This window comes from Cavia porcellus, unplaced genomic scaffold (genome assembly GCF_034190915.1).
Source record: "Cavia porcellus strain 051 isolate PalLab524CR breed Dunkin Hartley unplaced genomic scaffold, mCavPor4.1 scaffold_11, whole genome shotgun sequence".
Taxonomy (NCBI): Eukaryota; Metazoa; Chordata; class Mammalia; order Rodentia; family Caviidae; genus Cavia; species Cavia porcellus.
The window spans coordinates 20,434,708-20,723,065 of record NW_026947494.1 but is presented as its reverse complement, the minus strand read 5'-3'; the positions used below and the strand labels follow the sequence as shown (position 1 = coordinate 20,723,065).

General features: G+C 34.2%; 1 protein-coding gene and 1 non-coding gene across 2 annotated transcripts; both read left to right on the top strand.

The window, feature by feature from the left end:
* Positions 1-79,974: 79,974 nt before the first annotated feature.
* Positions 79,975-241,197, top strand: Cdh10 (cadherin 10). Its single transcript, XM_063258018.1, has 12 exons — positions 79,975-80,374; positions 138,792-139,147; positions 193,648-193,942; positions 195,794-195,913; positions 196,283-196,450; positions 215,242-215,429; positions 216,983-217,236; positions 222,430-222,566; positions 228,216-228,337; positions 233,044-233,152; positions 236,083-236,334; positions 240,135-241,197. The coding sequence occupies exons 2-12, from the start codon at positions 138,917-138,919 to the stop codon at positions 240,623-240,625; spliced, it is 2,367 nt and encodes a 788-aa protein (XP_063114088.1). The 5' UTR covers positions 79,975-80,374; positions 138,792-138,916; the 3' UTR covers positions 240,626-241,197.
* LOC111755166 (small nucleolar RNA SNORA2/SNORA34 family) lies at positions 92,545-92,680 on the top strand. Its single transcript, XR_002789746.1, has one exon. It is a non-coding gene; the product is annotated as a small nucleolar RNA SNORA2/SNORA34 family (small nucleolar RNA).
* Positions 241,198-288,358: the final 47,161 nt, after the last annotated feature.

Genomic DNA, 288,358 nt, shown 5'->3' with positions numbered 1-288,358 from the left:
TAAAACACACATTACAAAACTCATTTTAGAATTACACCAACCTTGACCTCAACTTCTTCCATTAGCCTTAGCCAAGCTCAGAGCTCTCCCTCAGGTTCCTACCATTCTAATTCCTCTTGAACTCTTGACAAATCTACTTTATTTCAAATCTTCTAAGTCCACCTGTCTACAACTGAATGGCCCGGTCCCCACCTTACTGTCCTCACAGTTCCTACTGCAGTCAAGCTCGCTGGGCTGCCATTCTGGTTCCATGTCACTCAAGCTAAGTGATGCCTTCCTAACTCTAATTCATTTGACTCGAAACATCTCAAGTGCTTATCACATCTCTTATCTCCCACCTGCCTCCACCTCATCAGAGGCACAGCCACAACCTTCAGGCTAACTCACATTTTATTAGTCTTCCTGGTTCCTGATCCCTTATATACTATCAGTTATTCTTTTCACTGTAGGATTATGGACAGTCTTTCCAGAGGACTTGCACACTATACGTAAAATAGTCTTCATACTCTTCTACATAACAACTATCTTAGCTCTCTCCACTCCCAACTGTCTAGTTAAACACAAGATTTCTCTGGATCTGGGCTGTCATCTCACTTACACTGACACAGTCACAGCATTTTCCATGCCCAGTCTATAATTTCCCAAACATGATTCAACAGTCAGGCCTTCCATTCCTCATGCCTCCCACTCCTTCCAACCCAACTCTGGGATAGAAGACAAGGCTTACCGATACTCCTACTTTTACCCTTCCCAACAGGGGAATAATTACCTCCCATAATTTCACCCCCTCCCAATTCTACGCTCAATTTTCAGATTCCTTATTGTCATTTTAGACCTTATGCCCAAACTTGGGATATAGGAAAACAAAACAGAGTAATTTGCCAATCTGCCAACATCTTCTATCACGAACAGGTTCTAGTTACCTGGAGGCCCCCACAATAAAACAATGACAGTGTGTTAATCCCTATTGGCCAATAGTGATTGATTGATTGCATCAACTTGAGACATTTAGAAGCTTAACTACATAGGTTTAGCAACTCTACTCCTTAGAGTGTAGAAGACCCACTCTAAGGTGGCTCATCACTTGGAGGTACAAAAGGGAAGGAGGAAGGATGAATGCATTCCATTCTTTGGAGAAGCCAGTCTTCCCCTTTGGTTTGGACTTCATCTCCTGGCTTCCAGTGTAGACTCTTCAGCTTTATGGCATAGAATCTTCAGCCTTCTGTCACAGACACATGAGCCTGCTGGTGTGGATTTACATGAGACACTAGAGTGAACTCCAGACCTTAGATTGAATCCTTTGGCCTCCAATGTGCAGACACCCTCTGATCACTTCCTCATCTGACTGGCTGTCCACCATAAGCCAATCTTGTCACTTTTTTATACATTGGTATATTTCGTGTTGTTTCTGTTTCTCTAGTAAAACCTGGACTAATACATGGCTTTAACAGTGAACTCTCTGGAAACTATGAGGACTTCTTTCCTGTCCCAATTCCATGATACACACTTCCCCCATAAAACAAGGGCCATTCACATTCCAGTTCTTGCTGGTACAGGTATTCTCTTTGTACTCAGAGCTGGCCTCAGGGTGTGGGGAATAGGCATGGCAGTCCATCATTATCATCCACTCTCCATAGGGCTTCACCAAGAGGTACAACACAACCATCTCCATCCACTAATGCCAAAACCAAATAGCCTTGTAAAGGTCACTCTCCAGAACCAATGAGCTCTAGACATACTTACAGCCAAAGAGGGAGTTACCTGTGCTACACTGGGAGAAGAATGTTGTTTTTTTTAATAAATGAGTCAAGAATCATCATGGGCAAGGCAAAAAGGCTCTGCAACTACTTAGACAAGAAGCACTGACAGCTAGGTTATGGATATTCTTCTTCCTCACCATGGTCCTGGTGGAATGACATATTCAGCTCATGGGCACCCTTCCTTCTATCTTCTATCTCTTCTTGGTCCTTTAGTTGTGATAATGGACTTTCTCCTCATACCATCTTGTCTATTTATTTATTTATTCATTTATTTTGAGATTTCTGCAATTTGGATGTGAGCATTCACCAATGATGAATTCTTTGTCCTGGCTGAAACACCTGATACCAGCTTCTAAATGGGTGTTAGCTTTTTTCCTGTCAACCCTTCCACCCTCCAACATGATGACCCATTTAGCAGAAAGCAGAGTTGTCACCCTTTCTTAACAACAAAAAGACAGGAATGAAAACTTTATGCCCTAATGTAAGTTACTAAATATTATGGTGGTGGCCTAACATCACAGAAGGAAATAAACAATAACAGCAACTTATTTCCCCAATGGCCACTTCCTCCTCCTTCTCCACTCAGCCCTGAATGCAACTTTCTCTTTCCTTTCCCACGAGCATGAAGAAAACTCCAAACAGTATCTCATGCATCATCAACACCCACCCCCAAACTCCTCTGGCCGGAGTTCAAATAACCTTCAAATCCCTTTGTCTCTGGCCAGAGGAGGCCAGTCTTATAAGTTGTGTACTCCCCTCTACATCCACAATAAAGGCCTCATTTTCTTTTCTTGAATCTCTATTGTACAGGAAAACCTAACATCTACTTAAATACACAAATATGCATGCATATGCTCCTATACATATGAGGAAGACTGATCTTAGGTGTATGCACTTATAGATTTTCTAATTAAATGGTTAACATTTTTGTGCATGAAGTATGGTGAATATTAATGCATTCTATTGTAAGCAAATGATGAACTTTAGTAAAAAATATCCCCTCCAAAATTTTTCAAAATATCTTTCTTGTGTCACCATTATAATGTGAATATTTTTCTTCCCAAGTTCTGAATTCTCTATTTGTTCCTAGGCCAAAATATTTTACCCGTGTGAATATTAATTTCATAATTAAAAAGAAGAATATCCCCTTGGGTTCTGGTGTGAGAATTAAATGCTATTGTACATTAGTGGTCATTTGTATTTGTCCCACTGGAATTATTTGAGAAATATTAATATCTGATTTATTTTTATTTTACTCCTTTGCTTTTAAATAATCAATTATTTCAAATAGTCCATCTGTTATTATTAATTTAATGCATCAGTAATTTACATACTACATCCAGAGAATCCATGAATATTAAAAAAAATGTGGTGTGTATGAGAATTAGTTGAATTTTTCATTTTAAAGATGTCTGCATGACATTGAAATAACAAGAACTTCACTTAAGAACTAAAAAGTCATTTTCATTATACCCACAGGCTCAGAGCTGTGAGGCAAATACTGGTTTTGCTCATGCTAAGCTGTTTGCCTTCAAACTACCAAATCATTTATTTCTGCCCTTTTAATTTTCCCAAGGATAAGAATCAATTTAAGCTCTATCACTATATCCATTGGAATAGATGTGTACCACTTCCCTCCTTTAGAGACATATTTTGTTATAAACAATAGAGATGAGCAATAAATTCTGTAGGCTGAAAAGCTTATTTAATTTAATAAAAGTTACATTGAGCAACTAATTGAAATCTCTGATTATATTAAAAACATAAAACATGATTATTATTAAGAAATTCACAAATTATATTAAAAGGGAAAATTTGCACGGCAGTATATTTGTGATTGAGAAAATAATGCTGAAAATACTGACCTAATAATGTAAAGACATTTTAAAACACTACTCAAATAGGAAAACCAATCATAAAATTTTAAGTTTTTAGAATGCATGCCTGCCTGTTAAATACAAGAAATGTTTTGTGTGATCTTTTCTATAAAATTTTTTAAAATGCTATTGCTAGGAAAATTCTTATTGCTTCAGTCAGACTGAAGTAGAAGGACTTACAAAATGAAACAGGAACAAAGACGATTTTACCAGAATATTGAGCTTTCCTTGTTATTCACAGAAATCAACACAAAGTCTATTTGTGCTGAATAAAATAAATAAAGCCATTCAGTGTAAAAAGAAAAAAAAAGTACCCTGCATTAATAGAGCATTAAAGCTATAATTCAAAACCACAAAAGTCAGGAAACTCAGAATTAGAACTCCCAAGGTAACCTTAACTGTGACCTCTTGTACATGAGTACTGTTTACTAAATTGAGGCTTTTGCCTTTCTGTTTACATATAATGATAAAGAACAGTTTTGAAGCAAAAGGGTAGTACATTTTTTTAGAATCAGTGCATAAGTTTAAAAGTTTGTATCTACCTAGAAAATCAAACCATTAATCTCATAGTTCCATATGAGCTAATTATGGGAAAAGAGTTTTCATAATACACTACAGAAAATGATAGAATGTACAACATTTTATATATATATACATATATATATATATATATATGTACATATATAATGCATTTAGACTTTTAAAAATCTGGACATGGATGCCTGCCATATTAAAAAATAATAATACAAATGACAATGGGGAATATCATTAAAATTGAATACCATGGAAGGAAAAAGGGTCATGGAAATAATTGGACCGAGTGTAAAATATCATTGTTCAAATTGTGAATCTATAGCTTCCTAGAGAAGATATTTTACTTCCATATGATTGTTTCTTCATTTGCAAAAATAAGGAATTGGAGTCAATGACATCTTAGAAGATCTTACTTTTAAAATAGCATAATTATTTGATTTTATATAAATTAATATTCTAGAAGAGAATCGTACAACTTATTTCATGTAATTATTAGAGAAATCTAGTGAGATACTACATGACAAATTTAAAGAAATATTGGATGCCAAGAAAATAAGTGATGTGATAAACCACTAGTTTTCTCGTATCTATGAATACCTGACTACTGTTATTGGCCTTTATTTGGGATATTTTTTGATCAGTCAAATAATCTCAATTTCTTTATGCAAATGTTGGCCCAGTGACTGTGACTTGGATTGGGGAAGGATTCTTTTAATATACTGAAAGATGTTCATTATTGCTCCAATGTGTTTCTCAATAGTAAGGCTATGTGAATTAGAAAGACTCTGAAAAAGAGAACTTATGTGAGAAGTTGTTATCTGTATCATTGTGGTATAAAATACCACTTTCATCCTCGGTCATCCCAACTAGTTTCCAAAGTTCCTCAAATTAATTCTACTATGGGAAATATATACTAAGGATTAACTCAGGGACCAAAGGTCCATTGACTAAACAATCAGTTTTTGTATATGCAAACAATAGCAAAAAATATCCTTGACTTTCAGATCCATTTAGATCAAAGGAACAAATGTGCTTTGTTCCTAATTGCAAGTGTTTGAACCTTTTGTTTGGGTGAAAATACAATTAGTTTCAAATAATACAGAATTACACAGAGCAACACACCAATCTTGTCTCAGGGCAATGCAAGCGTAATAACCATTTGTAGATTTGGAACTTCATGCTTAAGAACTGTTATTAATCAATGGTATAATGTGCTTTTCTGGAGTACTAGAATGTGTCTGGATTTTCAGTGGTAGATACAGAATCATAGAGGTCAATTGTGGTCTTAGAGAAAGAGGATAATATGGCCCATTGAGATAAACAGATGGACTGCATTGCCTAATTGGTGAATATACTGCATTGCAAATAACCTTACAGTCTTAATGTCACTTAAAAAAAATTCAAGAAATGTTTTTACTAGAGCTGTCAAAAGTGAAAATTCTGAATAGCAACCATGTGTAGGACATAGCATCTTCTTACTGACAGTTAATTTTCAAGAAAATAAAATATTCTATTAACCAAAAAAACCTTCATCTTAAGTATTTCAAACACAAAACGTTAATTTCATGTTTGTGTATTATCTTGCAAATATTATCAATAAGGATGTACATTTTAATTTTATAAAGTATAAAGATCAAATTATTCTGCAGTCCACTTTCAAAAGAAACTTCTGAACATTATGCTTGTATATCATAAATTTTTGGTCATTATTTTAAAAGCAGTGTAATATGCTACCCAGTTAATGTACTATAATTTACTTAATTTCCTTATTGTAAGACACTTTAGCTATTAGAGAATACACCTTAGGGAATAATCATGTGCATATTGCCTTTTTTCTTCTCTTGACAAATTTCCAACATGAAATATTTATGACTTAATACATAAAATGACATTGTAACTAGTTGAAGGTGAGGAAAGAGTGTCTAAAAATTAGACTGCAGTCTTAACGAAAGTGACTGTCAATGATTAATTGTCTACTGCAGAAGGAAGATAAAAATTCTGTCTCTTGATGGTATATAGTGTCTTAAAAGCAGTCTTTCATACACGTTTATCACTCTGCTCAGCTTCTATAACTAGTTGTTGCTGAAAGAGTAATAGATATCATTTAGATTTAAGCATCCATTCAGAGTCACAAAATACATTTAAGTGCTTATTAAAGCATTTTTATCACCTTAACGTTTGGTTTAAAACATTATGGTGCAAACTCTGGTGCACTCACACAGAAAAAAAAAAAAAAAAGAATGCTACAAATTTGGCAGTATAAGCATGGGTATTTTTAGAGTGAGCACTTTGCATTGTGTAGGGAATTGAATTATTTAAGAGTCATTGTTTCCTCATGCAAAACAAGTAGGTATGCTTACTCTGAAGTATCACAGCATTTATGTCTAATTCCACTTTAACAAATACCTTTCACTTGCTTGGATACTTGAATACTTGTTCTTTCCTTGTTTTTCTCAACACAGCTGCATTTATCTGTGGAAGAATGTGGACCTTTAGCGTTTTACCACCCAATAACTCAGTCCTTATTTTGACTTGCTGATTCTGCCGCTTGGATGCAACCAATACCTCTATAAGCAATAGACAACTATAAAATACGTGTGTGTGTGTGTGTGTGTGTGTGTGTGTGTGTGTGTGTGTGTGTTAGATGAAATCTGAACACCTTTCAGTTTCTATGTTACCTGAACTCACTGCTACATTTGATATTTTTGATCACTTGCTTTAGAAAATTGCATTTTGCCTGACTACAATATAAAAATCCCTTCTCATTGTCCTATAACTGTACTGTGACACATAGGTATAGATACATAAATATGTTGAGAGATAAAAAGATATGGATAAAGATTTACATACAACTTTTGCCATCCTGTTAGATTGAGGCTCCCTAAAGTAATGTTCTTAGTTAGTCTCTTTTCACTGTACATTTTTTCCAGGCAAATGTTAATTCATTTTCATTACTTAAAAATTATCACATGTATGCTGATTCCATAATTTAGATGTTATGTCTAACTTTATGTAGAAAGTAACAGATAAATCAAGAAAGCAAATTTTCTCTCTACATGAATAGTATAACTTTACTGAAAATTGGGCTGATTACCTTAGCCCAACACCTACCGTCTTAATTTTAATACTTGTTCTAATGAAGGACATTATGTTCTACCTAATCAGCCAGAATAGTATTATCTTCCCCACGGCCAACATCATCAGCACTCCTTTCTCTCACCTTAATCATCCAAGTAGTCCTATGTGCCATCTAACTACCTCTGTAAATGCCTTTCTTTGTATAATCTCTGATATTCCTCCAGATTGTGAGCTTTCCTAAACCTTTAACATAATCTTCCAAATTCATAACTTGATGGTTGTTTTTTAATCTTATCCTTTTATTTCTTCCTTCAATCTTCAAGAGTCTCTGAGGCACCGCTTGGGTTGAGTCACTTCCATGCTTGATCCACTCAACCTCAACCACTTCCAGAAAAAAGCATATGGGCCGTGACATTTGCCATATTTCATGAAACCATTCATCGTCTCAGATACCCATTCCTTCAGTGAGTCTTAGCAGGGAGGAGGATACGGAGCTCTTGAAATCATGAAATTTATAACCAAAGATGGAAGATTAAAGGGTACTAATCAATGATGCATGGGTGAGACAATTGTCCCAGAAAGAAAAAATGGTTGTAACATGACTCTCAGGCCAAAGAAAGCAAAGAACTTTGAAAAATCTGATAGGATTTTACTAAAATGGAGGAGGAAGATTAGGTACAGATGCAGTTTAAGAGGAATACTGGGATGCTAGCTTTCTTGATCCATTGCAAAACTGAAGAAATGCCTTGCCCACATTTGTATTTTAAGAAAAATCTGAAACAACCCAAGAAACAAACAAAGCATATACTCTTTATCTTCAGGACACACTGTGTATGAAAGAATCATCCTGAGCCTATTGTTTTAGTCCCTACCTCATTCCCTTCCTCTCACGCACCTACTTCTCCTGCTCCAACAGGAACAACTTCCACCAAAGTCAATAGGACATTTTCCTAGAGTATGGTTTCTGTGCCTCACATCTATGCAAATGCTCTTCCTACTTCCAAAATCTGTTTCCTCCTTTTTCAAACCATCAAAATTCCCATTTTAATTAACACAGTCAGTCCTAGCATTTTCTCTCCTGTGAAGCTGTCATCATGCCCTCATACATACTACAACCATATTTAAAGACTGCATATCCGGTTTTTGAGTTCCTGTCTCTGTACTTGAAATATAGTCCCTCAAATCACAGAATTTATTTATAATTCTTTCTTCACTGCCACTAGCACACTGCAAAGAAACTGATGAAAGAATACAATGGGGGGAGGGGATGAAGGGAGAGGAGGGCAGCATGGAAAAAAGTAAACAATAAAAGAGAGAAAGAGAAGGGAAAGCCTTTCTTTGATAATATGTTATTTCTCTAGTATTTCCATTTCAAAGGTAGAACGCTGGAGAGAAGGGTGCTTCCTGTGGAATAAGTAAGCTTCTTACAGAATCCTTGGCAGATGGTTATGCAGACTTTGCTTGAACATTCAGTTACTTGTAGCTCATTTTTTTCTAAACTAAGCCAGTGTTTAAAATGTTGAATATGCAGAGCTGCTATTTGCCTTCTAACTTTGATCCGTTGCACCTAGTTGTTCTCCCTCAGGCTATGTGAAATTAAGGAAAGAAAGCATCTCTGCATGCATTATGTTATTTGCTGCATTTTTCTGGATAGTTCCTATATGATAATGCTTGGCACAAAATATGATGTTGATTATAATATTGAAACTTAAAGTGGAAGACACACTTTAAATTAGTATTATCAACTTATTTTATTCCTGATATGATCTTACACACATTGTTTGTATTTTTCCATTTCTTGAATAATTTGTCTGTCCCTAAGTTTGGCTACAATTTTTCCAATATTAACCATATTCTAAATGATTAATTTAATATCTTTATAATTTAATCTTTCTAATACACAGAACCTAATATTCTCTAATCCATTGGCTTCTTAACCACATTTCTCTGCCAGGCATACATGATTGCATGTGACATTCACAATCTTGAACTCAAAATTTTCATTTTCACAGTGGTCATCCCTTTCAAATTCACCAAGATATTTACTTTAGAATGTATTTTCTCCAAAGCAATGAAAAATCTATTGATCATACCATTGATTTTTATCACTCATCCTCAAAATGTCCTCAATTCAATACTGACCAAACTGGTTTCTTTAGCTTATCATTAGTATCACATCCTAAAGTATCTAAAAATTTACTTCCTGTCTTCACAGAAAGGAAAACCTCCAAATATGGGGAAACGCATTTGCTCTTCACACCTCTGCCTATCGGCTGAATATGCAGATCTATGACCACTGAAGTATTGTGAGTTTTATCACATTTCCATTCCCCGTTCTTTTGAAAATTCTACATTTTCTTCAAATCCCACAAACTTTGATAGCCCTATTTTCCCCTTGATCCTTTGGTTCCAGTTTCACAGAGAATAAAGGGAAAAAATTTGAACAGAATTTCCAAGTTTTTCAAGAATGATAGGCCTTTTGCCATCTTTTTCTATATCAACAATGTCAAATTTAAATGCATTCTACTAGAAGACCAAGCCAAAACTCTTGGGGTCACCATGAATCTCTCTTGGTTTTACACTGAAATTCCATCTTAACTGACAGAGACTGAATGTCAGTATTCAAATGAACTTAAAATAGATCAAGAATCTGAAAATTTCCTTCCATTTCCACAGCAACATATTGTGCACCAAAATTTTACAAAACACATTTAAGTAAACTGTCAAAAAAATTAAAATGTATAATTTCTAGCCAATTAAAGGGAAGTAAAAGACATACAATTATTTTGCTAAATTCTGTAATAAATCTAAATGTTTACTCTTGATGCCTATGTTCACCTACACAAACAATGGGGAGCTGACTGATTTTCTAACTGATAAGATTCTGTACCTATCTTGGGTGACCCTGTCACTAAAGGGTTTATGACCAAATTATCTTGCTCATCTAATGTCTTATCAATTCCCTTTAACTTTTTGTCACCAGCTATGTAGTCTTGTCAATTTACCTCAAATGAAGTACACATATTTCTCCTTTGATCTTTTTAGACAATTGTTTTTTGGCTAAGCTAATTTTTCTAGATTGCCACACTCAACATTTTATAAATACAGAATCAAATACAGAAATATTTATTGTTGTACCACCTCCCCCAAACTTTATTTTTATTACCGCATTTCTTACACTTAGATTCAAGTTTTTTAAAGGTTCACCCTTAACCTTATTTTTTTAGAGAGTATAAAGGAGGCAATCTAATATGCTTGTGTACCTTGGCAAAAACAGAAGAATTTTAAAGGCTTAATTGTACATTTTGGTCAATTGCAATGGTTTTTGAAAAATTTCTTCAAAGAATCCAGTAAGCAAACTAAAACAATTTGATAATTCAGACTTCCATGACCTAAAAAGATTAAATTCATGTATATTATCTATAAATTTTAGCTTTTTCTGAGGATCTGTAATTAGGAAAAGAAAAATCTCCCCTGTTGTGGATGAAAAAGGAATTCTTCCCCACTGTTGATGAGAGTATCAACTGGTACAACCACTATAGAAATTAGTATAAATTTCTCAAAAAACTAAAACTAGAAGTTCCATTTGACCCAGATATTCCTTTCTTGAGATCTTCTTGAAAGCATTAAATGCATCATACCACAGTGATACACACACACTCATGTTTATAGAGGCACATTTTATGATAGCTAGATATTGGAAACAGCTCCAATGCTTATAAACTCATGAGTGGTTAAAAAATGCATGTTTTTATTATATAATAGAATACTACTCTGCCATAAAGAAGAATAGACTTGAGACATTTCTAGCTAAATGGATGGTTCACATGGAGACCATACTCTTAAGTAAAATAAATGGGCCCAGCATGCATGATAAATGTCACATTGTTTTTCTGGTGTGAGAAACAGAAGTGTAAGTCAGGATCAAAATGTATAATAGATATTGGAAAATGGAAATAAAACTTTCAAATGAGAAGGGAATAAGGGAGGGGAAAAGGGGAAGGAAAGCAGTGAGGATATAAAAGAATAAAAAAACAATGATTTTATAACATTTGTATGAGTAAGAAAATGGAAGTTATATAATCATTCATCAATTAACACAAGGTTAATCCAAAAAATATTATGAATTTCCCCAAGAATTATTAAGTATTTTCAAAATATAAGCAGTTTACCAGACTCTCCACTAGTCTAATACAGTTTACTCAAAGCGTGGTGATATAAAAATGCATTAAAAATTCAGGAGGTTTTTTGAAGGCTTATTTAAAATGATAGCTGATAAAAACATAGAAAGACACATAAATAGATTTTAGTTGATCATTTCATAGGAATCATTACAAGCAGAATTAGCCAATGTCTCTACAATGAAGCATAAGACAGAACACTCTTCTGCACTGTGTGAAGAAAAGTTGAAAAAACTTATGGCATTGTATCATAATACAATGTGCTTGTTTTTCTCTTGTTCTCATGCTACTTAAAGCCTTGCTTTAAACCTTGCTTACTTAAAACGTTTATCTTTTCGCTTTTGCTTCTTTCTTTCTTCCTGAGCAGGCAGACTTCCTCAAACATTTTCTCCATTTTATCTGAAAAGTCAACTTCCTTTTTCAAAAACTAGAACATATGGTTATTTATTTTAAGAACTTACTATTTCTTATCTATCAGTGTGATCATTCTGCCTTTATTGCTCACAACAGCTTTGACAATATCAGTCAGGGAAACAAAGATAGTGTTGACTGAAGGTCATTTTATTGGTTCCATCAAAAATTATATTTCCTGGAACTCAAATTGAACAATATATTTTCTGAGTCCCTCCTGAAAACGGTACTTGTAAATTCCCCTTCAAAATTATCTGTATTTCAGATGTAGGTCAAAGGATACAATATAGCAGTTTTGTAGGATAAATAAGTTTAGAGATCTATGTACAACAAGAGGAATTACACTAATAATATTGCATTGTAAGGTGATTTTTTTGCTAGGTAAGTTGATTTTAGCTGGACTTGTCCCTAAAAAGCTATAATTGTAAGGTGATAGATGAGTTAATCTGTTTCACTATAATAACTTTATCATTGACATGTGTCTCAGAATATTGTTATAACTTCAAATATGCACAGTAAAATTTACTTTAAATAGTATCCATGCTTTATGTATATGTGTTAAGAAGTTAATATCAGAGGAAAATTACTGAAAATGTATTTATCTATTGGCATATGTTGATTTATTCAATAAAATACCAACATATAATAATTATAACCAGCTAACTGAAATTTTAATGTTCTTATTTTCTCTTATAAAAATGTGTGTGCAACTGTAAGCAAATATGAATAATTCACTAATTTTCATCTTAGTTCTGTGTAATTAAACAGCAAAGCTCATGATTCATGTTTTCCATAGCTAAAAAATAAGATGTACTGTGCTGAGAAATATATGTTATTGTGGAAGCAGATATTCTTTTTCTTTGAATGTAATTCATCAAAGTGTCATTCTGTTTCTAATAATTTTATTAAGCACTGAAATTCATTACCTAAAGTTGAATGGCTATCTTCTTTCATTTATACCTTAACAATGTTCATATAGTGTTAAATGTCTAAAAATGGAAATCCTTCAGAATATTCATCTTTAAACTCAATTTTTCTTCTGAATGCATGCAACTTGCCTAAAATAATATTTTTGCTGATTCAATAGATTTTGCTCAATGATCAAAATTTATTGATTGTATAACTATGCCAATATTGTGCTATTCATGCCCTAAATAATTCATTGAGTGAAGAAATGGTATTAAAAAAGCATTTGAGACAGGGAAACAATACTTAGACTAGGTGATGCAGGACAAGTTATACTTTAATGCTAGGATAAAACAAAGTTTGGAGTAGCACTTTTAGTGCTTAAGTATATCTATTACATTAGGTATCAGACAGGCAATAGAGAGGTAATGAAACATGAAGTTGAAGAAACAGACATTTTTCCTAAATTCTAGTGCTATACCAGCCCCTTGAATGTCATCTTATGTTAGGTAATTATGCAAGATTTAGCTTTTTTGTTTTTGAGACAATACTTCATTATGTAGTTCAGGCTGGTCTTGAACTCACTTCATAGGCCAGGCTGGCCTTGATCTCTCACTGATCCTCCGGCCTCAGCTTCTCAAATCCTGAGATTACAGATGTGTGCCACCGCGCCTGGCTATTGAAGGTTTTTAAATGGGAGCACTGCAATAATACACACATTTAAACAGTAACTAAAAGTATAATATGACAAACCATCTTGGGTAAAAAGCAGCTTCAGAAATAAAGAAAATGCAATCAAGAAGCAGTTGTCTTTAAGGATAGCATAAAGAACAGTGGCAGTACTTTAGAGAAAAAGCAGCAGCCCAATATAAGGAATATTAAAGTAAAAGACATGATCTAATGATGTGCTTGTTTAATTTAGACTCGAGGCATCCCACAAAAGTCTTAAATGTTTATTGGTGGGACGGGTCAAGGCAACTACATCATAGGGCACCATATTCATAAGTGGATCAATCAGTGGTGAAGTCGTAGTTGAACTGCTATTCATAGTTGGCGCCATATTAATGGTAAGTTCCAGAGCGAATGATCTGAAAGGTTGTATTCTTGTGGCCATCTCTTCCTTTCCTCCTTGTTCTCTTGCTTCCTGGCTACAATGAGTTGAGCAGCTATTTTTCATCGTGGACTTCGCCATGTTGTTTCTGTTTTAGAGCCAACCATGGACTGAACCCTGCAAAACCATCAAGGAAAATAAAACTTTACTCTTTCAAATTGTGGACTTTGGGAATTTGGCCTAATGAAGGGGAACCGATTAATATAATCTTTAATTAGCCTCTATAGTTTTTAAAACATAGTAAGCTTATTTTATTTTATCTTTTAAAGTAGGAAACCTGTAACATTAAAACAAAAGGCCAGGGAATACTTTGACTATTTTACAGCATTAGCAGATTTTAAAGCCAAAATTAAAACACACAAAAAAGAAATTGATTTATAGTGAAGAATCAGCTAAGATATCTATATTGCTTTCATTTAGATGACATCCAACCCTCAAATGCTATTAATCAAATATCTCATACTAGCTTAAAGTCTATTTCCAGCTGTGATAGAATAAGTAGTATCCGTCTTCTTCAAAATAAGCAATAAAAATATTTCTGACAGTGGACAAGAAGCATATGATTCTCTACCCAAGAGAAATATTTAGGTTTCTATCCATGTGTCCCTGTTTCTGCTTAAGAAGCACATCTTGCAGAGGTACAAGGATCACAGAGAGAGTGCAGAACACAGAGTACAGAAGTAAAGGAAATCTTAAAGGTGTAACTGGAGAAAAAACACAAATGAAATATACAGATGTGCAAATCAGAAGTCCTCGTGAAGGTTATTATGAATTTCTGTGTAAGACTCATCTATGGATTTATGGGGTTAAATCGCATGAGGTTAATAGAGAAGGACCTTTGATAGTACTGCCAACTGAATAGACATAGCAATGGTCACACAGGGAAACTGGAATCCTGGCCAAGTAGCCATTAAGTTGTCCCACAATAAAGACATGTCTTAGAAATAAAATCTATACTCCAAAGGAGAAAGTCTCCAGAATAAAGAACAATAGGACATGAAAAATAGGCTAGCATGACAGAAAATTAGAGATTACACAAAGATAATTAAAACTGAAGACAAGTCAAAAGAAATTATTAAATCTGAAAAATAAAATATGTATAAATAGTGGGCAATGTCTAATTTGTCAATTAATTTCAAATAAATTATGCAGAAAATATTTGAAAAACAGCTAAAATTTCACAAATTTTGGAAAACAAACATATTAAATGTTTGGTCGAAGACACAGATGACAATTTTAAAATGATACTTCAATGTACCACATTTAATATATTAGAAATCAAAAACATGAAGCTACAAAATCTTGATGCCAATAAATTTGACCAAAAGAATTATGAAAATAGATATATTCTTTGACCACATAGATTATCAAAATCAATTCAATGAGCCAATCAGATTATCCCTGTATTAGAGCACATCAGAGTATTGATGACAAACACGTTTTCTTACAAAGGAAACATTTGTAAATTTTATAAATGTTTCACTGATATTTTCTTTCTCTTTTCAGAGAAAAGAAATACAAGCAAACGTTTTCATAAAATGAGGGAGGAAAAATTATTTGTAAAATAATCCTAGGAGTTAGAAGCATATTGTTACTCTGATATCAAGTAAAAAAAAAAAAACACTAAGACTATTTAAAATAATTAATCAGCTCCCCACAATGAGTATTATTTACTGAATATGTGTACAATTGTTTTAAAAGTAAATTTAGGAAGAAAATAAATGAAAGAGGCAATGAAATCAGATTTGATTATGTAATCAAGTATGGCTAGATTGAGAGAAAAATGTTGGGATCAAGAGGATGGAATAATGTAAATAGCACAACCAGAGACGAGCATGCCAGTCTACACCTATAGTCTCAGCAATCTGCGAGAGTATGGCAGAAGGATCACAAGTTGGAGATCTAATGGGGCCATTTACTTACTTAGTGAGATGCTACCTAAAATTAGAACTTTAAGCAACAGGCTGTGATGTACCTCAGTATGAAGGTCTGAGTTCAGTTTCCACTTCCAACAATGAAAAGAAATCTGCAAAAGTGAAGTGAGACTCTGTACAGATTTTGGTCCTAGATCTCAAAGCAATGCCCTGCATGAGTTCAGCTGAAGACCTAGAGCCCATGACAGTAATGTCCATGAATCCTACGGGAGACCTAGAGCTCAGGACAGTGACTCATGGATCTGCTTTGGGAAGGCCCAAAGATCATCAGTGGAAGAAGCTAGAAAGCCTGCACCAGCTGGTTGAAGGATCTGTGCCACTAGGTTGAGGGTTCTGCACTAGATCCAAGTAGCAATGTTCAAAATAAAAACCAGGGCTCCTCTGAAAAGAACTACAACCATCTTTAGAGTCAGTGAGGTCCTAAGTTCCTCCGATAATGAGAATAACTGAGTTCATATCAGGGTGCCAGCATGACGAGCTCCTCCAGGAGAACCAACAGCTGCAATCAACAGCACTGCTATAGAGAACCAAGAGCATTCACTTCTTCGCCAGTTTGCCTTTTATGTTGGTAACCATCCTCAGGTGGGCACCTAAATCAGAACCATGCCTGTTCAGGTCAGCTGATGTTAAACTGACCAGCAGTTTTCAATCCACCACCTGGATTATAATATATAGTGACTGTGATGCCAACATAAAGAAAAGAACCATAAAGCTTTCTGTTGGATGACTGTACATGTTTAAATGTTTAAATCATACATCTTAATATTAATTCAGATTGACATTTCAATGCAAACTTTTAAACTGTACTTTAAATGATAATTTCTTGATAACCTGAAAATGTAGGTTTGCAAATTTTTACAAATCCTCAAAATAGAATGTGTTTAGATTATGTTCCTTTTCCTAGATGATTTTACTGAAGCATAATAATAAACAGAGCTCCAATATGACAGGGGTTTGCTCCATTCTAATGAGGCCAGTATTCTTGCGGTCTATTTTCTTTTTTAAGACAGTCTTCTCAGTTATGACTTCAGCAGATGCCCTGCAATTCTCAGAGAACCACCCACACTCAATGAGCGCTTTTATAAAAGAAAAATCTTACAAAACGAAAAAGCAACCAAAACTTTACAAAAGGCTAATATGTTTTATGGTGATCAAGACACAAATAAAATACAAAAATAGGAGATAGATTTTCTCTTTATGTCAGAAAATTCAGTGGCTCTATTATATCTGCCAGATTGTTTTAGAATTTTCCTTGTTAACATTGTTAGTTTAAATGAAAGGTGTTTAGAGACTACAACATTTGTATATTCTGTGCCTGACTGCTCTCGGATGGGTCCAACACCACTATGTGTCTGGAGTGGTGCAGAATGATTCTTCATGTCACTTGGCATCAGGAATCTGTGTCACTCTGAATAACCCTACTATATATTGTTTGCTGTATTAATATTGCTTTAAGCATTTCATGATATATTACCTGTTTTTCATGCTGTTTTGTCCTTCTAGCTTTTTATACATTGTCTTTGTTCTGTCTAGAAGAATACCTGATTCTTCCTCACACTTACGAGCAGTCTGACTTCTCACCTAAACTTCCCTCACGTGAAATCTGGACTGGATAGGAGATTGGTATGACTGTTGGCTCGTCTTTACACCAGAACTCCTATCTGTGTACTTTATCAGTATTATCCAACATAATGCTCAGGGTATATAGAAAACAATGATACAGAAAGAAAATATAAACAAAAAGAAAACAGTACCACCCTGGGCTTTTAGCTTCCTAAGAAAGAACTTCAGACATTTGGTGGTAAAAGACATTCAAGAAAAGAGAGTAAATTTCCGACTTTTGTTAGAAAGCTGGCCCACTAAATTAGTAATTCATTTACTGTTACAGAAAAAGCTTAATTGAATCTCTAAACAGCTCAAAACCTACTATCCTGGTTGTAATTATTCAGATATACTTAATTCCTCACTTTTTTATATTCCTAACTTAATAAGAAGGACATAGATGCATCTATTATGTCTCCTTAGTATTAACAAGAACTCAACAAATATTTGATCATATGTCAAAATTTTGTCTCTATGGTCTATCAAGTTGTCACAGGAAAGTAAATAGAAAATAAGAAGGACATTGTCTTCTTAAAAGCATTCTTTCCATGATTATAAAAATTGAAAGTCTTCCACACAGTAGCAACTGATTATACATGAGCATTTAAAAAAAAAAAAAATCTGTTGGATCTTTTCATCTGCAGTACTAGAAAATGGGAGAATATATATAGAACACTGTTGAGAATTTAAACTGTAATCCAAATTTCCACCTTCAAGCAAACTATCAAATCTTTGCCAGGAAATAGAAAGACATTTTTAACAAGTACAGCTAAAGGTAAAAGAATCCTCTTCTTCATACTTATCCAAAGAATATTTCTATTAAAAATCTTAAGGAAAGTCTATTTGAAAAAGGAACATTGATTTTGAAAGGAAGAGTGGTGATCCATGAGGCTTGAAATCCATCTGGTTAAATATAAGTGGAGGAATATGAGGTGTAAGTGGAAGATAAAATACTTACAATAGAACAAACATAAAAAATAATAATCAGTGATATCCTGATTTTTTTTTATAAAAGGATGATCTTGGCACCAAATACAGTGTGTATTCTAGAGAGTGTTTAAAGACATATAGGTGTGTTCTTTTATTTAGTATCATTGCTCACAGTTATTTTTGTTCCGATTAAATGCATATTCTTCATTACCATGTGAGAATAATATTTGCAGTAGAAAAATATGGCATCTACCCCTGAACACATTTTACACCATTTTGGTTTTGTCTTTCAGTGGCTAACCACACTCTGAAACCTCAAACAGACTCGTGGTGGCAAACCTATGCCCCACATGCTGCCGCCCTATGTTATCATTGAAAGCTCTAAGAGATTTGTCATCCGTGAAATGACCAATTGAAATGAACAATTCCTAAATATGATAATCAGTGAAAAACCTTAATTCATAATTATTATAATTATTATATATTTATTACATGCTTGTTAGATACTTGAAATCATAAGTATTATAACAAGTGGAATGAACAATTCCTAAGTGTTCAGTTTCATTCTGTTCTGAGTACTGTGATGAAATCTATGTCATTCCACACTGTATCCCTAGAACATTAGTCATTTGCCTCTCTGATGTGTCTAGTGCAGTTATTCCATATGAGCTACCTGCCATTCCTGCTTGGTGGCCACCAGGGCAGCAGGATCGCCTATCACCATATCACAGTGCTTGTGTTCAATTAAACTTTAATGACATAGCCTAACACTACATCACAATGTCTATATCATTCACTTTTATTTAATTGTATCACATGTATCATCTCACACCATTAAAAGAAGAGTGAAAACAATAAAATAGTTTAAGAAAGATAGAGGCCAGGTTCACATGATTTTTATTCCAACACATTGTTATAATTGTTTTATTTCCTTATTAAACTTGTTAACCTCTTACTGTGACTAATGTGTGAATGAAAATTTATTATCTGTATTCGGGCACAGGAAACACAATATCTCTCAATGTGTCTCTATCCATCTGCCTACCTATCTATCTATTTATCTATCTATTTTTCAATGCCTTGTGGCTTTCCATATATCCATTAAGGATCTTGGACTGTATCCCCTGTGAATAAAGGACTACAAAACTGAATGTGAGCACAACCTCTGCTTTCTGAGTGGTTGTCAGATGGGTGTGTGAAAAACACATTTTTAAATAGAGAATAGAGAAATACTCAGGAAGCTGTGAACTTTAGAAGTGACTGTGCATGCAAAATGAAGAACAGAAAGACAGATGTTTTTTGGAAAGGCATCAGAATAAGGGAGGGAGGGGCAGTAATGTGTTAATAGGATTGACTTTATTGTTTTAGGTTAAGTCTTAGCTCTGCCGTTTCCTGGAAGCATGACCATCAGAGAAGCACTACCAGCTGCCACCACAGACTCCTGAAGCAACTGCAGAATAGCAAGTAGCTAGACAGTCCCTGAAAAAGCACCAGTTTGTTTCTCTCTCCCAACCTTCCTTACACACACACACACACACACACACACACACACACACACACACCCAGAGCAGACATAATATATGTATTTCAGTTTGGTGATTTAACATTTGCTTTTCCTTACTATATGAAGTATGTGCATAAGAAAGAATAACCCTCTTTAGACACATAAACTGAATTCATTTCTGTATCTGAAAAAGAATTTAGATCTCAAATCCCTCCTATAAACACAGCTATCAGAATACAAGGATAATTAAGCAGTTTTCAGATCCAATGGAAAAGAGTGGAAGCAAATGTACCCCCAGCTGGCAAGACCAACTGGGAACTGGCATCTGTGGGTTATAATTCCAATTTTACAGCATAAAGGAAAATGGACATCCTCTATTAGGGTCTATTTTCAATTGATCATTGTCTCTTTTCAGTTGTTTCATTTAGAAGCCTTGTGATTAACCTTCACCCAGAGGTTTCATTTGGGCATATTTTTGGCTTTGTTGTTTGAAGAGCAGAATGAGATCAATATAGTTAATAAGATTGAAATAGAATGTATTCAAACTGTTCAATGCAATAGGACACATTTGACACATCTCAGCATATTAAAGATGAGATGAGGAAATAAGTTAATTTCAATTTATAATAATAATGAAAGAGCAAAGTAGCTGAAAAACCAAGCTCCCCAAGGGGAAAAATCCTGTGGAGCTTTCTTTTTTCTCACTAAGTTGAGGTGACAACTTGGCTGAGATTTCTAGTTTACTTGTTATCACTCTCATCACTATCACTGGGTCACCTTGTCATACATCACATTAGTTACACACATTTCTGTAGAAACTGCAATAATCAGTACACATCCAGACAGGTTTCAATGTCATTTTGCCAACATGTCTATAGATACAATGCAAGTGACTCACTCAATGGATAAACCAACATTTCCATCTGCAAGCTTCTACCAGCAACGAAAACTAAATAAATAACAATAATAATACTTGAGGCTTTTAAACATAAAATTTTTCTATTGTTCAAGGTTGTTCAGACACAATGCTGAGAAGCTGCAATAAAAATCACTAACAACTAACTCAATAAGGTAGCAAACATTGAGCACAAGTTCTGTACGACATTCCACAGCAGGAAAAGTGTTGACATTGGAAGAGAATGCTTAATGACTCCACCTTTTAAGGAAAACATGGTTTAAAATTTGTAACATTGGTGGACATTTTTTCACAGGGACCACATTTTGGTAAGATCAGATGGAGTTATCTCCTGTTCCTTTTTCTTTATCACTTTGGAAAAGAAGGAGTCAGAAACAGTGATTGAGGGAATTTCTTGAGTTTGTCTTGATGAATCTGCAAGGTATTCTTTTCTTGTTTGCCATTTGAACAACAGCATCAAGAATGATTATGTGGTGGACAGACAAAAAGATAGCATAAATAGAAAGAATGCAATATATGTATATATATATATATATATATATATATATATATATATTAAATAATTCTGCAAATCATTTGTAAATAGCCACATTCATATGAAGGAGAAATTTCCACGTAAAACCTTATACATTTTTAAGTATTTCTGCCATTATTATTACAAACTTTAAAATAACTCTACTAAAGAAAAAAAGCAGAAAGGAAGAAGGGAATGAAAGAAGGCAGAAAAGGAAGGGAGAAAGGAAGGCAGACAGATGGAAAGGAAGAAAAGAAATGGAAGGAAAAAAGGGAGAGAAAGGAGTAAATTTTCCCTGGAATTTAGTCCTCTTTTTCCTGTTACTAGAATGAACTGGTTTTGCTTTATTAATAGACACACATGGCTTTTTCTAGTATCACTCCCATGTCACAATGTGTTGACACATGATGTATTTTCTAACACATTTGGAATGTGAGGCTTCCCTAGTGAATCTTAGTATCACAGAGGATGAAAACAAAATCTGAACACTGTCAGAAGCATCCAAATGTGTGCTAATTTGGAGACTCAAAAGACTACCCAATTGCCTTGAGATGTCCGCTGTATGACAAGAAATAAGCTGGTTCATTTTTTGTTTTGTTTTGTATTTTTATACTATCCACCTTTCCTTTTTGGCAAATTGCTATGATATTTGTAATGCCTTTGGTTTTATGGGTCACATAATCAAAATAACAGTAAAAAGAAACTTTAAAAGACACAGAAACAAAAAAGAAAAAATACATTTTATTATAAAATTATGGTGTATTAACATATCATTAGTGTTTTCTAAAATTATGAATTTCTAATCATTATCTTCATACATATGTATATATAGAAATTTTTAAAAATTCAAATATCATTAAATATTACTTGAATCTCTAAGGTTCAATAGGTAAATTATACGGAGTATTTGGATTTGCTATTACAGTATTTGGTTGGATGTTTGAATTGTCTCATTTTTTCATCACACTTCCCAAATAAATTCATAAACAAAAAATTCTCTATTTCTTATTATTTACACACTGGAGTTCCCTACAAATGAAACAGTGTAATCTCACATGCTGATTTTTTAAACACTTGTACATTGTAATTTCATTTTATTCACAGGAGATGCATTGCAAGATTCCCAGTGTATGCCTGAAGCCTGAAATAGTACCAAACTCTGTATCTACGAAGTATTTCCCTATACTTATGCATCTATGATCAGTTTCAATTCATACATTAGACACATTAGAGATTATGAAATTTAATTAATAATAAATAAAACAAATTACAACTGAATGAAGCTACACCCTAATTTTAGCCTTCCACCCACCAGAACTGTGGGAAATAAAGGTTGCTTACAACAATCCAGTCTATGGTGTATGTTATTGCAGTCTAAATTACCTAACACAGAGCGAAGATTTAATATTAAATTTGAGCTACAGGGAATCAATTTTCAAGTATTACTCTCAGCTTTTTTTCTCTCATTTATCTATGATGAATTCTAAATTGTATTAGCCTGTTTCATTGCTTTGATTTATATTGGTGTATTTTATGTTGCTTTAACAAAATCCAATAGATTATATAGTTAATAAAGAAAAAAAATTTATTTACTCACACTTTCGAAGCTAAAAAGCCTAAGAACAAAATGCCAGTAGGTTTAGTGATGGTTAAGGGTTCAATACTGGCTTTCCTCATAGTGCTTTGAAGACAGTTCATCCTATGTCAAAAGAGAAGAAGAGAAAGAAATACGTTTCACAGTTCTTGTCATAGCAAAATTAATGCATTCATCAAGATAGAGACTTCATAACAAAAATATACCCCAAGGCTTCAGATTTTAACACTTTTGGAAAGTAAAATTTCAATGCATTAACTTGAAAGAATACATACAAACAATGGCAACTATCAACATAAACACAGCATGTGATTGACAAATACTGAGAATAATTTTTTAAAACAATTATTTGAGCAGAATACACATTGCCATTAATTCCCCTCAAAACACTTCTACTTGCTCGGAAAACAACTATCCCATAATTCTTGAGACTTTCCTGAAGCAGTTCTAGAAGTCCTCTTTTGCCAGGGTCTTTAGTTTTGTTGTCATGGTTACATCAATGCCTTAACTGAACCTGAAATGTTGATCTTACAAGGTGTTTTAGACTTTGGGAAAGAGTTAAAAACTGCACAGGGCCAGAGCCAGTGAAAAAAATGCATGAAAAACACTGTGATATTTTTTGCAAGCATGCCTTTCCACTGGACAGCACTAGACAGCAATGTTCACTGAGACTCAAAAAGAATTTCAGAATTGCTTCAACAACAATGATTGAATAAGTCATGTTTGTTTCACGTGAGAGTGACTATCCCAAGAAGGATTAGTGACAATGTGTTATTTATTGTAATTTATATATATATATATATATATATATATATATATATATATTAACTTAAATGCTATATATATTCCAAAATGCAATTACAGTAAATCTTAAATAAAAGCAGTGGCCATTTTACTGTCTATAAATGAGGTTGCTTAAACTAGAGATGAGCTAAGATTTCTTCCAGCAATAAAACACATGTATTCGTCTACTTCTGAAATGAAATTTTCAATTCCATCTCTTTATTGCTTAATAAAAATGGAAGCTTGTTTGAACCTATATATAAAATTTCATTCCAACAAATCAGTGACAAGGCACGTGGAAAATATCAAAAGCGAAAAATAATGTGTTAAATGAACTGAATTGAACATACAGCAAAGCTTTCTTTTTATTTTAATATTTTTATTTGAATTATGAATCTGATTTTTAGATATAATTATTGTAATTCCCAATAGAGAATTATCATTCTCTATGTGTCTTAATATCAAGGAATTTTTAATAATAAACAAAAGTAGAGCTCACTGAATTTCCAAGTTTAAAAAAAAATCTGAGTGAAGTTATTAGGTAAAAAACCACATAATAAAATAGTTTATACAAGATGCAACTCATTGATTTCAATTGTAACTTTATTCATTTTTCTAATAGAGTTTATGTTGTGCAATAAATATCATTATGACTCATTCAAGGTGATAACTCTAAGGCCATAAAAATTGCTAAGTATACACATGTTATATTAATTTCAATAAATAACCAGAAAATTAAAAGAGAACTTGCAGGCTTCAAATATAAGGTAGCAATTTCCATAATCCATAATCAGAATGTAAACATAAACCAGAATATGGGGAAAAAGTTTCAAGCTTCCTTATCCCACACTAGTGTATAAAGTAGAATTCATGGAATCAAGGTTCCATTTGTTAAAAAAATAACTAATTCCCTTCACAGCACAGAAGCAAAACAAGACTCCATATTCTAAAAAAGCATCATGAGTGAAAACGATTTGCTGAGAACAGAAAGGAAACAGCTGCTGCCAATTTATCACTCTCTCAGACTATGGACATTTGGGGATTTGGGGGAGGTGGAGTCTGAAGCAAACCACCATAAGATTTGGTGCCCAAATCTGCAGATACCCACACTTGCCAAGTGGCGAGGTTTCCAGGCTGGTTAAGGAGAGGTAGAAACTGGTGCTGGCTGGAGTCACTGCTAAAACTCCTAGACATGGATAATAAAACACAAAGAATTACAGATGAGAATTGGGGAATTAACTTGTAGTTACAAGAAACACGATCATGCTGACAGGAATGAGTAAGCAGCATAGAGCAGCAGATGCAGTTTATGTCCATCTAAATTAAGCATAAAAATATATAATTTTAATCTATAAAAATAAATGGATGGATAATGTAAAGGTAGGACTAATAAAATAATATGAAGAATGAAGCCCGAGTGCTTCCTGGAGAGGCGCTGATGGGATTCAGGGTTGAAAAGCAAAAGAAACTGGACTCTGTGGTCTGTAGGCAATGAACACGCATCCACTCCGGGAGAAGCACTGACATGCAGCGCCACCCTCCTCCCTTACTTCTTTCTCTCCTTCCTTCTTACATTGCTTTCCTGCTCTTTCCTTCTTTCTTTCTTCTTTCTTTCTCTTTCTTTCTTTCTTTCTTTCTTTCTTTCTTTCTTTCTTTCTTTCTGTCTGTCTTTCTTTCTTTCTTTCTTTCTTTCTTTCTTTCTTTCTTTCTTTCTTTCTCTCTCTTTGTTCTTTCCTTGTCTTGCTGTCTTTCTGTTTCCTTCTTTTCTTTTTCCATCAGGCACCAAGTCTATTGGATGGAGCCACTCACGACCGTGGTATGTTTTATTCCTTTAGCTCCCTGGCCTACACGCCAACCATCTTTATAAATACCCCAAAGATATTCTCAGGGTGTGCTTTATTAATTGCCAGAAATTTATTAATTTAGCCAAGAAGACATATAATAATTAACAATCACAATGTGTTTGTGTGTTGAAAGATCTAAAATAAATATAATAAAAATTTAGAAGATCAAACAGTGAGAGTGGAAATATATTATCAGGGATGAATGTTAATGTTTATAATTTGGAGGCTTTGATCTCTCAAATTGAAGAAACACTCATGTTAATTCATTCGTATTCTCTGAGATTTCAATCAGGGCAATTGGGAGGTCATTATAGAATTGTCAAAATATTTAATGCATTTGGAACACATCACATAGGACACAGAATACAGAGCACTGAACCCTTTTCTTCAGTATAGAAGGAGTTTATGTATCATATATGGTAAAATATTCCAGTGTCCACTATCTGTAGTCTACTATTCTGCTGTTTGCTTCAAGCAGAGTATTCCATCTTCCCACATTCATGAAAAAGAAGTTTGAGTACACGAACCATTAGAAATCAATTTGTCAATGATCACTGCATCTAAATACAGCTATCATTAGACAGTGAAACTGATGCTGTTAGTGGCCTCGCCAGTTGAAATTTATCCTGTTCAAGGAAGAAGAAAATGCAGTTAGGAGAAAAAAAAAATCAAAGTTCAGAAACAAGATTAAAGGTTCAAAAACTTAAAATTAAACATGAAAAACAAGATATCCTTAAGTACCTTGTTGATCCACAAACTCCCTATGTCTAAATTCCACTTTTTTATATTTAAAAATTGAGAAATATTTGAAAGCTTCAATCATTATTTATGAGGATAGCAGTAGCAAATTAAGGGAAAATAATACTCACATTTCTTACAAAAGGGTAATATGGTTTCCAAAGGCAGTAGCTTTCAGAAGATAGTACTAAAGGCTGTAAGAATTTCTAGCTTTCCTTCCTGTCCTAGTAAGGGCCCAAAAATCCCGGCCATTGTTGTATTACTCATATCAAAATCATTCCAGATTATGCTATATTAACTAAAATAAAGAGAGGTAGAAAAAAAATTATGCAGAAAATATCTTAAAGCATTTTGTTTCAAGTGCTTGTATGTTCCATCTCTCCTATGGCCTTCTTTGCTTAGATAAATCCCCTTGGAAAACACATGCTTTGGAGGCTTATATCAAATAGGAAAAATGTTAACCTACGAATAAATGTATAGTAGATTTTGAATCAATTAAGTGAGAGTACTCAACAGGAAAAAATAGGAAAAAAAATTAGAAACCCACAGGTATGTTTTTTCTGGTACTTCAATTGCTGACAGGACCAAAGCTATGCCTGGGAACGACACTTAACACATCTGACAAAAGGCATGGGAACAGTTAGTTAAGTGACAAGCATAGAAGGTCATACACTTGTAATTACACATACATATGCTGGAAATCTCCAGGCTTCAAGGGGAAACATAAAGTTAAGCCAAGCTAACAGAAGAAAGAACATACACACAGATAAATTTTTAAGCTCATATTATGGAGATAGTATTTACTATCTCTTGTTTTCAATTATGCTGTCCTCACTAGCAGTGAAGTAGAACGCAAAAACTCATATTTTTCATAATGTGATATTATTTGGAATGTTCCAAGGTCACATTGCAATTGAACTGTATGTTGTTACATTAATCAGTGAGAGATATTTCCAGACATTTAATTGCTTTATGTACCAATTGTCCTGTGAAAATCCAGAGGGTGTCAGCCCTTTTGGATGAACTGTGGAAGGCACTGCCTCTCATCCCTGCAAACTGATCTGATTCACAGGTGAAAAGACAGTCCAAAAGGAGCAGACAGAGGCAGAGCTAAGAAAACAGAGTGAAAGGGTTACTGTGATTATTCTCAGTGTATGGACAGAGTACAAAATCTTTAAGAATATGCAAAAGAAGTCAACAGTTCATGCTGTGTTAGCAAGTAGCATTTTAATAAATATGTCAATCTGCGTGGTTAGTAGCACTGTTTTGCGCAGCCATACAACACAAAGGAAATATTTTAAATTGACGGGCGTATGTGTTTTAGATTACTCTGAAGTAGGAGGGTTATACACTCCTGGGATCTACACTACATTCAAAATTGCACTGCTCACGTGAAGAAAATGGAAAGGTCAGCCAGTCACTGGCCGTTCCTGATGCCCTGGCAGCCTCCTCTGAGCATGACACACAGGCTTCTTATAGAACAGGCTCTCAGGGACAGCTGCTTCCGGTGTGGGCGTTCATCAATGCTGTAGACCGTGTCCTGAGTCCACAGAGGAAGATCTGGGACAACACTGTGCATACCTTTGCTATTGTTAAGGCTGTACTTAGAAACACACGCTTCATTGACAGTGTGGGGATATCCCAACCGATAGCCTCGGAGTTTATTTTTGGGATAAATATTCCCAACCAGTAGCCTCAAAGTATATTTACATCTAGAATAAATGCATTATTAACTGCAATACTTTTGAGAAACGGACACAATGTAGTTAACAAATCTAAATTCTTTTCCTCCTAGAATTTATAATCTGTTAGAATTTGGAATAATGGGTAGTGAGTAAAAGTAAGATCAAACAAAAAAAAAGATAAATTCAATATAGTGTCACAATTCTAGTGTTGGAAGTCAAATTCACTTCTTAATATGAATATGAATATGGACAACTCAAATATCAATTCATGTCCCACCATGAACAGACACAGAAATTTTATTTGGGAGACTACACTATGAAATGGATTGAAAAGCATGCAATCCCCTTTTCTGCCATGCTTGCCACATATGATCCACTGCAACCTTTAGAAAACTCAAAGTATAAGCTCCGTCTTTAATCTGGATTTCTGTTGCTGTATCGCTTTCACATATGTTCAGGTGGCCTGTACCGGACAACTTGCTAGCAGGGCCTGTGGCTCCACACTGACCACTGATTGTCCACTGTGCAAAATCTTACAACTTAAAAAAAAAAAGTGCCACATCAAGACACTTCTGGGAAGCCAGTTTCTGGAGTACTGGCACCTCTGAACCAATGAGTTAACTGGACCAGCGTTTACTTATTTGTGTTTTTATATAAAGAGAATTAGAGCAACACATTTAAGACTTGGAATATTTTAAAACTTTTATGAGCTCAGGTTTCTGAAAGCAGAACAACCATCTCAGTACTTCTGTCTAAAAAGGTAAATCTACCAGATCCAGGGGAGCATTTCTATTGGCTTATTTCTTTCTAAGACCTAATGATGATATCAGGCTTGAATTAGGTAGGTGAAGTTGACAAATCATGTTTTTATCCAATTCATAAAGAACAATACTATGTTATCTGTTTCTATTTTACATTGAGATGTTTTCAATAATTAAATTGAATTTCACACAATAGAAGTTCTATGATGTCTGCAGCTTTTGTTTGTTCTATTGATCTGTACTTCCTTAACAACTAGAAAATATCAGGCAGGCACATAATAGGTGAATCATAAACATACATTGAGTGAACAAATATACTTAATAGTTTTCCTTGTTATTCTTCTATGGAAAATAAACCACACCATTCTGAAGAAATTTTTCTCCCTACGTTTCCACTCACTTTCATTTCTCCTCTTTGACCACAAAAGCTGATTAGGAAGAACGCTTGAGAAAACACAAAGCAAAATTATCAAATTTTTGAGCTTATAAAATCCAGGTAACTTAGTATTTCTTTTTAGTTGACTAACAAAAACTGCAAGATTTTTTTCAAAGAACAAAATTATTGTTTCATAAAGATGACAAAAACTCAATGATGCATTCTACAGTCATGGCTGAGTAGGGCCTCTGCGTTTATCCTCAGGGCTTGGACTAATTTCTCTGTCTCTGTTTCTGTCTCTGTCTCTGTCTCTCTGTCTCTGTCCCTGTCTCTGTCTCTCTGTCTGTCTCTCTGTGTCTGTCTGTCTCTCTGTCTGTCTGTCTCTTTCTCTCTCTCTCTCTCTCTCTCTCTCTCTCTCTCTCTCTCTCTCTCTCCCTCTCCTGCTTTTCTGTTTACTGACATTATTCTCAGGCAAACATCTGCATATGGATTTAGATGCCCAGTGGCATCTCCAGACTAATATACCATTATAGCTTGAGTTCCAGTGGAAGAGAAAATGTGTTTTCTGATATATCACCGTAGTAAATATCCCAAGGATATATAAGATGCTCTCAATAGTGTAAGTGTATATCCTAGTATAAATCATAGCACTGCAAAGCCTGAATCTAATCATCTTTGGACTAAAGGCCAAATTTGAGGTAAATTTAGCTCCACCCACATGCTGTGTAGATTTAAAAACAAAACAAAACAAAACAAAACAAAACAAACAAACAAACAAAAAAAACCCTTTAACCACTCTCAGGCTGCAAAACCCTGCAAAGTATCATCCAATTTCTTCCCAGTCACACAGCATACCTTTCTCTCCCTGGATCCTTATTGTCTGTGCTCTGAGTAAGTTTATATTGTGCTTTTACTCCAATAGTATCAGAACTCTTTCACTGCTGAAAACTGTGACAGACTCTCCCTCTCTCTCTCTCTAGGTTAATCTGTGACAGACTCTCCTCTCTCTCTAGGTTATTCTTACTTGTTTTCTTTTTATCTTAGTTTGTGTTAATCCAGCAGCTCTTAGATTAGCAATCACTTCCTATTTAGAGAAAACCCACTGCACATTGCTCCCTTTAAAAAGGTCTATGCTCCTTTTCAAACTTGTCTTTATTATAATTACTCTTTCTAAATGTTTGCTAACTTTGAATGCCTTCACCTGTAGGAGGGCAGCGTTCTAGAATGTCATCTTCCTTAATGTGGCTGTAGGATGTATACGCCATCTGTCTGAAACAAGATAGGCACCAAAACATATTCATTGAAGAGTCAAAGGACATATGAGAAATATACAAATAGGTTAACTAAGTATCTAATAACTAAAGAATCTAGAGAGAAAAAAATTACCCAGTAAAGGATCAGACAGTAAATATCCTGGAATTTATAATCACTTACAGTTTTGGTGACATATTCCTTGGATTTTCTTTCCTTGTCTACCTGACTGTTTGTCTACCTGTCTGTATTTTTGTAGCCACTTAAGCCATTGACTGGGATTGTCCTGTGGGTCGCGGTTTGCTCATCTCTGAATGGTATGATAACTTACATGATTTCTGACTTTACAACATAAAGAAACTCTACTTAAAATCTTTTAATCTTTGCTTTGCCTTTGTATCTCTGCTCCATACTTTGTACTCTATATACACTGTTTTCAAAACTGAGATCAGAATCATATCGTTGTTTTCCCTTCTCAAACTTGTTTGCTACCAACTTGTCCTCTCTCTAAAAAGCCTGTGCATTTCTTCAGCTCCTGCTGTCTGTGCCACACTGTGCCTTTCTCCTTCTTCAGCCAAGTGCACCTGCTGCCCTGGCTTCTTATTTCTGCCTCACATTTTTATGCTGAATCATCATCCCTTCTGCTTTCCGCTGCGTGTGGTGTGATATTTCAATACAAGGAGAAATTTTATTTAAAACAAACGCACTAAAGCAGACATTCCTAGTCTCTGGCAGCAGGGAAATAGTGTGCCATCTGCCCTCCACAAGAAGCTCTTTGCCCGAGGGGCATAACCATCTCATCCAGGTAGGCTTTTATGAATGTGGAAATTGCACTGCAATCTACAAATTTTGGTTGTCATTTTAGATGCTCTGTCCTTTTGCTGCCCTCAGTTGTATAGTTCGTGCTAAATCTTTCCTTTCTTCACTGTATATAGTTTGTCATCGTCTCCCCTGGAACACAGCTGCTCCTCTTCTGAATGGGAATTAGAATAGTGTATGCATTATTTCGTTGTGTAGTTTCTCCATGTAAATCACAGGAGCTTTTATCTTTAAAGAAAAACAAAAAAAGAAAAGAAAACCCTACGCATTACATATGTTCCTTATATAATGTCAGTAATAAAGCAAAACCTACAATATATAGTCATATCAATATTTTACATGTTGTATTTCTGAATATTAATTTGTGAAAATAAGTGACAATGCCACATTTTAATAAGTGAGGGTGTGACATCTTCAAAACCTAAAAGTATGTGTGTGCATATCTGTCACCTTGTAACTCAAAAATCTAACAAACTACGGGAAAATAAAGCTTTCTAATACTGACACAGGCATTTATAAACATTACAGAGTTAAATGGCCTTTTATCAAACATGAGAAATGCTATATAAAGATGAACATTACATCCAATAAAATGCAGAGGCCTAAATTTGATGGCCATCTATACATTCAGACACTTTTGTAAGAACCAACATAAAACATGTATCTGTTCCCCCAGAAAATTCCTTAGTACCCACATCTAATTAGCCTCAGGTGAACCCTGGCCCTACGCTTGCCAAGCAGGTGCTGCATCGCTGAGTTACACCCTTGCCCCCGCCGCCCCGGCCATTCTCTTTTAAGTCAAAATTTTTCTTAAATATTCCCCATAGATTACTTTTGTTTTCTCTTGAATTTCATATGAAGGGAAACAAAGATTTTATACTCTTTGACACTGCTTTGGTTCTCATGTTTTCATGTATGTTTTGTATTTTTTCAGTGATCTATCCCATTTCACAGCAAATAATGATTAATGAATAGACCCATTAATTAATATTTCAGTTGTTAATTTTTGTCTGCCATGTATAAAACTATTATGAACAGTCATATACAACTCTGTTTGGTAGGAATCTGTAATTCCTCTCCTACACTCCTAGACACGCATGTGTTGCATCATAGAGAAGGCTGTATTTGACTATGTAACATCCTGCACCACTTGTTTAAAGGTGTTGCTGGATTTTACATTTCCTCCAGCAAATCTGTGAAGTTCTGTTGTTTCAGTCCTCTTAAAAATGTTGTGCATTTATCTAATGTCTAAATGTTTTGAGTGCTTATTCAGTTGTTTATTGGTCTTTGGAGAAGTGTTTCTTTACTGCTGTTGAAGAATTTTATTGTTTGTTATTATTCTGTTGAAGAAAATCTTTATACAAACTTAGTATAAATATATGATATATATAATCTTGGTGTTTCACATTCATTAACTTAACAGAATCACGAATAGCACTACATATTAAAATAAATTTTTATTTTAAAAATTGGATAATCATAAAAGTTGAAAATTAGTGTTAGGGTCACACCAATGTTACTTTATATTTTTATTTGTTCTTGGGATTGAACTCACAACCACCTGCTTGCAAGGCAGTTGCTTACACTGCTGAGCTAAATCCCCAGCCCCAATGTTTCTTATTGTTAACATATTACATAACCATCATTTATGTGTCATACTTAATGAAACAACATCAATATATTATTATTAGTAGTAGTAGTAGTAGTAGTACGGTACTGGGAATGAAATTCACAACCTCATTCGTGCCAGGCAGGTACTATGCTGCTGAGCTACATTCCCACCCCCATACATAATTATTAAAGATCTTTTTTTCCAAGTTTTTCCTAGTCCTCACCTATCATCTTTTCTCTCTACTACTATTCTATCAGCAAGATCATATTTTCTTAGTAGCTCAATCTCCTTAGCCATCTCTTGGTTGTGACAAAGTTTTAGGTATTTTTGAGCACTGTAATTGTTTTTTCAAAAGTAGTATGCAGGGCTTTTGTGGAATGTATCCTATATGGATATAGTTAATATTTTGGGGTTTAGACTAATGTATTTTTGAAAAAAACAACTATTAATGTGCAATTTTCATCTCATTATATAATACGTATTATTGACACAACCTAGCACTGGTGAGATGGTCTTTGAAGGTCTGGATGTTTTCCTAGTACTGCAGTTTCTCTGCTCTCTGACTTACTCAGCCCATTCTTATTTTTTGGAAGACATTCACTATGCACATTCCAAATTTAAGAAATGAGAACTTCCATGCCACCAACTAGAGGAAAAATATCTACGCAAATTATTTAGAAAAATCTGGCAATGAAGATTTATTCTTTCTTTTTCCTTTCTTATACACACATAGTTTTACCATGTTAGACTCATCAACACATATTTTGTACTCTGGGTAATAATGCAATAATGTTTTGCACACAAAAACATTCAAACTGTTCTAACTCTGGCCTTTGCAGATGGCTGCTGTCTTTTTCTATTTATTTGGGCGATTGATTGATGAATTTATTTCTTTTGAATAGGCTTTATATTTTGTAGTAATTTTAGGTTATTCAAAAATTAAAGCAGAAAGTGCAGACTTCCTGTATTTCTTATTTTCCTCTGTTGTCTTCCCTTCTATTAACATTTTGCTTTAGTGTGTATATTTGCTTTGATAAGGAACTATTGATGCATTATTATTAAGCCCATATTTTATATTAGAATTCACTCACTATATTGTAATTTTTATGCATTTGGATAAATTTAGTGAATGCATGTTTGTACAATTACAGTATCAAACAGAATAGTTCATAGCCTCTCCCTGAATTTCTCTTTCTATGTACACTGAGTTCTTGTGAGCCACTGATTTTTTACTGCCTGTGTAATTTTGTCTTTTCCAGGATGTCACATGTTGGGGATAATATGGTACTTTGCTTTTTCAGGATGTTTTTCACTTAACAATATATTTACATTCTTTAAGTGTGTCTTTTCATAACATGATGCATCATCAGATATCATTCAAATCTGTGGTACGTTAAACTAGTTTATTTATATGCCTTTTAGAACACATGTCACGCCTCAAATTTTTAACAGATATGATCGCCACATAAGTTTTTCTGTACACATTTACATAGAATAGCTTTTAAATAATTTGGAAAAATACCTAGAAGACTCATGTATTAAGCCTGTGTTTAGCTCAACAAGAAACTGTAAACCCTTTTGAATTGGTGATAACACTTTGAATTTCACTAAGCAATGAGTGAAAATTTATTTTTTGAATACTTTATTCACATTTTATTTTGCTTGGGTTTTAACCATCTTAATAAATGTGTAGTCATATTCTCACTGTTGCTTTAATTTTAATTTCCTAAAAACACATGATTACATATATATATATATATGTATATGTATATGTACATAAATATATATATATATATATGTATTTGTATATGTACATATATATGTATGTGTGTGTGCCCGTATGTAATATGTTCTTACCTACCCATTCATCTATCAATACACCTTCATTTTCAGGGATTACAGGATGTTTCAGTGTTACCTTATGCATTTCATGTCCCAGTTCTTGAATTATCCATTCTCCAATGATCTTTGGTTCCTTTGATTGGAGATTGGTATTAGAAACCAATATCGTAGTGTCAGGTTAGCTTGTTACCGTGGGAGTGTCATTGTTTCTAACCATCTTACCTGACAGAGCAAAGAAATTTAGGAATATATGCTAACTGGTTATAGTCATGCCTTTGTCCATCTTTCTACTTCTAGAACAGAATAACATACATTGGGTAACTTATATGCAATAAACGTTTATCAGATTCACAGGTCTGGGAGCCAGAAAAATCAAGACCCTGAGAGGATGTTAGTAAGGGCCTTCATGCTTCATTGTAACATGGTGAAAGGACAAGACAGGGATGTAAAATACCTAAAAAAAAAAAGTGAACATGCTCATTTTTTTATTAAGAGTGTACTCTGTGACAATTAAGTCATCTCCACAATAACAGCATTTATCAATTCATGACCCATCCCAGCCACCTCTCACAAATTCCACCTCTTAACATTGTTTCGATGCCAGTATAATTTTCAGCTTAAATGTTGGAGGAGATATTCTAACTCTAGTACCATCCATCTCTCCTAATACCTCCTTATGCTACAGAACCTTGGAGACCCATACTGACCAAAACATAATGAGTATTGCTCTTTTCAACTTAGTCCATTATTGTGTGTGCCACTCGGACGCCGTTCTCCTCCCCAATTCCTACTTCCCACTTCTTCAGAGAGAAACAGAGATGCCACAGGCATCAATGATATCACATCGTTTCTCTGGGATGAGAAATTAAATGTGTAAGAGCCAAAATGTTTAATAGGTACTGTGACACAGGACGAAATTGTTCAAAAGTAAAGGGAAACTAGGGAGGGATGAGGGGGAAAGGAAGAAAGGAGAAAAAGAGAGATGAGAAGGGGATAAAATGAAAACAAAGCCTTTTAAATAAGGAAGGAAGGAGAAAGAAAAATAAAAAGAAGAATCAAGGTAAGTCTTCTACAAGTTCAAATTTCCTATGATGATTATGCTCACTATGTATATCTAAATTGTACCAATAAACTTAGTAAATATATTCATGGTTTCAATTGTTATATATATATATATATATATATATATATATATATATATATATGAATATCAATTTATTTACTCATAGAAAAAAATTTTAGCACCTGGAATACTATAAGTATATATAACTCGTTGTGCTATTTAACGTACAGACTCCACGTAATTTTAAACTAACTTAGATCAGTACTTTTCAATCTATTGCCAACAACGGAATTATTTGGTCATATTGTAGCTTCAATATGTGGTATGTTAAACCATCTCTAGAAGGTCTATGTCCCCGTTTCTTATAATGAATTTTCCATTTTTCTTCTTGACTTACTTATACTTTGGTTTGTTCCTGTAAGAAAACTCATGTACTATTTCACCTTCTATGTCTCATTTTTTTTTTTAATTTAGCATTATGGTCTCAAAGTACATGTGTTTTCCTAAGAATGGCTCAGTTTTTCTTCTCTGTGTGTGAGTTGCACTTCACTGTTTTAACATGTACAATTTCTCTAACCATTCATGTGTTCAGGGGAAAAGAAGTCATTTTCAAGATTTAGCTGGAATAAGTTGTGCTGCTATGAACACAGATAGTATCCATGATGTTTTTAACCCTTTCTAGGAAGACACACAGAAGAGAAATAGCTGCGGATAGAGAAACTTCTACTTTGAGGGTTCTGAGGGTCTCCATACCGATTCTCATAGTGGTTGGGCTAGTTAACTTCCCCACAAACGATACAGAAGGCTGCTCTTTCTCACATCTTTGCCAGCATTTATTGTTATTTAATCAGTGCGTTTGGTTTTTGTTCCTTAATGATGGACATGCTTTTTCTGATAAGATGGAATCCCAGTTTTCTTTTCATTTGAATCGATCTAATGGCCAAAGATGCTGAATATTTTTATGTACTTACTGGCCAATTGTACTTTTTTTAAAAGACACATATTTTGTTTGGAGGAGTAAATTTGGGAGTTCTATACACATTCTAGATATCGGTCCTCATTTAAAAGAGTAAGTGGGAGTTTTTTCCCTGTTCTATAGGTTTTCTCTTCACTGTTTCTTTTGCTGTGCTCTGCTGATATGTTTTAATGTGGCATACTTTTGAATATCATATTAAATTTTTTCAATTTAATATTTTTAAAAATTATTTTTTCTTCATATACTTTTTCTTTTAAGGCCTAAATCAGTGCATTCAATTCTCGTTCCTTGTTCCACGTTAAGTACAATTTCGCTGTCCTCAGCTTCCCAGATTTTCACTTTGCCACTGATTTCCTGCATAATACACACAGATGTATATACTTTCAAATGCTATTTATTTTGTTTGATGTTTTGTAGCCTTCCAAACTCTGTATTTTCATGTCTTAATTGTGGAAAGTTCTTGGTCATTATTACTTCAAATATTTCTTTGTAGTATTTCAAATTTACACGTTGAGACATCATTTGAAATGGTCCTATTTTTATTGAACACTCTATTTTGTTTTCCCTTTTATTTTTCTCATTTTAATTTGAAAAGTTTCTATTAACCTATGCAAGTTCATTGAATCCACCTTTGGCCATATCTGTTGTGCTGGTGAATTCAATAAAAAATTTCCTCTGTGTTTATTAAAATGTCTGTAATGTGTATAATTTCCTTTGAATTATATTGCTTTATATTATTTTCCTTCTGACTTTAGACATCCAGCGCATATTTCACATTATGTCCATTTCAGCCCTTAGCATACTAATTACAGTTTTAAGTTTCCTAACTTGTAACAGCAATACACGCCTTCTTTCTGGGTTTCAAACCCTGTAGTCACTCACTAGGAGTTTCTGTTGGAAAGCAGAAAACTAATACTGGTTTTCAAACTCTCGTGCAAACACCAAAAGAAAACCTTGTGTTTCCAAATGTGCTGATTTCTTTGATCAGCTTCTGAGGGCTTCCTCATGATTAACTCAAAATAAGATATTCATTACACTAACATTATCAAGGAATATAAGGATTAATTCACAATTGTGGAGACAAGCAATCCAGACCTTCACGAAGTACCCATAGTTCAAGGGTCCATTTCCGGAGGTACTATGCTTTATTTAGTATTTTTTTATTTTATTTATTTATTTATTTATTTATTTATTTATTTTTTGTCTTTTTCCTTTTTATGGGTACCGGTACCGGGGATCGAACTCATGACTGCCTGCTTGCAAGGCAGGCACTTATGCTGCTGAGCTAACTCTCCAGCCCCTTTATTTGCTCTTTTGTTTGTTCTACTCAGGTTTTTTGGTTGTTTTGTTTTGTTTTGATGCCAGGGATTGAACTCATGACCTTGCGCTTACCAGGCAAAGGCTTGAGCCTCTGAGCTAAATCTTTGGACCCTTTATTCAGGTTTTTACTTGATTAACGAACCTCATATTTAATGAAGGGTAATTTTGTTTATTCAACATTTATAAATGTTAATTGTAGCCTTATCCACAAATCTCCTCCAACATGAAACGTAAAATAAACCATAAGTATGGAATTTAGTTATATTTTCCAAATATCTGACAACATTGCACATCAGTGTAACTCTTCTTTAAATTATATCAAACTTGGGAGTTAGTCTAGAATATCTTAGTGAGCCATTTAGAGTTCCGCCTACCACTTATTTTGACGTTCTTTTCTGTTAAGTCTAACACATTTTTTATTTTTCATTTATATTATATGCTTTGCTCTTTATTTTTATATTTCTTAATTTAGACTGATCATTTTTTACTATGAATTGTATTGTGTTAAATGGTACATTGTAGAGCTTTTGAATTCAGTTTTCTTCATCACAAATATATGTGTTTTTCTACCATAAAGTTGAATTTCTGGACATCTTGTAGTGCCATTTTCCCCCCTTTTTGGATAATTTCATTAATCCATCAGTGTAGTCCTAATCTCTGGTGTGACTATTGTAGGTCTTAAGTGATATTTGTGGAGTGAAGCTCTGTATTATATTTTTCTTCTAACTCAGCTCTTTTTTAGTCTAGCAAATGCTTGCTTTCTGACGCAACCCTTAAGTCTACTTTTCACGTGTAAAATCCAGAGTTCATTCAATCAATTTAAAGAATGTTGCGTACAAACTTTAGAAGTCCCCTGCCTGCCATGGGTTGCATCTTTCTTCACAGGCGTCCTTGTTTAACTTTCAGGACCTCTGGTAACCCACAATTTAAAATTCATAAAGCCTAATTACATAGTGTCTTTCTACATGAATTTTGTGCACTCTATGACATCGATAGGAGATTTTAGTTGCATTAAACATTATGAGAATGAATGTCAATTACCGGCATGTTCTTTTGTTTTCCAAGCGTAGCATTCACTCAGACCTTTATATGATCTCTTTCTTTCAAGTGTTTTCTTTCCAGGAACTTTCTGTGTCTTCCTTCTAATATTTAAATATAATTCAATTTTATTTTCTGGACTTTACATTTTGTCCAGAGGTTAAGATTTCTCTTTAAAAAGAATTTTTGATAAGTAGTAACAATAATTTAGATTGGAATAATCAAACTAGAACTTCTATTGAAAATTATAATATTTAAATTTACAATAATAATTTTATCATAATTTTCCTCAAATTTAGTATGTGAATTATATGCACAGTTTCCACATGTGTGTATGTGCATATATATATATATATATATATATATATATATATACATATATACATGCATATGTACAAATAATCACAAGCAATTGTACTCACATATTTTTAGGAGAAATTAAATTTTGTGCAACTGCACGTGAAGAATGCATCATATACTCTTTAAATTCCATTATTCAAAATATGTAAGTACAACTAGTCATTGCTCAACAAGGCATGTTAACCTATTCAAATTATTTTCTTGCTTTGTGACTTAATGAAATTTCTCTTTTCCAAATAAAGAATCCTTCAGTGACTATTAACACTCACTGATATTTAAAATATATTTAGCACTTTATTTCATGTTGCCTTTGTTTTCGCACTTCTTGAGTCATATGCATTACTCATGCCACTTCAACATTTTAAGAATAAAATTATCAAAGACAAAACCTTATTATAGAGCTTTCTTTTAAATAATTCCTTATGGAATTGAAAATGCTTTAAATTTATACTCAAATAAATATATTACAATCCTGTCTCTTTTTGTTGTTTGGTTTGTTTGTTTGTTTGTTTTTACTCAACACCAATATGTCATTTTATTATTTGGATTATTTTCCATTTGTCACAAACTTGTCAATTTTTCCACAAAGAGTAAAATCCACCAGAGTTGGAATCAGCTAAGAACCAAGTACCCTGGAATCATGCTCAGTACTCTAGAAACATGTTTAACTCAGTCCAGTCCCACAGTGTCAACATTGTCACATATTTAAATGCATACACAATTGTCAGAAGTACATAATTACATATAAATATGTATACATACTGAAAAATATAAGACTGTTTTGCACAATGTTTAATCTATGCACTACTGTAACTCTGTGAAACTTCTGAAGACAGAGGTTAGTGTACAAACAACCCTAGAGCAATGTAATGGAGTTCCACTCTCTCCCTCAGGAGGACACAGAGTGATACAGGACACATGCACAGTCATGCACAGATGGACAGCTGAGATACCACTCAGACAGACATATGGACATGGGGACCAACCAAGAACAGTCTTAATGAGCTAAGAGTTTAAGGTTGGAGCAAGCCAAATAATTAACTGGAAGAATGTATCAAAGGTCATAAATGGCCTTGGCTAAGCTAGATGCCTGACGTAGATGTTTTCCTAAAGCAGAGAGCACACGCTCAACACAGGACAAAACTGATGTCAAGCTTAAAATAGTACTGCATACCAATCAGAAAAGTGCCATCTCAATCCTTCATTTAAGTCTGGCCCTGTTTGCAGGACCAGTCAGAAAATACTCTTTTCAATTCTCTTTATATTTAGCAGGAAGCCAAGCCAGACTTCTCACAAGACAGTTTAAGTCTAGCATGACACAAAGTGAGTTTTTGATAGGATAAATGTCCCACTACTTTCTTGAATGAGGGAGAAGCCAATCAAAGAATTTGGGGTATGAAAGATCACTTTCCCTGTTATCCTGAGGCTGCTGTTGATCTTTTCCCCAGCCAGCTGTCATTGCTTAGATCTTATCTCTTTTCTGTTTTCAATAACTGTAAACTTTCACAACATTTCATTATGTCTTGCTCAATTCTTTGTTCTGAACACCACAAGTTTGTGAAGAATGCGTATAGGACCCTCCATGTCCATGTACATTAAAGTCTGTCTGTGTGACTTGGACACCTGAGAGATGTTATGCTCTCATGCTGGCCATTGAAAAAGTACTTCGGTTTACTTGTGTTACCTTCTTCACAAGCATATCTTAAGGTCTTGATTTGAATATGAAAATTATTTTGAATATGTTCCAGCATGTGCAAGATATCAGATTGTATTCAACCTTGTGGCTGAAAAATAACAATGCAAAATGTATAGACCAGTAAGAAAAAATTTTCTAAGACTTCTAAATTTCTAAAGAAATACTGGGTTTTGCACGTTTTGTAGTATGTTTAAATTAGAAATGCTTGTATTTTAATCAAGAAAAAGCTAGCTGTGAAATTCAGACATTTTTTCCTATGGGAATAAAGAAAGACTTTTCCCTAAAACAAGTATTATATAAATAATTTCAAAATTTGAATTGTTACAATACAGCAATTATACTCTAATTGGAAAATTTAGGAGAGTGCTTTCATCTTTTTTACTCAATAAGGTTATATATGATAAATTTTATCTCTGGACACTAACTTTCTCAGCACACATGTGAAATAATTCGTATAAATGGCATATTAAATTCAGCCTAAAATGCAACATTGAAAATACTCACTTGATTAGATTAATCTGTCATTATATCCTCCTATGGTTTACCATACCTCTCAGTTCACTGTAGATACTTTCTAAGCTTACTCGAATGCAAGTCTGAAAAAAAAAAATGTAGGCTTTACTTTGATAACTTCAGAAATAAAAAAAAAAAATGAAGACATGCTTGTGCTTTTTATAATGGAAAAATTACATTCCAGTGTTCAGATTAGGGAATATTTAATTCTATGGAATTTTACAGATTTGCAAGGATTCATTATATAACAAAATAAAAAAACCCAGGGAGGTGTATTTGGTTTTAGTCAAAACTTGTTTCTTCTTCAGTGTTTAGGACTGAATCCAGAAAATTAAGAATGGTAGGCAAACTCTTTACCACTAGTCACATCCACAACTCACTTTGTAAAGTTTGATATAAGACAGAGTTTCAATGCACTTCTCAAATTGACCCCCAAATTGTGATCCTCCTCTCTCACCCCTCCTAGTAAATATTAACAGGCATACCCCACCCCACCTGACTCCAGAAGTCTTTTTTTTTTTAATTTGATTTAAAGGAGAAAAAAAAAAACAGTATAAGGGTACAGGTAATACAGAATTTCATTAAAAAAGCAGTAATAAATCACTAGTACTAGATTATATATTGTCATCTTAGAAATAGTTGTTCAAGTTAGAGGATTAAAGCATACAAAGTGGACATTCAAACAATGAGACTGCAAACAGTTGTGTTCAATGATCCAACAAAAACTTAGTAATACGGTCATCTATCTTATATACCTAAACACATTGGCAGTTGTATACTTGAGCACTTTTTCTTTCCTCTCTTTTTTTTTTTTTTACAATATTTACACCTTTTGGGTTTTATTACTCCTGTAGTTCTTATTACTTTTTTTTTGAAGAGAATAAAACCAAATATGACAAAACAAAGCAGTCAGTCAAAACAAAGGATGGACATAGTACATGATGTAAAAACAGAATACTAGGAGACAACAATGATTACCATAATGCCTCTTGCTATCTTAAAAAAAATTGCCTATATCATTAGGTATAATAAAATTGAACAAAACAGTAGAGAACAAGACCAATAAAACCTAAGCATGGGAGACATTACAGGGCTTCAAAAGAAGATAATAGTCAAACCAGAATGGGTGCCATAGTGAATCTTACTGCCTTCAAAGCAGTTGCCTATACCCTCAAACTTGATACTATCAAACAGAACAGAACAGAGTAAAATCAGTCAAAACAAGATGGGGGGAACAATACAGGGCTTCAAATCAAGTTAATAGGAAATCAAAAAAGTTACTATAACATATCCTGCTATTTTTTTAATTTTTCCCTTAATTAAAAAGTAATAATAATAAAATAAATATTTTTTTAAAACGGAGGAGATTGAGATAAAAGAGGACAAAACAGCAAAACAATATGATCAAAGCATAACAATTATAGCAACCTAGTGCTTCACCATAGGATAACCTGACTTAATAGTAGCTACCATAATGTCTCTTTCCTTGAAATATTTGACTATACTCAAATACGTATACTATGGCATCAAACATATCAAGGCAGTGTGAAACCATTCAAGAATACGAAAGTATTACGGGGTATTTAGAACCAACTAACAGAAAACGAACAATGGTTTCTATATTATCTCTTTGCCTATAAAAATTTTTGTTTATACTATCACATATAATAAAATCCAGTAAGATGCAACATGATAAAAACAATGGAGAAAAAAGAACAACAGTTTGGTAGGACTTCAAAATAAGATGATATTAAATCAGTACTAGCTATTATGATGTCTTGTTTTCTTCAGAATAGCTGTTCATATCATCACAGACAGCAATGTGAAACAGCCCAGAATAAAACCTTTCCAATTAATGAGTGAAAACTTCATAAGGCTTCAAAACCACATAATGGAGAATCATGATTACCACATAATTTTATATATTTGAATCATTTCTTATACTAGGGAAACTATTTGGTATTCATACATGTGAGTTTGATTTATTTCACTTATGAGTATGGTCTCAAGCTGCGTCCATTTATTTATAAATATCCCTATATGATCCTTCTTTATAGCTGAGTAGTACTCCATTGTATAAAAATACCACAACTTTTTTTATCCATTCCTTGGTTGATGGACACTTAGGTTGTTTCTAAGATCTGGAAATTATAAATTGTGCTGCTATAAACATTGGTGCACATCTATCACTGTGGTAGGTTGTTTTCAGTTCTTCTGGGAATATGCCTAGAATTGGGATAGCTAGAATAAAAGGGACTTCCAATCCCAGCTTTCTGAGAAATCTCCAGACTGACCTCCACAATGGTTGCACCAGTCTATACTCCCACCAACAGTGCAGGAGAGTTCCTCTTTCTCCACAGCATCTCCAGCGTTTGTTGTTGATGGTTTTCTTGATCCTGGCCATTCTTTCAGGAGTGAGATGGAATCTCAGTATGGTTTTAATTCACATTTCTCTAATGACTAATGATGATGAACATTTTTTCATGTATTTATTTGCCATTTGCATTTCTTCATCTGAGAAGTGTGTATTCATCTCAGATATTCATTTTTGGGTTGGATCTTTGAATTTTGGGGGGCTAATTTTTTAATATGTTTTAGACAGAAATCCTTTGTCTGAGGGAGAGTTCACTAAGATTTTTTCCCAGTTTGTAGGTTTTCTTTTCACTATGCTGGAGATTTCGTTTGACATGCAGAAACTTTTTAATAAGAGATGATCCCAGTAATTGATTCTGGGAAGTATTTCCCATGCGGTTTGAATGTTCTGTTCTGTTCATGAATTCTCTACCTACCACTATGTCTTCAAGGTTTCTACCCAATTGGTCTTCAAATAGATTTAGTGTTTCTGTTTTAATATTCAGATCTTTGCTCCATTTAGATTTTGATTTAGTACATGGTGATAGGCATGGGTCTAGTTTTAGTTTTCGGCATATGGAGAGCCAGTTTTTCCAACACCATTTATTAAAGAGGTTGTCGTTCTTCTAGTGAATCTGTTTGATTCCTTTATCAAAGATAAGGTGGTTGAGTGTGTTTGTAGTTGTGGTTGTATCTTCTAATCTATTCCATTGATCTTTGGCTCTGTTTTGATTCAAGTACCATGTTGATTTTACTACTGTTGCCTTGTAGTATAACTTCAAGTCAGGGAATGTGATGCCTCCTGCCTTGCCTTTGCTGTCTTGAACTGTCTTTGCTATTCCAGGTCTCTTCTTACTCTCGATGAATTTTAGGAGTGACTTCTCTAGATCTATGAGGTATGTTGATGGTATTTTTATTATGATTGCATTGAATCTGTATAAGAGTTTTGGGAGAATGGCCATTTTCACAATATTTATTCTTCCTATCCATGAGCAAGGGATATTTTTCCATTTTCTGAGATCATCTTCAATTTCTTTTTTCAGTGTATTATAATTTTCCCTATATAGGTCTTTCACTTCTTTCGTAAAAGTAATTCCTAAATATTTCATTGTTTTGGTTGCTAGTGTGAAGGGTGAGACGTCTCTTATTTCTCTCGCTGTGATTTTGTTGTTAGTGTGTAGGTGTGCTATTGATTTTTGAGTGTTGATTTTGTATTCAGCTACATTACTGAATTTATTTATTATATCTAAGAGTCTTTCAATGGAGTTTAGTGGGTCTTCTATGTAGAGTATCATGTCAACTGCAAACAATGATAATTTCACTTGTTCTTTTCCTATCTTTACCCCGTTTATTTCTCTTTCTTGTCTAATTGCTCTGGCTAGTACTTCCAGTACTATATTAAATAGGAGCAGTGATAAGGGATATCCTTGTCTTGTGCCTCATTTTAAAGTAGAGGCTTTCAATTTTTGGTCATTTAGTATGATACTGGCTGTTGATTTGTCATAGATGGCCTTCATTATATTGAGGTAAAAATCATCTATTCCAATTTCTGTAAAGTTCTTATGAATGAATGTTGGACCTTATCAAAAAATTTTTTCTACATCTATAGAAATGATCATGTGATTCTTATTTTTGGCTTTATTCATATGGTGGATTACATTTATTGATTTACATATGTTGAACCATCCCTGCATGCCTGGGATGAATCCCACTTGGTCATGCTGTATAATCTTGTTGATGATTTGCTGCATTATTTGCCAATATTTTATTGAGGTTTTTTGCATCTGTGTTCATTAGGGAGATTGGTGTATAGTTCTCTTTTTAGTTGGGTCTTTCTCAGGTTTTGTTATTAGAGTAATATTTGCTTCCAGGAATGACTTAGGAAGGATTGCTTCCCTTTCAATTTCACTGAAGAGTTTGAGGAGTGTCATTATTAGGTCTTCTTTGTATTTCTTATAGAATTCTGCAGTGAATCCATTTGGGCCTACGCTCTTCTTTGTAGGTAAGGACCTAATTACATTTTTAATTTCATTAAGAGAAATTGGGTTATTCAGCAGTTTTATATCCTCTTGACCTAGCTTTGATACTTCATATGTTTCTAGGAATCTGTCTATGTCTTCTGTGTTATCAAACCTTTGAGAGTAGAGGTTTTTGAAACAGGTGTTGACAATCTTCAGTATTTCTACAGAGTCTGCAGTGATTTCACCTTTTTCACTTCTTATTGCATGAATTTGAGCTTTTTCTTCCCTTTTTAAAATAAGGTTGGCTAGGGGTTTATCAAATATATTATTTCAAAGAACCAACTCTTTGTTTCATTAATTCTTTGGATTGTTTTCTTAGTCTCTATTGCATTGATTTCTGCTCTGATTTTTATAATTTCCTCTCTTCTTTTGGCTTTGGGCTTGACTTGCTCTTCTTGTTCTAGATGTTTGAGGTGTAGCATCAGGTTATTTATTTGCATTCATTCTGTTTTTCTGATGTGGGAAGTCAGTGCAATAAATTTTCCTTTGAGGATGGCTTTCACTGCATCCAACAGATTCTGGTAAGTTGTATGTGTATTTTCATTTTCTTGTAGGTATTGTTTAATTTCTTCTTTAATTCCCCCTTTAATTTCTTCTTTAATTTCTCAAGAGTGTGTTATCAAGTTTCCATGTACTTGTGAGATTTTTGAAATATCTTTTATCATTAATTTCTAATTTCAAAGCGCTGTGATCCAATAACATGTAAGGGATAATTTCATTTCAACTCTTTTGCATTTATTTAAATATGTTCTGTGAGCTGATTTATGGTCTATTTTAGAGAATGACCCATGCACTGCTGAGAAAAATGTGTATTCTGATGTTGTTGGATGGAACACTCTGTATATGTCTATCAAGTCCATTTGTTCACATGTGTGATTCAGTTCTGTTATTTCTTTGCTGATATTCTGTCTGGTTGATCTGTACCTTGGTGTCAATGGTTTGTTAAGGTCTTGTCTTACAACTGTGTTACTGATAATTAGATTTTACATTTCTGTTAATACTTGTTTTATGTAACTGGATGCTCTGGAATTTGGTGCATATATATTTAAGATAGTTATATCTTCCTCTTGAAGTTTTCCCCTTATGAGTATGTAGTGACCTTCTTTGTCTCTTCTGGTCATTATTGGTTTAAAGTTCACATTGTCTGCAAATGGAATGGCTAGTCCTGCTTTTTTTTTTGGGGGGGGGGGGTCCTGTTGCGTGAAGTATTACAGCATATGGTTGGATTTTGTTTCTTGATCCATTCTGCCAGTCTGTTTCTTTTAATTGATGCATTGAGACCATTTATATTAATGGTTATAACTGTTATATGTTGGTTTATTAGTGATATGTTATCTTTCTGCTGTTGCATCTTTATCTTTCTGTTCTGTTTAATTGTCTGCTTTGCTTAGTCATTTTTTTCCTTTGTTTATCTAAACTGTCTTTCAATACCTTTTGCACCTTTGGCTTGGTGATCATGAAGTTCTTCAGCTGTTCTTTATCATGGAAGTGTCTTATTTCACTATGGATTTTGAAGAATCATTTTGCAGGGTACATCAGTCTAGATTGGAAATCATTTTCCTTTAGGACCTGGAATACTTCACTCCATGCTCTTCTTGACTTTATTGTTTGTGGTGAGAAGTCTGTTGTGATTTTGATAGGTTTTCCTTTATAAGCGATCTGTCTTTTCTCTCTGACAGCTTTTAATAATCTATTCTTGTATTGGATTTTTGGGATGTGATTATTATATGTCTGGGTGTAGATTTATTTTGGTTATGACTATTTGCAGTTCTATATGCTTCACCGATCCTACTGGCGGCTTCCAATCTCATGTTTGGGAAATTTTCAGCTATTACTTCTCTACATATCCTCTTGACATCCTTTATGTTGCCCCTTCTTTTTCATTAATCCCTATCAATGTTATGTTTGGGTTTTTTGCATTGTTTTGTAGTTGTTGAATTGTTATTTTCTGATTCCTTGTTATTTTTAAAAGATCTTTCCTTTCCTGTTCACTAGCTGCAATCTTGTCTTCAAGATCTGAAATTCTATCTTCACTTTCATTGGAGCAGTTTTCACAGCTGTCAGTGGAATTTTTGATTTCCTGTATATATCCGTGCATCTGCTTTATGTATTCTGGTTTTTGCTTATATTGCTCATTTGGGATTCTGTCTTTTTGTTTAGTTCCTCCCATTTTTTAACTGTGTCTTCGTTAGATATGTTCAGTATCTCTTTCATTTCTTTTATCATTTTTTCTTTTACCTGGGAGATTATTTCTAGTTTTAATTCCTTTAAAGCTTCCCAGAGTTTCTTGTTTATTTCAGTTGCTATTATGTCTGATATTTGAGGTGTATGGCATATATTTTCTTCTACATACATTGCTCCTAAGGCTTCTTTGGATGGGCTGGAGGTTTGAGATTGTAATTTGGTCTTTCGTTTTGTCATTTTCCTATATTTCTGTGTTTCAAGTGTTTCGAGTGTTATTCTAAGGCTTGTTCAGGGTCTATTGGAAATCCTCTTATGTGCCTCTTCAGCCCCTGGGACTCTGGCACCCAGTTCCCTGGATTGATAGAGGGGCACTGGGGTTGGAGCAGGCTGGCTGAAGCCCAGCCTCTGGAACTGATGGTGCCCACCTACTTGCTTAGCACTCCACAGTCCGCCAAGCACAGCTAGGAGAGGAGAGGCTGATGCCTGCTCCCTGGACCCGCCTAGCTGCTCCAGTGCACCTGGAAACAGTGAGGTTCCCTGGCTGGGCTGAGCGAGGATCCCAAATAAGATGGACTCAGGGGAAAGTTCCTGGGGCACTTCCACCATGCCACTGGGCCTGTGGAACTGGTGGTGCTCACCTCCTTGCTTAGAGCTCCACCATCCACCAAGCACAGCAGGGAGAGGGGAGGCTGATGCCTGCTCCCCCGACCCACCGAGCTGTTCCAGTGTACTCAGAAGCTGGGAGGTTCCCTAGCTGGGCCAAGAGAGGTTCCCAAACAAGTCGGAATTAGGGGAAAGTGCCCAGGCCACTTATGCCAGGCCACTGGCCCTCTGGAACCAGTGGCACACTCCTGCTTGCTTAGAACTCCACCATCCCCCAAGCAGAGCCCGGAATGAGGAGGTGGATGTCAGTGCCCCAAACCGCCAAGCTGCTCCAGTGCACCCAGAAGCTGAGAGGGTCCCTGGCTGGGCCAAGCAAGGGTGCCAAACAAGCTGGACTCCGAGAAAGTTCCTGAGGCACTTATGCCAGGCCAGTGGGACTCTAGAACTGGTGGCGTCCATCTGTTTGCTTAGAACTCCACTGTCCATCAAGCCACAACTGGGAACAGGGAGGTGGATGCCAGCGCCCCGGATCCACCGAGCTGCTCCTGTGCACCCAGTAGCTGCGAGGGTCCCAAACAAACTGGACTGGGGGAAAGTGCACAGGGCATTTACGCTAGGCCACCGGGCCTCTATACCAGGTGGTGCCTGTGTGCTTGCTTAGAACTCCACAGTTCTCCAAGCACAGCCGGGAGCAGGGAGGCAGATGCCAGCACCTTGGACCCATAGAAGTCATTTTTATTGACAAAAATATGTTGCTTGAAGTTGTGAAATATAGAAATATTTTCATTTTTAATTCCGTGAAGAAAAAGTGTATTTTGTATTTGATTATAAAATGCTAGTTGGATTTCTCTCTCTCTCTCTCTCTCTCTCTCTCTCTCTCTCTCTCTATCTCTCTCTGTCTCTCTCTCTCTCTCTCTCTCTCTCTCTCTCTCTCTTTTGTTTTAGTGTCATCTTTATGTTCTGTACATTCATCTTTATAGGAAAGATGATAATGATAAACACTTTTCTATCAGTTAAATTATGAACTGTACTCCATGGTCTGATGGTACACACAGGTAACTCTAAGCAAGGTTCATTTCTGATTTTCCACGTAGTATTTGTTGTATGATAAATCTCGTGTTGGGAATCTGGGATTTTGGCTGCAATATTGATGATTTTATCTAGTCTATACACTTCCTAACAGTTAATGGACCATTCATGGAAAGGGAACTCCAAAAATGTACAAGTGGTTAAGCCTGAACAGTCAAGAAGCTTAAGAGTGAAATGGTCACCATGTGGGTGTTGAAGAATATCCCATTTCCTTGCTTCATTAGCCTCCAAGGGACTTTTTAGAAGCTGAAGTGATCAAAGGAAAATAAAGACTATTATCTGATGCTCTCTCAGGATATATTTAGCCCCAAATCGCTAGCCATTTGTATAAAGAGATATATCACCAATTTTTAAACACTGGGTTCACCCACATTAAAAGGAAAAGACACAGTTTACATGGTGAAGAAAGAAAATCAAAAAGAGGATATATCATTCTTACTCTGCTGAAGGATTCAGAAGATAATTTCGGGTGGAAGTGTGCTGGAGGGTAATGATGATACATCAGGATAGCTACAAAGCAGTTCATGGAAAGGAGAAAAATAAATTCTTATCAAAATCCAATTACCTATCCATTTCTTTCCAGCTTAGAAGAGGAAGCCTACCTCAGAGTGGTTTAAATTCTCCTACTTTCTCCATCTTTTTTTTTTTTAAGTAGAACAATTTATTTCATGCTAAATTTACTTAGTCTCAGGCACCAGTTGTCACTAGATTGGAAGTTGCTTTCAGTTCATTTATAATAATAATCATGCAATGAAATCAGCTCCTTCTCCCTCAGAAAGTGCAATATAAACATTTTAATGCATAATTTATCTTCAAGAACATATACATGCACGGTTAATTAAAATAAACATTTCATTATGGATACTTAAGGTCATTGACTCTGAAAATTCTCAAAACTTATATTTATATATATCTGGCTTTCATCTTGGATTTCCTGGAATGAAATACTTAACATCTTATATAGGTCAACCTATCTTTATAAAATGAAATAAACCTGAAATGTTTCTTAAATGGTAAAGATAAAATATTTTCAACATAGCAAAGCAGTTTGTTTTACTGAAAGGTAATATTCATAAATCAATTTTAAAAATGAGCAGTGAAAGAGTATGTGAGTATATGTTTCCAAAGATGATTATATAATAAAGCTATTTTCAAGGCTTTTTGAAAGCAAAAGCATAACACAATGTAAGCCAAAATAATAGAGACCAGCTGACTCTCAGGATGACTGTCAGATTACCAAGTATATATAATGAAAGCAACATTGATTTGCATTTTTATGGTCAACACAATCATTCTTATACTACCAGAAAAAATTTAAAATATGCTTTCAGAAAGTATTTATAGTACTACTGAAAGTAATATGGAAAGAGATAGTGTGTATCTCCATTTCATAGATCAGAAAACAAAGAAAAAGTGAGTTTAAATCACTTACACCAAGACAGCCATGGAGTGGCAGCAATTATGATAAAACATTAAATGGCACTCATGTCTCTTAGTCAAAATGTGATAACACACAAAGGGAATGAAAGAATATTTAGATTTTTAAAAATTATTGCAGTAAAAGACACATTCTCATTAATTTGCCTCAAAACACTACCTCTTAATTCCAATAGAATTCTTATATAATTTTTGACAGTTTGTAAAGTAGCTCTGATTGTCATCTTTCATAATTGTAATTTGGGGGAGTGATAAAAATTATGGTGAATGGTGCTGTCGCATGCCATGGAGGGATGGGCAGGATCGCAAACCCATTACGATGTGCCCTGATGTACTATGTCCACCAAATCTGCAACCAAAGAACTGTGGATCTTCCCCCAAATCAAACTGACCACAAAAGGTGAATGTTCTGTGTCAGTTCTGGGATTGCGGCAGACAGAATGGCAAAACTAAAGACCCTCTTGAAAAAGAACTCCCAGGACTGCTTTAAAAACTAGCCAGAACGATGGAAGAAGTGTTTTAGAAGCAGGAGTGTTTGGGGAGGGAATAATGCCAATTTGTTCCTTTACTGTAATGCATTTTTCAATTTAAACACATATTATGCTTTTTGTCACACTTCGTATTTCACTTGTTTTCTCGTCAATGAAATAAATTCTTACCACTATTATTATATCTCTGTTTTGACTTCAAGTTGTAGGAGGCAAAGGAGACATTAAGCAACAATTTCAACAACAACAACAAAAATGCAGGGTTTCACTACTGATTGAACTCCTCAACTATAAGACTAATAGATTAAAGAAATATTGTAAACAAATATATCTCAGTTATTCAGTAACAACTAAGCACCAAAACTACAAAAAAAAATTTCAATTTGAATATAGCTTTTAAATACACCCATGCCTATTTCTCTAGATAGCCACAATCAGTGCCTCTATGAAGTTAAATTTTGCTTAAATCAAGTCTAATCTTGGTGGAACTTGTCCAAATGCTGTGAGAAATATTACTAAGAATTTTGAAAACTAGTCAACCATTTATCTTAAATCCACATAGCTGTTTTATTGATAGAACTCTAAATGGCCAAGGTTGAATATTTTACAGCACTAAAACATCTTCATGTTTGCTAACACCTTCCATAGATTATGTTTTGTGTATTCTTCTTTACTTCCTCAAAAATGTCATTGATTGAATGGCTGGCAGTGTTATATTTATGCAATACCAGTAATGACTCTATAAATGAAAGGGAAGCAAAAAGGATTGTCAGATGGTGATCAATTTATAGAACCTTTGACATTCAGTTTTCTATATTTGAAGCAATATTTAGAAAATAGGAGAAATTTTTTCTGAAGGCATTCCCATAGACATTCATCCAAATTAACTCTTAGAATTTTATTGAAAACAATCTATTAAGTCTGTTAATAGTAACTCTTCAGAACAATAAAGATTACTTGTATTATGATAATAACATTAAGTAGAGAAAGTACCTGGTAATAACTTTGCATAAATATATTCTGCCGAAGGAGTATACTATTGAATAAAGTTTCCCAAAAGTTGCTTTAATTCTCAACATTCTGTAGATTTTAAAATTTACCCATAGATTAAACAAATGTTTAAAAGGAAATTCCCGGCCCTTCGTGGCTTGAAGTAATATCCTCCCCTAGACTTCATTAAAACTCCATATTTAATTCGCTATATTACATCAGAAACTTTCAGAACTAAGATTTGAAGGGCCAAGAACGAGGCTTTGGGGCAGCCATAGAAGTACAAGAACCTGAATAGAAAATCTCTCCATTTGTAAATTCAAAACTTCATTATGGTTCACAAATAAAAATAAAAGCCCACTGCCCCTTTAAATTTTTTATTCGCTTTTGTCATTTATATGTGTGTGTGTGTGTACATATATATAACCTTAAATTCTGCATTATCATTGCTTTTTATGAACCTATTACTCTATTCTCTGCTGTACCTTTTGCAGATAAGGAGGTAAAAATTTCTTTGGGGAATTGAAACATATACTGAACCAAAAATAATAATATTTCAGAACTCTATTTCAGGGAAAATTATCATGATAAAAGCTTCTGTCTACTGCGAATTGACCCATGTGCCTTAACCTTTCTGAAATAAGTAATAATCTACAATGCCTGGATAATTCTCCATTGTACACAAGTAGTTTCTCAATCAGCGAGGTCACAGCAAATCAAAACAAAATGACTGGGGTCATTGTTTTGTTTTCTGTGGAGCCTTTAAAATCATTCATCAACCATACTGATACCCTAACCTTAGGAAATGATCATGAAAATGTAAATATTTGTTTTCTTAAATGTGAAGAGGGGAGTGAGAGTAAGTAGAAATGTGGATATAGATCACCAGCCTTTCATTAAAAAGAAAACTAAAAAAAAAAAAAAAAAAAAAAAAAGTAACAAACTGACTTACACTAGATTGCATTGATTAGTAAGAATGCCCAAAGGATTCTACACCAATGTGCATTATTTAAACACCAAAAAGTTCTTGAAAATTTAATATTTTCCTTCAACATACTATTCTGCTTAAGGAGTGCCTTAGAGCCCCCAAAATCATAAGATTCAGTGTATTTCTAGTGCTGTGGCAGTATGCACAAGAACAAAAAATGCTACATCTAGTTTTTGCTGCTTCCGAATTCTGCTGAAAATCTGCCAGTTTAGGGTTAAGGACTAATATTTTACTGAATTAGTTTACTCAGTTCTGAAACAATGATTTCCCAGCCACTTATTCCCAAGATTCAAACCAGATGTAAGAGATTCTGACTTAATGAGTTAGTTAGCAATCAATATATACAAAGGTCACATTGTGTAGTCACAGACTAAAAGTTAGAGGAAAAGGTAATCAAGCGGTAATGAAAGAACTCTGTTGAATTCTTCAATTGGCCCTCCCAAAATGCTTGCTATGTAATGTCAGAAAATGTTACGGAATTAAGGTATCACATAAATAGTCCAATACAAAAATCTGGTGGTGTAACCCATGACTGAAGTGCCCTGCAGCAAATCAGAGGGATGAAGCAAAATTAATAATATACTGACTTAACTTGGTGAAAGAAATTATTTAATTCAGAAACTACTTCTGAACTAAATTATTCTAGTGACTATTCTAGTGACTAAATTATTCTAGTGACTAAAATTGAGCATTATGTACCAGGGAAAAAGTCTTGAGTAATAATGATCTTAACATGACAATAGCATGTTCTTCCTGGTATTGTACACTGACACAGAAAAATGAGATAAAAGCTGCTAAGCATCAGAAATTTTTTGATTATTTTCATAAATTAACAGAATAGTACTTTAGATTATCAAAGTTTGAAACTTTACAGAATATTGTTTTTATTATAAAGAACAACTAGGTTTTTTTGTTATAACTGGGACTGTCATACTAGGATAATGAATATATTTGGATATTCTATTGTTAATTCAGTGATTCAGTTATGGCTAACCTGGAACAAACATTTATTTCCTAATTACTAAGTAATAAAACTTTATTTCCAACTATGTAGTTATCTTTACTCTTGAGAGAGATGGAAAGAGAGAGAAGATTGTTTGGAATTGGACTTTGATCTTTTGATATTTAGATTCAAGATTGATTATTTTCCAGCTAGGTTCTTATTTTCAGAGAAACGCACTATCCATATGTGTATCTGTATGTCTACGTCTATATCTGACTATCTCTATATCTTTGTATCTATGTATTAGTGAAAAAAGTTAGTAGTAGTACAATGATCTGTACGAATAATAATTAGCTTCCAAGGATCTCATATGCTCACTTATGAAACAATACTGTTTTTCTTAAGGATTTGTAGACTCTTGGTAATGTTTCATATATTAGGTAGCAATCCACAGAAAGTACAATCAAAATCATTTTATTACTTGTCATTAAAATTATTTTCTCTGATGGCAATTTATGAGAATTAACATACATGTCTAATGATATTATGTCAGCATAATAAAATGAGATGTAAATTTAAAGTGCATTAAACTAATCACTTTATCTACAATTTTAAACCTTATATATATTGTTAGTTCACATGGGTTTAATGATATTTTATTGCTTAAAGCATAGTCCTTCAAATCAATCACAATCCTTCAAATATTTTAAAGTTATGTAATTACCGTTATTTTTATTCTAATTAATTTATTATTTGGTTTAATATCAATCCTGCAAATGTAGGCCTTGTTAATTCTTTTAGAATGTTTTTGTAACATGTACTATTGATACTTTTATTGAAATACAGTATAAGTAGTTAATTTTTAATCTTTCAAACATATCATCTAGGATTTTAGTTACTTTTTCATTGCTGAGACAAAAATACCTGCCCCCCAAATGTAAAGAAGAAAATGTTTATTTAGCTGATAGTTTGTAGAGATTTCAATCCATAATCTTCTGGTTCCAAGGCAGGGTGGCACATGGCAAAGAGGCAATCATTCATGGCAGTAGAGACAGCACAGGCAAAAAAGAAAGGTGAATTAATAAGCCTTTTCTGTACCTTGTGTTGTACACAGCCTACACACCCTAGTGTAGGTATAGCACTCACACCCTTAATCCCAGCACTGGATCATGAATCAATCACAAAATCTAGATTTGACCACCTCTGAAAACTCCACACCCCATGAATACATGAGGCTTTGGAGGGGGGTGTTGTGGATTAAATACTGGTGGTCAACTTAATGCCAGTGGAATTGAATCACCATGCTGCTGAGCATAGATGTTTCACTAGAGTAGGGTTTCCAGCATCAATGGAGATGTGGAGAAGGAGATGCATTGAGGAATTTATACATTGAGGTGTGTTGAGGTGTTGAGGCATTGTGAGTTTTCCTGCGAGTTATTGTTTAAGCTGTTGGTTCTCCTGGACAAGCTGTGGTCCTCACATCAAGGATTACTTCCTGGCTCCAGAGAGGAAGACATGTGCCACTTGGTCTCAAGGATGAACTTATCACCCTGGCTTCCTAGCATGTACTCAGCCATACTTGTTGTTGGATGAGCCCAGGGCTTCCGTGTCGCTGAGGATGGCTGTGATGCCTTTCAGGACAGCCTTGGTCTTTTGTTATAAGTGTGACTTCTTGGCTCCAGCATAGGACCTCAACCTACCAGCACAGCTCCTTCACTCCGCTGGCATGGACTTCTTGGCTTCCACCATTGACCTTTGGGCCTTCCCAACACAAATCTGTAACAGACACTGGTGTGAGTCCTTTTTGCAAGCTCTAGACCTCCAGTTGGACTCATGGGAGGCATGGTCATAAGCTCTTGGTCTTCATTTGGACCCATGTGGGACGTTGCTGTGGGATTCAAGCCCTTAGCCAAATATTTTATGTCTTTAGTGTTGTGGATAGATTTCCTGCATTTCTTGTGGTAACTAGGTGATCATCATAAAACAATATTATAAACTCCATCTCCTGATTCTAATTGTTCTCCTCACAACCCCTGAGTACAACAGGGGCATCTAGACACAAACCATAACATAGTAGACCAAAATTTCTTATTTCTATATAATACTTCCTAAGAACAACTCCTTTTCATAAGAAAACCAAAGAGCATTTTTTCAGTGAATTTAAATACTGCTCCAATTTTTTATTTAGATTTTCAAATTAAACTTCAAGAAAATAGTACTGATCACAGACTACCCAAGAGAAAAATGTGTACCTTTGAAAATGATTATGAAGACAGTAGAAAGCATTAAAAATATGATCTTCTGAGTGAGCAGCATAGCAGTGATAGTTCAAGCATGAAAATTTTGATGACCTCTGCTAAAGTATTGTTCTGAAAGTTTGAATTAACCCAAACAATGACAGTAATTTTAAAATGAAGGTAAAAATCAGATAAATTCAACATGTATAAGGTGTGCAAAAGTTAGAAATGTTAAATGTCAAGATAAATATTCACCAATATTTTAGTAATCCCAAACCTATTCCTTCATATTTCTGATCTCACTAAGACAACTCCATTTTGTAGTTGTCTTTCACATCCTACATTTTTTCCCTAACACAAATGCCTAAGCCATTATCAAATACAGTCATTAATCTGGCTTTAAAATTCATCCAAAATCTAAGTACTTCTTCTTTACTTCTTGAAGATGCCATTGTATTCTATTTAGGCAAAACTCTTGGTTGTTCTCCTAGACAGATCCCTCCTAATGTTGCTTGTCTTCCCTGGGTATCCAAAAGGATCCATTTCAAATATAAATAAGAGGATGTGTTTCCTCTCCCACAAATCTCCAATGGCCCGTTTTTTTAATCCAAATAAAATATATCATATGAGGTTCCAGCATGTCTAGATTCTTGATAGTAATGCTAACCTCATTTGCTTCTACTCTGTTCTGGACTTATTAATCTTTTCATCTATTATGGATTCTTTGATATCCTTCACACAACTGAGCACGCATATTCTGAAAACTTTTGTGCTTACTCTTCTCTTCTGTTCAAAAAGTACTTCATGCATTTTATGCAGATGCCTAGCCTTGTCAGATGGTATTCCCTTTTCAAATATCATTATTAAGGGCTCTTTTCCATTGCCATGTTTATAAGAAGAAAAAAGTACATGGAGAAGGAAAGTGAAAAAGGAAGAGGTGGAGGAGGAGGAAGAGAAGAAAGAGGAAGAGACACAGGAGGAACAGAAGGAGGAGGAGGTGGAGGAGGGACACTTACACTAACGTCTCACTTGTTCTCCTACATTAGTTATTAGTTTCCTCTTGTTGTTTTAATGCCTCAAATTTGGTAGCTTAGGTAACACAATTTTATCAACAGTTTAGTAGGATAAAAGTTTTACAGAGGCCTGAGAGGAAAAAAAAAAAAATTGTCCAAAAACTGCTTTGTTGGTGGAAGCTCTAAGAAGAATCTGATCCATTCAGCTTTTCTACCTACAGAGACTGACCATGTCCCTTGGACCATGCCCCCTCTGTCCTCAAAAATCATCACATTGAGCTGAGTACTCTTCATGCCACCATTTCGCTGATTCTCTTCTTTTGTCTTTATTTTTTCTTTGCTAAGACAGACTGTCTGCCTTTCAAAATTTTAGTGATGGTGTAGAGCCTAACATGATGAACGAATGCTGTTTCACAAGTTTTAACTTCATCATATCAATAAAATTACTAATGCTTTGTAAATTAAAATATTCATGTGTTTCAAGAACGAAGGGGTGGACCTTTTTGTGAACAATCACCCTGCTTACTTTTTCCTGCATCTTTTTTTTTTTTTTTTTTTGGTCTTTTTCATTTTTATCGGTACCGGGGATCGAACTCACGACCGCCTGCTTGCAAGGCAGGTGCTTATGCCACTGAGCTAAACCTCCAGCCCCCCTGCTTTATTTTTATATAACGCACTTATTATCTTCTATTGTATGGTGTGGCAGTTTATTTGCTTGTCTGTCTTTCTTTAACTGAAGGTTAATTTCTTATTTATACAGTCAATATATGTCTTGGTTACTACTATGTCTGTAAGGCTATAAATGGTACCAAGATAAAAGAAAGCACAGAAGAAGAGTTTGTTCAGTGGCCTAAGAATGCCCGGGGGGCCTGGACCATGATGAACAAGATGGAGATAGAGCTAGATGGCAGCCAAGTAAGAGTTTACAGTAATCACCTTTCACAGACATCTTTTTAACAGCAATTCACAAGGGCTAAGGATGCCAAGTACATGTCTGCAGTGCTGAGCTTTAGTATAAAGGCAAAAGAAGGAATATCAGATGTACTCCCACAGTCTTTCACCACTCCAAACAATATGGAGAGAACTGCCTCCAAGCAATATGGAAAGAGAAGTTACTAAGCTCAGGCTGTAAAGCTGAATCCACTACAAGGTTGGCACGGGAGAAGCACAGGGCTGGAAAAGAGTCTATGATTCCTTCCCTAGCCTTGCCAGGAGCCCAGGGCTCCTGGAACTGCCTCGGCCAGAGGAAACTCAGTCAGTGGAACCTTGTTACCACCTCTTTTGCAACCTCACACAGACTGAGGAGGACAATGACAGCTAGGAAAGTGCTTTGTCTTACAGACCAATGCTGAGCCTGGGTTAAGACCCATCACCAGACAGAAGTCAGCAGACCTTAATAGACAGACCAGAGCTTATAGATTCAGGCTCACAATGTGAACCAGCAACTGGTGAAGACTTTGTGGAGCAAAATACCATTTCAGCCTGTATAACTCATGGCCTTGGAATGGTTACACAGGTCCTGAGGACATTGAGACTCAAGAACAAAAATCTTTAACGTTAGCCCTGGCAGCCAATAGACTATCTAAGTTGTTCCCAAATCTCAGCCAACACACATATTACCAGGCTAGAGGTTGGACTCTAAATCTGGATGGCTTCAGTCAGATCACTCATCTCAGTGATATGGATTTGTTTTTTATCCCCACTAGATGCAAAATGACCCTGAATGTGAAGTTTTGTGGCTCCTTCTGTAAAACTCTTAGAACTCTTGCATGACTAGGTTTAACATCAGTCTTAGTAACCAAGGGACTGTTTTCACCAAAGCCACCTTCTCCTCACTTATTGTAGTATAGAAATTATCATTCACTGGGTGTTGGACATGGTAGTTAGCACAAGACATTGCCTTGAAACTCAGTACTGGACTTGTCAAACCTAACACTGGGTAAATTTTATTCTATTAGCAGCTCACAATCCCTACCGATATCTATGAATGGAGTCCCTGAACCAGCCCCAATATCAGGTACAGACAAACAAACCAGTCTGTGACTTCTGTTCAAACTATCATGACATGTGGCTGTTTGCAGCACCCTTGTGCTGCCAGTCTGCTGCAGCAATAGGCATCCCAGAGGAGTGTGGTGCTTGCTTTTACCCATTTTGCACTGATCTCAGTGGGCTGTGGGCTGAATTATGGTGCAATATAGTATGGTCTTCATGGTTGCGGTTTAATTAGAAGACTGGGGCTTTCTACTGCTCTCTGCAGAGCTGGATAAGATCCCACAGCATCTGATCACAGGACTGTGACTACAGATGAAGTACTGAAAGACCGACATGAACGCAGAATCTGTCTTATGGACAGAGATTCTCTTCCAATGCTCTCCAAATTTGTGCTGAAGAAAATAACAACTTCAGATTTGGGACAAAGGTAATCATAAATCACTCTCCATTGCTGAAATCATGACCACATGCTAGGAGTATACTCTAAAAAAAAAAAAAAAAAAAACTGAGGTTTAAGACACTATTTAAACCTAATATATAGCAGAAATAATAATAGGATCTTTATATTTGTACCTGGTTGTCCCACTGTGCCTCATGTGCTCATAGGTGAGGCTTTTTGGAGCTGGCTGGATCTAGAGTGTGTGAATATGGATTAGGGTATGTGATAACTCAATCACCCACTTATTGATTTAGCATAGTCCTGGGTGTGATTGATGGGAAGGCCTATACTGGGTGAGGGTGGAACATCAATCGCTTGTAGTGTGAATGAAATAAAAGGGAAAGAGAGGCTCTTTGCTTCCTGCATCCTAACTTCCCTGACATAAACTCTTTCTCCAATGTCATCTCCTCCAACATGCCACTCTGCTTTGCGGTTTGCGGCTATGGAAATCTCTATAACCTGTGAGATAAAATAAATGTTTCTTCCTTTTTTGGTATTTATTTATTTAACTTTTATTGATACCAGGGATCAAACTCACGACCTCATGTGTGCCAGGCAGGCACTTTTGCTACTGAGCTAAATACTTGGGCCACATTTCCTTCTTTAACTTATATTTGTTTGGTACTTTGTTCCAGTAACAAGAAAGTAACTAAGATAGATTCATAGAAAACACGCAACATGGTTGAATTTCTGGAAAGACACACACACACACACAAAGACATATTAAAGACATATTATAAAGATTGGAATAGATTTTTACCATCCAATGCTCAGCAGACTCACCCAGTAGCAATTATCAAGAATCTTCAGGAAACTATTTCCTCACCTGTCAAAACAGGGTGCTAAAAATTGACAAGACAGTAACCAATATGGGTGAATTCTCAGATGCATGATAAAGAACAGCTGTTTTAAAGAAGAAAGAAAAAAAGTCATGTCCTTCAGGAGTACACAGACAACAATTCAATACTCTAATGAAGGAACTTAAAAGAGAGATGGAAGCAATTAAAGATTGAAATAGAAGTCTAAGCTAAGAAATATACTAACTGAAAGTAAAAACAATACAAGCAATCAATAACAGAATAGACCAAAGTGAAGAGACTTAGTGGACTCAGAAATGCACTATTTGACAATACAGATAATTGGAGGGAAAACAAGAGTGGACAAGGATAAAGTTTATGAAAATTGGGGGTAGTATTAAAGAGCAAATATTCAAGTTACTGGAGGTTAAGAGAATGAAGGCTAAGCCTGATTGTGCTAATTTCATTGCTGTGGACACTGTTAAGTGGACCAGAGGGCATACTCTATTTGCACCTAGGTAGCTCCTAACGATATTGTCTTGGATACTATATATGCCTCTTTTCCCATTTCACTCTGTTACTATTCCTACTCTGCTTCCCCAGCATCATGCACTAAACATCTTTGCCCTACCATACCTATCTCTCATATTTCAGCCCTAAAGCCAGCTGACCATCCACTGAGTTCCCTGAAAGCATTTGCCAAATTGAAACTTCTCCTTTAAGAGCAGATGTCAGGCAGGCACTGTGTGTCAGCCATGGGTAAACTGACTAATACAAAAAATTCAAGAGAAATGGGGCTGTTGCTTAACTATACACAATCATGTGGATTACAAGTCTTTGAAACCAGTTTGTGGGAAGAGTTCAGAAAAATTTGAGATGCTGGGTAAACAAGACTTACACTGCTGTAAAAAGAACCTGATGGGTTCTGTAAATCAGAATTCAGATTAGAAGCTTAGTGCAATGTTCACAGTAAAGGCCAGGCTCAGCTGGGAATAAATAATAGTTTGGTGATTGGACCAGAGTGCATCATATCTAAAAAGATCTGCAATTTTCCAATGTCCTGGGTCACTATCGAAGAGTAGGGTTAAATTTGGTAAATTACTTGATTTGGTAGAAGAAATTTTATTGAAGCAAAAGTTCCAGACTTTGTCTTGGGTACTCATGCCTTCTTTTGGCCAGACTTATACTGATACTTGGAAGCAAAAGGCAGAGCAGAAAAGTTTGGAAAACTTACATTTTGGCAGGGAGTGAGCCATAGATAAATTTGGGAACAAAGGAGGCATTCCCATATGCTTAAAGAAAGAAAAATTTTTTATAATGATAAGAAGAAAATGCCTTGAGGGGATGTCAGAAATCAGCAGACTAAATCCAGCAGAGACTCACTGATACAAATGTGTCAAAATTTCATTTTTGAAAAGATGCCCTGAGACTCCTTCTCAGGAAGAAATGGGTGTCCCAGGACTCATTTCCCTCTGCCAAGTTACCTAGCCATCAGAGGTTGCTGCAACCATGGTCCAAGCAGACCTGGATACTGCTACTATTGAGAGCATGCCTTAGTCATCCAAATGATACCGGTTTTATCTGTACAAAAATACAAGAGCTGTGGAGTCAGGGATTCTTCCACCCAAATTTCAAGGGAAGGGATAGGCAAGGGAGGTCAGGCAAGGATCCAATGTATGAAGCTGTGGGAAAGAAGCCCACAGTGAAGTGGAAACACCGAAGTATGAGAGGGCAGGGAAGCCCGGTGCCTGATAAGGGAAGCTACAGGCTGTGAAGAGAGGAAGCCAAAAGAAAAGACCAGGTGGATTGAAACTGGGAAGGTCATAAAGAGAGAGCTCCTCAAGCCCTCTGAAACTCAAATTTCACTATGTATTTCACATGCCGTATGTAGGGTTTAATGTTTGTCCTAATGAGTTTCAGTATTGCTTTATTTTTTTTCTGTACCCCATTCCTGTCTTTTGAGATGAAAACGTTTACCCCGTGCTATTGTACTTTGGAAATTTCTTTCTTTGTTTAGATTTTTATAGTGACTCACAGCTCAGAGTTTCCTTGAATCTCTGAAGAAATTTAGACTTGAACTTTGCAAAAATTGCAGAATTGCTGAAACATTTGGAAGAGACTATTGCATTTTCAGTTGTATACAAAAGAGTTTTATCATGTTAGACAGAATCATGGCTTTGTGTTCACTTGGAGTTTAAGTGTTTTTTACCCAAAAAAAAGTTTGTTTCAAGTGGACAAAAGTTGAGATGTGATACATAAACTTGTGTATGGCGTGAGAGTCACACACACTGGTGAAATACACTTCTGGATGTGTTTGGGTAGGTCACAAAGAACGGCCTTGCTTACAACAGATGATTCCTACCCTTTTGTCTCCAGTGCTATTCTGGGCACAGTTTAGGCCACCAGGAGTGAAGCATTTTTTCCACTATTATGTTCTTCTCCTACTAATTTTTTGCCTTGGACTCAGCTGAGCATGAGTTCAATTCCCTGAAACTATGAATCAAATTAATCCTCTCTTTCTTTAAATTATGGGTTTCAAATATTGTGTCCCAGTGATAAGAAAGCACACTTACAATAAAAAGAGAGTCTAGAGAATGCCAAGGTGGTAGAAAGCATATTCAATGGAAACATTACAGATGTTTTCCCCAACATAGAGAATGACACATGTGAACTGGAAGAACAAATGTAACCAATCTCATTTAAATGAAGTAAGTTATGCCACAATACCTTATAATCGAACTCTCATTGGGGAAAGTTAAAGGGAAGATTCTTAGGAGAGAAGGAAAAAGTAAATAACACACAAAGATTATTCTAATGTGAGTGAGAGGAATTCTTCCAACAGAAAACTAAATTCATAACAGAATGATATGAGATTTCCACATTACTAAAAGGAGGAAAAAACATGCCAACTAAGTGTACTACTGCTAGCAATGCAGCACTTTAGAAATGAAGGGCAGATAAAGATTTTTGCAAGCTAATAAAATCTAAGGGATTATAAATTTCTTGACCTGTCCTAAAACAAATGTTGTAAAGAGTTATTCCAGTTGAAATAAAAAGGTGTTAATGAGTAAGAAGAAAATACGGGAAAATATAAAATTCAGTGGTAAGCATAATTATGCAGACAAATTCAGAATGCTACAATATTGCAAATATGGTGTGAAAACTAGTTCACATATTTCATATAAAGACTAAAAGAACCAAAGAATAAAAGTCTGAATATAAAAATACCTGCATTGCTAAATCGAGAGATGGGCAGTATAAAACAGAAAATGGTACTTCATAAAAAAATCAAAATGTGGAAAAAGAATGGAATTCCAGTGTGGAAACTTCATTAATATGTTTTATTTCCTTTGTTTATTTTTATGATCATTTTATGTTTCTATCAATTAAAACAGATTATTATAATGAAATCGATTTTTCAAGTTCTATGGGAAGCAAAAGGAAAAATCTATAACAGACAAATGAAGAAAATAATGCAGAAAGAATCAAGACATAGTCCAAGAGTTAATCAATGAATCACACATGAGGAAGGTAGGACTGAAAGAAAAGAACTGCAAGAAAGAAAATTACAAACTGGTTATGGTATATCAATATATTTACACTTGAAGTAAATTGAAAATTCCTCCATTAAAAAGGTAAAAAATATAAGCAACCTACTTTCCTACCTCAAAGAATATCAGAACAAGAATATTTATATATGAAAGAGACCAAAAAATGCTTAAGATTTACAAAATGATGTGCTGGTTCTTGGAAAAGATAAGCAAAATTAAACTTTTAGATAAGATTAGTAAAGAGAAAGAGATGAGTTAAAAGCAGTGATGAAAAGAACCAGTTTATGAAAAAAAAAAAAAAAAAAAACCTGAGAAATAGGAGGTATCTGTTATGGTTGATACACCGTGTCAACTTGAGAAGTTCAGAAGTTTAACTAAGAGACTCAGTGGCAAGCCAGCAGCCAGCAGCCAGCAGCAAGGATGTTGTAAACATCTTCATCCTGCACAAAGGAGGGCGAGGAGATTTTGTGAGTGCTACATCTGCCCTGGAGGGTGGAGGGGTGGCCTGCACACACTATAAGGGAGGAGAAAAGGCTTGTTTTCATCCTTTTTTCTCCCTCCCTGCTCTGGCTGCCCCTTTTGCTCTGGCTGCTCTCTTGAAGTGCTCCGCAATGCCACACCACCCTGCCTTGGAGTCAGCTGATCATGGATTGAGGCCTCCACAAACACTGAGCTAAATAAACCTTTCCTTCCTTCATTTTGAATGTTGGGTGTTTTTTTTTTTTTTTTTTTTTTTTTTTTTTTTTTTTTTTTTTTCCAGCAATGAAACAAAGTAACCAAGACAGCATCTCTTGAAATAATTGGGAAATCCTATCTGTAAACAATTTGATAACTTTACAGTGATGGCAAAACTTAAGAGTGTCCAAACTGCAACCCCAAGCCCACATATTTATTGCAGTACTGCATTTTAACCTGAATACTGAGGCTTTATTTTAGAGGAAACAGCTCACAGATTAACAGCTTTGCCTTAAAAGGAAAACAAATAATATGTGTGACATAGGTGTGTCACCACTAAACCGGACAGTGTCTTGCACATGCACATTTTGCCAAGCTTAATCACAAATTGAAGAAACAATAATTAGTATCAAACAACATCGAATTTATAACAAAACCTTTTCCATAGAGTTCAGAGCCAAATAACATCACTTCCAAATTCTACCACACACTTGAAAAATAACTGGTGACTGTAAATTTTTGTAGAAAACTTAAGCCAGGAGAACTCCAAACTCATTTCATAAGAGCAGAATTACCCTGATGCCTAATCAGTAAAAGAAACAATAAAAAGAGAACTATAGAGTAGCATCCTTAATGATCAGAGGTGCAAATATCTTCAGCAAAAATGCTAGTAAATTGAATCTAAAATTAGTTTTAAAAGATTATTCATCACTATCAAGTGCAATTTGACTAAGTCATACAAGAATCCTCCAATCTGTGCAAATTAAGAAATGTGATACACCGATTCAACAAAATGAATAAACAAATAATTAAAGCAATCACATGTTCATCTTAATTGGTAGAGAAAAAGCGTTGGATAAAATTCAATATCCATCATGATAAAAAGCTGAACAGATTAAGTATAGAGGAACCATACATCAAAATGATACAACATATATACAATCAGGCAAGTAACAATATCAAATAAAGAAAAGGTGAAATATTTACTGTGTAGACAAAAATACCCCTGTTATTCACTTTTATTCAGCAGAGTAGTGAATTTCCCATCAAGAACAGTTAGGCCCAAGAAAGAAATAAAAAGTTATCCAAATTTGAAAAGAAGTAAAACTGTCAGAAATGATATCATCTCACCCATATTAAGTCCCAAATTTCCCTCCACAAATATTAGAACTAATACATTAAGCAAAGTTGCAGGATATAAAATTATTACATAATATTTAAGAGATTTTAATAGATTAGTGAACTATCTAGTCTAGAAATTAAGAAAGAAACCCCATAAATGATACAAATAAAACATAGTAAGTAAAATAGCTAAGAATAATTTTAACCAAAAATGTTAAATTATTTGCATAAAGAAAACTGAAGTTGGAGAACTCCAAGCTCATTTGATAAGCACAGAATTATCTTGGTGCCACAACTGTAAAAGAAATAACAAAAAAAAGAAAACTACATAACTTGTATACAATACAGATGAAAGAAACTGAAGAAGATACACAAACACATACAAAATTGAAGCACATGTCAAAGTCATGGGTTGTAAGTATTTATTTTAGTAAAATATTCATACATTCTAAAGTTATCTAGATATTCCATACAATTTATATCTTTAAAAAGCTTGTATTCTTCATAGGACAGGAATGAAGCAATTCTAAAATTCTATGTAGCCACAAAAAATCCTTACTAGTCAAGACTAACAGTGAAAATGATAAAAACAAGCAAAGCAGAAGACATTACACTAACTAATTTCAAAATACAACAAAAGCCTTTGTTATTGAAACAGTGCAGCACTGTATGCAACAAATAGTCCTACAGGAACAGAATACAAAACCTTGAAATAAACCCACATATTCACAGCCAACTGCTCTGTGACAAAGAGGCTAAGAACATGCATTAGATAAAAGTGACCCTTTCAAAAACAAGTGCTAGAAAATTTGATATCCACATATAAAGAATGGAAGTAGAATAAACCTACAAGCAGCTACAAAAATGGACTCAAAATGGATAATAAGATTAAATCCCAAATGTGAAATTATGAAACAACTGAAAAGAAACAGGAGAAATGCTTCTGGACACGAAAATGGGCAGGGGCTCTTTTTGTAAGCCCTAATAGCACAAGAAACAAAAGCTCAAAATAGACAAATGAAACTGCAGTACACTAAAAAAATGTTCTGCACAGCAAAGAAAACAATCAAGAGTGAGCAGTCAACCTATAAAATGGTAGAAAGAATTTGCAAACTATACTTCTGAAAATAAGATATTATCTAGAGTATTAAAAATAATCAAAACACTCAAGAATATGCAGACCCACATACCACACAAAATACAGATTAAAAATGGGCAATCCAGCTGAACTGATATTTTTCAAAAGAAGATATGCAAATTTCCAAAAGATATACTGAAAATTGTTCAACATTACTAATCATTAGGGGAATGCAAATTGAAGCTTTTATGGGGAGTCACCTCATACCTGTTAGTACAGGTATTCAGAAACATGAAGCATACCAAATACCACTGAATATATGGAAACAAAGAAATACTTGTTCACTTTTGGTGGGAATATAAATTAGCAGACCCATTTGTCTTGGTTAATTTTCTTTCCTTGTTGGGACAAAACATGCAACACTCAAAACGAAGGGGAAAAAAAGGTTTATTTAGCTTACAGTTTGTGGATGTTTCAGTCCATAATCACCTAGCTCCAAGGCAGGATTGCATGGCCCTGGGACAGCACTTCAAGGCAGCTGCCAACAAAAGCAGCCAGAGCAAAAGAAGGGCAGGGGAGAGCAAGCCTCTTTTCCTCCTTTATATTGTACATAGCCTCCCCCCTACCCCATCCAGGGCAAGAGTAGCATTCATAAAATCTCCTTGTCTTCCTCTTACAACGGAAAAAAAAAATATCTACAAAGTAAGAACCCTAGTTTCCTGAAGAGTCTCTTAAACTTCTAAACTTCTCAAACTGACACAGTGTTATCAACTACAGTACCATTATAGCAACAAAATGTAACTCATTTTAAAACTTAAAAATAGAGCCACAACATGACACAGCAATTCTATTCCTGTGTATACATCAAATAAACATGAAAAACAAATGCATATGGACACTCTTGTTTATTATAGCACTGTTCAAAAAAGCTAAGATTCAACCTAAGTCTCCATCATCTGATGAATCAATAGAAATATATGGTGTATGTATGACACAATATACTACTCAGCCATTAAAAACTATGAATGCTTTTATTTGTGGAAACATATATAGTCCTAGAGATCAATAAGTGAAGGAACCCAGGTAAAGAGATAGATACAAGTACTATATGATGTCACCTATTTGTTTAAACTAAAAAAGTTGATCTTATTTTGAAAACAGTCTTGGTTGTTAGAGGCTGAGAGAGTATGAGGGAGGGAGTAATGGAGAGAAGTTGAAAAATCGGTACTCAGTTATAGTTCCACAGTGTGAGAACTTGCGTTCCTGTAGTGCTGACTACAGACAATAGGAAAGCCTTGTGGTGGATTGAAAACTGGTGGTCACCTCGTAACACCCACCTGAACTCAATCAGCATGGTGCTGGGTGTGGATGGCCCACCTGAGGATTGTTGTCAACACCATTAAAAAGAGCTGGAGAGGAGAGGAAGAAGGGTATGTTGCTGGATCTCAGGTTGCCATGGGTTCTCCTGGAGGGGCTTGTCAAGCTTCTTTCTTGATATGAACTTGGTTATTCTCATCGTTACAAGGGCTTGGGACCTGGTTGTCTCTGAGAATGGCTGTGGTTCACTGTGGGGGAGCTCTAGTCCTTGCTTTGAGCATCACTTCTGGGCTCAAGTGAATATCTCTCAGCCAATTGGCAGAGATTCTTCATCGCACTGGCACAGACTTGTTAGCTTGCACCGGTCACCTTTGGGACTTCCCAGCACAGATCTGTGAAACAGACTTGCATGGGCTCTAGGTCTTCAGTTGGACTCATGCAGGACAGTGCAATGGGATCCAGGCTCTCAGCTGCAGGTCTTTAGAGTGTGGACAGATTTCCTGTATTTCTTTTTGTTTGACTCTTTGAATGCTATTATAAAATAATGCTATGAATTATGTGTTCTGTATTAAATTGTTTTCTTTGCAAATCCTGACTACAACATGGCTATTTCAGAAAGTGCAAAAGTGATAGATAATCATGCTTTGGTAATTACAAAACTTCAACTACCAGGTCTATGCAAGCACATTGAAAAAATTACAATTATTGTACTTCAGATGAGATGATTTATAAAGATTTCAAATCATTTGAACTTTTTGGAATTTTGTTTATCACTATTCCTTTCATGAAATGAGATTTTACTCTTGTTTTTCTCTAAATCTGCCATTTTCTTTGCAATTCAGAGGAGAATTTTGCAATACTAGAATGATGAAAAATCCTAAAAGTAATTTTGTTAACTAGACTTATTCAAAAAATTCCATCCCTGGAGGAGTATTTATAGAACCTGACTAAGGACTTTTACAAATGATCATTCCTTATGCTTCCTTTCATTTGTACATTTTTGTTTGAGACAGCATGTTGACACATGGATTGTACTGACCTTGTACTATGGAGTCCAGACTGGCCTTGAACTGGTAGTAATTTTCCTGCCTCAGCTTCCTAAGTACTGAGATTACAGGACATGGCCACCAGGCCCCGTTAACTTTTTAACTTGTTATTTTAAAGTGAGAAAATAAATTTTTGATAATTACAATGGCTAAATTTTGCTTTGATGATGTATGTTTTTTCAGAAGTCTAGTGCACCTACTTTGAATAAAAATAAGAAATAAAAGATATTGAGTACCACACATAGCCTGAGATCATACATGTAGTGCAATTATTATTGCATTCCTTAAGTGATGAAACACATAAAATAAAAATCTTTACCCTAAAATAAGACTTCTACATTAAAGAGCAATTAATTTGGTTTTTCAATAAATTGTGAACAAGATTATGTTTAAAAATAATTTAAATAATTGTTAAATCTTAGTGCTTTCTCAGCCAACATCTATTTTGGTGCAGGAAACAGTATTAAGAAAATAATAGATTTCCATATAAAACTTATGGAAACATGGGCAAAGTTCACCATATAAATGAATTGTTCCACATAGACATTTTTTCTATGAGCTTCTTAAAATATGATCTTATAGCACAGAATTAAATGGTTTAATAGCTCATTCTGTTTTTATTTCATTTAAAGTGCTTAAAATGACTGAAAAGCTTCCATAAATTAAGTACAAAGGCTATAAGATACACTACTTGATATACTGTAATAATTGAAGTCTGCTTCACTTTACACCAAAGACATAGAGCATACATTAGAAGTTTTTAGGGCAAGCAAAGAGTGTAGACATCCATAATATATCTGATCAATTGCTTATCTACCACAACAAGAGTTCAAGGCAGTTGCTGGACTGGGTTTTATTGGTGATAAACTGAATTTACTAGCCAAAGCTTAAACATATTTCATCTGTACATCACTATAAGAAAAGGCATTCAACCTTGCTTTCTTCCCATGTGCGTGCGTGCGTGCGTGTGTGTGTGTGTGTGTGTGTGTGTTTGAGACAGGGTTTCACTATGTATACAGTTCAGGCTGGACTTGAACTCACTGTGCAGCACAGGCTGGCCTCAAACTAGCAGCAATCCTTCTGCCTCAGCCTCCCAAGCGCTGGGATCACCGCCGTGCACCACTATACCTGGCTTCATGGGTCTTCTTTCACTCAGTTATAACTTTGTCACTAACTCCTACCTAAGCCTTTGCCCCCTAACTTCCCTGTAGTTAGATCAAAATCTTTATAAACTCAAGAGAGAAAAATGCTTCCCTTAAGAGCACTTATCACCATGTATAATAGTTTAACCGTTTATGTAATTAAACAAACTATTTTCCCTGCTAGAGCATGAGTTTCATGCAGTTGAAAATTGAGTGAGTCATTGATTATCATTATTCCCAGTGATAAATAAAATGCTTGGCACATTATAGCTGCTCCATATATAGCTGGAGAATGAATAATTTGAGTACACGGTATGAAACTTTACATGATTTCACGAAACCTTATGCCAGTAGCTTTATACCAGAAATCAAATATTACAGACAGCTAGGCCCCATTTAATAGGAGTCAAGTACACTTTATTGTCCTTCTTTACTAACGATTAACAGATTCTTCCATGTGTTTGTCCATTAAATGTCAACATTGATTACTGTTCAAACATTCACCTGTGATGAGAACCTTTAAGTCCATGGGTGCCTCAAACTACAACAGCTTTATCAACAAGTCAATAAGCAGACTGGCCACAGAATTCTGCTCTAATACAAATTGATAATGTGAAACCATTTGTTCAAAACATAATCAAAAAATTCAAGAATGTGACAGCAACATATTAAACTACAAGGCAGCCCTGTGTGTTTGCATGCTTGCGAAGCAAATCCTATCAATGAGATGTACAATTTCTTTGGTTTCTTTTAGAGTCTGATCTTACAAAATTTCCATGTTTCTTCTCATCGTCTCATTTCCTCTTCTGTTTTCTCTTCCACAACATTACAAGCTAAAGACTGCACAGGGAAAGTATGATCACAAGAGGAACTGGGGGCAGACAGACATTTGTATGCAGAGCAAGCTACCACTATCAATGGAAATTATACAAGGAGTTAAGAGCCCCTCCTTTTCCTCTGTTCTCTTGGCAACTCTAGGAGGACTTCGTACCAGAAACATGCCGTTTGCTTGGAGTATCGTGTCTCTGGCATTTTAACTGCCATTCTTTCCTAGCACACTGACTGCTGAAACTCAAAGCAAAGCTGATATCCATCAGAGCTGTAATACTCGATTCTGAAAACTTGAGAGTAACTATTTCTACATCCATCATACACTTGGCAGAATTCCTCCCTTTCTACCCCTTCATTTGTTTTTGTGTATAATTTGTCTTAATTTCTGCCTATTTCGTTAGACTGTTAAATCCTTATTTAGCCAGAATTATGATTGCAGCTCTCCCCCTCGATCTCATAAATAGAATCATGTTTTTAAATTATTCTGTATATGATGTAGAGGTGTGAAAAAAATAATAAGTGATGCATAAACAGATTTTTCATTTAAACCATCAGTTTTAATTCAGAGTTGCTGGGTTTTTTTCCTTCTCATTTATCTTATAGCCATCGTTGTATAAAACGTGGCTCTCGAAGATTAGCTTTCTGATCCAACTTGACACTTTAGAATACACAGAACGACCAGTCTTGTACTTTCGGGTTCAACAGGTTTGAGAAGAGACCTCATAATTTTCCTTTAGAAGTTTCAGGGTGTTGCCAACGTTTTGGCTCCTGGAATACAGATCTGGAACAATCCTTCCAAGCCATAACCCAGAATCTACAGAGTTTCCAGTCATCATTTGGTTTATGTGAATTTCCCAATGGATACATTGAAAACTTTGTCAAATTTCCATCTAGGGCTGGAAAACTGGGGTGGCATCCCCCCAGCTTGCAGGTAGTTGGTGGTGTATTTCTTCCTGTACTCTGGAGAAGTGTGAAAGGGCTGCTACAGACATTTTATTTTTTAGAAGGGGATCCTCCCAAGAAACATCAAAAAAAGATTAGACAATAGACCAGTGATAAACGAAATTCTGCTCCACCTCTTTTCCTCACCATTTGAATCACAAGGGAAGAACAAAGAATGTGTTACCTGTGTAGGGTAAAAATACCTTACTGAATTACTGTCTAGGGAACAACACTTTAATTGTTTAATTATCTTTGTGCTGACATAAAATTATGAAAAGAGAGGAACCTAAGAGGTATCCCTTCTGCCAGTCAAAGCCATTTGAGAAAATAGAACCTAAGAATGCTTCTCTGACATTATATATCTTAGTCTATTATGATAACTGAACTGATGGATATTTTGGAAACCAACCATCCGAGGTGCTCACCTTTGGCCTCCACTGCCTTAAGAAATGTGTGCCTTCATTTCTGTGTCACTGTGGTGATGGGTATTGTAGTTCTTGGGGAAAGTGGCTTTGGTATATAGTTGACAAACAATGGTTTGATACATTTACAGAGTGTAGCATGGTATTTTGACTCTCATATGTATGGCCTACAGTGTAGTCAAACTATTTATTTACCACTGTATAAATTTATCATTTATTTTTTGGTGGTGAGAATATTAAAGAAATAAATTCTTTTTATAAATTTTGAAACACAAAATATCTTGCCATGTACCATGGTCCATATGCAATACAAGAATTCACTAAGACACATTCCTCTTGTCTCACTGAATTTTTGCACCCTTTTATTTGTCATCTTCCTTTGTCCTATTCCTTGCCTGACTTCCCCACAAAACCAGCATCTGAAAACCATCTTTATGCTCTCCATCTCTCTGAAAATGAATGAAAGTAAAAAGCATTATAAATATAACCAGTATGGGGATTCCTCTAAAAACTAAAAATAGAATGATTATAGTATCCATCCATCCCACTTTTGGGTATACAGTATATGCAAATTTGAAATCAAATCAAGTTGGAAAGGTATCTGTATTCTCATATTTGTTTGCAACAATTAAGTATTAAAAACGTGTGTCTAAAATCAGATTTATGGATTAAAAAAGGCCATGGGATAGTCAAGGGAATATTACATAGGGTTTAAAAAGAAAGAAATTGGGTCATTTGCCAACTACAAGACTGGAGGTCAATGCAATGCTCAGTGATGTAGGCCAGGTACAAGACTGATCTTTGTTGTGTTTAGCCCACGGCAGGGTCAATTTCTTGCTGGAGAAAACATGAAATATAACACCTTTTGATCTGAATGTCAGAGAAAAGGAGACACACATGCCAGTTAGGCAGCTGGAATCTGCAAGGCCTAAGATGAAGTGAAACCGTTGGGAACTATTTCCACTGGGTAACAAAGATTGATGAGCAGTTGCATTATGGAAATTAATAGCTGTGATAACATTTCTTTAACAAACAAGGAGATAAACAACCTATCATTTGACCTTATGCAGCGGTGTGGTGATTGTATAAATTGTCACTGCATTAGGAACTCCCTCACATGTCACGGAGGTAATAACACCAATTGTTGAAGGTATAAATGATAAACGGGTGGCAATTTTCCATTTTTCTCCATGTTTCTATGCTAGATTTCATTTTTTCTGATCTACATTTATTAAGTACATTTGCAAAGGCTGAGATAGTGTGTCCACCAAAGGAAAGGTAAATTCTACATATCATATGATAAAATAAGAAAATACTTTTATTTGAAAAATATTCAGGAAGATATTCCTCACAACCCATGAAAACATTTTTAATAAAAAGATCTGATTTTCCTAAACATGGGTTTCTCAGCTATGAAGATAATCCTCTGTACAGCACAGAAGTCACATTGCCCTCTGGAATGTGGAAAATCACAGAAAAGTGACACACATACGATGCTCATGCTGCTTCCTGTCACCTTTGTCTCTGAGTCAGAAGTCTTTTGTTTTCTTCCAGCACCTGTAAAGCCAACAAACCTAACTTGCTGGCTTATAGGTAGAATACAGTCGTTAATGTTTCTCAATAAATAAGAAGGAGGAAGAAGGGAATGATATTTAAGGAGAAAACAAATAAAAAGGACTGCTGTGATTTGTCTGTTTTTGTAGTAAGTAATTTGTTTACAAATATTACCTTTTCTTGAAAAGTTTCTAAGAATACTTAGACAGGCTTTTCTAAATGATGATATTGATTAAAATACTGCTTTTATCACTAAGACATTGTATTAAATATAAAACATAAAATACAAAATAAACAAATTTATATTTATTCAATGCAATTCTAACTACTTTGCACTTAGATTTTGTTATTTTCCACTATTTTTTACTTCAAAGAATTTGTTTTGTTCCCTTCCTCAGGCATAAATTTAAATCAAAGCCTGAAATTTAAAATTCTTTTTTGGCTAGTTTTTTTTTTTTTTTACCTTGCCAGTGTTTCAAAGGTTAAAATAATTCAGGTATGGATGGAAATCGGCAGTTTGAGTGAAAATTTAGTTTTCATCAACATGAGAATTATTCAGTCTATTTTTTTTTTTTTTTTTGTTTTGCTATGGAAGCTAAATTTAATTTATTTATAAATCTTTTCATATGTAAGCAGAATTTTCTCCATTGAAAAGCTGGGTGTAGTGGCACACACCTGTAATCCCATGTCAGAGCAGTCTGGGAGTCTGAGGCAAGAAGAGCATTGTAAATTCCAGACCAGATCGGCCTGGGCTATGAACTTAGCTCAAGGCCAGACTGAACTGCGTAGCAAGACCCTGTTTCAAAATCACAAAAAAATAAAAAGAAAAAAAGATCAAACAGTGTAATTCAGGTTGACTCTAAGAAAGATAAAAAATCCATCATTGTCCTTTAGACCTAAAGTATACCTAGCATAGTATCTTGCTATTGGACAGGAACATGACGAAAAAAATAAAGACCAAATGATCTTTGAGTAACTCTACATTGTTTTAAAAAATAATTACATTTTTAGATACATCACTGACTATTTGACATTTCATTTTTCACCTGGCTTCTTAGTCTCTCTTCCTGCTCCATATTTCCTGTTCTTAAGAAATGTTAGGTAAATAGTAGAGGTATCAGTAGCAGTTCAGCTGTACATAACAGAAACCACTCTAGCTTGCTTAAACAAATAATAGTAATTTAATTTTGAATGGTAGGGGTTTACAACATGTATAGAAAGTGAAGAGCTAGGCAAATATCAAGAGCCCTTCCAGCCTTCCGGAGTCAAACACGTCCTGTTATCATCCAAAATCTTACACTGCTGTCTCAAGTACTGTAGCCTGCAAAACTATGCTCCCTTGGCTACCATCTATGGAGAAAACAATGTCTCATATCTTCCCTTTCTCCTTACCTAACTCAGTCCCTAATTAAGGAAGATTAAGGCATTTTGAAAATGTGACTACACACACACATACTCCCTGAACACTAACCTACAGTGGAAATGTAATTAATTTTCCCAAACTACAAACCAGCAAGGAGAGTATGTGGAGATTAAGGAAAAAAACTATTACATAAAAAAGCTATGCCAATTTATGTTTTATGTCATCATATTTACAGAAAGTGGAGCATTCTCAGAATTCTCTACTTTTGTCTCATAGCCATAACAGAGAACTGGGTTTGATTAATTTGCTAATAGAAAGTAAAATTGATATTATGTTTCATAGCATTCAAAGAGAACAGGAAAGTCCTGCTGACAAGCTATTTTCTAAAAAAATAAGTGGTACTTAATAAATAGTTATTATCATTGTTTAGCAATATCCTGACACTTTTAAGCATAATTATTCCATAAGGAATGGAAGATTGCTTTATTTGATTGATTTTAATCAAAGTGTGTCTTTTATATTTGCAACAGAGGTCAGCCTTCATTGGGTACTCTTATAACAGTGATAGAATATCCATCAGTTTCCTTGGTGCTTTATGAGTACAGTATGCCATTTAATTTACACATATTTACATATACATATACAGATATAAATATGCATATTAAATATATATATATGCAAGTCATATGGAGTTCATCAAAAATGTACTTATACTTCAACACTTTACCATCCTCATCAATATTTAGAAGTTAATGGCCACTACTTTGAGCATCTCTTGTAATTGTAAAGACCAATTACCTTGTGTTAATCTCATGAAGCCTCCATAAATTTGCTATTAAAATATGTATAAGTTTTTCTTTTCCTGGCATATACATTTTTTGGCAGATTCTATATTGAACTTCTTATCAGCTTTTACATACTCTTAATGGGTATGTAGCTTCTCCTCACAATAAAAAATATTTTGTAAAGTACGAACAAATTCATCCCATTCCCAGAGAAGTCATTGTACTTTTCCCTTTTCATTCATCCATTTCAATTTTCACGCACTACATTTTCCTAATATTAGTGACTAAAGTATGCTTTATTAGATTCTCAGGATGAATTTACATAACATTTGCAAACACAAGTGAAAAGAAACAGAAAAACTTCAGAATTATAAATCAACTCATTTCTACAGTAAAATAAAGGAATTGAAGCAATGATAGTTCAATAACACTTTCACAGAGATTATAATTTCCAGCCAATGTTCTTTTTGCTCTTTAATTTTGATTACAAAGCAATACACTCAGGATGAAAGTATATGATCTTAGTTATAGTCTGAAACACTTTTATAAGGATGCCATAGAGGTACTTGTGGTGAATTTCAATGTGTTCATTGTTCAACTGCTCTCTCTCTCTCTCTCTCTCTCTCTCTCTCTCTCTCTCTCTCTCTCTTTCTCTCTCTCTCTCTGTCTTTTTCTCGTGTTTGACTCTGTGTCCCTCTCTACTTGTATGTGATGCATCATTTGGATTATAAGGATGTTTTCTTTGTTATTTATTAAATGTATTACTTCACTTTAAAACAAAAAATACAATAACTGACATGATTATTTCTTACATAAAAGTCTTAAAATATTGTATTTTTCATGTATATCTTTCACTAGCATGATAAAATTTTGAACATGAACAATTTTTTGATTTTCTCTATAAAATATATTATATAAAACACTACTACACGATGCACAGATACAACATGAAGTGCTATTTGCATCCAATTCTGTTTGCCTTCTCTAATAACACCAATTATTTTAGCTGGGGAAATATTTATCTAGACTACGTCTTGAAACTTCTCTAGCAACAATTTGTGAATAAATACTTTATTTCATTTTCAGCCAATGAGATCACAGAGGAAAATACCCGAATCCTGTCTCTTGTCTTGCAGTGTGAGGAAGCATTCTTCCTTTAGCCATTTTATACTGCTTTCAAGAAGACAGATGTAGGGGAATATTCTTCTATCATATAAATGAGTTCAACTCCTTAGAAATGTTGAGCCTGCAGACATAAAGATCTTGAGTTTTTGATGACTTCAGGAGGCAATCATACCAACTTATAAATTTATATGAGAATTCACTCTTTTTATTAAGAAATTTATTATGACATACATAATGGTACAATGTATATTAATTTTTAAAGAAGAATTTAACTTTAGATCTCAGTCTTTGGATAATTTTCGTAAATAGACCTATAATATGTATTACTAAATTTTTCATATAATGGAACTTTTTTATTTTTGATATTAGTAACAGACAGACACGAACCTGTATTTGGGTGTATCTCTTCTTTCCCATGTAATTACTTTGTAATTTACCTATAGAGTATGTTATTTTGAAATTTAGTTCAGCAGTGAACTTTAAACTGTCAATAACAGTATCATATATGATACATAAATACACATGTATTAAAGCACACATCTCAGGAAAAAATATTTGCATAAGCATAAACAAATTATAGGCAAATGAACCACAGGTAACATTCAAAACTGTAGCTCCAGCAAAGTAATTACAGTTTTCTGGATCTTAATGCACTCATTCCTAAAATTAAGAGAAAAAATAGTAAAAATAGTCCCTGTCTGCTCTCCACCATTTTGCTGAGTAAAGAATTTTGGTATTTTCAAATATCTAATGAGACAGTCATATTGGTAAATAACATTGTGGTACAGTGAAAGTTTTTGAAACCTCATTTGGAATCCTTTTCCTTCTTCTCCCACCTCCGGACTGAGTGTCCTTTGGATTTCATTATGCTGATTATATCTTAATGACCTAATGATGGCAAGAGTGATCACGTGAGTACAGAATAGGTAATATGGGATCCCAGAGAAGGTGTTAGACTTGGAAGACTGTAATGCTTTTAACCCCAGCGCAAGTTAGCTCAGTGACTGTGAGCAAACGTGTAACATTTGGAGCATTGTTACCTGCTAAAAATACATCATAGGTGGGCTGGATGCTATTCGTAATTCTCCCTGCACCTGAACATTATTTTTATAATTTATATATACAGATGTAATTTATTTATGGTTAACATTTTCAATAGGAATCTACATGTGGCCAGAAAAATGTACAGGCATTAATTATTTTGTGGAGCTATACTGACATCATTTGGTGGCAAGGTTTTGGTTCATTATAACTGGTTTGGGCTTTTGTAATTTAATGGAGATATACAAATAGGGAGATAATCAGATGGTTATAAGTAGATCCATTCATATAGATTTACACTCTGTCCAACGCTAATTTGAGTATGAAATGAATATTCATGAGAAAAGTTTAAAAAGACTGCACCGAATCAAAAATCTAAATAATTTAATAACACTAATTATGTATTTAAATTATTCATAAAATAGTTCGCCTTTAACTCGTTGCAGTGCGAAACTGGTAGGGTTAGGCAGACAGAACTGCGCACGGACCTTCCAGGGTGATGAGCTGGCTCCGGTCTCCTTCTGACAATAAACCTAATAAGGTATGGGGAGAATCCAGAAGAGAAAGTTCGCCAAAGACACAAAAACAAACATTTAAAACCTGAAGCAAAACCTCTCTGGGAACACATCGGATCCGGTCGTCATTAAACTTGCCGCTCCGCGAACACTCGTGCGTGGTCATCTGCTGGAGGACACGGGAGGGGATGTCCGAGCCAGAGGTCTCTATTTAGAAAATTGCAAGGAGCGTTTGCAGCTCTCGGTTGCTGGGCTGCATTTCGGACACAGGCGGATTAGATCGCCGATTACCTTGCCTGCAAACAGAGAGCCTTTCTGCCTGCGGGGGAGGGGACGCCTAGCTGCCAAGCCCTGCTCGGATGCGCCCTCCCCTCGCATTCACTTGCAAATCGCTCCTCGCAGCGGAGCCAGCGCTTCCCAGTCGCTAACCTTCCCAGGGCCAGTGCAGCAGCTCCATCAGCAGAACCTTTCTCTCCCAGTGAGGAAGGCTGTTCTCCCTTTTCCCTTTTTTGTGTTTTTTTCCCCCTTAATCAGAAGCACTGAATGAAAGCCAATCAGAGAGAGCGAGCTCGCCCCCGTTTTCTTCGGCTCCCTGCCGTCCAGAGTTAAAAGTGATGCTGAGGGAAAGCTTGAGTTAGATCGAAGTAGCATCAGTGATAGCATGTAAGAGCAGAAAACAAACAAAAAGGGGACCCAGTGACAATTTCTCCAGGGTTATTTTGGCCGGAATCAACTTCCGCTATCCAGAAGCTGATAAAAAAAGGTAGGAGGACTTCACCTCTTTTCTTGTAACTCCCTTAAGGTCTTTTAATTTTCTTCCCTTGGGGGGAGATATATTTGTTTATTTTTTAAGTTGTATTTATCAATTATTTCAAAATAGTTATGTTTAATAAGTGGTTACATATACAACTCTATGAATAAATGCCAGGAGCAACTGCGTTGAATACCTATAAAGGTAATGCAAACCTGGATAAATTATATATTATGCTCAACAGTGGGTCATGGTATTGGAGTTTGCAAATTCATCGCTCTGAGCAAATACTGAAAATATTATGGAGTGTAATTTGTCCTGTTCATACTTGTTTACCTTTATTTTTAAAAAATCGGTTGAAGAGAAAACATCCTCGCTGTGAACTCTAACACTGCCTAAGATTACTTTGCATTCCAAATGAATGGATACACTCTGCACTTATTCATAGTCATAGTTCATTGTACGCTCAGTATAAAGAGAAATGACAGGCAGAAGACAGATTCCTTGAAGCTGTCGATGGTCACTAAGCATCTACATAAATACAGTGAATTGACATTCATCAGAAACAAAATAGGCATAATTCCTATATCCACATTTTCTATCTGAGTCAGAAGTACAGGGGGGCACTGATAGAGAGGGGGACATTAAATGTATGTAGTCAGCAGTTGCAGCATTTATTGTCTGTGCTGCAATAAAATCCATATTTTATGTGGTGTTAAATTAATGCAGCATATTGAAAGTCTAAATGCATGCTCCCCCAACAAGTAACTATTGATAGCACTGTAAGAAAGGGCAAAACCTGTAGTCTGCAAGTGTTTTTATGGCACCACAATAAAGCCTATTGCCTCTTTGTCATTAGAAGAGGTAGTCTACAAGTATAATCAAAGACAAGCATCCTTTTAAAAATGACCTTGCATCTTAGGCTTTGAGGAAGGTGAGGGGAATAAAAACCCAGATCTGTTTCCTATAACTGTGGTCCTCCATTCCAGTAAAAGCTTTTTATTATCCAGAACTATACATCCTTTACTTCTCAGCTTTCTGGAAATGCATTATTATTTTTTCTTTCACATTTGTTGCCTCTTGCAAGATTTATATTAAAAATAATCTGTCCCTCTGATGCTGACAACTGTTATACTTCACTGCATATGTTAGTAGACTTTCTCCTTTCACACCATCCCCCTCTCTATCTTTCTTTAAAACATAGCTACAAGAGCTTCTCTGTGGTGAATAACACTTGGCAAGAGTGTGCTCATTTTTTAGGTCTGGTATGGTGAGGATTTTTAATTAGTAGAACTTTCGTGAAAACATTATGTCATTGAGGGGACTGCATGTTCATTTCTGGTTAAAGTGAGGAAGAAAAAATGAAGAGGTTGTGTCCCAGGAAAATAGGTAAATGATAAGTTGCATAGCTAAACTGGTCCCGTCACCCCAGTGGAATAATGTGGCACATCCGTATTCAATGTGCAATGCATAAGGAAATAGTCTTTATTTGGCGAGAGAAGAATGAAGGATTGGGAAGTGAACAAATAAAACAACCTGGATGTGTGGCTGGGGAACACAGCAAATGCAGAGCCTTTCTGATGATAAAAATACAAAGCCTTCCTGTTTTCACTTCCTTCCACTTTCTTTCTTTTTTTCTCTTCTGTTTGTAAAGTATGAATCAATGTCTGCTTTCATTAAATCAGATACTTCTTTGGTTTCAAACACTTGCTGCTAACAAATTGACTTCCCTGGTGAATGTGTATACCTTTACTGACTCCAACCAAAGAATAAAATTGCCTACACTTAAATGTTGGGAGAAAAACAGGGAAATGGATGGGAAATAAGAATGTGGACTGGATGAGAACTCATGTGCATACACACAGGTATGAGATTAGTGGGTACCTGGTACCTGATTAATGGCCCAGGTGATGTTCTTAGATATATATGAAAATGAGCTGTTTATTAAATTGCATAGTACTATACAGGTATGCAAAGCAATATTTCATTTTTAGGTTTTTCCCAACATTGGAGTTTTCTTTAAAAAAGAAAACCAGATAAATAAATTATTTATGTCTACAAGGATCCACCATTCGGGCAGGTTTTTAAGAAAGTTTTTGTAATCTGAAAGATGTATGAGTTCTTTTTTGTGGAGGATTTGCAACTGAAAAGATTAAATGAAAAATCTGTCAAATCTCTGAAATCTGATCCAATCCAAGCACAAGGTGAAATTCATAGACCTTCATTGACTGCCCTCCACAAGTGACTGAAGAAAAGTCTGTATTAGCAGGGGTTTCTTGACATATGACTTATTTCCTATGTTTCTTAACCTACTTTGCAGCAAGTGATAGCATCGTGTCCTCCTAGAATATGTCATTTTTATACCGAGGCATTCCACTAGGCTGCAGCACAGCAATAGCATTGGCGCCAGTGATGCTGATTCAGCAGCAAAGTGAACCGTGTTTCTAAGTATGATTATCACTGATAATGTTGCACAGTAGGTAATTAATGCAAATCAGGGACATAAACTCAACTCCCTCTAAACTTTGGGTGTTGAAAGCCTGAAGTACGACACATTTGCATTTCCACTGCATTTTAATGCTATTGCTACATTAAATATGCTTATAAAATAATGAAATAAGGTATGCATACATATGAAAGTTATTTATGCACTCATAAGTAATTTTATACCTATATTTAATCTCTGAATTTCAGGCCTATGTTTTGAAACCTTCCTCTTTATTTTAAATCCAAAATCTTATCTGTAATAGGACTTCAGAAGGGTTAACTTATCAACTAAATTATACTTAAGAGCCATGTCTGAAATAAACAAGTTAAAAACCAAGTAGCAAAAAAGAACAATGTATCTTTTAGATATGTACTGAATAGTGGCCAAATGGATTAAGCATTGCTGTAATTTTAATATATAGTGCCTATGATGAATATTTTTGGGGAAAAGCAGAGTCTAAGGAATAACATGAATACATAGTTAAAAATGAACTTTAATATACAAAAATATCTTTTCATAATATTTGTGCACAAAATGAGCTCATCTAATAAATTTTGTTTTATGGTCATCAAAATAATCTGAAATATACAGATAGGCAAAAAAATACTTCTAAATGTACATTTGAAATTCTGTCTTCTTTTTTCTATTTAATGCACTTACTTGGTTCATGATCACATTTATGAGTATGAGATTTTTTCTTTTTATTTCAATAAGTTTAAGAGTTCAAATTACACGTTACAAGAAAACTTTCAATTAAAAAGCAGTGTCTGTTTTCTAAGGTAAAAATATCAACTCAGCATTACCTCTGACTTCACAATAGCCTCACTTGACTTGATATTTTGTAGGAGCCCAGGTGCCCTTTACAATCCAGGTGTGTTGTTTCTCTTACCTGGAAGGTGCCGAAAGCATATAAGGTGATTTGCTTTTGCATACCTTGATTTTCCTCACTTAATCCAGCTAAATGTAACAGACATGCACTGAAAGAAAATCAAGTTTATCGACATTAAAATTGTAGATTTCTGGGATATAGGATCCTTAATGAAATAGTAATACTGATCAGTTGAAACAATCTACAGTTTTTAAAACAATTTTCCAGAACAACTTGTGATTAACATTTTGTTATCAATTCAACTTCCCACAAAATGTAACTCTTTGACTTTTTCAGAACAAAAATGCTTTCTTTTTATCTATTTCTTTCTATGTTTTTATTTCTTTGTTGCAGTGTATGTGATGTCCTATGCTCTCCATGAGTAAGAAAGACTCAATAAACATTATGCATATTGGAGGTAGAATTATAATAAAGGAAAACTGCAGGTTGAGTAAGAATGGCTAAAATAAAGCCACATTTTATGTTATTTTTATGATGTAGCAATTCCCTTGAAAATAATGCTAGCTTTACAGTGGGTGAAATGCCTTCATGTAGCAATCCCTTGCAGCAAGGAGATTTATATCTTTTAAGAGTTTATCAGTAGTATTATTAACACATTACCAAGTTATATGATTCCAATTTTCTTTTTTTTTTTTCCCTTCAGAAAGCACTCTTGAATCTATATAATCTATGTGCTGCGGTTATATAAATTAAAATTAATGCAATTAAATGACATTTAAGCTTCAGGACAAGATTATCCAGTAGGCCATATGATAGAATATAACATTGTCTTAAAACAGGAAATTTCATATTTGATGACTTGTCTAAACATGCCAGCGCCCTTCTGAGCCTCATTATTTAGAATATTGTTTCTCACTTTTCTTCCCTCTCTTTCTCCCTCTCTCTTCCATTCAATCTTTATTTATGACAGTTACCAAAGTTGTTGAATAAATATTCTATGTACTTTTTAAGATTATCCTATATCAAATGACTTTTTTGCAGATCTTGTGATATTTGTGGCGAGTATTCTAACATCAGCAACATCACACCATGGATTTATTGAATTATCCCTTGAATCATAGCATAAAGTATCTGACAGTTCAGTTGGTTACAATGTGTGTCCTTTACAATGAAAGCGATTCTTATTCCATTGAGGCTTCTAAGGAGTTGAAATTGGTACCAACATAGTTTTCTCCACACCAAGCAAAGTATGGGAATCCAGCATTTATTAATGAAATGACGTCTGCACATTATCTGAATATAGACTGCATAGACATGGGTTATACTCAGTGTGTCAGGTCAGTTATTGATTGAGAATCTGTGCTGATTTACTGTGAAAAAGAACATTGAAATATTGTGAGAGAGCCTTGATTTTAAATATAAATTAAACATAAATTGCTTGTTTCTAGAAAGCAATGTTAGACATGCTATTGCTTCTCTGTTATAGGAAACACATATTCAAATTTGTAATCTGAGAAAAAACTAACATGTAGTGAGGAATGTCTATTCTCAACATTGTGAAGTAAAAAACTATCATTAAGTCTCTGTTTTCTAACTGAAAATTTGGAAAAAGTTAAAGTAATAAGTAAAGCTAAACCTAATGTGGGGCAAATTAAAATAATTAACAAAGTGAATAAAATTTAGTATAATTATTTACTTTCTATAGTGTTAATGTTATATATATGCAAACTTAATATGCATATCTGAACAAATAAAAAGCAACCAACATACTTATCCAAGTAGTTGCAAAATTCTTATTTTGTTGTTGTTATTGGAAAATTCTGAGTAAATTTTTGTGCATACTACTAGCATCAATTTTAAAAATCTAATGGACTCTCCTTTATGCAAGGTTCATTTAGTTCCACTAAAATCAAGGAACACAAATTTTTTAAACCACTGTAAATTCTGGGATTCAAAATTAATAAATTAATTAATTGATATTTCTAGAACTCCAGAATTACACTTTAAATTTAAATGAGGCACCTTAATAGCTCCAGGAAATTTGTCATCTAAAGATAAATTATAATCTAGTAGCCTCAATTTTAGGTAGATTTATACTACTCAAGAAATTTTAAGAATGAAATGTGTACCATGTAAATCTTTAGCCTATATAAACTTTCATCAATTATTTTATTTAAAATATGTCCTTTAAATGGATGAAAACTTCAGAAGGTTTCTGTCTCTAATGCAAGTGGATTTAATAACGAGTAGTTAATAAAAGTAAAGATATAAATTGTACATTTAAAAAACCAACAATGTGGTATTTGCCTTAGGGATGATAAAAAAAAAAAAACTGTGGAGTAAAATTAAGTGTGTATCATCTTAATTCATCTCACAAGACACTGAAGGGCTTTTGTGGCTTAGTGGTAAAGTAGTTGCCTAGCATGGCCAAGGCCCTAGATTAAATTCCTAACACCATCACCACCACCACACATAGAAATTATTAAATAAATACAATAGAATGCACAAGGATGCACAGTGATTAACCTTTAGCTTTGGCTAGAACAAAGGTTATGTTTCTTTCAAATAAAAGACCTAATATCTAATTTAAGAGAGATACCTTCTTTGGCATTCTTTTTTTTTTTTTTTTTTTTTTTTTCTGGAAGTTGTGTCATTCACTATTATAGAGTTGAAATCTGGTGTCTAGCCCATTGGAGATGAAGTTAGGGAAGGGCAACCATAATTTTGACTTGAAATCAGATATATCAATTCACTTCATCTTATAAATCAAAGCTAGAAAGAAATTTGAGCAGATATATAAATATACAAATACAAACATAAAGACCAATAGACAAGAAAAGTTTTCTTCTTCATTAAAGTTAATTAGTTAAGATTTTATACTTTGTAAACTATAATGCCTTTACAAAAGTTTTCTACTTTTAAAGTTACTAAGAGGATCAGTACTACGATAAGACAAAATCCACAATTATTAATTTTCACCATCTTGTGACTTTAGGCTACCATATTTTAGCATTTATTCTTTTATATAGAATTTCACTTTTGCATTTTTATTATAAATTAAATTTTTCCTGTCATTTATATAATAACTTGATTGTCATTCTTCTGTTTGCAATTCATTGTGTTAATTTTGGAAACAATGACTATGAAGCATTCCCTTCCCCATCCAGAGACATAAGGGTGTATTTAATATAGATTTCGTACAGAAGCAGATTCAAACATGAAATACTGATAAATAAATAAGTTATGATTTATAGTAGAAATAACAGTAGTTACGTTCTAAATATTTCAATTATGAGCTGGTTGTAAACTTAGTGACCTTCATTGAGAAATCACTCCTCCATCAACACAGTTTCCATCGTTTATTATACACAATGTCGAATTAACCCTTACTTTACTGCTTCCTTCTTCCCTTCCCCCCATTCTCCCTCCCCCGTGTTCTTTCCTCCTTGTCTCTTTCTGTCCTTTACCAAGTACCCCTTAGGGTTTAACTGCCTACCATAAGCCAAGCCCTGTTCAAATAACCAGACATACAAAGATGGCAGATAAAACATGAACAAATAAACTGAAACCTATGCCACAGTGAAGCACTGAGTGCATAATCACGATTTATTATCAAATTCCAGTTTTGATAAATGTAAAACAAATACGTGCAATTTGGTTTTAAAAACCGTAATATGGAGCTCTTACTTCACCAGCATTGTTACAGCTGCACTATTTTACTCCGAGGCCCACTACATCTTTCAAGAAAATATCAGAATGAGGCACCTGTTTGGTTCAATGCATACTTCTGTATAGCCTGAGCCTCATTCAGGGGAGCCCTAAGAGTGGAGGGTGAATTGGTGCTTCAGGAGGAGCAGCTCTTGGTTGTTGATCCATGCTCCACTTGCAATGGCTAGTTTTCATCTTGTAGATATAGGAGTCTGTTGAAATAAAACACAGTCCCATAGCTGAAACCGATATATCCACCCCAAATGAGAAGTGCACTGAATAATAGGTATTTGAAAGCCAAGTATACTCCAAAGTTTTATTACGAAAAATGATTATAGATGGGAGCTGCCATACTTCCAACTACTGAAGACCTGCACTCCATAAAAACCCTTGAGTTTCAAACTTAGCTACTGTGTGAAAATGACAACTCTCCTATGTATTACTGTAGAAGGTCATTTTAAATAACTATAGGGCACAGTGATCAGGCTGCAAGCCAGAAATGCAAGATTTGCTTTGTTAGAAAATGTAATGACCTTATTCTAAGTTCTTTCATAAGGACCTTTAATGGATAAAAGCATGGATCATGGCACCAGTCTGTCTGGGTCAAAATCCTAGCTGTGCTACTCATAGTATTTTTAATATTTAATATTGCTTATTTTTTTTCATTTGTTGAATGTTTCTAATAGTTGCACTTATGCAACAGGGCTTGTCATGATTAAAAGGAACAATTGTTCCCGATACCCAAAGTTCTAGTGCTGTCTAGAAGAGTTTCTATTTTTGAAGTTATTTTATGTAAATTCATGTGACTACATATCTTTCACTAATAGTGAGTGTGTTATAAGTATAGCATAGCCGATAACTTGGCTTAAAACTTTAAAATTTTTGAATATTTTAAGTGGCATCATGTAATAATAATTCTATACTTGAACTGAGAAATCCTTACTATTTAAAGTCTCATTTCTCACTAGTTCTATTGACAGTATCAATTTCTTCATTCTGATATTTTTTGAGAAATCAAGTTTGAACCACAAAATTTCCCAAGTCTTAGTCCACTTGCTAATCTGTTATTATAATTGGTAGTGTCTTACACAATCTGTTATTGTAACTGAACAAGGCCCCCCAAATAAGTCATGAATACATAAATTCCATAATGATTGTGAAATATCATTTGCATAAAGAATTCAGTGTAACTTGAAAACTTGAATTGCATTCTTAGATGGCCTTTGAATGAACTAGGCTATTAATAGGTAGGAATTTTGCAAATGGTATGAACAACCTGAAATAGACACAAAGGCGGGAAAACATTAGAAAGATAGAGACGGGCTGTTTCGAGTTTCATAAGCCACATAAACTCACTCAGGTGAAACCTGAGCTATTTCTGAATATACCTCAATAATGATTCCTTTCGCAGATTCTCCTTCTTGAGGTCAGAGTAATGAGATTTAGAGAAAGAATGATGAGCAGAGGCGTTACAGAAATAATCCCGTTAAAGTTTTGGTACCTATAAATCTGAAGAATAATTCCGCAGTCTCTATTACAAGCTAAAAGGTCAGTGGGCTACTGGTTTCCCAGACTTGGTCCCTGAAACTGTCTGATGAAGATGGAGAACCTGTGGCACAATGTGAAAACTGAACAGTTTTATTCAGATAGTTAATTCATTTCACTCTTCACATTCAAGGTTATGAAGACCATTTTAAATTTGCTGTTTCTGTTTTATTTTTTTTCTTTATGTGAATCTAGATGGTAATTTAAGGGCATCTGTAGTGATTTCTGTGGGTTGCCTAAGCAGACTGAGGTATAGCAGTCCCTAATATATGCATTTATAGGGACACACAAGTCATATTACTTTGCAACTTCATTTACAAATTCATAATTCTATCAAAAGTTTTATCTTTTAGGTTTATTTATGGGTCAAAACTAATATATCTGTTTTATAAATTTACCTGTTTAAAGGTGCTTTATCTTAACTACTAACTTGTGAAGAAGAGGTCTCCATAAGAGAGATTAATCAACCTTACCAACAGACCAAATTTAGTGAAAATATATTTGTCTCATAATTAGGCCTTCCAAAGCCTAAAACTTAGAGATTCTTTCTCTGTAGTGTTAAATTCTTTAATCATGTGTGAGACAAAATTCATTAACTTGCACATAATTTTCTTTCATTTGATTAGAAGAAAAGGGAGAATAGCATAGTATAATATTAGTGGTGGAATTAATTTTAAAACTCTCAGAAAATAAGTGTTATTGAATTTTTAATTATGCCAACCACCGAAAGAATAGTTTCTTTTCAAAAATACTTCAAATACAGTAGTTTAAAGGTTTTCAACAGTTTGATATGTTGCTTCAAATGTCTGCCATTTAAAATAACAAATTAGATTTCAAAACTTGATGAGAAAATTGGTTTTGAAGTATCGAACCCATTACTAATCTGGCAAAATTCTTTTCCCTTAACCAAGGGAAAATAACATATTTTGGTATTTGGAGCCACCTTGTGGCCTGATCATCAAATTTAGAAACTATTTTCTGGTTTATGATTCTTTTCCAAGTGAATATTGTTCTTGAGAGCATTGAAACAGATGTGTGTATATATTAAGGACTATAATATGACATTAAAGTAGACCACAGATAAATGTTACTGAATTTTTGCATTTGTGAATTATAATAGATATTGTGCTACAAAAATTTAAAACATTTGTAACAACCTTATGAGCCCAGATTCAATTTTTAAAGAAAATAATTTTTTGTTATGTAGCTGGATGCAAACTCCAGTGACTCTTCAAATGTTTAACTTCCTCAAGATCCTCTAGCATCTTCTCATGTCCTACACAAAGAAACCAATTTCTGTGCTATGTTTATTTTTTTCATTCTATAAGATTGAAATGAAAAGCAAAGAACTGATGCTGTTGAATCCTCGCAATGGAATATGTCTGCAGTGAGTTTATTGGCTGTTCCAAGAGATGAACTGTTTTAAATAAATACTAGAGTAATGTATATTTATGTAGTTTATTACATGTATCCAATGTCAAGCATTTTTACCATATATATTTATCATATATATATTTTAGCATATATATGGTAAAAAGATATATATATATATATATATATATATATATCTTATTATAGACATAAGAATGGGACTCATATTAAGATTTGTCTTGTAATTTAACATGAGAATGCTATGCTTAAAATAAATACAGCTGCTTTCCAGAAGCTGGCAGTGAGTACTGTCTTAGGTATTTGTCTAGTGTACCCATTGTTGACTTACACAGTATAGTCTTAGTCTTCGTTATTTATTATCTGAATGTGGAAATAAAGATAGATGATCAAAATGCATTTTCTTTGTACATATGCTATTGCAAAAATTTCCCTATTTTTGTACATTTATCTACATCTATAGCTATATCTATAGCTGTCTATCTAGATGTATTTATGTTATACTCTGAAGCATTACCGTTATCATCATCATCATCAAAACCTGATAATATTTCAGTCCCAAGATTATGTTGGAACAGCTTTCTCACACTTATTGGTTACAAGAAAACAGCTCCTATATTGCTTTTTATGGGGGGCACAGATTTGGTGTTTTTAAGAGAGTAGGGATCAAAGCAAATGGAAGACAATTTTATAAAATTATAAATCTGTCTTCTGAAGATTATTTCCTTGTTACATGTTTTCAGTGCTCTAAAAAGTTTGCTTACTACTTTGAGTGTGTCAGACTGCCTGTTACTATAAAACGAGTGGTTTGCACATGCCATTTCTCAAGCCTAACTGAAATTACAGATTGCTTTGCTGCCCATTAAGCCATGTTTTTTTGTCACCAAAAGTGCTTTTACTCTTAAACACATTGCTATTGATTGACTTTTATTCTCAAAAGACTGCTTTTTTTCCTATGCAGTGATGCACAACAAGTTTTATTTCAAGTGAACGTACAAAGTTTTTAGTTCAATGCTAAATTCAAGATAGAAACAGAAATTATGTATTTAAGAGTTTAGAAATGCCAACAGGGGCAACATTTTGATCATAGATATATGTATTTAGTGCTCTTGTTTAATGGTTAGATTTGTTTTTATAGAATTACTAGTAAGTGAATAATAATAAATACAGAAACAAATGAATAAAAACAACTTTCAAAATAGCAATAACCAAAAAACAACTCAAAATACTTCTAATTACAATTTTCTGTGTCTCAATTATTGTCTAAAATACAGCATACCTATTGCACAGTAATTGTCCTCAAATGATGACAGATTTTGCTGGCGATTCATCTTCTCTCTGAAACCCTTGTGTAACTAATGACCATTTTTCAATGGCTTTCAGCTAAAAATCCATTGATTATACTTCTTAACTCTTGTCCTCCTCAAGTAGAATTGACTAATTTTTTCCCTATATTTAGTAAGAATAAAGGACTTGGTGTTGGGGTTGTAGCTCAGTGGCACAGAGCCTGCCTACCAAGTGCCAGGTTCTGGGTTCTATTCCCAGTACAATAATAATAATAAATAATGGACTTTACTTTTGATTCCAACTTCATACTACAGAAGATTGTATTTGTTCTTTAAAATCTAATCAAAAAATGTTTTGTGTGTACTCACTTTTTTTGCTTGCAATATATAGTAATTGCATTCATTTTGTGGAATTGGTATGTATAGTATAATTGTATAATTGTATGTAATTATATAGTGTAGTTATATATAACTTTGATCCTTTTGATCCTCTTTACCCTTTCTACTTACACCTTTCTGTCATCCACAGAATCTATTTCCCATCTCCAAAATATCTGTCTTCCTGTTTCTTAAATGTTTGGTTTTTTTTTTTAAATTTTATTCCCTTATATTTTAAGTTTTTCATATAAAAGGAGCCATACAATATTAAACTTTCTTTGTGTGATTTATTTCACTTAACATCATGGCCTCATGTTCCATTCATTTTCCTAGAATGATTCAAATTCCTCCTCTCTAAGCTGAGAGATGCTCATGGCACATTTGCAGCACATTCACTTTATTCATTCCTCTGTTAATGGACGTCTAGGCTGTTTCTATGACTTAGCTACTGTTCATTGGGCTGCTGTAAACATGGGCATGCGTTAATCAGTGCACTATGATGACCAACTCTTTTAGGAACATACATAGGAGAGTTTTCGATAGTTAAAATGGAATTACTCTGTCCCTTAACCAGGGCAGCAGTTTCCTGACACTGTTAGTTTCAAGCAGGAGCCTAAAGAGATGTCTTTCTATGGTCTGTTGGCCGTTTCACAACTTGGGCAGTGACATGGTCAATTCATTAGAAGGAAACAGCTTGAAGCAACACCCCCCTCCCCATGAGCGGCTGTGACTGTGGCAGGCTCCAGTGGCCAAGGATGGGAGCCTCTGGCACTTACTAGGATCAGTGCCATGTTTGGACCTGGAGTCCCAGGAAACCAAGTAACCCCTTCCCCTCTGGTGAGCAGCTGTGACCATGGCAGGTTGTGGTGGCCCAGGACAGGAGCCACCGGCATTTGCTGGGACCAGTGCCATGCTGGGACCTGGAGTGCTGGGAAACCAAGCGACCCCTCCCTCTCTGCCTGTTTTATTTTGTTGAACTTCAATATACATGAAAGTATGAACAGCTGTTTTGAAGAGAACGAGACACTATAAGACAGCCATTTGCAACTTCCCTATTATCTAGTTCTGAAGACCTAAAGCACCTTCCTCATTCTGTTCAGGTCAGTTTTATACTATGTTGTTTTGTATGAATTCTCTGTATGTGAAGACATGAACAACTATTTGGAAGAAAACAAGAGATAATATGATAGACAGTGAAGATCTCAGGTCATCTACTTTTGACATTTGTATCTCTTAAATTGCTTTCTTATGCCCCCCTTTAAAATAAAAATTAAAAAATAATAAAATGGAATTGCTGTTTTCAGGGTTTTGGGTTTTGGTTTTTTTTTTTTTTTTTTTTGAGAAATAACCATACTAATTTCCATAGTGGCCATTCTAGTTTACATTCCCACCAACAATGTAAAGGGTTCTTTTTTTTCTCACATCTTTGTTACTGAGTCTTGGTGACCAGCATTTTTACTGGAGAAAACTGAATTTCAGTGTTGTTTTGATTTACATTACTTTAAAGACCAAAGATGCTGAATGTAGTTTCATACACTGATTGGTTATTTATACTTTTCTTTTGGAAAATGTCCATTTACTTTGGTTGCCTTTAAAAAAAAATTGGATCAGATCTTTTAATTGGGAAATAATTAATTGTTTTGTACTTCTTTGTGTATTCTACATATTGGCACTCTTATCAGAGAGGTAGTTGTCACAATTTTGCCTGCAATCTGTAGATTGTCTCTAATTCTATTGATTGTTTCCTTTGCTATACAGGAAGCTTTTTAATTTGGTTTAATCTTGTTTGTTGATCTTTGGTACCACTTCCTGTGCCTTTGGGTTTCTGTTCAAAAAGTTCCTGCCTATATCTATGCCTTCAACATTTTTACCTATTTGATCTTCCAGCTGAATCAGTATTTCTGCTTTTTGGGGAGGATCCAGATATCTGATTTGATTTTAGGACACATTGATTTTATTTTGGAGCAGGGTGGACGAGATCTACATCATTCTGTGTGTAAATAGCAAATTTTTCCAGCATGATTTGTTAAGAGGCTATCTGTTCTGCAGTGTTTGTTTTTAGCTCCTTTGTCGAAGTTCAGATGGCTAAAGGTGTACCTGGCTGTTTCTGGTCTTCTATTTTATCCTGTTGGTCTGTATGTCTATTTTTGTGCCAGAACAAGGGGTGTGGGGAGGGTTGTTACCATAGACATATAGTATAATTTTATATCTAGGGTTGTGATGCCTCCTCTTTTGCTCTTTTTACTCCAAATTTCTTTGGCTACCCTGGGTCTCTTTTGATTTCACATAAATTTAAGAATTTTTAATAGCTCTCTTAAGACCATTGACATTTTAATTGGAGTTGCATTACATATATAGATCATTTTTGATAATATGGCAACTTGACATTGTTGATTTTCTCTATGTAGGAACAAAGAGTGCTTTCAATTTTCTTATGGCTTCCTCAATCTCTTTTTTCACTGTCTTATCGTTTTTGATATAGAGGTCTTTTATCTCCTTGTTTAGATTGAATCCTAGATATTGAATTGTTTTTGATGCTGCCACAAATGGGATTATTTTCTTGATTTCTTTTTGGTAGGCTCTTATTGATGTATAGGAGCACTATTGATTTTTGAGTGTTGTTTTTGTGTCTTGCCACTTTTAGTTTTTATCTTCTCTAATGGCTGTATTTCACGTTGAGCAGGAGTGGTTAGAGTGGACACCCTTGTCTTATTCTTAACATTAGAGAGTTTGCTTTCTCTTTTTCACCATTTAGCTTCAGCTGAGGGTTTTTCATAAATTGCTTTTGTCAGTTTGGTGTAAGGTCCTTCTGCACGTATATTCATCAGTTGGATGTTGTGTTTTGTTAAGCTTTTTATGTGTCTATTGAGATGATGGTGTGATTTTTATACTTCTATTTATAATATATATTACATTTATTCTCATATAAATTCAATCAAAATTTGAACTTTGCAGTGTATACTGTAGAAGGTGCTAGAAACTTTACAAACCAAGTAACACATTATACTTTCCTCAGTGAGATGAGGATACAGAAGGGGGAGGGCCATTTCCAGTTGAAACTAGCATAGCGAATTTAGAGAATTAGCAAGACCGTGTCTCTTAATAAAATAAAGTAAAATAAAATAAATAGCAGGCTGGTGATGCAACTCAGTGTGAAGGCCTTGATTTCAATCCCCAACACCTAACTAAATAATTATCTTAGTTAAGGTGAAATCACTCTCAGTCATTGACTCTTTTGATATGAAAGTAGCTTTTGGAGAATGCATAAAGTAGAATATGCCCATTTAAATAGAATAGTGGAAGAGAGACTTGAATGATGAATATTCCTTAATTGGAATATTAAATGTGAAATAATCAAATAAAAGGCACAGATCAGCGCAAATCCAAACATCTGACTGACATTTCTGATTGCATTTTTTCCACCTGGTAAGGCACTTTAAGATATGTTTTTCTTAATTTAGGTCTTCCTACAATCTTTCATTTAATATAGTTTATTAATTTTTCCACTATGGAGAAAGGGCAGTATCAGGCAATATGGTGTAGTGAAAATAAGCCATATTTGAACTTCCTGATCTCAAATGACTCCTGATATTTACTCAAGAGCAATTAAATAGAAATTAGTTTAGAATCTGATGAACAGTATGACCACACAGTATCAGGAGAGTTACAGATAAGCGCATATACCAGTATTAGGATATAAGAAAGTCTTCCTTGCTGGATAGGATTAAACTAAATGCTTAAGGGTGTCATACCCTTGTCACTCACTAGTTCAGTGTTTTTCATGTGCTGCCCTATTTAGAGAATCACTCCAATACATAGAGCAGTGAAATGTCCACTGCAGAGGTGGACCGATCTATATAGTTTTACCTCTACCATCACGAGCACACTTGGAAATCTTGAAAGTGGTGTTTAACTTAGCTAAGCCTCTGTATCTTTGTTTAGAATAAATGAGATAAAAATATGGCTGGTTTCTAAGCTCAGTAAAAGGAATAAATGAAGGAACACAATATATTTGTCAGTTTTCTTGGTGCTGAACAAAGTACCTGGTAGCTACAGTTTAAAGGATCAGGGGCTTATTTGGCTCATGGTTTAAGTGGATTCAGTCTATAATTGACTGCCTTGAAAGCAGAAGCATCATGGGAAGAGGGTATGCTGGATGAAAGGTGCTTAGTTCTTGGCCACAAAGAATCAGAGCAAGTAAACATGATGTCAGGATTCATATGTGGTACTCAAAGTTACGCCTCTTAGACCAACTCAGACACACCCATGAGTGTGTTTTACTAATCCCTAGACTGTCCTCAGCACAATCAACTTGGAAATCTAGGTTGACTGTGAAGCATACTTGTGAAGCGCTTAGCAGGGTTGTTTTATTTGTTTGTTTTTATATTTTGCAACTATAAATGCCTACTACGTATTATCAGCCTTTTTATATTTTATAGGTGGGTAAAAGTGAAATTTCATCTACTCCAATTTCATTCTTATTTCTTTTAGATCACTATAGCTCGTCTAGCCCTTCTTTATTTGATATACGAAAGGGAGATGAGTTTTCTATTCTAGAAAAGTTCTCCTTGCTTTGTATATCATCCCATTATTGTGTTAACCACACTAACTTAATTTTCTTCACTTTGTCCCCAGGAACTAGCTGCTAAAATTCATACCTACTTCAAGTAGGTCACAAATGGCATTTTTTTCCTTTAGATGTTCTTTGACTTTTCCAAATAAAACAACTTTCTAGCCCTGAAAAACATTTACTTTTACCTCTCTCTTTTACGATGTGTTGGCCTTCAGTTACTTTTTTTTTTTTTTTTTTTGTCTTTTTCATTTTTATCGGACCGGGGATTGAACTCATGACCGCCTGCTTGCAAGGCAGGTGCTTATGCCGCAGAGCTAAATCCCCAGCCCCTTGTAACTAATCTCTTAAACTAAAATTATTTCTTTCTATTACAATTCTAACCTGTGATAAGCTTTCTTAAAATGTGATGAGGAAATGCCGTTGGTTCTCCTGGAGAAGCTCCGATCCTCACATGGAGCATTGCTTCTTGGCTCCCAAGAGGAAGAAGTGTGCGGCTTGGTCTCCACGATGAACTCATGTTGGCTTCCTGGCATGTACCCAACTGTGCTTATCGTTGGAGAAGCTTGAGGGGCTCCGTGTTGCTGAGAATGGCTGTGGTGCTTTTCAGGACAACCTTGATCTTCGTTTTGAGTTGACTTCTCGGCTCCAGCGTAGAACCCTCAACCTATCAGCACAGCCCGTTCACCCTGCTGGCATAGACTTTTTAGCTTCCACAACTGACCTTTGGGCCTAAGATCCCAGCATGGATCCATAAAAGGGACTGGCATGAGTCCTTCTTGTGGTCTCTAGACCTCCATTTGGACTTGTGGCAGCCATTGTCACAAGCTCTGGGTCTTCATCTGGACTTATATGGGACATTGCTGTAGGATTCAGGCCCCTGGCTAAAATATTATATTATGTCTTTGGTGTGCACAGATTTGCTGTAGTTTCTCGTGTTAATTCTGGGTGATCATCATAAAATAACGTTATAAATTCCATGTCCTGATTTTAATTGTTCTCACATCCCCTGACTACAACATAGACTCAAATGTTTCACTAGCCAACCAGGAGATGTTAATATTTCTCCAGAATACCACCCTGTGTAAACAATGGAATTGTAGTAAGTCACATGTCAATTTCTCTGCCTCTCTGGGATCCTTAGCAATTTGCTCATGTGTGCTCTCAAATACACAGAAACTCTGAGTGGTCATTTGTTGTTTGCAGTTTTCCTCTCTCTGTATTCAGATATTTGTGGTTTCATTAATGCCTCCCACCTTCTGTCTCTAGTGGACTCTTAATTTTCTCTGGTTAGTGTTTACTAGTGGTTGGTTTGCATCCTGAGCCCTTTAAAGTCACTGATGACCTCACTGATATGACAGTATCTTTGATGTGTCTGAATACGATAACTTTTGTGATCAACGCAGGAGTTAAATATTTCAAACTCTTTCTTAATGCATAATATTTATTTGTCTGTGTACCTGGAATCCAACTCAGGTCTTTGTACTTGCCAGGCAGGTGCTGTGCCACTGAACTATATCCTTGGTTGTCTTCTTTTTAAATTACCTCTTAAAATTTTGGCTAATCTTTGGCAAAATATTAAGTAGAACTTTGCATAAAACTCCTAATGTGATGTTAGCACCATCATGTTGTAAGAATAGCCAGTGCTTTCTTCACCAAACTCTAAAAACTTTGACAATTTAACTTCATGACTTTTGTGATATAATTAACTGAGATAATATATACAAATACTACTTTGCACTGTGCAATCTGTGCTCCCTATAACCAAAGCTACCATTATGCTTTTAACACTATTGATTATATGTAAGAGATGTTCATTGTATTATCCAAAGTTTTATACTGATGAAATAGTAATAGTTATCAGTTATTGAGCACTCTCTATCTCTGCCTGATACTGTTTGTAGCAATTTGCGTTTTTATTATTACGTTAAAGAAGACATATTATCTCTATTTCATAAACGAGGGAATTGAGTAATACAAAGTTTATTTAACTTTTCAAATCATAAAGCCAGAAAACCAAAAAAACTTTAAAAAAAGCTATTACTATATGAGACAGCCAGAATGAAACTTTACTCCTCTAGTCTTAATTAATTTCTACCATGCACCTAAATATTCCTATTTGAGTTCCTGAGAGAAAAATTTGCGGTTGATTTTTCAATTTTTTAAAAAATAAAATGAAATGCAAATTTTAAATAATTTATTTATTTTTATTAAGTGCCTAACCTTTTTATTATTTCCTTTTTTATGAGTGTTTACCCTAAGTGTAAGCGTATTCTAAGCATTTAAAAATAGAGAGTAAACCGTACTTTAAACCCCATTTTATCAATGTGTAAAATTGAGTTATCAAAATTCATGAACACTGAAGAATGAGAGATAAACATTAACAGTAGGGAGAGTTTCACTGAAACAACTACCTGAAAAAGTAATCATAAATTTCTTTATAAATTCCATGTCCGCTTAGTATTATACGGTGACTTATTTTCCAAAAATGCTCTCATTTATGCAAATGTGTGCTGATATTTTTAATTAGCATAGAATTTTCTGAAGTATACACAGGAGAATAGTTATAGTTTTGGTGCAATAAGAGGTTCTCATGTTTGTAGAGAATGATATTTATTTTGTGTATGTCTTAATTTTTAGAAATTGTTATGATCATGGATTAATTTTTAAAGAAAATTTAATGAGGTTGTCAAACATTGTAAAGCCTGCTGTACATGAAAAAGTCAATCGTTTCTACATAAAACTGTGTACCTATGTACATATACACCCAAATGTACCTCACTGACTTTTAGCAAACAGAGTAGTTATTCCCAGAACAAAACCATCTTATCCTTGTATAGATTCAACCATAGACAGGATTTAATATTTTTATAAAAATTCACTTTTAGGAAGCCACACTGAATTTGTGATATAAGCTAGTGGTTTTCAAACTTAATTCAAGTTATATGAATTTTGAAAACACCAGGCTTTCTTGTAGTAATCATATCACATATGTGACACAACACACATAAATTTAATGATTATCTTATGATAAATTACTCTTATGTTATTTTAAGACCACTTTTCTACTGGAATTACTGTCTTTTCATGCCTCATACAGGGCTTCTGTGAAAGGAAAAAAAGTAGATATTCTATCTGTATATTTTATCCTCTTTTTTTTGCTGTGTAAGTTTCAAGTGGTGGTGTAGTGAAATGTGTTGAACATTTTTTTCGGATAGGAACAAGTGGATCAAATATTTACTTTTTTTCTACTTCACAATTTCTAAAGAATCGTGTTAGTTCTCAGAGCTAGATTTGTAGACTTAAATCATTTTGTTTTTGTGAAGCAAATAATCTGTCTCATAAAATTTATTTTCATTTGAATGGTCGTGGTTTAGCATTTGTGCCTAATCTACACGCGTTCCATTAAGTAACCTCATTTTAGGTATAGTTCACAATAATGTAACTGCCTAAGATAACAGTGTCTCAACATAGAAGCCAAACTTAAGTCCTTTCTCAATGTTTGATAAATATATGGCAAAGCAGAATTTCTATGAAACAATAATATAAGTTCTAGGTTCCTTTTTCATTGTTGGGATAAAATACCAAACACCCATAGATTAAAACAGGAAAAGTTTACTTTAGTTCACATTGGTAGAAGTTTCGGTCCATAGCTGTCTGTTTCCAAGGCAGGGCAGCATGGCAGGATAATGCCAGTGGAGAAACTCTTTATGGCATAGTAGGCAGGTGGTGAGATTTCCTTCTTCATTCCTTTTTATTAGATCCAGGTTATATGTCTATTGTTTGGTGCCATCACACATGGAGTGGGTTTCCTCTTCAGTAAGCCCATCACAGATATACAGAACTATGCTAAATCAATCAGTGAACTCATTCAGTATCACAGGCATTTGATGCAGTGTCACAAACCCAAGAGTCATTCTCCAAAGCTTCACCTATGAGTGCATGAGGGCTTGGAGGTATATCTACATATAAACCATTGCATGTTGAAGTAAACCGTATTATTCTGAAGTAAATATTAACCTTTTGAAATGTGATAATCCTCGTGTGATAAGTGATCATCATAAGGCCTTAACACCAGGACCCCAAGATGCTTCAAAAAATAATGCAAACAAAGTTTAATGTGTATCCTATATTGAGGAATAGCTTTGGGTTCATTTTAATACTGATGAATTTATGTGCCTTTATGGATATACCCTAATCAGGTAGCTTTTATCACAGATATTTAATTGAAGTACGTGAAGCGCATGTACCCTCAGACAAAGTCAATATAGCTAGTAATATATTAATAATGATAATTTGGAAACATTATCTTTGCTGTGAAATACTAACTCATTCAGTGGATAATTATTAAATTCTTTCTCACTGTTTTTTGCTGTTTAGCCCGTATATTTAAGACATCTGTTTCTTAATATCAGTGTAAAAATATTCAAGCTTAGTCTCTGCTAAAGAATAGAAAGCTAAAGAATTGAAAGAGGTCTATTCTTTGACAAAGATAAAAAGCAGTATTAATGTATATTAGACCAATTCCGTTAAATAGCCTGGAATTGATTTACTGTATGTTTTTTATCAACCTTTTATGAACCTATTATATTTGCAGTATGTGTTACCCTCATGAGCACTCTACCTAATAAATAAAATAGTATGGCACTTCACATTATTTGTCCTAAATTTATCTCTTTTCAACTTCAAAGAGTGCCCTTAGACCTCGTATAATTGAAGTTTGTGGAGAGCGTGGTTTTCACACTATCCACCGTCTACTTTATTTAATAGATGTCAGAGCTTCTAGATTGAAGATTCTAATCTTAAGAGTCTTTCTATACAAAGCTGTTCCACTTCTTTAATGATAGTTTAGTTGTCTTTCTGTGAGCATTTCCAGCTGTGTTTTTTGAAGTAGGGCTTTTATCAGACTAGTGAGGAATATAGTTTGTAGAAGTTAATAGTAATTTAGAAGTTGAGCATTTTAGAATATGTATTCTGATCCTTTTACATTAAACTTTGGATTTTAATATATGCTTTAACATTTTGATTTTTGGTGATTTCATCTAAAATTAGTACTCTGAAAGACTTGATTTCTACATTCCATTCTCAATGTAAAATTTGAGCAAAAAAGACAAAGTGAAATGACATAGGCTTCAGATGTGTGCTAACTTACATGAAAATAGATATGGCATTCTTTAGGCAAACAGAAACTTCAGGTACCTTGTTGATCACTGTATTTAGTATGAGTTGCTTCAAAATAACTTTCTTATCTGTTTCAGAGAAAATTATAACTCAGGTTATGTGGTTTGCCCATAATTTGATTGTAGAATATCTTAACAGTATTTGGTAATTTATTTTATGCATTTTTGATGCTGATTGATTAATGAGGAAAAAATTCCATGTGTAGCATAGACTAAAATCTATGACACTGTAGTGTTTAGATTCTAAGACTGAGTCAGAATATGAAAAATTATACACCAATGATATTTATTAAAAACAGCTATAATAAGTGTTACAGAGGAAATGTTGTAGGGAATCTGGCTGTTACTACAGTCCAGAATGTTCCCTCCTCTCAACAAGACAGACAAGATACCACCTCTTGAAAGGAGTCTTTTCCCCAGTAAGCCTCAAAGCATCTAGCAAAGCTTCAGAATGAGACAGATATTGTGTGAGTATTTGCCTACACCTTGGTGCTTTGACAGTTTAGAAATTTTACAGAAATGTATTTCTTAGGTGGAAAAAGAATTTTCTTTTTCACTAGATAAGGGATAGTTCAGAAAATGTAAAAATAGTTTTGTGTGATATATTTTTCATTTTCATAACTGATATAGCTGACAGTTATATGAAGAAAAAATAAAAGGCGTGTACTGTTATACAAATTTCTCAAAACATATATGTGGTTATTTAAAAGCACATTTCACCCTGCAGTAGCATTTGGAATTAAGTATTGCTTCCTACTTGCTTTGATTCTGATACCTTTCCCTTTGAGCAAACCAGTAAATATTGTGACCACAGGGTGATTTCAATTCATAAATATTTTATTTGATGCTTAAATACTATTGAGAAACACCTGCCAAACCTATCTCTCTGTTTAAAGTTTTTATAATTTTTTCTATTGCAAGCTTTGTGTCATTTCCATTCTCATAGGCAGAGGTGACAGAAAAATAGAGAATTTCTCTGATTATTTAAATGGTTTCTGCTTGGACAGAAATACTCCATTCTAAGAATGCATGTTACTATGGCAGTTCTCTTTTGAAATCTGTTGCACAATTTACACTTTTTGGCCTGTTACTGCACATTTGTTCTGTTGTATATTGCTGCTACCTTCTTTTCCTCATGCCATCATATTTCATTTACAACAATCAGAATTTTAATGCTCAAGTGGTCATTAACTGTGCACATTCCAGCTGTTCAAGACTTAAATTAAACTAGTACCCCTCCTAGCCGTGGGCCTGACTTGCGTTCCTGCATCTGCAGGGCCACTGGCTCGAAACAGGCTACAGAATGAACAATGTGAGGATGTGCAGAGCCAGTAGCTATCTTTTTCAATCCTTTACCTTCTTCTTAAAGGGAGAAAACAAGGTAAAACTGTATAATTTTTGGCAGAGGTATAAAATTTTTTCTCCATACATTTGCCATTAAAATCACAGCTCTCTTTGAAGCAACCTCATATTTTATACATTCTTCAGTGTGTCAGAATTAAGTATGCAAGTCACATAAAATCTTGGTCTCAGAATCACCTTTTTTGAAATTAAAGGATGTAACTGGTTGAGTTATACCATTCTTTTTTTTTTTTCTCTGAGTTTTACATGATAGAATGATTTAACTAAAGATTTTCATTGAAACTTTCTTGGGTAAAATATATACCTGGCATTAGAGGTTTACTTTTCCCCAATTAACTATGTTTTTCATTTCTTTGAAATTAAAACTACTGAAGGAAAGCTTGGTGCTCATGAATATTGAGAACCATCTCACTACCACCACCAATGATTACCTCCTCTGCCCTTGAATTTTATTAATTTCTTTCTACCTGACGAAGAGTTAGACACACTCTGCATTCAGAACTTTGCATTAACATTTTAAAGTGTAGCATGATTGTCACTGTCAAAGTCAACAAGGTTTGAGAACAGTGATCTGTTCTCTAATAAAAAGGTGGAGTGATCTGGCTAAAGCACAGCCCTAGTTCTGAAAATTTTCACACAATCTAATGTATCCATACTCAGTAGTCTGTGAAACAGGTTCTTCAATATGAAAAGAGTTAATGACATAATATGATAAGCTAGGAGAAGTCCAGTTTTGACAAGACTTCTTTCTCTCCTTAGAAATTCTCACAGTCAACACTTGATTATATATTTGCTTTTACTTTTGAGTCTTTTGACTCTGCATGTCCTCTCTAGTGTCAGTTCCTCCCTTCAGACAAGACAAAGACCAATTCAGCCATTCTACATTTATCTGATCATATTACATACTACCATGCCTATGCATGAGGCTTTTGTATTTTGCATTTTTCTACCTCTTATGTGTTGAAGCATATATATATGCAAATAACTGTAGATACACAAATATGTGTACTATATATCCTCACACATACAGGAACATATACTGTCTGAGTTACTTTTCTCATTGTTGTGACAAAATACCCAAACACTCAAGGACAAGCAAGCAAAGCAAAGCATACAAGGGAGAAAAGAAGCCTGTGTTCCTACCCATGTTGTATCCAGGCTACCAGGCTAGGGTGGTGTCCAAACAATCAGTGTACTGATTTATTAATCACACACCCTTGATCCCAGCATCGTGTATTCTCGATTCAGCCACTGAAAAATCACCTATGACCATGTGAGGCTTTGGGGGAATATCTAGACCAGACTGGAACTTCCCACCACTGACCCACCCAAAGTTCGCTTTCATTGCCAAAGTCATAACAGCTCAACATGCTGAAAAGCACAAGTTTCAACTCTCCTCTGAGACTTAAAACAAACTCTTAGCTGTGAGCTTCCATATGAATGAAAAGAAACTTAAACACTCCCAACATACAATGGTGCAAGATAACTGCAAGATAATTTGTACCTTTCCAAAAGGTACAAATAGGGGAGGGATAAAAATTGATGGGACCAAAGCAAGTCCAAAATCCAGCAGGGAAAACCTTAAGTCCTGTGATTTCAAGTGCAACATCTGAGGTAACTTGTGACAAGATGTGAACTCCAAAGGACTTGCATGGCCCCACCCCTATGGTACTATGGGTCGTAGTAGCTTCCATATCTTTTCTCTTGGGCCACTTTGCTTATTCCTTGCAATTTTCCTTAGATGATCCATGTTCTTGGCATCTCCAAAATTCTGGAGTGTCCAGTGCACCTTTGACTTCACAGTCACGGCCTGACCCACTGCCCTCTCAGGCACACACTACCTAGCCTCCCAGCCCTTCTTCTGAAATCTGGGGAAAGGCTTTCTAAATCCACAACTCTTGCATTCTCCCAGCTAAAACCAGCTCCACATAGATGATGCCAAGGTCTTCCACCAGTTAATGCAGTGGTCGGGCTTCCTTCTCCCTTGATTGTTAGTTTAAGGGCCTATGCACCAATTTTAGACAAACAGTTTCATTAGGCTACCACCATTCTGGAACATGGTGTTCTGTAGGTCTCTCTGCAAACCAAAGTCTTTCACTTTTTCAAATCTGATCTTGCAAAAGGTGGGTGTCTGCTGGTTCTTGTGTTGTCCTCAGGCCATCTTCTGGGTTGTATTCTTCTGAAAACTTGACTTTTACGGTTAGTCTTTTCAGTGATCAATTTCTCCTCTGTTCCATCTTTGTGAGTGGGAAATTTATTGGAGATTCGTTTCTAGCCAAAGTCATAACATTCAGAATCATTCTGCTGGGACTTTTGCTTTTGATTATCAACAGAAGCCTGGCTAAAAGCCCTCAGCAATAACTCTGTTGCTGCCTTAACATCTGACTGCCTTAAATATTAATTAGATTGTCACTCTTAATCTTATTCTCAGGCAAAGACTCTGAACAGAGCAAAATGCAGTCAAACTTTCTGTTAGATATTACACATGCCACATGGAATCCAATAGCCAATGCAGTCCTTCTTTCCAACAGAAACCTCCTAAGGCTGGTCTCTATTGGCAGGATTCTGGTCCTCTGTACTGGGACCAGAATCTCCCTCAAGTGTAGCTATACTTTTCCAGCTGCAATCTTTGAACCTTTCAAACTATTACCATGAGTCATTCTCAAAGGCTGTTGAACTACATGTTCAAGGATAATTGCACCAATGATGCTACTCTGGATGCCAAATTCTGTCTTAGTTACTTTTTGCATTGCTGCGACAAAATACCCAATGCCCAAAGATAAGAAAGGAAAGGTTATTTGGGTCATAATTTGTAGAGATTTCAGGCCATAGTTGGCTGGCTCCAAGACAGGGAGGCATGGCAGACAAATTTCACAGAACAAAACTGTTCATGGCCAGCAGAAGATAGCAAAGCAATCAAGGAAGCAAACAAGCTTCCTTCTGTCCCTTGAGTTGTATCCAGGTTGCTGTGATTAGGATGGGGGCAAATCAGTCCTTGTACTATTTAGTACACCACATGCGTTTAATCCCAGCATCATACATTCTAGATTCAGCTACCTCTGAAAAAGCCTTACCTATGACTTCATGGGACTTGGGTTACCATATGTGTTCAAACTTAACACATACCAAGCTTATAGCCTATTTTTTAAGTCTTTAATAAGAATGACCCATTCAAGAAAGTTTACACTGAGTTTATGACTTAAAATTTAAATCTGCCAGCAGTGGTATTTTACTGCTTTGTTGTTTTCCAAACATTTATCACATGCAATATCCTGAACATGTTACTTATTCCATTTGCTTATTTTTGATGTTTTCAAAAATTAAATCACTTTTCTTGATGACAATTGTTTTACTTTGTTTTAGTGATATTACTGATTTCCTGTATTTTCTCTCTGAATCTTTCAACTAAAACCAAAGCTTAGTGCTCCCTGAAATTAAAAAGAAAACTACTTTGACTTGTTTAGCTCCATGTTCTCTAGATAATAATGGGTTGATTGAATGCATGAATAAACGAATAGATACCGGAATAGCGCCAGGTGTCACCATGGTAGTTATCAACCTCAGCAATTTCATGGAGACTAGATTTCTTCTTTGAATCATCTTTTCTCCACTGTTGCAATGCACCTAATCAGTATTACGGGTGAAGGGCAAGGGCGTGTGTAGATACTGCGCTTTCATAACCTGGCATATCTGATCGTCCTTGGGGTGACAAGTGATGGCGTCTCCCTCCTGAATTACACCACATCAGCTTACTGAAATTTGCAGTGTGCTGGCAGACTCATCCGGATTTCAGTCTCAGAATATTAAGTCAAATCCTGACACAGCCAAGTGTCTTCTAAATTATGCTGGCAGTTAGACCTTGATGGTAAGATGAAACTAAAAAGAGTTTTCCATAAACCTTCAAAAGTTGAAACAAACTGCCTACTTAGGCATCTAAATTGATTGCTTCTTTATGGGATTTGTATATTTTGTTTGTATGTCTTCTGTCAAATTTTTTTATGTCTAATATGAATGACGACTAGTACAAGCATCACTTCCAAAACTGTGGCAAAGAGAAGAAAACAAAGCAAAACCAAAAACCCCTACTGTTCCACACTGGTAAAATGTAACTGACATATTCAGAATTGACTGCCAAGCACGATTCTAAACAATATGTAAAGGTCATAAAAGTACATCTTTAGGAGTATATCAGGAAAAATAGTTGGACTTGTATGATTTTGGAATCAAATGCAATGTCAATATGTGTCTTCAGATTTATAGATCATTCTTTATTGAATGGCCAGGTTTTGAGAAGGAAAACGAACATTGCATTTATTTGTAAAACTTTAATTTTATTGGTGCATTCTTAGATATACATAATGATAACATTCATCATAGAAAGTTTGTACCTGGTATATATATATATATATATATATATATATATATATATATTACTTCCTCTTTCTTTTCCCATTCCCATATATGTATCTGAACTTATAGTAATTAAGGCTGGCTACTTTTATTAAAAAATGCCAAATTTTGTTTTTTAATAGCATGTTTGTATAGAGACTTGGTTATTGAAGATTTTGTACATCTTTAAAAGAGAGGAACCCTTCCTTTAATATATACGATTCTGTCAAATATAATAAATGAAAATAATTAACTTTTACTTTTTCTTCATGTCACAAGAGGGTAGCAGGGAATAATTTAAATTCAGTTATAGTAAACAAAATTGATTTTGTCTACTATGATGAAAAATTAAACATATTTATCTCTGTGGGAATATAGAGATCTGTAATGTGAGGTTACTAAATAATATCAAAAAGGATAGAATTTATGGTAGAGTTTCTCAGGAGGATCTGCGCTGATACATGTAAGTTTATATCACATATTTTACTGTTCAGAATATTCTCATTTATGAACAGACCTAGGTGGTGACTTAGTTTTTTCTGACTGCTATGACAAAGTACTCTAAATTGAATAATAGAAACACATCTGACATTTTTTTTCACAGTGTGGGAAGGTGGGGAACCACAATCAATGGGGTCAGAAGATTCAGTGTCTGATGAGGATCCACTTTCCTGTTCATTCCAGACATCTTCTTGCCGTGTCCTTACGTCATAGCCATTGTAGTAGGGATTTGCAGGGAAAACAGTCACACACAGGACACATAATTTATAGCATTATTTATAATGGTCACTTAAGTAGTCAAATGAAAAGCAAGTGTATAACTTTCAGGCACACGAAAAAATAGCCTTTTGTGGCTCCATCATCTGCACTCCCAGCCTACTAGGATGGGCTCTTCAACCTCCCAGGGCACTGGCTGGTAATCCAATCCCATGGCTCTTGGCTGCTCCGTTGCTGGTACTTCCTGGCAGTAGCTTCACCTTTGGGGTGACTCTTTATCTTTTCTCCTTCAGGCTGCATTGGAGATCTCGAGGCTCTGCTTGTCTGGAGCTATAGTCAGCCCCAGTGTAACAACACAATTGGACCTAATTGCTCATTGTCTGAGTACCAAAACATCATGAGCACCAAATGAACTGTTTTGGCTTGGAAAGGTAGTGAATCACAAGACAATCAGCACTGCCAGTTCTGTCTTGAGTGCCAGGTACCAGCACATCAAAGTGGTAGGACAAATGTTTCCTCTCCAAGTATGTCAACCGAATTAAACAGATTTCAAAGTAGTTGAATACTAAGGTATGACTTTAGTTGAGGGTTAGAAATTTGCCTCATTTTTTAATGTGATTGAACTGACCGTATCACAAATAAGCTTTTTTTTTTTTTTTTTTTTTTAGTTACTATCCATTTGACTGCTTCAGTTTATTACTCAATGGGCCCGTAGAGAACACTAAAAAAATTAAAAACGACTCATGAGTAAAAGTCAAACATATGACAGAGGTGTTTGAATTTTGTTAACAATTCAAAAGTAAGCAGTTAAGCAGAAATTTAATCTAGTATATATTTACAGTGATGAACAAAATGTGACACTGCATGGTGTTTCTCAAGGATTCCTAATATGTTCTTTAATTGCAGTATAAAATAAGCTGCACAAGAGAACAAGAAGTAAATTTAAAGAAAAAAAAGTTCTTGTAGTTATTGAATTTTATGGCTATTAAAAAGCATTTGATTAGAGTGTTCAAGCATTATTTAGATGATGATACAATAAAATACTTTCTTCTCCATGAATCTCTAGTGATTAGCACTACTTAGTGAACCTCATATTCAATCAGTTATGTAATTCTTAATTAAACAGAAACAGTAGTTGTATGAAACCCTATACCATATAAAACTAAAGAGCTAGAGTTAATATAAATTTAGAACTGTAATAAAAATAAAAATATAGTAGATAATTTTTTCATGTAAGTCCATGCAATGTTAATGAAGAAATCCTTTTCTAATTATATTAGAGCTATATCAAAATTGTTGAAATAAATAGCCTGTTAATGGAAAGTATTAAAAAGACAAATATAATGAAACACTTAACCATAACCTTTACACAGTTTGTTGTTAAGATTAGTTGTCTGTTAAGCATCTGTCAGATTTCCCGTTATAACTATCAGCCTTCACCTCTCACATGAGAACAAGTTTCCAGAGACTTGGAATTTACTGCTGCCTTATGTATGCTAAATAAATTTTACCCAGTTTTATCTATCATTACGCTTACAATGATACATTTCTTCAAGGTGTTTATTTGAGTAAGTCCACGGTGAACAGCTGATGTTTTATTTATAATGAAGGAGAAAGCCCAGGAAAACTTGAAGCAAGCAAACATTGAAACTAGGCCTCAGTGAATCAGGGGGTAGAATTTATCCTTTTACAAACTGCATGTAAGGGATACAATCGCAATAATTTAAAGTGGGAAGTCAATTTTTTAAGATCTCTTGAAATTCAAAACTACATAGTATTATAACCAACAACCACTTTATCCAGTATCTAACTGTGTTTACAGGCTCTTTGACGATGATGAAATAGAACAGTGCCCTACTGAGCCTGTTCAAGAAGTCCCAGTCACTGCCGTGCACTTGATACTGAACTGTACACACGCTTTATATTGAACTGTGTATGCATATTGACTTCTCAGTCTATCCGGTGCTGTTGTTCAAATCCAGAGCATCGCACAAACCATTAAATCGTGCTATACCACTGAGCTACACATGTAGGCCTTGTACTTACTTATTAAACTGCTACTTAGACTACAAACTCATTTGCAATTCCTCATTTATCTTTTTATGACTTCTACACCCACTACTCATGAGTGGTAAGCTCAATAAATTCTAACATTTGAAGCATGAAGTCTCATGCTCAACTCACAGAACATTAAGATCTAACTCTTAAAAGGAAAACAAAAGAATGCAGCTTACAGCAGCTCATGGCAGTCATCCTGCGTTCCCCCAGCAATGCTGATCTTTTTACTTCCACATCTAAAGGGAGTAAGAATGACCTTATTAAACTGAAAATACACTTCACCAACTAGAAAGACAACATTGTTTTTATTCTTAATTATATGTATGTCACTCAATTTTTTCTGGTATGATGAAACACCTGAGAATTACAGCTTAAAGGATGAAAAGTTCATTTAGATTTGTGGTTCCAAAAGTTCCAGCTGCCTGCATTGCTTCTAAACCTGTGATGAGGCAAAGGGAATAGCAGCGAAAAACCGCTTGCCTCATAACACCCAGGAAACAGAAAGAAAGAGAATGAACTCTCATAGTACCATCACTTCCTAAGAGGCTATTGGCTTGGCACTAAGCCTTCAACAAAATGAGCCTTTTGGGAGACATGCTCAATCCCAATCAAAACATTTGACCCCTAACTCAAAAAAGCTCATACCCATCTAACAGTACAAATACATTCAGTCCAGTAACATGAATCTCCAATGTTCAGAAGTCCAAGTCCAATATTTTACTTGATAATCAAGGCAAACTCTTAACCATCAAAGTTTGTAAAATGAAAAAGCAGCTTACATACTTCCATGGTAAAATGGCACAGTAAGTACCCACATTCAAAAAGGAAGGAAAGTGGACATAAGAAAGAGGGATGGGACCAAAGCAGGACTAAAGCCTCACGGGGCAAACATTAAAGTCTGTATTTCCGAGATTGCATCTGGAGTCCAAGACTGCACTGGAGTTCCAGTGGCATCTCCGAGTTCCACTGGAGTTCCAGTGGCATCTGGAGTCCATCTAGGTATGAGGTGAGCTCCACAAGACTCGGGCAACTGAACTCTCTGCTCTTGCTCTCCCGTGACCTTTTATTGTGTGGCTGTTTCTGCTTCATACTGTTTTGTTTTGCTGGTGTTTCCAAATTCTTATACTCTCCATTGTAGTTTTTGTTTCACTGTCTAAACTCCATTCAGTGCATTCTTAGGAGATGTCCACAGATATTCTGACACTCCATACACATTTCTTGGTCTCACAGGCTTTTGAAATCTAAATGAAAGCCTCTGTGAACCTTCCTGCATTTTGCCTGTCTACAAAATGAGCATCTCATGTGTGACATCAGTATCGGTGAGCTCAAGCAGTAGTTTTTCCAGTTTTTACCATGGCTGCAGTGGTGTCTTGTTGCCTGGATGGCTGAGTCTGATCTGGGTAGTCAGTATCCTGGGTGACTCTGGGAAGCATGGAACCTGGGGTTCTCTTCTCAAATGAAAAGTCTACACTTTTATGTCACTGAGCCAGGAAAAGAGAGGGTCTGTACAGTTCCTGAGATATCATCAAGGTACCTTTCCTACATTACTGGTAGAAAGTGTTTTTTTTTTTTTTTTTTTTTTTTTTTTTTTTTTTTTTTTGTTTGTTTTGTTTTGTTTTTGTTTTTTTTTTTGTTTTTTTTTCCTTATATCATTTAAGCAACCATGAAATCTTTGGCCACAGCTTGAAACATACTCCCTTCCTCGGCAAACTGCAAGTTTTTCAAATTTTTCCACTGTGCATCTTGTTTCAAATTCTCACTGTAAATCCCAGTAAAAGCATCCAACAGTACCCATGCCACTGCCTGAATGCCATGCTGCCTTGAAATTTTGGCTGCCAGATGAATCAGCCCATCACCTATGAATTCTATCTCCCACAAAGTCTTAGTGCATAAACAAGATTTGGACAAGTTGTTTGCCAGAACGGAGCACAGAGGGCATGGAGTCCACTTCCTGAAAGAATCTCTGTTCTCATGTAATACCTCTTGAGCATAGCCTTTTAAAAATTAAGTTATGGACAGAATTTACATACACATAATGATCACAATCATCGTGAATAATTTGTACCTGCGATATATCTTAGGTCCTCTTTTACCTCACTGCCCCCCCTTCAACCTCTCTTCACCTCCTTATTTACAATTTACTTCAATCTTATCCTTCTTTTCTCATTTTTTCTTTTCCCTTTGTACCACCCCTGGTTTCTCTTTCCTTTTGAACATTCTTTCTATTTCACAATATCTATTAACTTTGAGTTTCTCATACCAGAGAGACAATGTGATATTTATGCACATGTCTTATTTATTTCACTTAAATGTATGGTCTCAAGGTCCATCCATTGAGCTATATGTATATGTATATCCATATACCTGCATCTTTTTTATCCATTCTTCAATTGACGGGCATTTGGGTTGTTCCAGATTTAACTATCACAAGCTGTGCACTATAAACATATGTGTGCATATATCTATGAGGTATAATGCTTTTAGAAAGATACCAAGAAGGAGAGTAGCTGAGTGAAATAAGCATAGCCTGAATGTCCACATTGCTATAAGCATTGTGCTCTGACATCCTACCAGAATTATCCATTATGCTCCATTGAGCACATTCTAGGCTTTCTGTAGCCTTCTTCAAACCCTTCCAAATTCTTCCTGAACAACCATCTTGAAAACATCTGGAAGACATGGTCAATCAACCATAGCCACAGCAACAGCTCACCTTCTTGGCACTAATGTTCAGTTAGTCTGCTTTTCATCACGGTGGAAAATATGACAATATCCACTAAAAAAAAGAAACATTTAGTTTGTCTCATGGTTTAGAACTTTCAGTCCTTGGTCCCAGCCGGCTCTATTGGTTTTAGATCTGTGCCAAGGCAAAAATATGATGATGATGTAGTGTGCTGGAAAAACACTGCTTACCTTGTGGCAGGCAGGATGGAGAAAGAGCATTTTCATGACCCTGTTGCTTCTCCCTTGGCAGCTAAGCCTTCAGCACAATAAGCATTCTGGAGTATATTCTAGGTTTTACCCATAAGATACCTCGACCACCTGAAGAAAATCACTCATTACAATGCTTTTAAACATCCAGAGTTTGCATAAAGAAAAGTATCACACCCATTTGAAAATTATGACTCCGTGCATGTGTTTAAAAAGAAAACTGTATTGGTGTTACAGTGTGCATCACAATGGATAAATACATCTTTGGAAAAAGAAGCTCTTTTTAACTCCTGTCAGCATTATGCATGACAAAAAAGTTAAATTTCATAATATTATTTTAAAAATTCATTGATCAATTGAAATTCGCTTACAAAAATCCTTCACTGGCATTCATCATTCTAGGGAACAGGATAGCATGTATGTCAAACCAAGCTGATAGATTTCAAATGACAAGTTCTTACTGAGACAAAATGCAATGAAAGGTACATTAAAAATCTTCATTGCTAAAATTTTATCTTAAAGATTTCAAATGTATCATGTTAAAAATGGTACAAGGTGTATTTCATAATCAGTATATTGTACTAAGATGGCTAATACATTCTATTGTTTAAGGAAATTGTAGGTTCTTAACAAATACATTAAGCTACTGTATTGGAAAAAAATATAACCAAAGTAATACATTTTTCTACATACTTCTGGTTACAGATTTACAGCTGACCTAGGGAATTAAGATGATGGAAAATTTTTATAATGTTTTACTCATTGAAGTTAAAGGCAGATGGTTAAGAAAAGTCCACTGTCTTTGGTAACTAGAAGGCCAGAGATGGATCATACCTGTAGTTGCCTGACATACAGTCAGTGTTCCCAAAACTCAGATTATTTCTGGCTTTGTTCTCTAATCTCCAGTTCCATCTTCTCCAATAATATAATTCATAATGGTTGGAGAGAGAGAGAGAGAGACAGAGAAAGACAGAGACAGAGAGAGACAGAGACAGAGAGAGAGAGACAGAGAGAGAGAGAGAGAGAGAGAGGAGAACTAAGGTTAAGTCCCATTTTGAATGGGTCAAGTGGGTTAGAATAACTGCATTTTGCAAAACTACGTATAATTAAGTCTTCCTTTGTGGCATATACATTGGGAAGATGATAATGATGTGTAAGTCTGAATATCAAGATTATTTAAGAAAGAAAAAAGATATGAATGGTAAATAGTTAGTTAGGCTAGAATTATGGTTTCTGAGTCTATTTATTCCACTAATATATTAGAATCTATAAATTAGTCTCGTTCCAGTTTTGGCATCAGGGACTTGATCATGATATGAAATTAGGTCAAAAATGATTTTAATATACATTGTATCACATTCCAGAGAATATAACATAAAAAAATGTCAATCCCTAAATATTTTCATTAGTCGGAGTCTTTTCAATAGTTTTCAAGATTCCTGAATATCTCATCTCTACAGTTTACTTACCTAAGAAAATATCCAATATTTCTTTGGGAAAATATGTTTGTGCTCTTAATACATTTATGTCTCAAGTGTACCCAAATACTTTTTTTCTTCAGTGGGCCTTAAATCCTTAGTGTGACTCAGTTCTGGAATTTTGTTGTGAAGAGCCAAACATCTCTGCTTTACAAACAGACAAAAGTTTACCCATATAAAATTCATAGATGCCATAAAATGCTGAACATGTATTTCAGTCCCCAAGTTACATGATCAATTAGCCACTCAAAAATACTTCCTTGCAGCAGCACTATTAGGTATGGAAATTACACCTCACATCTTATGACTCAGTGGTATTATTTGGTCTCAAAAACTAGGCATGCCATTATCCCCAGGGATGTAAGAGAATCTATTTCTGCTGTAAATCTCCTGCTAGCACTGGTGGCTAGAGGAGAACAAATTGCATGGTACTGCTAAAAGATGCTGATGTTCCACTCTGCATGTATATCTCAAAGGAGAAAAACAGCCTTTGTCCTGTCTTCAGAGGTGTAGAGATTACAGATGATAAAAGCATTGCACATTTTCTCATTTCTTTGAGAAATTTTATGGAGAATGTAGCAAAAGAATCTCAGACATCTCACAGGCTTCAGTAATTCCATATATCAGTTTGTTAACCAAAGACTAGGCAAATCACACTCATGTGCTCAGACTAGAGCAATGTTTTTGAACAATTGAAAGGATAATTGTAAGTGGTCAATTAAAAGGTTTTCTACAGTATTTGGTTTAGAATTTATCCTCTTACTATGTTTTCTCTGTTTCTTTACTGATACAAATGTGACAGTTTTAGGAATATTTGCATGCTTAATCTCTTTTTAGAGTTTGAATTTTTAAACTGTATCTCAAGTGTATTTTTAATTCTTTTTCCCCTTTAGATCTTGAGATAATTAGAAAAGGTGGGGGATGGCTTTACCTTGTAAGGTGAATTTTTCAGATGAGATTATTGGATTTGAAGCAAAAACAAACCAACAAAGTAAGTAAGTAAGTAAGTAAGTCTTCACAGACTATGAGAGGAAGGGCTGCTTCCATCTGCTCCTGCGCAGACTCAGTGACATGGAACCGTTAGGGTGAATTGAGCCCTATGGATCTAGCCTGTTTTCCTAGGCCAGTTTTCATTCATTTTTTTTCCAGACAACTCACTGCTTTTCATACAGGGTTGTGAAAACGCCGTGTTTAGAAACAACTTTTTTGATGCCAGGAGCAAACTTTGAGTACAGTGTTCTCCCTTGCAAGTCCACAGTTTCAAATCCCACAGCATTATTTCACAAGACGCTGGAATCTTCCTTGTGTCTCTCTGTAAATTGAGGCAAGAATTTAGGCATTTGTGTTCATTCTTGACCTTTAACACATTTGTTCAGTTTGAAACCACTGCCTCACCCTCAAGCTTTTTAATGCTCTTTATTTTCCGTTTTTTGCAACAGCCATTCTATTCTCCCAAATACTGCTCTCTAGAATACGTAGCTCTTAATTTCATTGGTTATTTTGTTATTCCAAACCAAGGAATGCTCACTCATTTCTAAATATCAGTTAGATTTTTTTTTTTTTTTTTTGAGGCATAGAACTACCAGGACTAATAATAAGCCAACATGTCTTCTGCTGCTGAGATTCTTTTGACCATGATTTCTTCTTCTCAATTTTTGTATATTAGACATTTTCTTGCATGAAATGCATTTTAACTAATTCACACATGGATTTCCTAGTAGAAAAAGGTTAAGAGTTATTCTTTGGGTTCTTTATCTGACGTTGTAAACTATAAAGGAGAGCATTTGCTGATCATTGGAAGGTTTTTGAAACAGACTTGACAGAAAAATAATTGTACATTTATAATTTGGCTTTTTTTTTTTAATTCTGTTTGCTTTCCCTTTTCCTTCTCCACTTTTCACTTCCTCTCCCCTCCCTCAATCACTTGGTCCCTTTTCTGTTTGCAAAAGATCTATTTTCCTGTTTCCTGTTACATGTCTTTTATTTTTATTTTTAAATTTTATATACCTTAGGATTTTATAATATCCAGAATTAGACGTATGGCAATTATAAAAGATTTCTATAAATTAATATTGCTGAAATTACTAAGTTTAAATTACTAAGATGATGATAGGTCTAAAAGATGTAATAATAGGAAATTATAACACTTTAGCTTTCATACATATTAGGAAAATATTTGAGAAATATTTGTTAACATATTTATTAGCTTAAAGGGATAAGGAGCTTTAGCTATTTAAAAGTTAAAAACTGAGAACAAAAATAAAATGAGAAATAAATACTAAATACCCAAAAGGAAATTGTTAAACCTTAAAAAGAGACTATTTACAGCCACAGATAAACGGATAAAAAAGTACTATTGATGTACGATAGAGTGCTACTCCTCCATAAAGAAGAGTAAATTGCATTGTTTATAGGACTGAAAATGGATACAATTCAATGCAATAATATTAAGTGAAATAAATAGAGACAAAAGCTTAAATATCTCACAGAATCTTTTTTATGAGAAGCCCAATGTATAAGTAATTTAAAAAGCAAAATTTACGGTGTAGAATAGGAAACAAGGAAATAGATATTTTGCAAATGGAAAGGAGGACAAAAGATGGAGGGAGGAAAAAAGGAGGTGAAGGACATGGGAACTAAGAGTCTTAAGATGTGTGTTACGTCCATGTGCCAGTTCTCCATGATGGATGTTATCAGTGTGTGCTGCAAACAGGTATAAATAAAAGATTTTTTAAAGTATAAAATTATAATTCTATAAAATCTTTCAATATTTTATTGAGATTTTCTAGGTCATTAAGTATTTTTTTTTTTTTTGCTTTTCTTCAATGTCTTTCCAAAATCACTGAAACTATGTTATTTTTCACCATTGTGAAATTAACATGCGTTTGGAAATATAACCATCAAAGGTTATATTTATCAGGTATTCCTTGATGCTGTGATGCAATCAAAACAAAAAGCCATAGAACAAAATTTCAGGCCTCTCCTTGGTCCTAAGTGCTAATCAGTTAACATAAATGAGCTATAAGGTCAAGAGGCAAATGCTTCAGGTTGAAGTGATACACTGTTCATTTTGTAAGGATGCTTGGGTGACACATAACAAAGAAGATAGACATACAATTCTAACTAAAGGAACAAGTGAAGAATTGTTATATCTGTCACTGAGGTGTTATTCTACCAACTTTCTATTATTTTGAGACAGAGTCTCATTAATTGCCCAAGTGAGATTTGAACTTATCATCCTTAGCCTGGCAGTATTCCCATCGTGTTTTACCACATCTCGCTCATCAGTCAGTTTCATAGGAAATGTAAAGCAGGAGAAACTACATAAAAACGTCTTCTTTTTGTATTTTCACAGAACAATTAGGTAGCAAACTGAATAATGAATCTCGATTAACAAGGGTCTTCTTGTTCAGATACCCACAATTCATCTCCAAATACCAAAATATAATATGATGAGCACAGAGGATGAGTGAAGGCGCCAGTAGCCAATCCCTGTCCCTATCTGAATTCTGGTATAGAAACCTGACTAAATCAAGCATCATCAGATAGTGGCTGTAACAATAAGAGGTCTGAGAAAGTTGTTAGTACCAGAAACCAGATTGTAAGATTGATCCCTGATCAATCTCACTGGTTTCTGCAAAGTCATGCTGATCACTTTGCTGAATACTTAATTTACCAGTCTGCTATTATTTATAAAGTAAACTTTTACATGCACATCTGCAAATGGAGTGATATCCACAATTACAGCTTTATTTTTCTTTTTTTATATCGAATTACTGTTGTGTAAATTCCATATATGAGATAAGGGGGGAAATCCATCTAATGCTGAAGGAGGGTGAACATCAGAATTATTTTCATGAAAACTGGATTATTTTTCAAACTCAGGACCTTGAAATTGCCAGGCAGGTTCTGTGCCACTGAGCTATATCTCTGGACCTAATCATTATTTAATTATCTTCTTTTAGAAGTAATAAGAGGACTATGTTACATGCCATTTTGACATATCACATTTCAAGTATTTGTTCCTACTTTTTTGCACATCTTTACTACATAAGACTCATTGCACAACAATAAATACAGCATTTCCGTAGGGCTCAGAGTGTCTTAACAAGCAGGGACTACTTGTTTTGAATCCACTATGTTTGTGTTGCAGATATACAGCACACTGCCTGTACAGAAGAACCAAAATACACCTTTAACAAATTAGGCAATGAAGTGTCCTTTAGCTTTCTGCTTTGACTTTAGTCACATTGTTCAGAGATGGACACAAACACACACATACACACAATTAGTTTCAGTGTTATCTCTCTAAATAGAGAATTCTTACTCAAAGCAAGATTTGTCATTTTTCTGATCTTAAGTATGTGCTTTATTCAATACCAATAGCAACAGTTATAATGCCAATAGCATTAACTCGCTGAATACTTTATTTAAGGTGTTTTCAAGTGTGTTAAGATGGTTAACGCAGACGTACAATTCCAATAGGTCATTTTGCTGAAAGTCTTTTCATTTGAAACTTACTGAATCATGTCTGTGATGTGATGTGTCTTTTTTAGAAAATAATTCTTTGATGACCAAATTACATTCCCGCAATTGTGTGTGTGTATGTGTGTGTGTGTGTGTGAGAGAGAGAGAGAGAGAGAGAGAGAGAGAGAGAGAGAGAGAGAGACAGAGAGACAGAGAGACAGAGAGAGAGAGAGAGACAGAGAGAGAGAGAGACAGAGAGAGAGAGAGAGAGAGAGAGAGAGAGGGAGAGGGAGAGGGAGAGGGAGAGGGAGAGAGTATGTCTCATGCTAGGATTTGAAAGCAAGATTCTCACTTGCTTGGCAAGCAATCCCCCACTGAGCTATATCTCCAACCCCCAAGACATGTTTATTTAGCTTTTATAGCTTAAAACAATTCACACAATGTCTTAGGTAGCAATGTTGGTTCTATTTATATTTACTAAGATTGTCCCCAGCAGCTGCCCCATATATTTCTAAGGACATTCTTTCACATTTATGTTAAGTAAAAGCTGTAATTTTCTTTTCTTAGTGAAGAAAAATCTGTAAGCCAAACAACAGAATGAATAACACAATGTACAAAATTTTGAAAATTGCTGTACTGGAAAATAGAAAACACATTGAAAATATGATTTAATCTTCTTTAGGTAGGGATGTTATAAAAGCAAATCATACTGTAGTGGCAATGAGTCTTAACAATGAACACATTATCTATACTTACTTATTTGTATATTAACACCAAAGAACATAAAGCCATTGTTTTTCCTGAGTTTTAAGGGTCCTCTTTACTCACTGTGACTGTAGCCAAACAAATGAAATGCAGCAGAGCAGTGATGATACCTAACTCACTCTCCACACAACCATTACTGCTGCTTTGGGCATCTGTTATCTGTTTTCAGTTGTAAGGAACATGTAACTACAGGGAGTAGAGGTGAATGAACCGCATGTGTTCTTTAGCTGTTTTTTCTATATAGAAGTGCTTTCGATTTTCCTAGATAATGGCCATGATACCATAAATCCATTAGAGATGGTTTATCTCATAAGCGGTATACATGGCTTCCTTCTTTCCAATGGCTATTTCTTTATGTTTTAAAGATAAGATATTGCAAAATCTTGACAAAGAAGTCCAAACATCTTTAAGAAAAGATTCAGAAATATAACGGTGGTATTACATCAGGGACTGTGATATTTCCACATGCACTTTATAGTGAATTAAAACATCATATTACATTCCCAAAGTTCCATTCCCATCGTATCAGTTTGACTATATTGATTAATAGAAGTACAGTAGTAATTTTTATCAAATAAAAATACCTTTAAAAACTACTTTAAGACACATGTGTATAAAACTGCAGGCTATGTGTGTTCCAAATTGACTTCTAGCTAAGTGCCAGTGGGATCACACAGCCCTTTTTTGTGTCCTTCAATAATAAATGCAAAAGGAAAACATTAAATAATTTTCTCATTAAAACACTTACTAATGATTACTATAATTCATTGATTGTATAAGCACATAATATTTTGTGACAGTAAGAGAAAAAAATGTCCAACTGTCATCTATTGACAGATGTTTTCTGTAATCATGGATATTAAAATGCATGCTTAAAAAGTGTATCCAGGAGATGTTGAGATAAGGTCATAAGCAATTGAGTTTTCATCCAGAAAACAAACATTAAAGCTTTTAACATTTCCTTTTTAGCATATGTTATTGCAACTGGAATCACATTCATTACAAACTTGGTGGTAGTTTAAGAAACTATTCATATTTCCAGTCAGTCCCTAGAACAGTTTTTTTATCTTTTGTGAATATCTTTATATGATATAAAAAGCTGATATTTTAAAATATATATCTATAATTCTTATGGAACAGATTATTTTATTAGGCATGAACTAACATGTAACATATTACCAAAAATGAAGCTGCTTAAATCCACAATTTTATCACATTTCTCTGGAGCAGGAATCCCGACAAGGCTTGCCTGGATCCACTGTGCCAGGGTCACACTCAGGTCACAAACAAGGTGTCATCTTAAGGGCACCGAACAGATGGTTGTCGGAAGAATTCAGTTCCTTCCGGGCTATTGAGCCGATATCTACAGCTCCCTGCAGGTTCTTGGTCTTTGGCCACAGTCAGTTCTTTGCACAATCTTCCGTAATGTGACAGCTTTTTGATCCAATCTTGCCAGCCAACAAGGCAGCAGAAGGAAAGATGTAAGTTGCCAGGTCTTGTAAAATTGATCATGTGATAAATTTTATAAATATATATGATCATATGAAATATATGTATATAGTATCACTTCACTTTTGCTGCATTCTGTTAGAACTAATTCACTAGACAAGCCCATTTTAAAAAGAACTTTATGACCTATTTATATTAGGAAGAAGGGCTCGTTTGAGATCCTTTAAAAAGTCAATTATTAATAGAAATCAACTATATAAAGCAGAAGATAGGAATTCCTTACACCTGCTTAGTGATACTGTCTGTCTCACTCTCTTATAAATATGTTTCTTGGTGTTTTGAAGTTATGAATTTCCTATTGTTTGAAGACAATATAACTAACATAATAAAGAAGAAAGAGAAAATCTTAAGTGCCAGGTTAGCCACTTACAGATGTAGCAATTAACCCTGTTACAGGATCCCTCGGCCTTGTTTGGCTTACGAAGCAAAGGAAGGTCTTAAATGACTATCTTGTCTCTGGGACATAATTCCCAGTTCCCACAACGTAAAGGAGGAAAGGATTATTTTGGCGCACAGTTTGCATAGCTGGCCTTCTCTGAAGCAGGAAGGTTTGGTTGAAAGATCTGCTCACATCCTGGAGGTCAGGAAACAGGGGAAAAGAGGAGCCAGCGAAATGTACATGCTTCCGGGTCACATGTCCAATGACCTGGGTCTACTGACCAGGATCCACTTCTTAATAGCACACTTGGCTACTGTGCACTTGTGGTCCAGTCCTCTTCCCAAAGCTCTGCCTGTAGGTGTATGGGACTGTGAGGGACATCAAAATATGAGCCATAACAGGAGTAAAGACTTCCTATGGCCAGGTCATTGACATCTATTGAGAGGAAAATAGCAAGACACACTGATTTCCAAGAACACCATTCTATCCATTCATGGATCCACATTATATGATAGAGATTAAGAGCTAAATAATAAACAGTCCTTGCAGAGCAGCAAGTGGTCTAAGATGAAATGGGGTGGCCTGTAATAATAACCTGGCATGTGGTGGCCTCAATAAGGTCTCTGCTTTTTTAAATTGCTTTTTTCTGAATACTGATTGCTAATTCTCATAGTGAAACCATAAGTTACTACAAAGGAATCAGTACTATACTTTTAAAAGAAGAACAATTAAAGGTGTAGATCTGTTTGTTTTTCCAGAATTGTAACTTGTTAGCTTAAGTTTCTCCACTTGTTGTAGATTTTCAAATATTTTATCCTGTCCTATAAATGCACCTAAGTACAGACACTTAAAAACTTCTTAAGGTTTTGAACTGAATGAAATAAAACTAAGCATAAGAATATTGCCAGGAAACATTTATTAATATTATTAAGAAGATTTCACTGAAAATAAATTAAATCAATATATAATCTCTATGTTCAGGGATCATAATTCCATTTGGTAGAGCTGTTTAACATTGCCATTCAGAAGAAAGCTAATGTTTTATTCATGTGTTTTTTGAAATAGAGTCCAAACATTCATATTTATAATGTGAAAAATCTCACATTAATATTTAAATATCTATCTCTAAATTTAATCAAATACAATTAGCATAATGCAAGTAAAAATATGTATTATACTAGTCAGTACAATTTTTAAATGGACTCTAAAACCACTGTTTATTGGAGTTAAGATTTAGAAATTCAATTTATATTTAAGAAGCTATTTAACATGATGTTCTTTCCTGCAGTTGAACATATATATTTTAGGATGCTTTTCCTTACTTTTTCCATTTACATAATCATGAATCTACTTCTCAATATTTTAAGAGTTTATTTACCATTTTGGAAATATCTTGGTGAATAATTGCCATGTAATATTTTCTCTTATATGAAGGTTCATTTTTCAGTACTGTCTTAAGATATGATTAAACCTTCTAAATAAGAATCAGCTCGCTAAAAACCTCTACTATTAGTATGATGCTATGCATATATTTCTGGGTCTATGTTGATAAATGACTATTTTTTTTGGATCCTCCCACCCCAGCTTTTCTGCTTTGTACCCTGCCTTCCATTATAGAAGATACCAGTTGTTAAATCCTGAATGCCCAGGATGTTAAGGAAAGCATTTTGTGGTTGTCTAAAAGACCAAAGTGAGCATTATCAAAATTTCTGATGGGCTCCTGACCATTCAGGCAAAGCTGCTGACAGGAGCATTAGGAGACCATCAACCCAAACAGGAATCCGAATACTGCGGTGAAAATCACACAGATCCAGTAGCTACACATGATCTTGAATTGCTCTTGGCCTCTGCTGCCCATTTGCGGGTGTGTTTTAACACCTATACTATCATTATTTGTTTCATTATTTTGGCATTACTCCCAAGGTTGTGTTTGTCTGTGATGTAGTGTGGATATTTTGCATTTCTAGAAATGTCCTATCATAATCTGCTGCTGATACCTGTATTCTCAACTGCCTCATCCATTCTTATTTTTCTTCCGGCTTATGAGTTGTTTCTTTAGCACACACTGGATTCTGTGGACCTCTTTAAGCTGTCTTCCAACTCATCCAGGTAGACACATTCAGCACCTTTACTAGCTAGCAGCCAGTTGGACCTTCAAATTTTTTGTCCCCACCTCTCAACCAACCCACAGGGATGCTGACTGGAGGCTTAAAGAAGAATAAGCAGCCAAAACCTGAGCATCTTGGTCATCTACATACTCTCTCTGTTCCCAAGAGATGTTCTTGAGTTTCTATACTGCTTGCCTTTGTTGAACAGAAAGGATAATTCCCTGTGGTTAAGCCTCCATCCTCTCCATGCTGAAGAGTTCAGGGAAGTTTTACCCATTAACAGGTGTTGACCTATAAGGTATTTTATAAATACACTCAAAACACAGTTTGGAACTCTGAACTATGTTGTCATGCTTTCATTATATTTGAACACTTGGGGCCTCATACCTAAGGACTCCACTTCAGAGAACAATATTAGGTAGTGTGTATTCATGCATGACATGTACTATGCAGACTTAAAAATACACACATTTTGAAAACTCTTAAATGCTGAATGTAAAATAGATCATGTACTAAAATCAGCTTGCTTTTATTCCAGGCATGCAAGAATGGTTGAACATCTGCAAATCAATAAATGTAATAAAACACATGAGTAGAATGAAGAATAAATTCTTTCAATTATCCCAACAGACACAGAAAAAGTATCTGATAAAATTCAACATTCATTCATGATAACAGCCTTGAACAAATTAGATGCAAAATATTATAACTCAAGCTAATAAAAGATTTATATGAACAACCCATAGCCAATATCATATTGAATGGATTAAAACAGCATTTTTTATATGCTTACAATTCTTATTTGGTAGAATACTAGGAATTTCATCCAGGATGAATAATCATGAGAAAGAAACAGAAGTTACACAAATAGGAAAGGAAGAATTCAAATGATCTCATTTTGCAAATGATGACTCCATATATAGAAAAAGCTAATGACTTTACCAAAGGGTTCCTAGAATCAATAAACTTAGTAAAGCAGCAAAATATAAAATCAACATAAATACTCAGTATAGGACTGAGCATGGTGATGCATGTCTGTAATCCCAGCACACTGGAGCCTGAGGCAAAAAGATAGGTGAGTGTTTGAGCCTGGCCTGAGCCCATAGTGAGATGAACTGTTTAACAAGCCCTTGTTTCAATAAACAAACAAACAAAAAAGTCAGTATAGGATTAAGTGCCAAAAATAATTTATTAAGAATCCTTGAAGACAATGGAATCTTCTTAGCCCCTCCATATAAAATATGTAGAATAAATTTAAGTAAAAGATTTCTACAATCAAAATTACATAACGGTGAGGAAATTTTGAAGACCTCACATAATCATGAATTAGAAGAATTAGTAGACTGAAAATATTATTTTTGCGCCAAACAATTTAAAACCTTAACTTAATCCCCATCAAATTAATAATGACATTCTTTCCAGACCATAAGAAAACAGCCCCCAGGTAGACAAAACAGTCTTGCATAAAAAGCTCATAGCTGGAGGCACATCACAATGCCTAATTGCAAACCCTACTATTGAGCCATTGTAACGAAATCAGGATGATACTAGCATAGAAAAATATGTGGTGAAATGGAACAGAATGGGAAACTCAGGAATGGCAAAGGAAGCAATCAGTGGAGTAGGGACAAGAGAAGGGAAACTAATATTTGCCAGCTCTTCATCTAATATAGGGTTAATAACCAGAATATAAAAATAACTCAAGGTCTGAAACATAACAAAAAGTAAAAAAATGGTCACCTAATATCTAAAGAGAGGCTTCGCAAGAGCACATGGTGTATATACACAATGGAGAGTTATTCAAATAAAAAGAGAATGAAATCCTATCATTTGCAGCAAAATGGATGGAACTGGAGTAGTTTTTGCTCAGTGAAATCAGCCAGAAACGGAATAATAGCATTATATATTCTGTGCCACTAAAAATAAGTCACCCTGAAAGTAGAAGAGATTGTGAGGGAGAAACTGAGAAAAGTAGAACACAAGAGCATGCTTGAGCCGTGAATGATACACATTCATGTTTGGAAAAAGGCCACGGAGACTCCCATGGATGTGTACAGTCCGTGTGGGCTGATAATAATAAAAGATAAAATGCTGCCTGTTCAGTTTCTTGGCTAATGTGTCTGTTTTTTCCTGTTGAATTTCCAGCTTATTTAAAATAGTGCTTTGAACTATTGAATTGCCATTGTATATCTTGTAACGGGCTCCTGTGAAACACTTCGGTGCTTACTGGATAAATGAAGGGATGCTATGATGAAAACTCTTAAAGCTGTCTACTCAATTAATTGTACAGTGAAATTTTTAGTAGTGGTTTAAATTTAGAATTGTATTTATTATTATTGTTATTGTTATTAGTAGTAGAACCTTTGATGATAAAACTGAAGTCCTTCTGCATGTTAAGTAAATTATCTTCTACTGAACAACACTTCCAGCCCTATTTTGAAATATTTCGCTAAAAAATTCAGAACATAATGAACTCCAGCCACTTCAAAGGCAATATATATTATAGTGACAGAGTAAGATAATTCAAAGACAATATTCAGCCTGCTAATAAAATCCACATTGGCATCATATTCTTCATATTAACACTGGCTTAAAGTGATAAAATTCTGTTAGTAACACATTGTGTTTTATTAATTTAACTGAACTCTACCAAAATAGAAAATATTATCTCAGATACTCCTTATTTCCTTCCCCCTAATGTCAACATTTCTTGACAAATTATGTCAGCTCCAAAGAGAAGATTCAAATGTTGTCAGTTCAGACTATGCAGGTAGATGTGCTCAAGTAAAAGAGGGCCTGCTTTAAAATACAATACCTTTGTAAGTCTACTGAGTTAATAGCTTTTATTTTTACATAATCTTTGATATTTAGGTCAAACTAGGAGATAATTATTTAAAGTATTAATGAAACACTTTTATGAGAAGCAGAACATACGCTTTTTCTTCAACATGAACAAAACTTTCATTTGTATGATCTCAGATGAAAAGTACCTCCTAGACGTATGAGCATCACACAATTCAACATCCTTTGAGAAATCATTAATTTGACCTTTTCAGACATCATTTTGAAAAGCACAATTGATGGACACCACCAGATGGAAAAGTGTGAAGCCTGCTGTATGGGATTCTAACAAATATCCTTTAAACTCCTTTCCCATTGGCAAAGAACCTGTGACAGACAAGTCGTAAAAATATTATTCCTTATTTATAATTCATTCTAGAAACATATGTGAATAAAGTGGGAACAACAATGATCTGGCGGTATCTTTAGCAACATTACTTATAAATAATGCACCTCTGTCAAGTTCATTTTCCTGACTGGCTTTCCCTAGAGTTTGCCTACTTCTATTTTTGTTCTGTTCTATCAGATACTTGTAAATCTAAATCCCTTTGAGGATAACTCTCCTACCGTGTGTCTGTCTCCACGGGAAAAGGTAATCTTACTTCCGTCATCTAATTAGGAGTAGAAGTCTCTGTGCTGCAGGCTCGACATCAACAGAACTCTGATGAGCCAGTGTGCTGACATCAATGAACACTTTATTAAATTACACACTCCCCTAAGCAGGCACGGGCTTTCAGAGCCCTAATATTTTATGCACTATTGCATGCCTCCCAATTTGTTGAAGCTGAGGGTGTCCAGGCCAAACTGAGAATATAAAGTTCTGAGGAGGATATGGAGTATTGTTTTTTTTTTTTTATTACACATGGTGTTTGGCTGGCAGTTAGATGTAAAGTTTAGTTTGTTGTTTTGACAACTGATAACTAGCCAGAAACAAAGAATACTAAGAAACAAGTCAGCCAGTACAATTTAAGGGATTTTTAACACCGGTGTCTCAAGGTAGAATAAAGGTAGCATTGCTTGCAACTCAATTTTTAAATGATGATTCATTCCTGGATGCTGCATAGTTAGATGCATAATTCAAAGGTAATAGGTTTTTGTCTCCCATATAATTACATAATCGTAAAAATTTTTAATTATTAAATATTTAATATTTGATAAAGGAAAATGCAGTGAAGGTAAATATCTTTTTTTAAAAAATTGCATTTGCCATTTTATATAACAGCCATTCTATCACTTGGGAGAAGATATATCATTGTGGCTCAGATTTCTTTTTCATAATAATTAATATTGAGTATAATTTCATATACTTCTCAACCAGGGAGATTTATATACCTTAAAACTTATCATTTATCGGAGTTTTTGCAAATGACTTCAATGATATAACTAATACTATAGTCAAGATAGAAAATATTTAATTCCCTTGTTTTATTTTGGAGTTCCTAGATTTTGACAAGTGTTGACCAGTCTTGGAGTTTATATTTTTGTTTTTTTTCAAAAATGTTATATAAATGGAGTCAATACCGTACAATTCTGAGCCTGGTTCCTTCATTTTAGCATTATGTATTGAGCCTCATTCATGTTATTGCTTGCATCTGTAGTTCTTCATTTATTGTGAGGATACATTATTATTGTCTAGTTTAAACATTTTGATTGTTCCTAGTTTTTGATTATTATAACAGTAATCTATGATTATATTTCATTTGCATAACGTTTAATGTGAATAATTTTTTGTCTAAAGAAATCCCTAGGATGAGAATGTTGTGTCATGTGATTAGTGCATATATAACTTTTTACAATACACAAAATTTGTTTACTAAATTGAGATAATATTTTTAATTCTCAACAAGACAGAGTAATTTCAGTTGTTCTGGATTCTCCCAGACACCACATGGCTTTTTACCAAATTTAATTTAATATAGTTAGATCCAATGAGATTTTAATTTTCAAATTCTTATGCATAATGATGGATTGTTGCAAAGTTTCCATGTTTTTATCTGAAATTTTTTTCAAATGCTTATTTGAGTTTTTCCACATTTTAATTACACCTTTTAATACTTGAGATTTAAATTTTTCTTATGTAGATGGAAAGTATTTTATTAGATTTCTATTTTACTCCAACTTAGTGTTTTCTTTTTATTTTGTACATGTCTGCTGAAGTTATTATTCTTTTTAGTTTTATAAAAAATTGTCAGTTTTTTTTCCTTTCATAGTTCATGACAATTTATACATGATGATTTATAAAACTTTCTTTCTCAGAAACTTCCAATTAAAAAACACAAATATACCTCTGATATTTTCTAGAAGTTTAATTTTTTTCATTAGATGTGTAATGTACTTCAAGTATTTTTCTTATTAAATTTTAGAAATTGTAAATAAAATATCACTTCATTTATTTTTATTTTTTTAATTTTCTTTTGTCAGACTTTGTGAATTTCAGCATAAAGACCAATCATACAGTTTATTTTATTCCTATCTAAAGAGTTCATTTTCTAAAGTTTTTAAATTACATAGTTTTTATTTTTAATTTATATTTTTTCATTGTTATCTTGTAAAAATGCTACTTATTTTTCAGTTGACCTTCAATTCCTATTGACTTGCTAAATTCACTGGTTAAATCTGGTAAGCTTGTTAATTAAATTCTCTAGGATTTCTAGTATTTAGGATCATGGCGTTTGCCATTAGTGGTAGCTTTATTTCCTTCTTTTTAATATGGTGGTTTTAATAAATTTTGTCCTTTCTTATTATTGTGCCTACAAGTACAGTCATACATTGCTGTGTCTAGAAGTACAATCATGCATTTGTGAGAAATGTTTATTATACTTTGTTCTTCACCATATAAAGAAAAAGATGCAACTTCTCACAGTTAAGTAGGCTCACTGTTGGAGTTTTTAAGTGTTCTGTATAACACAGAAAGATTCATGTTATGGGTTGAATTTTATCAAATCTTTATTTTTTTCTACAAAAGTGATCATATCTTTGAAAAAATCAGTTGATAGCATGACTACAATGACTGGTTTTAATTATTGAACCAAATGTAGACTAAGAAAAATTCATGATAGATTGTATGTTTTAGGTATAAAGCCAATATTTTGGTGAGGATTTGTATATCTATTTTTGTACATTTCTTGCTCATCAATTTCATTGTTCTTATAATCTTTTATAAGAACGTTTATGCTCTCAAGGTCAGAATAATGAGGTCTTCATGAAATGTGCTGTGAGGTGATTCTGTCTGAATTTTGTACATACAAACATGCATATAGAAAGGTGTGGGAAATATGTGCTTGATTTGTATTAGAATGCAAATACAAAATTTGCAAGTTAAATTGAATAGGCACAGCTAAAGAAAGGCAGAAACTGACATATTTTGTTATGAAAAGCTTTGTATATCCCTATCACACTATGTTTTTTCTGTTCTGCATGTTATAATAGATTGTTTTATTTCTTCTGATAGTTTTTCCACCCATCTTTTATTTAAAAATTGAAACCTTCTCCTATATTTTAGTGTCCTTGTCAGATAAAGCTTCTATTTGCAGTCTTAAGTAAATTCTGACAATGAATAACAATATTCTTAAAGAGTGAATATACTCTATATGTTTATAAAAGATCACATAAATGAATGCAGTGAGACTCCATTCTACTATACATTTGAGATACATTCGTTTCTTCTGGTTCTTTTGCCTATTCATTCTCCTTTCATGCTAATATAAGGTATAAATAAGTTGAAAAAAATCAGTATCATAAACACTGAGTTATTTTTTCTTCCATGCCTTTAATTTGATATATCTTTTACAGCTTCTTCTTAGGCTTTAGCCTAAGATTGTCCAAGGCAGGAAAATAAAAATGACCTCAAAAGCAAATATTTTCTTAAATCAACGTAGTCTCTTAAAAATCACTAACATGGTGTATGTGTGTGTATGTTTTCATGTGCACATGCATGTGTGAACACACACACACACACACACACACACACACACACGGAGTTTCCCCCAAGTTGCAGAAAATGTCTGTTTTGGAGAATGGATAAAAATAAGGGTATAATAGCATGAAATAAGTATCAGTATACAGAAATTCAGAGGATAACATTTAAACACAGTGATGAGTGTGCACAATAGGTATACTAGGTTATCCAAGAGAGACAGAGAGATAGATTGACAGTTTTGAGCATCATTCTGCTTGAAATAGCAATTTATAATTATGGGAATTCATGGTACTTTATACATTGCAGCTTACTGATCCAGAATTCAGATGTAATGTTTTGCTTCTGGCACTAGTCTTAGCCCACTCAATTCCTACTGAAGTGATGAGTCTCTCTGACTCCTACAGTAAATGCAACTGAATATGGGTCAAGTGTATAATTGCCTTACAGGCCAATGCATAATTTCTTTTAGCGTCTGAAAGCTTACAGATATCAGTAACTTTGATACGTGTAGATTTTCATTGTAATGATTAGTTTAGAATTACACTCATATAGGCACCAAATGATTCCTTAAATGAATCTGAATTTTGTAACTCTAGTACTTTCTGATATTTAAAAATATTTAATGGTTTCCCAACTGTCATTTGTGTTACATAAAAAGAAAGAAAACTAGACATGTGTGTTTCATAACTAAATATTTTAAAGTGGGTTGTCAGAAATAACTCATCACATGAGTGTCTGCAATCTGTATTGTAGCTGAAATGTCCAGTGTCTAAGAACCAGGATTCAAATTTACATTTAAGTGTATTCGTCTTAGAAAAATGAAATTATTGCATTTTTAATACATATATTGCTTGTCGCCCTCTGAATTTTGCACACTTTCTGCCATTCTTTACTCTTTACATACTCATGACCTGTTTTCTCATTCATGAAACATAAGCCCATTCCACTGTAGGTTCAACTCTCGCACTTCCTTGCAAACATGTACATATGTACACAAAACAGCACACACTGGGACACTCTCCTCTTTCCTTGCTATCATCTGGGCCATGATTTCTGCCAGTGACATTCCCTAGGCTTTCCACACTTGCAATCGGTGATCTTATTTCATATTCCCATCGCTAGGTGGTGTGAAACGTTCTAGTTCAGTTTTGTTTGTTGACATTTGAGAGGCTCCATGTAGCCAGTCTGTGTAGAGTCCAATGCCATTGTCTTAAAGCGGAAATTCTAAACACCTCTGAACATTGTGCAGGTGAATAAAAATAAGAATTATTTTCCTGTAACTGACAAAAAGCACCATAGTCTAGCTTATATTTGAAGTGTTTATATAACTAACAGCATGTTTCAGAATCTAGTGTCTATACATAAGCACGAGTATTTTAAAAACAAAAATAAACCTTTATTGTTGTCCTTCAGTTAAAAATAACTTGGATGAGTCAAGTCAGTATATAAATATAAAACACCTTACATAAGTTACATGTTACATCTGTTGCCTGTCTGTCCACAATAAAGTAAAATTAAATTAATATAATGTTCTTCCGAATTGGTATTTCAGTATATCCAAAGATACATAATTTGGGAGACAATTCTTTTTTTATGGCAGGGGCCTCCATTCAGGGATAAGATAGGCTCTGTATAAATGGATGTTTTAGTATTTTGCAAATGCTAAAATATTCGAGTTAAAAATTTGTGTCGGTATGTTTTTCTCCTTCTTCTGCTTCAGTCTGAAATAACAAATCTCTGCCAAAATGATCATTCTGCAGTTACTTTTATAGTTTAGATGCAAAATACCTTTTCAGATTCTTTGGGGAGTGCAAGGTGCTTGGATCATGACTGTGCTACCTTCCTACGTGGATTCATCCATTGATGAGTTCAGTACCTGCATGTGCTGTAGGAGGCAGGGCCTGGTTGGGTGCTCATTAAGGGCATCGTCTGGAACATATGTCTCCCCAGCTCCACTCTCCATGGCCTGCCTCCAATCTCCGTGAGCTGAATAGCTTTCTTATAACACGTGTTTCCACCATGCCCTTTCAGTGCTGCAGCCAGCCAGGCCTGGATTGAAACCGTGAGCCAAAATAAACTACTCCATTCCAGTTGTGGGTGGTAGGTATTCTGTTCCAGTGTAGAGAAAATGACCAAGACAATATGCTTATCTTCATGTAGACGATTATACATTATTTTACAACCTGAGTTTTAATGGAAAATTGTATATTTCTGTTTGTTTGACTCTTTGATTGAGTTTCATAAATTACTGTCAAATGATTTTGACCTTTCAGGGCAACAAAAAAAGCTGCATTATATGTGGTTAATCTCAGCTTAGTTCACATTCTACATATTCACATAGTACAATGTGTAAGAATTAGTATGTGCTCACTTCATAGCTAAAATGTGGAGGAATTAGTACGGCTTACTATGTAGAAGTGACTTAAAAGAGAAATTTTCTTTAATGGCTTCTTTCTTCCCACTTTGGTTATCTCTTTCTTATCTAGTAGTAATGTATTAAATGACAAAAAAAAAAAAAAAAGAAAAGAAAAAGAAAAAAAACCTTGGGTGAGTATTTCAAATAAAGGTCTGAAATTTTTTCTTCATTTCTTATTGTTTTACAAAATCAGTTCAAGTCCTGATTCAAGAAAGTTGGGATACCAGATGGCTTTAATCCAAACATCTTCAAGTTACCTTAGAGCATTCTTGCTACCAATTTCCACATAATGAAATAAATTCTAGCTACAGTAAAATGAGAGTTTCAGGAAGCAGCAGGTGCAATGCCACAGCTGTACTGGCACTGTTAACTTGGTCGTGGATCAAGTTACATCTGGGACTGTCACGTTTGCTGCTGAGTTAAAAAGGTTGTTGAGAGTGTTAGGAGAACTTTTGGATGCTTTTCTTCAACCGATTAGCATGTGTCTTGGAAAAACAGCTACACCAAATTATAAAGCTTTGTGCTTCTCTTTACCCTTGCAACATACCCTATCTACCTACTGCTCCAAAATTGTTTCAGTTACATGCAGCTTTGCAAGTAAAATATGAGAATATTACAGCATAACATAGCTGGAAAAATGTGTAATGTGCAGGTCACATTCCTGGTGAATAAAAATAATTTTATACAGCTTTGCTTGAAGAGAAATTTTAATCCAAGAAGAATAGCAAGGTCCAGAGCTTCTTAGAATTCTTTCTGCATTGACAACAGTTGCAGTGATGTTTGAAAACTTATCTGAGACTAGTAAACCTTTTGCTGCATATTTCACTCAACAAAGATATGCTGATTGCCTGTTGGAATAGCAGCTTATGCAAGTCCTGTTACGTGAAATGCAAGTGCAATTAGACATAAAATGGTATAAATCGACCTTGATATATTTTTTGCTTTTGTTTCATTTCTGGGAAAGGGAAATACATTTCCTCCTTATTTCAACATTGTATATAAAGAATGATATTCAGTACTAGTCAAGAAATATTTATTGAAAATTTTACATGAAACTTTATATTAGTAACTTTGCATGCAAGATATAGGACACTGATTTGAATTTAGTCTAAATAAAATTACATGCACAGAATACTTAAAATAGAGTAATAAATATTCAACATAGAGTTATATATTTTCCAAGACATTAGAGCACAGTAGGTAATGTATAATGAACTCTTGGAAAATATGATCAAGCATATGGAGTCATTTTATTTGAGTCCTTAGTGTAATGTTTGATTCAATTATCTCACATACTGTAAAATGCTAGGTGCATAAAATGGCATCAGCTGAATAAAAAGGAAGTATTTAGTATGCACTGACACATTTTAATTGTATAAACATCCCATAAATATGTTCCTTTATTTCTCAGTGCTAAAATTTCATTAGAATATGTTTGTTGTATGAAATTTAAAAGGATTAAATTATTCCCTCATGTAGATTTGGGTTTGGTTTCAATAATCTTTAGCATTTTCTATTACAGTTATACATGGTGAATTTAAAATAAATCTCATACATTAAGATCCTAATTAACATAATGAATTGACTGATGAATGACTAATTATTTTTATTAGCCAAGGATGGATTGTAGCTGAAGTGATCAGCTGTGATGTGTGAAGACTTAATTAGTAAATCAGATTTGCCAAAATGCCTATTATATTGTATTCTGTGATCTGCTTTTCTTGGCCTCTCATGTAATAAATTTCACAGGTTTTAGAGGAAGCAGTGCTTGTGATAAGTATTTCAAAGGAATAATGAAAACCTTGTGATTCTAATGAAATCAAGTCTGTAAGACAAATGCTTTAAAGTGTACTGATAAAGGAAAACATAGTTTATAGTGTGATCAAGAGATATATTGCTATAAGGAGTGCTGACTTAATCACAGTTTTCTGGTTTAAAAAATGAGAAAATATTAAGATTATTTAGAAATAATCTTACTGACTGCAGTCACCATGTATTTTATTTCCCATTGCTGTAGTAGATTATTTATTTAGGTTCTGAAATACTAAGTGTGAATTGTTATAGACATATTTTGAGTATGATTTATTGCTTAATTGAAGCCCACAGTTTTACTGTTAAAATCACGTGGTCCCACTGAGTTGGCATTCACTCGGGGGAGTGTTGGGAACACAGTCATGCACCTTCCCTGAGACCAGCTAAATGAGAACATTAGCAGCTAAGAATTATCCCAGGAATTCTGAATTTACATTGAAGTTTGAGGAGCACTTATTACAAGGAAATATGGGAATATGGAACGCTAACGGGTGGTTTATTTATTCTTAACTTTTGTGTGATTTTATGTTAAATTACATTTGAGATTAAAATGAGGAACTAGATTTTGGAATGCATTTCTTAAAAATTTTATTAACTAAGAAATACACTACAAACTTTCATTACTTTCATTAACATACACTAATTTCATTAGTATTTTATATTGTTGTCACATATTTGAATTCTTCCAATATATAATTTCAAAAAATGCCATGAATACTACCTAAAATATTTTCACATCATTAAACTTAAGCTTTTAATTTTAATTAAATAGTTTAATCAATTCAGAAAAGCTATTTAGAAATATCAGTTAATTCAAAGATTACTTACTGATATACATGTATGTATACCTCTCAGCCTGTATTTGCTACTGAGGAAAATTCAATAAGGATAATTAACTGAACAATACTGAAACTTGTACATTAGTGGGAAAGTAGTTTATAAACATAAAAAATAGTTTACTAGGTTTTCAGCTTAAGAATAGAAATATGGTAACATATAATAAAATTTTTAAAAATTACTACAGTTATTATAATGAAATAGAAAATTCAGATGTTATCTTCACAGTAATAGGCATGCTCAAAAATTTTAATTGGTTTGAGTCATGGTGAAATGGATTTTGGAAAATTAATTAGCTAGCACCCTGTAGGATATAATTTAAATAAGAAAGATTGAGCGTAAGAAATCCTGTCAGTAAATGTTGCAAATTCTTTTTCATGAAGTACTGATCATTTAAAGTGGGGCTGCAGCACATTGAAGGGGAAAGAAGACTGCGATCCATGAAGAAAAAGCAAACAAATGACAAAATGTATTGAGTGACCACTCATGAGTCTACTTAGTTACGTACAAATGTCTAAGGAGCTCTATAACTCAGGCAGAGTGCTTGTTGGTATCACTGATAATAAATGAGCAAAGTTTTTAAATGTCTATATTTAGACTCCTGGCCACATAGAACATATCCAAGGAAAATTATTTTGGGCAGACTAAATGGTGGTTTAATGCGGCTTTCTATTTTTATGCAGTCTTCTTTTTGTTTGAAATGCTTTTGTGGAATAGTCTTCATGAAAAACACATTTTAAATATATTTTCATTGTTTTAAATTATCCTTTGTGTTAAAATTATTTAGTAATTTTACTATTGAATAATTGAAAATAGAATAGTGAAAAAATGTCCTTGTTCATAATACAGAGCTCCAATTATTTATTGACAAGTTTTTCAGATATAGGTCCCCCTTATTCTTTCCCATATTACTGGTGTTTTGTCTTTTAAATTGCTAGAAACTTTGAACTTATTTTAGAAGTGATCACTGATATAGAATGTAGTTACTCATGATTCAAGAAATAGAGCAGAAAAATATGAAATGAGAGGCTTATTTCACTAAACGTTAACACTTTTTTTTAGAAGAGAGCAAAAACTTTTAATTAGATCCTCTCTTCTTTTAGAAATAGTGTATGCTTCTAGAAAATACCAAGTAACATATTCTAAAGAATGAAGCACAAAAAATATGTTTGATAAATGTTTATATTTGTTAAGATCTAATCACGTCAGTGCTTTGGAATTTGAATCTGTTTTGCACTTCAGATAATTTCTAAACTTCCAGCAGAACATTACATGATATATTTTAATAGAGTTTTCATCTATCAAGTTGTATGACTTCACTTGCTATTCAGAGCTCCACTGTCACTTAATGCACCCAAGGGAAATTATGTTCCACTATTAATCATATCTCTAAAGCCCATTTACATTAACCTCTCAAATTTTTAATAATAAAAGAAAAAAGCAAACAGATTGCTAACAAATAATTGTGGATGAAAGCATAAATATAATTGCCAGGACACTTGAGATAGGTTACGTTACAAGACAAATGTGATTCAGTCTTCTTGGTTTCCAAACCTCGTTTTATGGCAAATGTGAAATAAAAGCTGTTCGTTTCAGAAAAACTTAAAAACCCACACAGAATTTTAAAATCAAAAATAATCCAACAAAAAGTTAAATTGAGAATAACATAGTTATAATTTAAAAATCATACTTTTCTATATGTAAATGATTGAGTACCTAGACATAGAATAGGTAATGATAGTTTTTTTATATTAACTGGACACTTCATACAATTCATTCTTTTAAACAAGTTAAGGAAAATATTACATATACAAAATTCTGTTCTAGGTTAATTGAATGGAACAATAGTAAAAAGCCTAAAATTATCTTCCTCCGAAAGATTGTAGTAGAGTGACACAGTATACAAATGATAACTGAATAAAATGCGTGCAGAACGAACTTCTGCAAGACCTGAAGGATGTAGGCGATGTAAGTGGCTATCAGTAAGAAAAGCATTTCAGGTGCAGGAAACATGTAGAAAGGTCCTACTTCAAGAGGAAGCACATAAATTGTGTGGCAAGGTGAAGCAAGGACCTTATGGGTGGAGAAAAATTGACTGAAAATGAAGTGGAACCCTTCAGAGAGGCAAAGGTAGTTTTATATGCAGTGTGGTATTTTGGGGTTTTACACTCGGAAATCTGAAGCCATAGTAGTGTTCTGTGCAGTGAAGGGACTCAATTCAATTTACATTTGAATGGAATTATGCTGGAAAATCCGTTGAGAAAATACTGCAGGAAGAGGGGTAGAGGAGGTTGAGTAAGTTATTGCTACTGTGACACTGGGGTTTCATGGATTTCTCCACCAGGGTGGTAGCAGTGAAGTGTACAAGTATGGCTGCTAACACAACTCCATCTTCCTGCCCACTGGGCTCTGCTGTGTTATGAACTGATTACTGGGACGGTGGACTGCTTCATTTAAAGGGAATAAGCTCATTTATTAAATTAATTCTGCAGGTATTTTGCAAGCTACCTGAAAAAGATAGGGAGACTTGGTCGTCAACTGAGGCATTCCTTGTTTATATGAATTTTGTTCCATTTCTGATTTGACTTTGTCCTATGGACAAGATTAAATTTGAAGAAACTGTGTTACTATGAAAAGAAAAATTTCCTCAATATCATTACATTACAAGTAGTGGATGGTTCCTGTTCTTTATTTGAATCAGCATTTTGGTGTTAAAATTCTAATTTATGCTAAATTGCACTGGAAATTACATGCAAAATAAAATTCATCTCTGTACTAAGAATTATAATTATTGGAAACTGTTGATTTACCAGAAGAAAAAAGGAAAATGTAATCATGTTCCTTCTTCATAATTTGTTTGTAATTATTCACAATTATATTGTATAAATTGTAGACGTTTTATGAAATAAGAAATGTTTCCCCAAACCAATCATTTGAAAACAGAAAGACTTTGGTTGCTATTATTAATAAATCATTGACATGTTAATTTGAAATTGACAGGTAAGAATCGTAATATTGTCAACTGACGGTTGTTCTTGTTTGTTTGCTTGTTTGTTGTTCACTTGAAGCTTTTGGAAAGATGAACAAGGCACTGATGAAATGTTGGAAGCCAGCTGAAACGCAATAAGAGCCAATCTGGTGAACTAGGACTGCTTTCTCTTCATCCACGTTGAGATTTTCAACGAAGTAAATTATGACAATATATCAATTTTTGAGACTATTTCTACTCTGGGTGTGGCTGCCACATTTATGTTCTCCGGAGATAATGTTCAGAAGGACTCCTGAGCCTCAGCGGAGGATTTTAGACGCACGTGGACCAAGAAATGAAGGCAAAATTCTGCATCGTCAAAAACGTGGCTGGATGTGGAATCAGTTCTTCTTACTGGAGGAGTACACCGGATCTGATTATCAGTATGTGGGCAAGGTAAGCCTGCAGTGAAATGTCAAATATTTGCATTGCTACTTTATGTGTTTACTAAGAAAAGTTGAAGGTCATTAGGATCACCATTCTTCTAAGTTGATTATCCAAAAAGCCCTAAGGAATTTTTGTTTCTGTAATATAATTTTAATTAGAAAAAACTATGGCATGAATACAAAATATTAAATGAATGAGCTCGTTTATTAAATTAATTCTGCACAATAATTCATGTCAATGAGGTATTAAAATTGGAAGTTTTTGAGTTTACACTTAGATAATGAAAACTATACCTTGCCACATCTTATAAATGGCTATGTACATGTTCAACATTCTTTTTCAGTTCAGTAAGGAAGAAAAGAGCACATAAAATGTTTTAAATCTTTTACAATATGAGAAAACAAATGATATAAAACATGACCATGAGAAAAAGTATTACATACTCATCATAAAACATTTTCCAGATATTTCAGGTCTTTATTTTTTGTAAGTCACAACACAGGCACCTTTATATAAAGTAAAACTAGACAGCAAGAATAAATTACTTATTGCAATATGGGATAGAAAGGGAGAAGTGACATTTATTAAAATTATGCTCAGCTTTTGTCTCCTAAGAAAAAGTATTTTCCAAAAAATATATTTATATTGATTATATTTGTTTGTTTGTTTTTTGAGATAAGATCTCTCTACATAGTTTAGGCTGACAATGTCTCTCTATATACTTTATATTAAGTAGCCTAAGCTGGCCTTGAACTCACTGGTAATCCTTCTGTCTCAGCCTCCAAGCTCTGGGATTGATGGTCTGCACCACCACGCACAGCTACTTTCACTGTTTTTAAGACTTGTTATGGTTTATCATTTCCCAATTATCACTGTCTTTTTAAAATATCTGATATTATGGAAATGATGACATTAGAGATGAAATACATTGACTAAAAGATCAAGGTAAAGATAAAACAACCTACACAATCTTAGCATGAAGTAGGAAGTAACAAATCGCATTGGTTAAATGATAATGCATACCGAGAATACAGAATAAATGTTAATTTTATGGATTTTACAGTATGAAACATTTTGGTTATGATAATAACTATATAGAATGTATAGGCGAAATCCTAACCATAGAAACTGTAAATAATTTTATTGGGTTCTTCCTGAACATTTGACTTATTTTCATCTGTTGCCCTTCACCTAGTCCTAAATGAGAGTTTGATAAACTTTGATAAACTGAGTTATCGCTACACCACACGATGGCTTACCTACTACTTTACTCTTTTTTCTGTCAAGCAGAATATCAGCACTGTAAAACAAGAAGTGGATTTCATATTTCTGTCTCCATGTCTTAGAGTAAAACTTAAAAAAACTCTTACTGGGTTGAATTAACTATAGTTGTATTGAATTGAATTATCTCAGCCACCTGGTGCCACTTGACTCTTTGACAGAGAAAACTAGTGTAGAATTTTGAATCACTATGAACAATTAAATCGGTAAATACTTAGTTTGTATATACATCTTGATGTATATAAACTAAGTAAATTTCATTCTTCTACTCTCCTTTATAAAAGTAAACCATAAAACTCTTTAATGAGAACAGACACAGGGAGCTTATGAAACACTTCACTAAATCCTTTCTATACAGCACATGCTGAGCTACTACACAGCAGTTCTCACACACAGTTTCCAGAATCTGCTTAAAATAGCAACAATATCTAACTTTTAGCATTTTTTTTTCATTTCATTATATAGCTTCTGTGGTTTATTCAAGCAATAGACTAGGAAATGGATATTTTAAGATTTTTGCTTAAAATACTATGCTTAATACGTATTTTTTATTCACTAATTATACAATTTAACTTCTTATTTTAATATAGAAACATAAAAATTTAAAAACATTCATTATAATAAGTATAAGTTGAAACTATGTTTCAGTCGTGAAGCATAAAAGAAACCTAGAATCTCTTATGTATATACTCTGAAATACCATTTTAACAAATTTACCATAGAGTTTTGTTTTTCTTTCAGAAATTTCTCTTTCAGCTTCTGATTCCTGTAAGACATGCATTGAAACTTAGTATTTCAGTCTCTGGGTTGGTTTCAATGGTTGCACAAAATGTGTTGTAATTACTAGACATATGGCGAGTGAGTGACAGGCATCCAGTTGTAGTGGAGAATGTTTCAGGAGCTCAGAATAGGCAAAGGGGGAGTGAAGGACACCAGTAAAGAGAGGAAAACTTTATACAGAGCCAGAGAAAAACACCCAATTAGCATCTAAGTCCTAGAAGGGATGGATATGTGTAATTTCTTGGGTTTAATCTATTGTCTATGAAGATAAAATTGAGGGTCAGTTGGAGAAGTATATAGCTGACAACAGAAGACATATGATGAAGCTTTTTATTTGCACTACTTCCCTTTCAAAGGTTAACTGCTTTTTCTTGACCTTCTTCTGATCAAAGAAATAAAAATATGACTATCTCAGCAAATGTGCATGCATTTACTTTTTAACATACTGTTACATTTGAATGTAAAGTGTATTTTCAAACTTATTTAGTAAAGAAAATAAAGAATAAAAAGGAAGGAGAAAAAGAGTGACAAAGATCAGTAGCTAGATTTTTATTGCCCTAACTATTAAGCAATTGTCAGTCAACAAAAGTACAGAACATTTCTTTGCTCAGCTTTCAAGGGTCAAGAAGAAATTTCCTCGAAATCAGTCAACAAAACTCATTCTAAGCAAAAATAAATCCAGCATAAATTCTGTTTTTCCATGAGTCAATCATAATATCTTGTATAGAGGAATATACAGCAATACATTGAGATTTACCATATACATCTTAACCTTCTAAAGCAGAGGTTTCAGAGACTAAGCTTCAGAGAATCTACTTTGAACTGTACTGCCTTCACATACAGCATTTCTATAAATACTTTTTTAAAAAAATGACCAGTATAAGATTTGAAAAGCACTGTGATTATAAACTTATTTTATTACCTCACTGCCTTTTTAATGTAGTTTCTAATCAGACTATCCTATTGCTTGAATTAACTGTCTTGAAGAAATAATTTCAAATTTCTCAGTTTGTGTATCTGTAAATATAAAGTGAATAATATAAAACGCTATATGCCTTAGTTTACTTTGAGCTGTAATAAATGCATAGCCCTAAGAAATTAAAATTCTATTTACTGCAAAAATTTTACATTTTTATATAATAATCAGTTTCAAGCTGTGAAAACACGTTAAAATATATTTTAATCAAAGTCAGATACTGAGAAAAAAACCTAAAACACCCAACAGTAATATAAAAGGGGAAAAATATAACTGATTCCGAGTTACCATTGTAAGACAATTATTTTATATAAAAATAATTGTATAAAAATATCTTCCTGACATAATGACAGTGTATGCATTCCAGAGACATAAAAGATTCTGAGAGTTTTTTGTTTAATATGAACAGAATTTGTATATTTCTGTAAACACGAAATACATGTGTCAAATAAGCTCTCCAATTTTTGACAGAGTCTCAGTTGCCTAGTATTTTTGAAAGAATGGATATCACTTTCAACTCATTCTTCAGTTTGTGTCCTTAAATTCTATTTCTCCTAGAAAATAGCTTTAAAGTCTTCGTGAATAGGTTATAGTTTTCCATGTTAGTAAATTAAGAACACAGTTGTAGTTATAAATGTGTTCTGACCATTACCCCAGATCCCAGTTTATCGTTAGGGAATTTCATCCTGCATATCCAATCAGTGATTTTTCTTTGTATAATATATAATCCAAGATGAGCACTCATCTTGCATCTTGAACAGCAGACGGAAACACTGCTTTTTGTGATTTCTCATTTTGGGAATGTCTGCTCCTGTTTGTGCATAGGTCTTGCTAATAATTTGATTTTTAAATATTTCACTTTACAATTTCTTACTTTACACCTCCCGCCCATGACTGCAGAGGACAGAATGTGTTACGTATTCTGCCGGTCTCTCACCTCTATATTTTTAGTACTTTCTTATTTGCCTCCACTAGAGAATAGGCGTGATGAACTCAGTATCTGCCGTATTAGTGTTCTAACCGTGGGTGATTTTGTCATGCACGGAACATTTACTTCATAGGTAATTTGATTTTTGCATTTTGGTGTGTATATGTGTGTGTGGTGATAGGAAGGGGGGGCTGGGGCACAGAGGGAGGGCGGGAGAGAAAGAGAGAAAAAGATATCAGGGAAAGAATGTCTTCCTATGTCTCGGGGGTATTGGCCAGGCCTGCTGGTAAGCGATCTACAATGTGCAGGACTGACCTTCATAGAACATTGCTGTTGTTGATGTCAATAGTATTAAGACTGAGAAGCCATTTCCTGTAGTTTGCCAGACTGTTCCCCTTTATCTCAGAAATTCAATCTTAATTTTCCTTCTTTATGAATTCTAGCTTCTCAGTCTATTGTCAACTGCAATCACATTTCTTTCCTTCAGAGTCCTCATTAGTATTTGCTCTATCCAGTGTGGATTCTATCAAGACCTTACTTCTATTTTAATGCACAAAGCTGCCTCTGTCCTCCCCGTCACCCTTTCCTGTATACTGTGGGCTCCGAGTACCCCTGCAAATGAAGTAATTATTGTTTCAGTGCATTTTTAGAGGACAGTTTAGGAATCACTTTTGTATCAAGCACACAGTGAAGGATATATAATTCCTCTGTGCACAAACTGTCTGCTTTAGCAGAGGAAACTAAAAATAAGGTGACAGGGAATTATGAAACTTATTTTTTTCTGAGAGACAGAAAAAAAAAATCAAAAAAATCAGGAACAGAAAAATTTGGGTGAAATGGTTCCATGATCCATTCTTCAGTACTTGAAAAAATGTAAAAAAAAAAAAAACAATTTTGGAATTTGTGTTATATGAATTGGTGTTTTCAATGTTAAGATTGAACAGGCAAAGAAGCTACTTTTAACTTTTGTTAATCTATTTATTTTGGAAAGGTTTTTGAGTGATTAAGCCTCAGGAAGAATTGATTACCTAGAATATCTAAAGGAAAGATGTCACAGAATCTTTTCAGAGTGAACTCTTGAAAGTAACTCAAACTACAACATTCATAAAAGCCTAGAAATACTAACTGCCCAATACAATGGACTGTACACTTTCACTATCAAATGTTTAAGCACAAAAATGTTAACTGACCAGAGGTTTGAAAGGAGTGGCTGAATCTACAATAGAATTGTACTGTTGCATTCTTTCCAGAGGGAAACAGACCTGAAATAAGTCAATTGAAAAAAAAAAAAAAAAAAAAAAAAAAAAAAAAAAAAAAAAGAAGCTATCTATATTTTAGGTGAATTCAGAATCTAAAATATTTTCTAAAACATTGTAACTAGTGAAATTAAATTTTGAGTCTAAATTTTCCATTTTTAAATCCTTATGCCAGTATAACATAAAGGTTTACATTCAAAATATTAGGGTATTCATTAAATATAGAATGTAATGGGGCTTTTGGGGTCATTTCTTATTTGAATCCTGTCAATTGCAGCCACAAAACATATGCAGCATAAATGTAGCGGTTAATTTACTGGAAGGAAGAAAATAAGCATTGTGTGGTAGATCTTGGCAGACTTCACTAAATTGATATAAATATTAAGTGCTTAAATATGTCTTCCTAATAAATGAAAATTTGAAATTTGGATTAAGAAAAACTTATTTACCTGAAATAAAAAGTTTGCACAAAGAGAACCTGAATTAGAGTCTTTAATGTCTTTTTCATATTAAAATGAAGTAAATAGTAATAAAAGCATTTTAAAAGAGAGGCATATCCTGAAAAACCCTGGTAAATTTTCTCAGACAAAGTGCGTATTTATTTTTAAATTTATAAGTGTATTCAATGTATGTAACTCTCAATGCAATGGAATTTTAGCCAGTACTTATATAGGGAAACTACACCTACATTCTCAAATCTTACTATATCGTCTTTATGAAGTAGTATTCAGGAGAAAACTTGAATTATATTTCAGATATACATAACAGAATATAACAGTCCCCGTAATGTGATTGAAGATTATAGAGTCCACGAGAAAAGAAAGTTATCTAAGTTCTGTAATTATTTAGAGAAGCCATGCTGGTTCATGTTTGCATTTAAGTAATCAGGTAACACTAGTTTAACCATTTTACATGCTAACATTATAGTATGCTCTTCCTATACAGAAGTTTTACCATGTTTCAGTGATGATTTAGGCTTTGAATATAATTTTATGTACAATTTTATTGTACATTTTCACATGTAAAATGTCGTGGTAGATAGATTTCCTGTTAGCACTTTTAAGCAAGTATCAGATCTCAAAGGTTGACTGTAACAAAGCAAAGTCCTCTGACATAAAGTTTGGGAAGTGATGAGTATAACAATATTTTAAATCAATTGGACCTAGTATATATGCATAGATAGTTCTATCCAGCATCAACAGATTATGCATTTTTTTTAAGCGCACCTAGACCATTCTCCAAGATAGATCATAAGATATTCTAGAATTAAAGTCTTAACAAATTCACTGGAGTTGTGATTATATGCATCACCTTTGATGAATATAATGGAGTAAAACTAAAAATCAATAATGATAGGGGGCTGGGGGTTTAGCTCAGTGGCATAAGCGCCTGCCTTGCAAGCAGGCAGTCCTGAGTTCGATCCCCGGTACCGATAGAAAGGAAAAAGACCAATAATAATAATAATAATGTTAGGTATTATGAAACTCATAAATATTTAGTAACTAATCAGTATGTTACTGAACATATGGTACAATAATAAATTGGGGAAAATTTTAAAAATCTATGTATAAGTGAAAATAGAAACAATATATTAAAACATAGGATCAGCAAAGAAAACTCAAGAAAGTTTATAGCAATTAATGTCTACATCATAAAAGAAGAGAGTCCTAATAAAGATTTTGAAATTAAATCTCAATCAATAGGAAATCTAAACCATGCCCAGAATCCATAGAAATAAGAAAATTGTAAAGTCAGGTCAGAAATTTAAAGAGGGAAGAATAGAACACAGTAAAAATATCAATGGAACTAAGAATGACTTTTTACAAAGATAAACCAAACAGACAATTCTTTAGCCTAAGAAAAAAAATAAAGACTCAAATAAGTAAAAGTAGAAACAAAATACAAGACAAACATAATACAAGTGTTATCCAAAAATTCTGAGGGTCAAAATGAATTGCTATGAAAAGATGTACAAAACAAACTGGATAATTTAGAAGAAATGGACAAATTCCTAAAATTGTACAACTTGATTGAATTTAAAAGAAATAAAATACCTAACCAAAGTAAAGTCAGTATAGGACCTAAATCTGTAAGACTCCTAGAAGAAAATTTAGAGAAAAATTTCTACAAAATATGCCTGGGTAAACACCTCTTGAATATGACCCCAAATGCAAATGTAATTAAATCCAGAATTTTTAACCAGTGAGATTGCAACACACTAAAATATTTATGTAAAGCAAAGGAAATAGAGTAAGCCAATATATAGGGATAAATGTTAAAAAAATACATCTGATAAGGATTTAATATCTAACTTATGTGCAGAACTCAGTTCAGTAGTAACAGGAAAAAAATAAAGACCAAATTAGAAAGTGGGCAGAGAACATCAGTAGAGACCAAACTTCTTTCTCAAAAGAAGATGTATAAATGGTCTACTGATAAATAAAAACTTACTAATACACTTTATGAAAGAAATACAAATGTAAAACTCAGTGAGACTTTTTTATTCCCAGCTGTGTGATTGACGGTTATTAACAAGACAAAAGATAACAAGATGTGGAGAAAAAGGAAATCTTGTGGGACATTCATGAGACTTAGGTTGATACAGCTATTATGGAAAACACCATGGCTCTTCCTCAGAACACTGAAAATATAATTCCTTGTGATCCAGCAACCCTGCTGATGGGGATAAAAGAACTGAAATATGCATGCAGAGGAGACAGGGTCACCCAAGCTCACTGCAGCAGTGCTAATGACGGTAAGATAAGGAAGTAACCTAACTGTCATAGGAATGGAGCAAGATTTGACTTAAAAAACAGTCAAATGCTGTCATTTTTATTTACATGGGCAAACATGGAGAAGATGATGGTAAAATAAAATATGCTAGGCACAGAAGGACTATGTGACCTCACTTACAGGTGACATTTAAAATAGTTGAATTCAAAGTATAAATAGAAGGCTATTTACTAGAAGATAAAGGAAGGGGACGGATAAGGAAAGCAAAGATTTTTATTAGTGGCTACACATTTTCAGTTGAGTGAGAGAAATAAACTTCCCTCATGTACTATAGAGAACTTTTAATATAATGTGATATAGTATTTCAAGATGGCTAACTGTGGCTTTTGGTCATCATATGGTGACTTAAGAAACACCTAGGAGATTATTAATGTGTAGTTTTGCTTGTGTATGTGGAGTCTTTCCAGAGATGACTGGCATAGTGGCAGCAAACCAAGGCAGGACAAACTCCTGTGCTGCCAGGATGAAATGAAATAGGAAGAAAAAGAACAGGGCTAGTGTTTTTTGGAAGCTCCATTCTGCCCTAGCAGGGGTATCTTTGGAGGACATGATCCGCTGTGACTCTCAGACTCCACTTCCTTCAGCCTTTAGTGCAGGCGCAGATCAGTGACTCTTAGGAAGCTGCCAGGACTTCTTTGTCAGACTGAGACTGAAATCTTCATCTTTCTTATTCTGTGGCTTGCAGCTTCTTGGGCTGAGTAGCTACTGGATTCTCTGGCTCTCCTGCACACAAGATCACATGGACTTTCCTGCCTCAAACCTATAAACTTATTAAATCTTGCATGATGATATACATATATTTTTTTCCTGTTGACTTTTTCTAGAGAATACTAATCAGTACATTAAAAGAATGTATTTTGAAAAGTTTACCCCTCTAAAAAATGTGTCAATATTTTTGTTAATTAGCCTGGTTTAATAATCCCACATTATAAAATGTACAAGGCAATAAATACCATGTACCTTATAATATGCAAAAGTACCTTGGGCAAGTAAAATATATTTTATAATGATACATGTCATTAAGTATGGGATGCTGATTTATAAACAGTAACCACAAGCATCTTGTTCTGACATCTTGCTGAAAAAGTGATTATGTAATGGAAAACATCTCCCCAGTAGGTATACTTCAGTTTGTTAGTGGCCCAGGTCATAATTCCTGTGACAGTTCCTGCGACTTCTGTCTTTTAGAAAAGACTGGGCAGTGTGATGCATACAGGCCAGTACTCTGCCTCTGTACTTCTGCTTTCAACTCCATAGAAATCTCCCTCTGTGGCCTTCAGGGCCTGATATTTTGAGAATGATTCCTATATGTGCCGATCTACATAAAGTAAATCTGCCTCCCAAACCTTCATGTTATTTCCGTGTTTCTGCTTGCTATTAGAATTATGCTACATTCTTCTAAAAAGTTTAAACTAAAAATTCTTATGCACATGCATTATAAATTTACTTTGCAACTTTCTCAAAACAGTAACATGTACTTCCTAAAAAAAGATTATACTGCACTTTGTTATCTATATGATAGCTTTTAGAAACCCCTCTCTCTCCCAGTTTTGATTTCTCCCCTTGATTTACTAACCAAGATGTCCTGAGTTAAGCCAGGTATTAATTTTCTTTAAAAATGCTGCCACAATGTTTTTTGGACAATTATTTCACTAGTCTTATTCACAGTCAGAAACAAATAGAAAGGGAAAGTTTGGCAACAAATTATGATGAACTTTCTCTATATCAATTTAAGTGCAAAAAAAGTATTATTTGAAAATCTAATTTCAGAAAAAAAAAGTAAATCTTCAAGAAATCACTTTTCATTTGTCATTCCTTATAAAACTGTAGTGATTAAGACTGAATCTTTTGCAAAAATTAAGTCCATGACATTTTACAGAAACTTGACAAAGGTTTTTGTTAATGAATAATGTATTAAATCTCACGAAATTTTGCTCCTGTGAATATATGCAATATAACATCCATACCAGGTGTATGTATAATGATCATGACACGTGGGAAACTATTATGATATTATGAATATATAATAAATCCCTCTCTTTTTCCTTCTGAAAATAATATATAGTTATATGCTCAGTAAAATTTTGTCCCCGTTGTACTGAAGAATCATATTTTTTCAGTACAGGAAATATAAAAAGAAATGTATATTGTTGCATTTCCCCATTAGGACTCTATACTTGGTTATATTCAATATTCAAATTCTCATTTGCCTCATATAGAAACATTCATAGAAGGAAACATAGTAACAGTTTTGCTAAAGCTAATTCATAAATATTCACTCAATATAGTTAAACTTCTACATCTATTTTTTAAACAGAAATTCTAACTTATTTTGTTTTAGAATTTATTATTATTACACCTATTATTGCATTAACATTGTAATTAAGTACCTGGCTCCTGGTAATTTCAGTTAAAAATTAAAATAATTAAAATAATGTAACTTTCATGTACAGGGACTAAAATTGATAGGGAAAAGCATTGTAAGAGTGAATAATCTTTGAGTCTCTTGTTAGAATTCTAATCCATAATAAGAAAAGGATATTTTATAAAAATTTTGATTCTCTTTTAGCAAAATTATTTAACCAATTTCATATATAAAACTGTAGTTTACAGGGCTAATGATGCACCTAGTGATAGAACCATATTCATCACATGTGCAGCCCTAATTTAAATACTCATAAAAAGTAATATATAGTATGCATATTTATAGGTTATGTAAAACTGTTCAATTCAGAACTTTAAATCCGAATGTGAAATTATAGTTCAATGTTAGAATAATATTATTAAATAGAAAATCAAGATATAATACTGTGGTATTTTTATCAATATTTCTAAAGGAAAATTTATATTTTGATTGATGGTTACCTTAAAACTACATCATTGAATTTTCCAGACATCAATGGTGTCTCTTATAAATAACAGATAAAATCCCAGTGATCTCTCCTGCTCCCTTTTTCCCCCTGGTACCTGTGACTGTTTACAAAAGAGCATCATAGACTTGGTGCCACATTTGGCTTGTATGTGTGTGATTTTGAATAGGACAGCAGAGTGGAGGGACAAGTTGTGACCATGAATGGACTCAGAATCTCCTCCTGAGAGACACAGTTAAAATCAAAGGCAAAAGTCAAGGACATGACTTTGATTATATTTTAATACTGGAAGCAGAGAACATCTAAGAGAGAATGTGTGAGAGAGATGTGGGCAAAGATCAGGTTTCTGCTAGAAGACAGAGAAAAGCTCCAAAGCATTGGTGACTGCTGTATCTTACTTAAAAGTTGCAAGGGTAGTGTGGAGTTTTCTTAACACCACGCCCATTTTACCAATTAATATTTTCCTACAGAACTGCATTTGTCAGAAGTGATGAACCAGTATTTATACATTAATAATAAATGCTGTGTGCTGTTCAGATTCCATTATATTTTTCCTTAAGCTTTTTCTCTTTTTATTTTTTTTTTAAATTTTATTTTAAAGAACGTAAGACAAAAGGGGACAGAACAAAACAGATCAGAATAGAACAATGTAAGCAACACAGCACATCACCTCAAGAGAACCGGATATTAACAGTAGCTACCATAATATCTCTTTCTTCGAAATAGTTGAGCAAACCTTCACATACAATAGTATCAAAGATAACAAAATAGTATAAAACCATCCAAAAGAATGAAAGTATTACAGGGTATTCAGAACCAATTAATAGAAAATGAACAATGGCTACTATATTATCTTATTTTCCTTAAAAAAATTGTTTATACTATCACACATATTAAAAACCAGTAAGACACAACATGATGGAACCGATGGAAACAGAAGACCAAAAGCATGGTAGGACTTCAAATCAAGATGATATTAAATCAGCACTGGCTGTCATAACGTCTTATTTTCTTCAAAATAGCTGTTCGTCCCATCACAAATAATAAAAGCTTTCGCTCTTACCAATCCTAGAAGGAGCCCTCAGTGTACTTAACCCTCGTGTATCATTGTGCTTTGTTAGGCTGAAGAAGTATCACAAACATCTTTTGTTTGCTTGGCATTGTTGAGGTAGACACATGAAATCTTCTGTCGAGTATCTCTTCATGTTGGGTTTTCCTAAACTTCTCTTAGTTAGACTGTTTCTGCGCCTTGGGAGAGAGTGTATTGAGACAATAGAGGTGAGTTTACATCCTCAATGTATAGGATCATAGCAAGGGCTCATGTCAGACTACTTGCTAGTTGACTGTGTGAAAATCTAGTAAAATAAATTCTAAAATGTTATGAACATTGATATGAAACTTCAATGTGATGCATATTAAGATTGATTAAAAGAGATTTTTGTGATCATTACTGCCTATATTCTCAAAGAATGTAATGAGGTATTTGAACTGTTTACACATATCATCTTGTTCTTTTTTCTGTACTCATACTATCTAGGTTTTTTTTTTTATGCTTTTCCCCCCGTTTCTACTGTCTTTTGAGTCTGCCATTTCTACTGTTATTTGTTGCCTAGTATTTTCCTTTGATTGTTGAATTTTCCATGAATTTTCATGTAAGTTGTCACTGAATCTAAGAAGAGAAAATGAGTGTATAGTTTGCTATCCGCACATGAACTAAATACTGTAAGAGACACACAATAAACAATTATGAAGAGATTTGAGAAAAAAGTCACACTTGGTCACTGACCATAATCATTATCCGTTTTATTCATGTAAGGGTTTGTGGACTCTAGAGATAACAACAAAATATATATTTTATGAAGTTGCTTAGAATAATAAACTGTGATAATCCAAAATTGAAATCTATTGTTAGAGGGCTTCTTAAACTGTGATAACTAAAACCTCTCCACAAAATATTTAATAACTACAGATTAAATGTTCATTTATCTTAGGAAAGTTTTTGCTATTTTGAGCTTTTGCTGCATCATACATCAAGTAAAATTCTACAAGTTTTGCATTTCTCTCCTTTCCGCAGTACAAGTAGTGTTTCCTAAGCGACAGGAAACAAATGAGATTAAAAAGTGTTTTCACAGCTGACTGCCTTGAAACACAAGTGAATGGAAGAATCAGTCTGAACATGATGCTAATAACAAAAATCAGACTCTGGGAAACTTGAAGTGGCTCGTGTTCACATCTGTGACTAACACATAACGAGGAACCAGAAATGAGAAAGTTCTGCACAGAGAGAAATACATGCATTTTCATGATCTTCCCCTTAGTCCTCCATCATGTGTGGAAGCCGTCTGAGACTGGGGAAGGGCCCTCCTCAGAGCTTCACAAGGGAGGTGCCGTGGTGCACTCTGTAAGAACAGTTCTAGCTGTTTCATTAACCAGACAGAAAAAAACTGAGAGCTAAGTAAGGTTTACAGGTTATTGCTTTCACACGAATGCCATGACTCTGGGAGAAGAAAAATTAGCTCAAGATCCCCTGTTCTAATTCTATGTTCAAAAAAAAAAAAAAAAAAAAAAAAAAAGAATAGTAATCGCAAAATAATGCTCAAAGCACACACATTCTCACAGTAAACTTTATGGTTTTGAAGTTCTTAAAGCTACCAAAATTCCATTATAAACTTTTAATATATATCCAATAAAAAATACGGGCCTTGCAAAGAGGAAAATGATCTCAATCACGTGAAATCCACAGTGAAATTAAAAATGTTATAAGTATCAGACAAGGATATGAGAGTAGTTATAATAATTGTATTTCACTTGATAAAAAATGTTAAGTAGGATCCTTACATATATGAAAGAGACATAAATCAAAATTCTTGAGTTTAAAATGTGTGTAATGAAATTATGAGAGATATAAAATCTATAGGCTCCATATTGCAGATAAAAAGAAAAAGAAACTGGAAAAAAAAAAACAGAAATCATCCAACATCAAACTCAATATTACAAATTGAAAGCTTTTATCATTTATTTCAATTACAAATTTATTTTAAATATTACAAGTTTTTTTTCTTGTTTAGTATTTATAATTTGTCTTTCAAGCTATATTATGCCATATTAGTTTACCAAGATCAAATTTTATAATGTTTTTAGGACCCTGGACATAAATGACAGAAATCATTAGTTATCTTCCACCTGAACTACACTGTTATTGTCTTGTGTCTTACCTGCTTGTTTAAACTTGGCCATTTCCATGTTCTCTGAACATTTATTTCTTATGTTTCATGTTTATTTGGGAATCATTTACCTTTACTATGAAATATTTGGTTGATGCAAGTTTAAAAGTTTATTTAATTATTATGCATTTGGTGTACGTAATGAATATATTCCCTGTGAGTAGCTCATACATGTCCTGGAAATATCTTAATTCTTTTACTCTGCCTTCTCCTCCTCTTCCCTTTCATCTCAGCCCCCCTACCTTTTCCAAAGATCTCACTTTCTAGTTCATACCACCTCTTTTATTTTACCCTTCGATTTGTTTATATTTTGGGTTCTTCTTATGAGAGAAACCATATGGTTTTTAAGCTTCTGTGTGTGAGTGTGAGTGTGTGATTTATTTCATATACATTTGTGGGTTCACATTTTCCTCCAAATGATAATTTTATCCTACTTTATAGCAAAGTAATACTCCATTGTGTATAAATACATTTTCTTTATCATGTAACATTTTGTCTCCTATCTTATTAGTGAATCATTGCATTGAGAAATTAGATGATTTGCCTCTCTGAGATAATTTACCTCTTTTTTGTTTGAAAAATTTCTTTTTATCTTGATGTCCTTTGACTGACTTACACATTTTCTGTCAGCCACAGAATATTTGTGAGGGCTGACATAGTGTCATATTTTCTCTGGATCAGAATTTCTCTCTGTTAGTACTTGTTTATATATTTTTCTTTGCATTCTTTTAGCTTCATGTATATGGCAATTTTCTCTCTCATTAAAGATGATAAGTAGCTACTTTTAACTATTTAGCACTTTGGTTTTGAGAATTGTGTACCTCTTAGCTCAAGGTCATAAAATTGGAAATCATGTTTTCTAATGTGAGCATAACTCACAGAAACAACAGCAACAAAACAGAATTGTGACTTGTACTAATGCAGATTTTTTATTTGACCTTAAATTTTTAAGTGCATTATTCTTCATTCTTTTATGGAAATACTGTTTTATATCCTTTCCAAAGTTTTAAATTGTTTTTAATATATTTTTTCTACAAAACTTCTGGGCCATGACAGAATATGATAGTTTCCTAGTTTGTGTGATTCATAACATATTTCCATTCTACATTACATTCTAATTATCATATATATATATATATATATATATATATATATATATATATACATTCCTAAACCTACCATCTGATTATTTTTATGAAGTAAATTATTTATGTTTTTATCTCCTAAGTTTCCCCCTATTATTTTGATTTTTTTCTTAGGAACAGCCACCTCCATTCTTTTCATCTCTAAATCTTTGTTACTTTGTCTTTATAATTTTTTTGTTGTTTGCATTCATTGGTCTTTCATGTTCTTTAATTTACTATAATTACAACAAGTTCTACTGGCTTTTTTGCTGTTTCCAACGTTGTTTCAATTTTTGTCAGTATTTCATTTGACATTTCACGATTTTGCTGACCTCTGCCTGTTTATTTATTTATTTTTTATTTTATTAGAATGAATTCTGTCAACTCTTGTGTCAATGTTTTGAATCTTGTCGCCTAACTGTAAACTTTTCATAATTTTCCTGTGACGTTTAAAATATTTACTTATTTGTATATATCTTCAAGGCTATTATTCTTTTTCTAGTTAGTTTCACATGTTATATAATCCTTTTTTCTCATCACTGAAAAAAATAAGTTTGTAGAGATTACATTATTTTCAGGTACATAATGGGAAATGGAAACAGGAGCACGGGAATTCATCTTTTATGTGTTGGAATTCCATGAGCAAGAGGTTAGATTTATTTAGGTGGCTTTTATTTCTAATGAAGCTACCTGATGTTGATACCACTAGAATTGCTCAAAATATAGAATTTTTCTCTTTTAAGATTCATCCATGAATATCTTCCTACAAAGAAATTCTTCCCTTCGATTCATTTTACCCTGCTCTGTTTATAGACAGTCTAAACTTAGCCTGAGCCCATATAACCAACCATTCTCTTTTTTCTATATAATATTTTCCAAAATGTTGCTCTGTTAATCCATTAGAGTTGATCCTTGGCAATATGCAGGCTGAGGATGACAACATATGCATCACAGTTAATGTGCACCTTTCGACTGACCAGCTACTGAACTGCTCCCTAGAACCTGCTGCTGAGGGAAACCAGCACAACGCTGGCTAGCACATGCTTTCTGTGTAATGTGGCACATGCTAGGGAAAATGTGTGAGAAACACAAGAGATCACTTTTACTGTGGGATCCAGCTTACTGGCGAGACAGCTGAACAGCTCACCTAGATGGGATTCTTGGCACAAGGCCTTTTAAGCAGATGCTTTTAACATGCGCCAACCTCAGTGGCACTGCAGGAACTGCGTTCTTACACAGTAGTGCAGAATGCACTATGGCTATTTTTGTGCAACTGTGACTTATGCTTGCATCTTTACATCTGTCTATGTTCTTTCAACAACGTATGGTCAATGCTTTAGTGTGGAAATTTTGATAAATTTTCATTCTCAGTAATAGAATTGTATGTATTGTATGTGTTAGAAAATGATAAAATAGACTGGTATCTAAATACATTTTGTGTGACTGTGAATACTTTATTTTTTCTATGATATTTCAGTTACAGGCTTTCTTGTATTTTTTTTTCAAACTCTTGCAACTCTCCAGAATAAAATCCATATTAAAATGGACATGCTAGTGAAGTGTCAGATATTTTTCTCAAATTGAAGTCTGTCAACTTTTTCTAAGATCCTCAGCTCCATGTATATTAAAGTCCCGTCCTTTCTCCCCAAGAGTTCAACACTTACAGTAGGTGCATGGTCATAGATTGTCTCTGGTTTCTTCAGTGATCAGAATCATATTTCTTCTTACTAATCTCCTAGTTTCCTTTTAGTAATTTTGGGGAAGGTAAATTTGGAAACTTATGGTTTATAAACTTTAAAATTTTATACTTTTTATTTAATTTTTATTTATGTGCATTAAGTTTGCACATTACTTTGAGTTTATGTGATATGTTAATACTAGCCTAATTTTATTCCAAGCTTCTAATAATCCTATTCCACATGCAGGTCAGCATTTTTACCTTTTCACACATGAAGGAGATCAAGTGATAGCTGTCTTATTGTGAGTAGGTTATTTCCATCCATTTGGTACTCTTCACTCTGTTTATTTCATTGCAAATGATGGGATTTTCTTCTCTGTCCATGACTAATATTCCTTTTGGTATATACAACTTTTTCTTTACCCATTCATCTGCTGATATGCGCCTAGGTTGATTTCATATCTTAGCTATGGTGACAATACTTCAGTAAGGACATGCAGGGATCAATTAGGTACACTAATTTTATTTCTTTTGGATTTCTACGCAGAACTGGGACTGCTGGATCACATGATATTTTTATTTTTACTTTTCAGAGCAAGCTTTATACTATTTCTCTTATAGTGCTGAAATTTAAAAGGCAGTACTGGAACTTAAAATATCCTGTCTGGATGCTCAGAGATTAGTTCACCTCATTTTTTTTTTTTCTGCCTCTTGAAATGCATGTGTCCTTTCAAGTTCCAAATTAAGTTTAGTTTCTTGTCCAGCAACAACAGCTCCAGTATACTATTAAATTTATTCCAGCCATTCAGACAAGTTTTAATGTCTATTTGTTTCATTTACCAAAGATGGATTTTTGAACCAGAAATTTTTACAGAAATTTGATTGCAAAAAAAAAAAAAGAAATTTGATTGCACCTTTTATGAGTGTATGAATTATAATTGTTTGTTTTTAAAGCATGAAAGCCAGGGATGGGCTGGAGCCAGCTCATGCCAGCTTATAAGAGGCCATTATTAATTTTCCACAGTTATTTCCATTGCAGCTGATGCAGGGGTAGTTTGACAATTAAGAATGGTGTGCCGCTTTTACCGCAGAAGTTGAGGGGCACGAAGAATTCAGTCTCTGGCCTCTAAAGATTTATTTGTCAAAGATTTTCCAGCTCAGCATTGAATAACACCATTTCCCCCCAGGGAAGTAGTGCTATAATTGAACACAATAAATTTTGAGATTTACATTAAGTATGTTTTCTGGCACGATGTTTATGCTCAGTAAATCTACAATCTTGTCTTGCTGTTCCTCTTTCCCAAACGAGTCTAACCTTGACTGCCATCACTGGGGCCAAATTGGAATTTTCTCCAAACTCTTTCATTGTTTTTACACTGACCTTGACTCAAAACAAGACAATAATGTTTTCCTGGCTTCGGATTTAAATTAATTTATTTTCCTGTTATATAACTCTTCAGTTACTGCTTCAGATAATGCATTTTCTTGCTGCTAACTCCTGTGGCACTTAACATTAATCAATTTCTTAGGGAAATTGAAGCAGTTCCTGATATTTCTTACATCCTGTCTTTTTTCACTGCTGAAAAAGCAGTCTTTTCATCACTGCAATCTTCAAGATTCATCGTGAAACTATTAAGATAGCTTGAAGCACATCAATGTTAATGTGTTTGTTTTATCTACAGACTTCACAACTGACTACTTGGATGATGATTATGATCGATTGCATAGTACTGTGAGCATATTTTTCTCCTAGAGCTTTTCAGTGGGATTTCTACTGATTGAACTAGTCAGATTTTCAACACAGTGATGTAACACCTAAGGAAAACAAGTTACTATAGAAAAGTTTACAATGGCTCAAGATTTGAGGGTTCAGTCTATGGTTGTGTGTTTGTATTTTCTGTGTCTAGTATGAGGTGCAGCATCCTTGTAGAGCAGGAGCCATAGAGCAGATGCTTACCTCACAGAGGAAGGATCCCTTTGGGTGGCAGAGAAAGGGAGGAAGGAAGGGAGAGAGAAAGTGAGTGAGATGAAAGAGTCCAGGAACAAAAATATAACCTTCAAAGACTGCCTTCAACACTTCCTGGCTCTACAAATTTTCATTTGATCCTATTGCACCACCATCTGGCTCAAGCTTTTTGCAAAATTAGATTTTGAATAATATATAACCTCTAAATGGAGGAATACATTAATGGGCACAGTTCTTAGTCTGCATGCAGATTAAATTTTAAAATGGGCCATAAGAAATAAGTTTTATAAAGTAAATTATAAGTCAATTACATTTCAAATCCATAACTATCAGTCTAGTCAGCTCTTAAGTTCCTTGGGAAAAGCAGCAAAAATTTCAGAACACTCACAAAAAGAGTTAAATTCAATGTGCTAAAATTTAAGCCATATCAAAGCAAGTTAGATTAAAACTGCAAGCCACAAAACTACCATACACATATTCTGTATATTACTAATAGCTTTTATATCTTAAAATCAGATTAGGTAGAAATTTAATGAATGCTTTACTAATGTAAGTTTTGCAATAGTCAAATAACAAATAAATGCCATTTATTTCGTGTCAGACAATGTTGACCTGAAAATAAAAGAAACTTGTAGGATGTCTATTAGGTAGTGCTGTCTGCATAAGAACTCCTTAAAGGAAGGAACTTATAAATGACAGATTTCGATAAAGAGAATCGGAAAGTAACACAGTCACAAACTTGTTGCGCCTCTGTGGTCCCTGAAGCTAACAAGTCCTACTGGAATTGCCCTTTATGCCACAGAAATGAGTAAGTTCTTGCACTTCCCCTCACCTCAGACCCTACCGGGGAGCCCTCTGAAATCACAACCTGAGACTCAGCTGCTTGCAGAAGCTGAGGTAGTTTTTGATATGGATTTTGCTACAGGTGGATATTTTAGTCTTCTTAATTCATTAAAAAGACAAATGACTAGAAAGAGTCTGGCAATGTTACATCTTAAGTAAAAGTTTCTACAAATTATTATCGTTAAGAGACTGAGATTCCCAATGTGACAGAAAATTGGAACAATTTCAGATAAAAGTAAATATCGTGGAAATGCACTCTTGCTCATATAAATTTGCAGCATGATGACAATTAATCTCCCAAATAAATAATAAGCATTTGGTTTTGATACAGGATGTCCTACGTAGTTCAGGTTGGTTTTGAACTTTTTACATATTGCGGGCTGGTTTAGAAGAGTGGAAATTTTCCTGTCTCAACCTCCTAAATCCAGCAATTATAGACATGGACTACCATGCCCTGTTAAAAATATTCTTTTAAAGTAAGCTTCCTAAATTTAATAAAGCATGAACAATCAGGGTTCTTTAAATGAATTAGTATAAAGCAATTTTAAACAACAAATTATTTTTTAAATTGCATTAATAATTCTTTCAAATCTATTTTTTGACAAAAAGTACTTTCAAAACATCCCAATAAGGAATGAATAAACAATGTTTCTTATATAACTTGTATGGAACCCACTATCTTTGAGTTTACTAAATTAGTGATATGATAGAATTCCTAAAATTATTTCTTACATCTTTATATTCAAACATACATAATATCATTTTAAACATTTTTAAGTGTATAATTCAGTGACATAAAAATTTCACAGGATGCCTTGTTTCAGGATCTATCTCTAGATAATTTCCTCACCCTTAATAGAAACTGTTGCCATTAAAAAATAATCACCTTTGTTCCTTCACATATTCTAGAGATCAATATTCTGCTTTTCATCTATATGAATATGTGGAGTTCATCTATATGAATTTGCAGATTTACATCATATTTGTCCTTTTGTTCCCAATTTATTTTGCTTAGCATAAACTTTCATGATTTATTCAACTTGTAGCATGTCTCAGACTGCCATTCACATACAAAGGTGAATGATATTCCATCTACACACTACATGTTATTTATCCGTCTCTTTGCAGATAAATATTTTTTGGCCCTTTTACTTACTATGAACAATACTGTAATGAAATTTGATATTCAAGTATTTATTTAAGTCCTTACTTTTCCTATGTGTATATATATATATAGATATAGATATAGATATAGATATAGATATAGATATAGATATAGATTCCTACATATATAGATATATATATTCCCATATATATTGATTCCCATATATATATATATATATATATATATGTATATATATACATATGTTGAATTGCTGAGATATAGTGGAATTCCAATACTTAGTGTTTTACACAACTCTCCTACTGTCCATTCTTGTGCTCACACCATTCTATACCTTCATTAGCACTAGACAGGGACAGTTTTACCACATCCCACTAACACTTGTTGTTTTTGTAACCATTCTTTTGAGTATGAAGAAAGGGTTCTTTGTAGATTGATTTCTTTTTTTAATGACTAGTAATACTTTGCTGTGACTTCTTAGGTATTTTGCACACTGTTATCTTCAAAGTAGTTGCTCATACTACAAAATATACACGTGCATAATTGATCAAACACTATAAGCACAGATCACGCTCTTCAAAGAGATAGCTAAGATAATTATACTACTACTTAATTCACTGAAGAGAGTGATCTGTGTTCTAGTGTTTGATCAACTATGCAGGTGTATATTTTGTAATACGAGCAACTACTTTGAAGATAACGATATGGAATATAATATCCTTGTCAATTTCACCTATCCCAGGTATGTTTTACTTTTGGACTGGTTAATCTCATTGAGAAAGAAATGAGGGAAACCACACCTTGCATAATAGCATCCAAAAAAAAAAAAAAAAAAAAAAAAAAAAACCTCAAATACTTAGGAATCAATCTACCAAAGGAGGTAAAGGACAAAGATGAAATCTCAGTTCTATTTTAACGCATTTGCATTTCTATTTTGCATGTCTTTAATGGTCAGTGATGTTGAACAGTTGTTCATGTTAGTTGCACCCACTTTTAACTCTTTCTCTGAGAAGTCTTTGTTCAATTGACCTGACCATTTTTTATTGAGTATTTTATTCAGGACAGTTAAAATTTTGGACTCATTATGTATTTTACATATTAATCCTTTTTCTCAGGAAGAGCTGAAATTGTTTCTTCACATACTACAGGTTATGTGTTCACTTTGTTAATTGTTTCCCTTACTGTGGAAATCCTTTTTATTTCAATATACTCCATCTGTCGATTCTCAGTGCTATTTCCTGTGCAACTGATTTTCTTTTCTTACCTAGATTTTGACTGCAAGATTTTATCCATGCAATATTCCAGAAAATTAAATATTTGTATTTTAAAATGTATTAAATATGCACTTTGATTTAGCTTAATACATTGTGAGAGATATGGGTCTAGGTTCCATCTTCTGCATTTGGATAACTGGGTTTCCCAGCATCATTTATTTGAACGTGCTTATGCGTGTTTATGCATCCTCTATTTTGTTCCATTTGTTCTCTTTTTTCATTCTATCTGTCTGTTTCTCTTCCTCTCTCTCTCTCTCTCTCTCTCTCTCTCTCTCTCTCTCTCTCTCTCTCTGTCTCTCACTCTCACTCTCTCTTTTCTCTTTTTTCTTTCTCATTTCTTCTTTTCCATTTTGGCCAGAGCCATTTTGTTTTAATCACTATAGCTTTGTAATATGACTTCAATTCAGGAATCATGCCGCCTCCTGGTTTGCTCAGGATTCCTTTTACTATTCTTCGTCCTTTCTGGATGCTGTATGAGTTTACAGATTTTTTCTCCATCTGTGTGAGGAATTCCTTTGCTGTTTTGATTGAAACTGAGTTAAATCTGTGTATCAATTTTTAAAGTATAGCCATTTTGATGATACTGATTTTTCTTATTCAGTAGCAAGAAGTTTCTTTACCTTTTATGATGTCCTCTTCAATTTTCCTTTTTAGAATATTATAATATTCATTATAGAATTCTTTTACTTCATAGGGTTATTTCTAAGTATTAGATTACTCTTGATGGTATTGAGACTTATATATTGTCCTTAATGTCTTTCTCGGTAGGTTCATTATTTGTATACAGGATACTGTTGATATTTGTCTATTGATTTTGCCTCCTGCTACATTAAGAGTCTACTGCTGGATTTCGGGGGTGGGTCATCTCTGTAGAGGATCATGTCATCTGCAATTAATGACAACTAGACTGCTTCTATTCTTATACATATCCTTTTTTGTTTCTCTTTCTTGCCTTGTTGTAGTTGCTAATAGTTTTAGCACTATGTTGAACAGGTCTAGTAATAGTAGGTATCATTGTCTTGTTCCTGATTTTAGAGGAAAAGCTTTCAGTTTTTCTCCATTTCACATAATGTTGGCAGTAGGGCTGTTATAAATGACTTACCTGATTAAGATAAAATCCTTGTATAACTATTTTCTTTAGGGTTTTCTCATGAAATAATGTTGATTTTTGTCAAGGGACTTTTCTGCTTCAGTTGAGATTATCATGCATTTTTGTACTTCGTTCTATTAATGCAATGCATTATATGTATTAATTTACATATGTTGAATTATTTTTGCTCTCAGATGAAGCCTACTTGGCCATGATATATGATCTTCCATTGTTCATTGCATTCTGTTTGCCAATATCTTGTTTAGGAAATTAATATTTATGTTCAATAAAGAGATTGATGTATAGTTTACTTCTTTGGTTTGGATCTTTGTCTGATATTGTATTTACAGTAATGTTTGCTTCTAGCAATGACTTCTCCTTCCAATTTAATTAAAGAACTTCCAAAATGTATAATAGGTATTGTAATGATGAAAGGGAAAAAATTGCTCAAAAGGAAGAACTCAACTTGTAGATATACACATATAATTAATTGTATGTATGTTTAAGTATGCAAGATATATAAACATACTACTAAGTTTTTGTTCATCAAACAGAAGTTTTGCTGTCATTGTTCGAGTTTCCATGTTTTATGCTTTGATTTTGGAACTTGAACAACTACTTCTAAGATAACAATATGTAATATCAACTAGTGATGATTTCTTAATGTTATTTTTTTTAAAATTCTGTATCATTTCTACATTTTTTCTGTTTTTTTTAAATCAAAAAAAATTGAGTTGCATTAGTGTTGTCTCAATTTCTTTAATTTCTGATCGGTTCTTTATTTTCTTTCCTTTTAGTAGCTTTGAGTATGGATTATTTTTATTTTTCTAGGAGTTTAAGTGGAATCATTAAGGTGTTTATTTGGGCTCACATTTTTATTCTGCTGTGGGCATTCACAGCTAATAAATTATCTCTCTCTCTCAAACTATTTTCCTTGTGTCCCATTTTTTTTTAAGGTGGTACTGGTATTATTGTTTGATTCTAGGAATCAATTTCCTCAATTTCTTCTAAAACCTATTAATTATTCAAGATTGTAGTTTTAAATTTCAATGTGTTTTAAAAATATGTGTGTGAGTTCTTTTGTCATTGGTTTCTAGTTTCATTGCCCAGTGAAATCATAGTATGTCTGGGATAATTTCGATTGTTTTGTATTTTGCATGTTCTAAAGCATGCTTTATAAAGTAGTAGGTGATCTATTTTGGACAAAGTTCTATGTGTTGCTGAGGAAAGTGTATTCTATTGTTATTGAGAAGCCCAGAGTGTAGATAGCTATTGTCCATCTGTACAAAGGTTTGCCAGAAGTGTGATATTTCTTTATTGATTTTTTTTATCTAGATCATCTATTTGTGATAGAGAGATATTGAGGTACTCCACTGTAATTGTGTTCATGTTTATCTGATCTTTTACATTCAAGACCTTGTTTTATGAATCATATGCACCAATATTTTGGGGCGTATGTATTTATAATTGTTATCCTGTTAAATTGTTTCTTGACCAATATATAATCACTTGTTCCTCTGATGATACATCTCACTTGAACTCCATTTTGTGTGAAAATGTTACAGCTACTCCCACACATTCTTTGATTCTTAGTCTCTGAGTATTTTTTTATTAAACCTGTATTTTATAGAATGTATCCTTGAGTTTTGTTTTCTGATACAATGTGTTGATCCATGTCTTTTGATGAGACCTTTCACATTGTGATTTCTATGAAAGATATGACTTATTCTTTTCATTGCATTATTTTCCTGCTGCTGATTCCTTTTTAAAATCCGCATTCTATATAATTACTCAACTTGTGTGGTTTATTTATTCCATTAAATATTAGCCATGATTGTCTTCATTTCTCTATCAAGAATAATTATTTGGTGTTTATGAATTTTATAAGACCCTTTTTGCTATCATAATATCTTTCTTCACTATCAATTTTGGAAGATAGTTTTGCAGGATATATGAGTTTGGGCTGAAAGATGTTTTCTTTTAGGGCTTGAAAGCCTTTAAGCTGTCCTGGTCTTTAAGATTTGTGTAGAGAAGTCAGCTGTACTTCTAATTGTTTTGCCTTAATTAGTAATTTGTTGCTTTTCTCTGACAGCTTTTAAGATCCTGCCCTTGTATTGGAATTCTGGGATTTGGACTGCTGTGTCCTGTGGAAAAGTCCTTTTCTAATCATGGCTATCGTAGGTTCTACATGACCTTATTTGTCTTGTGTGAACTCCTTTTCCATATTTGGAAAGCTTTGTGCTATTATTTTCGTAAAATGGTTTTTTCTTCTGCATGTCTGTCCTCTGATTTTTCACTAGTACTAACTAATTTTACTAGTAGAATAGACTTCTTTGTAAAATCTGGCAGCTGTTGGATTCATGTTTCATATTCTCTGCTTGTTTTGAACATGTCTCTGGGTATGTGGTCCCCTGGGTCAGTCCTGTCTCTTGGTTCTGACACTCTATCCTCATACTACTTATTTGGGCTACATAGACTTTTAATAGAAAAGTTGTTGCTTTCCATGCATTTTATTTCCAGGTCCAGACAGGCTATATCTTGCTACTGATCCGCACTCCTGGTTGAATTTTGGTGAATTCTATTTCATCATTTTTTTCCATTGATGGTTTATGCTTACTTTTGAAGGACTAAAATTATGTAACAGATCTTAAATAAATATTGAAATTATTATCCTAAATTAACTTCAAACAAATTTGTATTTCTGAATTTCTTAGATTTTAAATATATTCTTGCGTATACTGTTTCAATTTTTCTTTATGTTTACCTTTATTTACATTTTTAATTTTTAAATTTTTATTATTTCTTAGTATATGTTTTTCATATACATTGGTCACATTCATCACAAGAAATTTGTACCTGTATACAATATATCTTAATTCTTTTTATTTTTTTTTTCTTCGTTTCCCATTCCACTGTTCATATAGTTCTAAACCTTGTGGAAAAATTTCCCTGTTCTCATTGAACTGCTGTGTGACTTCAAACACAATACAGAAACTAAATACAGTAGGGAATAATAATGAATGATTTACCATGTTCCATTGATTTACTTATATATTGTTATTCCAATAGCATATTATCTTGAGAACTCTAACTTTGAAGTAAATTTTGGCATCAAAGTGTATGCCTGAAGTAGGGTTTTGCATCCAAGTCTTTTTCTTTCTTTTAGTAATTCTATATCTTGTTTTACCACAAGAAATAAAAAAAAATTAGGCTTTTGCTTAGATTTTGTTAAATTTATAGATCAAATCAGAACAGATTAACTGACGTTAATCTGCTCAGACTGCTAAACCATAATGCCATAGATTTAGTTGTTTAAGCAATCAATAATTATTTTTTCCTTCTTCTGGAGTCTAGAAATCACTGATTGAGCTGCATCAAATTGATTTTAGGTGAGAGGTCTCTTCCTGACTTACAGAGTACCATGTTTCATCTATACCCTCATATGGGATTTTCTTTTGTGTGTATGAATGCTGAAAAGGGAAATAGAGAACACTTTAACATTTCTTCTTATGTTGGCAGTAATCCTATAGGACTAAGTACCCAATGATCTGCCTTAGTTTGGCCTTTGTTACATAGACCATCCTTTTCTTTATACAGTCTTTCTCTGCGTTAGAGCTTCACTATATATAATTATGACATGGACTCACACATCAAGTGTATAACACATCATCAAGTGTACATTTTGAATCCATAAACGTGCTATATCCCTCCATTTGTGTAGGACTTCTGTCTATAATTATATAGAGATTATATAGTTTTCTCATGTGGTTTATGCTCTTACTGCTATTGTAAATATTTTATATTTTAAAAGTGTCTAATGCTAGTGTGTAAAAATGTAAACTATTTTATATTTTGATTCTGTGCTCTGTGGAATGGGTTAATTTATCCAGAAATTCTACAAGTTTTATATAAGTACATTATATTTCCAGTGAGTGTTATATATAATTTTATTGTATATATTTGTATATTTTTCTTCATTTAGAGTTTTCTACATATTTAAGTTGTTCAAACACTTCCTTTTTGCTTGCTCAGTTTTCTTTTCTCTCCTTTCCTATGAAATTCAGTGTTAAACCAGCACAGATTCAATTACCATCCATTTTCCTGGTTGAAACAAACTTCATGCATTTAATAATGTTTCAGGACCAAATCAAGGTAATTAGACATCAGTGGAGGTGGCAACCACGTGTGGAGTTACAGAGATGGCATGAGGAAGTGATGGTTCAGAGATCAGAAATGGAGTAGATGGGCTGGCACCCCTTGGAGCAGCCCAGGGGGAATCTAAGTATAAGACTAGTTAAGAGAGAAACCATGCAGAAGAAAAATATGCATTTGTCCCCATCACCCTTCTCTAGACGTCTTCTTTCTTCACTCCATTAAACTTTTCAGGAAAAAAAAAAAACACTGAACCATTTTAATAAGATGAAGAGAGAAATTGAAACTAGTGCTGGTTGACAGGTTTGAAAAATAATATAGCACCATATCTGTGGTAGTCCTAACAAATCAGGTGCCCCAAATTGATAGAACAGAACACATCAGACCTGACCTCAGGAGGTTACTGAAATACATTGCAACTATAATTATTACAATTATGTGAATCTTCAAATGAAGAACTGACAATTGTGTTATCCCTAACTTGCTAAAAATGGATCTCAACTAACTGCAGTAAGTGAATTGAGGTGGATTTTTTAAACTAAAACTGTTGGTATTGGAAATAATATAAGACATTAAAATCAAATATGGGAATAATGGTATACCAACAGAGCAGTAATATATTCAGGATTTTGATAGAGGGGTTGAATTTGTGTAAGAGGATCTATTTGTTTACACAAATATCAGCTAAAGATTCATGAATAAGAATGACTCAGTGTCACTCGTTGCTAACAAATGGTTAAGAGCAAATGTCCTTTATAATTTATTCATGTTTTTGTAAGTTTGTGTTTCAGAATTTTTTGATTCCTCAATTTTTGTATTGTTTATTTGTAGAACACAATGAAAAATCATCACGGAAAGCTGTTATATGCACATGGACACTTCTTAATTCTTTTTTTGAAACCGCCATTCCTCCCCTCCCTCCTTCTCTTGGTCACTTTCCTTTTTGCAAAGGTTCTATCTCCCTGTTTACTATCATTTATTTTTATTTTCTCTTTATTTATACTTTAGGTCTCCCTCACATAAGAGAAGCCATGTAATATTTATATTTCTGTATGTGTGATTTATATCAATGTGCATCCATTTTCTTACAAATGGCTCAGATGTATCCTTGTTTGTGATTGGGTGGTACTCTATTGTATATGAACACCATATTTTCTTATCCATTCATTTGTTGTTAGACTAAGAAATCATTTCTAAGATTTAGTCAATTTCAGTTGTAATGTTACAAACACAGCGTGGGTTGTATGAGTATACAATATATTTAACACATTCAGGAGATATTTAGAGGGGCATAACTAAGCTTAATGAAATTTCTATTTGTGTTTTTTGAGGGCTCTCCATACTCATCTTCATAGTGATTGTAATAGTTTACATTCCACCAGCAATGTAGAGGGCTCCTTTTCCCTCTGCCTCAGCAACATTTGCTAATATGTGACACCTTTATGAGGCCCATTTTTTGTGAAGATAGAATCTCAGTTTTGTCTTAATTTGTATTTCTCTAATAGTTCATGATGGTGAATATCTTTTATATATTTATTGATCATTTGTAGTTCTCCTATGTGGTATATATTCATTTCAATTGCCCAGTTTTTGATTGCCTCTTTGAGATCTAGTTGATGAATTTTTTTCTCATTCCAAAGGTTGTCACTTTACTCTGTTCGTTGCTTCTTTTGAAGTACAGCATCTTCTTAATTTGATATAATTTCACTTGTTAATTCTTGATGTTATTTCTTTGTAGAACTGAGGTTCTGTTTAGAAAGTTCTTCCATACATGGATGTCTTCAAGAGATATAAGCTACAATTTTTACATACCAGCATAATGTTGCTGTTTTAATATTTAGATCTTTGATGCATGTTTATTTTAGTGTCATACAAGATGAGCCACATAGGTCTAGATTTAACTTTCTCCCAGTATCTCCATTCCCATATGTGAAAGAGACTGCCTTCCCTTAAAAATATATTTTTGCCCCCTTTGTAAAGTATCAGCTGGCTGCACATGTATGGAAAATTTTCCCACCTAATCTACTGTGTTCTTGGTATCCTCATGTCTGTTTTTGTGCAAGAATTGTCTACTTTCATCACTGTAGATTTGTAATGTATCTCAAAACACAGGATTCTGATTCCTCCAATTTTGCTTTCCTTGCTCAGAATTGTTAATGCTATGTTAGGTCTCTTATGTTTCTAGTTAACTTTTAGCATTATTTTTTCTAGTTCTATGGCAGATGCTATTGGTATTTTGCTTGGAATTGAATTAAATATTTAGGAGGGTGGTCATTTTGACAACACCGGTTCTGCCTATGCAGAAAGAGGGCATAGCTTTCCATTTTCTAAAATTTCTTCCATCTTCTTTATCAGATCAGTGTAGTGTTCACTGTAGAGGTCTATCACTTCCTTGTTTCGGGTAATTCCGAAGTATTTGATTTTTCTGTTCACTATTGAAAAAGCTACTTGATAAGTTTATTTTTGGTACAAAAGATTGCAATTGGTTTTCATGTGTTGATATTGCACCCTGCTACACTGCTCAGTTTGCTTGTTAATTCTAGGAGTCTTGCTGTACTTTTTGTGTCTTCTACATAAAGAGTCATGGCATCTGAAAGCAATCACAGTTTGAATTGTTCCTTCCCGTATGTGTCCCTTTTGTTTCTTTATCTTGCTTGACTGCTCTGGCTAATGATTTGAAAGTTCACTTTACCGGAATAGTGACGGTGGATATTCTTGTCTTGTTCCTTGTATTAGAGAAAAAGGTTTTAGCTTTTCCTCGTTTACTACGATTTGAGCAGTGTATTTGTCAGAAATGTCTTTTTCAAGTTCAAATAAGATCCTTTTATACGTATTTTCTTCAGAATTTTTCTCATGAATGGACATCGGATCCATTCAAAGGCCTTTTCTGCATCTATTGAGATAATAATACTGTTTTTGTGTTTGTCTCTTTTATGTGGTGCATCACTTTTATTGATTCAGGCAGGTTAGCATTTTTAAAGCAGTATTTTCCCCCCTTAAACAGATAGTACAGCCATTACTGTAGATGTATGTACTGATTGCTGTGACTTGATCTTTGATATTATGTTAAATAAGGATGCTGAGAATGAGCAACTCTGGTCCTTTTGAAATCAGAGAGAAGTTATTTCCTCCTTTTTTATCATATATAATGTTATCTGTAAGAGTTTTTAGTGAATAGAATATCAAATTTTTGAAGTTGCTTATAATATAAAATAAAGTAAAATAAAAAGTATACATTTGAGAATTTTTCTCTAAGGCATAACACTTTCTGAACATTATGTGCTGCCAGTGGTTATCAGCATGATTATGGGAGTGTAATCTAATTCCTTCAATTTATGATTTTATCATGACTAAAATTAGAGCAATTCAGCAGTTCGCCATTACCTTCTTCAATTTTATATGAACATCACTGATAAAAAAAGGAAGAAATGAAATACTAACTATAAGGGATATAATACGTCTGTATTCATGTCTTAAAAAGAAGTGTTCCTGAAAATATTATTATAATTTGATCAAATGAAAATGTAAATACAGATTTTACTTCTTTTAGCTTTTCTATTTTTTCCTCATTTTTGTATTAAGAATGAAAAGATTTAATCCAATTATAATGTCATAAACTGTACAAATTGTTGTACTTAGGTACTGCACATTTTGTACTATGTAATCTGCGTCTACCAATGAAAAACAAAGACAACAAACCAACCATTCACTGGTATTACCTAAAATGATTCTGTTTATTATGTAGTAGAATCAGGGTTGGATAGTTTGTTTTGCTTTTTGATTCCCATGAATGATCCAAACTGTAAATAGAAACATGAGCTTGACCTCCCCTAATTCTATGAATCCATCTCTCTAATTAATTACCTTGGTTATGGCTTCATGGCTTCTTTTTAAAATTCTGACTTCTGGTACAAAGCTTTATCTATTCCAGAATTTTGTATAGATGATGTGAACTTAGTGAATATTGTTTTTTTTTTATTTCTGCTTTACTTTATTATCACAAATAATCTGAATTTAATCTCAAAATATGGGAGCCGTTCAAAGTGCTTAGGGTTTTTACTACAGGGAATTTGTTCTAGTTTACTATAGGGAATTGATTCTTTAAAAAATAAGTAGAATCTTTATTTTCATCCAATTGGAGAAAAGAAGAACTATTATGAGTTAGGATAAGAATTGTAGAATTATTGAAAGGAAGCAGAGAACAGATGATTGCAAAGGTTCACAAATGATGGCTCATTTTGGGATAATTATGAGGCAAATTCTCTAAATTAAACAGAGTAAGTTAACTGTTAACACTTGGAGATGTGTATGGTCATGTCTTTTGCCTCTTCTCACTGAAGTTTTTCTTCACAATTTCCTTGTACAAATATTTTCAAAATTCTGTATGCTTTAATAATTTAAGTTCTTTAGCAAACATGTATTTCTGAAGGAGCTAATATGCAATTTATGTTAATCTCCCAGACAGTCCTGCTTTGAAACATGATGCATACTATTTTTTCATTCATATTTTTATTGTGCATGCTATGAGGCCATATTAGCATTACATTATAAGATTTAAAAAGTTACACTTTACAATATAAGATACATAATATAATACTAGTTATTATGTACTGAGGACATAGTCTGTCATTTGCTGCTGGGTATTTTAGATGATGTGTTTCAATGGACTCAATGCTGTTGCAAGACAAGGATTATCATCCCTTCACCAAGACAGAATTGTGGATTAGGAAAGTTAGCTGTTATACCTAGCTAATTAGCTAATGAAGTACAGATGGAATCCAAATCTAGAATAATATGACAGTGAAATTGCATTTATTTTCTTGTAGCTTATCCACATATTAGTGTATATGCAGTCAGCACTACAGAATAACAGCAAGTTATTTGTTTTCTTTCTCTTCTGAGCTCTGATTGAATACATAAATCTTTCATGATGTTTTCAGCCTGAGTTCCTTTAACCTTAAAAAACATACAGACAACCACTTGTAGAAACTAACCCTGGCATTTTAACTCCTGCTTGACGTAAGAGGGAAGGTGCCTTGAAAATATAGCCTAACTTCCTAGACTTTCAATGTTCATATTTTTAAATAAAATGATAGCATGTATTTCATCATTTTAAAAATCAAAATTAGATGACAAGTGTGCAAACACATGAGCCCTATATATAGGGCCAGCATTATTAAAACTTAGGGAGCATGTCAATAAAAAACACTGTATCTTTTATCAAATATTTAATGCAATGCAGTTTTAATCGTATAAATGACAAGTGGAATCTGAAGAAAATAATCAGAAATGAAAGTATCAGCATGAAGAATATTTACCTGCTGGCTAGAACTCGTGTTGATGTGTTAGTGGTTGCATTTCTTCCGCAGCATGTTAAGTATGCTAGGAGAACAGAAACCTAAAAAATTGTGTGGCACATTGAGAAACAAACACACACATACCCCCAAGGTGCTGGAAATGTTCAGAGTAGGGCTGTAGCTCAGCAGCACAGTCCCCTGCCTGACAAAGGCAAAGCCCTGAGGTCGATTCCTGGTTTAAAAAAAAAAAAAAAAAAAAGGAATTGGAGATGTAATTTTCAAAGAAAATATGATTAACTTACTTTAATTTAATCTACAGGCAGTTGTTAAAATCTTGTTTTTGGCTGAGAAACTGAGAGCATGGATTACTAAAGAAAATCACCTCAAATGTTAAGTTAAAGGCAAGGCACCAATACTGAGATGTTTACAGATTTGATTATAAAAGAGTGAAAACCAGCAAACTATTCGAAAGCACTGATATAAAAATAGGAAATATTGAAAAGTTTAAAACAGAGAAAGTATGACCATGTAACTATTAGACAGAAACAACTTATAGTAACTATTATCTTGTCTATTAAATACTTCTTTTTCATTTTTAATTCAACAGTACCAAGTAAAAATGTTCATTTCTCAAACATATTGAGCAAGAAAGTTGAACAACCTTGTAACATTGCTGAATTATGAAATTTGAACTTTTCTTTCAAACTACCAATTTGTGCAGGTAGTCACTTTTCTCTAATACCTGTCAATTACTGTTATCACTTGTTTTATTGTCATGCAAAAATACACCTATTTTTGGTAATATTTTAATCATAACTTCACTGTATCAGAAGAGATTGCAATTTTCTTTGCTGTCCACAATATGTTTTCAGTTTACTGAAAACCTCTCTTTCAAAAAGCAAATTTCTAAACAAAAAGATATTACAGTGTGAATCAAGTTCAGTGGTAAAATGTCTATTACAGCTCCAAAATTAACTTTTGCATATTTGTATCTATATATTTAGTCGATATAAAAACAAACATAATTTGTGCCATTAAGTAAAAGTGTACTTACAAGTGCTCATATACACATTATTCAAACAGATTTAAACCCAGAACCAAGTATTACGATTCAACAGATGTAATTCTTTGCTAAAATTGGCTACAAGGCATGTATATTGACTAAGAAAATGTTTGTAGGATGATTTGTTCCAAGATTAAAATGGTGACTACTTAGTTTTTTCTACTATTTATTTCCACAAAATAAAATAAAACTACATAGTTCCTCTGAGATGTGCTTCCTAACAACATAATCCATTTGGGTGCAACAATAAAGCAAATTATGAGATGGGGTACAGTACACATGCTGTATGAGGAGAATTGCCCTAGTAAAGAGACACATTAAAATAAATTCAAATTAGACTAATGCCCAACCACTATCACGGAAGCCTGAACAAAAATATTTGCTTTTAAGGGATAAGATTTTTAAAATTATTAAAAATAAACAAATGTAAAAGAATACTAAATGAGATTGAAGTAGCCTCATGAGAAAATAAGGTGGATTCTGAAATGCATTAAAATTTTGATTAATTAGGCCAAGGATTTAACTCAGTGGGATAAGCAACTGCCTGGCAAGTATGAGGTATTGAGTTTCAGTCCTGGTGCAAAAAAAAAAAAAAGATTATTTATATATATTAAAAACCATCTGTCAGTTACAACAATAAAAACTGAGACTTTATGGCACTAATATCTTATTTGTAGCATAGCATAATCCTTGCTAGCTATAGTCCAAACATACTTAAATTATAATAATCAAATTAGATTATTTAGATTATTAGATTATTTAGATTATTAGATATAATAATCAAATTAGATTATTACATAGTCAAATTTCTAACATTAATTTTATTAATGTATATTAATTATGTATACCAATAGGTTTCATTTTGACCTTTTTGTATAACCATGTAGCACCGATCATTTCCTCCTTCCCTCCAGCCCTCTCTTCTTCCCTCTCATTCCTTTCATCTTCTGTTGTCTCTCTTGTCATCATTTTATTCCTTAGATTTCACTTGTGAGAGAAAGCGTGAAATCTTTGGCACTTCACAGGAGGCCTATTTTGTTTAAGGTGATGCTATCCACTTCCAAGTATTTTCCTCCAAATGTCATGATTTGAATTTTTTTATGACTGACATCTCTCCATTCATTACTGAGTACACACTTAGGGTCTCCTCATAGCTTTTGGACTTTTTTCTGTTTCTTTTTCTCTTTGATTTTTATGCTGAAATTTCTATTCTGTGACTCTTTTTGCTTTCTCCATTTTATTTCCTTTGAGAGGAATCATAAAGTTTATTATTTTTTCAACTACAGTCTATATTCATGCATCCTTTGGTAACTGAACATTCTATATAAAAATATAGTTATTGAAACGCAATCATTTTATCTAAAATAATATCTGTAAAGTTATGATTCTTATTTTGTATCCACATATATGACACTATTAAGTTTTTGTAATTTTTGCCACCGTATTATTTCTTTTTAAACCCCCCAAAATAGACTGAAGTCTTCAAGTTATGAGTAACCTGAAAAGTTGAGAATCTGCACCACAGCCTATAATAAAGGACTTCAAACAAAAGGCAGTTTCCTTACATACAAGTGTTCTGAAACTATAAATACACCAAATGTTGCAACGACCCCCTCACTTGCTGAAAGTTTGCCCAGGCCTATAAGTAATTTGCTCATTTTCTTTTTGCTTCTTTAATTTTGCCTTACTAGAGACCAAACCCAGGATCTACAATCTTGAGATATATCCCCAGCCATTTTTCATTGAAATGCAAAGTCAATAAATTGCCCAGAGTAGGCTTAAACTTTGATCTCTCTGCCTCAGCTTTGCGGAAAAGACCACCATGCCTAGTCCCAGCTTGGCAATACTTACATGATCTTTGGTGCACAGAATACTTACTTTTGCACTCTCTGTTCAAAACATATAATTTGTTTATTTTGCTTTTCTCTGCAATGAATTTTCTCTGCAATACATGAACATTGTAACAGGCACCAAAAACCACTTTATTTTTATTCTCAAAAATATTGAATTTTAGTAATGCTTTAAAGTTTTAAGCAAAGTGTAAAATTGCTGTAATAATTTCTCTTAGGAATAAAAATAATTAGCTTTAGTTACTCCTGGAGAGAACTGATATGCACCATTGCCTGCATCTGTAGTCCATTATATTCATCTTATTTTGTTTAGTGACTGTACCAATATTTAAGTAATTGTTATATTCAACAGGGAAGATTTTATCCGAGCATAATCATTACTGAAGCAGTTATTTTTCTCCTGTTAGACAGAATTACTCATTGATATACTCAGGACCTTTTGTCTTTTTTAAAAATGATATTAAGTAAGAACTGAATTTATTTCATTTTCTTTTTACTTGACTAATGACTAAAGTATACCAGCAAACAATTTAGCTGAAAAATAAAATTCACTGTAATTTTAATGGTGTGTTGTCTTTATTTCATGTGAAAGGGGCTGGGGAATCACAAACGGATTTAAGCATGAAATAATATAGAAATATGGTGAATCCCTTCTTGTACTTTTAGTTAGCAATTGGTTTTGTTTTACTTAAATAAGTGAATATAAATGGACACTTACGTAGTGGGAAAGAAGTGAGATTATGAATTAAGGTAAACAAAAGAGAATTGACAAAAATTACAACTTTCTTCATTGGCAATAAATAAAAATATCACACCATTCCTAGTTGACAATAAAAGCAACCTAGAAGTAATGCCCAAAACAGGCAAAAATTTAAATTTAAAAATTGTCAAAAAAAATCTTCTGGTTCATAAAAAGATCTAAACTGAAAAATGAGAAACAGATCCAAAATAAAAAACTAAATTAGATTCTGTTTTTATTTTTGCTCCAGGTAGTAGAATATAGCAGTAACAAAAGTCACTCCATTGCTACCAACCCACATTAACATTATCATACTCCCCAATGATTTTCATAGAATTTTGACAGAAAAGTAAAAAATAGAAACTCAAGAGGTTGCTTAGGCAAACTTGGCAAAAAAGGTGCTGTCAAATATATCTTCTTGTAATGATTTTTATGATTTTATTTTTGTACTGGGGATCGAACTCATGACCTAGCCCTCTGTAATGAATTTATAAAGAAAAATATGAAGCAAATACTCAGGTTAAATGTATGCATAATTTAACCATTTGCATTAATTAACCATTACCATTTGCATTAACTGGGAGTATATACAAAAATATTTTGGTGAACAATTCCAAAAACATATGAAAAATAAATTCTGCTTTGTTACTTCTTCTAAGGAATGGTAGGCATAAGAAATGAATGGGCTAGTTTTTAATATTTATCTTAAATATTTTATTAATATGTCTGTTACTTACAATGTTTTAGCCATTATGTTCTGTAAAACTTCCAAGAAATTACTCTCCAATGATTACTTCAGTCATGAAATTTGTTTAGTCATTAATGTTAAAAGGACATTTATGGGGGCTGAGAATTTAGCTCAGTGGCCGAAGTGCCTGCCTGGCAAGTGCAAGGTTGTGAGTTCAATCCTCGATACCAAAAAACAAACAAACAAAAAAAAGCACATTTATGACATTTTTAAGTAAAGATAAAGTTTTTAACATCATATGGATTTTGATTAAATCTTACAGAGGGCGTTTGTTGGTTTATTGAACTATCATGCAACTGCGTCGTATTTTATAGAATTTAAATAGCCTTGAAACTTGGATTTTGTACAACAACCCTCATGTTTATATTTTAGTTATTAAGATGTGTAAGGCCACAATTATCTTTTAAGCAGAGACTACAGCTTAATTTGAATCAGTAGAATTGCATAATTTTTCTTTCAAAGGTTGTTTCCTTCAATATGGTATTCTAATTACTGTTATTTCCAATCCTGCTTAAAGAACAAACAAGGAATATAAGTATGGATTAGAAATATAAGGAACAAACAAATGATACAAGAGATGAAAAACAATATGACAACTTTAGATAGAATCATCATGGCAGCTAAACCAAGCAACAGAGCACAGAGTGAGAAAGCTGCAAGTGGAAATGGTTGTTGTTGCAATTTTGATTAGTTTCATTTTTATTTAGATTACTTTCTCTAAAATAATCAGTTGACTTGATTGGCTTCCTATTCCTATCTGACCAAATCCCAATTCTACTAAAAACTGAAATAAAATAGCCAATAATATATCTTCCTAGAAGTGATTTGATTACATGGCTTCCAATTTATAATGTGAAACTTAAACATACATAACTTAGATATCTTATATATGTAACACTGAGTCTCATACTTGGGCAAGGAAGCAGGTATTAGACTTCTTGATTTCATTTTTTTAATTTAAAACATTTTTATTTTTCATTAGTAAATGTTTATGATGCATAATAAAATCATTAATTATGGACAATTGCTACATGTATGTATTGCATCTTACTTCTTTTTAATTTTCTATTTTCTTTCCCACTTTAAGTATCTGTCCATTTTTCTATTACTTTTCCATCTATTTCTTATCATACTTCTTATCTGCACAGTTCATACTGAAGGGTTGCTGTCTCCAGTAGACATAATGTTGCTAGAAGGCACTGTTCGAGTAAATGGTTCACATTTCTTCACATCTAAATATTAACAGTCAACTCACTTAGATTAAGCTGTATTCCAGAGTTTTACTTAGTTACTCTTTAATGACATGTGAGAAGATAGAAGTTTTTTTCTCCCCTTTGCAGTAAGGATCTGCTTATATCTAAGGGAAAGGTAGATAAACCCAGAATTTCTCTAGGTTTCTTGGGCTCAGTGGCTCATCTGTGATACAAGGTCACTTTGTAGTCAGTGGATACTATGCCATTGTTTTTGGAACTGGGGAATAAGGAACAAATGCAAACATGAGGCTTATGCAGCTTATGTAGTGGACAAAATAATGAAATACTTAAATATATTGGCGTTCTTTACGCTTTGGTGACCAAGGCTATAAACATGTGACAAACCACAGTAATAGCTGCTATCACACCACTCTTTGAGAATTGTTTGACTACTATAAAAAATAGAAAAAAAAATGAGACAATTAGAGACCACACAGAAAAAATAATACAAGTTTCACAGATCAGCAGGGTATGCAAGATTAGCTAGTGTACACTAATGTTCATAAATTAATAAATCATTCTGGTTAGCCATTGCTGTTTAATAAAACAATCTGATAATTTTTGCACAACAATTTAAGTGCCTACTTTGACTCTTATGATGCATGACACTGTGAAAGACTTGCAAGATAATTTTAGCTAAGAATTCCTCATGGAATTTCAATCAAATATTAGGTGAGAAACTGACATACCAAAAGGACTCCCAGAACAATCTGTCTTTTCTACCCAATTCCCACACCTATCTGGCCCTATCTGTTCCCTTGCTCATGCTCTAAGGTATCCTTGTGCGGTCTCTATTTTCATGCAGTCTGCTACACCCGGGTGGTCAGATCAATTCAGCTGCTTACATGTTAACCCATGCAGTAGTGCAAGAACTCCAGCTCTCAAGGCAGACGTTTCCTCAGCTCATTCTGTGCATTTCAAGGGATTCAATGGGCGCAGAACTGGGCTTTACCACTTGCCGTGGATTTAACAGAAATAGTATTAGATTGTTCCTCTTGGTGAGGGAATGGTAAATTTCTGAAAGAGGGTATAAAGTGAAGATACTATTGAGCTCACGTACGGAAATTATTATAGCAATTTTAAAAAATAATAGATCATTTTCAAAGGGGAAAGGGAACGAGAAATAGAGAAAAGACAGAGGGAAGAAAGGAAAATGAACAAAAAATAAAACTGAAAACAAAAGGAAAGAGCTTTTGCAATTGGGAATAGGAGCTGGAGGTAACAAAGGAAGGAGAAAGGGAAGAAAAAAGAGTTAAGTCGTGCTATATACCAACTTCCCAAAGCAAATGTTAAGCATTATGTACTCCAAACTTTTAGTAATTAAAAAAATGTGCAAAATGGAAAAATTGTCTTTGGAACTTAAGAATTTAATTCAAAAAAAGGTATGGAACTGTTTAAAGAATAATGTTAGGAAACAAATGAAATAAAACAAGACAAAGGCATAGAAAAATCTATCTTTGTTAGTGGAAAAAATCCAATGAGATTAATGAGAACACACTTGAGTATTGATATCTGTATAAACAGGAGTTCCAAAAAGAATGAATATGAAAATGGAGGAGATGATGTCTCAATGAAATTTTTATTAGAATTTTCAGAATGGGATAATATAAGACTGCAGACTCGAACAACTTGGTAAGAATTTCACTATTTTGAAAAAAAATATGCACACACTGCAGAATACATTTTTAGAAATCTGGATGAATGAATATTCTAAGGGTTCCTAAAACAAACAGATTTGTGAGTCTTACACAATTATTAAATATCAGAATGGCTAGAGATTTCATATATATATATTGGTACCAGGGATTGAATTTATGACCTTGTTCTTGCCAGGCAGTGTTTATTCTGCTTAGCTAAATCCCTAACCCTTTTTTAAAATTTTATACAAAAAATAAAATTCCATAACAGAATAATAGGAAAATAATAATACATTACATATTGTTATCTTCAAGGTGATTACTCAGAATACAAGATATAGGCATAAAATATTCTTCAAATGATATTAGTACAAACCCATGTTTTCAATGAATTAAACGAAACAAGGAGTATAATTATGGTGTATTTTGTCTTTTCTCTTTCTTCCTTTCCATTTTCCCCACACTAGTTCATCTTTTCTTTTGAACAGTTTCTTCCTATTTCACAATATCTATTGCATATTTTCACCCTTTTGTATTATCTCAGTTTCTCACACCATGGAGACAATATGTTGTTTACACATGTAAATCTGATTTATTTCACTTACGAATATGGTCTCTAGTTGCATCCATTTTCATATAAATGCCTCAGGTTTATCCTTCCCTGTGGCTGAGTGTTACTGCATTGTGTAAAAACACCTCATCTTTTTATCTACTCTTCCGTTGATGGGCATTTGGATTGTTTCCAAGATTTTATCTATTACAATTCGAGCTGCTGTACACATTAGTTCACATCTATCACTGTGGTATGATTTTCAAATTCTTCCAGGTAAACACCCAAAGGGGATCAATTGGGTCAACCTGGACCTCTCACCCTAATTTTCTGAGGAATCATCAGGCTGATAGCCACAGTGATGGCACCAGTCTACAGTCCCATAAACATTAGAGAAAAGTCCCTTTCTCTCCCCATCCCCTCCAGCATTTGTTACTGGTTGATTTCTTGATGAAAACCATTCTTTCAGGAGTAAGATGAAATCTCAGTATTATTTTAATTTGCATCTTTCAGATTGTCAGTGACATTATCTATTTTTCATACATTTATTTGCCATTGTGTTTATTCATCTCAGATGCCCGTATTTCGCTTGGATCTTTAAACTTGGGTCTGATGGTTTTTAATTCTTTATATGTTCTAGATGTAAGTCTTTGTCTGAAGGACAACTAGCTAAAATTTTTCCCCATTCTGTGGGTTGTCTTTTTTTTTCCTTTGTTTTTTATTTTTTTTTTATACTGAAGATCAAACTCAGCACCTTGTGCTGCTGAGCTAAATCTCCAAACCTTGTGTGAGTTTCTTTTTAAAAAGAGTAACATGAAGATGAAGAAAATAATAATGTAGTTTTTTATTCTCAAAAAAATACCATTCAGCCTTGACTGCTTTACCCAACTATAGTGATAAGTGTGCCTATGTTCAATTTTAGGTATCACATCAATATCAAAGCGTAAACACATAGATGGCAACAGCAATAACAAAGATTAAAATTTACTGAACATTGGAGTGGTGGGAAGTGTTGGTGAAAAATATCAGGAGATGCCATCTACAAGCAGGTTAAATTACAAAGAGTCCCTTATAAACATATTAAGAGGCCCAGGGAGATCTGTTTTGAGAAGGACAAATGAAGTGAGATGGGGGTCCAGAAGAGGAAGAGGAAGTAGAAATGACTAAGAGATGACCTGTATATGTCTCAATTTCCAAAGATGAGGATTAGTATCATGTAGCACAAGCACATAACGGTATTCCTCTCTCAATGACCTACCTGTCAAATGACTGTTCGAACTTATGGTCAAGGTGTGCTGTTTGCACTTACAACTTGAATTTGGGCTTACAATGGAGGAACCTGAGCAGCAGTGTGGCCTAAAGGTGGCTTCTTCTCCAGTGCACGCCTGTAATTTCTCTGATTGTACTGTAGCACACTCTACTGCTGGATTATAATCTTTATGCATTACAGTACTGTATGTAACAGTAAAGCAAATAAAAGCAAAGTCATTAACTTGGAGTTTTCTTTGACCCAGTTCTTTGTTCCTAATTTTGTAATGTACGTTCTATATGCAGTTCCCAATCAGTTTATTTAATGACCTAGTCGCAGGAACTGAGCTTGGTGATTAAATGAATAATGCCTGTACTGATGTTTTTTGTTTGTTTTGTTTCTTTAAGAAACTAATAAAGATGTAGGGATGGAGCTGGAGCTCAGCAGCACAAATGCCTGCTTAGCAAGCACAAGGTCCTGAGTTTGATTCCTGGTACCAAATAAATAAAATAAAAGGAAGATGTAACATGTCTTTCCTCACAGCTTGAGAAAGCATGCACTTTGGAAGGCTGCTCTGGGAGCTTTTTTGGTTAGACTAAAATAAAAAAGTATTTTTATTTAATATTAAATGTTAGGGTGACATCATCTCAGTTAAAATGGCTTAAAATGTATATTGTGAATCCTGATTAGAAAACAGTTGATTTATGTTATATGTAACAATGCACATGGATGCACATATACATGCGAATATTGAAAAGTGAATTAATATCAAAAAAGTGTTTTTAAATTATTAAAAAGGAGGCAACTAGTGGTGGAGGTTTTGCTAAGTAGTACAAGCACCTGCCTTAAAAGCATGAGGTCATGATTTTGATTCTCAGCACCAAAAACTGACTAACTAAATAATAAAAAGAGGCAATTATATAGTAGTGTACGTATACAACAATACTCAATGAGTTGCAAATAATATGAAATTAGTAATTGATAGTTTTGTCTATATTAAAATTATTTTTCCAAGCAAAAAGATATGTTAAAAGAACCCCAAATTTGAAGAAGTTATTCATAATGATACACCTATAAACTGTTAAGTTGGAGTGAAGAATCTCTTAGAAATTTGGAATAGGACAAACATCAAGAGGAACAGAAGAAACGAGGTCAAAGAGTGAGTGTCCTGATCGTAATCACTTGTGAATGCTCAGTAAACTAAAAGGTCATTATAATTTTAGCTATTTAAAGGAAGAATGGCATCACGAGAAGTCAAAGTGACAGGTAGAAGTTACATCATTTTTGGTGCTAAAAACTGGGCTGGGAGGTTTAGATGGTGTTCTACGTACAATGCGAAGCCACTGGCGGGTCTTGACCAGAGTACTAGCACACACTTTTTGCCTTTAAAAATGATCTGTCTTTCTGGTGGATACAGTGTGACCCTACAAGGACAAGCAAAACCAGAGCAATTTGCTGAAAAAAAAAAAAAAAATTAGGTGAAGATTTGTGATTTCTGCTGGGATGGGAGGACTCTGAGATGCATTTATAGATGCATGCAAATTAAAAAATGATTTGCTTTTAGAATAAATGGGCAGACTGAAGGAAGAAAGGACATGAGGTACCATTACTCCTAACTTTTTAGTTTGCACAGCCAGCTTCAGAATCATATGGCTTGGGCAAGCGAGACTGGATGTGTATGAAAGAAATGAACTCAGTTTAACAATAGTGCTATTACTGAAAAGTTTTCTTTTACTTATTATACTATTTGTGTAGCAGCTGTGATTATTAATTTTATGTGAAAACTTGGTCATATATGGTGTCTGGCTAGTCAAACATTAGTGATGGTATTGCTATAAAGACATTTTAGATGGGATTAACATTTGCAATAAGGTAATACGATAAAGACTAACCACCAAAAATGTAGACAGATTTGGTCCAATCAGTCCTGCCTGAATTTTCTAGCTGTTGTCCTAACCTGTGGATGTCTGAGTCAGGATTGCAATGGGGCTTCTTTCTAAAATTTTAAGATTACCGTCTTTCCCTATGAATCTCAGACTTGCTGGCCCCACTGCCCTGTGAGAAGATTTCTTGCAGGCCCTCCCTCATTTCCTCGTTTCCCTCTTTCCTCTCTCCTTTTCCATTCCCTCTTCACATCTGTCATTCTCTCTGTGCTGCTTCAAGAGTTGATAAAGTCTCCAGGAGGAGATAGGATGCGTTTTCCCACTTCAGCTGTGCATGAAGAGTAATTCTTTCCCTGCTCTTTTACCTTACCAGGACTGAACATCTGTTAAAGTATAAAAGTCTATATTTTAGACTCAAGAAGCACAGAGAATTGTCGAAGGCCTTGAGGTGAAAAGGTGAAAAAGACTTATAAATCTTCGGGTTCAATTTGACAGTCCTTGGAGGGCTTTCAATTTTCTCCTATTCACTTCTTGTTCGGTTGTTTTGTTCTGTTTTCAGCCTAAGGACTCTATGTGTCTTACCATGCGGACAATTATGTTTTGGTCTGAAAAGCATTCAGTCTGGTCCTTTAGCCTTCCTGCAGCCTCATAACTCAGCGTATGTCTCCTGTCTTTTGAAGAGGACTGACAATGTGTGCGAGGTCCTTCAGTTCACAAGCATTTTACTCTGATGCATGAACTATGGCTTCTATTTCTCCCAGAAGTATCCTGCTTTTCAGTCCACAGATCCCCACCTTTAAACATGTGCCAAGCATTAGCCAAAGTCTCCTGGAAAAGAGGACCCTCCAGTCCTCTGGGACTCCACTTACCTCTGCACAAGTCTCTTAGGTTTCAATTCTTGTTTTTTAGGCGTAGGTTTGACTATGAAAATACAAATTTTTGGTAACCTATCTATTCTGCATGCTGTCTTTGGGAAATTTGGTGAATTTTAATGACCTAACTAATAATGCTACTCCTAAGAAAAATTACAGATGTTTACAATTACTACGTGCCATACAAATTCAGATAAAAATTTGGATTTTTTATTTTTATTTCATTTATGTATATTTCTACTAATTCCAATTTGTAGTTAACCAGATATTCTAAATGATTCACCATTTCAATATTTTTCATATGAAGATTTTCATATTGTATGCATAAAATTTTAATGTGGGACAGTAGCCCAGAGGAATGGATAAGGGCCCAGATTTAGTAGCCCAGGTTATGCTTCTGAGACCACCCAGACATACCCAGAAATGTGCTTCAATCATCCTTTCAGCACTTCCCATTTTATTGGTGACTGAGATGTGACCAGAAGTCACTTTTACACTCATAGAAGAGAACTTGCTTTGCTAAGTTTTTCTAGCCACTTCATTTTCATTCTGTAATTTTAACAAACTTTCACTTCCTTAAAAATATTTTGACTTTTGTAGAGTTTGATCCTGATATTCTTTTCCTCATAATACAAATAATAATTAATATGTACTGTGAATATGACAAGTTCAAAAGAACTGAAAGCTTGGTGGTTATCCGCAAAAACAATCTGTTGTCCCAGAAGCACAGAAACAACAGTCCAAAGCTGCTATATATGTTATAAAATTTGTATGTGGATTATCTGTCTGATATATATTTGTGTGTGTGTGTGTGTGTGTGTGTGTCTGTGTTTGATACACATATTGGCAAAGAAAGGAAACATCAATTAAATCTTAAAATGGAATTTCAATAATTGCTAATTGTCTGTGATGTATAGCTATGATTATCTTTTCACTCCCTAATAATTTATGTAATGCTATTTTTGTTTTTCACACGTATATAAATGTAGATATGTAATTTTTCTATTAATTTATAGCCTCTTTCTGAGGTTTTCATTTCAGCTAGTGCCCTAAAATCTACGAATGAAAATATTCAAACTACCAGTTTTATTTTACCATGCTTTGCTCCATCCCTGGAAAGAGCCCGCAACTGCTGGTTCTTCTAAGTCTCCTTGATCATTCTTTTCTTGAAAGATAAAAGTGTCTCTGTAGACCTTAGGAACCTAAGAGACTCAAATACACCCAAGTAAAAAAATCTCCAGGAAGTCTAAAGTCCTAAAACACCACACACAGTGGCACATATGGTGGTTGGTATGTGAGCTCCGGAGGGCTTGGGTGGTCCCGTGAGCTGGCTCTGCTTACTGCCTGCAGCTTCCCTCAGCAAGCATTGCAAGTTTCAGTATCTCTGACTTTCTGGAGTCTGCACATTTGGCTTCATTCCTACAGCTTCACACTCTGCCTTCTCAGAGTCCCCCTGCTAGGAACCCACATATTCTTTTGAATCTGCTGTAAGGGTCCCTGAGCACACAGCACTCTTTGTAATCATCACGTCCATAAAACTGGCATCATATGGATACCAACCTGTCTGTGAGCAGAAACCCCTCAGCCCTTGTTTGCAGAGAAGCAGCAAAGAGGAACAGTGCCAGCGAGGAACGGATATGGGCTTAGATCAAGAATCCCGGGTTCTGCTTCTGTGGCACACCCAGACGTACCCGGAAATACTCATCCTTTCAGCAGCAACTAGTGACTGAGATGCACCGGAAGTGATTTTACACTCACTGAAGGGAACTCCCTTTACTAAATTTTTTGTAATCTCTTTTCACCTTACAGATCAGAAGTGAATCTCTTGATTTTAAAATAATTGACACTTAAAACACAAAATTTTTGGAAGCTATTTATATATTCTTATATTGTAAAGCCAAAATGCCTAAGAAGTTCTCCAAGCTCTGGGAATATAAGGTCTTTAAATGCTCAATGTTATTTTCAGGCCAAAAGAGAATACTTTGCAACATTTAGTAAACTATAAGGAGGAATATACCAACTTGGAAACTAACAACTTTCTCTGAATATTTACCCAATAACTCTTTCCAATGCATAATCTATTAGAAATAATATTTCTACTGCATAGTTTACATACTACTTACAGTCTTTTGAATATCCTCAAAAACACATTTAAAACATGGGCTTCTGAGCAGAAAATTCCTGTAAAAGTATGTCTATGGAAAATTTCTGTCAGTGTCTTTGATGTAATCTCAGTATTGCTGACTACAGAAGTTTCACAATTTAACGAATTCTATTCCAGGAGAGTTTTCATAAATCTGATTTGTTTGTAAGTTTGACAAAGTGAGTCTCATACACCTTTGACACAAATATACAGTATGAGACATAAGCCAAACTCTAGGTCCACTGATGTGAAAGTGTGAAACTCCAGTATGCATAAATTGGGGATTTACTGTATACTCTCAAAGAACCACTTCAAGATATGGTTAGCAAAAATAGCAGGAGATGCTTTCTAAAATTTAATAGCACTTCTGCTAGTGATGCCATTGAACTATTTTTAATAGCTACAAAAGCCCTTCAGAGCTCCAAGAACATCCCAGATTCAACTTACTCAGTGTTGGGACCATAAATACAAGGCCATATTTCACTACCTTTACTCTTAGAAGACCAAATAAAAAAAGTCTTTAGTCACATAAAGTAGACTTCAATAAAGTTTTTCCTTGTGAAAGAGATCTCTGGAGAATTCTTTTACTTGTGAAAAATAAATCACTGGTTTTTATTTTCATGTGGCTAGGTTCACATCTACGCGGACATCAGTGCCCATCTGTCATTTAAATCCCTCATACTTCCCTCTCAGCCCCAAAAGGAATTGTTCAGAAAAGTTTTTATGTATCTAAATTATATATATGGTTTATTTTAAAATTATCTTGATTGGTTTTGCAATAGATTTCACTGATAAATTTTATTTCTTAAGCCCCATTTCTTTTTTTGAAGGATGAATTGTATCATTGAGATTCATAAAATTAGCCCATATTTTAAAGTAATCTCTCTGAAGGAAACAACGACACACTTTTTTTCTTACTCTGTAAAGCTCACTTATTACAACTCAAAGTTTGCTACCCTTCTCCTTTTTATAATTTATCAGACCCAACAATCAGGAGGGAGAAGAGAGAAAAAAAGAAGGGGAAAGAAAAAGATGAGGAAAGGAGGATTAAACGAAAACAGCTTTGTGAACAGGAAGTGGGAGGGGTTTGAAAGGAGAGGACAAGATGGGTAAAGAGAGGAATGAAGATGTATCATGTACAGGTGTGAATTCCCTATAATGAACGCAATCATTGTGTATACCTAAATTGTACCAATAAACTTAATGAGACTTAAAAAAAAGATCATCATTGTAAAAAGAAAAAAAGAATAACTACACAGTTATGTCTGACCAGATTGTGTTTTCTAGCTTTCATATACTTTCAGCTGTGCTCAGATGCTAGGCCATCTTCATCAGTATTTTATTGAAAGTAAATTTGGTTATTTGACTCAATGTTTTTTCATTTGATGCAATAAATACTTGAGTAATTACACCAGTATGTTAATTTTAACACCACCAAAATAAAATAGTATGATTGCCACATTGATTTTTTAAACAATTATAAAAATTCTTACCTGCTTGAAAAAAAATGAAACATAAAATTATCAGCATATTTTGAAATTTCTTTTAAATAATTTGGAGCATTTTTAGATTAATGAACATGCAAAAATAAATACAACTTAAGCTCAGATCATGTAATAATTTTCTTGATTTAGTCATCAGAAATCAACTTTCAGAAAACTAGTCCAATATAATTCAGGTTTCTTCCACCATATTTTCTCAGTTTGTGAAATGGAACCAAATAACTTCAATATTCTGAATAATAAAGAATTTTGCAGCATAAGAAATATATTCATTAGAGCTAATAATCTGACTTTTACTGAGGGTATCAATGAATTTTTCACTTTTTAAATTTTTTATTTAAAAAAGAAAAGCAAAAAACTAGAAGCATACAAACCACAGCTACAGAACAATAAAAATCACAAAATAATATATGCTTTCAAAACAGGAAGAAAGGAATTTGCAATATTGCATAGTAATCTTTAAGAATTACTTAGGTTGAATTTTGCACTTTTTAAAACTGTTTTTCTTTTTTTCTAGCCAAATGTGAAGATACAAGGTAAAACCCTTTATTAATTTTCCATATGGTAACAAATTACTTAAACTCCATGTACACTGTAGATATTTATTTTATGTAACATTTTCTTATTTAATGGGTCAATAGAAAATAGAAATAAACTGATGTGAAGACAGAAAAATTTGCCATGTTCTAAAAATTTGTTCCCTCCCAAAGTTCATGTTTTTTATTCCTATCTTCCAAGGTGACAGTGTCAGGAGATTGAGCCTTTGATAGGTAATAAGCTCACCTATGTGAAGGGTCCATTGTAATTAAAATCAGCACAAGCATGAAACAAGTTCAAGTGAGACTGTTGTCCCTTCTAGCATATGGGACACATGCATTGGGTCCCATCTGTGCCCCCGAAAACTGACCCTGACTGATATTTCATTTGCTGGGATGTAATTTAACTTCTCTGTGATGGATAATTGATGGTCCACTGATTACTACTATTAAAATATATGCATATGTATTCCTAAGTTAGATAACCACAATATCCCTTTGAGCTTATAAACTTTATGCCATATTTTAAGATGCGTTTCTTAGAAAGGTTATAAAATTATTAAAAATATGGGGCAGGAATATAGCTCAGTGGAATATAGCGCAGCACAGTAAGTGCAAGGTCCCGAGTTCAAGTCCCAGTACCAAATAAAATAAAATAATCAAAAATATGCCACATTTCAAATTACAAGCTTTAACTAAATAATTTGTAAATTTTTCTTTTTTTAGTTTTAAAGAGAAAAAATAAAATGATATCAAAACAGGTTAGCAGAAAAGTTACAATAATCGATACAGAGTGTGCTATTGTCTTCAAAGTAGTTATTCAGAGTTCAAGTTATAGGCATGATATTTTGTCCAAAGAATATTAGCACAGAACGGAAGAAAGGGAAAAAAAAAATATATGTATACACAAGATGGGTAAGATAGTTATGCAGTTAGTTTCTCTTAATTTATTGAAAAGTTTGTGCTAAATCACTTTTAATGTTGATTGTTTAGTTTTAAAAACTAAAACTACTCACTATTAGCAAATTTAACCAGGAGGTTTATTAAATTTATCTGGACCTTAAAAAAGTTAAGCAAGAGGAAAGTGACTTTTAAGAGTGCAGTGCAGTACCCGTTGTTCTTGCCTCATTAGTTGTCACGTATCTTGCAGTGTCCTTTATCCGCTGTGCATTTACAAGGAACACAGCAGGTTGTGAATTTTTAATAGGCTTTCCACATGGAAAGAAAAGGTCAGTATTAACATAAAATTCTTCTTAAAGATTTGTGACACAGATGTTTCACACCAGAAGGCAGGTGTTGCTAAAGAACTAAAGCCACAATAATCTAATATTTTTCTATGTTTAAAGAAAACTTAATGTTTCATGTAATACAATAGCACAAGACAAATCTATATTCACCTTACTTTCTGTAGTAAAAGCTATAAGGTTTTTAATATACCATCCATTGATCCTATTTCTCTACACCATCAATGTGACGTTATTCAATTAAATGTTTAGATAATTCAAATGTTGAGATCTAATATCTAAATAAAATGAGAGTAATAAAGCTGCATTCATGAGTACTGTTTTGTGATTTTCATAAATAGAGTGACAAATCATTGTATCACATGTACAAGAAACGAGGGCGGCACAGAATATAGGAGCAGACGTGCACTGAAAGAGGAAATTTGAAATTGTACGGAAAAGCTGAAAAAGAGTAGTTCATAATTAAAGAACTTCACCTTGTCACTGGACTTGGTTTGAGAGCATCCCAAAGCTGAAATGACGAGCTTAACACCCTCCCCCACTTTATTTTTAAAAAGTAAGATTTTCAGTGTTGCTGATTTCCATAGCAACAAAAGAATTTTTATGGCATATTATTAAGAGGCACAGGAAGGGCTTCTTAAGCTATTTCAGGGCACACTTAGAGAAATGAGATGAATTAAGTCCTAGAATGGTGAACACTTATGCTTTGTCTTAAAGGGGTAAAATCCCTAAGCAAATTTGGCCCGCCCCGAAGTGTACTTACTAACCCATTCTACAGATACGGGCAGGTTTCGGTTGCTTTCTCTATGTTAGTTGAAGTATACTTTGGATTCACCCTACCTATTCCTTCGTCTTAGGATCAGGCTTCTTCTCTTTACTTTCTCAATTATGCCAACATGTGGATATTCAGTATTCCTGAAGAATTTTGGAAATGATGAGTGTGGACGGAAATGAATGTAAATTTAACAAACGGATGATGTATGTGCATTGCCCTGAGTAGCTTCGCCTGTGGCGGAGAATTTGCAGCTTTCTGAAAAGTACAATTTTTACTTTTGATTACCTGATGTCGTTTCCACTTATCTTTTATTTATTCTATCTCAGTATTTGGTCTGTTCTGTAATTGCTAGGAAAGCATTAATGTTGTACCTGTTAGGACTGAGCTTCTAAAACAGATCAGCTTTGTCTTTGAGAGGAAGCATCTCCCCAAGTCTGAGAGGCCACACAACGTCATCTCTCTCCCTCACAGTCAATGTCTACAGCAACTGTCCGTTGCAGTTACTTACTTTTCTGCTTCTCAAATACATTTTAAATAATCTTTCATTCAACATAAGCTACCACTAAGACCCAAATATGACCATTCCATCATTCATTATAGTATTACTATTCACTTCTGTCTCTAAAACAAGAAAAAACTTTTTTAAAGTGCACATTATTAATACAAGATCTAATGAGTCAAGCAAGATTTATTATGTGTCTGGCTTTGAAACAGAAAAACTTATAAATTTATAAGTTCCATTGGCTTCTCTTAATTATATCCCTGTCGAAGAATGTAGACATAGTTTCATTTTCTGGTGCTTAAAACCACAGTCTTGCAACCTTCATCCTTTTGATTTTCTGCTACCATGTTTAGTTTTCTAATTCACCAGAAACTCCCACCGTATGTGATCCAATTACTGCATTTAATTTTCACTCTCTGTGGTATACGTGAAGGTAAAAGTCCTGCTGTGATTCATATTCTGAAACTCAGCTATATAAAAATTCAAAATCTTACCATAAGAAGAGCCCTTTTTGCATCTTTTTTTGATCAGACTAGCTGAATTAGATTTTTTTTTTTTTTTTTTTTTTTTTTTTTTTTTTTTAGGCTAGTCAAGTGAAGCAGTGGGAGTGGAGAAGGAACAAAGAAATCTGTAACTGGTTGTGATCAATTAGTTGTAAACACCACTGCACTCGGACCAGCCGCTGAACTAGATTTAATATTCTCCATATTGCTTTCGTTCCCTCTCGTCTCCAAATTTATGCTCCATATGTATGCAGCATTCTGAGATGTAATATTTATGAAATGAAAAATATTAGCCTGTTCAAACATCTTTTGTTTTTCCTTTTTTATTTTTATTTTTTGGTTGGATAGCTTCAATATTACGTGCTTAAGAAATCTTTCATCATTCCTGTGGCCTAGGTCATGAATTTCTTTATACATTTGGTTTGAACCTTCCATAGAAATAGAATGGAATTGTTGATTTGCTTTTAGTTATAACTGACTTATGAGAATACACAAATATTTCTAGATTGAATCTACTTAATGGAAAATAAATGTCAGAGTTGTTATTAAAGGCATAGTATCTGATCACATAATTGATGATACCAACCATGTTTTCTAAAATTTGATTTGCAGACAGAACAAGAAATACACAATGTGGAGAAGTGTGATTTGGAAAATTACTGCTGTGTTATACAAGCTTATAATTAGACAGTTTCTCAGCAACTCGGTGCATTTTCAGTTAGAAAAAGAAATCCGTCTTGTATGCAACTTTTTGAGTGTGGTTCCCTGGACAACACAGGCTTGAGTTATTTTGGGGAAGCTTTTTAGTTAAAGATATTTACCGAGTTTCCTACCTTTACTTTATATGAATAGCTAAAATCATAGTAAAAAGCTGTTCTTTGATTTCTTTATTTTTTATACAAATTCCTATGGATACTGAGGGTTTTATTTATCCATTATACCTGAAATGAGTTGTTTTATCGTAAAATCAGAAAAATGGAATTTTATCCAGAGTTAACAGCTGGTAATTACTTCAAAGCAATCAAACTCAATTGCTTTTGTATATCTATCAATGATAGTAATTGAGAAATTTAAAGAAATCTATTTTCAACATATTTCTAAGACTCATGATAAAATTCATGATAAAGTTAAGTGTAATATATTATTATGAAGAACAAAACTCTGGCCCTAACATTAAATGTTTATTAGATGAGTGGAATAACTTAAGAACAATTTATAATCCCTGTGTTTTTCAAGGCTGAAATTTGTTCTTTCTGTGTACACACTCCTCACTTCAGAATAAAAGTCCCCTGGAAGGCTGGGATACAACTTTCCACATCCAGAATATCCACAAGGCGCTTGTGACACCTTCCTCAAGCCTCATTGCTCTTGCTTCTCGAGTCTAGAGGGGTTTCTTAGCCAAATGAGTTTCCACTGACTCACTGGCCCAGGCACCCATGAGCCTGAAGACTGGGCTTATGAAGGAATATTAATATATATATATATATATGACATGTGGCTCCTAGATTACTTTTGCACAGCAGGGGCATGTGCATTGAACTGAGATGCCCGTGTGAATGCACACAGAGCTCTGATGAATTAATTCTGAAAGGCTAAGTGTGAACGTGTTATAGGCACAGGCAAGGGAACAAGAAACAGACTTGCCCTGAATTGCATTGTTCCTGAATCGCCTTGTTCTTTCAGGATTTTACCAAGTTAGATTTGACAAGGTAGGAGACTATGCTATGCTTCATATAGTTCATTATTTTTTGCCTGTGTTGGTCAAACACTTCATTAATCAAGTTTATAATTTATATATATATGTATATACATATATATATATATATTATATGTTGACTCTATCTATAGTCTTGCTCTGAAATTCACAAATATTTGCGAGATTGTCTTTTGTATTGTTTTCCTAAAGTAGGAGCTATGCTTCATACAACTTTTCCTAACGTACAGATCCTGAGATATCAGTAATTTCACAACAAAAACATAGTAATAAATAACAAAGTTTTATGTAGAAAATTTCCTGAACAATGTGAGAGTAAAATTGTTCTATTCACAGATGTTTAGATAATGATCTTTACATCAACCTATTAAAACTGGGAGGTTGTCTTTATTAAATTTATTTGCCATAAAATTTTTTTTCACTAAGTGCATTCATCGTGTTCACATCTCTGAAAAAAAAAATCTGATATCAACAATTTAAGGAGGATAAGCGTATTTGGACTCATGGTTTCAAAAAGACCAGTTTTCCAGGATTGGCTGGAAAAGGCAGGAATGGAATAAGGGAAGAGCAAGGAAGAGTAAAGAAGCTCACGGTCAGAGTGGCCAAGCAACAGAATGAGAAATGAAGAGCCAGGGACAAGAATAGACTTTCTGTGCCAGCACCCAAGACCCTCTCTAGGGAAGCACTGTGTTCTAACCGCACATTCACCCGTAAATCCATCATGGAACATTTCACCATGAGTACAGCACTCTCATGACCCAGTTACCTGCCAGAAACCTCACCTTTAACTGCATTAGAATTTTGAGTTACATTTCAGATCCACAAAATACCAAATAAATCAAACAAGGAAGTTTCATTTATTAATATTGTTCATTCCTATTTAGAATTAAAATGACAGGGATACATGCAGTGCTATTCCTAGGGCTTAAAATGTGTATGGGGTGTTCAAACTTATGCAACATTTTCATTTCGTGAAAGTGGAATACTGACCCCATTATTCAGTGATGGGTTTGGAAGGACCTTCTTTGAATTCTTTCAGCATTATATAACCATATGCATTGTCACAAATATTCTCATTTTATTTCCCCTAGCTTCATTCAGACCAAGATAAGGGAGATGGATCACTCAAATATATTTTATCTGGAGATGGAGCTGGCACTCTATTTATTATTGATGAAAAAACAGGTGATATTCATGCCACGAGAAGAATTGATAGAGAGGAAAAAGCCTTTTATACGCTACGTGCACAAGCTATTAACAGAAGAACTCTGAGGCCAGTAGAACCAGAGTCTGAATTTGTGATCAAAATCCACGATATCAATGACAATGAGCCAACATTTCCAGAAGAAATTTACACGGCTAGCGTTCCTGAAATGTCCGTTGTAGGTAAGCACGTTTATATGACGAAAGCATTCACAAAGCATAAAAATAATTTTAAGAAATTCTTATAACAGGATGAATTAATGATAGTAACTGTTTGATTCCCTAAAAGCAGCACATGTTTAATATTTTTATTCATTTTGCATCACTGTGGATTTTTAAATCTTTACATTGCATATAGGTGGTATTCAATATCAAGAAAATACTATTGGCCATCAGTAGCAAAACATTAACATATAAATTTTATCATACAACTTCAGATAATTAACAGTTCCATGAAATTCTAAACACAATTATTTTATAAATATACTTGCTACATGCTTTTGAAAATACTTCTAGGAACTTCCAAGGAAATACAAATCCTTGGGTGCTCAATTTCCTAATTAAAATAGGAAAATATTTATTTGTATGTAACATAAGTGCATCAGGCTGTATATTTTAAGTCATCTCTAGAATACTTGTAGTACCTAATACAACAAAATGTAAATATTTGTTATTGTTCAGAGAAAACAACAAGCAACGTATTTTTTACACGTTCACTAGAGACGAATTTTTATAAATGTTCTTTCTACCAGGACAGTTGAATATCCAAATGTAGAAATCACAGATATGAAGGGCTGATGAAACATTAAAAATGCCATTAATTCAGTAGAGTTTCATTCATGTACTTAGTCTAAATTCACCAGAAGAATTTGTCTAGATGATCTACATATTTCATATTTAGATTATTGAACAATTTTTCTATGTATTAGAAGATATCTTTCTTTATAATAATTATATATAAAACTTTGCTGCATAAATCTCATAGTCACATAAACCAGTTTGAATTCACAGCAAATGACATACTAACAAAGACCTATAAAGTTAAAATATGGAACTTATATGAAAGAAAGAATAAAAAATAGAACATTTTATTTAAAAAACCTCAAAAATTTAAAAATATTTATAATGTAAATAAATGTTACATTGGTGGGAAAAAACAATAAAGCTTTTAATTTTTATTAAAAGAACATGACAAATTCAAAATTATGAGGAAATGCTCATAACTCTTAGGGAGATACATACTTGTGCAAAATATACACTTCCTATGTAATTATAAATTTGTTCAAACTGATGAAATAATATGGAGCTGTTTTGTTTACTTGTAACAATCTTAATGAATTTTTATAATCTATTTTTCTCAAAAGATTTATTGTGAGATTGTTATTTACTACTTACTTTGCTGAATCCCAAGGACTTTTGGTAATCATCTTACTATAAAGTGCTTATAAATATCATGAACCTTATTAAATATACTTTAGTCGTTCACTTTACTTTGGGTTATCTTGGAATGTTTCTAAATTTAAAATTCAACTTATGTTCTAAACTTATGTTCTAGAGCAGGTGTTAATTATTTTTAGAGTCAATTAATGTGACTTGGGAAAGCTGAGCTTTGTTACTCCTTTGAGGTTAGATATGCCCTTTACATGAAAGGAAGTTATCATGTAAAATGGATTTAAATATCAAATGAGCATTTGTAAAATTACCATGTGTATTACACTGTAGCATTATCTGATCCTTGCATAAAAACATTCATGACAACTGAATATTTATCTTGTAATGACACACTTTATCTGTAGTAGCTCTCTCTCTCTCTCTCTCTCTATATATATATATATATATATATATAGATAGATAGATAGATAGATGTACCTATATTAATACAGACACATACATGATTTTCATCCCAATTAAATATAAAGCTGTCTTTAAGTGGTCATATTACAGCCAAAGATCGCTCAAGTCTTCAATGAAAACCAGTGCTTTTGCTCCTCCTTCTGGTACTGTGCAGAACTAAGCTGAGTTTGGATACTTCAGGTACTTCTGTGGTGCAAGTCACAGCTACAGATGCCGATGACCCTTCCTATGGGAACAGCGCCAGAGTCATTTACAGCATTCTTCAAGGGCAGCCCTACTTCTCTGTGGAGCCAGAAACAGGTCAGGCATCATGAATTAGCGTTTACTAATGTAATTATCGCTATGGTTTTTACAAATGAAAAAGAAGATAGGGAAACGAGCAAAATCCTACATTAACACTCAGTGAAGATGCCACATGCAAATCTTTAAAAATTCCAAGTTCAATAACTGAGTGAATTAATGAGAATATGTTTTGCTGTATTTAAAGAATGTTTGTATCATTCTGTAGAAAAACAACACAATAATAAAAATATATGAAATCTCTTTTATAAATTTTATACAAAAGTTAACAGCAAAATTATCTTAAGTATTTACAGTACTCCTGGGTGATAAATCTCATTATAAATGACAATGCAGTAAAGTTAATGAAAGTATTCATGTTTTTTTAAGGTATCATCAGGACTGCATTACCAAACATGAACAGAGAAAATCGGGAACAGTACCAGGTTGTCATCCAAGCCAAAGACATGGGCGGCCAAATGGGGGGCTTATCGGGGACAACCACAGTGAACATCACACTGACTGATGTTAATGATAATCCACCTCGCTTCCCCCAGAGTAAGTACCCTTTAATGCTTTACTCTACAGAGCAAAACGTTGAGAGTGTTAAAAAAAAGAAAGAAAAAAAAGAAAAAAAGAAAAAATGTAAATGGTGATATGTTTATTGTTACTAAATAACAAAGTGAAATACTTCCTGTACAGACAGGAGCTCTTGTCCCCTTCATAAGTACACTTTGAATCTAAATTACATAAGAGTTAAATCTTTAGTTAGCAAAAGAAAATCATGTTTGTATGGAATTTACAGTAAATGTGTTAATCTGTCTTTGCTATGTAATAAAGCTCAATAATGTAAGGGTAAAAGTTTTCAATAAAAAAATCTAATTCCTCAAATATTGGGCAGAAAGGGCTAGTATAAGAAAATCTGACAAACTCATAAGACGGTTTCTGCTTGTTGCATGTGGACTCCATAATAAAAGCATTTCATTTTTGAACTCTGTATATCTGTTTGAATTAACATTTCAAATTCTTGTAATTAAGAATATATTAACAGCATTAGCTTTTTACCATAAAATGTTTTTTTTTATTGCATAAAAATTGGATAGGCTAAATATACACTTGTATAGTAAAGTGGTATTCAGTCTCAGCAATCACTTCCAACACTAAACCAACTGCTTTTTATTCTTTAAGATTCTATACTTCAATGACAAAATGTAGAGCTTTTAAGAATGAGACATAAAAACTGTTTGTATATCTGTGTCTTAAATTTTCCTCATTTACTGAACTCTAAGTGGCTCCTCAATCTTAGTTAGATTTTACTTGGGCTAAATATTTTTATGATAAAATGTTAAAACATAAAAGGCAGTAGTTTGCTTTCTGGTATTTATATCTTTATACTAAACACTATTACTCAGAATGAGCTATATTCTAAGAATTTAGTTTGTTCCTTTGAATTTTTAAAAACAGTTTAGGCTTTCAGTGCAATTATACCTGAATTTAATTATTAGTAGTCATGACTTGAATTAAATTGCTTAAAGTTATGTATGTAGTTGTGAGATTCATGTATGTATGTATGTATGTATAATATTTTAATAGTATTTTATTGAACATATGAATCATTCCCGTGTGTCTGTGATAGATGTTTTATAAGTATGCATTGTATAGCCCAAGCCGCCTACTTGTGTGAAGGTGGGCTCCACAATATGTAGGAAAAGATTCCCACTTAAACTCATTAAAAATAATCAAGTATTTCCTGTCATTTTTTAAAACTGGAAACCTGTGGTAGGCACCTGCTAGGCACATCAGACAAGCTCTGATATAATAACAGTTGCAGTAAAAATAATGATTATACTGATTTAAAAAAAAAAAGGAAGAAAGCAGTTTGGTTTTGATTGTCTCATGGCATTTTTACTGCATGCTGGAACAGATGATCTATTGACTATCATTTGTAATCATAACAACTCATTAAGATCAGTATGATAATCTCCATTCTACAAATGAGAAGACAAAGGTTACAAAAATCAAAATTGTTAATAATGGAAGAGATGTGCTGACATCAATATATAACTCCAGATGCACAGCACAGTATATTTAGAAGAACTTTAGTGCAACCAGTATAATTCTCAATAATGTTAAATTATAAATAGAGGCATAATTTATGAAATTTTCTTTCCTAAATTATTCTACATATTTGACTCTTGGGAAGAGTCAGTCTTGGTGATTAGAATGTCCCTTCATAGTTTAAGTCATCTAACATTCAGGAACTTGTTTTTAATTTTTAATTTTAATAATATTTTTTCAGGATCTAAGACTTAAAAAGTGTTCTACTGTTTTTTGAAGACTGTGATATGTAGGATATTATTGAAATCTCACAACTAACTTGGATGTCACCATTATTATTATTAACATCACATCTAATATACAAAACAAGATAAGAAACTTCAGCATGGATATAAGAAAGCAAATCAGTGATGTCTAATAGAAATATAATGAAAGCCAAAAATGTGTTTCACATGTGTAATTTTATTTTTAATTGCCATATTAAAAAATTAAGAGGTGGCATTTTAATTATATAGCATTCTAAAATTCTATATTATTGATATAAAACTTACATATTTTATACCACTTTTCCATCTAGGGTCCTCTGCTTTTGCCAAGTGTTTTCCACTTACATCAGATCTCTATTCTGATGAACCTGAATCTCTATTCTGATTTCCACCCTGTGGCTCAATGGGAGCTGTTGGTGTGTCTAGCCACTAACATACTGGGTAGCTCAGGCACAGATCATGTAGGCAACTATGAAGACTCTTCGTGTTTCCATTTTGCTCAGTTAAACAGATCCATCTTGTCTTCAGTGCCATCAGTAACAGTGGGTGGCTGTATATGCTTTGTTGCATGATGTCAGACTAATTTATGACCTATGAATCAGTGACTCAGTAGCTAGCACTTAGGATACTTTTATATTCAGTAATGTTGATTTCTACAAGTCCTGTTCTTTGATTATCATTTTCTCCAAATAATGTAAAAGTAGGATCAGATCTTAAATTTTATTGACATTTACTTATCCAAAATATTCCAATATGCTCATTTGGAGAGCACAAGAACCACTGTGAATTCAACTGTACACATTTGTAATGAGATTACTGAGACTTGGCAGTTTCTCAGCCGTGGATAGTTTGCCTACCAGATGTCGCTGGGGAGTGTTTTGTATTTTCACTTTTGTTGACTGGTGGCTGGATACTACTGACATCTAGTGGATGGAATCTGGAAAGACTAGGAAGCATCTTTGTTATTTAACTGGCCATGCTTCCCAAACTTACACAGATTTAAAGCAGTCCCATCAAAACACCAATACTACCTCACAGAACTAGAGAACACAATTCTAAAATTCCCGTGGAACCAGAAGGGACCTAGAATAGTAAAACCCATTCCAGGTAACAAGGGCAAGGCAAAAGGAATCATAATCCCAGATTTGAAGTTATACAACAAAGCTTCTGCGATAAAAACAGCATGGTACTAGCTAACAAACAGACCTGAAGATCAATGGAATACAATAGAAGATGCAGGAACAATTCCCAACAAACTCTGACACTTTATCTTTGAAAGGGACCTGACATCTTCACTAGGAAAAAAAAAAATTAATAAATGGTGCTGGGAAAGCTGCCTTTCCACATGCCTTAGATTGAACCTAGATCCATTTGTATCATCATGTACCAAACTAAAATTGAAATGAATCAAAGACCTTGTATATGCACAGAAATATTTAATCTGCTTAAAAATAGACCAAGTAAAAATTTTAAAAGACACAGGTATAAGCAAAAACCTTATGAACAAAACACCATCATAGAAGAAATGTTACAAAATATCCACATCTGTACTGAAACTTTTAAAACAGAATAGTCCTTGAGTTTTAGCGTGTTGCATTTCCTGAAATTAGAAGCATGTTGTATATCATCACATTGAATCTATTTGCTTGACATTTCTACTCAAATATTTTAGGCCTTTTGATATTTTTCTTTCATTCTTCCCCTAAAATCATTAAAACAAAACAAGCTACATGTATGAGAAAGTTCTATGCAAAGATTAAGTTACTTACAGCTAGTAAATATAAGGCCTGGCAAACCAAATTAAACAAAACATTGTAACATGAAAATGTTACAACATTGATTTTCATCCAATCTAGAGTCAATAAATAATAGCTAATCAATTGAGGGTGAGTGAGCCCGGTATTCTTACTTTATTCTTCAGAGAACAATTTTTTTGGTAATACTCTCAAATCTATGAGACACATAGAGAGAGAGAGAGAGAGAGAGAGAGAGAGAGAGAGAGAGAGAGAGAGAGAGAGAGAGAAAGAGACAGAGACAGAGATTAGACAGAGAAAGAAAGAGACAGAAATAAAAGACATGAGAAAGAAAGCTGAGACTTACAGAAAAAGTTTGTTAAAACATTCAGATGATTAGGCTCCAATTCAGGCCCCTTAGATATTACTTAGAACTTGGCTTTAGTTTTTGAAGAAACATGGCATGATAGGATAACACTAAAACTCATGAAGGAAACTGGTACCTAAGACTCTAGTTTAAAAATACAGACTTTGTTATGGTTTGTGTTTGGATGCACCCCCCCATCATGCAATCATGGAGGCCACTGAGTGAATGATTGGTTCGTTGTCTAGCACTCAGACTGGCAGTGTGAATGCTGCACCCACCCAAGGATGCAGCTATAAGAGAAGGAATGCAGAATGCTTTTTCCCTTTTGCCCTACTGCTCTTGTCACTTGTGGCTACCATGAATAGCTGCTTCATAGCCACGCCACCCTGCCATGAAGCCAGCTGAGTAAGGACTGAAGTCTCCAAAAACTGTAAGCTAAATAACCTTTTCCTTTCTTCATTTTGGGTAACAGGTATTTTGTCTTAACAATGAGAGAAAGTTTACCAAGGTGGACTTGATCCATGAATAGCTGTAATCACTCTCATATAGTTCAAAATCAGCGCAGCTTTCAATCATATAGTTCAAAATCAGCACAGCTTTCAATCACAGTTAACACAGACACAAGGACAGTTTGTTTTCGCACTCTCCCTAGTAATGGGTACAGACTCCTAGAACACCAGCCTCCATAGAAGTTGTTCTCATCATCCGTTTGTTTATTCAACACCAAGTCACAGGCATTTTAAAAGTAAAATTTAGTCTGACAAATCAGGGACCAGTAATGTGTAAGTTTCTGTAATGTCAGCTCTCTGAGATTTTATGAGGGAGAAATGATTTGTAAACTGCAAACAAAAGATCATTCTCTACATGGTTGAGAGACTTTGTATTTGCTTGTGGGCTGTGATCTATATAATCAATATCAATTTAATGAGAACTTGGTATGGTATCAGCAACCACCTCTGAGCCAACTGCACTCAAATGAGTGAATTTATTGCTGACTACTATATGTTTCCTCATGAATACATGAGAATATTTTAAAAATTAGTTTTCTTTCCAGTTGGCTTAATATTAGTTTTGAAAATTTGGGAAAATTTTTCCCATTTATAGGAAAGTTTATTAAGATAAATTATATATTAGGGAGATCTTTGAGAATAAAAATAAAATTTGCGTGACTTCTATTTCTATTTCAATGCCATCTGTATTTTACATCAAATTATCTGTAGAGATCAAAAAAATCTTTAACCAATTCAGAAGCAATAGTACACGATTCCAGAATCATTCAGACTATGAAGATCATTTTGTACCTATATATGATTATTTATTTATCTTATTTTATCTAGAAGGTAGACTAGGCAAATCTCTTGAAGACATAAGTATAGGCAAAGACTTTATGAACAAAGCCCTGATTGCACAGGAAATACTACAAAGAATCAACAGATTTTCTGAGACTTGAAATATAGAACAGTCTTTGACTTCTAATACTATGCCATTCAAATATGTAAATATAGATTATATGTTTTGTTCCAAATAAAAACACAATGACTGTAAAATGTAATAAAAATAGAAATGGTTATAGCATATATTGAATAAATTGAATATATTGAATACATTGAATATATTGAGTAGAACAAAATAAAATAACTTAATCATCACAATATCTTAACAAAGTGTATATTATAATTCTATATATAGAATCATCACAATATCATCACAATCATCACAATATCTTAAAGAAGTATATATTGTACTTCTCTTTATTAATCAATACTTTTGTGTTTTTTCTGCTTTCCTTGTTTTATTAGTATATACCTGCAGTACCTACTGGTTACATTTCTCCTGGTGAGTTGGTACTTGTATGTAACACATTTTAGTTCTTTTTTCATTCTCTTCTTCCATCCCCCACCCTCATCTTTGGTCCCCTTCCCTTTGGTGAAGGATCTGGCTCCCTATTCCCTGTTGCCCATATTTCATTTGCAGTTAGGATTTCTCATATAAGAAAAACCATTTAGCATTATGGCCTCAAAGCGCATTCATTTTCCTACAAATGACCCCAATTCATAAGACTAGATTTAAAATATAAAAGGAAGTTTAGGAATCAGGTAATTTGGTTCTCAATTCTATGCTTTTAAGCACCATATTGGGAAGGAATTTGGTATAAAAAATTTTATTTTTGTTAGAATATCCATCTTTATTTAATCCCATGATTTATTACTCATACTTGGATCATGGTCACAGCGCTAACTTTAAACAGGGCAAACTGAGTTCTTAAAATGCCTCTGTGCTGACATACAGATAGACAATCAGATCTTTATTGGTTGGTACTTCTGTGATTGTAGGACCAAACATCACTGACCTTTTTCCTTTGATCTTTATACTACTTGGAAAGATAAATAATTTTGCACTAGACAAGGTCTTTCAAGGAATTTCTTTTTTTTCTTTTTTTTTATAATATACATAAGGACTTAAGACACGTACAGTCAGTGAGCTTTGAGACTACAATAATCCCTGCCTGGTACAATAGGGACTCGATTTAATAAGTGCTGATTTTCACTTTGTAAATAGAGTCAACCTCTCCTCTCCAGGAATCCCAAGGTAATGTAGGCCCCAGGCTGATCTGCATATTTTAAAGCTATCAAGCTCTTTTCAACTAGAGCAACTGTCAGGTATGTCTCAAGGAAGTTGCTTCAGTTTGAGAAAGAAGGAAACGAAATTAAAATGATTCATTTTCCTTTTTTATTATCTAGGAAAATTAATATATTTGTATTTAAAACTCTTCCATACACAAATTGCCTAGAATCGATGTGATTTTTACTTTGACCACTAAGATATCTCCAGAAATCTACAGGAAGTTTCCTCATGATCCTAATGCCTTTAGTTTTTTAACAATTACAAAGAAACGATGCTACTAAAGCATTGTTTATTGTTTTATTTTGTAAATAGTGAATAAACGCCATTCTGTGCTAAATCTACAGTGGAAAATTATAATAAATTGTTATAATCTTACTGATAAGAAATTTATAGGATACATTCACAAGTAATTTGCATTTGGTTAGAGTATACAGAAACTTTTTCTTATACATACACAGAAATATGTGTATTTTACTTTTCAGCTTGTCAGTTTATCTTACACTTATTGTCTTCTTGCTGGTTTGTATGAATATATATTTGTATCTGTATTCATATATTGTATTTGTAGATGTACAAATACACTGCATTATGCATAAAATAAGTAAATATACCTATTGGGTCTGTATTTTAAAATATACAAACATGTAAGTACTGATTAATGAGATAAGATACTTCAGTATTTTCAAATAAATCCTAAATTATAAAATAATAAACTTTTAAAGATGTAAGTGGACAAGGAAAGAGAAAATTCTTTAAAATCTTTTCTAAATACACAAAGTTTCTCTTGCAGAAAATAAGGAAAATGCAGTGGAAGTCTATTTTTGTTAAAGAAAACAGAATGAACAAAGTTAATATTCAAACAAAAGTATAATTTTGCATGGTTGGCCCCAGGGATCAAAAGAAAAATTGTGAAAACTGAAAACAGAAATATAGATACCATTAGCATCATGAAAAGATCTGGATATAAAGATAATACACAGTACATGATTACCTAAGGGCTTTTTGTTCAGACTATCAGGAATAGTCTTTTATTTGGACTGATCTTAGGTAGGAAGGGCATGAATTAATGACAGTCTGAATTAATGCTGAGGAGAAGAGAGATTTGGGATTATGTTATATTCAAGTTATGTTATCTATAGGATTTTATAACTAAATCAATTAAAAGATTTAGAAGATAAAAGCTAAAATATCAATAAAAAACATACTTTAAAGCAATCTACTGGAGAGTTTGCTTAAAGAGAGTTTTCAATTTTAACATTTTGAATTGAGACAGATACCTCAAAAGTAGTGCATTGTAAAAGCAGTAGTAGTTAGTGAAATATGACAGTCTGAGACACACGCTGTGATATATAAGTGAACATTAACATTTAAGGTCTCAGTGAAATGTTTAGGGTGATAGAACCTATGAAAACATGGTTTTGCACATGTAATACAAAATGCTCCAAAGAATAACAAGTAATTTCAGTGGAAATTTGACCAAATCCCTTTGCCTTTTGTATAGTGAGATTCAAAGTCCCTATATACTGTGGTATTATAAAGAATGAATTTGGACAATACCCCTGGGTAGGCAGAGATATATAAATATAGGTTAACAAAATAGCTACGGAAGTATGTTTAGATCTACGTAGACAGTTACATTTTTTAGCACACTTCAATTTTAAGACATTCTAAAGGGACTACATAGTACAACACTGTAATATATTCATGTATGACTAATACATATTTTATGTTTACCTCCTCCAACTTGTGTACCTTTTTATGTCTCCTCAAACTGCAGTTTTGTGTATCTATTGATAGCAAGTATCTTGAAGACAATTTCAGTGAAAGCAACCTGATAGATTCTGTAGACTCTAGGGATCAATGACAGCTTATCTAAAAGCTCTGTCATCTCTATCACGTTGCTTGCCTCAGTAGCAAAAACAGGAAACTAACATATCTAGCAGAATCCCTTTTTGCTCTAATTTAACTTAAGTGCCGAAAGCTAAGTCAGTGATCACGTCTCAAGTGCTCACAAATTTAGGTTTCTTTCTTTCCTCTGGTGAACATCTTCAATTTCCAAAGTCTTAGTAGTTTGTCAGTCTCTAGTGTGACTTTCAACTCTCCTGTTTCTCCTAAATGCCCATTTAGCATTGCATAATTTCCTTAACTACTCTGCAGTTGCCTCCAAGGAGCTTTATCTTGTTTTTAATTTCTTCCTGTTAAGCTCATTAAAAAACATCTTTTAAACATTATACAATGGAATGGTTTATAAACGTGCATAATTGTGTCGTTTTTCTTAAAGCAAAGTATTGTTTGAGGTTATTATGCAGCACAGAGATGTTTCAATAAGATTACGCACAAAGCAAATAAAAAAAATTAAACTAATGTTAAATTATTTTGTTGATTCACATATGGGGTGTTTTTTATCTCAACTCTGGAAAAATAGAGTTCTTATGTAAATGTGAATGCAAAACAAGGACAGGGAACAAAGGAAAAAGACAAACTATATCTGTTTGAACCTCATTGTTTTTTATCAACAAAATAAAAGAGGAACTATTTGCTGCTAAGCTCAAATCCTGGCAGTAAGCAGTTTCTTCTGGTTCCTCTCTTCCTCTGTTTCTGGATTGTCTTTTTGTTGAGGCTGTTCTCAGGAAAGTCACCTTGTTACATCTCTTGCTTTTGCTGTGTTTTTTTATGTTTCTTCCAAAACCTTATACTGAACTATATTTTTTTTTATAATTCCAGAGCACAAATCTGCAGTGTTTTTAATATTCTAGTGCAAAAGCACTATTGATCAAATGTAAAGTAGAACAAGTGACCTGGAATATCAATCTTAAATACTAAAAAACCAGAAATGCTTCAAAATTGTTTGAAATTATTAATAATGACAATGTGTTACATGAAGTTGTCAGTAACAGTCTGAAAGTGCACTTACTTAAATAGATATATATTTTTCTCAATTCTTAGGAAATTTTCTTTAATATTGTCTCCTAGATTTTTCCTTTCTTGGTACAGCTTTCTGTATTGAGAAACAGAAATGGCAATTACTTGTCTTTTCACATTCATACCTTAGTGCTTAAGCAGATAACCAAACCAAAAGCATACTCACCAGGAAGAAATATTTATCTGCCCTAAACATTAAAGGAGAAGCAGATGATTCAATCTGACACCTGGGAATGAATTTAAAACAACTATAAATTAGAATTGATAGGAAAGCATACCACATAATTAAAGCTCCATCAACTGTGAGATAAAAAATAAGGAGCATGCAAATAGATGTCTTTTAGGAGAAATTAAACTTAAGATGGGTGACAGGTGCTCCACTGCCTCTGTCAGTGTGTGCATAATAATTTTTGCCCCCTTTCCAGTTCTCCACTGCTTCTTACTCTATATGGTAAACACCCTTAGCTGGAGAACAGTCTGACTCTCAATTAAAGCAATTTCCATTTGCTTGACAAACTGAGAGGCTTCTATGAAACATGAAAAACTGGGAAATTAATGACAAAGTGTCAACAAATCATTTCCATGTATTTAAGACATAAAAATGTACTTTTTAATATTGAATGACCCAATCTTCCTTATCCCAAAATAATCTTTAAGTATAAATGTATTTCCAATATGCAGGTAATGCATGGAAGATTAATGTTTTGAATGAATTAGCAACTGAAATTGACATATAATAAATATAGGTATGATAGGTGTTTTTGTGTGCATACACAAATATTTATCCTTATATGAAGTCTCTTGGATTACTGGCCAGAAAAATAAAATTTGTATTAATTTGAATAAAGTTTTCAAAATTAATCATGGTGATTCAGAAAGGTTTAAATCATACCTTCATGGATGATTTTGGAAAAATATATAAACTCACAATCTTATCCATATATATTAATGTACCATAATGTTACTAAAGAGGAAATCCTTAATGTGGTCATATTTAAACGTTATAAAATTTGCCTCATTACTAATGTGAGCCAATGCACCAAAATTACTTACTAGTGCAAGTCTGAAGGCATACTAAAAATTAATACAAATAACCTGAATCTGATATAAATGAAATATAACTTCTAATAAATATTGTTACTGCACAATTCAAGAATTGAAATGATGTATAGGTTTCTATATTTGACCCGAGCTAATATGGCAACTACAGACTTTCAGAATCTGACGTATCTAAGAATACAGAGTAAGCATTCTCAGGAAGTTCAAGCTAAATATACAAAGCAAGAGAACAAGTTCCCAGACATGGTACCGTGAAATCTCTGTGCCTGTAAAATTAATTGAAAAAAGGAGCATTTTATTGTTGATTTCATTCTCTCATACTCCTAATATATTGCAGTGTGGCATATTTTTGATTACTGAAACCTAGTCATCTCTAAAATAAGAAAGTTTTAAAATTCAGTTTTGAAAATGTTTTCATTATAGTTTGCAATATATTTGTTATGTATATGTATAGTTTTTTTTTTGGTCATAGCACTAATCCTCAAGGAAACAAACTTTAAACTAAACTGTTTGCTATTTACTGAACTATTTTATATGCTGTGTGTGCACCTGATTTCATGACTGATCCTATAACATTCACTTCAATTTGGCAGATCAAAGCTTCACTTTCAGAGACCTCAATACTTGGTGTCCCAACATATGTTGATTCATCTCCACAGTCATGAATATATATATTAAAAATTGTGTCAAACTATAATTTTCTGAGTTATATTATTACTGAATCATATATATGTTAGAATCACTTGTAGTTTTAAGCATAAAAACAGCTCACAATTTTTATGTCTGCCTTATATTGAGATAAGTGAGTATTTACTGATAACATTTATCTATATGCATGGTTTTCACATGGCTTCTTTGTCTATTTGCATACTTTTGGCATTTGGATCCATTTCATTTTCAAAACAATACATATTTTAAAATTTTAATAATACATGTTTGCAGCGCATAATTTTACATATCTTGTTTTGAATTAATACATATACATACCCATCTTTATTTTTCATCCTGCTTTGTTTCTTACATTTCTCCCCTTCTCTTCCATTCACCTCATCATCTTTTTTTCTATACATTTTAAAATTATGTAATATTTATATTCCTTTTTTGGAGTCGGTACAGACAAAGCAATAATTTTATGTGAAATTTCTGTAATTGTATCTTGGTAAACTTCAGCTATTTTAATATTTAGCTTAACAGACCTCTCACAATTTTTTTTGGTAGTTGAGTAGTATTCCACACACACATATATATATATATATCTTCATTCTTATTAAGAATAATTCTTATTCCCAATTCTTATTATGCAATATATGACTTTATTTGGAAATAGGATGTTTATAGAGAAAGTTGAGTTAAAGTAACCACATCAAAGTATATATTCCATGATGTCTTATCAAAGGGAATAATTAGAATTATGGCAGAGGCTTAGATATGCACAGAAGGAATGTGAGCACACAATTGGAAGTCAAAAATAATGGGAGTAATGTACCTATAGACCAAAGCACACAAAAGATTTCTACCAAACTTCAGAACCTAGAAGAGTCAAGAAAGGATTCTTTCAAGAGGTTATAGAGAGCATGACCATGCTAGACTGGTTTTCAGAACATTTCTATTATAATATATCCCCTACTTATTTTTTTTCACAGCAATCCTAGAAAACTAATACAAGTAATTGTGAAGTCATTGTGCAAAAATATCAGAATGCAGCTTTGCATAGTAGTTTCTTTCATAACTCATACATGATATTATTAGACTTAATTTTGTGTAAAAATATGTATAACATCATCACCTTAATTTGCATTTGCCCAGTTAAGATTCAAAGTACTCCGTTCTACTTATCTTGTTTGTTTACCCTACTGCAAATAGTTTTCTATTCAGAACTTAATTTTGCTACTATATTAAGTATGGAATGATTTGTTAGCATTTTATGGTTTATGAATTATCTTGTGTTTTAGAAATCCTTTCATAACCGATGATCATTAACATACTGATCTGTATGTTGGTAATATTTACATATGTGTATATGTGGTTAGAATTATGGATAGCTAAACAAAGACAGCTTTAAACTAAAATTTTGTCTTTGTAAATCTGTTTATGTCATATGTATATATGTACACATACATATATGTATAAATATATACATGTGTTGTGTATAAATATTGATATGTAAATATTATTCACACAGATTTATGTGTCTCCAGAGAGCCATTGACATACTGATCTATATCTTTATGGTGTGGACCCTATCATTTTCATTTGTTTATGACTTTATCAGACAAGCACTTATAACTATATTTTCCTTAGAATGTAATATATTTTGCAGACTTATTAATGTTCCTTATATTTGTAAAAGGCTCTTGAAAGAGAAAGATATGAGAGCCAGTCAAGAAGGGCCTTCCCAGGAAGCATGAGTGGGGTAGAATTCTTTTACCTTCATAGTTTCTCCCTGAAGCAATTATAAACTGTCTGATCCTACCCTCCATATGCCCTGGATGCCAGACCATCATCCCTCTTCTGCAGAAGTTATAGCTGTCTGTATCTGTAAACATAAAGGTAGAGCAGGTAATTTGAGTCCACACTATGAATCTAAGCTGTCAAGGGTGGCCGCTCTCGAGTTGCCCTTACACTTAGCACAAAGCTCTTGAGAGGTGTGCTATAGGAGACATTGTTTGCTGCTTGAGTAACCACTCTGTGGATTACCTGGACTTGCTTCAAGAGCCCATAACAATAAAGAACACTTTTATGAAGATGGAAAATGTTTTCAGGCCAAAGTAGGCTTTGATTGTCCACTTTTTTAATATTTTCCTTTCTTTTCGTTTTGTATTGTATTATTTTACTTTGTATGTATAGTTCATCTTATAACACAGCTAATTGCTTTTCAGTTAAATATTGTGTTAAATTATCTAGCTTACATTATCAGAAAGCAAGTCTGAGTCAGTTTGTTATGATCAATGTAATTACCATTTTCTTTCATTGATCAAATTTCCAAATACTGTCTAATCAGGCTTATTTGTAACTTTTTAAATGACCGTATTAATCTCTGATATCACAGCTTCTATCTCAGGAAAAGATATCTCAATCTCCATCTTTGAATCCTTAGACTTAGAAACTATAATTCTCCAAGAAGATGCATTTCATATAAGTAGAAAATAATGATGTTAATGATCGGTGTTTGGTCAGGACTGTGTCATATCAATGCCATAAATTTCTAGATGTTTTTTAGCAGCAAAAGTTTAAACAAACCTGAGAAACCATTTGCAAATATGAAATAATAAAATAGACAGATGTATTCAGTTTTAATGTTAGCTTTCCTGTTTGAGTAATCTTATTTTTATTAGTATATAAGATTTTTCTTAATATGAAATGTCTTATATTAATATTATAAGTAATGGTATTCAAAATTTCTCTGACACTAACATGCTAAAAAGGAATAACATAGTTATTTAAATTCTATGTTAAAACAGAAAATCATATTTCTTATTTAAAATACAAATAGGTAACTTTCTCATGCATCTCATATATTTACATATTTGAAGCAAACATTTCCCTTTTTGATTCAGAAATATTATGCTATAATTAAAAAGTATTTTTTATTCAGTAGATGAAATCAAAACCACTTGGGAAACCTGATCAATTTTTGGTGTTAGGGAACATTGCAGATGAATCTAAAATGTCTTGGGATAACAGGAATTTAGGAAACATGTCAAAGAATGAAGAAACATAACTCAAAGACACCAAAGTCAAACACAAAGATCACTCACTGCCCAAATCTCAAAAAATCTGAATGTATAAATAACCATATTTCTGGATTATAGTGTGTAGAATATCATAAATGATAGTGAAGTATATAGTAATATTAATAAATAGTAAAATAACTTTTAAAATTGTAAAGAATGATTTTTCCTTACCAGAAATTCAAACATAAATGTGTATTGCAATCCAGATAATATCAAATCATGCTCCTAAAACTTCAAAGTACTTTACTGCAAGCAAGATCACTGATTAATAAACCTAATTGTATATTTTCGAGCAGAAACAAGGTATGTGATAAAACTCAAAGCATTTGTCGCAAGAAAAAGAAACAAAAATATAGTAATTTAGCAATGAGAAAACTGACTGAAATGCATTAAGCTAATAAATTTTTTTCAGTTATAAGACAGAATTGACATCCCACATCCCTGATAAAATATGATGCACTCAGAGCATATCACTTCTGTGATATCTTCCAGAAAGATATATAAACTTAATCCAATCATGAGAAAATATTAGGCATACACTCCTTGGAACATTCAAAGTATAATTTAGGTAGTTGCATTGGTCACCTTTTCCGTGCTGGAACAATTTAATGGAAGAACGATTTGTGTTCACTCATAGTTTCAGAGGGTGCAGTCCAAGGTTAGTGGGCTCCATTGGTTGTAGGCTTGTGCAGTGATGGTAACATAATGCAAAATAATGATGGAGGAGTATAACATTGAAAAGCTGATCACTTCATATCAGTCAGGAAGCAGAAAATAGGGGAAGAGCCAGAGAGAGGGAGAGGAGAGAAGAGGAGTGGAGAGGAGTGGAGAGGAGAAGACAAGAGAAGGAGAGAGAGAGACAGAGACAGAGACAGAGACAGAGAAACAGAGAGAGAGAGAGAGAGAGAGAGAGAGAGAGAGAGAGAGAGAGAGAGAAACAGAGAGAGAGAGAGCGAGAGAGAGAGAAGATGAGGAGGTTGGGACTGGTTATACCCTTCAATGGCACACTCCCAATGACCTGCTTTTTACAATTGGACCCCATCTTCTAATAGACCATTCATCTTTGATTAATCCATTGATGAAATTGACATCATAATGATTCAATCAGCTCTCTACATTTCAAATCTGAATATTGCTGCACTGAGAATCATGTTCTCAAGACAAGTGTCTTCGGGTAACAATATGTCTGTATACCTTATATGGTGCCTAGAAGTTGTAAAGACATACCAGTCAACTTACCCATCCTATTTACATGTATTATGGTAAATATTGCATACAGTTATAATTTTTGTTCAGGTTAACTGATCTTTGATGGAAAGATATTTGCATGACTGCATTGCCTATATGTTCTGGATTTAAAAGTAGTAATGAGTATGAAAATTTTACCAGTGATGTGATGTATAGTACTTGAAAAATAAAATAAAACATTTAAACATATGACTTTAATAATGAAGTATTTTATTAGTACAGTGATGTCATTTTTTCTATTTTATAAAGGTAATTTTTCCTATAGTGTAATGAATATTTTAAGGTAATGATTCTAGGAGATTTACTTTTTTTTAAACAAATGATATTTCAGTAAGAAGGCTAGATGGTGTCCTATAATAGAAGAATGATGATATAGATTTATATTAAAAGAAACAAGAACATGCAACCACACAGAATTGCATGAGGACATCTTTCGAAAGAAGGGGAAATCTTTTACATGCAAGTAAGTGAACCGTGATGGCAAAACTTTAAGGAAACAAATGACCCTGGAAAATATTAATGAAGAAAGCAAGGAGTAAGCTAAGTTATTGATATCCAGCCAATGGATGTTTTATTTTACCTTAAGTGAACTAGGAGCAGTTAAAAGTTAAAACTGTCAAGAATAGGATAAGTGTTTTCAAATGGAGCTACATGGATCTAATTTGGACTGAAAATAAATACTAATAAATACCAAAGGAGTTAGTAGATTACTGAGGAAGCTTATATTCAATATCAAATATCCAAATAATTTATCCAATATCCAAATAATTATATAGTAGCTACCATACTCATTTGGACCCTATAGGGAACAAAAAGGCGAAAAACTACAAAAAGCCTATTTGTTTTGTGTTCTCTTGGTTCACACAAATAAGTAAGTAAATAGCATAATGCTTAGCATTGGCAAGTAGTGGGAAGTGTGACTGAGCGTGCTATCTTGATTAACTTTTTCACATCAAATACAAGGCAGAGTTTCTGTGGACCTCACAGTTGAGCAGACGCCTGAAGGAAGTGAGCAGAGGAATCAATGCAATAGAAAGGAGCCATCAGGATGCTCTGGGAGGCCTGAGGGGAGATGGCAAAGCCCAGAGTGTATGAGAAGAAAGATACAGTAAGACAGAAGCCAGGGTAGAAGTTAAGAGGTTTCTCCAGTAATGCGATGGAAAACTGAGCCAGAGAAAAAAGGTAGAAAAGTACAGGATGACACTAGAATGTGAGAGGAGCTGAATTTTATTGACATCTGCTAGGAACTTTGTTCTAAAATCAAGTAGAAGCACATGCCTCTTCATTGTATTAGTGACTCTAGTGCTGCCACAAAGCCCCATCGACCCATGATCTGAACAACAGAAACTGATTTTATCAGTTATCCAGGTTAGAATTAAGAAACCACGTAGCCAGCAAGTTTATTTCTTCTGAGGTCCTTCTCCTTGGTATGGCATAGCTGCTGAACACTCAGCACATAGCAATATCATTTTGTCAACGTGCAAACTGCATTATAATTATATGAGAGTAACAGAAAATAATTTCATGCACAAAAAGGCCATGAGGAACATGCATAGATTGAAGAAAGCAATTAAATTTTGATCAGAAAAATGGAATAGTCCAGGTTGAAGCAAATATTTCATGGATGTGACGAAAGGTAAAATATGTTTGCTAAGATATACCTAGACACTATCATGACTACCTAAGAGTTCTGGACATTATCACGTATATTAAGAAGAATTACTTAAGGTTTATGAGCAAGAAAGTACTATAATCAGAAGTGTGCTTACACTCAATTAATCTGTCAGAACTATATACTTTATGACCAAATGCTAAAGCATAAATCTCATTAGTAGTAGAGGTTATTCATGCTGGAAGCACATCTAGGTACAAGGGCTTAGATAAATTCTTTTTGTGCACGGAATGAAGAAGAATTTGTCAGAATTTAGTGTTTTTATTCTGACACTATGACAGGTATCTATATTTTTCCTAGAGACTATCTTGATTCTTTCTGTCATAAATAGCAATATGGTTCCTACATATTTTGGCTGAGTTCTTAAGATTTTGTTATGTACTTCTCTGCAGCTAAAATGAGTATAAAATTTAAATAACTAAATATAACAGAGTAGGGAGTATTAAATTAAAATGCTACCTGTGTATCTGTGGTTGATTGATAACTGGTGGTCAACTCGTAATACCGGCTGAACTCAATCAGCTTGGTGCCCACCTGACAATTATTGTCAAGACAAAAAAGAGAACTGGAGAGGAAGGGGTAGTGCTGTTGGTTCTCCATGGTGGTGTTGGTTCTTCTGTTGCTGTTGGTTCTCCTGAGGAGCTTGTCAGACTTCTTTCCTGATACAAACTTGGCTGTTCTGATTGTCAGAGGAGCACTGAGAATGTCTGCTCTTCACTTTTGGGAAGCTCTGGTATTTACTTTAATGCTTCCTGGCTCCAGAGGTGAAGATGATGTACTGTTCAGTCTCCAGGAGAAGCTTTTATCATGCTGGATATGATATGAACTCAGGTGTTACCATCATCAGAGCAACTCAGGACCCCATTGTCACCGAGGACGGCTGTGGTACTTTTCAGAGGAGCCCTGGTCCTCACTTTGAGCATTGCTTCCTGGCTCCAGTGCTGAACCCTCAACCTACCAGAACAGAGCTTTCCTCCTGACTCTGTAACTTCCACCACTGACCTTGGATCCTTCCCAGGGCAGATCCATGAAACAGATTTGCATGAGTCATTTTTGTGGGCTCTAGGCCTTTAGTTGGACTTGTGGGAGGCATTGCTGTGGGCTCTAGGTCTTCAGCTGAACTCATGCAGGATATTGACATAGGATTCAAGCACTCTGGCTAGATTCCCTAGGTCTTATGGGGTGGAAAGATTTCCTGTGCTTCCTTTGTTTTTGACTCCTTGGGTAACTATTATAACATAATTCTGAAAATTCTGTGTCCTGTATGTAATTGCTTTCCTTGTAATCGCTAGCTACCACGATATCCTGTGGTTGTTTATGATTGATATGTGTGTAATATCAGCACATCTGTGTACAGGTTGAATTCCAATGAGATCTGTAAAAATTATAATAGAAATCAAGTTCACTTTTAGAACTAGAATTTGTAATACTATTAGAGATTGATACATATTATTCATATTAATATGCACAGACCAAAGCCCTCAAAGTTTCTACTTTTTCTGCTCCAAGTCTTTAATTATAAGCATAGTAGATACGTTCTACATTTATATAAACATTTAAAAGAGTTTAAAATTCATAACAACCTCTTAAACATAGCTTTTTAGATATTCTGTTTACAGATGTCTTCAGTCACCTTTCTTCTATTTTTCCCTTTATTTCTTATAGACACTATCCATCTTCGTGTTCTAGAATCCTCCCCTGTTGGCACAGCTGTTGGAAGTGTAAAAGCAACTGATGCGGACACTGGGAAAAATGCGGAAGTAGAATACCGAATTATTGATGGCGATGGAACTGAGATGTTTGACATTATAACCGAGAAGGACACACAGGAAGGCATCATAACTGTTAAAAAGGTGCACAGCTTCTGCATTAAAAAAGTGTCTATATGCCTAGAGAATAAAGATTTTATTATACACTTGGTACTCATGTAGTATACATTAAAAGAAATATTACCAGGGATAAAGCTCAGTGCACAGTACCTGCCCGGTAAGGGCAAGGTCCTAAGTTCAATTCCCAGTACAAAGAAAAAAAAATTTTTTTAATTTAAAAATAAGGAAATATCACCATATGTTTAAATGTAATTTATAGTATAAACAAGTAAGAAGGATATGAAACCAAAAGGTTCTTTAAACCTGTTGACTACATTTTTCTATTGATTTAAATGTGAAAAGAAGTTTTTATAAAATTTTAAATTTAATATATGTATAATTATATTTCTGAGGATATTAATAAAAACCCACCATAATAACACTGTGTTCTTTAAAAATAGCTAATAGCTAATAATGGCAATATATCATCACAGTTGGAGGCATAGAAAGGAGAATGCTGCCCAGATGTATGAAGCAATAATTAGAGTTTCTAATAAAAAGAGACAGAATGAATTGGGACATAATTTAATTGTTCACATTCTCCCTCTGCTATATAAATTAAGCTTTTCTACTAACATATGTTCAGTGGTGCAATTTAAAGGCAACTAGTCCCTTTTAAGTGTAGAGTCCATGTCATTATTTCAAGAAAAATAGAAGCCACATTGAAATTTAGGTCCTAAAGAAATACCATGCACCCACTGACCAATCAGGTATTGGACAATAATCGAACTATCTCTAACTATTTTTTCAAAGCACAAGGTAAAGACAGATACTAACCTGAAGCAGCTCTTATTTTTTGTGACCGGCAGATAGCTTTAATGGAAACAGAATATAGAGCTTCTCAGCCAGATTGATTAAGTTTCCATTAACGATGTTTATCACTGATAATAAAACATATCTTTAAGAGTGTGAAATGAAAGACTTGATTTTATACTTCTGACAACCAAGTTATAAACAGTTTTAAAGTTCTTTTGTTGTACTAAAATATCAAACTATCAAATCTCTATGGATTGTGTCTTTTCCCATATAAAACTTCTTTTTTATCAGCGTTTCAATTAAGGTTTCAAATTTTATGTTATTTTCAAAATTTTTTAAAGCTTACACCATACCATAAGCCAAACCCATATGGGATAAATTTTAAATAACTGACAATTTAAAGAATGACTGAATTTTTGCTTAGAAAAAAATTCACGATATCCAATACAGCAACACACAAAAGATAAGATTCAATCCACCAGAACACTTTTTGTAGTGTCACCACATTATGAGATAATCTCATAATATTATCTGAATTTTTCTAAAAAATAAAATTTCATTCCCTATGTTCTAAAGTATTATATGTTGAATACATAAGCCTGTAAAAAACTGAACCTAGATAATATTTAAAAATAGGTTATTATCTGTATTACTTTTTCTTATTTTAATTAATGAACAATTTGGTAGAACTTTACTGGGATTTTACAAACCATATTGCAACTTTGAGTGACATAGTACACAATTTCTTTCACTCTAAATTGATGACTTATTTCTTCATATAGCCACTTGACTATGAGAGTCGAAGACTTTACACCTTAAAGGTTGAAGCAGAAAACACCCATGTGGATCCTCGTTTTTATTACCTCGGGCCATTCAAAGACACCACAATTGTGAAAATCTCTATAGAAGATGTAGATGAGCCCCCTGTTTTTAGCAGATCCTCCTATCTGTTTGAGATTCATGAAGACATTGAAGTAGGCACCATCATAGGCACTGTAATGGCGAGGGACCCAGATTCTACCTCCAGCCCTATCAGGTAATTATGCTGCTTCGAGATGAAAAGGAGGGAACTGAATTACACAGAGACAGTGAAATTTTATTTAAGGCATTTTAAGCGTGTAATGCACGAAAACGTACAGGAGTTACTTGCTGAAGAAAAAAAAAAAAAAAAAAAATATATATATACATATATATATATATATAAATTTCTATATGTATAGAGCAATTCAATTTCTGTATATGATATAAATGTATGGAAAAATATAAATATATTTGCATATATATTTTATATATGGCACAACTTAAGGTAGATTGTCTCTACTTTGGGGCAGGTCTGAACAAAGTTTATAATTTTCTCACTCTTATCATATCCTTTAGGCTAATATCTGCTTGGTGTCATCTATTTTTGTCCTTAAAAATATTTGTTGTTCTCATCCCTGGGACAGAGTAAGGATATTTTGTTGGTGGTACATTTACAGTGTAGCCAAATCATATATTTGTGTTCATCAACCTATGTGAATTTACGTGAATTTATGTGAATTTACGTGAAGTCAAAAAGATTTCTAACAATTTGAAGCTGCAACTGCAATACTGCAGTGTGTTATATTATGATTTTAAAAATTACTCGCATTCCAGTTATCAAACTCAGGAAGAAAGTTTTCCCCTTGTTTTTATTTTTTAGCTACTTGGGAAAATTCTGCATTTCTAGATAAACAGTCATTTCAACGGTTGTTGTTTTTCTTTCATATGGCAACTTAAAAGCATATGAGATTTGAAAAGCACATTTTAAAATGAGTAAGATTTAAGTTTTCATTATCGTTTGCACTAATACATCTGTGTTCAGTATTCAGCATAAACATGAATGTTTAATCTGTTAGTCCACCATGCTTTTGAATAGCATTTGTCTCCCTAATTTCAGCAGGCTGATTTCGCTTCTATGTAATCCTGTGAAATATCAGTTCAAATGTTCATTATGCAATTTCTGAGTTTATTCATAGTTTCATGCAGATACTTAATGTATAGAACCTTAAATTTTATGTGTCACGGAACTCTAGTTGGAGTAATTTTTAAAATCTTGTAGATCATGCCAATTTTCAATAAAGTCATACTATACTTTATAATATATGAAAATATATACATAACCCATGTAGTTTTCCATAAGTATATATTTTCATATTTATAAACAGAATCACAGCAGAAGAAAAGTACATATATAATCACAAAATACTCCTGTCTGCCAGCAGAAGTTACCCATAAATGTCTTTCTAATCCTTTTATCTTCTTCTCAATTGCTTTATCCCTTGCATTTGTTCTTTTGAGAGTTCTAAATTACCAATATACATGTTTAAAATTTCCCATTAAATAGTCACCATGCATTTTCTTGGCAGACATTCTAACTTGTTTCTGCAAGTTGTATTCTGGATTCTTCATTTCATGATGAATATTACAAATTATATGTAATATTTTAAAGAAATAAATTTAGGACAAGTAGTAATAAGTCAGAAAATTAATATATATTTAAAGCAAATATACCATAAAATGAAATACATTTTACCTCGTCATATAAATTGATAATATGTGAAAATTCATCTATGATTATTTAAAAATAACAAATTTTGTAATGAGGATACAATTCTAAGGACCAGCAAGAATTCTACATATAATTATTGCAGCAGAATTGAGAGCTGTAGTGCTTATGAACGACAGTATATGCTCCCAGATTTGTGGTATACTTTACTTTGTACAAATAATGTAGAAAACGGAACAAATATTTTTGGATAATATTGTTTTGATAGAACATGCACATCTATAATATATATTCATTATATAGCCAAATAAATTAAATATATCATATGTGTATTTGTGTGTATATACACACAAGTATACATTCTGTTCTGTATATCTGGAGCTTTTGCATCCTCCAGTTCAGCCAACAGCAAGGTAGATTTTGGGAAAAGATACTGTGCTTCTAGAAAGCATATGTACATTTTTTTCTTGTCATTAATCCTTGGAAAGCACAGTATATTTGCAATTTATATGACATTTACATCATGTTAGATATTATAATCAATGTAGAGATGATTTAAAGTTTATGGGAAATACAAAATATTTTATGCAAAAGTAATGATCCATTTATATAAGAAACTTGAATATCTGCATATTTTGTATACACTAAGGCCTCGGAACAAATTTCCAGTGAATACCACAGGACAATCACTTAAATTCAAAATAAAGTAAAATAAAATACAATAGCTTTGGTAGTGCATTGCATCTATCAACAGATCATACTGGCTGTATTATAAAGTGTATGACATATCCCAGGTACTAAGGCAATACCAAAGGTATTACTTAAATTATGTATCATAGAAATTATTTTTAAATGAAAATAAGTTAATGCATAATTTGCTAAAAGATAATTAGAAAATATTTTGTGAACAATGTTTGAGAAAAGAACTATTATCTTAATGATAGTATAACATAACCCTCAAAATGTTGTCTTCTTTATACTGATCTATGACCCGTAAGAAAGAACAACATAAAACAGATTTGGAAAGTCATTGATGTGATTTATAAGAGGCAATATATTAATTTACATATTGCAAACTTACGCAGTATTTCTTTTTATTTAATATAATTGATTATAATTTACAAGTAAAATCATATATATTTAAAGTGCAAGTGAAATGATTAAAGTCAACCTAACTGACATCCATCACCCTACATACTTACAACAGTTCAGTTTCCCGCATTTAGAAATAACATGTCAGAAAATACTCACAAACAAAAGGAAAAATCCTAGGGACTAATTTAAGCAGTGAAGTTCACATCAATCTAGACAATTTCATATATCTATAAATAATGCATTATTTTAAAAAAAATTGGCAGTGCCACAAATATGCTTTGTAACTTGTAGCCTCACTTAATGGAGTGCAATACATACTTTTCACCTCAATATATTCATTTAGACTTTAGTTTTGTGCATGGTTATAGGGATGGATCTAGTTTTAGTCTTCAGCATGTGGAGAGCCAATTTTTCCAACATCATTTATTAAAGAGGCTATCCTTCTTCCAGTGAACATGTGTAGCCCCTTTGTCAAATATCAGGTGGCTGAGTGTCTTTGCAGCTGTGCTTGCATCTTCTAATCTGTTCCATTGAACCTCCTCTCTATTTCTTTGCCACTACCATGCCCTATTATCACTGTAGCTATGTAGTATAGTTTCAAGTCAGGAATTGAGATGCCTCCTACCTTGCCTTTGTTGCCCAGAATTGCCTTTACTATTCTAGGTTTCTTCTATTTCCAAATGAATTTTAAGAGTGTTTTCTCTAGATCTATGAGATATGTTAATGGTATTTTGATTGGAATCTTTAAAACAGTTTTGGAAGTATGGACATTTTGACAATGTTGGTTCTTCCTAACCAAGAGCGAGGAATATCTTTCCATTTTCTAATATCCTCTTCAATCTCCTTTTTTAGTGTAACATAATTTTCAGCATATAGGTCTTTTACATTCTTAGTTAGGTTGATTCCCAAGTACTTCATTTTTTTAGATGCTATTCTGAAGGCAGTATTTCCATAATTTCTCTGTTGGTGAGTTTTTTGTTTGTGTACAAGAATGCTATTGATTTTTGAGTGTTGACTTTGTATCCAGCTACACTGCTGAATTTGTTTATTACCTCTAGTAGTCTTTTAATTGAGTTTTTTTTTGTCTTCTATATAGAGTATCATGTCATCTTCAAATAGTGATAATTTAACTTCTTCCTTTCCTATATTCCTTTTATTTCTCTCTCTTCTCTAATTGCTCTGGCTAGTGATTCCAGAACTATATTGAATAGGAGTGGTAATAGTGTAAATCCTTGTCCTATTCCTGGTTTTAAAGTGAAAGCTTTCACTTTTTGTCCATTTAGTATAGTGTTGGCTATTAGTTTGTCATAGATGGCCTTTATAAGATTGAGGTAGACACTGTGTATTCCGAATTTCTTAAGGGTTTTTATCATTAAAATGTGTTGCACTTTATTGAAAGTTTTTTCTGCATCTATTGAGATGACCATGTAGTTTTTGTTTTGGCTCTGTTGATGTTCACCTCAATATATTTATGTCAACATCTTTGTGTTATAATTTGTATAGAAATAAGGGGACTTGCCAATATATAATTCATTAATTTTTTCAATTAAAGAATATTTGTAAATCATCATATCATATATTTACATGTTCTCAAGGATTTCTCTTTCTTTTTGGAGAAATATTCACCATGAGAATTAAATTCTCTGAGCTCCTTTGACAATATGGTAGTGTATCTATTCTAGTTGTAGGTTTGGTATTTTGCATATTTTAATTTCAGTGTTAAGATTGTGATGAATTAAATTTCAAATACAGTGTGACAAATAGAGATGGGTGATATATTGTGTTTTAGTTTGAGTGGGGACAAGACTAGAAAAAAGAAAGGAAAAGTAATGTTTAAGCTTTGAGAAACAGACTAATTTTATCAACTTGAGATGAAATTTCTGACTTATTCCAGATAAAGGGATAATAATAATTTGATATATTTGTGAATGGTATATTATGTATTTTAACAAAGATAACCTAGTTGTATCAACCCTATTGCTAAACTTGGTGTTATGCATCAGAATGATATATAGCAAAATGCCTGCAATTAATTTGCAGCACAGATATTGAAATATACATGGAATTTATTTGATCCTGATGTATGCAGTTTTTTCAGATATAAACTATTTTTACTAGATTTCTTCATAAAACATACACATTTTGTAATGTTACAGGTCATTAAAAGGCTGAAACTAAGTGGATATAAACTGTGAATCACCCAAATAATGCCCTGTTAGTTTGATAAAATTAAATTTGTTGCCAGTTTTCTCCTTGCAACAATTGAGCATTTGTGGTTGATTTTTTGCAATAAATCTTTGTAGTAATTCATGGTGTCTTTTAATCACCAAAGTCAGTTGATAATGTAATCATACATGATGCATGCTATATTGGGCCAAATATATCAGTTAGTGATATATATATTTCACTTTGGAAGACCAGCATTTCAGTGAAAAATGGATTGACAACTTTATAGCATGTGAATGGATGCCCATGATAAACTGATAAAACATTACTTTTAGGTTAGTATTTTCTGTAATCATTAGCAACATATATATCTACATTTTAATGTTTTCTTTTGTAAACCATCAATAATGTTGTCATGTGTTTTTTCCCCTGTATGCTCAGATTTTCTTTGGATCGCCATACTGACCTTGACAGAATATTTAACATACACTCTGGAAATGGATCACTTTATACATCAAAACCACTTGACCGAGAATTATCTCAATGGCATAATCTTACTGTTATAGCTGCTGAAATCAGTAAGATGTGTTTTATGTCTGGAATATATGTATATATATATGAATGTTTTCAGTTTATGTTTATTTTCATTTATTTTTACATTTATAGGCTCTTTTCATGTTAAAATAGTTTCAATGCTTATAAAACTTTTAATTTAAAATTCTAAAGGCTTTCTCAAAAATCTGTTTTTTTTTTTTTTTTCCTTTTTGCTATTTACTGTACTAAGAGATAACTAGACATATGGGATGGGAAACAAAATATTACATCTACTGGCATAATTTTCACTTGGCTTGAAAATTACAATGACATTAACAGAGATTAACAAGAGAAAGGAGGACAAATTTATTTAAATTTTATGTAAAAGGGGATGCTTCTAAAAAATGAAAACCCCAAAATGTGGCAAACAAAAATATGTTTATACTAGTGTAAACAAAGAGAGGCAATACTAGACAAATAACTAAAGATGTCAGTTTGAACAGAATTTAATTGTCTCTGTTGCCTGCCTGGGTATTAAAAATAGTACCCTTTCCGTGGCGTATCCCCTGTGTTCAGGAAGAAAAGAAAGAGAATCAGAATCGGAATCAGAATGCCTGTCTACCACCTGCTTTTTTGCTTTTTAAAAATATCTTTAGTTTAAAATAACCCTTATGACAAAATAGAGTATTTTAGTGCATTATATTCTGCCACCTTTCGGTATCTGTAAATCTATAATGTTACATAATAAAAATGAGCTAAAAATGCAGCTAAAATATTTATATTTGAGGGCACATAAAACAGGTTAAGTGTGTGTCATGGATACTGTGGATAAAAATCTATGTTAATTGTTGCATGAAATTGTATCACTAAATGGTAAACATGTAAGCATTTATTATTTTTCTTCACAGATGAGAAAATCCAAGTATGTATCCATAATAGTAGTTAACAGTAAGCATTGTGTGTCAGGAATCATTCTTAAAATTTAAAATTAAGTTTCCTGTTGTTGATATTTTTATTAACCTCATTCAAGTGAAGTGTACTTAAGTCCTCAGGAATATTATTAGCTCGCTCAAATCGTAATGAAATGCTAAATTAGGAATTGAAACCATTTATTCCATTTTTAGATCCAGTTTTTAATTGTACATGTGATATATGAAATTTTATCCAATAGCAGGCTGTCTCAGCCAGGGTTCACATCCACATTTTTCTTAAATGGTAAAAGGTCTTGGTCACACAGGATGGTCTCTATCGTGTGTGGAGTCCACTATCAAAGTAAAATATCTAATGGTTTGTTAAAAATAAAAATCATTAAGAAATTCAAAATGGCAACAGCCAAAATTCAAATTGAAAGTGGTTCTTATAATGCCTGAGGTCTGGACCAGAGGTAACATCACAGGTCCGTGCTCATGCAAATCTGTTGGAGGTTTCTCATCACATTCTGGGGTGAGCATGAGATACCGCTACTTTAAATGTTTTTAAATGAAGGCTCCATTTGGGAATGAGTCATGGTGAAAAATTAAGCTTTTATCTTCCAGATCTGAAATGCTAAGCTAATCCTTAAACAAATATGAAGATCAACTATTTGAAGTAATTATTCTGGTTTTTGGAAGGCAAGCATCAAGGCGGAATCATCAGTCTCAGAATGTCAAGGAGTCTGGGCAAACCAGAAGCAACCTATTCAGGACACAGACTAAAATAATAGATCTTTAACCAGTGTGACTGAAAGGCTAAACAACCCCCAAATATCTAGTTTGATCAGAGATAAAAATGGTCATGCCTTTTAAAGCTAAGGAATGTTTTTGGTTTTGTTTTTAACATTTTTGTCTTTATGGAAATGTGTTCTTTCTGAATCTGAATCCGTAGTCCCATATTTGGTTGAGTACAACACCACCCAAAAATCTGCCATTCCACAATCAGAGTAGTTTTCTGTGCTCAATTTGAGACCCTTCTTCAAGGCCAGTGAGCTTGGAATTGCATTTTCCGTTTCAGATACTTTGAGAAATTTAACTTCTAAGCTAGTTGAAGTAATTATGAGTCTGTGAGAAGCTAAGTCAATTACATCTTTTCAGGAACTAAATCTGGTTTTTGCCCTTAAATGAAATCAATCTGTGAAGCAACTGCCAGAAATGTCTACCTTCTGAACCCCAAGCAGTCAGGGTTCCATTATACTGTTCTGGGTAATACAAGAGAAGAGTAGATAAGGAACTTGTTTTTACTAGACTTTACACACTACAATTATGGTAGGTTTGTCACAAGCCAAACCCTGAGCAGGACATAAATGTGCTTCTTACGAATGGGTTTTTGGTCCCTGCCTCTAACAGTTTAATTCTAGATGCCAAAGTATGTCGTAATCAGTGTCTGGTACAAGTGATTATTTGATGTGTTATGTTGCATTCATGGAAAAATTCTCTTTTGCTAAGAAATATTTTTCAACACCGCAGGGAGGAGGATTAATCTAAAATTAAGGCCACAATTGTGACTTAATAATAAACTTATGATTTTAGAACACATTTGTTGGAAAAGTCAGCACCTGCCTTTTCTACATCTGAAAACTAACTTCTGATTTTTACAATCCATTCTGAGGACGGTAAAGCAAATCCTATGACAGAAGGATTCTATTGTCTATGCCTAGTTCTTTATTAGTAAAAATTCTTGTCCTTCACTTGTAGGAAATTTCCGTTTTTTGAAAGCCTTTGGTTTCTAGAGAATGATTTAAGTTCTTTGCTCTTGGGAGGCATAGAGGAGCCTGTGACATGAAGGAATGGCCTTCCTTCAGGGCATACATTTTTAGATCCTTTATAGCAGATGCACTTTTTGTCATAGTACAATTTCTTTGAAGGCCTTTGAGGTGGACTCAGGTGGTAAATATATGCCTGCTGCTATTCAGCATGATTCTTCTTTGGAATGCTTTATAGCTTTATTTATACATAAGCTGCAGCATCTGTCAGCATAAAAAGATTGGTGTGAGCACTGTTTGTTCAATAGGTGACTCCAGGCCTGAAGCTTTTACAAAGCACATTCATCCTCGTAGATTTAGCTTGATTTTAAGAGCCTTGAATTATTAGAAGAGGCTGGAGAATCTCCACGTTGTGCTATGGAAAGGTTTAACAATGCAGTCGGTTAGGTATGAGGCTTTTCTCTCTTGTTTTCAGCTGCATGGAAAGAAATTGAATTGCTGCCAATGAGATTTATTTTTACATCAAAACTTTATATTGGAAATAGTTCACTTATGTTCACTAAAATAAATACAGGAGGAGATAAAAATTTTCTTTAGACAGTACTTAAAATCCTGGATATTCTCACACTCTTCTCCATAACATCAAATATCCAGGTATTTACATGTGAATATTATGTTTCTTGGTACTAGCAAATAACTTAGCAGTCATGCACTGGAAAGATGTAAATGGTGTAAGCTTGACGAAGTCCCATTGTTGGACTTGGGAATCAAAGCAACTCAGTTGGACTCCAGGACCTGCGCTGTTTGCCTCAGCAGAACCACACCGGATACAGTGCGGGACCTTAGTAGCATGCATTAGGGCAGAAGTAACACTGAAGAGGAAGGTGAAAAAGGACACGCATTTTAAATTTCTTTTCAAAGCTGCACTTGGTGGCACACGCCTATAATCTTAGCACTTGGGAGGCGGAGGCAGGAGGACCACTGTGGGTTGGAGGCCAGTTTGAATTACATAATGAGACCTTGTCTCAAAAAAATTCTTTTTGAAAAGATTGGAGGAATGTGAATATAGTTTAAGTGAACTTATAGCTCTGTCATCTTTCCTTGTAACACTTAAGCCTTGCAAATGTGCCTGCTAAAATACCGGTTCTTATACATGGTTTAAATATTTCATTATCCATTTCATTATTCTATATTATTATAGTGCAGTTACATAAAAAGAGATGCTCTAAGCTGTAACATGCATACTATTTGTATATGTTAACTTTTTTAAAAAAGTTATTTGAATTTATTTAGATAAATTTAAGTACTCATGTAAATTTCTCAAAAATTTCTCAAAAATTCTCAAAAGTAAAAAGTACTCATAGCATATACTGGTTTGTATCATTGAATAACTTTCCTAAAATTTCTATTGGTTTGTTTGGTATTTAGCTAATTGTCTTTTTCTGCTATTATTAAAATTTATTTTTTAGTGAATACAAATAAACATGTAGTTTTTCAGCATATGTGTATAGCATACAATATTTAAATCAAGCTAATAGTTATCCTCTCAAACAGTCATCATTTTTATGGTGATACCTTTCAGAACCCTTTATTCTAGCTTTCTGAAATATACAGTACAAATGCCACTCTTGCTAAAGTACACTGTGCAGTGTCATGCCAGAAATTCACCCTTTTGTCTCATGGGAATGTCCTGACCATCGATGTACTTTTCTCCCTCTCTCCTGTTCTATACTTTCTCCCACATCTTGTAATCATGATTCTACTTTCAACTTCTATGAAGTAAACTTTTAAAATTTCTACATAGGAAGATACCATGTGCCCCTTGGTTTTCTGGCTTATTTCACACAATGTAATGATCACTTCACTCACGTTGTGGTAAATGAAAGAATCTCTCTCCCGTGAATGGATCCTATATCATTGTTTATCTCAATACAACTCTCTGTATCCATTCAGCAGTTGTTTGTTGGACTCTGGGTTACTTGTTGGCTGTTATATAGGACTTGATGAACAGGAGAAGGCAGATTTCTTTCCCAGTTTGAATTTTCCAGAGATTACACAGAAATTTAACGATACCCAAAGACTGAAATGCTTACATTATATAGGAAGAACTAGTACAATCTGAATCTTAGGTATGAAACTAGTCTTAAATATGACTGACACTTCCTGAAAAGTCCTCATTGGGATAATGCAATTAGGAAGAATACAAGGTTGCTACCTGAATCTAACCTAAAGAGATATTTATATTTTTGGATTTCATTTAGAGATAAAGCATGCTTAAAATGTATCATTTTATCTCAAAATTTGAATGCCTTGATGTTAGCATTTGTAGCAGAAATAATATTTCATCTTATTGAAATAGTTTGGAAGCAATTGTATTGAAATAGTTTGGAAGCAATTGTTATACAAAACAATACTTAGATTTTTAGAAGGATATCAGTAATGACTGCAGTAATGAAATAAACTTTCATATTTTCTTGTAAAATATCCAAAAAATTTTCAAATTAGTCATATGTTATAAGTTTTGAATGGAGACTTAAAAATAGTTGTTAAAGTATATTTTAGAGATAAAAGTGGTCAAAGGAATAAACCTTACTGTAACAACTGCTTCTTAGAAAATAGTGACCTTGGTCAAATAATTATTTGTAATTATATTTTCATCTAAAAGGGGTAAAAATTAAATGATACAGTGATGTATAATAAAGATCTACTAAATAGCTGTTCCTATTATATATTGTGATAGTAATGATACAAATAAAATCTGAAATCAGTATCACCGGGCTGTACTTTTACAAAGACTTTCCAAAATAACAATAACACTCTTGTGTCCAATAACAATCTAATTCATGAGTACTTAATTAGGTTCTGTTGTAATTTTCTTTATTGCATTTGCTCAGTATGTTAGAACAAATTCAACTTTTCTTTGCGTGTGAACATTTAATATCTGCAAGATGCCTATATAAATTAAATCCGATGAGCAAGCATGTCTTGCTAAACAAAATTTTCTTCTCCTTTCTAGACAATCCCAAAGAGACAACTCGTGTGGCTGTTTTTGTGAGAATTCTGGATGTTAACGACAACGCCCCCCAATTCGCTGTCTTCTATGATACTTTTGTATGTGAAAATGCCAGACCAGGACAGGTGAGCACCTACAGAGTTAGAAACATGGACCCATTTTAAGTGTGGGCTAAAGTTTCTTCCACAATCTTGAGAGAAATGATTAAACAGTTAAACACATACCTAGAAAATAACATCTTTAAAAAGTGACCAATGTATTTGAATCTGAAAATATTTTAAATAACAGTGTACCAGAATCACAGCTTCTTTGGAAGTCATAATGCAGAAATTAGCACTGGCACAAAAGTTGAGGTATGAGAAATAGCATTAACTGTGAGAAAACTGTAAGAAAAGTGTAAGAGAATATAAACAATCAAAGTGTATTATGTGCATATATATATATATATATATGGTAAAATGACACCCACTCTTTATATAACTGATATGCACTAAAATGAACAAAATATTTTGTTAATTGTAGCGAAAATTCAAACAAGAAGTAATATTAACTTTCAGAACTTTTAATAACAAGAATATAGCCCTCAGGACCCCTGCTGTACCACGAGATATATTTTGATAACTCCTAGGGAAGTGAAAAGTGAGAGAGAAACTGGAAAAATCCAGATATATAGGATCATGAAAACAATCAATATTCATATATATGCAAATATTTATTTGAAGGAGGGTAGTCAAATTTGATCTTTAAATTTGCATATTGCTTTTCACAGTTACAGCAATACAGGAAATGCTTAATGATAAGTTTTCATTCTTTAAAACATTTTTCCTGCATCACCTTTGTTTATAATTACTTATAATTTTTCCTCAATGGACTCATTTTATTGTTCAAAAAGCTCCAGCATATATGGCTGAAAGAAATGTTCTTAACTGAGTTGAGCATTATCTTCACAGAAGGAGATTGTATGTTATAAATGATAATTAGAAATCAAATCTGTTTTATTAAAGAGAAGCCATTGCAAAACTGTATTGTTTTGACATCATTCAATGCTTTTATAAACATCAATGTCATTGGTACTTTCTTATGCAAATTATATTGTGCCATAACTCAAATTCGTTCTTTTAAGACTCTAACAGGAACACAACAGCCTGGCCATTGTTTGACGTGGTAAAATTGCTGCAATTGGATTCATTTATTCTTATTTTAAAATGTTATGGTAATATTTAATTTGAAATACTTAAATGACTTAGCTTCTTTGAATTTCTTTCTTAATGAAAACATATCTACTCTAAAAATACCATGCCAAATAGCCCTCGACTTGATGGGCTCAGCATGACATAAATTAAAATCTTTTTGCTAAGACATAAATTACCCATACTGCTACTACTACATGTATTGCTCCCTCCATGATTATTCTATTTCATTTTCAAGAGATATCTTTTCACAGCATTTGAATCACTATAAATACAAATTTACAAATACATTGGAAATATACAAAATGAACAATTCTGTTTATTTTCCTATGTATTTTCTGTGGTTAACTATGGTCTACTTAATAATGACTCCATACTTGATTGGCATTTAAAAAATTGCTGGCATACTGAAATAAATATTTAAGTGAAGGACTGTTTTTAAAAAGACAGTTACACTTGATAGGTAGGATGTGGTTAATAATCTTTATCTAACTGGCTGCATGAATATTAGCCTCCTATACTGTTTTTAATGCGAATTGCTATTTTTAATAAGAACTGTTTGTTGTCACTTTGGTCTTATTGGATAAAACATGGTTGTGTTTAATTAAAACTGCTACATATTAACTGACAGAATTCTGTGTTATGACATCCAAGCAGACCAAATCAAAGTAATTTGACAAACTTCACTGCACCTTTTGGGAAATTCACTTCTTAGCTTGGTCTCCTATCTTCTTAGGGAAGCAGGAACATGTTAGGATTTCTGAGTACGCTTTAGTTATTTATAGTGTATCTCAGTCCAGTTGATACTCCTGCAAATTAAGTGTTCTTTAAGTAGCACTTATAACACTAACATGGGGAATATTTGCACTCATTTGGTGTGTGGACAAATTGGTAAGACAGAAATAAAACTAATTGCCACTCCCTCCTCATTTCTATTGCTTTGCCTTGCATTTTATTGTTGTTGTTAGAGTGTTCTGGTGCAGTAGAGAAGAAAAAGTACAAAATGAACAGGTTTATTGAGTTGAGGATGTGGAAAGGAACACACAACCAACCCGTGGCAGTTGGGCTGGCTCCTTTGACTGGAATATGGGGTATGGGACATAGGTAACCTTTGACTGGGGTGATGCTTAGGGATAGCACTGATGGTGCTTGAGGAGCTGATTGGAATTTTCTTTGTGCACTCTGGAAAAGGAAAAAGGAAGTTGTAATAGGGGAAACAATAAATAATGATTAGATTACTAAACATACTATATATCTTAAATCCATTCATTATTTCACATTCAGTGAAACTATATATAAATTAACAAAATATGTAAAAATATAAACTAAATATTTCATTGCCAAGAAGGACTTAACCTATATTTCCTCTTCATGGGCTCAGAATGAATACTGCATATCCTCAGGTTATTTTTGTTTCCAAATTGGAGCACTGGATTAGGACCGAAATGAATTTGGGCCCCAGTGGAAATAATGCAGTGAGAACCTTGAGAGAGTCAGGGGACGTGGCTTTCATTGCTGTGTGTTTGTCCACACCTGGTTTCTACTGCAATTCCTTATGGCACATCTATCAAAATTAAAGTAGTGTGATACTGAATGAATGTTTGAGAATCCCACGATTTTGGATATGAAAAAGATGCACAGGAGAGGCCAAGTTATGCCCCAAAGAAAAGCCCTTCATCTTTTAAAGGGAGTGACTCCATTTGCAACTGACATGTCTTGCACCCATAAGTGTGTTCTAATATGATCGAGAGTTTTCCAAATGTGGTTCTGTTTTCTATGAAACATTAATGTGCTTGATTTAGTCCTTTTATATGTAATGATAGTACATCAATTAACCATTGTCCTGTATATCAGTGATGCAACAATCTTTGATTAAAATATATGTATTCAGTTTTATTTGTACATATTTACACCTTCTTATACATTTAGATAAAAATACAAAAATCTGTCCTCAGAAGTGTTTTACTATGAACCGTAATGAACTGGTATTTTAGTTTGAAATTATTGTTACAAATGTCTACCTTGAAGTATTGTACGTTTTTATTTTAAAAGAGCTTTAAATCTATTTTTAAACTTTGGCAGTTTTGTGTCTATATGTGCATTAACATATTAATCTTAGTGACTAAGAATTTCTACTAACCTAGCACTTGTGGTGTTATTTCACATATGCCATTTTCTCTGTTCACATTACTTTCATAACTAACAATTTAAAACAGAAGCAATATTATATTCAATAAAAATGAGTCAGCCAAAAAACATTTTGGAATTAATAAATTTAAATAGTATTAAGTAGCATTAGTTTTACTTTTTCTTTTTAATTTATTCACATATATAATATACTTTTTATAATTATCAGTCCACTTATTCTTATTGTAGTTCAAATTTAGTAAAAGTGTTGTTTAAATTGTTTTACAATAATTCAAATTTTTAAACATATTTTTCTTGATTATGTTTAGACAGTATTCTTGTGTGGTTAATTACATTTCTTGTTTCACTTTGAAATAAATGATTAGAACTGCAATTAAGCAGGATAATGCTTCAAGTTTATTGCATTTTATTGCCATAACATATTTTTGAGAAAAATAAATTAATACAAATGATTGTGATGATTATAATGATTGTTTTCATTTTTCTAATTATTTTACCTAAGTTTTTGCATGCATTCTCTAATATTTAAAGTCATGCCCCAAATTAAAATCTCAGCAACAACAATTTTCATCTAGTACCCACAAATTATTCAATTAACTTAATGCAGTAGACATATATTCCTCTTAATTTCAGCATGTTTGATCATTTATAAAACTATATATAGATATATAGACATATAAAAACCTTTATAGCCCATATAAAATTTTCTCTCACAAAAATAAAATTTGCATTATATGTGCAAATTAACAGAATCTCTAAGAGCGTACATATTTGATGTTATTGCATATACCATGTGAATTTGTGTAATAATCTTATATACAAAAAGAGTTTCCTAATTAGTACATTAAATTATCTACTTTGCTCTTGGATAGCTTCCTTATATTATTTAGTACCTCATAAATCAATTAGAGATGGTCCTTATATACCATTGCTCTATATAATGTATATTAAAAGTTTAAAACTGTAATTTTATTGAAAGTACAACTGAATGAAAACTTTCTGTAGAAATAATGTTCAAATCTTTGTTCTTAAAAGTAACACAAAGTGTTGCCCATAAATGACCATCTTCTTTTGGAATTTTTACCTTCATTTTGGAAAAACAATGAAGACAAACTCAAAATAATTTCCTTAGTTTTTCAATATTAAATATACTCTTCCAGATCACTGTTAAAATTTTTATAAAATAACCTACTAACATCATATGATGTGTCTGAATTTATAAAATTTCAAAGAATAGAATACATTACCATTTATCATTTTAGGGGGAAAGATGATTTTCAGGAGAGATACAGAGATTATATGAATGGAAAGAGAGCAAGATCACTAAAATAACTAATCATAAAAGTTGAATTAACTCAAACATTCCTGCACAAGGAATAAAATGGATTGTGTCTTTAAAATATATGATAAGACTGAGATGTTAAAATTGCATATTACATACCAGATTATGCATGTGGAAGTTTGATTGCTACATAACCTTCTCTTTTCTGCAGCTAATACAGACAATAAGTGCTGTAGACAAAGATGATCCTTTAGGTGGACAAAAATTTTTCTTCAGTTTAGCTGCCATCAATCCAAACTTCACAGTACAGGACAATGAAGGTAAACTGTAGAACTTTTGCTTTATTATTTAAGATGACATTCATAGAAAATTTCCCCTTTGGTAAGCGTTAAAATATAGGTAATATAATCTTATTGATTTGAGCTATCAAATTTGGCATTCCTCAGATGCATAATCATATATTACAATACTGACTGGTTGGATGGTGTGTACTATCTTGAACTTAAACTAATACAGTAAGTTGCAGGGGTCCACATGTATTGTAATGATGCAATGTTGAAATTATTAGAAAGAGTAGTAGTTTCTGTAGCAAAGATAGGTAGAGCAGAAGAATAGAAAAACGAAAGGCATATTGCTATGCAAACTTTAATGATATTTAACAACAGAGGATTCATTTGAACCATGTAGGCATACAATGAAAAGCCACAAAGGCCTGTTGCAGATATTCAGGGCAAAGGCATTGCTGTAATGACATGTTATACTGCTGTCCTCTGTAATACACACATCTCACAACTCAAATTCTATTTCTTGTGTGTTCCAAAAGTTACAAATATGCATTTAAAGAAGCCATAAAAATGCTCATGACTTTTAACATTTTAGCAGTATTTTTCCTTGACAAACACATATGATTAGAATTATTATAGATTAAACAAAAATACATCATTAGGTTTTTCTGTGCTTAATAAGGTTTTAGGTTAAATGTATTGCCTCAGAGTCTTTGCTAAAATGAACATTTGTTTTAGAATACTTACAGACGTATGTACTTTAAAACAGGCCTAGTAATTACATGGTCATAGCTAAAGTACTTTATTTATAATGTGTGATACATCTTGGCAAAGCTGGACTCTCAGTAAGTTATTACTGGTTGTTTAAGCTCTCAAAAATCATTTGAGACAGTGAATCATTTCACATTGTTGCAACTATTTGCAATAAAGCATCTAATATAATCTTTGAATGAATCAATTGAAGATACAGAATCCTCTGAAATCAGTTTTTCCTAATTCCAAATATCTGAAATGTCCATACGTTCTGTCACTCTATGATGCTAAGGTTAATGGATTGGAAAAATAATTGGCAAGTTCAAATTAGAAAGTATGAAATTGAATTTGAATATGAGATAAACAAATTGTACATTTTAGTTTGCTGATCTTGGCGAACAAATTTCATAGTTCAGACTGTCCTTAGTACTGAATTCACAATACTGAAAGACAGTACTGACTAGACAATAACGTGCCTGCTTCTTATTCTTTTTAATTTTTTTCTATTCATGTGAAATTGAGCACTGCATGTTAAAAGTTAATATAGACTTGAAACAATATTGTCTTAACACAGCATTTCAAAGTTAACTGGAGAAACCACTGAAGATTGACTTTAATTAATTTTTGACAAATATTATCATTTCATTATGCTAGGAAAAGTACTTGATTCTATATAAGTTACTGAATTCAGGAGAAAAGCCCACACGGATATCAATGTTAATATCTTACTGCACAGAAAATCATTAAAATCTGATGGAACAGTTAATCCAATCCTGCGTAAATTCATCACTTTCTGTTTTTAGGTAAAGAGTAAAGGTATTACACTGACACAAATATCTTAATATTACTTCTCTTATATTTATCAAGATACTTATAAATGCCTTTAACACTGTGATATAATTTTTTAAATTGGCTTATTGTTTCTGTGGTAGATCAAACATTGTATTATGACTGTAAAAATTAATAAAATAATTTGAAATATAGTTATTACTGTAATGTAAAAAGTGTTTTACTCAAAGTATGAAATGTTTACAAAATTAAGATTCATAAATTTATAAAAAGTTTAAAAGGTTAGAGAAGAAAATTTGAAAACCATCTACAAACGTGCTAATATTAGCATGAGATTAATAATGACAAAAAATGGACCGTAATACATCTTAATAGATGTTTTGCTTAACTGTATGTTTGTTTTTTTTTTTTTTAATCGGTACCGGGATCGAACTCATGACTGCCTGCTTGCAAGGCAGGCACTTATGCCACTGAGCTAAATCCCCAACCCCTAAGTGTATCTTATTTTGATACTTCCAAGCTAATATAGTCAACTGATGCAGTAAATGTCACACTAGTAATTTAGATTGTTTTCTATTCAACCACTATTCCTGCAAAACCTGGTCACTTTGTTTTTCTGTCTTATTTATTTTATTTAGCAAACAACCAACATCTTTTCCTAAATTGACATTTTAAATAGTTCTGAGGTACTCGCTAAGCAAGACTAAATTCTTTGTATAAAGAAACAAGATAGAAAGGTATTACCAGCAGTGTATTTTGAAGTATTTGTTACTTAGGGCTAGAAGAAATTTTCATCCCCAAAATAACTAGATGAGTTACCATGTCAGAGAAAAAATCAGTAGAGTTATACTACATAGTTGAATATTATCATTTACTAAATCCTTGTATCTTTCTGGAAGTTTATTATGTACACTCCAAGAACAATGCAAATCTTCTTGTCTTCCACCAATACCTTATGTTACACACATACTTTAAATTTCAACAAACAGAAAGCAGTGTTCAGAAATGTTAAATAATTTTCTCATTGGTGATTATATACTGGAACAATGCAGCAATTTATACAATGTACACAATCATTTTCTTCATATCTATAAACATATGTTGCATTTACAAATGCATGTGTAAATAAAAAATAATATGATTTTCAGAAAACAAAAAATCTTAGCATCTATATAAAGTTGGTAAATGATTCATTATTACAAATTCATCATTTTTAAATATGATTATTTGAACATGTGGTAAATAAATATTTCATAATATTAGACTTTGAGCTATCTAGTTTAGCTCACATAATTGCATTATACATACTTAGTAAGGTTTATAATAGTTTTATATAATGTAATTTTATTTTTACACCAAACCAGCCACTATAAGACACAAATTTACTATTCCAAACTATTTGTGTATTTATTTATTTATTTTAGACAACACTGCCAGAATTTTGACCAGAAAGAATGGCTTCAACAGACATGAAATAAGTACCTATCTCTTGCCTGTGGTGATCTCAGACAACGATTACCCGATCCAGAGCAGCACAGGCACACTGACCATCCGTGTGTGTGCCTGCGACAGCCAAGGGAACATGCAGTCCTGCAGCGCTGAGGCCCTACTCCTGCCTGCGGGCCTCAGCACCGGGGCACTGATTGCCATTCTCTTGTGCATCATTATTCTGCTGGGTAAGGACCTTGAAAGACATGCGGGCATCCTATACTATGCGTGCTGCTAAGTAGGAAAGGTCACTATTAAAATATCTGTCCCCAGCTAACACCCAGACTTGGCTATGTACCTTAAATATGGAATACTGTTTATAGTAAGATATTTTAACTGATCAGAATGTATAAAATATGAGGCTTATATCATATTGAGTTCAAGACCAGGCTGGGCTATATAGTGAGTTCAGGGCCAAGCTGAACTATATAGGGAGACTCTATCTCAAAAAACAAACAAACAAATAAACAAAAGAATATATAAGGATACGTAAAGAGATGTTTCTGTGACAGTGGTCATGGGACTTTATTTATTGGATGTGAATTCAGAACTCAGGTGTAAATTGATACCAACATATATTGTATACTGTAATTATATTTTTATAGATTATAGATTAAAATACCAATATGCATGTATAGTCATAAAATATATTTTTACTACAATACATTAAATAAAGGAAAGCCAAGAAAAGTGAGCAGAGAATAGCTTTTGGAAAGAGGGGAGGTACACAATTGCAATTCCTGCAACTTGTGATGAACATTATGATGGATTTAAGTTTTCTTTGAAGCCTATGTCCAGTGAAAAAATTAAGAGACATCAATGACCAGTTGCCCGATTATTTTGTACTTGGTTTATTATTGCTCTCCTGAAGATGTAAAAGCATACTGTATGTCACTGTTTGTTTCTGGGTGATATGCTAGTTCACTCTTGAATTGCAGTAGGAGCTGGACAAGTTGGAGAAATGTAATTGGGTTTCAACTCCAACACTGAAACTTAGATATGAGCAGACGTCAGTGAGATTAAACAATACAAGGTTTAAATTGCCCATTATTGTGAGAAACACAATTTTTAAAATTGCCAGAATAAAAGGGTGTCCTGCTAGCAAACCTGTACTCAGCTACTGTCAAATTTTCATGCTTACAAGGTGAAGTTAAATGAAATAATTTAGCCTCTATTTCAAACTTTAAAATAATACTTAAATTTTAGTAATATTTTATGATATATAAAGAGCAAGTTATAAAGTTCGGACTTGCAATAAAAATATATTAAAAATAACTTCATCATCGTATATTTAATTTGGCTTAAGCAACTGAATGAAGGATTCAATTTTGCTACATTTATCACATCATAGTCACAGTCTAGTATTGTGCTTAACTAAATAAAAATGGATCATTCATAAAAGGTTTGAATGAAATGGTCAACTTTATTTTATGTATTGTTATTGTTTTTGCAGTAGGGAGGATCAAACCAGGGATGCTGTACTCGGGAGTTATATACCCAGCTCTTTATTTTTTTCTTTTTATAAATATGGTTCTAAGTGTCCTAGTTTGGTCTTGAACTTGAGATCTATGACTTCAGTCTCCCAACTTGCCAAGTAGCTGGGACAGGCATATACTACCCTTTTGGTTACTCTAGAATTTTATGTAGTTCAGGATGTGAGAATGTGCATTTAAAGCATAACTTTTATATTTCATTAGTATGGAAAATCATGTAGAACGAGCCTTTCCCCTGTATATCAAAGAATAATAAACATGATTATGTTTACAAGAATGTATAAAATAGATAAGGTTATTTTTATAATTTTACTTTCCAATAATAAAAAGATGCTCATAAACCTGCTTTACAGTAACTGAATCAGTGAATACAAATATGAATAATGTACTTAAATGTACATATTTTAATGGTAATTAAAATAAAAATTTAATCTGTTAAATGTATTTTACTTTAATATCTATCATTAAATAAAGTCATTCTGTTGAAATACAGATTAAAAATAAAAATTCCTAGTAAAGTTTCATTAATGGTCACAGACTTTATTGTTTATTGTATATCAAAGGCTGTAATTATCACTCAATTAAAAACATTTTTTCCTGCCAGTGAGACAGTGCCTGCCTGGCAATGTGAGGTCATGAGTTTGATTCCTGATAAAAGATATATAAATAAATAAATAAATAAATAAAATGAAATAATTTTTTATTTGACAAAATGTATGCTGTCTGTAAAGTGATTAACGGCTGTTTATACATGAAGAAACTGCAGCAAATATTTGAAACATTTTCCAAGGCCACATCCTTATGATTATTTGAGTCAAAGTACCTTCCTGCGAGAGACTCCTTGTATTCACAGGTTTTCAATGATCTATAACTTTATTTCCAACTCTTTCCTTCATTAGGCCAGGATGCAGGCCTTGCTGTCTTATATCTTCACTGAAATAACATAAAAATAGCTTTTTACCTGATTTGCTTGCATTCCACATAATTACACTTGATTCAATAACCGAGGGTAAATTGCTTTTTAACTGCCTTTGAATTAAAAATCAGACTAAATTTATTCTCTGTTTGCATTAGCTTAAAGCTATTGTTGGTGATATCTCCCCTAACCAAAAAATATGCAGACATTCCCAGAAGCAGGGAAATGATCTTGGACTTGAAGCTGCTCTTAGTAAATTTTCAGTCTTTTCATTTGTAGAAGTTCTTTTCCCCTAAGATCCTTAGATTGATAATAAATAAACCAAAGTCAACTTTCATGGCTTTATGTCATACATTTTTGGTTGTACATGAACTTAGGCAAAAGCAAATGATATTTACTCAAAAACTGGAGTGATTTCTGATTTCTGCATTTTTCTGCCTTTATCATGACTTACATTTTTAATCACACTAAGAGAAAGAAAACTTGCAGTCCAAATTATCTCTTTGATCATAATAGAAACATCCTTTGCTTTTGCTGCCATACAAAATATGGAAGAGCATTTTATATACACTTTTTAAAAACTTAGTCTTAATATTATGATCCCCATATTCTTTCAGTATTTCTCTTACAAGAGGCTAAATAGAGATATTTAAAATGGTCAGATTTATCATCCTCCTTTGTCTCTCCAAATCATTTTAAAGGATTAGGACCAAGATGTTTGGATATATTGAATAGGTATATGAAATTCTAAAGCAATCAGGTGATTTTGACATTAACTTTTTCCTATTGTTTATGTTATTCCCACTATTATGAACATTAATGTTATTGTTTTTAAACTTACTGCTTTTTATGGAAATCTGGATATGTATCTTCTAATGAATATAGTTTCTACTTGTGGATCTATATTTGCCTAAGAGGCATCATCTCCAATTCATGACTCTGGAGTTAATTCAGTGTAGTCAGGTAAATTTGTTCTTGATGTTATATGCACTAACAATTTAGGGGAAATTCTATTACAAGATATATATTTCCAAGGAAAACATTATAAATCTAGAAACCCATCTGATGTACAAATAACTTGCTTATTTTTTCAATAATAAAAGTCTTCTTTTAATAAAGTAAAAACTATTTAAATCCATCACGAAGTTATTACTATTCCTCTATGTCTCTTGAAAGATATTGATTTCTAATATTGTTTAGGAATGTAAAAACCGCGGGCGTATTTCGGACCTTCTTGTCTCGTTTGAAGCTGAGTTCAATTTATCCAAACATAATATTTTATGTCACTATTCCAAAAGATCAATATTTTCTATACAATCCGAAACTAAAGAGCTCTTAGAAAAAGAGTAATCATGCCACTGTGTTCAAAGACTATTTCACATTACTTTAAAAATAAACCAGAAACTTTGCTCATGAGGAAGCCCACCCTGGCTTCAACCTTCTCCCCCACACCACTCCCAAATTTTGATGATCAAAAGTAATATACTGTGATGCCATGCAAATTTTAAATAACTCCGTGTACATGAATGGTTCCAATCGATTGCTAATGCATCTTCTTATCTTTTTTTTTTTTTTTAAGTGATAGTAGTACTGTTTGCAGCTCTGAAAAGACAGAGGAAGAAAGAGCCTCTAATCTTATCTAAAGAAGACATCAGAGACAACATCGTGAGCTATAACGACGAAGGGGGCGGAGAGGAGGACACCCAGGCCTTCGACATCGGCACCCTGAGGAATCCTGCAGCCATGGAGGAGAAAAAGCTGCGCCGGGACATCGTGCCGGAGGCGCTCTTCGTCCCGCGCAGGACGCCCACGGCGCCGGACAGCGCGGACGTGCGCGACTTCATCCACGAGCGGCTCCGCGAGCACGACCTGGACCCCACAGCGCCCCCCTACGACTCGCTGGCCACCTACGCCTACGAGGGGAACGACTCCATCGCAGAGTCGCTGAGCTCGCTGGAATCAGGTACTACGGAAGGAGACCAGAACTACGAGTACCTGCGGGAGTGGGGTCCCCGGTTTAACAAGCTGGCCGAGATGTACGGGGGCGGGGACAGCGACAAGGACTCCTAACCTGGCGAGCTCCGCTGCACGCCGGGAAGCAGCTCTCTGGACACTCTCTCCTCTTCACAATATTTGATACCCAGAAGAAACTTCCTGTCACTCAGCACAGTATTTTTTCCCCATTCACGTCTTAATTTGTTGATTAATTAAATTAATTCTTTTCTGTAGGATGTCTCATGAAATATAAACGACAGTTTATTTAATCGCTTCCAAGAGCCAAAGCTATGGAAATTCAGTGTTGACCATCTTAGCAAATAAATGATAATTTCAGAATCATGAACAGGATAGTTGTCCCGTAAGGAACCTCACAAACAAACCCCTTCTTTTAGATACATGCCCTGCCCTTGCGAATAAAGCTTTTAAAGAAAAAAAAAAAAAAAGATGAAGAATAAAAGAACTAAGGTATATCCTGTTCTGTACATTACATTTTACAAGTATGTACATGTGGTGTTAGTAGGTGTGATATGCAATCTGGTATACAGACGTTTGTGCAATTTCATTTCATCAAATTCTATCTGCTAATGTTTTATATTTATATTTTTGTATTTATTTTTAAAAAAATAAACCAGTTTTTACAACTACATTGTCTCCAGCTTTCTTTTTTCTCCTAGGAAGAAAAACTTTCTTCATGAATTAAATATCTTGGTTCAAAATTCTGTTAAATGCAGGTAAGAAGGTAAAGTCATTATAATTAATGCTGAAGACTCCGACCAAATTAATATAACTTAGGTAAGAATATTTTTTGACCAGGTACGTTATGCTCTGGTACACGAAAAACTTCATAATAAAAGTATTGGTTATTCTTAAAACATTTAAAATGTATCATTCAAACAAATTTAAAACGTTTCCATTTTTGTGCTAAAGATACCAGCAACACAGCAGTTTCATTTTGTTCATATTCACTAAAGAAATATCTATAAGAATTGTACGTTTTCTCATTTTTGCATTCGTGCTATTGAGTTTCACAGGAAATAATAGTTCAGACATCTTAGGCTGAAATAACCTTTTAATGGAAAATATTTACCTCCCATTGTGATTTGGAAAATGCCTAGTAATAACAGCAATAATGCTGAATGTTCCATTAAGATACTGAGTTGCAATTATGTCAACTTTCTGAAAATGCATTACACATTTATGTGTAACAAAGTTCGTTTCTTCAGTCGGTGATTAATTCAATAAGAAATAAAAAAAACATTTAATTAATAAAAATCCCACCAATCAATTATCCAAAGTTTTTAAGAATGATGGAGGTTCCCGGCCAACAAATGATTTCACATGTTTCTAAAGTTTCTCGCTATGCATTTATAAAATAAATAATTTATTAGATCAAGAGGATGAAATCAGACTCCCCTACTGCATGTATTATAAACAATGCCAAAGATTTGTTCACTGATTAGTTAAAACCCTGTGCTTTTGGAGTAGGTCAGAGTGCAATGCTGACACACCCTTAATGCAGACTTATTTCAGTCTTTTGGACAATAATTGTCTTTCTAATATTCAAGTTTAAAGGGTTGATGTCATTCTGACCATAAATGCTTATTTTTTCACAGTAATTTAGTTGTGAGAGAAACCCAACCCTGCCCCATGTGACCTAATAACAATCATGGTCAGATTATATGAATAAGGACACATCACACTACATTATTTTGTACTTTCTCTACTCCAAGACTCACTAATGTATTGCTGTGGAAAAGGCAGAGTTTAAGATACACACAAAAGTGCTCACGTATCTTAAACAAAAAGAAAAAAATCCTAAATATCCTAGAAAGAGTATGCAATAAAAGTAAAGTAGCTGGGTGTGGTGGCACAGGCCTGTAATGCCAGCACTTAGGAAGATGAGGCGGAATTGTAGCAAGTTCGAGACCAGCCTGGGTTACAAAGTGAGCTCAAGATCAGCCTGAACTGCATAGCGAGACCCTGTCTTAAAAAGACAAAACAAAACAAAATAGTAAATAGATTAGCTATAAAATAGATAAATAGGTATCTTATGAACTTTTCATACTATGATTCAAAATATAATTTTGGCTGAGAATAAGTTTTAAAATTTCCAGTGTTACTCATTTTCATTAATATTAGATGTCAATAATTAAAATTCTTCATTTTTATTCATTTTTATTTAATAGGGATCATGCCAGTGATTTCTAACATAATTCTAAAAAGTTTCCAGAAGTTTGCTTTGAGGAGATTGATCAGAAGGCTTCTTTTTTTCAACATAAAGCTTATATTGTACAGCAATTATTCAATAATATACATTTTAAAATTTCTTGATAATTAAGATGATATGTTAAATATCAAATTTTATGGTAGCTCTGAAATCCAAAATGTATGCATTCGCAAATAACCTGTTTAAATTCTTACTAATTTCCTCCCCTTGAATTGTGTTTTTTCCTAAGCAATGCCCGATACTTTATATAAGTATTCCACATCCAGAATTTGTTTTATATGAAAATTGGAACAAATGTCTCGCTGTTTCATATTATTGATTTTGCGGCACCAATGTGGGATTTTCATTTGTTCACCCATTCATGTCTTCATTCATCAAGTTTTTATTGAGCATTTATAATAAAAATCAAAAACGTTCTAAGCCTTAGAAATGTAATAATAAATCATATATACTTCTTTTATATGTGTGCAATTTTTCTATTAATTAAAATGAAAACATGATATGTGTTATTTAAAATTCTGAGTTTAGAATGAAATTAACTAGATTTTAATATTAACCAAAAATTTAAAGAGCATCCTGCCATCCTGTATCGTTTTTAAATACTCATAAAAATATAGAAATGGTATATATCAATGTGATCAGTTCAGATAGTGATAAATTCTCATTGGTACTATTTTCAACAAAATATTATAAAATTTATATAATCATAAATCAATGTTCATAAAATGAGATTTCTGTCTATATGTATGAAAATGTTATATAGCTACAAGAACTGGAAAAATTTATCAACAGATTCATACAGATAAGCTATAATTGACCACACATACAGTATCTTTAAAATGAAACAATTTACAATTAAGGATATTTTATCTTATTTCAGCTATCAACATTTGTTTCTTTCCAAATATAATTTGTATGAAGCTGAAGCACCCATGTATATGCATATAAGCACTAACTAGGATAGACTGATTGCATAAAATATTCAACAATATAAGTCACATGTTTTCTGGTTTAAAATACACATACAAATTCTTTCAATAGGTTCAGTTAAAAGTACATGTGTAGTTAGCAAGAAAATATGCCATTTCTCATGTTTTTATGTAATGCAAGTCTGTTTGTTCAAATAAGGATGGAAGAATGGAGTAATCCCTGTAACCATTCAGAAGTCACCCATTAACCGTCATTCACAGTTATGCTGTAGGTTTGTTTGAAAGCTGAATGAGACAAATTAATGAAAATTCCAAACTTTCTGATATAACCAGGGACATGGCAGAGTGACTGAATTACCACTCATACTCCTAGGCAATTTTACATATATGTTCAAATATAACAAAACACGTGGAATTTAAGCAATAAAACTAATGGGAATTTTGTGCTCTCCTTGAATTAATGGACCTCCATGTTTGCCTCCACTATTGCCTCAGTGGACAGTAGTTGGTTATGATATAATATTTGATGATATACTGATATATTACTTAATATTACCAAGTTATCACATCACCATTTACATTCATTCTGGAATTGAAAGCTTTATTTAACTCTGCCATTTTTCTTAAGTATCACTTTTCTTTTACTGTAGACTATTTCAATAAATAAACTTTAATGTGTTGCTACTTTTTTCAAATACACATTTCAAAGATTATCTTTAAGCATTATATTGAATGCACAAGCAGGTTCGTATCACCAGAGTGTACATCACAAGTAAGTTAACTGAGTTGCCAATGATATGCTCCTTGTAGCTGAACCTCATATATTTTTCACTTGGACGTGAGACTCTTCAGATGTTTCTCCACTCCTCAAATGTACTTTTGCGTACAAACCCATCTATTATTACTTTTTTAAAAAGTTATGTTGGTAAAAGAAAAGAATTTTCACATCGTTCTCTTTCTCAGTCTTCACTAATCTCTCCTTCTCCAGAAGCTTGAATCTCAGTTCCTGCCAACAGTTAATATCTTCTCCCAGCCAGAGAAATGTAAGGCTCATGTTAAAATTGTTGCATTTTTTTTCTGTCATAACCGTGGGCTTTATGTGTGTGTGCCTGATATCTCCAAATGTATAAGCCTGAAATCCCAATGCCACTACAGTTTAATGGGACCTTCTCATTGTGTCCAGAGTTAGAATCATCCATCTTCCTCCCACAACACCAAAGCTACTTGCACCTCTCAGCTGTTTCAGTGTGGTTAACAATGTCATTCCTCCAGCAGGATGCTCACTGGAATTTAGAGCCATTCCAAGTCTCACTTTTTTTTTTTTCCCAACACATTCAACAGTTGCTTTTTTTTTTTTTTTCTTAAATGTGCAGAGTCTCACAGTGTTTCCTCATTTCCATTCCCTAGCCCAAGGCAACAACTCATCCCTCAATTAATAAAAACAATCACCTTCCTAATTAGGGTCTCTTTCCATCTCGTTCAACTTTCTTGAACTGTCAGAGCTGACATCCGAAGAATCTGTCACACTGAACCTCCTGTGTGATCCTTCCCTTCTGCTGGGCACTTCCTTCATTCCCCATTTGATTCAGAGAGAAAACAAAATTCTAATGATGGCCTGGAAAGTCTCTGTGTAGCTCTTTATTTATTCTTTTCATACTTATTTACTCTGTTCTTGTATCAACATATTTATCCTTCGACATTCTTGTGTTTATGCTGGGTGCCTATCTGTCTCTATCATGCTTTTTACCTTGCTTAACATTGATCAACCAACGTCTGTATTGTTATAGGCTTGCCTGATCTGTCCTTAAATGGAATTTGTTTTCTTCTTAACATTTTGCAATTTTTAGTATTTTAATGCCTCACTTTCTTTTTGTATTGCATTGCACACTATTTAGTTTTATTTTATTATTTTATTTTACTTAGAGACAGTGAGATAGGATCTTCCTAGTAGTTGCAGGCTAGCCTTGAACTCATGATGTAGTTGGATTGGCCTCGAACTCATGGCAGCCTTCTGCCTCAGCGTCCTGAGTGCTGGGATTACAGATGTACTCCATGATACCTAGAATGACCTATTTTCTTTTCTTTTTTTTTTTTTTTTTTGTCTTTTTTGGTTTTTATCGGTACCAGGGATTGAACTCACGCCTGCCTGCTTGCAAGGCAGGCGCTTATGCTGCTGAGCTAAATCCCCAGCCCCCCTATTTTCTTGTTATATTTATTTTTGTTTTCAATTACGCATAATACAGTAAAATTCATAGGAGCATAACTTTTATCAGTTTTATTCATTGTGATGCTCCAGTATGTAGAATCTGTCCATGCTCTCAATAAATATTTGTTATAACAAGTAACAAAATTTTATTACTAGATTTAGTACTTATATTTAATTTTAAGTATGTGCATGTACATATTATGTACTTAATAAATAAAATTTCTGTATTTTCCTTTAACTGTAAATTCAAAGTATATACACAAAATAATTTTGGGAAGTTTTTGCTAATTTTCTGGCCACTATTTCCTTCCAGAAACTAGCAGATTTAGCATAACAATTTAAGAATAAATAGGAAATCAGTATGATGGCTGGTTGTTTTAGAAAGATAGAAATAAATCTTAAAAGGCCTAGTAGTCAGAGAAAGGCAGCACATTATATTTAATGAAATTATATTGCAAAAGTATGAAGAACATTTGCAAAGTGACAATGATTACGTTAGTGGGAATTAAACTAAAATCAGTACTAATGGCACAGAATTGCTATCTTTGCAGATTCCATCCTGATGAGTTGGGGGTCATGCTTTAGCGAATCTGTCAATCTGATGCTGGAAATAGAGAATGTGGTTTAGGAAAAGCATTGTGGAAGATTAAGAGGAGGACTGTGCAGAGGGAACTGAAAGCCTGAGTCCTTGGAGAAACTTCAGTTGTCTGGAAAGGCATTTTTAAAATTTATTTTTCCTGTATTTTTTGCTGTTCATTCCATCCAGGTCATAATTACTCAATATCAAGGTTTGGATATGAGTTTTCTTGATTTTTTTTTAAGTTTTTCTTGCTGATAAGGCCAACATGCATCAAGTTATTGACATCTAAGAAGGGACAGCCTTTAAAATACTCGGATATAAATGTAGAGACTAAGTTAGTTCATGAATCCATAACCTAAAGCTAGGCAGTAATGTCAGAGAAAGTAAGATTGAATTAGTATGCTGTAGTAACAGATATATTATTGAGTCAAAAAAACATATGAAACAACATATTGTAAGTACCAACTCTTTAAACCAGAAAAATCTATGTATTTACCAACACAACTTTATTAATTTATTACGCTCTATTGAATACACACATTACAGTGTATGCCATGTCCTAAAAATTTCATTAATCCTGTAAGCCTGACTGTGTAGTCCTTACCTTCACTCTGAACTGTCTACTTCATTTTCAGGTTTGATGACTAAGCAAAAGAAGAAAAAAGCAAACAAACAAACAAACAAACCACTTTCACTATTCGATTTAGTAAGAACAAAGCAGCAACAATAACAAAAAAAAATCAAATAAAAAACCCACTTGCACACCCTTACTTTCTAATTACAAGCAAGACCACTTCAGAGGTGGCATACATTACCACAGTGAGTGTTTTAATTGAATTAAAGGATTTATAAAGGAAAGGATCAAAGATTTTTGAAAAAGCATAATAGGAAACTGGTAGACAATTTTTGAAAATTCTTTTTCTTCCAGCTGTGGAATTATCCTGAATTTGGAACTTGACATTTACAGCTCCACAGGGAGGATAACACGGCAACTGCATCCTGAATTTATCTGAACAAGCCTCCCTCACAATGTGAAATATTTGAAAGCTGGCCAAAGACTCGTCATGATCTTTCACTCTCTCCTTTTACAATCAAAAGGGTTTTTTAAAGTTATTTTCTCAGTGTGTACACTGTATTCCACTGTGTTACAGTTTACCTTATTTCAATGACTTTCTATAGTCATATATATTAAATGAATCTCCTAAGGGACTTTGTTAATGGCAGTATATTTTTGCCCCCCCCCCCGCAAAAGGCAAAAAGAAACAAATCGAGTGATTGCTTCTACTTCTCGTTTTTCTTCATGTCTTGTAGAATAGGACTTGAATTATGTAAATTTATTTGACATTATTATCATTTATGTGCAAAATTAAATCATGTATGCCTTGCTCCTCAAAGAGTTAAATTAGATTATAGGCAGAATCTGACTGCATTTGTCATTACTGTGAGCATCCTAAAGTGTGTAGTACTTTTATGGCACCAGTAGGTGAATACAATATGCTTTTGATGGCTCTATATAATTTAGATTAAAGTAATTCTTTGATTTTTGAGGTCAAACTTCATAAACACTTGAAGCTAATAAAATGCTAGTTCCAGCAATGCATTGGGCATCTAAGTAAATACTGAATAAATACTTGTTGAGTGATTGATTAATCTTGGCATTCCATGCTTTATTTTCTAATTTTGGCAGCATGGAAAATGTCAGGTTCCATACCTTCCCCACCGTCAACCAAAAAGGCAACATGTTTCATTCATATTTGAAAAAGCATATTCCAGAAATGTCACAGTAACCTTTTAAGATGACAGTCTCTGCCGAGGAATTCTTGACAGCAACTATGCACAATTATGCCAACTATATATTGAAACTTTCTTACATCATTTTCTCAAAAGTGATAGCCTGAGCAGACAGCATGTAGATGATTGGAAGGAAGGAAACACAAACTTCATGTACTTTCTTATAGATTTTATTTTTAAGATAGGAAAAAAAAGTGAAATTTAGCTTCAGAGATTTCTTCACAAGCAAATTCTATGATTTAAGTTATTTAATATATGTATGTCAAATGTGTATATACATTAAATATGTACTTAATATATAATTCATATATATGACATATATATATATATATTATATTATATTATATTATATTATATTATATTATATTATATTTAAGTCCTAACTATGAAACTGAGATCCTTGTACATTTCTAATACAGAATACTGGGTACAATTAATTTTGTATTTTGATATATTTATAAGTACATATTTTTAAACATTTTTTACTGAAAAAGAAAGAAATAAAGACAAACACAAAGAATTTTTTCAGATCACTTAAGGCACATTAGTGCATCTTTTTAGTGGTAGACTTAAATATAGTGGTCAATGGTAGACTTAAATATGAAATGTGTCATTATCAACAATAAACAGTTTTTTTGATGTGTGTGTGTGCATGGAAAGCATATATACAAATGAATGACTGTTTCACATTTGTATAACAGATATAAATAAGAAGAGAGAGATGGTGGTGGTGATACCAATAGCAATTGACATTTATTAGCCTGATATTCTGTGTGTCTGATTTACATAGTATCTTGCATATCATAGCATTTAATTTTTATGACTCTATGAGGTAAGTGTAGTACTACTTTTTTTTTTTTTTTTTTTTTTTTTTTTGCTTTTTGAGACAGAGTCTCACTAAGTGTTCAAGCTGGTCTTGGGCTCACCTTGTAGCCCAGGTTTGTCTTGAACTCGCAGTGATCCTCCTGCTTCAGCCTCCTGAATGCTGGGCTTACAGGTGTGTGCTACTATATCCAATTTGATTACTTTATTTTTTTACTTCATTTTTGTATGTAAGAAAAATCAAAGAAAAGTAAATAAAATAGGCTAAAATTCTACCATTATACACTAAAAATTAAAATCAAAAATGACTACAACTCTTAGATCCTCTTCTAGTATTTAAATGAAACAAATCAATTGATATTTCAGTTGCTAATAATAGTGAAAAGATTTGTAATGTTCTCATTAAGAAAATGCATACAACGACCAGGGACTTAGCTCAGCAGCATAAGTGCCTGCCTGGCAAGTGTGAGGTTGTGAGTTCAGTCCCTTGTGCCACAAAAAAAGAAAGAAAGAAAGAAAGAAAGAAAGAAAGAAAGAAAGAAAGAAAGAAGGAAGGAAGGAAGGAAGGAAGGAAGGAAGGAAGGAAGGAAGGAAGGAAGGAAGGAAAGAAAGAAAGAAAGAAAGAAAGAAAGAAAGAAAGAAAGAAAGAAAGAAAGAAAGAAAGAAAGAAAATGCATACAGCCAAGTGTCCTTGTAATATGCAATCACAACTAATGGGAACTCTTGATAGAATTTTTTTCACTGAGAATGAACATCAAAAAACCTCAGTGATATACAGAAGAGGATTTCTTTCAGTGTATTTTTAGATTGCCTTAAATTGTGAAATGTTAAAGGTGTAATGAGTATGCATATTTTCAACATATTTTTGTTCGTTAATGAATTAAAAGTAATCGTGTACTAGGGAAAAATTAGACAATAAAAATGTTTCTTTTCTACTAATTGCTTTATTTAAGCAGTGTACACCTCTGTTAAACATTCTCTTACCAGGGTGTATCTTAGAATTTTAATAGTCAAATAGTAATTTATTATTGTCAATAGAGTCAATTTGATTCTTAGGTCAGACATGATGAGAGTTTTCCACTCTTTTTTTTTTTTTAATATTTGCACTACTCTTGCCTCTTTCGTGATCAAGAAGACAATGCATTTTAGGTTCACACTTATCAGTCTCTTACTATCTGCTATGGCAAGCTTTAAGGTGTGTATATGTGATGTTTTTTCCCGCGTTTATGCTGCATACAAACAACATTCACGGTACAGTCTTTCTCTTTTATGAGTCTATAGATTTGTTTCAGCTAAAATTTGGGGTGATATTTTTTCTTAGTTTTTTGACTTTTGCAGTACATGTTTACAGCACATCATGATTAAATTCACTGTAGGGGACTCATAAACGTGCATAACACACCATCAGTTTCCTGCTCCCCCCTCCTCCACCACCCTTTACCTTTCCAGCATCAGATTAGCTTATTTACCTTATAAGACTTTACACATTTAATCATCATATATGCTGGTTGAATACCCAACTAATAGACCAAAACGCGTATGAAACAAGTAAGACCGTTGTATTTAGTCAAGGTTTGCTTTGTCTTTGGGGAAGATACCGAGAAGGGAAATAGTTTGCTTAAATCGCATCACTATTACTTTTTTTGAAAAATCTCCACACTGATTTTGTAGTGGTTGTGTGAGTTTGCATTCCCACCAAAAGTAGAACAGTATTCCTTTTCCCCTACAGACTTGCTAGCATTTGTTACTGGTAATTTGTTGATGGTAGCCATTCTTTTTGAAGTGAGATGAAATCTCAGTGTTGTTTTAAATTGCATTTCTGAAATGGGCAGTGATGTTGAACGTGTTTTCATGCTATTTATTGCTTTTTAAAATATTTCTTCATTTGAGAAGTGCCTGCTCACTGCAGATACCCATTTTTAATTGTCTGTAATTTGGAAGTCTAATTTTTTGTTAAGTTCTTTTTATATTCTAGATATTAGTCCTTTGGGGAATACCTGGCAAAAGTTTTCTCCTATTACGTAGGTTGCTATGGACTGTATTTCTTAATTAATAGAGTCACATATTTGTCACCATCTCTATGTAAGTCAACACTCTGTTAATCAAGTGAAACAGCTACACTCATATTGTGCAAGACAAATTAGATATTAATATACCATAAGAACTAGTTTGGTACACCTTTAATCCTACAGAAGAAATCATCAATTTTAATATAAATATAAAGGTAACCTAGGTATCAGCTTACAGCTAATGTGTACAAAACACAAAAGGTATGTCCGCGCTAGCAGTAGAAAAGAACTTAACGGAAATTTTACAGAGTGAGTTACTGAAAGATTAATAAAGTTTTATGATTGAGCTATTGAAGATTTAGGGTTTGGGGATGAGGGAGGCAAAAAGGGAAACTTTGAAACCTGATATTTCAGGTTTGAGGGGAAGAGAAAAGTACTAAGAAGGATATTATGAAGGAGTAGAAGAATGTCTATAGAATCAGGTAAAGGTTGAACAAAAACTAGCGAGAATGTTTCAGAAGTGTAAAAAGCAAGGAAAAAGCATTCTGCTTTATAAAAATCAAAAAACAAACTGCTTCATAAAACATTTTGAGAATGATAAACCATATTCATTTTCTCTCTTTTTATTTTCTCAAAGTACCTAGTAATCACAAGTTAAAGGAGGAAATGTCTACCTTGGCTCCCAGTTTGCAGAGGATTCAGTACCCAGTCAGTTGGCTCCCAGGCAGATGCCGTGGCAGAGGGCCAGAGCAGAGGAAAACAGTCTACAGCAGGGTGGGCAGAAAGAAGTGAGCATTCCTTCTTATCCACTATTTTATTCTAACCAGACTAAAAGTCTATTAGCTGATGCTACCACAGCAAATATGGGTTTTCCCTCTTCAATGAGTCATTCACATCGGAAACTATGCTAAACCAGTCCGTGGTCTAACGCATGTCACACACCAATGATCTAGTATAACACACCAAATATCCAGGCACTTCCAAACCCCACTTCTGAACTCACCGGGCTTTGGGAAGATAACAAATTATATGCTGTAACATCTTAAATTATATTCTGTAACATGCTTAAAATTATGGATACAAACAAAATTAACAACATATTAAAATGTGCTGTAAGTATATACTTAGAGAAGAGTGACCATTGTGCGATATATGAATATATAAGGAAACATTCTAAATTATAGTTGAGTGTATTAATTTCAACACATCTTTAAGTAAATAAATAAGTAAATGTCACAATACACAGGTGTTAAAATGTACAGAAGTGTGTATACATATAATTTCTTCTTCACTCATCAATAATTTTTCACAATTACTGACATATTCTGTCAGGATGAGACATGTCACAAACATGCATCATACAAAAGCATGTATGTATATACAAATTTATTCAGATGTGTATCACGTAGACATACGTTTATAATTCTGTTGTTTATATTAAAAATATTATTTGTATATATGAGACTATGTACCTACATATTTGTATACATGCTACGATTTTACATATAAGTCTTGGTAGTAATTTTTATTGAGATTATTAGTCATTAATTAAGTTCATTACCTTGCTGTGAATTTGACTTTTAATAACACCTAATTTAATAAAGAGTTTGTTGGATTTTGACAAATAGGTGCAATGTGAGAAAATCCTACTTAGCTATAGAAAATTTCCACCATTGTATATTTTTCACTTTGCATTTCAGTAAGTTAACAATCCCAGTTTCCCAGAGAAAAACACATTTTTTATTTCTCTAATCATCAGTTAGGTCAACCTATCTGTAGCTTAATCCAAGTGAAATCTTTCAATACGTGCTGGTTTGCAACAAGCTTAGTTCCCATACCACAAAATTTGCAACGTTCATGTATTTCAAGTCACCTTTGTCTATTGCTTTTATTGTTGATTATGAATATTGTGAATACTCAAAATTTAGCCATTACCTCTAAGTGGACATTACTGTCATTTTCTCACATTGATTATGACAATCAAACTTTCTGTGAATAGTTCTTTGGATATAACATCTGGATCAGATGGTGTTGGGTTAGAATTGGTGGTAACTACAAAAGTGTTGCTTAATTTTATATAGAAATTGGTAATGTGTGCTTCTAAAATGAATGCATGTAAGGTTCAGTTGATTCACATACTCAAGAGATGTGTAACTTTTCTTCAGAGTTTTAGCTTGCATTTTTGTGATTACTAACTGTATTTGCAAATCCTTTCATGTGATTCGGAAGTCTTCCACACATTTATAAATTGTGTTGTCCTAATTGTTACATTGTTGGGTACAAATATTACAAACACAAAAATATGTTTTCTGCATGGAAATCTTTGAGGGGAGTCACATAACTATTAAGTGTTTTGTGAAAGTTTCCTTCTTCGCTTAATGATCAGCAAAGAGAGGCTTAAATGTAAAATTTGGATAAAGTTTAAATTTTAAATTTTTCGTATTTGATTGTTTTGATATCAGAAAACTTTTACCTCCTTAACAAGCACAAAGATTTTCTTTAAGTTTATTTTAACTTTATAGTTTCAAGACTTATTTTCAGTTTTTGCTAGCTATTTCCACGTAGTTTTATGAGACACTGGAAGTAAGAATATATACGTTTTCTTTCGCACAGATATCCAAATGTCCTAGCAGCATTTGTTGTGAATTTCAGCCTTTTTCTAGAAAATTCATTAAAATACGCAACAAAATGAATCACTTATGTTTATGTCTAGTTTGTCTTCTGGTCTTTTCTATTTATTCAATTGGAAATATCTATACTTTTCAAATTATTATAAATTTAAAATAACTGCTGTATTAAAACTGAGTACTGCAAATGTTACCTTGAGTGTCCGCATTTGAATCTGCATTTTAGAATCAGCTTGTCCATTTCTGCATGAAAGAGTAACTTTGAAGTTGTGTATGATTCAGGGAAGCTAGGCACATTAAAATTGTTAAAACCTTAATCTACTGATGTAATCTATATCTCCATTTACTTTAATTTTTTAAACTTTCATTTTATAATATTCACCGCAGTGAGTTCATATTCACTATGTGTATATATGTATATATAATTCAATATTAATGTGCATGATGTTTTAAAATTGTTATATTCATTTAGTTGGTACATTAATATATAGCTAATTTTCTATTCTAAATTCATTCGAATTTGCATGTTATTTTTTTATTGTCTTGGAAGTCTAGTATAGTGTTGAACTCAAGTACTGATAGCAGATATCTTTGCCTTGTACCTATTTTGGGACTTTGTGGTCTACCAAGTGTAATGTTAGTTATAGACTTTGCACAAAATTCCTTCATAATATTGATGGTACTAGTTTCTATAACTAGTTCATAACTGGGTTTTGAATTTTCTATAAAGTTATTTTCACACTTGCTAATATGATCATATGTACTTTGTTATATATTCTGTTGAAGTAGTATGCTATACTAATTGGTATAACATACTGATGGACATAACTTATACTGATGACTGAATGTCAAATAGGCTATTCTAACTAATTTATTGATGCAAACTCATGTAATTTCCATGTTTCAGTGATAGACGCACCATTAATTTACTCCAGGTCACTTAGACAATAATTTGTCAAATTTAAAACTAGAAATAGGAGGTTAACAACTGAATGTATGCTTTTCCTGCTATATATAACAATACACTTTTAAAATTAGCTGCATATATAATTATTAAGAATGGAAAATAAATGCAATGAAACCTATTTGCAGATAAAATTATACACATGCTTTGAAACTCTAATGTTATGCATTAATATGTTAAAGGCCAGATTCTTTCCAAAACCTTTTTGTAAGTTTTAATATTTAGAGACTAAAATGTGAATTACTTTCTGATACAAGAAAAATTTTTTTAAATATCTGTTCTTGAAAGAGATCCTCCTTTCTGTCAGTTTTACTAGGCTTAATGAGGAGAAAGATATGATATTTAAAACTCTCACTTCCAACTTGCCAGGCACTTAAAACACGAATATAGTTATAACTTAAAATACTTTTTTCCAAGCTAGAAAGTTAAAAACTGTAACAGGTCAATTCTCATGAGTGTTTTCATTGGATTTTCTACTTCCGTAGGCCATTTATCAGCAGCACAGGAGTATAATACTTCTTTGATAGGAGTTATGCCTAAAGTATCGGAATATTACAAAAAACATAAAGTTGAAGTGAATGACTGTATTTGCATTTTCATGCTAGATCAAAACATGTAGACTTTTTCATATCATTATCAAATGCACAATGGTAACTGAATGAAAATGCATTTATCTGGATTTTTTAAAGGGCCTTAGAAAATGGGATTTTTACAATACATGGTACTTTATCTAGTATAACATCATGTTATTGTAAAGTACAATAGTATTCATTATTTCACTTGATCTACAAGTTTAAAAGAAAGACTATCCATAAATCAAAAAGGACAATTGTTCCAATAAGTGATAGATCCTGGTATGTACTTATTTAATAACTACATTCCAATTACACATGTGTTCTTATTATCTGGAGTGTTAATGTCTCCACTAATTCTCCTTCTTGAGTGATTTTTGTTAATCCTTATCCTTAAGGATACAAATCAGCTGATCTCTGAACATCACTAGGTAGTGATGTTTAGAGCTCATGGTTCTAAAGGCATAAGAATGAAATAAGAATAAAATTGAATAAAAAGAATGAATAAAGAATAAAATTGAAAGAAGATGCTTCCTTTGCATAAAAGGACCTGCTGTTGATTTCCGCAATAACCCTGTCTTGTGCCCTATAGGAAGCACCATGCACTGGGTACTACATTGGTTTCTGCCTTCCAAATCAACTCAGTGAGTAGGACAATTCTCTTCCCAGTGTGCTGCTCAGATAGCAGCCTCATGCCAGGGTAGAATAAGGCTCACACAATGAAAACTGTACCTGATCTGTACTTTTTTTTTTATTACAGATCTATAATTAATTGGTCTTCAGCAATAGATTGAGGTAGAAAACTTCAGAAATACCTACAGTTTTCCACGCTATAACATGTTTTCTTAAAAATCCAGCTCTGGTACAGTATTTGCCATGACTTATCTTGTACCCTAATTATTTTAGAAAAACATTTCACTTCCTTTCTTTCTGACCTCATTTAATTAACATGTCAGAAAAATTTGTAAGATTTTTTGGTAGCATGAAGAACAAGGTACTCATCTTGACCTGTCAAGCAATGAAGATTCAAAACCTTTAGTGGATAATATAAATATAAGCAGTACAAGAACTAAAAATAATGACTGAAGTTAACATAGAGATATTTGAGGAATATTGTTACTGTTCCTTCAGGAGTGAAAAAAAAAGTCAACAAAAGAAACATTTCCAACTTTTTTATGTTAAATTAGTAAACTGAACAAAATAAAAACATGATTTGCAGGGTACACAAAGACCAATGTATAAACTTCTCAAGTCCTAGTTCTCGGTGAGTGCAATTAACCTTCCATGAGTGCAATGTATAACTATTCAAAAAAGAAATAAAAAATAAAATTAAAGTAAAACAGTGAAGTCCCTACAGTTCAAAATTTAAGCATTAAGATTCACGGAGCTGTGGTGCTTAAATCATTGGCCATAGTAAAGCTGTTCAGAGAACAGGGAAAGAAAATCATTGCTGCAAAAATAAGGGCCTCACTAGAGGGCCACGCTGAGTGAGTCAAGGGGTGCAAGATGCGGTAATGAACTTGGAAGCATTTGTTGTCAAGGTGACTAATGGAGAAAACACAGTGGAACAGCTCGGCCCTTTGAGTTCCTTCCATTTCTTTTCAGAAACAACCACAGTGGCACTTGATCTCAAGATGAAGTGACTGTCAGACACAAGAACAAAGAGAGACAGAGAATGTTCTTGGAAGCTAATTATTCCCAGGAGGAAGGGAACATCTCACCAAAAAAGGAAATTACCCTATTGCTTTGATCTCGATAGTATATTCAGTCCATTTTAGGAGATATTTAAGAATTGGACACACAGAGGCAAATTAGAACTGGCATAGGACTTCCTAAAAATAATAATGAATTTTAAAAATAACAGGTACTTTAAAAAACCTTCACGATGAGAGTAAGCTAAAAAAGAAAGAAAGAAAGAAAAAAAAAAACTAAACTGGTAGAATAAAACAGAATCAAAACAGCAAACAGAAAATTTTAATGAGCCGGGCGTGGTGGTTCACGCCTGTAATCCCTGCACTCATGAGGATCGTTGCGAGTTCGAGACCAACCTGGGCTACAAAGTGAGCTCAACGCCAGCCTGAACTGTATAGCGAGATCCCTGCCTCAAAAAAGACAAAATAACAATGATAGTAAAATAATCAATGTAATAAAAACTTCAGAGAAGTGTATTAGAATATTGTATTTATAAAACGAGTTTATCAGTGAATTTGGAAAATGCATTTTTGTTTAAAAATTATGTATAATCTTTATGAAGGGTGTGTAGCATAATGCATGAGGTTAAAAATACTATATATCTATTGTCAAAAATATACAAATTCCTTTGTAAAATAATTGTTTTTACTTCATAGTTTCTTCTATGCAGTTGTTTTTTTCACTGAAAGGTGTACCTAAATGTGTTAAAAAACAAATGACACTATTTTGTAGGACAATATCAAGATACTAAGCAAAATAAAACTTTTTGAATTTAGAAATATTCTGCTTTAAGATGTATTTGCTCAGTTAAAAGAAGAAAAACTTTATTTGTATTTGAAAATTGGCCCATGGGTGTAAGACATAAATTATTTTTATTGGCATTTGAGCTTTATCTTTGCTCATTGAGTATGTAGCATTTCTGCTTGCATTTTTAATATTAATTTCTCTCTTGCTAAGCAAATGTGGTTTCCTTGAGGGAAAGCATCATTTTTCATTTCTGTTTTGTTTGCAGAAGAGCACATGAACCTACCAGGTAAGAGGCATTCAGACAGTGGTTTAGGAATCAGTGAAAGAATGAATATTTACAAGCTTCTTTAAAATGCTGCCTTTTGTATGATAAAGCGATACCTCCCAGAGATGAGACTGGGTTACATATTATTGATGGGACACATCCATGGTGTTTGTGAGGCTATGGGTGCAACTCCCAGCACTGAGAAACAAAATCAAAATATTACCTTATTGTGCTAATCTAGTGCATTAAGCCATTTTTTAAAAGAAATTTTCATACATCAGACCAATCGTAAAATTAGCTCCAACTGGGAAGCTTACAGAAAGTTGGCTTCTTCAGCATTTTACAAATATGTAGTAGGAAATTGCTTTTTTCTCACCCTTTCCATTTTTTAAAAATCCAATTTCTTCCACATATGTGAAGATTTCAGGAGAGATGTTCTTTTGAAATTTTTAAGAAATTGTCTGACACCTAGTGGGCACTAACTAAATGCTTATTGAATTATGCTAGAAAGGGATGAGAGGAAAGAAAAAAAAAAAATGCCAGCAGTGGCAAGACATACAAAGCATCTTTAAAAACTGCCTAAAACCACAGCTGGGATAGGTAGAAGGGACAGGCATTGTAGACACTTTCTGGTGACAAGCTAAAAACACCCCCAACAGATGCACACAAGTCTTTTGAAGTTTTTAAACTGAGAAGAGATCCATTATTCCAAGGAGCTATATATATATATATATATATATATATATATATATATATCTTGAGTGGGATAATCTAATAAAGTTAAGTGAAGTTATTAACTGAATAAAAAAGTAAAGTATAATTTATAATACATGCACATAATTAAGGGATGAATAGCCTACATTTTATACTCCACAGATGTTATTAGCAATCCTTTATTAGAGATTTAAAATCAAGTATCTTTATAATTCATAGGAACCCGCAAGGGAAAAATGAATCAGAAAATAGATATTTCATCTGGAATAGATCAGGTCAAATGTAACGAGGTTCAAACATTTAGGATTTGCTGATCCTATTTCACATAAAACAGTGATTTTACTTTCAATCTGTGAAGTTTTATTTCTGATAGTAGAATGTAGCTATCAATGTTAGTGAGTGCTCTCTTCCTCTTTCTTGGATATTTCAAGTCAATGTATTCAAGTTACAATCTTTTACAGAAAGTAGCAATAAAATATGACACATACATCTTCCTTATTCAAACTCCTTAGTCATCCATTCAATTTTGGTTTGATGCTATACACAGATATATATACAACCAAAAAGGACATTTCAGTGGAGATGTGAGACCATGTGTTCAGTCACTGGAATGTACACCAGGCATGCATGATACCAAGAATGATCAACTGGACACCTGCATATTCTTGTAAGAATCTAACCTACTTGCCTTAAGACCCAATGCAACAAAGTCAGGTGAAATTTTAGAACCTCAAAAAATGTACATGTAAATTAGCATTGATTTAGAATTAATGCATTTAAAAATAAGACATAGTTGGATAAGATAATGCATTTATAAAACTATCATTATAAATATACTAGTGATTAAAATTTTCCTGGCTTTTAAATGGTAATGCTTTTAATTGTGGCAAAATATTGACTTATCAAAATGATTTTAACAAGTCATTTGGTTTTCCTGGATTAAAGATAAAAACTGAAGAACCACATGCATTATATACAAACAAAAGGCAAATTAAAGTGGCTTACTTTGCCTCTTTCAGTATGGTGGGGAAGCTTTTTGAAAAAAAAAAAAACATTAATTTGGTAATATAATAAGTACTGATCCTTTTCCCCTCTTGGTTATGTGTTCTGTACTTGATTCAAGTTACCACATAATCAGTATTGACATACACTGATGGCATTTCCTTAAGTTATCATATTTCCTGAATGTGGGAGCCTAAGGATGAGGTACATGTGCGGGTCAGCATTGAGAGAAGCCAAACAAAAGGAAATATGACCGAGTCAGTGACAGCAACTCTATAAAAAACAATTGTTCTAGATAGAATGGAACCTGAAGAAGAAGAAATCCACCTTATATCATCGTCAAGCTGGACATTTAAAAAGAATTCTAACCCAGTCATAATCATTTTTGCTCTTGCTTTTGCATATATATATACATATATTCCATTTATATTAATAAAATGAGTGGCCTAGGTTTTATTTCCAGCTGTTACTTATTGCTTGGTGATGTGGACCCGGAGCTTCCTCAGCTACTGACTGCACCCTAAGCCTGGGTAAGACGTGGCTCACTGTGAAGTGTGATGGCATTAACAGAGTGTATGCTATGGAAGCACAGGAAATTGTAGCAAAGTGACTGTGAAAACTCACAGAATCTGGCATCTCAAAGAAGACACCAGTCTATCTGAAGCCTAAAGGAGGAGTTGGGTGTTGTGGGTAGATAAATGTGGAAAGATATTTTAGGCAGCTGACTTGACACTTGAAAAGGAAAGAAGAAAGAAAAGGTGATGATTTTTTCATCGAAGAGTTTTACTTATGGAATTAACATATTGATCTTTGCTTAATATTCTGTAAGGCTAGAACTAAACTGATTTGAAGCAGACTGGTTTTCCATCCTCTGCTACCATCCCTTTCCCCAATCTATCCACTGTCACTTAGTCATTTGAAATAAATGGTGGCCAACAATTTTATGCCTTCTTTTTTAACTTCCACATGTAGACAGACTATTCTTCACATCCCTTCTGATAGGATGTGGTAGAGCGCTGGGTGACCCTATCTGGGCATGGAGTCAATACCTTTTGTTTGAGCACAGCACACTGCATTCTATTACCTTTTGGACCTTTCACATCTTATCAGTATAGCCTATGAAATCTTCCTTTCATGAGAATGAATGTAGTGGATTACTTTACGTGTCAATTTGGAGAGCTTTATGATCTCTAGTTGTTTGGCTAGTTCTGAGAGGTTGGGATTAAGACGATGCCTGAATATCTTTATGAAGGAGGTAGACAGTTACTTATTACAAACAATGTAAGCAGACAGTAAAGAATCTAACTAGATTATACATGGACATATTCTATTGATTATGTTTTTATGCCTGACTGGTACATATACCTACCTTATGGAATTGTTTTGATTAATGACCAGAAGCAAATTATGCAGACATCTTGCCATGGGATAAAACATTAAATATATTGAGACACTGTTCACTTTTATAAATAATGTTATAAAACTATGTTTTTATAGATTGTGTGAGTGTAATAGTTTTTTTATAGGACTTTGGACTGCAGAATTCTCAACAGGATGACCTTCCTAGCACTATTACTAATAATAATAACATCTCAGTGAATGCTGAAATTTCAGCGGAATTGGATTGTCTACACATCATATAAATTTTATTATTTTGTTTAAATTGCAGAAAACCATACAAGGTACATAGATAGATGCCTAGAAAGAGAGACATTGAACTCAACATTTTGAATATAAAATTTAAAGCCTTAACACTGTCAAGCAATCTTTCCAAGCCAGAGTTACTACAGTGCAAAATTTTGGAGGACTCAAGCCAAGTTCTGCTTAATCCACTGCTTTAGACTTCGGTGCCACTTTCAAATTTAGCATTAGACAGTTGTTCTCAGGCTATGCTGTCTAGCCTGTACTGCTTACTGTTCTTTTCTCAAACAATACCTCATTTACGACATTGTCTGAATAATACACACTGTTTTAGACCTCTTCTTTTTGTGTCTCAACCTTCCTCTCATGATATTTGCTCCTATCTGTACATCTTACAAACTGTTTCAGAAGTGTAGGATGCTGCTTGAAAACAATAGTCTCTGGGAAAATTCTAAACAGTGATTCCAGCTGAAGACAGAGTACCATCCTCCTTCGCTATTGAAGTAACATGTAAACACACCCATGACACTGTTTATTATATTCCAGTTTTACTATTTTTGCCTGTTCCTTGAGAATCTCTATTAAAAAGCAAGTCAAAACACATGCAAGTTCTACCTTCTGCTCTATCCAGTTATCTAGTTCAAAACCTGACCAAAAATTGATATTTGTTTGATGAATGCATTGATAAAGCAGAAATGACTAGTGTATTTTTTTTTTTTTTGTCTTTTTCCTTTTTATCGGGTACCGGGGATGGAACTCACAACTGCCTGCTTGCAAGGCAGGCGCTTATGCCACTGAGCTAAATACCCAGCCCCTGCTAGTGTATTTTTTTAAAATTTTGTTTTTAAAATGATGTCAGTGTATCTATTGAAATAAAAGTTGTTTTTAGTGTATAAACTAAAAATACTAAGAAGAACTACATTATGAAAAATGCTTCCATATATAGTATATTGATTGAATTAATCGTAACCAGGAAAGGCTTCACATTTTCCTAAAAAAAGTTTTCTAAATACCACAAATTCAATAGGTATTTCAGAATCTTTGTAATCAACTGGATGATTATGCAACTGTTGTTTGGCTTTATATTTTTTACCTAATAGTCAAAAAGGAAAGAACAATGAAAAACATATTGACTTCACTCAAAAATAAAGATTCAACTAATTACCATGACTCAACTGTATTAGCTATGTATGATATTACTACACTAATGAATTATTTTATATATTCTTAATCCAATAGTGGAATGGATTTGTGCAAAAATGATATGTTCTCTAAGAGTTATAAAAATGAAAATATGAAATTAAAGTTGCTGCCATATATAATAGCAACATAAGTTTGACAACTTTGCTTATTTATTATGAATCACAACACTTTTATACGTAAAAGCATAAATTATTTTGCATGAATTGTACATAATAATTTGAGGTTTTCAGACAAATAAACTGCTATTTTTTCTAGATCCAATTGATTTGCTATAGTATACATTTTTAAAATAAGTAAAAAGAAGTTCTATAAAGAACTTCATATATTATGCATATTTTCCCCATATGTTAACACATACTGTGGGTTCAGATCTGGATTTTTTTCCTCATAATTTGTTGGCTTAAGCATATATGTTTTTATTCAATTAATCATAATTTGAGAATTGTCTACTTTTTCTTTTGCTGAAAACTCCAGAATTTTAATGAATATGAGATGAAAGATGAATATATACACATACAATATTTAGATAAATAGCAATAATACTACACTCTTGATCACATCATAGAAAAATAAATATATAAACATTATATTGACAATAATGGATGGTAAAGTAAGTGGGTAACACATAAATATAGAAGAAACAAGGGATGAGGTTGGACGTGAACTCTAGTCATCAGGACTCAGCTTGCTCTTCCCATTCCACTCTTTGAACCTTTCACACATAAAAGCCAGGAGAAGGAAAGAATTATGTCTACATTGATCAGATAGTATCCTCTCATCTTGCTGTACATTGTCTGATATATTGAAGGTATTCAGACAATATTTTAAAGTTAGTTAATGGAGAATAATCATTGAAAGAAAAGAATGAGGTATGAAAAAGAAGAGAAATAAGATTCATGACATCATTTTTAAATACAGTTACTGAAGTAATAAGTTGGGTTATTTGTTGGGGGCCCTGGCCGGGTGATATGAGGCCTGTAGGAAAGAGTGAAGCCTGAGCTAGATTACCCCTCCCATCGAGTGTGCCAAGATGGCGCTTATATCCTGCTTCCTGCTTAGTAAACAACACACCCTGTAAGACAGTCCGCCCAGCAACAACTGCCTTAGCCAATCAGCTTGCCTTGCCTACTTTAATATGATTGGACACTGTATCCGTATATATACTGGTGCCACCCTTGGGGAGAGGCAGAATAGGAAGGAGAATAGGAGAGAATAGAGTAAGAGAGAAGAAGCGCAGAGAGAAGCACGCAAGGAGCCGCGGAGGGCGGACCAGAGGAGGCTTCCCTCGGGCGGGATCGGGGATCCCGGAGCAGGCTGTACGGAGAGAGAGAATAAACGGAAAGGTTGTCCGCCAACAACTCTTGTCGTGTGCTTTTCCTGCCGGCCGGGACCGACACCGACAATTGGTGGCCCGTACGGGGAACTGATCACCCACGAGACGAGGCGGACAACGCTCCAGTACTGCACTGCAGGACAGGTGAGTAGGGGATAAACCTGGGCTCTGGGTGGCGCGCACCTACAGGGCTTTTTAGACTCCCCTCAGGCTCACGTGTACGTGGCAGACTAGCCTCACACGGTGAGAACAAACTTCTCAGTGACAGGCATGGGCAACTTACCCACTAAGAGTTCCAAGTCACTGGTAAGAGCAGTGAAAGACCTGCTCAAGATCTCAGGCATATCAATAAGTCCCAAGACACTTGCAGAATTCCTCCAACAAATAGATGAGGCGGCACCCTGGTTCCTGCCGACGGGACATTTGTCCCTGCCTTGTTGGGAGAAATTGGGTAAAGATTTAGAACGAGCAGAAGGAGTGCCGGCTTCCACTTTCGGTTCAGCCGCTCTGGGAGATGATTCATTCCTGCCTCAAAGGGGAGAGGAACGGGGCTAAAGATAGCGCGGACGGGCTCTCTCGGGCCCGCCGAGCTTTTGAGGGGGCCCGCTCGGAGTCCTCCCGGGAGGGGTCCGTCGCAGGGAGCGTGCGAGGGCGCTCGCGAGAGCGAGGCAAGAGAGAGGCGCCCCCTGCCTCGGATTCCTCAGACTCAGATACCTCGGAGGGCGAGGACAATGAGGTAAGTGACTCCCCTAATCCCTTCGCAGCTTTACGTAGAGATCTAGTCAAGATGCAGACAGACCTAAAAAAGGGAAGAGAACTCTTGAGCACTCCCCAACGGAAGGTCATAGAGCCTTCCGCGCCACCCTGGGGGGTCCCAAACGCCAGTTCCTATGGGGAGATGACAGCCTGGGGCCCACCTCCGTTGCCACCCCCATGGAGGGAGTGGCCTGGACCGTTGTCACATGCAGAGCCGCCATCTTATTTGCCTGGCGACCCGCCATCTTGTGCCCTAAAGGCTGGTCGGCCATGTTGTAAAGAGGCGCCATTTTGTGATAGGGAGAGACAGTCATCTCACAGGGAGACACCGTCTTGTGAGAGAATACCAAGGTCCCAAGAAAAGTACTTTCGTAGATGGACATTTAAGATGGAACAAATCCCCCATGGGGCAAATGAGTACGAACAATGTGGGATCTATCCGGTACACCTGGCGCAAGGCCAGGGACCCAATTACTGGGAACCGCTGGAGATTAAGCAAATTAAGGAGCTCAAAACTGCGGTTGCCACGTTTGGCCCTACTGCTCCTTACACTATAACAATGTTGGAAAATCTGTCTGCCGGTGGTTTCCTGACACCCAGTGATTGGACCCAGTTGGCTAAAGCCTGCCTGGCCCCCGGGGCTTTTCTGGACTGGCGCGCCTGGTATACTGAGTTTGCTGCCGAGCAGGCCGAGAGAAATGCGGCTAGGGGCCATAGGGGACAAAATGAGGACATGCTTATGGGTAAGGGTCAATATGCCCAAGATCAAACCAGATTCCCTCCAGGTGTATATGAGCAAATACACAACATAGGTATTCGTGCCTGGAAGCAGGTAAACAACACAGGAGCGGCCTCACAATGCCTCTCTAAAATTGTTCAGGGCAACGCAGAACCTTTTGTGGATTTTGTGGCCAGAATGCAGGAGGCAGCCGATAGACTCTTTTCAGATCCGATTGCTGCTGCTCCTCTTGTTAAACAGTTGATCTTTGAGCAGTGCACCAAGGACTGCAGGGCAGCCATAGCGCCCCACAAGGGTAAAGACATAGAAGCTTGGATCAAGATTTGCAGAGAAATAGGAGGGCCACTGTCCAACTCAGGCGTGGCTGCCCTTTTAGCTGCCGCTTTACGACAGACAAGGCCTCAGAAGGCTAATGACCCCGGTAAGCCCAGGGGATGCTTCCAGTGTGGGGATCCTAACCACATAAGAAAAAACTGCCCCAAGACTGGACGGGGGGAATTTATACCCAGAAGACAGGAATCAGACAAACAAACGGGGACCTGCGAAAGGTGCGGTAAAGGTTCTCACAAAGCAAAAGATTGCAGATCAGTTTTTGATGCCCAGGGAAACCGTATTAGTGGCAGGGAGATTCCGGAGCCAAAAAACGGCCAGAGGGGGCCCTCCCTACGGATGGGCCCCCACCCCCTAGACAGGACAGCACAAGGTGGCAGCCCCCCACAAGGGCTACCCCTGGGTCAGCAGGCGTGGACCTCTGTGTCGCCTCCAGACTCCTATTAACACCCGATATGGGCGTTCAGGTGGTCGGGACCACCTTCAAAGGACCGCTACCTGAAAAGTCAGTTGGTTTAGTGATTGACGGTCCTCCACAGCCCTCCGGGGCCTTACCGTGATCCCTGGAGTTATAGACTCAGACTACACAGGAAACATTAAGATTATGGTCCAATCTCATGTAGGGACCATGGTGATTAATGAGGGGGATAAGATAGCACAACTTTTATTGCTCCCCAGTCTCCATGAGAGATTCCAGTCTAGACAACGGGTTAGAGGGGATCAAGGTTTTGGCTCCTCTGGAGAAATTTTTGAAGGACTTCATATGACTCTTGATAAAAGACCCATGCTCTCGCTCAGGGTTAATGGTAAAAAAATAACAGGACTCCTGGATACAGGGGCAGACCGCTCCATTGTCTCCAAGAAAGACTGGCCTTCTAGCTGGCCCACCAATACAGCTGATAACACACTCCAAGGGTTGGGGATGGTGGCTGCCCCCCAGGTTAGTGCCGTGACCCTGCCTTGGTGTGATGAGGAAGGTCACCAAGGACATTTTCAACCTTTTGTTCTACAGCTGCCGATATCCTTGTGGGGAAGAGACATCCTCACTCAGATGGATGTCACTCTTACATCCACCTGTTCTCCCCAAGCTAAAGGCATACTTAGAAATCAGGGATATGTCCCTGGCAAGGGCTTGGGCTCTGCCCTGCAGGGCCGGACATCTCCCGTATCTGTAGAAAAAAGGAAAGATAGACATGGGCTGGGTTTTTCCTAGGGGCCACTGAGAAAGTTCTCCTGCCCACTCCAATTAAGATCACTTGGAAATCCCAAAATCCGGTTTGGGTACCTCAGTGGCCCCTACCCAGGGAGAAGCTTTTAGCATTAACCGAGATAGTCAAAACCCAGTTTCAGGCAGGGCACATAAAGCCATCAACCTCCCCTTGGAATACCCCTGTTTTTGTTATTAGAAAGAAATCAGGTAAGTGGAGGCTGCTCCATGATCTAAGGGCAGTCAACGCGCAGATGCAACCCCTGGGGGCGATCCAGAGGGGGCTGCCAGCTCTCTCGGCCATCCCTCAGTCCTGGCCAGTTTATGTTATAGATCTTAGAGACTGTTTCTTCTCAATCCCCCTGCATCCAGAGGACACCCATAGATTCGCCTTTACCCTACCCACCATTAACCAAGAAAGTCCTGATCAGAGGTACGAGTGGGTCACATTACCCCAGGGTATGGCCAACAGTCCCACCATGTGTCAGATTTACCTTGATTCTCTACTGGCCCCCCTACGCGAGGCCTTCCCCAGAGTTAGGTGTATCCATTACATGGATGATCTGCTGATCAGTGCAAAAGATGTAAATAGGTTAGAGGATATGCTAGGCCAACTGGTCAAGGCCCTAAGAAAGGCCAATTTACATATTGCCCCTGACAAGATTCAGGGAGGAGACATAGTAACCTACTTGGGTACCAAAGTCTCCCCTACATCGATTTCTCCACAGAAGGTAACCATCAGAACAGATAATCTTACAACCCTAAATGACATGCAAAAGTTATTGGGAGATATAAATTGGATCAGACCTTACTTGCACATCCCTAATTCGGACTTAAAGCCCCTGTTTGATCTCCTGAGAGGAGATCCGGATATTGCCTCCCCTAGAGAGTTCACCCCAGAAGCCAGAGTTGCTCTAAAAAAGATAGAAGAGGCCCTAAGCAAAGCTACTTTACAGAGAATTGACCCAGAACAGCCTTTTGAGGTCTGCTTGTTGCAGACCAGTTCTCAGCCCACGGCAGTGATTTGGCAGAAAGGACCACTTCTGTGGGTGCACCCTAAGGTTTCACCTGCCAAGATTATTGAACATTACCCGGAAACAGTTGCTTCCCTGGCTCTGGAGGCACATGGTAGAGCCATCCAGCATTTTGGCTCCACGCCTCACGCTATTCGGGTGCCTTATACCGCTTCTCAAATAAAAATCCTGACTGCTTGCATAGATACTTGGGCCATCCTGAGATGTGTTTTTCTTGGGGAGATAGACAATCAGTTCCCCAAGGACCCTATACTACAGTTTGTTACTCAACATCCGGTGATATTTCCAAAAATCACCGCCCCTGCACCCCTTACTCCTGCAACAACGGTCTATACTGATGGGTCAAAAACCGGGATAGGGGCCTATGTGGTCTCAGGTATGCCTCCGATCAGCATACAATTTGAACCAGATCAACCACAAGTGGTAGAGTTACAAATTGTACAAACCGTCCTCGAGAAGTTCCCAGGAGCCCTTAATATTATCTCTGATTCAAAATATGTGATCAATGCCATACAGGTCCTTGAGACTGCAGGCCCAATTAAGCCAACCTCCAAAGTGACTAATTTGTTTCTGTCTATCCAGACATTGCTCATAAATAGACACAACAAAATATACATCACTCACATAAGAGCACATACATGCCTACCAGGGCCCATGGTACAGGGCAATGCGGCTGCTGACGCGGCCACTCGCCCGTTGTGGATTTTCAATATGTTATCTCCAATAGAGCAAGCCCGTCAGTTCCATGACAAATTCCATGTCAACGCCAGGACGCTAGCCAACCAGTACCACATCTCCAGGGCTGACGTGCGGGACATCGTGCGACTGTGCGGCTCATGCGCCACATACACGCCTGCCGTATCAACGGGGGTTAACCCCAGGGGGTTGATCCCTGGCGATATTTGGCAAATGGATGTCACACACATGACAGAATTTGGATCTCTTAAGTATGTCCATGTCTCCACGGACACCTGTTCTCATATTATATTCGCGACTGCGGAGACAGGCGAAAAGGTGTCTAATGTGATAAACCATTGCTTGGCGGCCTGGGCCGCATGGGACAAACCAAAAATATTAAAAACTGATAATGGACCAGCCTATATAGGCAAAGCCTTTAATGAGTTCTGCAAAAAAATGGGGGTTCAATTAAAACATGGTATTCCATACAATCCCCAAGGTCAAGGAATCATTGAAAGGGCTCATAGAAGCCTTAAAGAAATTTTACAAAAACAAAAAGGGGGAGTAAGCCAGGGCCTGCCCCCAAAGGCACGGCTCTCCATGGCACTATTCACATACAATTTTTTGAACCTGAACAACAACAACCACTCCCCGGCTATGGAACATTGTAATCCATCTCCTAGCAATAGGGGATGGGTGAAATGGAAAGATGTCCTGACGGGACAATGGATGGGCCCGGATCCAGTAGTCAGCTGGAACCGAGGTGCGGTTTGTGTTTTCCCACAGGAACCAGGAAGAGAACCATTGTGGGTTCCAGAACGGCTGACGCGCGTAGCGAATCCAACGGAGCGCAATGCAGGGGACACTCCAAAACTCAACGGCAACGAACAGCCCGGTCAAGATCGGTCCGACCAGGATACTGCTGCTCGACCGAGCGATACCGTATGACTTCTGGAGCACAATAATGATTATGCTCTCTATAGTAATTGGTTCTCTTTTAGGGTACGGCGCAGCCAGAATGGCTAGGCCACGCCGCCTCCCGGCAACCCCTTTCCTCCTGGCTCTGATGCTCACCACCACCACTGAAATAGGAGCAGACCTGGTATGGGCGGCAATACACCATCCGCCAGCGCTGGCCATGATTTCTACTACAGCCCCCTCTCTCCCAAAGCTGTACGCAAAAAACTGCTCCGCCAGATTGCCCTGCATACCAGATATACCGCTAACCATCAAACCCATACGTTTTGACCTCCCCATCACTAATGATGTGGTCATCTTTTCCACTGTTAGCCACCCCTCATGTCATCTGGGATCATGCATAGGCTTCCTGCCCTTTTTTATAAAATGGCACGACACCTCCCTGACGGTAAAGTTGTCCGCCCCATTTCTGTATCCGCCTGAATGTTCGGGTAAACACGCTAGCCAACTAGCCTGTAGACCCCGAGCAGCCATGCACACCCGTCCCGATTTTCCCACATGCCCGTACCGTGTATCCCCAAGCCGTAAAAGACAGATGGTGGATCTGTCACAACTTTCGTGGCAGCCCTGCACTGTCGATGGCGTGGGAGTTACTTATCTAAACATGTCTTGGTGGTCCCGGTTCTCTCTTCCACGCAGTACAGACATACTCACTGTGACTGGGTGGGAGTCACAGCGACACCAATATTTTGATGGCGCTGTGACTTGGTGGGAGCCCTACAAGGAAATAAGCAACAATTTGGCAACAAGTTTCCCCTTCCCCCTTAATGAAAATTGGTTATGCCTCTCCACGGGAGCCTGCATGGACTTAAGACCTGTGCTTGCTATTAACGCCTCTGCCTCTAATGGAACCACCAATGTCACCCTTAACTCTGAGGCCGCGTGTGTAAAACCGCCCTACTTATGGGTGTTCTCTGTTGACATCACCTTCAAGTGCAGTAACCAATCTTGTTTTACAGGGAACTGCTGGAATGGGTCTTTCCCGTATGCTATGCTGGCTCTTCGACCCCCACTGATGTGGGTTCCCTTTAACGAATCTGTTTGGGTTCATCCCGTCTACCAACAGGACCAGCTACCCATGCTCAGGCATAAGAGGGATTTTGGGATCACAGCGGCCTTGGCAGCACTGTTCGTGACTCTGACTGCAACGGCTGTGACGGCTGCCGTTGCTCTGACTCAGTCCACGCTGACGGCGCAGGCCTTTGCCAATCTTACAGACACCACCTCCTTGGCGCTGAGGGAACAGCAAGAAGTTAACCTCCTCCAGCACAACGCCATAATGGCACTACAGCAACAGATCGACCTAATTGCCCAAGAAGTCCAAGGACTTTGGGAGGTGGCTAACAATTTGTGTGACGCCAGATGGGCATTCACCCAGTTATGCGTTACCCCCATTCAGGTTAACCGTTCGGCCTACAAGCAATTTCAGGATTATGTTCTCACCACCTACAATTCCTCCTTTTGGAATGCTAGCGTGCGCCTAGATATGACCATCCGGCAGCTAGATCAGATAGAAGTACCTATACTTACAGCCTCCTTTTTTGATGATGTCCTAGGCCAGATAGGCTCTTTCTTCAAACCCTCATCACTTCTTGTGTATGGGATCATTCTTGTTCTCATGGTTGTCGCTCTCGTGACCCTCAGGTGCCTGCGGTCGATAAGGACGACCCAAAAGACACATATGGCACTGATGATATTGCTGGCCCAGAGTCAAGGGGATTCCACTCCTAGTGCTTTCTGGGCTCAGGCCAGGAAGGCACGACTCCAATGGTGATTACTTAGTTCCTCAGTGTCACTCGGCGGACCCCTTCGTATCTCCCCCAAACATCAGCTCTAAGAGTTGAGTGGACAAGCCAATGACGGGTAAGACGGGAGAAGTTCTCCTGATCAACCTAAGACAGGCTCCACTCCGATATACTTGGCCTGTAAGGCCGAGGGTCCCTCCGGGAGTAAAGTTAATGGCATTGAGATGCGAGACCAAGGGTACTGCACTGCCATCCGCCTCAAGGGTTGGGGGGAAGACAGGAATAAATGTCTATATGCATCCAGGTTCGGTTCACAAAAGCCTGGCCCTGCGAAAAAATGAACCACTCACCTTGAGCATGGTCCTGGGCCAAGGATATGCACAAAACAAGGTGATGCACAGCAGGGTATAGACCTCTACATTCTCTCATGCCTCGGCCTACAAAGTAGGCCCACTCCTAGACACCTTGAATGGACCCACAGACCACTCTATCTTAATAAATAAAGAAGGGGGAGATGTTGGGGGCCCTGGCCGGGTGATATGAGGCCTGTAGGAAAGAGTGAAGCCTGAGCTAGATTACCCCTCCCATCGAGTGTGCCAAGATGGTGCTTATATCCTGCTTCCTGCTTAGTAAACAACACACCCTGTAAGACAGTCTGCCCAGCAACAACTGCCTTAGCCAATCAGCTTGCCTTGCCTACTTTAATATGATTGGACACTGTATCCGTATATATACTGGTGCCACCCTTGGGGAGAGGCAGAATAGGAAGGAGAATAGGAGAGAATAGAGTAAGAGAGAAGAAGCGCAGAGAGAAGCACGCAAGGAGCCGCGGAGGGCGGACCAGAGGAGGCTTCCCTCGGGCGGGATCGGGGATCCCGGAGCAGGCTGTACGGAGAGAGAGAATAAACGGAAAGGTTGTCCGCCAACAACTCTTGTCGTGTGCTTTTCCTGCCGGCCGGGACCGACACCGACAGTTATTTATTTTCTATTTTGTCTCTAACACATCTAAGCAGTGTTTTTGTTATCTGTACATATTTAGGAATCTTTAACAAGTTCTCCAGAGCTATAAATTAAGCCTCAAAGTCAGAATGAGACAACTGAAACTAAAGAAGGTCTATTATCTGATAAATTTATACCATGTGGAGAGTATAACTAGTTATTTTAATGATAAAGTCATTTAAACTACAATTAATTTTATTAATATTTTCAGAATTAGAATGCAAATTACTTGGTGTTCAACTTTCTTGATTAGAGTCAAGAGCAAATAGGAAGAGAAAATAAAGTTCAGCTGCTCATATAGAAAGAAAGAAGCCTACATAGAGTAGCATCAGTGGTCAGTAAAATTTATTGAACGTGATTGATTTCTGTTTCGCAAATTTTCCATCTGAGCCTATGAATGTCATCAAAGCAAACACGTTCCTTACCTGCTCAGAGTACAGTTTGTTAGGAATAGTAAGCAGAATATTGTGAAATTTTATATATTAACTTTATTAAAAATTTTTATTTTTAATCAGTACACATTTACAGCACATAATGGTTATACTCCACAGGAGATGTTAATACATGTACAACAGATCTGAAATCTCTTTCCCTTTCTCTCCCACTTTTCCCTCCACCCTTCATCTCTTGGTCCTCTGTTCTTTAGCAAGTGTTGATTTCTCTATTTCCCTATTTCCTATTGGTTATTTTTTTCCTTATTTATATTTTGAGTTTCTCATGTAAGAGCAGCCAAGTGATATTTATGTGTGTGATTCATTTTACCTAACGGTACAGCCTCTATTTGTATCCACTTTCCTACAAAAATGGAGTAAAGAAACTGAGCAACAGGGGTGTTCAGTGAGTCATGAAGTGCCTGGGAGGTCTTGCTTGATTGGAACAATGGATTGGTTTCACTTTAGGTCTGCACTGTTGCGTTTGAGTGATTGTACACTGTATCAGCTCCAGTATTTCTAAGAACAGAGGGGCTGTAAATCGCAGGAAATCTATTTCTGAGTCCCATGAAGGAAAGTTACAGTAAGATGGATACAGGTTAAACGCAACATATATTTTGGTTGAGGCCTCAAATCTATAGCAAGTTCAAGCCAATAAAAATGGATAATGTGCATACTGTAAAAGGACAAACAAAAGCTTGTTTTGGATTTTTGTAAATAGTAAAATCTTTTTGAAAAGTAAGGAAACTCATGACTTAATGAGATCTTAACTTTTGTGGTGAATAAAAGCACTTTTAAAAGAAATTTACAATATTGTCTTTGTTTAAAATACCTGCATCATCACTTTGCATGTATTCATCACAAAATATTTTGATAAGATAAATATTGTCTGTAACTAATTATGATTACAGAACTTAATTAAGGGTCAGAAGGCAGAAGAAATTTCCTGCAAAAAAAACTTTTAAGAAAAAGGCAAATGATAAAATCTGCTATGCAGAAATTATTAATTACCATATGTGTTCCCTGACACATTCAATTCTGAAGGAAAATTCCCTTTCCTGTTTTGTTTGATCTGTATTTGATTTTTTTTTTTTTTACTCAGAATATCACTGTAAATTTGTTTTCTATGTCTTGGTTGATTCTCAAATATTTTAACCTGTTTGTTTTGAAAGTAATTGTTCAAGATATTTTTATATATGCTGTGATTTAAAAAAAAAGCATTTTGCACAACAAAAAGCTTCGGAAGATAGAAATCGTGGCTGGCAAAGACCAGGCATGTTTTCTGATTGGTATGATTAATTTTTTTTTCCCCTGGGGCAAAGTAGGGGTGTGTTCTGATGCCAGCCCCTCAGAATACAGCTGCCGCTAAACGTGGAACACTTGGGTTGTTTCCGAAGCTCACTGAGTGTGGAGCGTCCACTTTGGCTCATTTCTCCACTTCCTCATTACACTAGAGGGGCGTGGTGGACAGTGCAGTACAAAATTCTGTCACTATTCCGCCGTGAAGTATGAGGGCTTTAGGACAGAGAATCTTATGTCTGCTGCCACAACCTGTGGCCACACAGTGGTCAAGTTACTTCACAGGTCTTCATACTTGTGCTGAGTTTTGGTGTGACTCTCTACTGACACAAAGCAGAAGTCAGGGCTTTTGACTGTAACTAGAAGTTTATTTTAAACATGCAAAATTACCATTTTCAATGAGAAGTGTCTCTATGTTTGGTTGGTTGTTCTTTTCAATAAACAAAGTGATAAGTAATTATTACTTTTCACAGGACATTTATCAAGAGCTAAAAAGGAAGAGATCTTTACTTTTGTAATAAGATGAGGAGGATATTTATTAAAACAAACAAACAGAATTCAGTAATAAGTTGTGAATAATTTCACAGATTGCTGCAGATCTCGTTTTCAAATTAAATTTTCAAATTAAAATTTATGTACCCACTTTGATCAATTAATTGGAAAAGTAGTTTCAGTGTTGGTCAAATTAATTATTATCAATTAAAAATAAATGTTTTTTTTTAAGAATAATGACTGTTCAATATGATCATGGCTATTTTTTTCTTTGCTTGGCTACATTCTTCATGAAGGCGAAATCTCAGATCATAAAAGCATTGTTCCCTGCCACAAATGTGTCCATTTGTTGGATGTTAATTGTAACTCCTTGATAGGCACTGTATCTTATAAAAATATTAACTTCCTTTACTTCTCATAATATGGGACTTGCTTCTTTCCAAATTACACATTTGCAAGGATAAAGGAAATTGCTCAAGCCACAAATTTCCTCAAATTATTTGGTAGTGAACAATATTTTGAATTTCTTCTCATTTTCTTTGATCTGATTTAATATCAAAAACACCATTTTTATGCTTAGATTTTGTAACTTGAACAACTACTTCTAAGATAAAATATGTAATTTATCAACTTGTGATTTCTTAGTGATTTTTTTTGACTAGCGATTTTTCACTTAGTTTTTGAAATTCTGTATTATTTCAACCATTTTTTCTGTTTTGCTTTTTTCTCTAAATAATAAAAGTCACTGAAGACATTTTTTCCTGAAAGAATATATATAATCTAAAGAATATAAATCCTCCTGAAAGGTTGAAATTCACAGTTGAACATTTTATATCTCTTTGCATGTTGCAGTCTTGGGGACTCGCTGGTTTCTTTTCCAGGATTCCAATGTCCAGTTTCCTCCATCGTCATCTGGGTCCTCCTTCTTCACTGTACTTTAATTAAATAATGAAGTGATTTCCTTCTATCTTCACACACTCATCATACTTCAGACTACGATCAACATTTTCTGTTACCCTAAACACAAGCACATGAGAAAGACATCAAACTCATTTTTTCACAGTGAATCTATATGAGAATGCTATGGCACCATTCCTGTCTTTTTAAACTCATCTGGAATATTTAAATATGTTTTTCAATCTAAAATATATCTCTTTCCTGTCCAACCAAAGTGAGGTAAATGTCAGCCTTTGGATTTCATTTAGATTTACAGCAAGCTCTTTTATTTCAAATGCGCACATCTCATGTGTGGTTGCTTATCATCCAGATGACTGAAGGCAATTGCTTTAAGTGGCTTATTCAATATATCTACAGCCGTCTGTAGAATTCGGTACCACACTCCTGTATATCACCATCCTCCATGCATCTATGATTCTCGCAATGGAGAACGTAAGTCTCAGAAGACAAGCGCTTGGCATTAGTCTTGAATCACTTTATTAGTATAACCTTGAAGCTTTTTCCTTAGAAGATTGAATGAAGAAAATACAGGTGAGTATCAAATCTGAAGACTTTTAATAGATCACTGAAATACTGAGTTCTTTTCTAACATGAATAAAAACTAAATAGCACATCTGAAGAAAAGATATGTGAATGTACTTTTTGCGTAGGGTATTAATTTTTTTCCTTTTTCTACTAATAATCTTTTCTGTTCTTCAACCACAGGTGACTAAATATGATTCACATTTAATTTTTCCCTATGAAAATTTAAGGAAATGAATAATAATAATAATAATATTTTGCTTAGAATAAGAAATCATTCTCAACAAGTGAAAACTGTGAATATTAAACAATAGTCATTACCTTCAAAACATCATGAGATAACATTTACCACAAAATATGTTTTTATCTAAAGCAATCCTTATCAAAGTTAAACTTCTCAAAGTTACCTCTACACATGAAACTTTTCATCAAAGCATTTGCTGGTTTGTGACAGAATTTACAATTCTCATTCAAAATAGCACTAAGACAATTCACTGGTTGTTGTTTTATGGCTTCTGTGTAGATATCACTGTAATCATGTGGTTATAGGAGGACCATTTTCAGAAGTGGCCGGATCTAGATTGTGCAACATTGGGATTAATTCATGATGCGGTGCTCGGATCAAGGGCAATAAGATTAAAGATGTGAGTGCCACCCACCCTAGATGTTTTGGTTAAGATGTAAGGGACAGAAAGATCTGTGGTCCCTTCAGGTTGCTACACTTTCTGCCTGCTGTGAACTTTTTCTCCTCAGTGATGTCTGTCTGTCATGCCATCCTACCTCGGAATCAGTTGAGTATGGACCAAAACCGCCACAGACTGTGACTTAAATAAATCTTTCCTCTTAACTTGTGGGTTTGGGTGTTCAGTATTTTATCTCAACAGCAAGAAAAGGAACAAAACATTTGCTTTCCTCAATATATTTCAGTATTCTGCTAAAAAAATGCTGAATGATCAAAACATGAACAAAACATTGTCAAGCTATGGGAAAATATTATTTTCATCTCAGGTTAATTGGAGCTTCCATATCCTAGTTACTTTTAAATTTAGAGAGTTTATGCTCATATGTTTCTTATCATAAAATGATTTTCATATAACTAAGTTCAAGGTAAGAAGCTATCACTAAAATGTTTCTAAAATCCATTCCAAGTAAGGTGTCATTTACTCACCTGTTGTTGCATGCTTATCTAATGCTAAACTTTATTTGTTACCAACTATTTTTAAACAATATCCTGGCAATAATAGCTTAGTAAAACATAACAGTATTTATTAAATAGCATCTTAATTGCTGTGGGACATAATAGTACTTTCATTGAAATAGAATAGATAGACCTTATCTACACAATTTTCATGGGAATTTTTACAGATCTGGTTATCCAAGTGATGAACTCAAAATGGGACATATGGCCCTAAGCAGATGGGGGGACGGTCAGTGTTTGATGAGCCGTGTATTGGTGCTTTGTTGAAAGTATATTTGGTATTCTAATTTATTTTCCTTGAATCACCATATCATCAAAAAACGTAATGTGATCCTTTTGGATGTACTAATATTAATAATGACTTTGATATTAAATGACTTTAATATGTCAGAGAAGAAGGATGTATAGAGTGAGATGTGACAGCTCATGTTTATAACTGAGGCTACCTGGGAAGCTGCGGCAGGAGAATCACATGTTGGGGACCAACCTGGGAAACTTAGAGAGATCCTGTCTAAAAATTATATTTTAAGAAGTCCAGGGGTAAAACAGCAGTATTAGAGAATTTGCCTCGCATGTGAAACTCAAGGTTCAACCTCTAGTACCCATCCAATGATCCCTACTCCTTTCACAAAAAAGAAAAATTCCACAGAGGAAGGGGTTGAGATAGGACAGATCTCATTTATACATCTAAATGACTCACAGGGTATTTTGTATTTTCTGCACTTGCAGTTGTGGTCTGTACAAGATTTAAGGCTCTGGTTTCCACAGAGGCCTTGGTTTGTGATTATAAACCACAGGGTTTGTAATCAACTATAAGCAGTGATTGCTGTCATTGGCCTGCCTGTTTCCAGGAGTCTGCAGGTCAGAATACTGGTCAGGAGGAGTCCTCCTTTGGAAAACCTGGGCAGGGAATTACAGATCATTCTGTTTTTTTAGTTGATTCTATTCGCTTATCTTTATGAGAGGAGGTAGTTTTGTCATTTGCAGCAAGGTCTTCAGAGATTAGTCCCCACTCTTTCTGACAAGCAGAAAGGTTGCTGTCTTCTTTACATTCTAAGGAGATTCCCAGGTCCTTTCGATGGTCCTGAGCTGGGAAACCTTGCAAAAGGCCGTTAGCATTTGTGGAACTCTTATCACATATGTGAAAAGAAAGAAACCATTACATATTATAGAGGACATACTTGAAGAAAGGGAAGAAATACAGGTGTGGTAGTACACACCTATAATCCCAACATTCTTGAGGCTGAAGCAGGAGGAGCCCTTCCAGTTTGAGGATCGCCTAGGGTACAAAGTGAGTTCACTGAAAGGCAAAGGAAAGAGAACAAAGCTCCATTTGACAGAACCATAAAAAATCAGAGGTAGCTTTCCCATAAACCACAAAATGGATAAGAAAGATATGACATTTTTATACAATGCAAAGCTACTCGCCTATAAAAGAAGGATAATCACGAGCCTCTTGCAGGTAAAAGGATGCAAATTGAGATCATGCTCATGGATAAAATGGCTCAGAGTCACATGGGGGAATATTGTGTTGCCTCCCCAGTATAAAAATTAGAGGAGTCAGTGGGATCGAAAATGCACAGCACATCCTGTGAATGTGAAAGAGAAAGAAAGATATAAAAAAGGGAAATGCTAGGTATTGTTAATTTCTTATTATCTTGTTTTGAAGTCTTGTATTACTTTCATTGTTTTGTTGTGATTGATTCTATATTTTTGCTTTTTTGGTTTGGTTTTATTATGTCTGATGGTCTAGGCAGCTACTTTGAAGATAACAAGAGGCCTCAGGGTAGCCACTGTGGGTTTTCTACTTTCTTGCTTTGAACTCCTGTATTGCATTCACTGTTTTGTTTCCATTGGCTTTATTCTGTTTTATTTTATTTTATTCTCTTTAAAATAACAAAAGGAAGATAAACAAGGCTTATCTGGGTAATTGGATGCAACTAGAAACTGTACTTATAAGCAAAATACATCAGATTTATGTGTAAACATCAAAAAGTGGGGCCAGTCTGAACTGCATAGCAAAACTCTGTCTCAAAAAGATAAAACAAAGAGAGAAAGTAAAAGAAGAAGAACAAGACGAAAGAAGAGGAGAAAGTGTATCTCTCCCTTGAGGCCATCTGGTTTATGTCACATCTAGAGGTGGACTGTGGGAGCCAGAGAGAAGCCAGTATAAGATTCTGACACTGCTAGGACACCTGGGTCATGCCTGTGACAGTTACCTTGTCCTGCACCCATCTAGGGACAAACCTATTCCACGCATAGCCTTCCTTGCAGTTCTATATTCATGAACCTCAGGTAACAATATTACATGTATTTACCTTTAAAAAAAACTAAATAAGCAGATCACTTAAACTGATGCCGGGCACACATCAGTAGTGTGAGACACAGCTCTCCGTTGTATAAATACCTGAGGAAGTAGAAATTCACCTCTGACGGCCACAGGTACTGCAGCAGAGCATAAGCCTGATGAACACAGGGTACCCTTAGCTGAAGTCCTTGGTTAGAACATGAATCACTCTTCAGTCAGAATCTCTTATTTTTGTTAACTTTGATCCGTGCTACCATTTTACCTCATCAATTGCTGGGTTTTGTTTTTTGGTCTGCCCCCCCCCCAACTGCATTCTCTCTTGTTTTTCGAATGGAAATTCACTATCTGTAGTACATAAAGTAGCTAAGTTGACTTTACGAATTTAAAATATCCTCTTTAAAAGTTGTAGCACCAAGGCTAAGAAGGTAGCTCAGTGGTGAAGTTTGGCTAACACAGGTGATCTATCTCTTGTACTGCCACAAAACAAAAAAATTGTGGTGGAATTGCAAGCTATTTTAGTATCTTGGGTTTTTAAAAAAGGTAACAAAAGGTGAAAATTTTATTTTCCATAAATATCAAATGATACATAATGCTGAATACATACTTTATTGATTACATATTCCCAATTATATAGTATAAATATGAATAATTATCAAGTCTACCATTTCTATCATTTCAAAGATTTTATTTTTAGAGACTTCATTTAATCTGACATGTTATTAATGATGACTTATAACTGCTAAAATCTTTAGTCAATCCGTGGTATGCTTTCAATTTTTTGAATATATTGGGCATGAATAGTTAATGTCTGCCATTCTCATTTTAATTTTTTAGTCAGTATGCTGTGTGGAACACTGTCTTTGTCCTCCGTACTCAGAAGCATGGCCGTGTGTGTCGAGCTCTTTCCCTGACTCACTGTGTTATCTGATGTGAAGAGAAAATGTGTGATAAATTGTATTATTTGGGATCTATCAGACGCCAGCAACCAGGCTAGAAATCTTACCTCTAGATTTTCTTCAAGCCTCCCAACACACTGTATCGTTTTGCCATCTATGTAAAGAAATAAAAACTAATTCCAGCAGAGGAGAAACAACTCATTCAAATTACCAGTTAGAATACTGCAGAGCCAGGAATGAAGCTCCAACTTAACTTCAGAGAACTGGCCGTTCCACTTCACCATCCGAGAGCTTCTGCTACACTGTTCAAATCATCACCCTGTGAATGTGTGTGAACTTAGCGGTATACATTACAGTGACATGTTTATATGCTTTATTAGTATTAAAATAAGCTAATGGTTATTGCCATATTACTCAGAAATACGTTGCCTAGCCTTAATGGTTATTGCAATATTAATAAGATGTACAGAGAACTTTTGCAGTAGAGATTGCCATTTTAAGAAGATGTATGAAGAAGTTTATAGGCCACAATAACAATAAATATGCTACAGGAAAACAGTGTCATGATCTATATTCTAAAAGCACTGCTAAACGGTTATGGATTACAGAAGTAGTTTACTGGAAAGTTTTAGTATCTGTTAAATTTAAAGTTCTAATGATATAGGAAAGACATGCTTGGATGATCTCCCTGTCTTTAAGTTCTCTCTGATTCAGTCCCATGGCTAGAATGTGATTCTTTCTAAAATGTAGCTTTGCTTGTGTTCAATCAGTTCTCCAAATTCTTTTAATTCATCTTCCACAGGAAAATAATGTTCATCTCTAAATAAGCCACTCGCAATCTGACCCACATCTAAATCTCTATATTCTGTTGCTACACTTGCTGAATGCAAGGCACTGGACTTCACTGCAAAAACCCTGGGAAGATAGCCATTTCCCTGTGCTGATGTTTATAGTAGATTATCCTTTCTGCTGCCTTTCCTGTATTCTAGTTCTATAACACATTATCACTATGTCATTTTATTCCAATGCAGTTACATTAAATAAATTTATAAATATTATTTTAAGTGAATTTTTTAGTAAACATTTCAATAGTATTTTGGTGATATACAGGAATACAATGACTTTCTTTTATGTAGAAATCTAGCTACAGTCTTCAGTTGTACTCAAGTTGCTGATATTAGTCTGTGAACAAGACAGCTATTGTAAGAGTTTTTCTTCTATTTAAGATCCTGTTTGGAGTAGGCCTGGGAGCCTTTGTGAGGAAGTTTTGGCTCTGCCAGGGTTTCCATGATAATGGCATCCAGAAGAGATGAAAGAGGAAAATTTCCATTCTTGACGATTCTCCAAAGAAAAGGAAAATCCTTACAAATGTTCACCATTAACTCTGTGAAATGCTGTAGTTTTGTGAGATTTTATTAAGATAGTGGACTGTATTCTCAGTTAAACCACAGCTTGACTGTTTATTTTAAAGTTTTTCTGGATACAACAAGATAGCTCTAAGATAACATTTTTATGGTGATCTTTTAATGTGGTAATTTATATTCCCATGATTTTCAGTGTTAAGTTATTCTTGCATTCCTGAGATAAACACGGAAGACTCTTTTCAGTTTTAAACTATTGCTAGTATACATGTATCATTACTGATCAGTGAACTCAAACTATCATTTTTCTTTCTCATTACCACTTTTATTTCTATGCTCCACAGAAAAGTGATATTCTTTATGCTGAATAAGGCTTTGTTTTTTGTAATAATACCAAGATATTTTTTCATTACTTAGAATCTGATATCATAACATTTTTGAAAGAATGTTATCTCATGCTTGACATTTGAAATCTTTTTGTTGGTTATAATTTTTAACATATTAGGTTCGATTCATTTCATCATCATATTTTATATGGTTCTTTATTCAATATGGTTCTTTATGTTTTTTTATCCTCTAACATCTTTTGGATAACAAAGTATTCTTTATTTTTTCTTCTCCAGTGATTTAAAATTTCTGAAAGCAAAAGTTAATAAGGAAATAAAATATGTGCATACATATTATTTTATTTAGAAGCCTAAAATTGAAAAAAATAATCAAGGACTTTAAAATAAGTTAGTTAATCCCATATTTAATAGCTGTATTGTATATGCTTCATAGAGAAGCTGTTGTGATTCACATAAACCTGAATACAACACAATTGGTTATTAGCTTTCTCCTCAGAAATCCCAAAGATACTGTATCTTTTCAAATACTTCACATATTGTTATGCCAACATCTAAATACTTTGAACAACTTTTTAAATTGTGGTGACACAGGTGAGTATACTTAACTTTTTAAATTGTGGTGACACAGGTGAGTATACTTAACTGAAGTATACTCACCTATATGCTTTTCTCCTACTTAAGATAAGTACTACTTGAATTTGAGAAAGTTTCATCAAATTGGTCTTTTACCTTCTCACTATGCTTTCTCTTCCCTCCTTCTTGTTAAATTCAATGTCCAATTAGACATACTATCTCTATGTGTGCCTTTTTAAGTTGAGGAAACTGCTCTTGACCGCAGTGTCAGGGTTGACTTTACAATCATTCACCATGACCCATCAGGCTTCTGCACAGGTCACACTGAAGGACTCTGTGCACGAGTTGTGGGAAAAGAAATGTCATAAATTAACCTAACCTCTTGTAAGTCAAGGGACATTTGACTCTGCTAGGCCACAAGATTGTGTGTTCTGGAGGAAGCCTCGCTTAACCCTGTGTATAAAGAAATGACCAGGATCTGAGACCCATTGGAATGCTGCTGGGAGAGCATGAGATGCTTTGCTAAGATACACATCCAAAAGAACAGCAAATATGAAGGCCAGATTTAACCTAACGTGGTCCCTGGGATGGTTAAACAATAATGTTCTCACTAATCTTCACAATATCTCTCTCGTTTCCCGTTGCTGCTTTTATAAAGAAAAGATACTGACACAAACCTACAGAAAACTATGAGGATTCAGTCCTAGAGAGAATGGCCTTCTGATCCCATAACTTTGTCTTGCTTGATTTTTCATCTACCACACCTCATTTTCAGGACCTATGTCCTCAGATTTGGTGTTTGAACAGGAACCTGAAAATGAAATTAGTCTTTGATACATCAGGAAAGGATTTTAGTGCCCAGTTGATTGGCGAATTCAGACAGGTAAGTAAGCCTCATTTACAATGGGAAAATCAGGGTTATGATGAAAAATTCCCTGTGTCAACATGTTTGGCTCTTAAAACCTTGTTGATCAGTTCAGAGATTAAATTGAAACCACAGTCTTTCACTGGCATGAATCTTTTGGAAACCTTTCTGCTATACTGAAACCTACCTTACCATGGTGCATTGATAAACCATTAGAACATCACTTTCCTCTACTACTACCTTTCATGGCCATGAACTGACCCTAGCACCATTAGTTCCAGAATAAAAGTCTAACCCTATTCGAGATCCACCTCAAATGAATATTAAAGCACCACTACAAATGACCACAGTAACAAAAGCTCTTGTTCAAGAAAAATAAGAGGGTGATTTAGGCATTTGTCATGCTTTCCGTGTATATCCAGTCACTATCACCCAATTCCTAGGAGATCAGCAAAGTTCCCAAGGTTACATTAGATATGACCACAATCCCACTACTTTTAAAAATTACTAAAGAAATAATAAAATAGACTTTTGTATTTTATGGAGTAAAGTCTCCTTACAATTTTGAGTTGATGCCAGGATTGGTTCAGTCTGAACATTTGATTTCCTGAGTCTGGGAAATGCTTGAGAGCACGGCTCTTGCTTCTGCTGCATTCCTTCTGATTGAGTATTTTTGGTACTCAGTTTGAAGCAGTGCAGAGAAAATGAGAGAGATAAGAAGGAGACAAAGAAGGAGGCCTTTAATGTGGGAATGGGAGACCTTCAAGGGGTAGGGGGTTTAGAAGTTCTCAAAGGAGAACAAAGAAGTGGGGTTACTTTTAATAATTTTGTCTGGTGGAGGAATATGGGAGGTGGGCAAAATGACATATTAATGGCTGATTTGAAGGAGCATCTGCCTGTGTAAAACAGGAGACAGAAAGATTTACTTGGGGCTGGGGGTGGAGGCTTGGGTGTTCGTAGAGTCTTGGGATGGAAAAGGGCTCGGTGCATGTGCCAAAGGGAGTGGGAGGTTTATCTCTGGAATGAGAAGGAGAACATAGACATTACTTTTGGAAGGATAAGATCTTTCTCTGGGTCTGGTAAGTTGGGAGGATGTGATGTTTTAGACAGCTAAGTCCCAGACTAGCAGAACCTATCACCTTCAATTTAAAATTTGGTGGAGAGATGAGGCACAATTGACTGACTAGTGCACTGAACATGCTAACCTTCCAGTCCCTGTTTCTGCTGATTGACTCACTGGATCTAGAGACTGGTTAGGAATAGATCAACAGCTAGAATATGATGTTGCTGTTGTTCAGAGGATATGTTGTTTAATGACACGTGAAAAGATTGCTTTTCCTGGTCAAACAGTTCCAACAGTGGTCAAAAAGTAGTCCAGAGTGCTAATGAAACTTATGTGGAATTTGTACATAGATTAAAATAAGTACTCCAGAAAACAGTATCTCAACCAAATTTTAGGGACCTAAAATTGCAAATATTCCCATTTAGCAGTGGAGGAAATGAAATATCATCTCCAGATACTGACCAAGAACATTCAAGTGGTACAACCTCTGACATGGAAGCAACTGCAGAAACTGACTCAAGATGCTGAAAAGCTATTAGATTTCATTGGACAGGTGTTTTCATCTGGTAATGTTTTGAGCCATGTTGATTATAATTGCCACCACAGGAAGTGGAATATTTTCAGAAAATCTGACACTCCATTATGGGTCATATAGTCCAAATCCTCCACTAAATAAACTTACAAAATGGGTTGATGCTCCTCCACCAATATATGTGTGAATAAATGTAGATGGCTTCCTAGATCATAAGACATGTGAGGACCACTTATGCCAGGAAAGGAAGGAACAAAAAAAGAAAATTATTTAGTGAGGACTGAAGGTACACCTATTTGTATGGGACACAGAAATCATTGTTTGAAGGTAAAATTGAAACCCAGATTATCAACAGTGAAGAATAATTCTACTAATCATAGCCATATATCTTATTTTTATTTCAAGCTTGGGCTTTCAACAGATCAATTTCTGTTAATTCTATTCCTCCAAATTTACCACCATGCCATCAATGGTTTTATTGGGAAGCATGTAGCTCCAGCACAAGCTGAATTTTACTTAATACTTCCTATGGAAGCATCGTTGAATGGAGCCCTCATGGTTCTGCTTGAGTTGAACATTCTGTCAGTGTTTTAAAATGAGGTTGATGGTGGATATCTCAGCAAGCAGGGGAGCATCGCAGGTTCCAGAGGCCCCGCGGCCTGTGGTAAGTGCTCAGTGCACTCTGCCCAAAGCCCAGACTGTTCGGGACCCTCCAGGCTTCTGGGTGCAGTGAAGTGGATAAGTTGGTTTGAGGCATCTACATCTGCCTCCCCATCCTGGCTGCGCTTGGAGAACTGTGGAGCTTCCAACAAGCAGGTGGGTGCCCAGTGTCTCTGAAGCCCAGCTTATCTGGAACTATGGAGTTCTAAACAGGCAGAAGAGGGCCATTGGTTCTACAGGCCCAGTGGCTTGGGGTAATGGGGTGCCAGGGTCTCAGGAGCTGCGAACATAGAAGAGGATTTCCAACAGACTCTGAGGAAGCTTTCAAATACACTTGAAACACAGAAATATAGGAAAATGACAAAACAAAAGACCAAATTACAACCTCAAACCTCCAGCCCATCTCAAGAAACCCTAGGAGCAATGTATATAGAAGAAAATATATGCCATTCACCTCAAATATCAGACACAATAGCTACTGAAATTAACAAGCAACCTCAGGAAGCTTTAAAGGAATTCAAACTCGAAATAATCTCCCAGATAAAAGAAGAAATGATAAAAGAAATGAAAGGGATTCTGAATATATCTAAAGAAAACGCAGTTAAAAAATTGGAGGAACTAAACAAAAAGATAGAATCCCTAGAAGAGCAATATAAGAAGCAAACAGAATACATACTGCAGATGCACAGAGATATACAGGAAATAAAAAAATTCCACTGAATGTTGTAAAAACTGCCTCAATGAAAGTGAAGATAGAATTTCAGACCTTGAAGACAGGATTGCAACTAGTGAACAGGAAAGGAAAGATCTTTTAAAAATAACAAGGAATCAGGAAACAACAATTCAACAACTGCAAGACGATGCAAAGAAAAATAACATAAGAATGATAGCGATTAATGAAAAAGAAGGAGACAACATAAAGGATGTCAAGAGGATATTTAGAGAAGTAATAGCTGAAAATTTCCCAGGCATGAGATCAGAAACCAACATCAGGATCAGTGAAGCATATAGAACTCCAAATAATCATAACCAAAATAAAACTACACCCAGACATATAATAATCACCATCCCAGAAATCCAACACAAGAATAGATTATTAAAAGCTGTCAGAGAGAAAAGACAGATCACTTATAAAGAAAAACCTACCAGCATCACAGCACACTTCTCAGCACAAACAATAAAGTCAAGAAGAGCATGGAGTGAAGTATTCCAGATCCTAAAGCAAAATGATTTCCAACCTACACTGATGTATCCTGCAAAACTATCATTCAAAATCAATGGTGAAATACAATACTTCCATGACAAAGAATGGCTAAAGAACTTCATGAACACCAAACCAACCTTGCAAAAAATATTGAAAGACAGTTTAGATACACAAAGGAAAAAAAAACACTAAGCAAAGCAGATAATTAAACAGAAGAGAAAGATAAAGATGCAACAGCAGAGAGATAACATGTCAACAATAAACCAGCATTTAACAGTAATAACAATTAATGTAAATGGTCTCAATGCACCAATCAAAAGAAACATACTAGCAGAATGGATCAAGAAACAAAATCCAACCATATGCTGTTTACAGGAAACCCATCTAACCCAGAAGGATACTCACAGACTGAAAGTCAAGGATGGAAAACAATACTTCATGCAGCAGGAATCCAAAAAAAAAGCAGGAGTAGCCATTCTGTTTGCAGACAACGTGAACTTTAAACCAACAATGACCATAAAGGACAAAGAAGGTCACTACATACTCGTTAGGGGAAAACTCCAAGAGGAAAAGATAACTATCTTAAATATATATATGCACCAAACTCCAGAGCACCCACTTATATAAAACAACTGTTAACAGAAACAAAAACTCAAATTATCAGTAATGCAATTGTAACAAGAGACCTTAATACGCCATTGCACCAAGGGACAGATCAACCAGACAGAAAATGAGCAAAGAAATAACACAACTGAATCACACCTGCAAACAAATGGATTTGATAGACATATACAGAATGTTCCACCCAACAACATCAGAATACACATTCTTCTCAGCAGTACATGGATCATTCTCTAAAATAGACCATCTATTAGCTCACAGAACATATTTAAACAAATGCAAAAGGGTTGAAATCATCCCTTGCATGTTATCGGATCATAGTGCTCTGAAATTAGAAATTAATGATAAAAGATACTGCAAAAATCCCACAAACACATGGAAACTGAATAACACACTCTTTAGTAATCAGTGGGTCACAGAAGAAATTAAAGAAGAAATTAAACAATACCTAAAAGAAAATGAAAATGCAGATACTACCGGAATTTGTGGGATTCAATGAAAACCATACTCAGAGGAAAATTTATTGCACTGAGTTCCCACATCAGGAAAACAGAATGAATACAAATAAATAAGTTGATGCTACACCTCAAACAGATAGAAAAAGAAGAGCAAGTCAAGCCCAAAGACAAAAGAAGAGAGGAAATTATAAAAATCAGAAGAAAAATCAATGCAATAGAGACTAAGAA

Coding starts and splice junctions, on each gene's coding strand:
- Cdh10 (XM_063258018.1), top strand. CDS start 138,917: ATGACAATATATCAATTTTTGAGACTATTTCTACTCTGGGTGTGGCTG. Junction 139,148..193,647: donor ATTATCAGTATGTGGGCAAG/GTAAGCCTGCAG, acceptor TATTTCCCCTAG/CTTCATTCAGACCAAGATAA. Junction 196,451..215,241: donor TCCACCTCGCTTCCCCCAGA/GTAAGTACCCTT, acceptor TATTTCTTATAG/ACACTATCCATCTTCGTGTT.